At 44.3% G+C, this 288358-nt stretch overlaps 1 protein-coding gene across 1 annotated transcript; it reads right to left on the bottom strand.

The window, feature by feature from the left end:
- Positions 1-70220: 70220 nt before the first annotated feature.
- Positions 70221-280351, bottom strand: PIWIL1 (piwi like RNA-mediated gene silencing 1; the record flags this gene model as incomplete). The annotated part of the gene is made up of 20 exons (XM_068134816.2): positions 70221-71273; positions 78815-78952; positions 79168-79315; positions 79621-79746; positions 109531-109684; positions 110164-110234; positions 116018-116121; positions 120384-120584; positions 124983-125055; positions 173265-173452; positions 176771-176885; positions 190256-190373; positions 198556-198685; positions 198789-198900; positions 224021-224218; positions 224578-224658; positions 257029-257150; positions 259231-259445; positions 271385-271510; positions 280297-280351. Coding segments are annotated over 19 exons (2454 nt in total), but the record flags the coding sequence as incomplete, so codon positions are not given.
- Positions 280352-288358: the final 8007 nt, after the last annotated feature.

Raw genomic sequence — 288358 nt, 5'->3', positions numbered from 1 at the left:
ACGTGGTGTGGTGCTGACCGGGCTGACATGGTGTGGTGCTGACCGGGCCGCCGTGGTGTGGTGCTGACCGGGCTGACGTGGTGTGGTGCTGACCGGACCGCCGTGGTGTGGTGCTGACGGGGCACCCGCAGCCGTGATGCCCCCCCCCCCCCCCCCCCCAGAATTTCCATGTTTTAAACGTTTCCTAGTGTGTACCCTGGATTAGAATAGGTACACCGTATCCCTGCGTGTCGTAAGAGATGACTAAGAGGGTTGGCGTCAGGAAGGGCATCCGGCCATAAAAACATTGCCTCAAAAAGAGAACCATGACAATTACAACTACATATGGGCAGGGTACAGCCCGAAGTGGAGATCGGTTTCTGAGGTTTGGGACATGGAATGTAGGGACAATGACAGGGAGATCAGGAGAAGTGGTGGAAGTATTGGTCAGAAGAAGAGTGGACATATGTTGTGTGCAAGAGACGAGATGGAAGGGAAGTGGTGTGAGAATGGTGAAGGGTAGGCAGGGACAGAAATACAAGTTTGTGTGGCAAGGGTGCCTGGAGGGCGTGAATGGTGTTGGTGTCCTGTTTTCTGAGGAGTTTGTAGACAGTGTGGTGAGTGTGACTAGAGTGAGTGATAGGTTGATGATGGTGAAAATGATGATTGGAAAGCTCTTGGTGAACGTCATCTCGGGATATGCTCCGCAGGTTGGTCGGAGCGATGAAGAGAAGGACAAGTTCTGGTGTGCGATAGAGAAGCTGATGGAAAACGTGAAAGATGAGGAAGTTGTTGTGGTAGGAGGAGACCTAAATGGACATGTGGGAAGGAGAATGGATGGTTTTGAGGGAGTTCATGGAGGTTACGGATATGGTGTGAGAAATGGAGAGGGTGAAAGGATTTTGGAGTTTGCTGATGGAGCTGATTTGTAATACTCAGTTCCAGAAAGAGGATAATAATCTTGTTGCATACACGTCAGGTGGGTCGATGACAACCGTTGACTACCTGATGGTGCGTAGGCGAGATAGGGGGCACCTCCGGGACACAAAGGTGATCCCGGGGTAAGAGGCTGTTTCACAGCACCACTTGGTTGTCTGCGACATAAGGGTGAAAGGTGCGAGGCGAGCTCGGCGGGTGAAGTACCAACCAAGCATGAAAGTGTGGAGGTTGAAAGAGGTGACAGTAAGGGAGGCATTAAAAGAGAGGCTGAGTAGGGTAGAGGATGATGTGGTTGAGCTTGAACGTGGTTGGATGTCAATGAAAGCGAGTCTGTTGGGAGCCGTTGGTGAGGTATGTGGATGGACAAAAGGACCACCGAGACACTCGGAAACATGGTGGTGGGATGAGGAAGTTGGAAAGAGGATTGACGAGACGAGGAAGCAGTTCAAGGAGTGTCAGAAGGTGAAGGGTACAGGAGCAGAAAAAGCAGAGCATGAAAGTTATAAGGTAGCCAAGAAGGCTGCAAAGAAAGAGGTAGCAAAGGCGCAGGAGGCATGTAGGAAAATGTTCGGAGAAAGCTTGGATTCGGAAGAGGGTCAGAGAGCGGTATTCAGGATTGCAAAGCAGATAGCGAAAGAGAGGTGTGATGTGATGGGGGTGAGTTGCTTGAAGGATGAAGTGGGACAAATCGTTGTGGACCCAGATGGAATTAAAGAAAGATGGAAAAGATATATGGAAATGCTGTTGAATACAGAGAATGAATTGGATGGCAACATAGAGAGTAACCCAGTTTTAGGGCCGGCAGAGAAGATAATTGAAAAGGAAGTTGAGGAAGCGATAAAAGCAATGAATAGTAGAAAAGCGGGAGGGCCGACGGGAGTTGTGGGAGATATGTTGAAGGCAGCAGGAAGTTGGGGTGTGAAGAGAATGACAGAGATCTGTAATCTGGCGGTGAAAGAAGGCCGCATTCCAGTGGTTTGGTAACTGAGTACCCTCGTCCCTCTATACAAGGGGAAAGATGACCCTCTAGAGTGTGGCTCGTACCGAGCGATAAAGTTATTGGAGCATGGAATGAAGGTATTGGAAAGGGTGTTGGAGAGGAGGATAAGGAACAAAGTGAACATCGACGAAATGCAGTTTGGATTTATGCCAGAAGAGGCACGACAGACGCGCTTTTTATTGTGAGGCAGTTGCAGGAGAAGTACATGGAGAAGAGGAAGAAGTTGTTTCTTGAGTTTGTTGATCTGGAGAAAGCATTCGATAGAGTTCCACGCAAAGTATTGACATGGGCAATGAGGAAGTTAGGAGTGGAGGAATGGTTGATCAGAGTAGTGATGGCAATGTACAAAAGAGCGCACACAGCTGTAAGGACGAAGGACGGGAACAGTGGTGAGTTTGAGGTGAAGGTGGGAGTGCATCAGGGGTCGGTACTAAGTCCACTACTATTTGTAGCTGTGATGGAGGTGCTGGCTCAGAACGTAAAGGAGGGTTTACCGTGGGAGTTGTTGTATGCAGATGATCTTATGTTGATTGCAGAAAGTATGGATGGACTGAAGGAAAAGATGAACAAGTGGAAGGAATGTATGGAGACAAAAGGTCTGAAGGTGAATATCGGAAAGACGAAGGTGATGGCAAGTGGTAAAGCATGTGGTGAGGTGGAAAGAACTGGGAAGTGGCCCTGTGCTGTGTGCAGGAAGGGTGTCGGAGTGAACTCCATTCAATGTACAATGTGCGCTGAGTGGGTTCATCAAAAACGTAGTGGTCTGAGAGGGTCATTAACCAGAGTGGCAGCTACATTCAAATGTAAGGTGTGCACAGAGGGAGCTGCAGATGGAGGAAATGTTGTTGGATCTTGGAGACGGCGTGAAGCTGGAAGGTGTGAAAACATTTTGCTACCTCGGAGACATGCTTAATGGATAAGGTGGATCAGACTCGGCAACGGTTGCTAGATTGAGATGTGCATGGAAGAAGTTTCGGGAACTGTGAGAGATAGCAGAAACTCCACAGTACGAGCAGGGCATCTCATTTGCATTAAATAAATAATCGGGAGATGAAATCAGACGTGGACGTAGCTGCAGGACGGTCGATCTTTAATTTTCGACAAGCTTTCGACCAACAAAGGTCTTCTTCTTAGTCGTCCCAAAGTCGCTGTCTCCACTTCCGCTGAATATATATATACAGACTTGGCATTTAATATGGAATATTTTTTTTTCTTGACTTGGGTTTCCTTTCTGAACTCAGTATATCAATCTGGTGAGTTTCTTTAACGCTTCGGTGATTTCTTTGTTAAAAGAACCATGTCACTGATTGTCTGTCGCAGCAAGAAGTCAATAACAGGATTATATCACAGGTGGCGTGACAAAATGTACGGACAGGTACATTTGACGATTGGCTTCACAATCGGGTATATAAGGGTTGTTGAGTTCTGTATTTGTGGAAAACAACTGCTGCACGTCTACAAAAGTTATTGCCGCTTCCTCTGGAGATGGTCCGTCAACTCGACAATGCTGTTTGTCATGGAGTGGTGGCTTTACGAAATTCCGGCATGAAACAGCGTGCTATTGCTCGGCAGTATGGCATCACTCAAGGTCAGGTGTCAAAGATCCCGAAACGAAATGCTCAGAGGGGTGTCCCTACTCCAATATCGCGGCCAGGACGTCCCCACAGAACCACAAGGAGGGATGATCGCCAGCTGCACCGGTTAGTCCGCAATGGCCGTACCAAGTCAGCTAATCGGCTTAGGGCTGAGTGGCAGCAACTGACAAATGTGCCTGTATCCAGAAGGCTAGTCAACCAACGACTGGTTCAAGCAGGCTATCATGCCAGGCGTCCCCTGAGAAAGCCACGCCTGACAAGACAACACCGCCAGCGCCGATTGCAGTGGACCAGAGAGCACCGTCAATGGCAGCCAGGACACTGGAATCACGTGATCTTCAGTGACGAGTCTTGATTTCTGGTTTATCGTCAAGATGGCCATGTCCGAGTGCACAGACAAGTGCATGAAGCCTACAACGAAGATTGTATAGTGCCAAGAGTCCAAGCTGGAGGTGGTGGGGTGACCGTTTGGGATGCTTTTCATGCAGGGGGCAAAACTGACCTGGTTGTTCTGAATGGAAACCTGAACCAGTTCAAGTACAGGGCCATTCTGGAAGAAACATTGCTTCCATTTGCTCGTACAGCCTTTCGAGGAAACTTTGACTTCCAAGAAGACAATGCATGGCCTCATCATGCTCGCATGATCTAACACTTTCTTGCTGACCGTGGTGTAGAGCATATGGAGTGGCTTGCCATGTCCCCAGATATGAATCCGATGGAGAACTTGTGGGCAGAATTAACGCGTCAAATCGACAACTTGGACCAGCAGCCTACCTCTGTGCGTGAATTGCAGCAGACTATTGTCACTGCATGGCAAGCGATTCCTGTCCAAACCTTGGCAAATCTCATGAACAGCATTCATCAACGTGTACGTGCTCTCCTGAATGTTCGTGGGGGTTGCACGACGTACTGAACTGTAATTTTACCGTCCGTAATCCCTGTCGTAATTTAACTTTTGTTTTTGTTAAAAAAAAATTTGGCTAATGTGCAAAATAAAGAAATACTTCTGGAAAACGTACAGAAGTTTAACACAGTACTGTCCGTGAATTGAGTTCAATATCAGTTTACATCACTTTCAAGGATCAATTTATTTGCTTCGAAATGTCAAATGTGGTTTTTGTTTCTTTTAAAGGTCACATAAAAGCGCGGTGTTACGCGCGCTGTTTGTAAACAAGGAGGAAGCGGACAACGCGGTAATTTGTAAGAGTCTTTATTCAAGAGCTCACTATAACACTGAACTCTCAGGGCTGCGCGCCCCGTGTATATCGTGAGGCCACGCCTCTTTCCCGGGCGTGGCCCACCCCCACTCGGTGTGCGGGGTGATGTCACCACGTCAGTGCTTTCGTGTCCGCCACACGCGCCCCCCCAGAATCCCCGCGCACCTGAAGGGCCAGTTTGCGGGGCAAACGGATGACCCGGCCGAAGCGCCCCCTGGCGAATGGCGGTGTCTGGGATGCAGGGATGCCATCTGGGATGCCTCCGGCTGCCCCTGGGATAGGTGCAGGACCGGGGGGCGGCGTGGCGGCGGGGCTGGGCGGTGCCGGGGGTCCGCCCGCAGGGGGGCGGCCCTGACGCGGGGGTCGGGCCACTGGCGGTGGATGGTCCACGTCGAGGTGGGCCGGCTTGAGGCGGTCCACAGAAACGCGGTCAGGAGTACCGCCGATGTCCAGGGTGAAGTGCTTCACCCCGGTCTCCAGCACGCGGAAAGGCCCGTCGTACGGGGGCCGCAGTGGTGTCCGGTGGGCATCGTGGCGGACGAAGACGTACTCCGCCGTGCGAAGCTCCGGGGCGACGTGCGTCGGTGGGTGCCCGTGGCGTGCCGTTGGCACCAGGGCGAACCTCTGGGCGGTCTCCTGCAGAGCGGAGCACTGCTGTGCCGCGGACCATGGTGCCGTGGAGTCGGGAAGGAACTCGCCCGGCACCCGCAGCGGTTGCCCGAAGACCAACTCCGCCGCGGATGCGCGCAGGTCCTCCTTGGGCGCCGTCCGGAGGCCCAGCAGGACCCAGGGGAGCCTGTCGACCCAGCCGCCGTCTTGAGGGTGGCCCGGAGCGCGGCCTTCAATGAGCGGTGAAATCGCTCACACAGGCCGTTAGCCTGGGGGTGGTAGGCCGTGGTTCGGTGCAGCCGGACCCCGAGCCCATGCGCGACCGCCCCCCAGAGCTCCGAGGTGAACTGGGGGCCGCGGTCGGACGAGATGTCTGAGGGGGCGCCGAACCGGGCGACCCAGGTGGCGATGAAAGCCTGCGCGACGTCCGCCGCCGTCGTCGACGCCAAGGGCACGGCCTCCGGCCACCGGGTGGTGAGGTGAGGTGAGGTCACCACCATGGTGAGGACGTGGGTGAAACCCCGCGAGGGGGGCAGAGGTCCCACCAGGTCCACGTGGACGTGGTCAAACCGGCGTTCCCGCACCGTAAACGGGGCCAACGTGCACGCGAGGCACGTCCGGGCCCAGCCGCGGACGGCCTTCCGGAGGCCATGCCAGACGAATTTGTCGGCGATCAACCTTTGGGAGGCCCTCGCGCCCGGGTGGGACAGGCCGTGGATGGCGTCAAACACCTGGCGCTGCCAGCCCGCGGGCACGATGGGGCGAGGCCACCCGAGGGAGACGTCGCACAAGAGGGCCGCGCCCCCGCCGCCGAATGGCACCTCGGTGACGCGGAGGCCCGTGACGGCGGTCCGCAAGGCCTGGACGTCGGGGTCAGTGGCCTGGTCCGCTGCCATCCGGGCATAGTCGATGCCGAGGTGGACTGCGTGGGCGACGGCCCGGGAAAGGCAATCCGCCACCGGGTTGTCCTTCCCCGCGACGTGCCGGATGTCCGTCGTGTACTCGGACACGGCCGAGAGGTGACGCTGCTGCCGGGCCGACCACGGCTCGGTGACCTTGCCCATCGCGAAGACCAGCGGCTTGTGGTCGACGAAGGCCGTGAATGCACGGCCCTCGAGCAGATGGCGGAAGTGCCTGACCGCCAAGTGAAGCCCGAGCAACTCGCGGTCGAAGGTACTGTAACGGCGTTCGGGCGGGCGAAGCTGCCGGCTAAAGAACGCCAGTGGTTGCCAAGCTCCACGCACCCATTGCTCGTGCACCGCGCCCACCGCGTAGTCCGAGGCGTCGGTGGTGAGAGCGATCGGCGCATCGGGCGCCGGGTGCGCGAGCATGGTGGCGTTAGCCAAGGCGAGCTTCGCGCCCGTGAACGCCGCATCCATCTGCTCGGTCCAGGTGACGTCGCCTTTGCCCGGCTTACCTCGGAGAGCTTCGTGCAGGGGGCGCAGTAGCTGGGCGATACGGGGCAGGAACCGATGGTAAAAGTTCACCATGCCGAGGAACTCCTGCAGCCCCCTGATCGTGCGGGGGCACGGAAACCCCTTCACCGCCTCCACCTTGGCCGGCAGGGGGACGGCTCCGTGCCTGGTGACGCGGTGCCCCAGAAAATCGAGTTCGGCGACGCCGAACCGGCACTTTGCGGGGTTCACAATCAGGCCATGCTGGCCCAGGCGTTCGAAGAGCGTGCGGAGGTGGTGTAGGTGCTCTTCGCGGGACGTGCTGGCGACGAGGATATCGTCCAGGTAAACGTATACAAAATCCAAGTCGCGCAGGACGCTGTCCATCAGCCGCTGGAACGCCTGAGCCGCATTCTTCAGACCGAAGGGCATCCGCAGGAATTCGAAGAGTCCGAACGGCGTGATGACCGCCGTCTTCGGGACGTCCTCCGGCCTGATGGAGACCTGATGGTAACCGCGTATGAGGTCCACCTTCGAGAAGGACATGCCCGCCAAACGGGCGGAAAAGTCCTGAATGTGGGGGACGGGGTAGCGGTCGGGGGTGGTGGCATCATTGAGACGGCGATAGTCCCCGCACGGTCGCTATCCCCCGCCGGGCTTCGGCACGATGTGCAGCGGCGACGCCCAAGCACTCTCCGAGCGCCGAACGATGCCGAGTCGCTCCAGGGTAGCGAACTCCGCTTTTGCTACCGCCAGCTTCGTTGGCTCGAGGCGGCGTGCCCGGACGTAGACCGGTGGCCCGACGGTGGGGATGTGATGGGCCACCCCGTGCTTGACGGCCCCCGCCGAGAAGGTGGGCCGCGTGAGGGCCGGGAAGCCGGCGAGGAGGCGGGTGAATTCGTCCGCTGCCGGAAGCGTACAGATCAACGTGGCCGGAACCGAACCGTTCAGCAAGCCGCTCGGTGAGCCGCTCAGTGGGCTGCTCGGCGAGCTGGGCAGCGCACAAGCGAGCGAGCTGAACGTCTCGGCCTGGACAAGACGTCTGTGCTTTACGTCGACCAGGAGCCCATTTGCGCACAGGATGTCCGCGCCAAGCAATGCCATGGGCACGTCGGCGGTGACGAACGACCATCGGAAAACCTGCCCTCCGAACTGCAGAGAGAGGCAGCGTTTTCCGTACGTACGGATGGGCGTCCCGTTTGCGGCAAGCAGCGCGGGGCCCCCGCCCGCGGCGTGCTTGGCCGACGTACCGGCAGGAACGACACTCACCTGCGCTCCTGTGTCGCACAGGTAACGGCGGCCGGATAAGGTGTCCGTGATGAACAGCAGGCTGTTCGAACGGCCGGCGCTCATTGCCACTATCGAGCGCCGGCCCGGGCGTTTCCCGACCTGTTGAAGGAGCATGGCGGATGACACTGTCGAGCCTCGTGGCCGAACTTGGCGTGGAACCAGCACCAGGTGGTGGAGCTGGAGGAGTGCGGCTGGCTCCGCCAGGCCGGCGGAGTTGGCGGTGTTCCCCGCGGTGGCGGTTTTCGCCGCGGCGGTGGGCGGGGCGTGGCGGCGGCCACGAGGTGCGTATCAGCATGATGCGTATGCTGTGTAAGCTGATGCTGTGGATCAGCATCATCAGCAGCATCAGCAGCATCAGCCTCGAGGTCCGTGACGGCCGCACCGACTCTTGCCCGCGTGTCCGAAGCCGCGAAGTACCTGTCCGTCGCGGCGGCCAATGCTCGGGGTTCCGTTAGCACGGTCCCGGCCAACGCGAGGCGTACCTGTGCTGGAAGTTGGCGACGGAAAAGCGCCCGGAATAGAGAACCAGGGGCTTCGTCACCCAACAGCGACAGCATATGGTCCATTCGGACCGACGGGCGCGTGCCGCCGAGCTCGGGGAGATCCAGGAGGTGGTCGGCCCGTGCGTCCTCCGTGAGGCCGAACGTGGCTAGGAGCAGCCGCTTGAGTGCCTCGTACTTGTGGCCGTCCGGTGGGTGGCGAAGGACGGACACAACTCGAGCGGCCGTGCCGGGCCCGAGGGAGGCGACGACGTGGCAGTAGCGCGTGTCGTCGTGGGTGAGGCGCCGAAGCTGAAACTGGGCTTCGGCTTGGATGAACCAAACTTCGGCCTGGGCCTCCCAAAATTCGGGAAGTTTAATCGACATCGCGTTGTTGGCCATGGCAATGGCGTCGTGTTTGGAAGGATCGCTACGGCAGATCCAACGTCGAGGGTCACCAGTAAAGCGTGGTGTTACGCGCGCTGTTTGTAAACAAGGAGGAAGCGGCCAACGCGGTAATTTGTAAGAGTCTTTATTCAAGAGCTCACTGTAACACTGAACTCTCAGGGCTGCGTGCCCCGTGTATATCGTGAGGCCACGCCTCTCTCCCGGGCGTGGCCCACCCCCACTCGGTGTGCGGGGTGATGTCACCACGTCAGTGCTTTCGTGTCCGCCACAACATTAACAAAATCGAGAATAATTTCAACATTATATATATATATATATATATATATATATATATATATATATATATATATATATATATATATATATTGTTACTGATCGCGGTTTAGATGGTATGATGGGCCGAGCGGATGGTCCAACCGCGACCGTTACAGGATCCCCGACTCACCCGATTCACCCAGAACTTTGGCCGTATCGCACCGCAGCTGCCCAATCTGGGAAAAGACTAAAACGACGAAATGCAAAGAGGAAAAGGAATAAGACGAGAAGACGGACAGAAGAGTAATTGGATTTATTGTACACACACAAGCAAAAAGGAGCAATCAAGTTTATTTACAACACATAAGACGCAGGTGACACAGTGCAAATACTAGCTTATACAGACTTAATTAACCCAGGGACAGAACAAACAAAACAAACTCACGTACACAAGAAGGGTGGAAAGGCAGGAGGTGGATGGCTGGAGGGAGAGGAAGGTCCAAGGGGGTCCTGCAGCACGATCGGCGCGTTTAGCAGCCGCCGTTCCTTTGCGGCCCTGCTCAAAACCGCCGTTCAGGCCCCAAGCTGCTGTTGTGGCTGCTGTGGACGTCGGGTGCTTTCCCAGGACTTGTTTGACTCGTCTGGTCCAAACCCTCAACTCTTTCTTGGTCCACTCACTCTTTACCACCGACTCCTCACCGCAACCAACGCAACCACTGACCACCACCACCGACTCCTCACCGCAACCAACGCAACCAACTGACCACCGACTCCACTGACTGACTCTGACTCTCCGACTCACTCAACGCTTCTTGCGCGCGCGCGCCTTTATAGCGCCTCCAGCGATCAAGCCGCCGGCCCTCAGGACACGCCCATCGGTGTGCTCACCTCGGCCCTGATTGGTCGGCACAGCCCTCTAGCTCCGCCCTTGATGACGATGGGCGGGCACGCCTTTCTTCCCCGACCCGAGCCTCGTGGCCAATGGTGGTTGAAGAAAACCGCCCAAAATGCAGTTGGCCATTGAAATGAAATGAAAGGGGATCTATTCTCTTTCACTGGTGCAATGGAGTACTTCAATTAATGGGAGACACAGCCTTACCCTAAAACACAGAATAAGAGATAACTATCAAACAGGGGTATTCTATTATTTGGCTGACGTGTATGCTTGTGGACTAATTATGGGATGCCCTTTCACCTTTACACAGCTCCGGAGGCAGGGGGCGCAGAATAAACAATAATCATCACCAATTTACCACAATACAACACAATCAAAAAAATACAGGCCTCATATCCACAACAATATATATATATATATATATATATATATATATATATATAAAAGCTCAGTTGACTTTTTGCTCCACCAAATAACAGCGAAACAGAGTTGGGTAAAAGGGTGAAAATTCTACAGATGCTGTGATAAATAACTACCTCTGTCGGTTTGAATGTTTGAAAGAGAATAGACGTCTGGATCAATTTCTGAATTAAATTTAAATCCCGATTTATATATATATATATAAATGTGAGTGGTCTGTGTGTGTGTCCGCGTTTTATTCAGAGATGGCTGAACGGATTTCATCAAACTTTCAGAGGTTCATCAATGAGTGCCTGGGAGTGTTGTCGGCAATTTGTTTTTGTTTTTTAAGTTCGTTTTTTTGTTGTTAAAAAAAACCAAAAACAAAAACCCAAAAAAAAACCGCTCGATAGTGCCAAAGCCTTCTAAAATTAATGACAGTTATACACGAGTACACATTCATATAAATAAATACAAAACAATTACCAGACATTTGAATACAAATAAATCAAACAATCCCGGAAGTGTACGAATTTGGTAGTACGGCTTCTTCTTCTTCCTGATCGGCATCACACTTAACTTAGAAACGTGAGCAACATTCACTCAGAAACGTGAGCCACATTCACTCAGAAACGTGAGCCACTCCCCTTCCTCCCCTCCCCTTCCCCCCTCCGTCCCCTTCCCCCCTCCGTCCCCTTCCCCTCAACCTCCCCCACTACCCCACCTCTCCCTTTCTCTTCCCCCCCCTCCCCTCCCCTCGCCTCAAACAGCCCTGTTGTGACCTACAATAATGTAAAATCTTTTTGAAAGTAACAAGTCTAAGTTATGTAAAATCCAAGGCCTATTTTCCACTGGACTGGAGTGGGCACCTACCAATGGAGAAACTCTTTACGATGTCATCCGATAAGTTGATTGTATCCCAGAGGGGATCCTGAAGGGAAATGGGCTGCAAAGCAGATAAAAACTAAGTTAATGGTCAGGAATATGAATTGCCATCGCAAAAGTTAGTCAAACAGATTATTCTGATGATCCGATAATAACCAAAGCACATCTCAAGGTTTACCTCGTATAAAGCAACAGTACCAATAGGAGATAAAGGAAATTCATGAAACAATACCAATGAGAGTTAGAACTCAAATCAATTGCTGACCTCATACATACTGAATACATGACAATGTCTCGAGGTGTTGACAATGTAAAATAAATAAGACCTGAGTGTTCTGGCTTTCATCTGCAACAAATGCCGAAATCCTGTGTGTTCCAACATTAAAATCCACCCAGAAATCCTTCAGTTTGTCATCACTTGGCCTCTTCATCTTTATAGGGGAAAGAAGAATGGGCATTTTGTAAGAAGCATTTAGTACTGCAATGTGGTGATACATAAACAATAGAATGGCACTCAGCAGTGCGCATACCTTGACCAGGCTGAAGGGTTTAGGTTTTGTATCCCATTTATAGGCCCGATCTGGATCCGGACCTGAACCAAAATCGAATCGACTTGTTCTTGTCACCTAACCAACTCATCCACCAGGTATTGTCATAATCCGTCCACAACCTTTTGAAATATCATGATATATATAGTTTTTGGTCCCATCTCACAATGGTGAAGAATCACATAGAAATAAAATTTTCTCGTAGCCAGATCTTCACCAAAATCAAACCAATTCTTCGTTGTCACGCACCCGATCTGTCCACCAAGTTTCGTCCGGTTACGTCCACAACATTTTGAGATGTTCTGCTATATATCGTTTTGGTGCTATCACTCTACAGTGAAGAATCACTTTAAAAAATTCTCGTATCCGGATCTTCACCAAAATCTAATCAATTCGTCCTGATCAAACACACGTGTCCACCAAATTTCGTTCGAATCCATTCATACTTTTCGAGCTATCATGCTCACAGAAAGATAAACAGACAGGGGTGAAAACATAACTTCCGTCCACCTTCGGTGACGGCGGAGGTAACAAAAGCAGTACACAGCATCAGCATTCATACAAAGAACCAATGTACAAGATGAAATTAACTTGGATAATTCAAGAAGCATTTTACCTCAGTATCTTCAATGTAGATGGCAGTGCAAGGTAGTGTTATAACACTGAAAAAGGTTTGCATAGAGAAATGGAGTTACAAAACAAGTTACTTAATGTTATTTCATGGCCCAAGAGGGCATCTATTTACATATGCAAAACAACTTGAGTTTGACACTCCTTCCCTCCCCTCTCTTTAATTCTACAGTATCTCCTCCCAACTCCTATCTCTGTCCACACACGCAAACTCTGTTACCGTCTTCCTCTTTTCTATCTGTTATCCTCTCCTGTTTTTTCAGAATTTACTTTCTTAATTTAACTCTCCCTTTCCTTCCCCTCCACAATCACCACCAGTGCTTACATACAAGCTTACATAAGCCCCCAAAAGGCAGAAATGAAAAAGGTCTAAAGCAGGTAAGGAAGCCTCACCAGACAGGATTTGGTAAATACAATATTTCAGCATCATGAATATTAGTCAAAAATTAATAATAACAGTAATACCAAGAGGGAGAATTGCTTTGCAATACATGTTCATACTGGTCCCAATGAATGTTATTGTTCCAAGCACTCAGCAATTGTGAGCCATATACAGTAGGACCAATTGTTTTCGGTATGCAAAGCCACAGAATAAGTTTCAGTTTTTGTAACTTATCATAATAAAGTCATGTATCAAGTTCCAATGCAAAATGTTAAAGGGTATGGAAAAAAGGAGAAAAACCACTGGTGGGATAGAAAGACAGAGAGCAAAACCTATAGTCCCCTCCAGTGAAACCGGTAGGGGGCTATTAATAATAATAATAATAATAACAATAATAATAATAATAATCTCTTTAAAGACTATGATCATCCTTGTGGAATACTCATAGTAATAAGAACCCAATGATAACTTAAAATATAATTTTAGCAACCATGGTAGCCTTTATCAGACTTCCAGGTTAGTTGGTCTGTGTAAACAGATCCTTTATACGTGACAATACTCAGCCATCTGGGTTTTCTTTTCACTGGTATTGGCAATTCTCCAGACTCTAGCTCAATCTCCCGAATCCTAGAATCAAAATCCTTAATTGTGCTGCCTTTAGGTCAATTTGAATATGCATCTTCTTGAATGCCAATCCAGCGTCCTAACCACTAAGTCACAACGATAGCCCCACTTTTCAAAGTTGACAGCTAGAAAAAGAAGATAATGTGTCTGAGATGCGTGTGAAACGTGAAAACGTTTTGTTACCTAGGAGACGTGCTGAATGGAGAAGGTGGATCAGACTCGGCAACGGTTGCTAGAGTGAGATGTGCAATTGTGCATGGAAGAAGTTTCGGGAACTGAGTGGCGTGCTGATGAGGAGCGCAGTGTCGTTGAAGCTGAAGGGAAAGGTGTATGCTGCATGTGCGAGAAGTGTTATGATTTATGGGAGCGAGACATGGGTCATGAACGTAGAGCAGCAACGAAGGCTGGAAAGGGTGGAAATGCGAATGGTTCGGTGGATGTGTGGAGTATCGTTAAGAGAGAGGAAGACAAATGATGAATTGCGAAAGATGATGGGAATAGAGCCTGTGATTGATGCTGTGAAGAGGAACAGGTTGAGATGGTTTGGTCATGTGTTGAGGAAGGATGAAAGTGACTGGTTGAGAAGAGTGATGGAAATGAATGCAGAAGGAAGTAGAGGACGGAGAAGACCGAGAAAGACTTGGCTAAAGATGGTAGAATAAGAAATGCGGGCAAGGGGGTTAACAAGGGGAGATGCAGAAAATAGGGCAAAATGGAGAAGATTGTCATGGGGATCGCAAGGCTAACCCCCGCTCTAGCAGGGAAAAAGCCTTAAAATGCCTGTTGTTGTTGTTGTAGATGCGTAGCAGCGTAGGGTCAAAGAGATGATACAAATGAGGTGAGTAACATTTATTTTGTAATTAACCACAACTGATGTGATTGCTCTCGTTAGAAAAGAGTAATTGAAAAAAAGATCCATAATGTACTATTAACCAGAATCTATTAAGTATCCACCACTAAAATTGAATGTATGCAGAGGGTATTTATTTTTAAAGAGTTCAAACTTCGCAATGAGGGGCATTAAAAAAATTCTCACCTTGGATTATCCTGCACTTTATTCAACTTATTAAGAAACTGCCTGCAGTCCTGCAGAAAAAAATCGTGAACACAAGTGTGCATTTACCATACCAACAATGTACTATTCTGGCTCCATCTTGTTGAGAAATTCATGGTTAAATTATCGTTACCGTTTCAAACTCGGAATCCCTGATGGCTAAGAACATCGTCACAATTTCATCTGAGAAGAACCACTTCTGGGCATTCTGCTGTCTCTCCTTCCGGTGAGCCACTCTGCACAACATCTCTATTATCCCCACTTGTAATTCGTAATCTGGGTACAGCAGCAAGGACAATCAGCCTGCACTTGGGGTTAGACTTAAACCCTACATGGGCACCAATGAAAGGGTTGAAGCAGTGAAGCATGGTTAAAAGCACACAGAAATGAAATGAAAAGCACACAGAAACACTCACCGCCAGCCTCCAGCACGAATCTGGTGCACGACTTTCTGCAAAGAATGTTGATCATGTGATGCAGGAAACACAAAAATTATCTTTGGGTAAGGATTTGCACACACAATATCCACAAGCGCACCCGAATATGCACACGCGTCGCACACATGCTCAATATATATATATATATATTTCTTACATGAGTGCTTGAACATTTTTAGTAGCAAGAAGTTTTTTTCTTTCTTCGACAGATGCTTGGGAAAGGCATAGATTTAAGCTCCGTACAGCCTGAAAACAATTCACATGTACATGCCATCAGATTATGTACATGCGTAACATTATGAGAATTTATCATGGTGTGGGAGTAGGGTAGTCAAATAGTTCATGTCTGCTGATAACACAAGTACTTGCAAAGTGATGAAAAGAATATTCCTGGGAATAGGGAAAGTCACCTTTTTTTCTTCTTTTTTTTTGTATACAAGATCGAGGCTCATGAAAGAGCAAACATTAATCACACAAAACCGACACATAAAACACAAAATAAGGGGAGTGGTAGACAAGATGGGGAGAGAGGGGGAAGGACACAAACACAACATTTGAGAGCAGGGACATCGAGAGAACTGTGGGAGGGAGAGGGCTTGGGGTGAGGTGGGAGAGGTATAAAACAAATGGACACTGCAAGGACTTCCAGGAAAGAAGTTGGAATTTCAAAAAAAAAAGTATTTGGGGTGAATTAGCGGGGGTAGAAAAGATCAAGGTTTTGGATGGGGGAAGATAAGAGATGGTGGTGAACAGCTGTTTTAAAGACCTGGAGGGAGGAGTGGGATTGAAGGGAGTGGGGGAGTTTGACTCCCCCACTCCCCCAGCTCTCCCCCACTCCCTTCAATCCCACTCCTCCCTCTAGGTCTTTAAAACAGCTGTTCACCACTACCTACCCACATTAATTTTGTGAACACATAAATGATAATTACCTCAGCCACTGAAAGTGGACGTAGGTTACGTTTTCACTCTGTTTGTTTGTGAGCATGATTTCTCAAAGAGTTATGGGCGGATTATGACAAAACGATGTGGATGAGTTGGGCAGATGACAAGTACAAGCCGATTCGATTTTGGTTAAAGTCCGGTTGCAGATCAGGCTCCGGTGATCCGGTGTGATCCGGTGTGTACCCCGGTTTAGAATAGGTACACCGTATCCCTGCGCATCGTAAGAGGCGACTAAGGGTTGGCGTCAGGAAGGGCATCCGGCCATAAAAACATTGCCTCAAACAGGGAACCATGAGGTCATGGGGCCCGCAAGGCCAACCACCACTGTAGTGGGGAAAAATGGCCTTAAAACGATCATTCATATATTCCGGTTGCAGATCAGGCATGAACTGTTCAGCTTGGCAGAGGTAGTGCTCCACCGAGTGTCGTTCTCGTTTTGATCGTGTTGGAGAGAGCAATTTGGGATCACTGGAGTTTAAAAGGTGACAGAATCAATTTTCGTAAAAGGGAATTACATGACACGAAGTCTGAAAAATCCAAAGCAGAGAAGTTATTTACCTCACCGGTCTTCACTCATAACTACATTTGCCTGTCTAACTTGTAATACTCTCCCTTGTTGAATTTGGGCAGCCTGGTACAAAAAGAATTAAGGGCAGACTGGTATAATATCCTGCATGCTGGTCATGCCAACATTGCTGCTTTCATACCTTTTGGAGAGAAATAAGATCATAATCGTAACTCGAGCCAAGTTTGGAAAAAAGACAAAAAGAGTAAATCTACTCATGATGACTCCATCTACAAATTCAAAGATCTAGCTAATTTGATGTCAGTCAAGTTGTCTGTGTGTACTACGCTCTATATAAGCACATCAGTTCGACCGAAACAGTTTCTTGTCAAGTGTTACAATCGCGGACGGGTCGCTACTCTTGACACACGATACTCGGCCTAAGTTACACGAATTTGAAATTTGTTCAGGGTGCTGACAAGAGTTCACCTACACTTTGTGATGGACCAGGGGATATTTAACGTCCACCAACTAATGCTCGCACATGGGATGCCCAGTTTAACGTCCATCCGAGGGACGGCACACACATTGATGCCTAACACTGCCTGCGAAACACCGGTATGACACTTTATAGCTGAGTTGAGATTCGAACCCATGCGAGATAGCTCAGAGGCGAGTGTACACACTGCTAGGATATCCTGCCAGTCTCGTCAAATTGTGGAAAGTTAATATGCTGGAGTTCTTAACGGGCCGAGACACCTCAACATCATCTTACTATAATTCACCAAATGTCCGTCCGTCCGTTCGAAGGTACCGCAAAAACGGCTCAACCGATCGCAACGATATTTTGGGTGGGTATTCCTGGGACCCCTGGGAGTAAATAAAATAAGCTATATTGTTTTTCCAATTTTTCCAATTTTCCAGTTTTTCCAAACACGATGGAATACTATTTACTGATATGAACAGTGATGTGGCTTTTGTTGAAATTCTACAAATACTGTTTATTCTACGTACCAGGAGAGAGTAGATCGACTCCTGACGAACTCTTCCTACATAAACGTGCGGCTCCGAAGTAACACGGCAGCGTGTGCAAAGCGACTGAGAAACAGGTGTAGCGGCCGCTTCCGTGTTACAGATTCGGCACGCACTCTTCACACATAAACGTGCGACTGAGAAAGACGTGCAGCGGCCGCTTCCGTTTTGCAGAATTCAATCTTTTTTCAAAATGGGCGCCATGTACTGTTTAGATTTTGATGATTTGCGTGTGATATGATTCAACGAATGTTTATATGAATCATTTAAATTTTAAAAAGCCTTCAATTTCTGATATTTTGCCTTTTCATTTGGGCTTCCCAATTGAAGCCCCGCCCATAAGGTGGGTACCGTTGCTAGTATTAAGAAATAAAAAAGGTAATTTATGCATTTGCCAATGCCTTATTTTGTCTACAACTTATGCCTTCGCCTTGGCTTGACAGTACCCCAACTGGTCATATCTAGGAAGCTAAGATGAATTGACAAGGATTACAAGTCTGGGTAAAGATGAGCGATTAACTGTGTCAGCGGAGAAAGCAAAAATAATCTTTCCCAAACAAGAGTTTATAAAGCGTAAATTTACTGCACTGAGAAGCTGATGTTTCAGGAATTAACTTTTGTCGAAGCAAAGAAGTGAAGAGTGGGTCGAAGGAGGATTATAAAGTAAGGGAGAGAAGTGACCCTGGTTAGTTACTTGGATAGGACATGAGCAACATGAAGTGCCAGGTGTAGTCATCTGAGTGAAGGCAGGATAATTCACTGGGCAGCATGGCACCTCTGAACTGTCTGCATCTTGGTGTTCTTTCCATCAGATGAGGAAGTAAAACTGGCTGAAATGTCTGCTTTTGGCTTCTGGATATTAAAAATCCCATGATTGCCAAAAAAATGCCAAAAAAAACTTTACAGTTGTCAAAGTTGTCATGTTGTCCTTTCCAACTCTAGTTTCCTCCATACTCATTCAACCCTTTCTCCTTCTTTCTCAAATCCAGGTCCTCACTTCAGGGACTTTTCCCAGATTGTTTTTTCACGGTTTTGTTTAAATATTATTTAAATATGTTTAAACTTTTCCCTGCAGTGTTTTATTACAACACACTGTTTTTCTTCTGATTTAAAAGGCTTTTTTCAATTTCCTCTTCAATTCATTCCACTTCAAAAAAATATTCAATCTCTTCCAGTTCTTCCTCCCTACATTCTCCAAACTCACCTTCATTCCGCCCCTCCTCTATCGTTTTCAAACGGATCTCTGACTTGAAAATCACAATAAACCTAGTTTGTAATAAATGTTGGTTTTTCATTAATCATCCACTTTCGAAACTCCCCCATAACCCCTCCCTTTCAATTCTCCCCCCTCACCTCTCCCCCTCCAAAACTCCCCCCTTGCCCCTCCCCTCCAAATCTCTCCCTTGCCCCTCCCCTTCAAATCTCCCTCCTTCCCTTAAAAACGCCCTCCTCACCCCTCCCCTTCAAAACTCCCCCCAAACCCTCCCCTTCAAATCTCCTCCCTACCATCTTTCTCCAATTCTCCCCCCTCCTCCTCAAAGCTGCCTCCTCCCCACTTCGTCTCCCCTCTATCTCATACCTCCACCTCCTCCAACCCTCGACTTTGCTCTGCCCCCTCTCAAACAACCCCTCACTGTACCTCATCCCATCACCATCAAACCTTTTGTCCTCCTTATCCTTTCTCCTAGCTCTTCTGCAATCTCTGACACACTACCAACAGCTCTCCCTACCCCCCCACCTCTCACCCTTCATCTTACCCAAGCCCTCCCCTCCCCTCCCCTGTACCTGATGCTCCCCCAACCTCTTCCTTAACGGTATGGACTTCAAACATCTGGGGCCTTCGCTCAAAACTGATTGATCTCTCCATACAAGTTGCTTCTAACAAACCAGACTTGATCTGCTTAACAGAAACTTTCCTCCTTCATGATGTCTCTGATTCCTTAATATCTCTTCCTGGTTACTCCCTCCTCCGGTATGATAGACCTGAACCTCGTCCTGGTGGTGGGGTTCCTATCTTTATCAAAAACACTCTTCCTCACTTTCCTTGCACTGCCCTCTCTCCACCCCACTCCCAGGAGTACCTCTGGCTATGGCTTCCTCTCCGCTCCCACCTTTTGTTCATATCTGTTCTGTACCGTCCTTCAAACAGTGATGACTCCATTTACATTTCGCTGTCTGACAACATGGACCAACTTATATCCACTCATCCAAACTCTCTCTTCCTCATATGTGGCGACTTCAACTGTCATCATGCCAGCTGGCTGGGTGTGGGTTCCTCTCTCACCAGCCATGGCACCTCAGCAAAGGACTTCTGCGACTCATTGGGACTGACACAATCTGTCAATTTCCCGACCCGGATCTCAGTCAACGGAGCATCATCTCTTCTAGACTTGGTTATGACTAACTTTCCTGCAAATGTCTGCTGCTCTTCTTCTGCTCCAATCGGTTCTTCTGATCATTTGCTTGTTGAAGTGGATATCTCTCTGGCAATTTTCAGACAGCCTCCTCAACGTCGACGAGTCTGGCATTTCACTAAGGCCGACTGGCATTGTCGACAAGCAGCCATCAATCATCTGGACTGGTCTGCCATCTCGACTGCCTCTGACATCAACACTTCCTGGGAATTCTTCCAAAGTAAACTGCTCTCTCTCTCATGCACAGATTTATCCCATCTCGTCTTCAGTTGTCATACCATTCCTCCCGTCCATGATACATTGAATCTTGTGGTGAGGCAGTTGCCCTGAAACAACTTTATTTGCCTCTTGGAAAGCAAATTCAACTGAAGGCAATCTCAGTTCCTTTCACAAAGCTCGGAACAAATGTGCCTTTACCCTCAGGAGAGCCAGGAAGCAATATCTCTCCACTCTCAAGACTGAACTCTTAAACCTGTCTCCTTCCTCCAAATCCTGGGGGCGTCTGGTCAAATCTGTTTCTGGTGTTTGTTCCCCCTCCATCCCCTTCCTTACCTCAAATGGCTACACAGCTGACAACACGTGAGAAAGCCGAATGAGTCTGTGTTTGCCTCAATATCTTGTGCCCAAAACCCATCTCTCTTTGTACCCACCTTACCCAGTCGAACCCAGCTGCTCCTTGACTCTGTGTCCTTCTCTCCTGACAAGGTGGAGAAGTTTCTGTCAAACCTCGACTCTGATTATGCAACTGGACCAGACGGCATCAGCCCACGGGTTCTAAAATCATGCTCTGCCGCTCTTTTACACCCTCTCTCAATTCTCTTCACCCTCTCTTTTGCTCAAGGTCACCTGCCACTGCTTGGAAATCAGCCAACATTACCGCTTTACACAAGACAGTTGCAAAAACAGATCCTTGCAACTACAGACCAATCAGCCTGCTCCCAATAAGCAGCAAAGTCATGGAAACGATCATCGCTTCTGACATCAAATCCTTCCTCTTCTCCAATGGCTTGATCTCAGATCATCCATTTGGATTCAGACCAGGTCATTCTACTCTGGACATGCTGCTTCTGCTGTCTCAACGATGGATGGAGGTCCTCAATACCAAACAGGAAATCAGAGCTGTCTCCCTTGACATATCTCGTGCCTTCGATACGGTCTGCCACCCAGACCTGCTCACCAAACTCTCCTCGTATGGTATGCATGGAAACCTCCATGCATGGCTTGCAGACTAGCTTTCTGGTCGCAGTCAACGTGTGGCCCTGAATGGTATTCTCTCTTCTCCCATTCCTGTTCAGGCTGGAGTTCCTCAATGCAGTGTTCTGGGCCCTGTGCTTTTTCTGGTCTTCATTAATGATCTCTCCGACTCTCTGCAAAATCCTCTCTATCTCTTTGCTGATGACTCCACTCTCTGCTGCTCCATATCTCAACCCTCAGATTGGCAGGCAGCAGCCTCGTCACTCTCTGCAGACCTGGACAATATCACAAACTGGTCAAACAAGTGGATCATGTCCTTCAATCCTGACAAATCTCACACTCTCACTTTGTCTCTCCGAAAAGACCGTCTGGACAACCCTCCCAGCTACTTTCTGAACAATCCTCTTGAAGAAGTTCTGTCACTCAAGCTTTTGGGTCTCAATATCTGCCATGATCTTTCCTGGGAAAACCACATTTCCAAGCCTCCAAAGCCAGTTGCCAACTGGGCATCCTCCGTCCTGCGAAGTCCTTTCTGGGCACTTCTGAGCTCCTCACCACATACAAAGCTTTCATCCACAGCTCAATGGAATAATGCTCTCCCCTCTGGGCTGGTGCTCCTGCCTCACACCTAACTTGGGTTCACGTGGTTGAAACTAAAGCATTCAGAATCACTGGAATCTCCCGTGATGAAGCTGATTCTGAGGGCCTTTCTCTCCCTCACCGCAGGCAGGTAGGTGGTCTTTCTGTCTTCTCCCGACTCCTCTCCGGCCTTGCTCCCCCTGCTCTGTCTGTGCTCTGTCCCCCAAATATTCCTGCAGGACTCACAAGATCTGCCTGCAACCCTCTTCTGGTGAAACTGCCAAAATCAAGACTCTCTGCTCACCTACACTCCTTCATTCCTCTTTTCTCCCACCTCTGGAAGAAACTGCCACACTCTCTTCAATCCCTCTCCTCCCTCCAGATCTTTAAAACAGCTGTTCACCACCATCTCTTGTCTTCCCCCATCCAAAACCTTGATCTTTTCTACGCCCGTTAAAACGCCTCAAATCCGCCTCTTTGATTCCCCAGCTTCTTTCCTGGTGTTCCTAGAAGTGTTAATTTGCTTTGTACCGTGTACCTCTCCCTCCTCCCCCAGCCCTACCCCTTCCACAGATCTATCGGCTTCCCTGTTCTCTTCTGTTGTTGTGCTTGTGTGCTTCCTTCTCTCCCCCTCTTGTCTCTCGCTCCCTTCATTGCATGTTTTGTGTGTCTGTGCATGTTTTTAATGTGTAATGTGTTAGCTCTTACACGAGCCTCGATTCTGTATGCCCAAAAAAAAAAAAAAGTAAAAAAAATAAAGGAATAGGCCATATGATGCTTGTACCCTGGCTAAAATCTGCATAGAAATTGATGGAATGAGAGGGTTAATTATAAAGATAAGATAAGTAGAAGGAAGATTTAGATCTAATTGATTGTAAGGAGGAGTTCTTGCAATTAAGATAAGATAATGGGCTAGGGCACAGGCATGATGGTCCAGATCGCCTCCTACTGTGTTTAAATGCCGTGTAGATCCTTGCATTTAGCCAAATATATATTTTTCCCAAAGTGCTCGCAATAGGATTAAAAACAGCTGCCAAGTTTGATGGCCAATTTATAAATCATAGTTTAGTCAAGTAAGCCATATTCTGCTGTGCTGAATCTTTGTGAATTTGCAAACTTGGTGATTAGGTCCTTTATTAATATGACCTCTTTCAAAGATTGATCATTTTTTATACATTGTGACACTATAACTTGTACATTAGGTGTTGAAAAACTTGTACTTTGGGCTTCGATGGGCAATTTTGTCAATATATTTAGCGAAATATATATATTTTTGTCAATTTAGCCAAATATATGTATGTAAAAATATTGTCAATCACAGCTTCGATGGGCTGGCAGGATAGCCGAGTGGTATTTGCACTTGCCTCAGAACTGTCTCAGCCTCGGTTAGAATCTTGACACCCTGATGTCTCCCATGCAGGGTGAAGGAATGTGTGTGCCGTCCATTGGATGGACGCTTGGTGTTCAATCTACTTGCAATCGTTGGTGAACTTTAAAGGTCCCACGGTGCCTTTCGCGAAGAAGACAGGAGACATCACTGGCACCCTGAACAAATTACTCCTTCGCAAACGTGCAGCGGCATTGCATCGACATACCACACCTCAGCGATGATGCAACCATCGGGCCAGATTTATAATTGAACGCCAGAGCAATGCGTATTTCTAACGGACTCGATCATAAATAAAAAACTAGAAAAAGCAATCGGAGATTGCAGACCCTCGCCAGGACGTGTTTTCAGTGGTTTTAAAGACTTTTGTGTTAAAATAAATATGGTGGCTGAACCACGTGACCGATGACGTCATCATTATTTTATTCTCCCCCAATTTATCCCAAGATGATGCTCAAGAAATTTCATCTTGATTGGATGAAGTTTTGTACTTGTCGAATTATGACGTCATAATGGAGGCACCTATGACATCATCATTAACATATTTTATTCCCCATGGAGAGTTCTTTACAATGAGCCATGTCTCAATGTTTTCTATGCAGCGTTTTCGGAGATATAGAGCTGCAAAGTTTGTTGGTTTTTCCAAGTGGCGGCCATACCACGTGACCTATGACGTCATAATTAGCATAAAAAAATTATACAGGTGGAGTTGCACCAATGGTGAAAATTTCCTGTCAAAAGGACCAACGGTTGCAGAGAAAATCATATTTATTCTGTGTGGACAAACAAACAAACAAACAGACAGAAAAACAGACAGACAGACAAACAAACAAACGGACTCAAATGCAATACCCTCTCCTCTGGCGAGGGTAAAATGAATGAATGATCGTTTTAAGGCCATTTTCCCCACTAGAGTGGGGGTTAGCCTGGTAAAATAATAAATAAAAAAACAAGCACAAGGTTGCACCACCTGGGAAGCCAAGACAGTGCACATTGATATTGAGGATGAGAGAGGAGGTACAGTCGTGGCCAAAAATATTGGCACCCTTGCACTTTTTTCGAATAACTCAAAATTTTCTCTAAAAATAAGTTGAAATTGACAAAAGTATTTGGTCTCCACAATTCTTTATTTCATTGTTAATATTACAGAACCTTTGTTTTTGATTCAAAACTTAATATATCCTTGTAAATCAGAAAATTAAAAGAAATGGCATTGACAAAATTATTGACACCCTCGACTTAATATTTGGTAGCACAGACTTTGGACAAAATAACTACAGTCAAGCGCTTCCTATAGCCATGAATGAGCTTCCTACACCTCTCTACTGGCAGTTTGGCCCACTCTTCATGTGCAAACTGCTCAAGTTCTCCCAAATTTGAAGGGTGCCTTCTCCCAACTGCTGTTTTCAGATTTCCCCACAGGTGTTCAAAAGGATTTAGATCTGGACTCATTGCTGCCACTTCAGAACAGTCCAGCATTTTGCTCTGAACCATTTCTGGGTGCTTGTTGAAGTGTGTTTGGGGTCATTGTCCTGCTGCAAAGACCCATGACCTTCGACGGAGACCCAGCTTTCTAACACTGGGTTGAACATTGTGCTCCAAAATGCCTTGGTAATCTCCTGATTTCATAATGCCATGCACGTACACATTCAAGGCACCCAGTGCAAGAGGCAGCACAGCAATCCCAAAACATCACTGAACCGCCGCCATGTTTGACTGTAGGGAAGGTGTTCTTTTCTTTGAAGGCTTCATTTTGTTTTCTGTAAACATAGAGATGATGTGTTTTACTAAAAAGCTCTAATGTGGTCTCATCTGTCCACAGGACATTCTCCCAGAAGGATTTTGGCTTGTTCAGGTGTGTTTTGGAAGCTCCAGTCAGGCTTTCTTATGTCTCTCTCTCTCAGTCTTGTGTCTCCTACCATAGAACCCCCTTTCATTGAGTTGGCGACGGATGGTGCGAGTTGAAACTGTCGTACCTTGTGTCTGAAGGTAAGCTTGAATCTGTTTGGCAGTTGATCGAGGTTCTTTCTCCACCATTCAAACAATCCTTCGCTGCAATCTTCGATCAAGTTTTCTCTTGCGGCCATGAACAGGGAGGTTGGCTACAGTGCCTTGGGCCTTAAACTTCCTGATAACATTGCGTACGGTGGACACAGGTAAATCAAAGTCTCTGCAGATGGACTTGTAGCCTTGAGATTGTCCATGCTTGGCTACAATCTTGTGTCTGACCGCCTTGGACAATTCTCTGGTTTTCTTTCTTTTCTCCATGCTCATTGCTGTACACACAGTGATACAAAACAGCAGAATGACTCCTTTTCTCTATTAAAACTGGTTGAATGAGTGATTTTTATATTGCAGGCACCTGCAACTCACCGCAGGTGAGTTCAATTCCAAAGTAATGGAAGATCACATGCTTGAAATCTAATTATTTCTAACAACTTCTAAAAGGTGCCAATAATATTGTCCAGGGCCATTTTTTTGGATTTTTGTGTGGAATAAGCTAAGATTTAGTCGTTTTTTTTAAAAGCTTCTTTTTTTTTTTTTTTCCACTGCAAATACAAATGTGGATACCAAAAGATGTTCTTAATTTCAACAATTTTCTGGAAGAAATGGTGCATTATTTGAAAAAAGTGCAAGGGTGCCAATATTTTTGGCCACGACTGTAAATGTCAATTTGAAGTGCAAACACTTCCAACAATCAAGGTGACTTTACCACCAGGGTGATATTTAAACGTTTTTTAGTCTTTAAATAATTTTTTTCAAGAAAACACCTCACCGACCTCCAAACGCACTGTAAAACTGTTCGTTGTGTTGAGAATCAGTTTGATGATTGGATGGAAAAATGATTTCATTATCTGGACATTCCCTGTTAACACAGGTAAAAGGCATGAATTATAATAAGGGAGAGTAAAAGAAGAGACAGAACAGAAAATGAAATAAAACAAAAGTGTGTCTACTCACCTTGACTGTTGTAATCAGACACTGTCTGTTGAAGAGAATATTACATGTCAATTCGAGGGAAACCATGCGAGACCTCTTAACACCCAAAAACAGTATGTCATGGTGCAAAACCTACTAAAATAACCTCAAAGAGATCAAAAAACAGCTCGTCAACGCTCCTTCCGCACCCCCTCGCCCGCTCAAGTTTGTTGAACCATTTCAACATGTATGGGGAGAGCGGGGGGGGGGGGGGGGAAAAAGCACAGAAAGAGATTTCCCAGTCAACTGCAGTGTTACATCTTTACAAGCCTCGAAATAAGTCATCCTGGTGGAGCAAATCTCCGCAGAATCAATTAATTCAACATCATTGTCAACAGCACACATGACTTATCTTCGTAACAATTCCCTCCGCAACGACCCTGGCAAAGCTATCGTTGTTTGGTTGTCCGAAGTGCAGGATGCTTCTGAACAGCAGGTGGATGTTCGAAAACCTCGAAGCACTGACTTCCTGGGAAGATGACACCAACTTCAGGACGAGCAATTAAGTACCAGGAGGACAGCATCGTACTTCAAGCACAATAAAACAAGATGTCTCGCATTCCTTTTTTTCATACTACATTGCGCAATAAATATGATTACTTTAGCGTCAATAAGGAACTTATAAGGCTCAATAAGGAACTTATAAGGTCTGCCGCACACTAGCCGACGAAATGCAACATGACCGTCTGCAGCAGTTTCGTCTGTGAAACTCTTTGATAATCACGTAATGTTTGGCAGGTGACGAGCGTCAACAAGGTTTTCAGAAGTTTAACATGTTCAACTTTTACGACAGGTTGGAGGCAACACTCATGCAACGTCTTGTCCGTGCGGCGGTCTACGTCGATCACCGATGCGGTCAGTGCAATGTATTTACCAAGTACATTTCAGCTTTCAGCAACTTCCTGCTATAGCGTTCCATGGACTGACATCCTCCACTAGTTCATTAAAGAATGTCGGATGCATCCTCTGGAAGTTAGCAAAAGAGCGCTCATCTTATACAGCAAGTTGCACGAGCAGGTGTTATCAAATGCTCCCTGAGCCGGCCTTCTCTCCACTCAGGGCATTACCTACAGGCGCTTCTCTTTCCTGGCACACCGTCGGTGACGTACCAGCACCAGTACCAAATCAGCAGCGTTCAAAACTTTCAATCCTTCTCATCCTCTACCTTCGTTTATTCATCAACCTCTTGTTGTTCGACAATGGTATAATCGACATTAGCGTAGTGTGCGGCAGTCTACGATAACACAAGACTGTACAAGATTCGTCGCCGACGGTCTTGTTGCTTCCCGTCTGTTGCGAATGTCGGCTAGTGTCCGGTGGGCTAAATGGACAAACATCAAAGCAGAGTTTAGATATTAAAGTCGGATCGGGAAAATCGTAGCCAGATCTCCTTCGCCTGTGAGTGACGTTCACACCATTTGTGCTACTAGGGCATGCCCGTACTATATATATATCTAAAAGTATATCCCCCCCCCTCTATTTACATGCAATGGTTTGGTCCAAAGCGAACGGCTTGCGAGTACGGTGACAATCCCCCCCCTCTATTTACATGAAATGGTTTGGTCCAAAGCGAACGGCTTGCGAGTACGGTGACAATCCCCCCCCCCCCCCCCCTCTATTTACATGAAATGGTTTGGTCCAAAGCGAACGGCTTGCGAGTACGGTGACAATCCCCCCCCCTCTATTTACATGAAATGGTTTGGTCCAAAGCTAACGGCTTGCGGAGTTTGGTAAAGAAATCGCCATCGCGTGCACAAATGCGCAGGAAAGCGAATGAATCGCAAATTAGTTTTAATTAGTTTTAAAACATAGTTTAACGCCCGAGCGAGTTTAACGCAATCGCAAATCGCATCGCAAAGCGAAAGAATCGCAAATTAGTTTTAATTAGTTTTAAAACATAGTTTAACGCCAACATAGCGCCAACATAGTTTGCCGACGGGAAATAAATGAATACGCTCTCAAATGTGCCGTCCGAGGCAGAGTCTGTTCGCCACGTTCGGCACACGTGATAGCTCGCTGCTCTCTGATTGGTTGAATCGTTTTTTGGACATAGCTCGGTAACTACTTCTCCGATTAATATGAAACCTTGAAAAGGCACATCCTCGGGTCCCCAGCAATATACCTGGCAAGTTTAAAGTATATCGGACCCGTGGTTGTCGAGAAACAGCGGTCACAGACAAACATACAAACATACAAACATACAAACATACAAACATACAAACATACACACAGAGATTACTGGAATTATAGATAGATAACTGTCCACTTATCCTCCAAAAGACAATACACTTTGCTCACTTTGTCAAAGAGTTTGCCCATGGCTGGAAGCAGCCTGCCACTGCAGACACAATCTGCATCGTGTAGTTCATTTTCCAAGTATTTATGAATGCTTCCAAAGTCTCCACCATCCAAGGCTTGAAGAACATGGCTTTCGAGCTGTAACACATTGAAATAAAGGACATGAGTTCATTCCTCTGTTTGGACATCAACATCAGACAATATGGGATATTGTACACATTGGCACAACAATAATAAACACAAGTACACTTACTGAAGGTTTAGCAGATGGGGTCATGCTTATGGTTCACAAACGCTTTATCAACATCAAACGACCTGAAATAGATACATTTATAGTGAGTTTGCAAATAGTATTTCAATAGCTCATCTTTGCAGGAAATAACACATCCCCACCAACCCAAATAGCTTTACCTTAAAAACTTCACATCTCATGATTCAATCACTGATGACTACTCCCATCTCCGACACCTACCACTGGGGACGGTCTTACCTATGGGGCAATGGGGCAGCCTGGGTAGTTGTCCAAGGCCCAGTGCTGGGGGAGAATGGGGAGAGGGGGTGGGGGGGCTCCAATGACCAGCGGGGTTGATATTCTGTATGACCTACTGAAGAATCCATCAATTACATCACCCACTGTATAGAAAGAAAAATCTGATAGTGTTTTCATCGACTGTATTTCAATTTTCTCTGACAGCAAAAAATTCCAACAACTAGTTCCAGATGTCTACCTTCCCTTCGCAAATGAGCTACTCCACTCGCGTTCGTAGGTTGAATTATTTAATAACGCCCGTAGGTTGTATTTTATTAATGATGCCCGTAGGTTGTATTTTATTAATGACGCCCGTATGTTGTATTTTATTAATGATGCCCGTATGTTGTATTTTATTAATGACGCCCGTATGTTGTATTTTATTAATGATGCCCGTAGGTTGTATTTTATTAATGACGTCCGTATGTTGTATTTTAGAAATGACGCTCGTATGTTGTATTTTATTAATGATGCCCGTATGTTGTATTTTATTAATGACGCCCGTATGTTGTATTTTATTAATGACGCTCGTAGGTTGTATTTTATTAATGACGCCCATATGTTATATTTTATTAATGACGCCCGTATGTTATATTTTATTAACTAGGGCATGCCCGTACTATATATAAGCTAGGACGTGCCCGTACGTGGGTGCCCGTTCCTTGCCAAAAAAAAAAAAAAAAAAAATTTGTGTAGGGGTGTGTGTGTGTAAACATCCTAGGGCGTGCCCGTACGTGGGTGCAAAAAAACATGCGTGCAAACAACAACAACAAAAAAAAACTTTGAAACCACGTGGCAGTAACGACCACAGAACCCCCCCCCCCCTCTATTTACATGAATGGTTTGGTCCATTCGCAACGACCACAGAACCCCCCCCTCTATTTACATGCAATGGTTTGGTCCATTCGCAACGCCAAAGCGAACGGCGAACGGCTAAATCGCCATAGCTCGGTAAGTACTTGTCCGATTAATTTCAAACCTTGAAAAGGCACATCCTCGGGTGCCCAGCAATATACCTGGCAAGTTTAAAGTATATCGGACCCGTGGTTGTCGAGAAACAGCGGTCACAAACATACACACATACACACATACACACATACACACATACACACATACACACATACACACAGAGATTAATGGAATTATAGATAGATAAATGGTCAGGGAGACAATAAACAACTGTGGTTAAATAATATAAATGGTCAGGGAGACAATAAACAACTGTGGTTAAATAATACTAGGGCATGCCCGTACTATATATAAGCTAGGACGTGCCCGTACGTGGGTGCCCGTTCCTTGCCAAAAAAAAAAAAAAAAAAAAAATTGTGTAGGGGTGTGTGTGTGTAAACATCCTAGGGCGTGCCCGTACGTGGGTGCAAAAAAACATGCGTGCAAACAACAACAAAAAAAAAACTTTGAAACCACGTGGCAGTAACGACCACAGAACCCCCCCCCCCCCTCTATTTACATGAATGGTTTGGTCCATTCGCAACGACCACAGAACCCCCCCCCCTCTATTTACATGAAATGGTTTGGTCCAAAGCGAACGGCTTGCGGTGTTTGGTAAAGAAATCGCCATAGCTCGGTAACTACTTGTCCGATTAATTTCAAACCTTGAAAAGGCACATCCTCGGGTCCCCAGCAATATACCTGGCAAGTTTCAAGTATATCGGACCGGTAGTTGTCGAGAAACAGCGGTCACAGACAAACATACACACATACAAACACACATACAAACACACATACAAACACACATACACACATACACACAGAGATTAATGGAATTATAGATAGATGACACTCGTAGGTTGTATTTTATTAATGACGCCCGTACGTTATATTTTATTAATGACGCCCGTATGTTATATTTTATTAATGATGCCCGTAGGTTGTATTTTATTAATGACGCCCGTATGTTATATTTTATTAATGACGCCCGTATGTTATATTTTATTAATGATGCCCGTAGGTTGTATTTTATTAATGATGCCCGTATGTTGTATTTTATTAATGATGCCCGTATGTTATATTTTATTAATGATGCCGGTAGGTTGTATTTTATTAACTAGGGCATGCCCGTACTATATATAAGCTAGGACGTGCCCGTACGTGGGTGCCCGTTCCTTGCCAAAAAAAAAAAAAAAAAAAATTTGTGTAGGGGTGTGTGTGTGTAAACATCCTAGGGCGTGCCCGTACGTGGGTGCAAAAAAACATGCGTGCAAACAACAACAACAAAAAAAAACTTTGAAACCACGTGGCAGTAACGACCACAGAACCCCCCCCTCTATTTACATGAATGGTTTGGTCCATTCGCAACGACCACAGAACCCCCCCCCCCCCCTCTATTTACATGAAATGGTTTGGTCCAAAGCGAACGGCTTGCGGTGTTTGGTAAAGAAATCGCCATAGCTCGGTAACTACTTGTCCGATTAATTTCAAACCTTGAAAAGGCACATCCTCGGGTCCCCAGCAATATACCTGGCAAGTTTCAAGTATATCGGACCGGTAGTTGTCGAGAAACAGCGGTCACAGACAAACATACACACATACACACATACACACATACAAACACACATACACACATACACACAGAGATTAATGGAATTATAGATAGATGACGCCTGTATGTTATATTTTATTAATGACGCCCGTATGTTATATTTTATTAATGATGCCCATAGGTTGTATTTTATTAATGATGCCCGTATGTTATATTTTATTAATGACGCCCGTATGTTATATTTTATTAATGATGCCCGTAGGTTGTATTTTATTAATGACACCCGCATGTTATGTTTTATTAATAACGCCCGTAGGTTGTATTTTATTAATGATGCCCGTAGGTTGTATTTAATTAATGATGCCCATAGGTTGTATTTTATAAATGACGTCCGCATGTTGTATTTTATTAATGATGCCCGTTTGTTGTATTTAATTAATGAGCCCGTATGTTGTATTTTATTAATGACACTTCTAGGTTGTATTTTATTAATGACGCCCATATGTTATATTTTATTAATGACGCCCGTATGTTATATTTTATTAATGACACTCGTAGGTTGTATTTTATTAATGATGCCCATAGGTTGTATTTTATTAATGACACTCGTAGGTTGTATTTTATTAATGATGCACGTATGTTGTATTCTTTTAATGGCGCCGGTATGTTGTATTTTATTAATGATGCTCGTAGGCTGTATTTTATTAATGACGCTCGTCGGTTGTATTTTATTAATGACGCCCATATGTTGTATTTTATTAATGACGCCCGTATGTTGTATTTTATTAATGATGCTCGTAGGTTGTATTTTATTAATGACGCTCGTCGGTTGTATTTTATTAATGATGCCCGTATGTTGTATTTTATTAATGATGCCCGTATGTTGTATTTTATTAATGATGCCCGTATGTTGTATTTTATTAATGATGCTCGTAGGTTGTATTTTATTAATGACACTCGTAGGTTGTATTTTATGAATGATGCCCGTATGTTGTATTTTATTAATGACGCCCGTATGTTGTATTTTATTAATGACGCCCGTATGTTGTATTTTATTAATGATGCCCGTATGCTGTATTTTATTAATGACGCCCGTATGTTGTATTTTATTAATGACGCCCGTATGTTGTATTTTATTAATGATGCCCGTATGCTGTATTTTATTAATGACGCTCGTAGGTTGTATTTTATTAATGACGCCCAAACAACAACACAACATGCATTTCAAGGCCATTTTCCCTGCTAGAGCGGGGGTTAGCCTTGAGGTCCCCATGACAATCTTCCCCATTTTGCCCTATTTTCTGCATCTCTCCTTGTTAACCCCCTTGCCTGCATTTCTTCTTCCACCATCTTTAGCCAAGTCTTTCTCGGTCTTCCCCGTCCTCGACTTCCTTCCACATTCATTTACATCACTCTTCTCAACCAGTCACTTTCATCCTTCCTCAACACATGACCAAACCATCTCAACCAGTTCCTCTTCACAGCATCAATCACAGGCTCTATTCCAATCATCTTTCGCAATTCATCATTTGTCTTCCTCTCTCTCAACGATACTCCGGACATCCACCGAACCTTTCGCATTTCCACCCTTTCCAGCCTTCATTGCTGCTCTACGTTCATTACCCATGTCTCGCTCCCATAAATCCCAACACTTCTCACACATTGAGAACATTATTAACTATTAATTATAACACATTATTAATGACGCCCGTATGTTGTATTTTATTAATGACGCCCGTATGTTGTATTTTATTAATGATGCCCGTATGTTGTATTTTATGAATGACGCCTGTACGTTGTATTTTATTAATGATGCCCGTATGTTGTATTTTATTAATGATTCCCGTATGTTGTATATAATTAATGATGCTCGTCGGTTGTATTTTATTGATGATGCCCGTATGTTGTATTTTATTAATGACGCCCGTATCCACCTCATCCTTTCGAGGCCATCTTTCCCCGCAGAGCAGGGGTTGGCCTTTTTCGGGCACCGTGGTCCCCTTTTTTGAAGCAATGTTTTATGGCCGGATGCCCTTCCTGCCGCAAATCCTGTTAGTCGTCTTTTGCGACACACAGGGAATTACCAGTGAACTGGTACTCAATTTGCCGACCTCAGAAGGATGACAGGTTGAATGACGCCCGTATGTTGTATTTTATTAATGATGCCCGTATGTTGTATTTTATTAATGACGCTCGTAGGTTGTATTTTATTAATGACGCTCATAGGTTGTATTTTATTAATGACGCTCGTAGATTGTATTTTATTAATGACGTCCGCATGTTGTATTTTATTAATGATGCCCTTATGTTAGATTTAATTAATGACGTCTGTATGTTGTATTTTATTAATGACGCCCGTATGTTGTATTTTATTAATGATGCCCGTATGTTGTATTTTATTAATGACGCCCGTAGGTTGTATTTTATAAATGATGCTTGTAGGTTGTATTTTATTAATGACGCCCATAGGTTGTATTTTATTAATGATGCCGTATGTTGTATTTTATTACGGATGCCCGTATGTTGTATTTTATTACGGACGCCCGTATGTTGTATTTTATTACGGACGCCCGTATCTTGTATTTTATTAATGACACCCGTAGGTTGTATTTTATTAACTAGCAACGGTATCTGCCCTGCAGGCAGGGCTTCAATTGGGAGGCCCAAATGAAAAGGCAAAATATCAGAAATTGAAGGCTTTTTATATTTTAAACGATTTATACAAACATCCGTTAAATCATATCACACGCAAATCATCAAAATCTAAACAGTATTTGTAGAATTTCAATAAAAGCCACATTACTGTTCATATCGGTAAATATTATTCCATCATGTTTGGAAAAACTGGAAAATTGAAAAAATTTAAAATTGGAAAAGGAATACTGTATAACCTATTTTACTTCAAGGGGTCCCACCCACCCAAAATTTTGTTGCGATCGGTTGAGCCATATTTAAGGTACCTGAGAACGGACGCACATTTGGTGAATTATAGTAAGATGACGGCCGTATGTTGCATTTTTTTTAATGACACCCACACGTCGACATGTGATCGATCCAGCTGGCGTTATTCATTGGTGATCTTACTTTTCATTTCCCCCTTCAAGTTCAACCTTTAATATTCCCAGCTTTAGCCCCAATCACTCATTTACCCCAATCAGCCTCGTGTTTTAGTCATCTTTCACCCAACTCTAAGAGCCTTAACGCTTCTGGGTGCTGGCTTGGGATCCTGGGTACGAATCCCGGTCGATCGTTGAATTAACGCCAGGGGGGTTGACTCAGCCAGTCATCCTTCCGAGGTCGACAAATCGAGCACCAGTTCACTGGTAATTGGGGCACTGCATCAGCGGCACAAACGCGCTTCCAGAAAAATGATGCAACCAGCAACCACAGGCTGCATACGAAACAACCCAACTCTAAATCACTCTCATTTACGTCATCTCCTCATGTGCAAAGGTCAACCATGAGTCATCACTCAATGAGAACGTCATGACGAAGTTATTTCACGTCATATTAATAATTGATCCCGTTTATAAATTAACCCACCCGGTTGATAATGAAACATGACGTCACCAGAAGTAAAGAAAAAAATACATTTTCTCATTGTTGGATCAAAATTAACAGCTCACGATGATGTTCTCCCGAATGGACGTTTGACTGGAATTGGTCTCGTGTGTTGCATCATCAACGAGCGCGGCTTTGCTCCTGATGACGTCAATTTGCCCGGAGTGTCCCTTTATTTGAAAGGCGGCGCGGGATCTAGGTGAGCATATGGGGCACCCAGGTGAACCCTTCAGACGTACGTCCGACGTGCTCCTTGATGCGGCACCCTGCGTGCCGTTCCCCGGGGTGCTAATGCACCGTGTAGCGGATCTGGAATCGAACACGGGAGGACTAGACAGTACCGTACGCTAGAACGTGACGGACACCTGTTCGTCTCTACCTCATCACGTTAAAATTCACGTCTTGAAAAATACAATTAATGCAGTTCAAACTCGATTTATTGATACTTACCGGCGATTTTTACCTGATAAGCATTCAAGATGTTCGCGTTTTATAAGATGTGATGGAGCGCTCCGAAAACACCACCAAGAGCTTGTTTCAACATCTATGTGACGAATTGGCATGAATGATTACATTATTTTACCACAGTAAATTAGTACAACGATGATTGGCATGAATTGGCATGAATGATTACATTATTTTACCAAAGTAAATTAGTACAACGATGATTGGCACGAATGATTACATTATTTTACCACAGTAAATTAGTACAACGATGATTGGCACGAATGATTACATTATTTTACCACAGTAAATTAGTACAACGATGATTGGCATGAATTGGCATGAATGATTACATTATTTTACCACAGTAAATTAGTACAACGATGATTGGCACGAATGATTACATTATTTTACCACAGTAAATTAGTACAACGATGATTGGCATGAATTGGCATGAATGATTACATTATTTTACCAAAGTAAATTAGTACAACGATGATTGGCACGAATGATTACATTATTTTACCACAGTAAATTAGTACAACGATGATTGGCATGAATTGGCACGAATGATTACATTATTTTACCACAGTAAATTAGTAGAACGATGGCAAACAGTGTTAAAAACAAACCGAGCTATTAAGAAACACAAACAAACCGAATATTAAGCTGATTCTTTTTCTCCCTCTTTCTCTGAAGCGCGAACTCAGGGGAAAGGCGCGAATTACTTCACCGAACATTCACCATTCCCGCTTTCATCCTTTTCGGTCAGGTGTCATTTAAAACAGCAAACTAATGCCTGCAATGAACAAGAACTTAACATTTTCATGAGCAAACACGAAAAGGATTACATTGAAATCGACGCGGGTTAATCCGACTGAACAGCGCTGCCAACATTTCACCTCCGCTGAGGCGTTTAGAGATACGTCACCGGTCACGTGAGCATTTCACGGGAGCGCTTCGGCTGTTGCGCACCAAGCGTGATGAACGGGACTTTTCGAACGCAGTTGGAGACGAGCAAGACGTCACAACACGTTTGTAGCCTCAACAGACACCGAAAGTGAGAAATCATGGGATTTCTTCAAAGTACGTACTGAACCGGATCAGTACGAAATAGCGGAAGTCGAATCAAGATATACATTCAAACCACCACATGAAGAGCCAGAGCGATTAGAACGCAGAATTGCTTTCGATTTGGGAAAGCAATGGATCGGAACAGGACGGTGATGCTTCTTCTTCGTTCATTCGTGCGGTGCAGCCGATGGATGCAGAGTGCCCTCTGCTGGTTAAACTGCGCTAGCGAAGCGAAAAGCGGGGGTAGACGATCGCGTGTGTATACGCATGTCGTATGTGCGTGTCTGCATTTAAAAAATTCATTTTCTCCGCAACCGTTGATCCGATTGTCACGAAATTTTCACCACAGGATTGCCTGCTCCTGTATAATTTTTCAGTGATAATTACGACGTCATATGTCACGTGGTACGGACGTCATCTTGGAAAAACCTCGCACCTCTATCTCTGAAACCGCACCATGGAAAGAAATTGAAACATCACTCAATGTTACATACTCCCTATGTGGAATAAGATATGCTCGTGATGTCATCAGTGCCATCGTTATGACGTAATATATATATATATATTTTTGTATACAAGATCGAGGCTCGTGTCATAGCTAACAATAATCACACACACAAAAAAACGGACATTAAAAAAAACGTAATAAAAGGAGCGGGACACAAGATGGGGAGAGAGAGAAAGGGAAGCACACAAGTACAACAGCAGAGAACAGGGACATCAGAAGATCTGTGGGAGGGAGAGGGCTTTGGGGGGAGGAGGCATGGGAAGGGGAGGGGGTGTGTGTGGCAGAGGTAAAAAAAAACACATGGACATGCAAGGACTTCCAGGAAAGAAGTCAGAATTTCAAATAAGTGGATCTGGGGTGAATTAACGGGGGTAGAAAAGATCAAGGTTTTGGATGGGGGAACATAAGGGATGGTGGTGAACAGCTGTTTTAAAGACCTGGAGGGAGGAGTGGGATTGAAGAGAGTGAGGGAGTTTGTTCCAGAGGCGGGAGAAAAGAGGAATGAAGGAGTGAAGGGGAGCAGAGAGTCTTGATTTTGGCGGTTTCACCATAAGAGGGTTGCAGGCAGGCCTTGTGCAACCTGTAGGAATATTAGGGAGACAGGGCACAGAGAGCTGGGGGGGCAAGGCGGTAGAGGAGTCGGTAGAAGACAGAAAGACCACCTACCTGCCTGCGGTGAGTGAGTGAAAGGCCCTCGGAGATAGCTTCATCGCGGGAGATTCCAATGATCCTGAAAACTTTGGTTTCAACAGCATGAAGCCGAGCTAGGTGTGAGGCAGGAGCACCAGACCAGAGTGGGGAACAGTATTCCATTGAGCTGTGGATAAAAGCCTTGTATGTGGTGAGGAGCTCAGGTGTCAAGGAAGGACGTGGGTGGTTACCCCCAAAATAGGTATTATTTGGTTTGTTTGTTTAAAGTCTTATGATTATGTTAGTATGATGCGATATGCTGCCCTGGCTTCTCGCAACCATTGAAGTTGGTTTAAAATAGCTTTAGTCAGTGCAGTATACTGTTTATTCTACCAGGTGAGCGCCAGGGGTATTGCCTCCATGTTTGAATTCATGCTCCAGCAGGGTTAGCCCCCATATTTCAGAGGTACATAGGGGCTAAATATTTTCTAAGAGTCCAAGATACGCAGAACAATAACAACAAAAAAGCTAGAAACATAATGGTCACAGTTTCCACAAAATTGACTCGCATTATTCAGGTCGCTTCCCTTCCATCAACCTGCACTTTAAGAGTTTCAGAACGGCCAAAGAATCCACCGATTCACCGTCTGACCTCCTTGTGGAACAAACCCATTGTGCACAACACCTTCCCCATCAAAACAACACAATCAACGTGGTCTACATATTCTGTCTTGCTTTCCTTGGTCGAGGTGACGATGGCGTCTTCCACCGAGATGACTGACACTTGCTCTCAGCCATAAACCCAAATCTCATCACCTGTAATGACGTCACAGGAAGTTTTAATCTACAGGTGTATTGACCACATTCACTCTGAGTGGTTCTACCGGGGGTGGGAGTTTAAACTACACACAATTTTGATGAAACTTGATCATAACCTTCTTTGCCCATGATGTACCAAATTTGTTCACGGCATTAAAAATATCAGGGTCTGAGAACGTTTGTGGGGGCTTTGTGTCTGTTTCTCCTGATCAAGGTGAGCTTCAGCACTCGTAGTGCTATTTTTTTTCTATTGTTCAGTTGTCATGAAGGTGAAGGGAAAAAGCTGAAGCTGAAGGGAAAAGTGCACGCTGCATGTGTGAGAAGTGTTATGATTTATGGGAGCGAGACATGGGCAATGAACGTAGAGCAGCAACGAAGGGTGGAAAGGGTGGAAATGCGAATGGTTCGGTGGATGTGTGGAGTATCTTTGAGAGGAAGACAAATGATGAATCGCGAAAGATGATGGGAATAGAGCCTGTGATTGATGCTGTGAAGAGGAACAGGTTGAGATGGTTTGGTCATGTGTTGAGGAAGGATGAAAGTGACTGGTTGAGAAGAGTGATGGAAATGAATGTAGAAGGAAGTAGACGACGGGGAAGACCAAGAAAGACTTGGCTAAATGTGGTGCAAGAAGAAATGCAGGCAAGGGGGTTAACAAGGAGAGATGCAGAAAATAGGGCAAAATGGGGAAGATTGTCCTGGGGACCGCAAGGCTAACCCCCACTCTAGCAGGGGAAATGGCCTGAAAATGCATGTTGTTGTTGTTGTTGTTAGGGTTCTGCCAATTTATGTGCATCATGTTTAACAAGCAAGCTAACCGCAGTCAGTAATCGGAAATTAATAAAAGCTGTTAAGTTTACAAAGTTAAGTTCTGTTTGTTGGATTACTAATAGCTATGGAGCTGTGCAGTGGGATACAAACCACCTTTTCATTGAATAAAGATTTTTTTTTGGAAGCAAGCACTTTTATCAGTCGCAAAAAGGGGAAAGGGTATCTTATCTAAGCCAGCCCTGGGGGTCGCTGGAATATTTTATTGGACATAGGGGGGCCGCAGAGGCAAAAAGGTTGAGAAACCCTGAACTCCAGTACTTGTTTCTTCATTCCATGACTTCACAGCTTTTTTTTGTTGTTGTACAAAAGGGTAACAAACCCATAATCAAAGAATGACCTGGTGACAAGGGTAGGTAATGTCAACCGTGAGTTGACTTGCATCAAACGAAGACCACACCAGGTGGTACAGGCAGGTTACCCATTAAAAAAAAAAAGGTCGTCGGGACATTATGTTTTCAGGTTGTCCGTCCGTGATAGGTTTTCGTTGCCGTGATAACTTGAGAATGGCTGAAGGAATCTCAGACAAACTTGGTGGAGGTATGCATGAGATGAACTGATTAGATGTTGGGGTCATGAGGTCAAGGTCATGTGAGGTAAAATTCCTGTTACCACAATAACTTGTGAGCCAGTGATGAGATTATGACCAAAGTTGTTACAAGTCTACTATGATGCAAGGATGAACTAATTTGATTTTGGGGGTGAAGAGGTGAAAAAATTCTGATACCAAGCTAACTTGTGAACCAGTTATGGGATTTCCACCAAACTTGGCATAATTATATATTATGATGCAAAGATCAACCGATTCGATTTTGGGGTCGAGGTCAAGTTAAGTTACAAATATTCCGTTACCCTCCCTAGTAGGGAGATAATGGGGCTTCCAGGACACCCATGTATTTAGATGAGACTTTTCCCCAAACTGCCCATTTTTCCCCTTATTACCACGACACCCCTTTCTCCTTTTACATGTAAGTGAATGGGGGAGTCCTTACTTAACCTCCAAGGACCACGCGACATTCAAAATTCCTCATTGATCCTATGAATATTTGCTCATTTTCTAATTTTTTAAACAACTCCATTCTCTTATGGAACTCATCCCCATCTAGGATATTGATAAACTTTACATTAAGCACCTTTCTCTGTGCGTTTATAAAATGATATGTTTCACGGAGGGACCTGGTCTGTCCTCCTCCCGATCCACATACCATTTTAAAATTATAATATTTATTATCCGGTTGATAACCATCAAAGTTCTCACTCCACTCTAATATATTTTTCTTCCCGCCCTCCATTACCCCACTTAACAAATGAATACGTTTATCAGTCTTGAGGACCTTCTGACCAGTGATCCTCTCAACCTCTCGGATCTGGTATTTCTCACACTCATTATGTTTTTCATCTATATACCAATCTTGAGATTTTCTCCATTCTTTATTCCATTTGTATATAACCAAAAGGTACACACATGACACCACCATCTAAAATATATCGTTTATCATCATATGCTCCTAGTGCTAGTTTATTTATCTCTTCTGAATATAATTCATGCTTATAACTCCTAATCCCTTTTACCTTTCTATACTGTTCCTCCCCACTCATCAAACATTGATAATAATGACCAAAATTTATACTTTCTTTAATTACATTTTTCTTAATCCCCTTGAGCTTCTGATCACACTTCTCCACATTCCCAACTCTACATTTATACGCATAAGCCTTTGCTCTCAATGCTATGAACTCACTCAGAATATTTCCACCAAGCTCATCCTTGAACTTTCCAATCACCTTTTTATTTTGATTCGAGAACAATTCACTCTTTTGACCATAGTTGCTTGTATCATAAATTACAGAATCAGCTTTCATATCATCATAGACGTCATCTGTCTTGATACTCAGAATGAAGCTGTCCGTATCCATATACATCAACATGACGTTATCATCATACTTTGTTTTCAAATTCTCATAATAATATTCATACATCAGTAGTTTTGATAGATCGAGAACAGTAGTACCAATATAAATCGGTTTATCCATCTCAATTTCTTCTTTCATCATATGAACAGCACAAAAGTTTTCTGTAAAGATTTCAACACGCTCAAAGCTCGGTCTGTTGATTAGTTTGGAAGTTTGTTCCCAGGAAGTTGTCAACTTGATATTTTGTCTCTTTCTAACATTTTCCATAGTCTTCCCAAACACTGCGTTATTCATCAACTTATAAAAATCTTTCTCAAAGTCAGTCTTTCCAAGCGTTCTCTTTCGAGTGTTAAAATCAATATATTTCATTAACCAATAACTCTGTTTGAATTTCAGGACCCGATGAACTTTCTCAACAATTAGACCATGTTTCACAAATTGTAAAAGATTTCTCTGATGTAGTACATAGTTCTTCTTATCAAAGAATGTTGTTAAAAGTTTTTCTGTTCTTGATTCCTTATCAAATGATTTCTGATATTCACTCAACCACTCTGGGTTTGTTAATTCTTTCTCACACCCGAAAGGAAGATCTTTATGTTTCTCAAAGAGTTCTTTTGGATACTTTAGATCAACCTCCAGGAAATACCCTTCTTTCCTTTCATCCAACTCTTTTTGTGTTGAACTCAGAATCTTTTCTAGAATACCCTCATGATCACTCTCCCATTTCAATCCTCCATAAGGTTGTGCTTGGGACATTGCCCACCCATAGAGGTTGTTGGCGTCATAATACATGATAGGAACTATCTTTCTTTGGATCATAATCTGGAAGATATTTGTTATTTGCTTTTGAATATCTTGATGAGCAGACTTGTGAAATTCCCCCTCTCTTTGCTCTCTCTATCATCAGGAGCATATCAACATCGGTTATCAAATCCAAATCTTGTTTAGTCATTTTCAACATAGCACTCCAAGCAAGACCCGGTGCTGTGAAATAATGAGCAGGGTCCAAGCCATATCCAGAAAGACACACGGATCTAAATGCTTCGAATACATCTGCTAGAAGGACATCAGTCTTGAGATAGAGATCATGATAATCACCCATATTATTGATATTGTATTTTTTCCAAACATTTTGAGCATGTACATAATCATCATCTGAAACATTGCTATTATTTAGAATATTATAAAAATCTTCTTTTGGAGGGAGTTTCTTTTCATCAAATCTTTTAAATGAATCCATATAGTCGTACGGGTAAATTCCCTTTTGTGTTAGGAGTTCCGTATCCTCATAATTACTCTCCAAACATGGAAATTTTTTCAAATTTTTAACTTTGTTAGCAAGAGGACTAGCCATGAATTTATATGTATCCAAGAATCGAATTCTTGTAGTTGGTCTTGTTGGAATGATTTTTGTAAAGGAGATGTATTTTTGATCTGTACTTGGAATAGCACTGATACTCCCAGGAGTCTTTGACAACTCTTTAATAAACAAGTGTGTATCATAATGAGCGTTGTTATGAAGACAGGAATGAACGAGGGGAGTTTATAATTAATATTACAACTTTGATGAGCCGGACCTCTATATTTACCAGTGAGATGGCAATGATCTCTAACCGTTAGACCTTTACCAATTTTCTCCTCACAAATATAACAGACATTGTTTTTTCTAAATTTCCTTTTCTCTTCACTCGTCAAGTACATTGGTTTATTGGTTTCTGTCATTATCGTGGTTAATCGAACAGTCTTTTTCTAGTCGTTTCACAAACTCCTCTGGGGCATTTGAGCCTCTATACTCCTCTAACTTGTTATATTCACCACAAACGGATGATTTGATATAATAACAAAATCCACAAGGAGTATGTTTTTGATACTTATTTGTGTATGATTCTTTTGGATCTGGAGCCGCTGTTGCTATTTTCTCCAAGATACTCTCAAAATCAGCATATATCACAAAAGGATGTTTCATTGTTTTATTTTGATCTTTGAATGAAATTTTAGAACCAGGCTTTGGAAGTGTAATGACTGTTGCTTTCTCATTTGAACAATATTGTTTATGAGTATCCAATCTCTCCTGTGAATGAAATGTATTCAAACACCGACGACATGGATAAACTTTACATTTTCTAGAATAGACTTGTGATGTAATTAATCTTGAAAAGTTCTTGATATAAGCATAATGTTCAATTTCACCAGATCGGAAATACAAGAGATCAACATGTTTTTCTTTCTCATCATCTGAGATTTGTAAAATCTGCACTTTATTCTTTTCAGTCAACCCATAGACATTTATAGAAATGTTATTTAACTTTTCAAACTTTGGAATATTATTAAGTCATCGGAAATTTCAAATTTTTCATATTCAATTCATTTTCATATTTCATATAATTGCTTACTCTTTCAGCATGTTCTTTTGCTGGATGTAGATATGCTAGTACAGACCACAAGAAACACTTGTTATCAGCATTCTGAATATTTACTATAGCATTTTTATCTTTGATGATTTTAGGAAGTTGAATATATGATCTTGCTTGTAGTGGATCAGATTTAAAAATGTGAACATCAACAAACAGAACCTTTTCAACAGTGAGACCGCTTCTGACAATAAGATCATCAATATCAAATTCACTATATTTAAGCTCATTAAAGACCTGTTCTTTATTTCTATCATAATCATTCTTATTAAGTACCATATAAGTTGTTGTATGTAGGTAAAAGTTAAATGGTGGATCTTCCTTTTTATGAAGAACCAATTTAGCCCCCAAATAATATTTACAACTTCCCATTTCAGATATAGTCTCATCAATCTGATCATCTATTCCTTCCTTTGTAAGATCAACAGCAGCTCCCAGAGAACGGGGGACTGGATCTTTGAAACGGAACAATCTAATTTTAATATTTCCTTTGAAAGCACCTGGAGGGAGGAGTGGGATTGAAGAGAGTGAGGGAGTTTGTTCCAGAGGCGGGAGAAAAGAGGAATGAAGGAGTGAAGGGGAGCAGAGAGTCTTGATTTTGGCGGTTTCGCCATAAGAGGGTTGCAGGCAGGTCTTGTGCAACCTGTAGGAATATTAGGGAGACAGGGCACAGAGAGCTGGGGGGGCAAGGCGGTAGAGGAGTCGGTAGAAGACAGAAAGACCACCTACCTGCCTGCGGTGAGTGAGTGAAAGGCCCTCGGAGATAGCTTCATCGCGGGAGATTCCAATGATCCTGAAAACTTTGGTTTCAACAGCATGAAGCCGAGCTAGGTGTGAGGCAGGAGCACCGGCCCAGAGTGGGGAACAGTATTCCATTGAGCTGTGGATAAAAGCCTTGTATGTGGTGAGGAGCTCAGGTGTGTCAAGGAAGGACGTGGGTGGTTACCCCCAAAATAGGTATTATTTGGTTTGTTTGTTTAAAGTCTTATGATTATGTTAGTATGATGCGATATGCTGCCCTGGCTTCTCGCAACCATTGAAGTTGGTTTAAAATAGCTTTAGTCAGTGCAGTATACTGTTTATTCTACCAGGTGAGCGCCAGGGGTATTGCCTCCATGTTTGAATTCATGCTCCAGCAGGGTTAGCCCCCATATTTCAGAGGTACATAGGGGCTAAATATTTTCTAAGAGTCCAAGATACGCAGAACAATAACAACAAAAAAGCTAGAAACATAATGGTCACAGTTTCCACAAAACTGACTCGCATTATTCAGGTCGCTTCCCTTCCATCAACCTGCACTTTAAGAGTTTCAGAACGGCCAAATAATCCACCGATTCACCGTCTGACCTCCTTGTGGAACAAACCCATTGTGCACAACACCTTCCCCATCAAAACAACACAATCAACGTGGTCTACATATTCTGTCTTGCTTTCCTTGGTCGAGGTGACGATGGCGTCTTCCACCGAGATGACTGACACTTGCTCTCAGCCATAAACCCAAATCTCATCACCTGTAATGACGTCACAGGAAGTTTTAATCTACAGGTGTATTGACCACATTCACTCTGAGTGGTTCTACCGGGGGTGGGAGTTTAAACTACACACAATTTTGATGAAACTTGATCATAACCTTCTTTGCCCATGATGTACCAAATTTGTTCACGGCATTAAAAATATCAGGGTCTGAGAACGTTTGTGGGGGCTTTGTGTCTGTTTCTCCTGATCAAGGTGAGCTTCAGCACTCGTAGTGCTATTTTTTTTCTATTGTTCAGTTGTCATGAAGGTGAAGGGAAAAAGCTGAAGCTGAAGGGAAAAGTGCACGCTGCATGTGTGAGAAGTGTTATGATTTATGGGAGCGAGACATGGGCAATGAACGTAGAGCAGCAACGAAGGGTGGAAAGGGTGGAAATGCGAATGGTTCGGTGGATGTGTGGAGTATCTTTGAGAGGAAGACAAATGATGAATCGTGAAAGATGATGGGAATAGAGCCTGTGATTGATGCTGTGAAGAGGAACAGGTTGAGATGGTTTGGTCATGTGTTGAGGAAGGATGAAAGTGACTGGTTGAGAAGAGTGATGGAAATGAATGTAGAAGGAAGTAGACGACGGGGAAGACCAAGAAAGACTTGGCTAAATGTGGTGCAAGAAGAAATGCAGGCAAGGGGGTTAACAAGGAGTGATGCAGAAAATAGGGCAAAATGGGGAAGATTGTCCTGGGGACCGCAAGGCTAACCCCCACTCTAGCAGGGGAAATGGCCTGAAAATGCATGTTGTTGTTGTTGTTGTTAGGGTTCTGCCAATTTATGTGCATCATGTTTAACAAGCAAGCTAACCGCAGTCAGTAATCGGAAATTAATAAAAGCTGTTAAGTTTACAAAGTTAAGTTCTGTTTGTTGGATTACTAATAGCTATGGAGCTGTGCAGTGGGATACAAACCACCTTTTCATTGAATAAAGATTTTTTTTTGGAAGCAAGCACTTTTATCAGTCGCAAAAAGGGGAAAGGGTATCTTATCTAAGCCAGCCCTGGGGGTCGCTGGAATATTTTATTGGACATAGGGGGGCCGCAGAGGCAAAAAGGTTGAGAAACCCTGAACTCCAGTACTTGTTTCTTCATTCCATGACTTCACAGCTTTTTTTTGTTGTTGTACAAAAGGGTAACAAACCCATAATCAAAGAATGACCTGGTGACAAGGGTAGGTAATGTCAACCGTGAGTTGACTTGCATCAAACGAAGACCACACCAGGTGGTACAGGCAGGTTACCCATTAAAAAAAAAAAGGTCGTCGGGACATTATGTTTTCAGGTTGTCCGTCCGTGATAGGTTTTCGTTGCCGTGATAACTTGAGAATGGCTGAAGGAATCTCAGACAAACTTGGTGGAGGTATGCATGAGATGAACTGATTAGATGTTGGGGTCATGAGGTCAAGGTCATGTGAGGTAAAATTCCTGTTACCACAATAACTTGTGAGCCAGTGATGAGATTATGACCAAAGTTGTTACAAGTCTACTATGATGCAAGGATGAACTAATTTGATTTTGGGGGTGAAGAGGTGAAAAAATTCTGATACCAAGCTAACTTGTGAACCAGTTATGGGATTTCCACCAAACTTGGCATAATTATATATTACTAGGGCATTGCCCGTACGTGGGTGCCCGTTCCTTGCCAAAAAAAAAAAAAAACGCTACCCGTACGCTCTACCCCGCCCGTATGCCCGTAAACAAAAAAAACAACGCTCTTCGCTTCCGCCCTTCGCTCTGACTGAATTGGGAGAAATAATGCGCATAAGAAATCGAATTACGAACCGTAATGGCGGTCAGCTCGTAACGCGCTCAGCTCCGCTCGCTCTCACATCGGCCACGCCTACGCAACAAAGCGTTCTGTGATTGGCTGCCGGAAGTGAAGTCTTCACTGTCCGGAAGGTCGCAAATCGCAGTTAGGATGAATCGTTTTAATTTAATCGCAGTTTGAATTCGTTTTAAAACATAGTTTAACGGCAACATAGTTTTCCAACGTGAAATAAATGAATACGCTCTCAAATGTGCCGTCCGAGGCAGAGTCTGATCGCCACGTTCGGCACACGTGATAGCTCGCTGCTCTCTGATTGGTTGAAGCGTTTTTTGGACATAGCTCGGTAAGTACTTCTCCGATTAATTTAAAACCTTGAAAAGGCACATCCTCGGGTCCCCAGCAATATACCTGGCAAGTTTAAAGTATATCGGACCCGTGGTTGTCGAGAAACAGCGGTCACAGACAAACACACAGACACACAGAGATTGCTGGAATTATAGATAGATGATGCAAAGATCAACCGATTCGATTTTGGGGTCGAGGTCAAGTTAAGTTACAAATATTCCGTTACCCTCCCTAGTAGGGAGATAATGGGGCTTCCAGGACACCCATGTATTTAGATGAGACTTTTCCCCAAACTGCCCATTTTTCCCCTTATTACCACGACACCCCTTTCTCCTTTTACATGTAAGTGAATGGGGGAGTCCTTACTTAACCTCCAAGGACCACGCGACATTCAAAATTCCTCATTGATCCTATGAATATTTGCTCATTTTCTAATTTTTTAAACAACTCCATTCTCTTATGGAACTCATCCCCATCTAGGATATTGATAAACTTTACATTAAGCACCTTTCTCTGTGCGTTTATAAAATGATATGTTTCACGGAGGGACCTGGTCTGTCCTCCTCCCGATCCACATACCATTTTAAAATTATAATATTTATTATCCGGTTGATAACCATCAAAGTTCTCACTCCACTCTAATATATTTTTCTTCCCGCCCTCCATTACCCCACTTAACAAATGAATACGTTTATCAGTCTTGAGGACCTTCTGACCAGTGATCCTCTCAACCTCTCGGATCTGGTATTTCTCACACTCATTATGTTTTTCATCTATATACCAATCTTGAGATTTTCTCCATTCTTTATTCCATTTGTATATAACCAAAAGGTACACACATGACACCACCATCTAAAATATATCGTTTATCATCATATGCTCCTAGTGCTAGTTTATTTATCTCTTCTGAATATAATTCATGCTTATAACTCCTAATCCCTTTTACCTTTCTATACTGTTCCTCCCCACTCATCAAACATTGATAATAATGACCAAAATTTATACTTTCTTTAATTACATTTTTCTTAATCCCCTTGAGCTTCTGATCACACTTCTCCACATTCCCAACTCTACATTTATACGCATAAGCCTTTGCTCTCAATGCTATGAACTCACTCAGAATATTTCCACCAAGCTCATCCTTGAACTTTCCAATCACCTTTTTATTTTGATTCGAGAACAATTCACTCTTTTGACCATAGTTGCTTGTATCATAAATTACAGAATCAGCTTTCATATCATCATAGACGTCATCTGTCTTGATACTCAGAATGAAGCTGTCCGTATCCATATACATCAACATGACGTTATCATCATACTTTGTTTTCAAATTCTCATAATAATATTCATACATCAGTAGTTTTGATAGATCGAGAACAGTAGTACCAATATAAATCGGTTTATCCATCTCAATTTCTTCTTTCATCATATGAACAGCACAAAAGTTTTCTGTAAAGATTTCAACACGCTCAAAGCTCGGTCTGTTGATTAGTTTGGAAGTTTGTTCCCAGGAAGTTGTCAACTTGATATTTTGTCTCTTTCTAACATTTTCCATAGTCTTCCCAAACACTGCGTTATTCATCAACTTATAAAAATCTTTCTCAAAGTCAGTCTTTCCAAGCGTTCTCTTTCGAGTGTTAAAATCAATATATTTCATTAACCAATAACTCTGTTTGAATTTCAGGACCCGATGAACTTTCTCAACAATTAGACCATGTTTCACAAATTGTAAAAGATTTCTCTGATGTAGTACATAGTTCTTCTTATCAAAGAATGTTGTTAAAAGTTTTTCTGTTCTTGATTCCTTATCAAATGATTTCTGATATTCACTCAACCACTCTGGGTTTGTTAATTCTTTCTCACACCCGAAAGGAAGATCTTTATGTTTCTCAAAGAGTTCTTTTGGATACTTTAGATCAACCTCCAGGAAATACCCTTCTTTCCTTTCATCCAACTCTTTTTGTGTTGAACTCAGAATCTTTTCTAGAATACCCTCATGATCACTCTCCCATTTCAATCCTCCATAAGGTTGTGCTTGGGACATTGCCCACCCATAGAGGTTGTTGGCGTCATAATACATGATAGGAACTATCTTTCTTTGGATCATAATCTGGAAGATATTTGTTATTTGCTTTTGAATATCTTGATGAGCAGACTTGTGAAATTCCCCCTCTCTTTGCTCTCTCTATCATCAGGAGCATATCAACATCGGTTATCAAATCCAAATCTTGTTTAGTCATTTTCAACATAGCACTCCAAGCAAGACCCGGTGCTGTGAAATAATGAGCAGGGTCCAAGCCATATCCAGAAAGACACACGGATCTAAATGCTTCGAATACATCTGCTAGAAGGACATCAGTCTTGAGATAGAGATCATGATAATCACCCATATTATTGATATTGTATTTTTTCCAAACATTTTGAGCATGTACATAATCATCATCTGAAACATTGCTATTATTTAGAATATTATAAAAATCTTCTTTTGGAGGGAGTTTCTTTTCATCAAATCTTTTAAATGAATCCATATAGTCGTACGGGTAAATTCCCTTTTGTGTTAGGAGTTCCGTATCCTCATAATTACTCTCCAAACATGGAAATTTTTTCAAATTTTTAACTTTGTTAGCAAGAGGACTAGCCATGAATTTATATGTATCCAAGAATCGAATTCTTGTAGTTGGTCTTGTTGGAATGATTTTTGTAAAGGAGATGTATTTTTGATCTGTACTTGGAATAGCACTGATACTCCCAGGAGTCTTTGACAACTCTTTAATAAACAAGTGTGTATCATAATGAGCGTTGTTATGAAGACAGGAATGAACGAGGGGAGTTTATAATTAATATTACAACTTTGATGAGCCGGACCTCTATATTTACCAGTGAGATGGCAATGATCTCTAACCGTTAGACCTTTACCAATTTTCTCCTCACAAATATAACAGACATTGTTTTTTCTAAATTTCCTTTTCTCTTCACTCGTCAAGTACATTGGTTTATTGGTTTCTGTCATTATCGTGGTTAATCGAACAGTCTTTTTCTAGTCGTTTCACAAACTCCTCTGGGGCATTTGAGCCTCTATACTCCTCTAACTTGTTATATTCACCACAAACGGATGATTTGATATAATAACAAAATCCACAAGGAGTATGTTTTTGATACTTATTTGTGTATGATTCTTTTGGATCTGGAGCCGCTGTTGCTATTTTCTCCAAGATACTCTCAAAATCAGCATATATCACAAAAGGATGTTTAATTGTTTTATTTTGATCTTTGAATGAAATTTTAGAACCAGGCTTTGGAAGTGTAATGACTGTTGCTTTCTCATTTGAACAATATTGTTTATGAGTATCCAATCTCTCCTGTGAATGAAATGTATTCAAACACCGACGACATGGATAAACTTTACATTTTCTAGAATAGACTTGTGATGTAATTAATCTTGAAAAGTTCTTGATATAAGCATAATGTTCAATTTCACCAGATCGGAAATACAAGAGATCAACATGTTTTTCTTTCTCATCATCTGAGATTTGTAAAATCTGCACTTTATTCTTTTCAGTCAACCCATAGACATTTATAGAAATGTTATTTAACTTTTCAAACTTTGGAATATTATTAAGAGTCATCGGAAATTTCAAATTTTTCATATTCAATTCATTTTCATATTTCATATAATTGCTTACTCTTTCAGCATGTTCTTTTGCTGGATGTAGATATGCTAGTACAGACCACAAGAAACACTTGTTATCAGCATTCTGAATATTTACTATAGCATTTTTATCTTTGATGATTTTAGGAAGTTGAATATATGATCTTGCTTGTAGTGGATCAGATTTAAAAATGTGAACATCAACAAACAGAACCTTTTCAACAGTGAGACCGCTTCTGACAATAAGATCATCAATATCAAATTCACTATATTTAAGCTCATTAAAGACCTGTTCTTTATTTCTATCATAATCATTCTTATTAAGTACCATATAAGTTGTTGTATGTAGGTAAAAGTTAAATGGTGGATCTTCCTTTTTATGAAGAACCAATTTAGCCCCCAAATAATATTTACAACTTCCCATTTCAGATATAGTCTCATCAATCTGATCATCTATTCCTTCCTTTGTAAGATCAACAGCAGCTCCCAGAGAACGGGGGACTGGATCTTTGAAACGGAACAATCTAATTTTAATATTTCCTTTGAAAGCACCATCTAAATTTTCAATCTCATAATATGGAACTTGGTGTTTCTTTGTCTTCTCATGACGCTTCCAATCCTTCTTGAGGATGTAGTGTTGACAGCGCTCACAATAGACCTTTGGAAGAACCTTTGGTTTGAGATTCTTCAAATGTTTTTGAGTATCTAAGTGTTGATCATACCCACTTCTCAGAACCCATGTCTTACAAATCTTACAATACTTATTATCTATACTCTTTAAATGTTTTTGTGTTTTATAATGTTTATTGATATGTTTGTAGTTCTGCTCACAACTCTCACAGTAAGTAGAATTCATCATATTTATATAGTAAAAAAACTTCACTATTTACTAGTTATCTTTTACTTAAAATAAAACATGAAAAAATTGAAAACAAGTCAGGAAACTCAATTAAATTTGGGGCAACTTATTCATATGATTCTTGGTTAGGATGTGATATCTATAACTAGTCTTCTTCATATCCTTATCACAAAGATCACAATGTTCCATCTCTTCTTCTTTATAACCGTTAAGAACATTATCTAAATGGTGCTTTGTTTGTTTATGTTTCCTTTTATCAAGTACTCTAATTAGCTTATTACAAGGTTCACATCTTATCATATTTTTACTCTTATCAGATGTATTGATAGCATGTTTAATGGTCCTGATATGAGCATCATATCGATTGTACTGTTTATCACAGGCAGAACAATAACCAGAATTCATGCTATTTATACAGTGAAAAAACTTCATATTTCTCCATCACTAAACTCTATATAGTAATCGGAATCATCAATAAAACTACTCTCATAAGTCATAACTATCATCTGAACAGATACTAAAGCTTTCTTCTGATCCGAGGCTCTCAGTATCAAATTCAGAATCACTGAAAAAGTCTTCTTCGGAATAACTACTCATTTAATTAGTAAGAAACACAATTTCCATTTATATCAATACACTTTCTTTCAATTACAGAATCAACTACAACATGACTCAAATTGAATGTAATTTTCAAATAATCATGAATAATAAGTGTTCTGAGAGACAAAGTCCCAGAAATATTTACATCTTTATTTATTTCAATACCTTTGGGTTTATTAAGGTATATACAAATGTCTCCAAGAGAATTGTCGATGGTCTTATCAATTATCATACATCTTTAAAGCCTCAGGATCAATTTTAGAGTCTAGTCTTGTCAGAATAGCCAGTAGAAGTGGAGATACTTTTGTAAGACTTACCTTGAGTGATGACTTTACAGGATAGGCTCTTCCTTTAAATGAAATAGAGGGACTCATGTTATTTTCCATAACTGGTTTTACCCAAAAATTTCCATATTTATCTTTGTTTAATTTAACATCTTTGACATATTTTTCTATATCTTCCACCGAGGTAGAGATTGATTGAGATTTGTCTTTTGTGCTTTGAAACATTGTATTTATTGGCTAATAAACTTGCGTTTAGTTGAAGTAAAAATTTACCATATAAACATGATAAGTTCTGAAGGATATTTAGAATTTCCAGACTCTCCATATGATAAATTAGAGAATTGTCCGGCTTGTGATAGAATAGGGCTTAATAATGAGGGTTCATATAAACAATGTATTTTCTGTGATTTAATTTTAATTAATGATAATAAAAAAAATAAAAAAATATATAACTCTTTTAAATTAGAACCAAAAATGAATTACTTTACAAGATTAATAAGAGAGATGAATGTTAAGTATTGTGATGATAATACACCATTTCTTTCAAGGGAAGAGACTATTTGTATTGAGAAAATGTATAAGGGTTTAATGATATTTATTATTCAAAATAATTTTAATGGAAATGTTAATACAAGATACTATATAAATAAAATAATGAATTATTTTGAAATTAAACCCGAACTCAGGATAAAATATAGAGTTTCTAAAATAGCTCAAAAAAAGTTAGATGACTTGTTTTCCAAATATATAAATGAATGATTTTTTACCCGTTTGGGAAAATAAGATAAAATTTAATAACCATAAAAACATTCCAAATTCATTGAGATGTCTAATAGTTGGTTCAAGCAGATGTGGAAAAACCTGTTTGCTTTTAAAGATGCTCCTTACCCCCAACTTTTTAGATTATGATAATTTAATAATTTTTACGAAGTCAAGTTTTCAACCCGAGTATCAACTACTATCACAAGGTTTTAATGCGGGTCTTAAAAAGGAAGACATTATCGGTTTATTTAAACTTCAAAACAAACTAAATGATTACAACATTGAGGATATAATACAACTATTTTGTGATACACAGAAATCAAAATCAAAACCCATAACTTGTATTCTCAGTGATAATACGGATGATATACCTTCTCCTCAAGATTTAGATAAATCAAAAAAGAACCTCGTTATCATTGATGATTTTGTTAATGAGAGAAACCAAACAGTAATGGATAGCTACTATACAAGAGGGAGACATTCTTCTTGTAATTGTATTTATCTTAGTCAGTCATATTTTCAACTCCCTCGGCACTCAATAAGAAACAATGCCAATACTTTTATTTTATTTAAGTTAAATTCAATAGATGTAAATAATTTTTGGAGAGATAATTGCTCTACGTTATGTAGTAAAAAAGAATTTGAAAATTATATGAAACACACGATTGGAAAATATAAATATATTGTTGTGAAACAAGATGAGATATTAAAGGATGTATTTTTATTTTAAACATAATTACATATATAAATGATAACTATTATTATTAATCTTGTGGGTAAATCTGCTTCAGGAAAGAACTTTCATAAATCTAAACTCTTGAATAGTAAAAATGAAAAGATTGTAAGTTTTTTTTAAAAACACCCTATGATTCGTTTTGTGAGTACAACAACCAGAGCAAAGCGACCAGGAGAAGTAGAAGGGAAAGATTATTTCTACATTTCAATGGAGGAACATATGCGATTGAGGAACGAAGGTCAAATATTTGAGGAGGTCTCTCTTGGTTCTACAAAATATTCACATTGTAAGAGTGAGTTAAATAAAGTAAAATCTAATGGTCTTGGGATTTTAGAAACTAATCCTGAAGGAATGAGACAAATTATTAAACAATTGTGTGGTGATGGAGTTAAGATTTTATCATTCGGTTTTGATATCGATGAGGAGACTCAACGCAAACGTATGAAAAGCAGAGATACAAGTATTAGTGAAGAAGAAATAACAACTCGTATTAATACCAATAAAGAATTTAATGAAATATTTAAAGAAAAGGATTTATTTCAACACATCTATCTATCTATAATTCCAGTAATCTCTGTGTGTCTGTGTGTGTGTGTGTGTGTGTGTGTGTGTTTGTCTGTGACCGCTGTTTCTCGACAACTACCGGTCCGATATACTTGAAACTTGCCAGGTATATTGCTGGGGACCCGAGGATGTGCCTTTTCAAGGTTTGAAATTAATCGGACAAGTAGTTACCGAGCTATGGCGATTTAGCCGTTCGCCGTTCGCTTTGCGAATGGACCAAACCATTTCATGTAAATAGAGGGGGGGGGTTCTACCGTACTCGCAAGCCGTTCGCTTTGGCTTTGCGAATGGACCAAACCATTTCATGTAAATAGAGGGGGGGGGTTCTGTGGTCGTTACTGCCACGTGGTTTCAAAGTTTTTTTTTGTTGTTGTTGTTTGCACGCATGTTTTTTTGCACCCACGTACGGGCACGCCCTAGTATATATAAAACACAGTTTGTGTGTGTGTGTGTGTGTGTGTATGTAATGTTACCGATAGACTCCTAAACAGAGAGGCTCACGTACTTGATATTTGGCACAGACATGGCCATTGAGCCTGGGACGAACATGGCTGACCTAAAAATTTATTTCATAATATGCTTTTACCATATTTTTATCTCAGCGCGAAATATTATGACCGGAATCTGACCGGTCGCAGAGCAGCGCGCTGATTCGCTCAGAGCGATCATGTGATGTTCCCTGCCGCCATTAACTCAGTTACGTGTTCGCACGTATTTCAGAGCGAAAAGCAATTGCCTTTTTTCACATTTAAGCGACGAACATTGCCATTCACACCACATAGGTTTTTTTCCCTTTCATCTTTAGATTCATATTTTTTGCCATAACGTAGCGCATTATGGCTCTCTCGAGCTCGAGTTAGCCAATCACCTGGGAAAATGAGGCCACGTTGGCCACGCCCACGACAAGACGCAGAGTTGCAATCGATCGCTCAGAGCGATCACGTGATGTTCCTTGCCGCGCGACTATCTATATATATCACTCAGATCCCTCACAATCGACAACCACCACCTCCTCCTGCAATACTACATATCACTCAGATCCCTCACAATCGACCACCACCCTCTCCTACAATACTAAATATCACCCAGATCCCTTGGAATCGACCACCACCTCCTCCTACAATACTAAATATCACCCAGATCCCTTGGAATCGACCACCACCACCACCTCCTCCTGCAATACTAAATATCACCCAGATCCCTTGGAATCGACCACCACCGCCTCCTACAATACTATATATCACTCAGATCCCTTGGAATCGACCACCACCCCCTCCTACAATACTATATATCACTCAGATCCCTTGGAATCGACCACCACCTCCTCCTACAATACTAAATATCACCCAGATCCCTTGGAATCGACCACCACCCCCTCCTACAATACTATATATCACTCGGATCCCTTGGAGTCGACCACCACCTCCTCCTGCAATCTATAATATATAAAACACAGTTTGTGTGTGTGTGTGTGTGTGTGTGTGTGTAATGTTACCGATAGACTCCTAAACGGAGAGGCTTACGTGCTTGATATTTGGCATAGACATGGCCATTGAGCCTGGGACGAACATGGCCGAACTCAAAATATTTGACGATCCATATTTTTTATTCATATTTACCTCAGCGCATTTCAGCGCACGGAATCAACGGAATCAGAGCAGGTGGGCGCTGATTCGCTCAGAGCGATCACGTGATGACGCTATGAACGCTATGAACGATATGACGCGATGAAAAAAAAAATCGCTATGACGCTATGAAAAAAAAAACCGCTATGACGCTATGAAAAAAAAAAAATCGCTCGCTTTACCAAGGGGCTCGCTCTCCCCCCGTTCCCCTCCCCTTCCCCCACCCAGCAATGCCGGGTACTTCTGCTAGCCCTCCCTCCCCCCCTCCCTCCGCTTCTCCCCCCCCCCCTCCGCTTCTCCCCCTCCCCCCTCTCCTACCCTCCCCCGCCCCCCCGTTCCCCTCCCCCGCCCCGCAATGCCGGGTACTTCTGCTAGTTTACTATAACTAGGGCGTGCCCGTACGTGGGTGCAAAAAAACATGCGTGCAAACAACAACAAAAAAAAACTTTGAAACCACGTGGCAGTAACGACCAAAGAACCCCCCCCCCCCTCTATTTACATGAAATGGTTTGGTCCATTCGCAAAGCCAAAGCGAACGGCTTGCGAGTACGGTAGAACCCCCCCCCCCCCTCTATTTACATGAAATGGTTTGGTCCATTCGCAAAGCCAAAGCGAACGGCTTGCGAGTACGGGTAAATAAATCGCCATAGCTCGGTAACTACTTCTCCGATTAATATGAAACCTTGAAAAGGCACATCCTCAGGTCCCCAGCAATATACCTGGCAAGTTTCAAGTATATCGGACCCGTGGTTGTCGAGAAATAGCGGTCACAGACAAACAAACACACAGACACACACACAGAGATTAGTGGAATTATAGATAGACTAGGGCATGCCCGTACTATATATATATCTAAAAGTATATCCCCCCCCCCCCCCCTCTATTTACATGCAATGGTTTGGTCCAAAGCTAACGGCTTGCGAGTACGGTGACAATCCCCCCCCTCTATTTACATGAAATGGTTTGGTCCAAAGCTAACGGCTAGCGGAGTTTGGTAAAGAAATCGCCATAGCGTGCACAAATGCGCAGGAAAGCGAAAGAATCGCAAATTAGTTTTAATTAGTTGTAAAACATAGTTTAACGCCAACATAGCGGCAACATAGTTTGCCAACGTGAAATAAATGAATACGCTCTCAAATGTGCCAAAAAAAAAAAAAAAACGCTACCCGTACGCTCTACCCCGCCCGTACGCCCGTAAACAAAAAAAACAACGCTCTTCGCTTCCGCCCTTCGCTCTGACTGAATTGGGAGAAATAATGCGCATAAGAAATCGAGAAATTATTATTTTCTCCGGAAGAAATCGAGTTACGTACCGTAATGGCGCACGCGCTGGGCTCAGCATCAGCTCGCTCTCACATCGGCCACGCCTACGCAATAACGCGTTCTGTGATTGGATGCCGGAAGTGCAGTCCTCACTGTCCGGAAGGTCGTATATCGCAGTTACGATGAATCGCAAATTAGTTTTTATTAGTTTTAAAACATAGTTTAACGGCAACATAGTTTGCAAACGTGAAATAAATGAATACGCTCTCAAATGTGCCATCCGAGGCAGAGTGTGTCCGCCACGTTCGGCACACGCGATAGCTCGCTGCTCTCTGATTGGTTGAATCGTTTTTTGGACATAGCTCGGTAAGTAATTGTCCGATGATGAAGAAAAGGAAAATTTTCCCATTGACCTTTACAATTCATTAAATGATATTTTTCAATACTAAATGAATGCCGAAGAAAGAGCAAGAAAGTTTAAGGAACATCAACAATTAGTTTCAAAAGTTGTTAAACAACAGGAAGGGATAAAGAAGAAACGGATACAAAAACTGACTGGCGAAGAAGTCTTTGAAAGAAAACAAGAGAAATTCTTTAAACCACTTTTGAAAACTCAACACTCACTTATAGTCCCCCACGGTAGAATTTACTCCAAAAAAACTTCAAATGATCAAAGATTTTAGTCAAATGACAGAGCAAGAACTTGGTGAATTAGAATATGACGAGGGATTATTTCGGAAACTTGAGGAGGTAAATCAACCCCCTAATTATGTTGTGGAAGCTCTTCAAAACAATGAGTATTCGGCAGGTTCAAAATCCTGAGCAGGTCTCATTCCAACAGAAGAACCAGCACAGTTCCATCTTGTGAAAGAAAAGTTATTGATATTTAATGATAAATTGGTGTTCTTAAGTTCTGCTCAACCAAATGTTGAATTAACTCCAAGATTAATGTTTCTTCTAACAAACTCCGGATTCAGCGGTTCAAAATATTTTGAGGAACCACTTGATATGGAAAGAGAGGAAGATAGAGTATATATTGATTTACTAAACGCACTTGATTATAGAGTTTCTGTTGCTGGTAAAAGTAAGAAGAATGAGAAGGAGAAACATATTATTGATGCTTTAAGTAAGCTTGGTTCGGGTGTAAGCTTTCTTCCAAATGACCCATCACAATTAGTTAATAGGCTATTATTGAAGTTAGGTAGTAAGAAGGCTGGAAACAACAATTGTTTTAATGAAACATCCGCCATTTTAGACCAGTTGATGAATATGAAAATAATTAATAAATGTCAATACAAAGATATTTTATTAGATATTAAATAAGATGAGAAGCACAATTCTTAGTTTTAATTTTACGAGTGATTACACAGCATCATTCCCTTACCCACTACAACTTGACCCCCTTACCTCATATGAAGCATCTTTGTTGTCAATGGAGACATATAATACCTTGTTTAATATCACAGAGAAAAACAACAAGTTTAGTTATAATCCAGGAAGTGGATATAAAACTATAACCGTTTCACCCGGAGCTTACGAGATTTCTCAAATATCTTCTGAGGTCTCTCGCCTTATGAAAGAACAAGGTGATGAACCAAAAAATATGGTAATAGATATTCAAAAACACACTTCAAAATCAACTATTAAACTTAAAAATAATTATAAAGTTGATTTCACCACTGAAAATTCGTTGAGAGCGAATGGGTTTCTCTTCAAAAAAGATTGAAACTAACGGGACGATTTACAGTGATAATGTCATTCAAATATCCTCCGGTATAAATTCAGTATTAATTCATTGCGATTTGATTGATGGTGCTTATAACGATGGAATAAGAACAAATACAATATTTTCATTCAGTGCATACTCAACCCCGATTGGTTATAAATTTAATATGGAACCAAAAAATCTTGTCTATTTACCTGTGTCAGGAAAAACCATATACAGAGTAAATTTAAGGATAACCGACCAAGATAATCGAATTATTTCTTTCAATGATGAAATTATATCCATCAGAATTCACCTTCGTGGTTTTTTTTGATAAATAAATAATGGTTATTGTGAGAAAACACGAGTTGGGAAAATATAAAATAATTACAGGGGATGGGACGTTCCTTTCACCATACTATAAGGGTGAAGGTATGTTTCTTGGTAGAGGATACTATAAACCAAAGAGACAATGGGGTGTGGGACATCAATTTAGAAATAAAGGAGATGGGATAATTGATACTCTAATGGGTATTGGTTCAACCATCCTTAAACATAAAGACCTAATTGGTTCAACTGCTTCTGCCGTGGGCTCCGTTGCGGGTGCTATAAAGGGTATAAAAGATGCTCAAAAGGAGTCTCATAAATTACAAGCAATCAAAGAAATAAAAAAAGGTAAAACTCAACTATCTTCACAAGAACAACAAAAAATCATTAAAATACTTGGGTCAGGGTTTCAACGATTTTAATCTATCTATAATTCCAGTAATCTCTGTACGTTTGTACGTTTGTACGTTTGTCTGTCTGTGACCGCTGTTTCTCGACAACCACGGGTCAGATATACTTTTAACTTGCCAGGTATATTGCTGGGGACCCGAGGATGTGCCTTTTCAAGGTTTCATATTAATCGGACAATTACTTACCGAGCTATGTACAAAAAACGATTCAACCAATCAGAGAGCAGCGAACGATCGCGTGTGCCGGCGTTGCGAATGGACCAAACCATTCCATGTAAATAGAGGGGGGGGTTCTGTGGTCGTTGCGAATGGACGAAACCATTTCATGTAAATAGAGGGGGGGGATTGTCACTGTACTCGCAAGCCGTTCGCCGTTCGCTTTGGCGTTGCGAATGGACCAAACCATTTCATGTAAATAGAGGGGGGGGTTCTGTGGTCGTTGCGAATGGACGAAACCATTTCATGTAAATAGAGGGGGGGGATTGTCACTGTACTCGCAAGCCGTTCGCCGTTCGCTTTGGCGTTGCGAATGGACCAAACCATTTCATGTAAATAGAGGGGGGGGGATATAATTTTAGATAGATATATAGTACGGGCATATATATAGTACGGGCATGCCCTAGTACTATATAAATACAAGTATGGAAGCGATTGATAGTATCTATGATTTGGATGATACAATTATCATTTCAAACTCCACGAAAAAGGAAGACTATTTTAAGGTAAATGCTATAACAGGAACAGACTGGAATTCAAACGGAACAAAAAGTTTTGAAATAAATAATCAACAAACTTACTTGAATATAGCTGATAGTTTCTTGCTGTGTAAACTTAAATTCACTAAGGCTGCGAATAACACTAATTCTTCTGGAAAACACTCGTAAATGATTTCTTCTGGAAAATGTTTGATAGTGTTCTCCTGTATATTGGAACACAAGAGGTTGAAGCGGTTGATTATGTCTCTGCTACATCTGAAATGATGAAATTTACACTATATTCGTTTAGTGATAGAATGGGTAAGGGAGCTGTTGAAGGTTTTATTCCTGATATGTCAACGGGTACAAACGCAGACCCTGGTTATAGTCAAAGGAAGTCAATGTATAATGATGACGCAAAAGCAGAGAATAGTTTTACCGTAGCAGTACCTCTGAAAGGTATATTTGGATTTTGTGATTATGATAAAGCTTTGTATGGGCTTAAAACTAGATTTCAACTACAAAGGAATGATAATGTAAATAGATTGCTTTTTGGGGTTGAAAATGCTTTTGGAGAAAATAATAAATTTGTTATTAATGATTTGTGTTGGTATATCAGTGAATATACTCCTAATCTTAAAACGGAAGAGATGTTAAATAGAAGACTTAACTCAAAGAAACCGCTAAATGTATCATACCTTAAAAGAAGATGTAAACACGTTAAACTGGAACACACTACCTACACTTCGAATTTGGGTGTTCTTCAAGGAAAGCCACGATACCTCTGGCTCATTTTTTAAAAACCAGATGGAGAGGATGGTACTAATAAGAATAATGCGCTGAGTGATAATGCTAAGGTGAAACAACTTCGGGTTTCTCTTGATGGCACATTTTATCCGCGAGATAGATTGGAAATTGATTGGGAAAAAAATGATTATGCGGAAGCCTACAAGTCTTACCAAAAGGTGTGTGAAAGCAACGGTAATAATGATCCCATTTTGGATATGGTTGTGTTACATATTTATGGGAATGTCTGTGAATTCCTATTCAGGTCTTTGCTTATCAATGTGTAGTCGATTAAGGGTTGTTGTGGTTGGAGGGTCAGGAGCCCTTCTGGAAAAAAAGACCGGAAACGGAAGAAGAAAGACACGAGGATTCTTCTTCCTCGCCCCGCTCCGACGAGAGGTGGGATTGATATTGAGCCGTGTGGAAAAGCGGCGTTCCCGAGCCCGTCTGGCGAGAGGAGTTACCGGGACGGATACCTGCCCGGTGGACGTCAAACTGCCGTGTGGCCGTGCACCGACCCAGCGTCTGGCACCGTTCGCGACACCGTCTACAAAGACGCGTACGGGTCGCACGTTGGGGCCTAACAACGCGTTGCAAGCGGCGTGTGGCTTTTGCTTGCTTTACAGTACCCGCTTCGCGTGGCCACGAGGGGGCTGCAGCCGTGGTCCCCGGTACGATACCTGCCCGGTGGAAACACGTCCACCCAGGGTTCGTTCAACCGCCCGAGTGCGTCGAAGCCGACCATCATCTTGGTCAGGAGGGGCCCAGAGACATTGTGAGGGACAGAGACCAAAAGGGGGTCGTGAGTACAAAAGGGGATACACATATATAAGATGGCCATCTTAATCATCTAGGGGATTGATTGTGGATTGTGAATTGTTGATGGTGGATTGCTCGGGGAAAATATCCTTGATTGTAGCATTGAAATGGTATGGTATCCTTACCCTTGAAATATATCATTGAAACTCAGTGTTCTCTTGGGTGGAATTCATATGGATTGCGTGGCGAAAGCGCATATGTGATACAACTTTCTGGCGAAGTTCCTCTCACGGTCCGGGGGTCACCGAGACCAGGTAGTCACCGAGGGGACCACGTAACAGTTGCGTTTCAAAAACTTTATACGATCTACGCAATTGACCTGAGTTCTCAAAAAGAAACGATGAAGTCTAATAGAGTGGATACTTCTCTATACATTGAAAGAGGGGAGAGTGAAGAGGTTAATGCTTAGTTTGCTTTTGGAAGAAACAGAATTACAGATTAATACAGATAATGGTGTTATGATTAATATCACATAGATTTTTTCTCATAAATAAATGGTAGGGGTATATGTTAATCAAATCAATCTTAATAAATTAACATCTTGTATTCAAAATCAAAAGCCTTGTATTATATTCATGTTAATACAATTCAAAGAAAAGGAGCTGTAAGAATTGATGTTTTACTCACACACACACAAGTAAAAACACTAAATGATACTGGTTCACTTAAAACTAAAATGACAAAACCTATGTTAAAGAAATATTCAATAGACAAGTCAAGAGGAGGATTTTTCCCGTTTCTAATTCCTTTATTTGCTGGTTTAAGTGCGGCGGGAGCATTGACTGGTGGTATTTCAGCAGCGGTAAAAACTTCTAACGAAAGGAAGGCACAACTAAAAGCTCAAAAAGAATTGGAAAGACATAACAAGGAGTTGGAGAAAGAAATTAGTGGAAGTGGTGTAATTGTAGATTTTGCTCAAAAAATTGAAAGTCTACCTGATAAAGCTAGATTGTTGGTTGGAGATATGCTTTCCTCTATCGCTCAAGCGGGTGTTAAACTAACTAAAAGGGGTAATGGATTGTATCTTTCTCATAAATAAATGAATAAATGGTTTAAACAATTTGGAAAGAATACGTCAAATATTGAACTAGCTAAGTATTGTAAAAAACTAAAAATTGATAATGTGGTTATTTGTATGAGAGATGAATTAATACATATAAATAAAAATACAAAGAATATTATTATGAATTTAGACACAGAATGGTTCTCATTGGGTTTGTATTCATAATAGTCAGGATAAATATTATTTTGATAGTTATGGTATGCCACCACCTGTTGAAGTAATACAATTCGTACAGAATGGTGTTTATCAAACATTTCAAGTTCAAGAAATTAATTCTAAATGTTGTGGTCAATTATGTTTATATGTATTATTTCAACTCAACAATAATGAAAATTTTGATGATATCATTTTTAATCTAATATAAATGACATGTTGGAAAAGATGGTTCTATCTTTGGAGAATCCTCTCAGGATATTGATTTATCAAATTATTATACAAAGGCACAGGCTGAACGACAAAAATATAGTATAAGCAAAAATATTAATATGAAGAATACTTATAAATTAATCAATTATCCAAACCCTACAGATGCGAATGACTTAATTAGATTCAGTGATTTATCACAATATATATTTTTTAAAGAAAACAGCACGTTTTGTTAAACAAGTAAAATTTACAACCACAACACCTGGTTATACTAACCATACACCTTTCCTCATTGAATTTAACTACCTGCTTACAATTGAATTTTATAAAGAAGGACATATAGTTAATATGCAAATTAATAAATGGGGGTATGATATGCCTGATTTAGGGTATAATTGGTATTTTTCAATAAACTTAGAAGACCTACATGATTTGAATCAGTCTCGTAAAGAAGAATATTATCCGCTTGGCGAGGATAAGGATTTATGTGGAAGTACAATTAGTAAACAACAAATACATAATTTTAAGAAAAGAAAAATATATGATAGTATAGCGATGGTTAGCATGACAAAGAAGGAAGGTAATGAGATAAGGATAGAAAGCCGAGGAATACAAACTGATTTGGTAGTGGGAAGATGGGGTGGTATTACCTGTCATAATATTAATCTCACATATATTTCTGATACATAAATGGCAGGAAGAAGACTACAAGAGAATTATAATTTTTGTATTCAAGGATACCTACAAGAAAAGGGTGCTCGGTATTACATACCTTATGATTTGGAGCATATACATGGGAATTTTGTCATAAAAAACTGGCCTTATACTGATATTGTTAAACCCACAAATAGAGACTTGTTTAAAGTATTAAATAAAAATGAACTTCTCAAAGTTATGAAATATAAAACTCTTTTAGAAATCGTCAACAAATCTTATTGGTATCCTATTATGAGAAAAATAATTATTGATACAAGAATATCTCAAAATCCAGATGAGTATATGTATAATATTCTTTGGGGTTCAAACTCAAGGGTAGCAAGGGATGAGGAAGGAGTTGAAGAAGAGAAGGAGGAAAGAGAGAAAAAGGAGGAGGAAAGGGAGAAAAAGGAGGAGGAAAGGGAGAAAAAGGAGGAGGAAAGGGAGAAAAAGGAGGAGGAAAGGGTGAAAAAGGAGGAGGAAAGGGTGAAAAAGGAGGAGGAAAGGGAGAAAAAGGAGGAGGAAAGGGAGAAGGAGGAAAGGGAGAAAAAGGAGAGGGAGGAAAGGGAGAAAAGAGAGAAGGAAGAGAGGGAGGAAAGGGAGAAAAGAGAGGAGGAGAGGGAGCAAAGAGAGAGGGAGGAAAAATATAAAAAGATGGAAATCAGTGAGATTCGTAAAAGATTGAGTGTATTACAGCAAATAAAGCAATCTCAACGCACCGAAGAGGAAAATAAAGAATTAACGACTCTTACTAAGATAATGATTTTAAAAATGGTTGAGATGAGTTCAGCGAGGAGATTTAAACGAGAAAGTGGGGATAAAGAAGAAGAAGAAAGAAAAGATTACGTGGTTGATGATGTTGGTGTTATTGACTTTAGTTAGTTTTTATTTGTAAATAAATGGAGGAGAGAGTGAAGGCATTCCTTAGGATTCTTTATGTTTTAAAAATAAAGATTGAAATGTATATGTTAAAAACCAAAAAGGTTTTGATACTCTGTCGGAATTTTTCTGATAAATAAATATGAGTTATTGTCTCAAATGTAAAAAGAAAACTAAATCTAAAAATATCTCATGTTAAAGCTAAAAATAATAGAGTTTATCAAAAAGGAATATGTCAAGTTTGTGGCTCTAAAAAGTGCCAATTTATCTCTCCTAAAAGTGGAGGAGACATACAAAAGTTTGTCAGGAAGTAAATTTACAACAACTGGAATTCCAGGGGAATTACACCTTCCAGGGTATTCTTTCTGTGGTCCAGGAACAAACCTGGATAAAAGATTAGATGAGGCTGACAATCCTAAACCTTGGTCTAAACCTATAAATAGGGTTGATGAAGTTTGTATGAATCATGATATTGCTTATGGGGATACCACCACATTGGATGAAAAACATGAAGCAGACAGAGAAATGTTGTATAATTTGTCTTTGATACGAAATCCTACGTTGAGAGAGAAAGTTGATCGGTTTATTGTGAAAAAAATGATAAGTGCGAAATTGAAACTTGGTCTTGGTTATTCACCCTCAAAAAACTATTAGGCTCTAATGATGTTATCAAGACTGAGGAGCTTTTGGCTAATGAATTACATAAACCTATAATCACAAAGTTTAAAAGAAGGAAAGTTTATTCTAAATACACCGACCACATATGGTCCGCTGATTTAATCGAACTAAATAATGATAAGGGATACAGGTATGCTTTAACCGTTATTGATTTGAGGAGTAGATTTGCTTGGGTTGTTCCTTTGAAAAACAAGAGAGGTAATACTTTAATGTTAGCCTTTAAGTCAATATTTGATAGGGATAAAAGGAAACCAGAGAAGTTATGGACTGACGAGGGAACAGAGTTCTATAACAAAATATTTATGAAATTTCTTAAGGGGGAGGATATTAAATTATACAGCACCTTTAATGAAGGAAAGGCAGTTGTTATTGAGCGTTTTAATCGCACTTTGAAAGAGAAACTATATAAAAAATTCACACAACTCGGTTCTCAACAATGGGTATATTTAATCCAGAATATTGTAGATAATTACAATAATACAGTTTATTCATCAACAAAATCAAAACCATCAGAAACATTTACAAAATTAGAATATGAAAAGGAGATTAATTTGAGAAAGCCCAAGTTCAAAGTTGGTGATATTGTAAGAATATACAGATGGAAAAGCCATTTTGAGAAAGGTTATACAAAGAGGTGGACTAATGAATTATTTAAAATTGTTGATGTAATGGATACAGTCCCTTGGACTTACAAATTATATGATATGAATGGGGAAGAAATCTTGGGTTCATTTTACTCACAAGAATTACAAAAAACAAAACTGATAAGCCATTAAACAACAACCATCCATATATTAGTGATAAGATAATGGGGTTAGGGATTTTAAGGGCTACCGCCGCCTTTTTTATAAATAAATAAATGATAGAACCAAGTATTAACCAGACTAAAGGGTGGAGGTGTAATCAACCTTGGTATATAAATGGAAAACATAATGAGTGTGAGAAATACCAGATCCGAGAGGTTGAGAGGATCACTGGTCAGAAGGTCCTCAAGACTGATAAACGTATTCATTTGTTAAGTGGGGTAATGGAGGGCGGGAAGAAAAATATATTAGAGTGGAGTGAGAACTTTGATGGTTATCAACCAGATAATAAATATTATAATTTTAAAATGGTATGTGGATCGGGAGGAGGACAGACCAGATCCCTCCGTGAAACATATCATTTTATAAACGCACAGAGAAAGGTGCTTAATGTAAAGTTTATCAATATCCTAGATGGGGATGAGTTCCATAAGAGAATGGAGTTGTTTAAAAAATTAGAAAATGAGCAAATATTCATAGGATCAATGAGGAATTTTGAATGTCGCGTGGTCCTTGGAGGTTAAGTAAGGACTCCCCCATTCACTTACATGTAAAAGGAGAAAGGGGTGTCACGGTAATAAGGGGAAAAATGGGCAGTTTGGGGAAAAGTCTCATCTAAATACATGGGTGTCCTGGAAGCCCCATTATCTCCCTACTCTCCCTGCTGAAGGGATCAAAGTCACACTTGGGTACAGGTATGTATAATGACTAACAGATTAATGATTATATTTTGGGGTCAAAGGTTAGAGGTCATGTTCAGTAAAATTGATGTTGCCGTGTCAATTTGTGAAAAAATTATGGGATTTTGAACAAATTTGGTACAAGTATATACAATGTAAAGATGAACTGATTGGATTATGGCATCAAGGTCAGTGGTCAGAAAAATGGCATCAAGGCATCTGAATAGACATCATCACTAAATAGGCATCAAGAGGTCAGAGAAATGTGATAACTTGAGAACAGCTGAAGGGATTTAAATCAAACTTTGTACAACCCAACCAGTATGTATAATGATGTAAACATTAACTGATGAGATTTTGGGGTGAAGAGGTCAAAGGTCATGTAAAGTAAAAATTCTGTTGCTGTTCTAACTTGTGAACCGGTGATGGGATTTTGACCAACCTTGGTATAAGTATATATTATGATGCAAAGATCAACCGATTATATTTTGGCATCAAGGTGAGGAGTGAGGTGATTTTGGTGAGGTCAGAGGTCATGTCAGGTAAAAATGTGATACTTGAGAACAGGTGAATGAATGAATAAATGAATGATCGTTTTAAGGCCATTTTCCCCACTAGAGCGGGGGTTAGCCTTGCGGGCCCCATGACAATCATGGTTCCCTGTTTGAGGCAATGTTTTTATGGCCAGATGCCCTTCCTGACGCCAACCCCTAGTCGCCTCTTACCTATTCTACCTATTCTAAATCGGGGTACACACCGTGATCATTCATCCCAGCAAGCTGGTACTCAATTTGCCGACCTCGGAAGGATGACAGGCTGAGTGAACCCCCCTGGCGTTAATTCAGCGATCGACCGGGATTCAAACCCAGGATCCCAAGCCGGCACCCGAACCGCGAAGCCACTTGAGAACAGGTGAATGGATTTAAATCAAACTTGAACAAGTATGTATAATGATGTCGGTCGACGTCGTGACACCGAAGAGTGTTGTTCTGGTTTTTCTTGAATCCAATTGTGACATGGCAGCTCTCAAGAAAGTTAATGGAATCCAAATCCAAAATGCAGGTTTCAGCTGAATTTGAACCGACAACCCATATCAAGGCAGTCCAGCATCCTCTGAGAAATTGGCAATTGACAAAAAAAAAGACCCCATGGAAGGGGCAAGGATAAGTAAAAGTAGGTGAGCGAGAAGGTATTTGTGGAGTCGTTTAGGTTTTTATTTTTGGGTTTTTTTTGTATACAAGATAGAGGCTCATGAAAGAGCTAACATTAATCACACACAAAAAAAAAAATCAAACAGACATAAAACAAATAATAAGGGGAGCGGTAGACAAGATGGGGAGAGAGGGGGAAGCACACAAACACAACATTTGAGAGCAGGGACGTCGGGAGATCTGTGGGAGGGAGAGGGTTTGGGGGGAGGTGTGAGAAGTATAAAACACATGGACACTGCAAGGACTTCCAGGAAAGAAGTCGGTTTTTCACAAAAGTGGATCTGGGGTGAATTAACGGGGGTAGAAAAGATCAAGGTTTTGGATGGGGAAAGATAAGAGATTGTGGTGAACAGCTGTTTTAAAGACCTGGAGGGAGGAGTGTGATTGAAGAGAGGGAGGGAGTTTGTTCCAGAGGTGGGAGTAAAGAGGAATGAAGGAGTGAAGGTGAGCAGAGAGTCTCGATTTTGGCAGGTTAACCATAAGAGGGTTGCTGGCAGATCTTGTGCGACCTGTAGGGATATTTGGGGGACAGAGCACAGACAGAGCAGGGGGAGCAAGGTCGGAGAGGAGTCGGTAGAAGACAGAAAGACCACCAACCTGCCTGCTGTGAGTGAGTGAAAGGCCCTCGGAGTTAACTTAATCGCGGGAGATTCCAGTGATTCTGAACGCTTTGGTTTCAACAGCGTGAAGACGAGCTCGGTGTGAGGCAGGAGCACTGGCCCAGTGGGGAGAATAGTATTCCATTGAGCTGCGGATGAAAGCCTTGTACGTTGTGAGGAGCTCAGGTGTGCCAAGGAAGGACTTCGCACGACGGAGGATGCCCAGTCGGCGACTGGCTTTGGAGGCCAGCTTGGAAATGTGGTTTTCCCAGGAAAGATCATGGCAGACAGTGAGACCCAAAAGCTTGAGTGACCCCAAAAAACAAGTCCAAAAAAACAGTTACCAAAAAGGTGAAGGGAGTCGAGGAATTCCAGCATGCTTGTGTGTTAAACAAGTTTTCAACGCTTTGGAAAGTAAACAATCACATGGGGCATATGAATATGAATATGAATGAATGATAGTTTTTAAGACCATTTTCCCCGCTAGAGCAGGGGTTAGCCTTGCGGGCCCCATGACAATCATGGTTCCCTGTTTGAGGCAATGTTTTTATGGCCAGATGCCCTTCCTGACGCCAACCCTTGGTCGCCTCTTACGATGCGCAGGGATACGGTGTACCTATTCTAAACCGGGGTACACACCGGGCATATGATCACAATAAATCAGCACACAAAGATTTTAAAGGTAGAATAAATAACATTCAATTGAAATAAAGTTGTTCCTTGATCATAAACCAACGTTTGTAGAGACTGAAGTTAAGCAATTGCTTCACCCCTCTTTTCGCTTCTCGTGCACGAGCTAATAATGCAAAGGGATCACAATTTGAGGGAAAACAATTTCCCCATTATCAATGAGAAACCCCTTAAAATGGAAACCAATAACAAAACTGATCGATAGCCAGGAAAAAAAAAAATCCACTTTCGTGATTATTTTAATTTTTATTTTAAACAGAATTCCGACTCGGAACAAATCAACGTTGAGGTAATCCTTACCACGAGATTTGGCATTGCAACAAACGATCACACAATACACAAGAATCACACAAAAGCAAATCCAAAAATATCAAAAGGGCCACGTGGGAAATGAAGATTTTCGGCAGTAGTTACTTAGATTTATTTCAAAGCAAGACGTGTACCTTTTCCGAAAAGGCACTGAATCGGCAAAAGATGCTCCCAACATTCTGCCTTACCCCTCCCCATACCAAAAACAACCACAAAACAAAACCAAGCTTGCACATTAATAAGAAAAGGAAAAAAGACACATGAATGGAGATCTTGAAAGATTTTGATGAGGGTGGTGGAGACCAAAGGAAAGGGGTTGAATTTATACTCAAAAATTGGACTGCATGTTTCCAATTTTATGGCCAGTAATGTATGTACCAGGTTACATTTAAGTGCCGATCCTGTCTGACCGTCATTTGGATTTGCATGATTACCAATATCCAGGTACGAAAGTAATGATGATCAAGGAAGTGCAGATAACAGTTTTGGGGGACAGTCGTTTCACACACCTTCACCGTTTTACTGCAACAAATGCAATTTAAACATGAATATGCCCATCCCAGATAATAACCAGTGTTAACCCAATAAACAGACATGGTATAAGCAATGCCACTGCACAGCTCAGTATTACAACATTTCTAGAAGTTATCAGCAATGACTACTGCACAAATGTAAAGACATGTTAAGGTGTTCATGGCCTTAATTGCATGTACTTGCTTACCCCCACCCCACCAAAAAAGGATGTTTATACCCTGCTAAATGCCACAAGAATCAGAACGCAAATCTCATTTCACCCCATCGACTGATGTCAGGCAATTATAGGCATCAGGGTTTAATCATCAACTTAGTTTAACAGTTAAAGGAAAACAGTTGCTCAACAGAAAAGTGAAAAAGGCAATTGTAAAGCATCAATTAGCATGATGTAGGAAGGATAAACATGCTATTGGGTAAAAATCCTGATGGAGAAGCACCATGCACCAGAGGTGGTCTTGGAGGTAGATTTCAGCACAACCCTAAAACAGATGGAAATCATTCAAAATACACAAAAGTTATCAAAAGCAATATTTAATAATAGTGAATACATGCATCAAAACCAAACCACAAGAAAAAGCCTAACCACAACGGCACTCTGTAGAGCGCATTCGTTTACGTTTTGTATCCCACTGATAGGCCAGATGTGGATCCAGACCTGAACCGAAATAGAATCGGCTTGTTCTTGGCAATTTCCAAATCATCCACCCAGATGTGTCATAACTATACATCGGATTTTTATGTGAAAAAAAAAAAAATATTTTTTCACATAAAACGGCTTTTTTGTGCGCAAAAAAATTATTTTGCTATTTTCGGAGGAAAAAAATATTTCGCCCTTTTTCGGGAAAAATAAAATAAAATGCCCTTTTTGGTCGAAAATGTCTGGCAACGCTAAAAAAAATTAGGGAATTTTTCGAAATTTTTAACTGCGATCGAAATTTTTAACTGCGATCGATCTCAAAAACAAAACGTTGCGTCCACTTGCGTGCGTTGCGTCCCCAGCGTGTACAGCAGTGAGGCGGTGTACTACAGTGAGAGAGTGTACACAAAGTGTGAACAAGTCTCCTATCAAGATGAGTGCTGCTCTTCGTGACAAGTGGCTGAAGGAATTCAACGCTGGCGGCGATGGGGCCACCTTCAAGTACGTGTCGAGTGACATGGCTTTCTGTCGAGCTTGTGAAAAGACTTTCTGGGCGAAGCAGAAGTCTGAGCTGGCCCAACATGTCCGAGGAGACCGCCACAAGAGCAACTTGGCCTTGAAGAAGAAGAGGACGGTCACGCAAGCCACCATGGAGGACTTTGGTGGCGGAAAGAGGCACAAGTGCGACGTCGTGGCTCAGGAGCTGTGCCAGGCCATGCTGGCCGCTGGCATCCCATGGTCGTAATTGGAAAACCCTGCCCTCCGGTCGTTCCTGGAGAAGCACATCACTCTCCAGATCCCCGATGAAAGCTGGATTCGAAAGCACTACCTCGACAAGTGCTACGACGAGGCCTTGGCGGGGATCCGTGCCGACCTCGGACAGCAGCCCATCTGGCTGTCCGTCGACGAGACGACCGATTCGGCAGGTCGATATGTGGCCAACATCATCGCGGGACGCTTGTCCAAGGAGGGGTACTTTCGTCCCCACCTCGTCCAGTGCATGTTTCTGGAGAAGACCAACTCCGGGGAGATCGTGCGTGCAGTCAATGACACGCTGCGCTATCTTTGGCCTGATTTCAAGCCGGAGTGCCTCAAGGTCCTCGTCAGCGACGCCGCGGCCTATATGATCAAGGCCGGCCATGCCCTGAAGGAACTCTTCCCGGACTTGCTGCATGTGACTTGCGTGGCCCACGCGCTCCACCGTGTCTGCGAGACAGTCCGAGAAATGTTCAAGGACGTCAACGACCTGATTGCCACGACGAAGAAGGTGTTCGTCAAAGCCCCGTCGCGTGTTGTCTTTTGGAAGGAGCAGCAGCCCAATCTTTCTCTCCCCCCGGAGCCCATTCTGACTCGGTGGGGGACGTGGATCGACGCCGCGATGTTTTATGCCGAGCACTTCGAGGCCGTCAAGGACATTGTGGACCAGCTGAACGATGACGACGCGATGGCAATCCGGAGTGCCAAGGACCTGTTCGGAAAGGCGGACATCAAGCTCAGTTTGGTCTTCTTAAATGCCCACGTGTCGTTCATCCCGAAAATCCTAAGCAGCTGGAGGAGGCCGGCATGGAGCTGGCCAAGGCCTTCCAGCTCCTTGATCAGGCCAAGGAGGAGCTCGAAAAGATCCGAGGCTGCCGTAAGGAGCTCCTGCTCACCAAGTTCAAGGCGGTGCTGCAGCGCAATCCCGACATTGGTGTGCTGAGGACAGTGGCTTTGATCCTGGATGGAGATCAGCACGGATCTGAGGTTGGTGTGCCGGCTGGAGTCAAGCTTGCTGACATCCCCCTCTTGAGGTACTGCCCCATCGTCAGCGTCGACGTGGAAAGGTCCTTCTCCGTCTACAGAAACGTCCTCACCGACCGCCGACACCGCCTCACCAAGGAGAACATTACCAAGATAATGATTTCAAACACCTACTTTAATCGTTCCTAAAAGGGTCTTGTCAATTTCTTCTAGTCCTCTACTTATCAAACAATGCGGTTGCAATAAAGGTACCTGAACGTCATTTTTTACCTGTTTACTAGCCCAGAGTGCTTAATGTTGTGCAGGAAAAAGCTTACCAGTTTTTGTTCTTTTTTTGACTGATTTCTGAAAAACCTGGTAATAATAAAAAATGAATAAAACGGGGGAAAAAAATATTTCGGGATTTTTTCACATAAAAAAAAAAAAATTCCGCTTTTCAAAACATAAAAGGCCTATTTTCTTAACATAAAAATCCGTAGTCTAGTCATAACCCATCCACAACATTATTAAATATCATGGTATTGTGATGGATATAGAACCAGCCCACAGGTGAATGCACATTCATGACCGGTATGAGCTCCAGAGTCAGTTATACCGTTGGTATATGTGCTCAGACAGAACCCCACCCGTTGTCTTAGGGAAACAGGGCATATGTGTTGTGTGGGTCTTCTTCCTCCTCCGAATACCCCTCCTGTACTTCTTTTATTCCTCCAAATCATCGTTATTCATGGCTCACATATGGTGGTTGCCATTACATTAACCACAGTACAATATGGTTCTCTCACTTTCAAATTACCATTGAAATATTATTCACATATACTGTATATCGGATACAACCAGCTATTCATAAATTCTCTTTCCTTCTTTCTTTCTTTTATTACCACTCTCTTACAACATCATACACAACCAACCACCTTATAAGCCACCAAACCACAGCCAAATGAAATTCAGACAACAAAGAAAGCAAAAAAAAAGAAAAAAAAGCTGCCCTTTCAAACGCGCTCGGAGGGAAAACCCAATAAAGATAGAGCGGACATGACTCGGGGATGATTCACAACAGAAGAAGGCATGGACTGGAGAGCACACCAATGAAAACGCACCATCACGAGTCAAAGGGCAAGCCATGACCTTTGATGCGTGGGAACTCCTCTGCCCCGCTCAGGCTGCTTAAAAGGCGGAACACCAGATGGATTGTCCCTGTTGACACGCGCTGTTAGGGTACTGACATACACTTCTTTTTCTTGCCATCCCGATTCATTAATTTCTAATTTGTCTCCCTTGCCATGTGAAGAGCATCACAATTTATAAAGAGCTGTCAGTGACTTTCCTCTTGACCCTTCCGGGCAAGACATCACATTTTTCTCGAAGATACAAAAGCCCACATTATCTCACTTATATTTACACCTTTCTGCTTTCTTTACCCCTCCTCATTTCTAATTTGTTTCCTGTTTCGTGACTGGCACACGGTAGTCAACCTGTGCCAGTGCAAGCCAAAGACTGACCCAATGCCTTGATCTGTCTCTCTCATCTTCACCTATCTAGGTTTCCTCGGTATGATTTTGTTGATGCCATGTCCTATGTATAGCAACTTAAGTTAAGATTATAGAATGGGAATAAGTGCAAAGGAGTAGAATCTGATATGTGCTGACTAACACACACACGCACGCATTGCATACTTTATACAATGTGTTTTGTTTATGTTGTTCAATGTGCTTCAGTTTATGGTCAACAGACACTGTATAATATACGATAACCCTGGTGTTGGGCTAGCGGCTAGGGTGCCGGCTTAGGATCCTAGGATCCTGGGTTCGAATCCCAGTAGATCGCTGAATTAACGCCAGGGGGGTTGACTCAGCCTGTCATCCTTCCGAGGTCGGCTAATTGAGTACCAGTTCACTGGTAATTCCCTGGTTGTCGTTAAAGGCGGCAAAAAGGGTTGGCGTCAGGAAGGGCATCCGGCCATAAAACATTGCTTCAAAAAGGGGACCAAAAAATAACAACAACCACGGTTCCCGAAAAAGGCCAACCCCCGCTTTGCGGGGAAAAATGGCCTCTAAAGGTGGTTATATGTTTTTTTTATACGATAAAATTATATTGTGTAACGTGCCCGATTTCTTTACGGTGTAGCTCATCGGGCAATGCTGTCTGGAACAGCGTTTGTCTGTCCATCCAGTGCATGCATGCATGTGCAGTCGGTAGAAGACAAAAAGACCACCTACTTGCCTCAGAATCAGCTTCATCGCAGGAGATTCCAATGATTCTGAATGCTTTGGTTTCAACCGCGTGAAGCCGAGCTAGGTGAGGCAGGAGCGCCAGACAAGAGGGGAGAGCAGTATTCCATTGAGTTGTGGATGAAAGCTTGTATGTGGTGAGGAGCTCAGAAGTGCCCAGAAAGGACTTCACACGACAGAGGATGCCCAGTCGGCGACTGGCTTTGGAGGCTGGCTTGGAAATGTGGTTTTCCCAGGAAAGATCATGACAGAAAGAGACCCAAAGCTTGAGTGACAGAACTTCTACAAGATGATTGTTCAGAAAGTAGATGGGAGGGTTGTCCAGACGGTCTTTTTGGAGAGAAAAAGTGAGTGTGAGAGATTTGTCAGGATTGACAGACATGTTCCACTTGTTTGACCAGTTTGTGATATTGTCCAGTTCTGCAGAGAGTGAAGAGGCTGCTGCCTGCCGATCTGAGGGTTGGGATATGGAGCGGCAGAGAGTGGAGTCATCAGCACAGAGATAGAGGATTTTCCAGAGAGTAGGAGAGATCATTGATGAAGACCAGAAAAAGCACAGGGCCCAGAACACTGCCTTGAGGAACTCCAGCCTGAACAGGAAGCAGAGAAGAGAGAATTCCATTCAGGGCCACAAGTGCGACCATAAAGGAAGTCTGCAAGCCATGCATGGAGGTTTCCATGGATACCATACGAGGAGAGTTTGGTGAGCAGAGCGGGGTGCCAGACCGTATCGAAGGCATGATATATGTCAAGGGAGACGGCTCTGATTTCCTATTTGGCATTGAGGACATCCATCGATTGTTGAGAGAGCAGAAGCAGCATGTCCAGAGAAGAATGACCTGGTCTGAATCCAAATTGATGATCCGAGATCAAGGCATTGGAGAAGAGTGAAGCTGGGGGAGCTAGGCCGGAGAAGTCAGTGGAAGACAGAAAGACCACCAACCTGCCTGCGGTGAGCGAGTGAAAGGCCCTCAGAGTGTCTGAGGAGGCCAGACACGATTGAAGCCAACCATGGACAATTCTCACCGCCACAAGTCCATCTCTAGTGACCTCGATGTTCCTGTGCCCACCGTACGCAATGTTTTCACGAAGTTTAAGGCCCATGGCACTGCAGCCAACCTCCCTGGACGTGGCCGCAAGAAAAAAACTTGACCGAAGATGGAGTGAAGGATTGTTCGAATGATGGAGAAAGCACCTCAATTAACTGCCAAACAGATTCAAGCTGACCTTCAGACACAAGGTACGACAGCTTCAACTCGCACCATTCGTTTCCAACTCAATGAAAGGGGGTTCTATGGGAGGAGACCCAGTAGGATCCCACTGCCACTGCTAAGAAAGACCAAATGGAGTTTGCCAAAATACACCTGAACAAGTCAAAATCCTTCAAGGAGAATGTCCTGTGGACAGATGAGACCAAATTAGAGCTTTTTGGTAAAGCACATTATCTCTGTTTCCAGAGAACAAAATGAAGCCTTCAAAGAAAAGAATACCCGACAGTGAAACATGGAGAAGGTTCAGTGATGTTTTGGTGTTGCTGTGCTGCCTCTGGCACTGGGTGCCTTCCATGTGTGCATGGGATTATTAAATCAGGAGATTACCAAGGCATTTTGGAGCACAATGTTCAATCCAGTCTCAGAAAGCTGGGTCTCCGTCAAAGGTCATGGGTCTTGCAGCAGGACAATGACCCCAAACACTTCAAAAATCGCCAAGGAATGGTTCAAGACAAAACGCTGGACTGTTCTGAAGTGGCCAGCAATGAGTCCTTCAATGAGGAAAAGGCACCCTTAAAATCTGGGAGAAGTGGAGCAGTTTGCACAAGAAGAGTGGGCCAAAACTGTCAGTAGAGAGGTGTAAGGAAGCTCATTCATGGCTCGAGGAAGTGCATGACTGCAGTTATTTTGTCCAAAAGGCTGTGCTAGCAATTATTAAGTATGGGGTGTCAATAATGTTGTCAATGACATTTCTTTTCATTTTCTGATTGAAAAGGATATATTATGTTCTGAAACAAAAATAAAGGTGCTGAAATATTAACCGTGAAATAAAGAATTGTGGAGACCAAATACTTTTGTCAATTTCAACCTATTTTTGGAGAGAATTGTGAGTTATTTGAAAAAAAGTGCATGGGTGCCAATATTTTGGCCACGACTGTGTGTGTGTGTGTATGTACATACATACATACATACATACATACATACATACATACATACATACATACATATATATATATATATATATATATATATATATATATATACATACAGTAGTGACCCCTAATTCCGAACGCCCCTCATCTCGAACTACTCTAATTCCGAACCGTAAATTCGAGAAAATTTTGTCCCTAATTCCGAATGTATTTCTATAACCGAACCGCCAACATAGCGTTAGCGTCGTTCATATTTCCCGCCGCGAGCGTCGTTCATATTTCCAGTGCTGAAATTAGAGAACTGTGCTTCCATTGGTCTAAAACACAGGCCATTGTTGAAAAGTGGCACCCTAATAAAGCAGTGGTTAACAGGAGCATTAACTTGTTCAGTGACAATGTGATTGACCACTTCAGAAAAATTAAGAAAAGTCGCCAACACCAGGCAACTTTGGAGAGGTGGTTCTCTAAAGAAAGCAAGCCAAGTGAGCCCCAACCCTCTACAAGTGGTGTTAAGAGACAAAGAGAGCAAACACCAGAAGCACAGTCATCTGATGTTAGCTTGGAAGGTGCCTCACCTTCCAAGCAATAAAACCCTCTCCCTCCTTCCTCCTCTCCAGCTTCCACATGCACCATCAGAACTCTCCACTAAGGTAAATGCAGTTATTTTCATGTTAGTACATTTATTTATTGTTTTTATTATTATTATTATTTGATATTTAGGGCATTTACTCATCTTATTTTACCTTGAATCATGTGTATTTGCAGTTAACAGTGTCTTGATAATGGGTTTTTGGGGTCCAGGAACGGATTAATTCACTTTCCATTATTTCTTATGAGGAAAATAGTTTCTAATTCCGAACTTTTCCCAATCCGAACTGCCGCTGGAACGAATTAAATTCGGATTTAGAGGTAGGTATATATATATGTATATATATATCCATCCACCTTCAATGGCAGAGGTTAAAAAATAAAAACTGTACCATACATTTGCAACAAAAATCCACCATCTTGCATACGGCAAAACATTAAGCCATTTCACGTACTCTTTAAACCAAAAACTTTTCACATGATTAAATGAGTGGAATTTTTAATATGATATATGACGATTTGTTCAATCTTACTGCACATATTTAAAATAAATAAATATGTCAACCACTTTTGGTTTTAAATGCAAGAACAATTTCATGAAGACGTGCATGAGAATTGAGGAGCTGAAGAAGTTGGAAATTGCAATATCATGAAGATTGCCAGAACAAACAAGTGACGCACCCAAAACGGTGTTGAGCAGTCCTACAAGTAGAAGAGCCGGTCGGAAAGCATCAGGCTTGGCTCACGGTGGATACTCTGCCCCACCAGAAAAGCAAGCTTGTGTGCGTACAAGCAAGGAGCAGGTACTCGGATTATTCCCTGTGTCATAGTATGGTTCAAAAGGTCATTGTGGGCAATCGGCTAAAATAAAATAAGTATAAAATACAAGTTAAGACGAGTGGGATAAAACAAGGGTGCATAACTTAGGAAATCAGAAAAATCCACAAAACACCGTAAATCAAAACAATGGAGAAAAGGAGCAGTGAGCAATATGGGGCAGCAATAAGGCAAAACAAGATGCCCATCTCACGTACCGGCCAGTTGTAATAGAGATGGCACATCTTGTACGTGAGGCGCTGCATGTGGTCTGGCTTCATGGCACTGGTGTCAAACACTACGTTGTAGTGAGTTGGGCTTACGGTCCCCTGTCGCACTGACTGACTTATAATATAAAAGTCGTACCTGAATAAAATAAATTAGAGATAGAGGAAAGGGCAAAGAAAAGAAAAGAAACAACAGCAACACGAGAAGACTAAACAAAATAAATAAATAAAAGGAACAAAGCAAATCAAATGGTTAAATTGTTCCTTTAATGGACTAGCGATCATTAGATCTCAGTTGTTTAAACAACATCACAACCTTGCTCAATGTGAAAAACCAAACCAAGTGTCTCATACCAACATAGACCAAATCACTAGTTTGCAGCAAACAAAGATGGCCAATGAACCCTGAACTTGTGAAGTTGAGAAATTTTCCTGATTACTCACCATTCAGGCCGTGTGACCACTGAGTCAATGATGGTGCCCGGCGGTGGGTTTTCAAGAGTTGCATTCACCTTGGCAAAGAACCGAGCATTGCCAGATTTCTTCACCACCACCACAGACACACGAGGCCTACAAGGAAGGAGCATTCACAAGAACAGAGTTCAAAGAGTACCCAAAATAAGGAAAGGATCTCCCATCCAAAACGATGATCTTTTCTACCGCCCACTAAACCGCCTCCCTTCAAAGCCACCTCTTTCCAAATTTCCTTACAGTTTGCTTCTATGTCCATATTGTCCACTGTATATCCTCCAATACCCCCTCCTTCTTCCAAATCTCCCTCCATTTTGCCCCTCAATCCTGCTGTTGGTGAGCTAGCCCACTCTTTCTACTACTCCTTTGCTTGTGTTACATCCTCATCTGTTCAGTATTCTTGTTTTTCCACGACACGACTTTATATTAAAAAAAGAAGAAGAAAAATAAACCCCCCCCCCCCCCCCCACCGTAACACCCCTTAATGATGCGGTCATACAATATTTTGATGCGGTCAATACACCTTCATTGGCCAAAAGATTCATATCTGATGCCTAAGTTTCATCAAAATTATGGGTACTTTTGGAGAAGAGGGCAAATACCTATATGACACCCCCCCCCCCCCCCCCTCCCGTAGACTCCCTCAATGAGCAGACTTTGATGCAGTCAGTACTCCTTCGTTAGGCATCATACATGCAGCTTATGGCCAAGTTGAATGAAAATTGTGTGTTTGGTTGAAGAGATAATGACTGAAGGTGTTTACTGACTGACTCACTGAGCCACAGACACTGCTCGATCGCATTAGCTCACCCGATTAAAGTCCATTTGAGCGGGAAAAAAAAAAAATGGTATATATATATATATATATATATATATACTAGCGGGGTCACCCGTGGGAATCCCACGGGCATGGATGTGTGTGACATTTCGACATATTGAGTTAGATGCTGCACATTCATTTTTACAAAATGGTTACTGGCAAGTCATCAGATCCAGAAATGGTGTAATGAACACAATTTATTAGCGCTGAGGAAGCGCCTCTAGCGAATGACTTCCAGCCAGTGTAACGCAATTCCTGTCACAGGAATTCTGAGATCATATAAGTGTGACGTGGCAGTTCCTGATTGGTTCGTGTTGGGGAACCCCTTCTCGCTGCCGACGTGACGTAAATTCGCGCACGCGCACTGGTGAAGCGCGAGATTCGGCCCAAGGTTCTTATTATTATTATTATTATTTTTGTATACAAGATCGAGGCTCGAACCATGATCGAGGCTCGAAATTCCATGCCCAAACCTCAGCGCAATCCAAGGGGATTCACTTGTTTATTTCACATAATATGTGACCCCTCACTCCTCTCCACCTGACACTCTCCTGTCTCCACCTGACACTCTCCTCTCTCCACCTAGCACTCCTCTCCTCTCCAATCCCTCACATTCCTCTCCTTTCCAATCCCTCACCTCTCCAATCCCTCACACGCCTCTCCAATCGCGCCTCACACTCCTCTCCAATCGCTCCTCACACTCCCCTCCAATCGCTCCTCACTCGCCTCTCCAATCGCTCCTCACTCGCCTCTCCAATCGCTCCTCACTCGCCTCTCCAATCGCTCCTCACTCGCCTCTCCAATCGCTCCTCACTCGCCTCTCCAATCGCTCCTCACTCGCCTCCCCAATCGCTCCTCACTCGCCTCTCCAATCGCTCCTCACTCGCCTCTCCAATCGGCTTTCCCCGTCTCGTTTCTCTCCCGTCTCGTTCTTTTTCTTGCTCCAAATCGGCCCGTCTCGCCCGCCGGAATCGGAAATCGGCCCGTCTTGCTTTCGTGCTTGCGCGTAAATAAATTGTGTTCATTACACCATTTCTGGATCTGATGACTTGCCAGTAACCATTTTGTAAAAATGAATGTGCAGCATCTAACTCAATATGTCGAAATGTAACACACATCCATGCCCGTGGGATTCCCACGGGTGACCCCGCAAGTTTGCATTGACGTCCGTCGATGGACTCGTTCGCCCGTCCCATTCGTTTTCTTGCTACATCCTGTTCAAGTCTGCGTTCTTCATCGATCGTCTCATTCATTTTGGAAATAGAAGTTTCCACGCAGCGCATGAATTGTCACGATCCTCAAGAGGAATTTGTCTCGTAATAGACGGGTCAATATACTGCCTGACCCCAAAAAAATTGCAAATTTTTGTTTTATGCTTATTTCTAGTAGTTTATGAAGTGGAAGACAACATATTAAAAGTTGGACAATTTTGACGCATGGGAAAGTCCCTCAGTGACGTCAGAAAACAAGATGGCTGCCGGCAGATAAAACGTAAAAAAATTGACTGATAATCATCAGACCACTAACAATTTAAAGTAAATTTTGCACCAATATTTGTATTATGATCGTTGCTGGTAGTTTATCCAGTGCTAATCCTGAGACCATTCGCAATTTAAAGTAAATATTTGCACAAATATATGTTCTTTGATTGTTTCTGCCAGTCTATGACATGGAAAGCCACATATAAAAAATTGGACAATTTTGACACATGTGGAAGTACCATATGCCTTCTAGTCTTAGATTCCAGTTTCATCGTCCTCCTCCTCCTCCTCTATGTCTGGTTCAACACTCATATTGTCACAGTTGCTGTCCTGGCAATGTCCACATGCACTGGTGCACTCTAATCCATGCTTCCTACATGAACACCTTAGTGTTTTGCACCCCCCTGAACAGTTGCAGTGAATCATCTGAAGTAGTATGTCTGGAGCAGGGCTTTTGTCTGTCATCACTGGAACAAGTTTTCCTCCTTCTACCTTCCATCCCCACTCCGTTGGCTCCATTCCACAACAAAGGCCCATCCATTCCATTACCTGGTAATAGGTCCGCAGAGAATGAAACTTGCAGGCAGCGGATGTGGGTGGCAGTCTTTCAGGAGTGACAAATGCCTTAGCCCTTGCAACCTTTTTGCAGAGAATGTTGTATCTGATCGATGCCAATGAGTCGTTCTGATTTGCTTTAAACAATGCCACCATTGCTCTGCAGCCTGCAGTTTCAATAACATCCTGACTCTGCTGTGGTTTACAGAACACCTTTGAGCTGTCTATCAGTTCCTTTTCTTTCTTGATGATTCTTTGAAACCCTGACTTCTTTGCAATCCCAAAGACACGAGACGTTGCGTCACAGCCAGTTAATGCATGAAGGAACAATATATCTCTGCAGGCTGCATTTCCAAGTATCTGCTGAAGGACTTTGATATTGTAGACATTTGATTTTGCCTTGTCAGAACGGAAATAGAGTTCAATGCAGTTTGTCTCCACCATATAGAAGAGCAGGAGGAGAAGGAGATCTGTATCTTCTCCAATGAGGGTTGTAGATCTGGAAGCCGCATTTGCGACGGCCGCTTTTGCAATCTCAACATCAGCATCTCCCTCTGCTTGGATCACCTCACAGCCTTCCTTGTGCAACACCTCTATAATCAACAGTATCATTGCCTGCTTGTTTGACTCATTCGACAGAAAGTCCTCCTTTTTCCCAACAAATTTTGTTGACTCCGTAATGTTAACCTTGGTGGCATTCTTGTTTCTATTCCGACGTTGATGAGAACAGTCCTTTGTGCTTGGCCCAGCCTCATAACCATCAAACACAACAGTAGCTTTGCCATAGTGTCGTACTGTAAATGAGGCATATTCATCTGCAATGGAACTGTAGGTGAATCCCTCTGTCCACTTTAAGCGGTGAATAAGTGATCCCCCGTCAAGAACATAGTGATCTGTTCCTGGAACTGTCTGGTTGACAGCATTGTCAGATTTGGTTGTAGCATAATTCCTTATTGCCTCCGCCAACTGTGGTTTATCTGGCTGGCGCAGGATGTTTTTTGCCTCAAAAAGAGACATTGGGTATGGGCAGAGTTCATATTTCATCACTTCACCTATCTGGAGATCTCCCGTCTGTGACACCACTAAGAACCTCTGGAATAGTAACGCTGGATCTATTGTGCGGTCCTCAGCAACTTTGACTGCCCTGCTGAATGCAAGTGTCTTGGCTTTAGAACTCCTTTTGTGTGAATAGGAGTAAGCTGGGTGATCATCCATCTTCTTGACAATGTCACTACCTACTTTGAATAGGTCATGAACATTGACATCCTCATTTGCAGTAACCCCTGTGATGATATTGCGCAATGACTTGTCATCAGAAAATGGTGTGAAGCTGTCCAGTTTTTCGGCAACTTTGCCACGATCAGCTTCATCTCGACTCACCCTGGATGTTGTCAACTCCTTATGTTGTTCACTTGTTGAGTAGCTACTCGAGGTCAGTTCTTGCATAGCAAGGTTGTAGGAGGACGATATGGTTGAAGACAGAGTCCAAACTGCTCTCTGGTGCTCTGACATCCCACTTCCTCGAGTCAGCCCCCCTTGGCTTTTCAGTGAGCGCATTAATGTCTGTTCTATCACAAGATCAGAGCCTAGGCCAGCCCAGTATTGGTCACTGCGCCGGATTACATGATAACCAGATTGGAACTTCTGATGAACCTCAGGGTTGTCATCCTCTAACGCAAGCATCTTCTCGAGATAGAGTCGAGCTGACTTCAGGTAATTGGGATGGCCAGCAGCTGCAAATATCGGCAAGCAAGCTGATATGGCTTGGAGATGCATCTCCCAGGACCCCGTCCGATCAGCTGCCACAAGTGCCCTTGCAATTCCCAACATACGCTGGTAGTTGATCCAAAGTGCACTGGTTTTCGAGTCCTTTGCAAGTTTATTCCTTTCCTGATTCAATCTATTGTCAATGAAATGAATGCACTCTGATTGCAACACAGACTCTATAGTGTCACTTTCGACAGTCTCCAGGGAAATGTACAGTCGCTCCAGTTCTGCCACTTGTTCTTGAAACCCAGGGTCAACTTCCACAATCTTGCCAACAACCTGACGTGTAAGACACTGATCCACAAGCAAATGGCCACGAAAAGCACGTTGCACCGCCTTCCCACTCAGCATGTGCACAACAGCATTTTGACCATACACTGTTTCCAGGATCTATAAAAAACCAAAGACGTTTTCGACGTAGTGAATCGTGCATGGTTTTGTGACATTTTTATCATGTCAAAATTTTTTACTTTCCCATGGTCCATTTCTGTCCAACTTTTGATATGTTCCTAAATAAGTCTTAAAATATAAGGAAATGCAATAAAACTAAAATTTGCAATTTTTTTGGGGTACGGCTGTTCTGGTTGTATATTGACCCGTCTATAATCATCAAATGTAAATTATATTGTGGAAAATTAAAGATTTCAAATAAACCTATTTAAAGTGAATGCGCACATAACTAATTTAAAAAAACGAATAAATATCTCTCGGTAATTTCCTGAAACATATTTTACTTCCGGATAATAATGTTGAATGAAATAAAAACGAAGAAATATATGTCGGCATCAGTGTTGATGTTTTTGTGACGACTGTCATCAAACGAAAAAGTAATATATCTTAACGGAAAAGCAAAAGCGAATTTTTAATATATATCGACACGTTGCCATCGGTGTCATGTTGGGCGGTGTATGATACATCATGACGCGATTTTTAAAAATATATCTCTGCATTTTCCCGCGTGCGTGGAATGTTCTCAATTATTGCTGACACCGAGTCTAAAACCATCGATAAAAATGAAATCATATGGTGAGTTAGATTGGAGATAAAGGCGTGAGAGAGACTCAATGGCCTTGAAGTTACAGGCGTTTGAGAATTCATTTCGTTCTATAAAGGGCAACTTTCATCGGATTTTCTTCCCGTTTTTTTTCAACCGAGTCTAAAACTATGTTAGCGACTGTGAAAAATGAAATGATATATCGAATTTGATTTGAAATAAAACTGGGAGAGAGAGCAAGACACCACGGGCCTACAAAACAGGCCTCAAAGCTATGCAAGTTAATAAAATGGTGGATATTTGTTTATAATTATATGAAGCCTCTCCCAGAATGGGTGGAGCTACTCTGCAAACCGAGTAAGCCACACCCCGGACAGACAAACAGACAGAATCATCTACGGCTATTATAATATATATATATATATATATATATATATATCTATATCTATAAATATATATATATATATATATATATATATATATATATATATATATATATATATATATATATATATATATATATATATATATATATATATATATATATATATATACAGTGGAACCTTGACTTACGAGTTTAATTCGTTCTGTGACCGAGCTCGTAACTCAAAATGCTCGTATCTCAAATCAAATTTCCCCATTGAAATGCATTGAAATGCTATTAATCCGTTCCAGCCCGCCAAAAACCACACCAATTTTTTTTTAAATATACAGTATATATAAAAATATCTCGCGCTTTATATTTCACCTGTATGCAGCATACAAGTTGGCAGGATGGCCTGGACTGGAGGTACGCACACTTGACTCTAAAGTCTAAACTGTCCAGCCTGGGTTTGAATCCCGACCTAGCTATAACCTGTCATGGGTGAATCACAGGCAGGGTGATTCATCAATGTGTGTACCGCTAAACTGGGCGCCCCGTTTGCGTCCCATTAGTTGTTGGATGTTAAGGATCTCACCGTGTTTTCCACAAAGAGAAGGCGAGCTATCGCCGGCACTCTGAACAAGTTGTGGCCTGGCATGCTCTTCTCCTCTGCTGTTATATACGTCCTCCTCGGCACCTCGCTCATGTTTTTCGACAATTGCGTGTTTTATATCCAAGCACATCATCCTCTTCTTCTTCTCAGTACCGTGTTTTCCACAAAGAGAAGGCGAGCTATCGCCGGCACTCTGAACAAGTTGTGGCCTGGCATGCTCTTCTCCTCTGCTGTTATATACGTCCTCCTCGGCACCTCGCTCATGTTTTTCGACGATTGCGTGTTTTATATCCAAGCACATCATCCTCTTCTTCTTCTCAGTACCGTGTTTTCCACAAAGAGAAGGCGAGCTATCGCCGGCACTCTGAACAAGTTGTGGCCTGGCATGCTCTTCTCCTCTGCTGTTATATACGTCCTCCTCGGCACCTCGCTCATGTTTTTCGACGATTGCGTGTTTTATATCCAAGCACATCATCCTCTTCTTCTTCTCAGTACCGTGTTTTCCACAAAGAGAAGGCGAGCTATCGCCGGCACTCTGAACAAGTTGTGGCCTGGCATGCTCTTCTCCTCTGCTGTTATATACGTCCTCCTCGGCACCTCGCTCATGTTTTTCGACGATTGCGTGTTTTATATCCAAGCACATCATCCTCTTCTTCTTCTCAGTACCGTGTTTTCCACAAAGAGAAGGCGAGCTATCGCCGGCACTCTGAACAAGTTGTGGCCTGGCATGCTCTTCTCCTCTGCTGTTATATACGTCCTCCTCGGCACCTCGCTCATGTTTTTCGACGATTGCGTGTTTTATATCCAAGCACATCATCCTCTTCTTCTTCTCAGTACCGTGTTTTCCACAAAGAGAAGGCGAGCTATCGCCGGCACTCTGAACAAGTTGACGGCAGAGATACTGTACGTGCACGTCAAGATAACCACGTGACCGGAACCCACCTGGCGGCGTAAACTCAAAATAAAGAAACATGCGAAAACAAAAATGCAGCGCTATACGACAGAGATACTGTACGTGCACGTCAAGATAACCACGTGACCGGAACCCACCTGGCGGCGTAAACTCAAAATAAAGAAACATGCGAAAACAAAAATGCAGCGCTATACGACAGAGATACTGTACGTGCACGTCAAGATAACCACGTGACCGGAACCCACCTGGCGGCGTAAACTCAAAATAAAGAAACATGCGAAAACAAAAATGCAGCGATATACGACAGATACTGTACTTTCACGGAAAGATAACCACGTGACCGGGTGGCGAAAGCTCGTAACTCAAATCTCGGCTCGCATCTCAAAGCAATAAACCGCCCGAGCGACGGCTCGTATCTCGAAAAACTCGTAAGTTGGGGCACTCGTAAGTCAAGGTTCCACTGTGTATATATATATATATATATACATACATATACAGACTTGGCATTTAATATGGAATTTTATTTTTTTGACTTGGGTTTACTTTCTGAACTCAGTGTATCAATCTGGTGAGTTTCTTTTACCCTTCAGTGATGTCTTTGTTGAAAGAACCATGTCACTGATTGTCTTTCGCAGCAAGAAGTCAATAACAGGATTATATCACAGGTGGCGTGACAAAATGTACATTTGACGATTGGCTTCACAATCGGGAATATAAGGGTTGTTGCGTTCTGTATTAGTGGAAATCAACTGCTGCACATCTACAAAAGTTATTGCCGCTTCCTCTGGAGATGGTCCGTCAACTTGACAATGCTGTTTGTCATGGAGTGGTGGCTTTACGAAATTCTAGCATGAAACAGCGTGCTATCGCTCGGCAGTATGGCAGCACTCACAAGGTCAGGTGTCAAAGATCCTGAAACGAAATGCTCAGAGGGGTGTCCCTCCTCCAATACCGAGGCCAGGACGTCCACACAGAACCACAAGGAGATATGATCGCCAGCTGCACAGGTTAGTCTGCAATGGCCGTACCAAGTCAGCTAATCGGCTTAGGGCTGAGTGGCAGCAACTGACAAATGTGCCTGTATCCAGAAGGCGAGTCAACCAACGACTGGTTCAAGCAGGCTATCGTGCCAGGCGTCCCCTGAGAAAGCCACACCTGACCAGACAACACAGCCAGCGCCGATTGCAGTGGGCCAGAGAGCACCGTCAATGGCAGCCAGGACACTGGAATCACGTGACCTTCAGTGACGAGTCTAGATTTCTGGTCTATCGTCAAGATGGCCGCGTCCGAGTGCGCAGACAAGTGCATGAAGCCCACAACGAAGATTGTATAGTGCCAAGAGTCCAAGCTGGAGGTGGTGGGGTGACCGTTTGGGCTGCTTTTCATGCAGGGGGCAAAACTGACCTGGTTGTTCTGAATGGAAACCTGAATCAGTTCAAGTACAGGGTCATTCTGGATGAAACATTGCTTCCATTTGCTCATGCAGCCTTTTGAGGAAACTTTGTCTTCCAAGATGACAATGCACAGCCTCATCGTGCTCGCATGATCCAACACATTCTTGCTGACCGTGGTGTAGAGCATATGGAGTGGCCTGCCATGTCCCCGGATATGAATCCGATAGAGAACTTGTGGGCAGAATTAACGCGTCAAATCGACCACCTTGGACCAGCAGCCTACCCCTGTGCGTGAATTGCAGCAGACTATTGTCACTGCATGGCAAGTGATTCCTGTCCAAACCTTGGCAAATCTCGTGAACAGCATGCCTCGACGTGTACGTGCTCTCCTGAATGCTCGTGGGGGTTACACGAAGTACTGAACTGTAATTTTACTGTCTGTAATCCCAGTCATAATTTAGCTTTTGTTGAAATTTTTTTTGGCTAATGTGCAAAATAAAGAGATACTTCTGGAAAACGTACAGAAGTTTAACACAGTACTGTCCGTGAATTGAGTTCGATATCAGTTTACATCACTTTCAAGGATCAATTTATTTGCTTTGAAATGTCAAATGTGGTTTTTGTTTCTTTTAAAGGTCACATTAACAAAATCTAGAATAATTTCAACATAATTCCAATGAACTTTTGGTTCTAAGTCAACTTGAAAAGTAAGTTCACCCCCACAAAAAAAATATTCCATATTAAATGCCAAGTCTGTGTGTGTGTGTATATATATACACAATGGCCTTGTGTATGTATATATATACACAATATATATATATACACACAGTGCGTATCAAAAAAAAAAAAAGGTAATCAGAATTCAAGGGGTTAATATGCAAAGGTTATTTAGTTTGACAATTTACATGTGGTTTACCAATTATGAGGAGATCCTCAGCTTTCCATTGATGCCTTTCATGCATCATTGCTGTCACACATGACCGAGTACATGTTCATTGAAAATGACAAGTTCAAATCGCATTTTTACAAGTTTGGCTAATCGGTGCAAGACATTGTTAAGTAAAATTGTTAAGCTGGTCTGGTAATCGTCGGTTGCATCATCCTTTGTTTAAGATGGGTATTTTATTGTTTTCTTGTATACAGAGTCGAGGCTCGTGAAAGAGCTAACATTTATCAAACAAACAAATCAAACAAACAAGCAAACAAAGTATATAAAAAGGGGAGCGGTCGACAAGATGGGGAGAGAAGGGGAGGAAGCACACAAACACACATTTGACGTGGCCCCTGGAAGCACACAAACAAACACAACATTTGAGAGCAGGGACATCGGGAGATGTTTTAGGAGGGAGAGGGATGATGGGTATTTAAGATGGGCCGACAGTGTATGGGTTTTGAGACAGTCTGAGTCATTGAAAAGATGGTTCAACTTACGACTGAACAGCGGACTTTCGTGGTTACAACCATTTTCACTTATGGAAATCGAAACACGATTTTTCTGACCAAAATATAATCGATCAAGCTTTCGTGTCAGGCCCGTTATGTACGTACACTTCGATTTAATTGCGCCAGCGGAAGTGAAAATTCATAAATAGCACTGATAAATGAAAGGTGAGTGCGTTTACCAAGTATGCACGATGTCAACTCGCATGCTTCGTTTTCCACGCGTCTCCCAAGCCGTCAAGTTTCTTCGTGTCCGGCCATTGTCGTCTCGCGTTATGTACGTATTTTGGAGTGTATCAACGAAAGCCATGTCAGCAGTCTCCGATTTCGATCCATAAGTAGCGGTTTTCACTCCTAGGTATTCACGAAGGTAAGACTATTACGTCTATAAATATTTATAAGAAAGTTTGATGCAGATTAAAATGATATAACCCGAAAGAATGACATTTTGTGCTCTCACAAGCTAGCTTGGTCTCGCTGTTGTGTGATCATCGACCCGCCGGCCGTTCGTGACCCAGTTATGTTCGTTTTATTGCGGCCGGTAAACGAACCACGCAAACGAAACTTCGTTAAATTTGTACTCTTATTTTGGTTTAATTTAATTTAAAATTGTAATCAGTTCATTTGTTTTTTCAAGAAATGGTACCTGGCGAGTTTCTGCAAAAATGTTTACGTACATAACGCAGACGCCGTTGTCTACTGGCGTGTTGTCTTTGTCGTGCTTGTCAGTGTCCTAGTTATGTACGTGCATAGTGTGATAGAAAGAAGATTTTGGAGTGGATATATTTTGTAACTGTTATTTTATGAAGTGGGAAGTGGGAGAAATTAACATGAATGGATTTCAGTGAAATTGCAGCAGACAGGCAATTTGGAACCAAGAAATTATGTTTGAAAAAAAAAAAAAAGACAAAGGAAATGCACACTTTGTTTGAGAGTTTGATACTGCATTCAGCAGTAGGACTAATTTTATTTCCTTTTGTTTTGGGTTTTTTTGGGGGGGAGGGGGAAGGTGGGAGTGGCATGGTGTTAGCCAGAGGAGGGGGGTGAGTACATGCACAGTAATTGTAATCAAACTTTAAGAGTAACAGGTATTTGCATTTACGCTTTGATTTCAAATTTGTATTGGTTATTCTTTCTTCTACATCCAGTCACATGAGACATTGAGATAATGCAATAATGTGTGATGTGGTAAAGAAATCTTTAAAATTATTACTTTTATAAAGATGTGAAAGCAGTCAATGTTTCTTGCTAGAACCTCCAGATCTTGCTGCAATAAATTTACTTTGTTGAATGTTCATCGTTCATAGAATTGTTGAATGTTCATAGAATTTGTAGACTTATGTTAGTTATTTCATTTATTATTATTGTTTTTCTTTTTTTGGGGGGGGAGGGGGAGGGGGTGTGAAAAGCAGTGAAATGTGCTAAATAAAAATGTGCAGATAGGATGTTGGACAGGCCATTAATGCAGTCACCTCCACCATCCAGCTATGTTATTAACTTACAAGCATGCTGAAGAGGGTGACTAAGAACATAAAGGGGCATCAAACGTTGAAGCGGGAGATTAATTTAGATGTGCATACATTTGTACATGTACCTGACAGCAGGGTTCTAAATAAAGGTTCAAGGGTAGAAGAGATGCAATAGTGGCTTTTATGGGTAGTTATTACATTGAAATGCACAGCAAACCATTGAACTACATTTTATATGATTTTTTGGTTTTCATTACCATACTTGAGTTTTAATATGAAGTATTTGGTGTCCTAGTTATGTACGAACATTATAGCTAAAACTAATAAAATAAGAAGTTGCTTTGTTTCCATGAAAAATTCTCTCCATGTGTGTATTTCAGTATTTTCCTTCGTTTAGTACCATCAGTTGCTAATATGTTCCCAGTTTACAAAAAGACGAGAATGTTTATGCCTGGTAAAGAATTGGTTGTCGCGTACATGTTTTGCTTCAAAAAGCAATTGCTTCAAAAATTAAAACATTGCTTCAAAAAGGGGACCGAAAAACAACAACAACCACAGTTCCCGAAAAAGGCCAACCCCCGCTTGCGGGGAAAAATGGCCTCTAAAGGTGGTACATGTGTCCACATTTGTTTTCGACATATTGTGATTGCTTTTGCACAAAATATGATTTGTCAACTGTGTGTGGTTCTGTTTATGGTTGGTTTTATCATACAAATAATTCTTTTCCCCAAAAATTCCCCAAAATAAATGTAAAGATAAATACAAGCATGAGGAGAACACCGAGTTATGTACGCGACATTTGTGATGATGTTGTTGTTGTTGTTTTTTTTTGTTTTTTTTGTATACTGAATCGAGGCTCGTGAAAGAGCTAACATTTCTTTCACAAACAAACAAACAAAACAAACCAGACAAACAAAATATACAAAAAGAGGGAGCGGAAGACAAGATGGGGAGAGAAGGGGAAGCACACAACCACAACATTTGAGAGCAGGGAGAAGTGTGGGAGGGAGAGGGCTTGGGGGCAGGAGGCGTGGGAGGGGGAGAGGGGGGGTATAAAACACGAGGGGACCGAAATTAGCGGGGGTAGAAAAGATCAAGGTTTTGGATGGGGGAGGATAAGAGATGGTGGTGAACAGCTGTTTTAAAGACCTGGAGGGTGGAGTGGGATTGAAGAGAGTGAGGAAGTTTGTTCCAGAGGCGGGAGAAAAGAGGAATGAAGGAGTGAAGGTGAGCAGAAAGTCTTGATTTTGGCAGTTTAACCATAAGAGGGTTGCAGGCAGATCTTGTGCGACCTGTAGGAATATTTGGGGGACAGAGCCCAGAGAGGGCTGGGGGGGGGGCAAGGCCAGAGAGGAGACGGTAGAAGACGGAAAGACCACCAACCTGCCGGCGGTGAGTGAGTGAAAGGCCCTTGGAGTTAGCTTCATCGCGGGAGATTCCAATGATTCTGAACGCTTTGGTTTCAACAGCGTGAAGACGGGCTAGGTGTGAGGCAGGAGCACCAGACCAGAGGGGAGAGCAGTATTCCATAGAGCTGCGGATGAAAGCCTTGTATGTGGTGAGGAGCTCAGGTGTGCCAAGGAAGGACTTCGCACGACGGAGGATGCCCAGTCGGCGACTGGCTTTGGAGGCCAGATTTGAAATGTGGTTTTCCCAGGAAAAATCATGGCAAATAGTGAGCCCCAAAAGCTTGAGTGACAGAACTTCTTGGAGAGGATTATTCAGAAAGTGGATGGGAGGGTTTTCCAGTCGGTCTTTTCGGAGAGACATCGTAACAGTGTGAGATTTATCAGGATTGAAAGACATGTTCCATTTGTTTGCCCAGTCTGTGATTTTGTCCAGGTCTGCAGAGAGTGAGGAGGCTGCAGACTGCCGATCTGAGGGATGAGGAATGGAGCGACAGAGAGTAGAGTCGTCAGCAAAGAGATAGAGAGGATTTTCAAGAGAGTCAGAGAGATCATTGATGAAGACCAGAAAAAGCACAGGGCCCAGAACACTACCTTGGGGAACTCCAGCCTGAACAGGAAGAGGAGATGAGAGAAACCCATTCAGGGCCACACGTTGACTACGACCAGAGAGGAAGTCCGCCAGCCATGCGTGGAGATTTCCATGGATACCAAAGGAGGAGAGTTTGGTGAGCAGAGCAGGGTGCCAGACCGTATCGAAGGCACGTGAAATGTCAAGGGAGACAGCTCTAATTTCCTGTTTGGCGTTGAGGACCTCCATCCATTGTTGAGAAAGCAGAAGCAGCATGTCCAGAGTAGAGTGACCAGGTCTGAAACCAAATTGATGATCAGAGATCAAGCCATTGGAGAAGAGGAAAGATTTCATATCTGAAGCAATGATGGATTCCATGACTTTGCTGATAATTGGGAGAAGGCTGATTGGTCTGTAGTTGCTGGGATGTGTTTTTGCACCTTTTTTGTGCAAAGCGGTGATGTTGGCTGATTTCCAAGCAGATGGCAGATGACCTTGAGCAAAAGAGAGGGTGAAGAGAACAGAGAGAGGGAGTGAAAGAGCGGAAGAACATGATTTTAGGACCCGTGGGCTGATGCCGTCAGGACCAGTTGCAGAATCAGAGTCGAGGGTTGACAGAAACTTTTCCACCTTGTCAGGAGGAAAGGACACAGAGTCCAGGAGCAGCTGGGTACGACTGGGTACGGTGGGTACAGAGAGGGATGGGTTTGGGACACAAGATTTAGAGGCAAACACAGAGTTGAGGCATTCAGCTTTTTCACGTGCGGAGTCAGCCGTTAAGCCGTTTGAGGTGAGGGAGGGGATGGAGGGGGAACAAACACCAGAAACAGATTTGACCAGACGCCACCAGGATTTGGAAGAGGGAGACAGATAAGAGAGTTCGGTCTTGAGAACGGTGAGATATTGTTTCCTGGCTCTCCTGAGGGTGGACACACAATTGTTTCGGGCTTTGTGAAAGGAAATGAGATTTCCTTCCGTTGGATTTGCTTTCCAGGAGACGAAAGCAAGTTGTTTCAGGGCAACAGCCTCACCACAAGATTCCATGTACCATGGACGGGAGGAAGGGTATGACAACTGAAGACGAGATGGGATAAATCTGTGCATGAGAGAGAGCAATTTACTTTGAAAGAATTCCCAGGATGAGTTGATGTCAGAGGCGGTAGAGATGGGAGACCAGTCCAGATGATTGATGGCTGCTTGAAGACCGTGCCAGTTGGCCTGAGTGAAATGCCAGACTTGTCGACGCTGAGGAGGCTCTCTGAGAATGGTCAGAGAGATGTCCACTTTGACAAGCACATGATCAGATGAGCCGATTGGAGCAGAAGAAGAGCAGCAGACATTTTCAGGGAAGTTTGTCATAACCAAATCCAGAAGAGAAGATGCTCCGTTGACTGAGATCCGGGTCGGGAAATTGACAGATTGTGTCAGTCCCAGTGAGTCGCAGAAGTCCTTTGCTGAAGAGCCATGGCTGGTGAGAGAGGTACCCACACCCAGCCAACTGGCATGGTGACAATTGAAATCACCACATATGAGGAAGAGAGAGTTGGAATGGGTAGATAGAAGTTGGTCCATATTATCAGACAGCGAGATGTCGATGGAGTCATCGCTGTTTGGTGGACGGTACAACACACATATGAACAAAAGGTGGGAGCGAAGGGGAAGCCGTAGCCAAAGGTATTCCTGGGGGTGAGGTGGAGAGAGGGCAGTGGAGGGCGAGTGAGGAAGAGAGTTTTTTTATAAAGAGAGCAACCCCACCTCCAGGACGAGGCTCAGGTCTATCATACCTGAGGAGGGAGTAACCTGGGAGAGATACCAAGGCATCAGAGACATCATGAAGGAGGAAAGTTTCTGTTAAGCAGATCACATCTGGTTTGTCAGAAGCAACCTGTATGGAGAGGTCAGTCAAGTTTGAGCGAAGGCCCCGGATGTTTGAGGTCCATACCGTTAATGAAGAGGAAGGGGGAGCATCGGGTCCAGAACAGGGGGGGGGGAGGGGTAGGGTAAGATGTGGAAGAGGAGGAAGAGGTAGGGAGAGCTGTTGAAGGTGTGTCAGAGATTTCAGAGATTTCAGAATAGCTTGGAGAAAGGGAAGAATGGGGCGGACAAGAGGTTTGATGGAGATTGGGTGAGGCACAGTGAGGTGTTATTTGAGGAGGGGGAAGAGCGAGGCAGAAGGTTGGGGGAGATGAAGGTGAAAGTTGGAAGGGGGAAGAAGCAGGGAGGATACTTTGAGGAGGAGGGGTGAGAGGGGAGTCTAGGAGGGGAGGAGCGAGGGAGAGTCTCGGAGGGGAGGGGTGTGGGGGGAGTTTAGGAGGGAGGGGAGGGAAATGGGCAAGGGGGGAGATTTGAAAGGGATGGGTGATGGGAAGGATTTGGAGGGAAGGGGTGAGATTGGATTTTGAAAAGTGTACGATTCATGGGAAACGAACATTTTTTGCAAAATGAGTTTGAGACCTTCGAGTCAAAAATACGTTTGAGGACACTGGAGGAGGGATGGAGTTCTGGATAGTTTAGGGAATGTAGAAAGGAGGAACTGTAAGAGATGGTATTATATATATTTTTTGGAATGAATAGATTTGGTGAGCAAGACGAAAGCATCCTTTTGTAGGAAAATAAGAAAAGGGTTTTAATAATATATAGTTGTCCAGGGGAGAGATTATACATTTCTAACCACGTGATTGTGAACGAAGAACGAACGAACAAATATGAACAACAAATAAACGAATAAGACCTGGGAAGGAAATATTTTTTTGGTTTTTTTTTTTTTTGAGTAGAGATATTAAACAAGGAGGTATGGGGTGAACGACTGGGACGAAACAGAGAACGAAAATAAAATAATTGCAGCGCATTCGACGAATCGCTGAGAGAAAAACAAAACCACAAGGTCGGAGACGGTACGGTAGACTAAGCCTACGAGTACTAGGCCGCAGAATACTCGATACGCATTAACCGACGATTGTGTATACATGTACGAAAAATTAGCACCGAAAATTTTCCAAAAGATACGCTTTAGGTACATACACCGAAAGATAGATACAGTCTCGACAAAAACACAATTGAGAAGGATCACTTGGCTTCGAAAGCGTGAGCGCATGGAACAGCTTCGAAAAGACGTGACCTCGCCGAGGATCGAGATCGAGGATGTGATCTTAAGGTGACTGATTGCTGTATTTACATGATGTTTCAAGCTCTGGTACTTTGTGTGTGTGTTGTGCAATGTTTGAAGATTACCTTGATGATATTGCCCCCTTCTGTCTTTGAATTTCAAATTTTAGCTAAAATGTAACACTTGTGTACCCATGATCTGAGCCGTACACACACGTACACACACACGTACACACATATATATATATATATATATATATATCAATATATATATTGTTGCGGATATGAGGATTGTATGTTTTTGATTGTGTTGTATTGTGGTAAATTGCTGTGTAACATTGTTGATTATGGCCCCTCCTGCCTCCAGAGTTGTGTAAAGGTAAAAAGGGCGTCCCGGTAGTCAATTCCATGAAACACCACATTGAAGGACACGATAAAACCCTTGTTCAGTAGTTTATATCCTTATTATGTGTTTTAGGGTAAGGCCTTGTCTTCCATTAAACTGATACTCCATTGTACCAAGTGAAAAAGATAGATTCCCTTCATTCCCATTCCCAAAAACCTCCATTTCCCCTTTCGTCGATTGGCAATTACATCCCCTCCAAAGCCGCCATTGACCACGAGGCAGGGTTGGGGAAGAAAGGCGGGTCCCCACCTCGTCATAGAGGGGAGGAGTGAGTCAGCCCCACTCAACCAACCACGAACAAGGGGTTGGACTTGGAGAGGGTGTGGAAAGAAACATCAAGGAGGTTCGCGAAGGTTGAGGGGCAGGGCCTATATAACCCGCGGCGGGACGTTCCCCAAGGGGAGTTGCAAAAAGGTCCAAGGCTCAGCTGAGCTGCGTGGTGAGATGAGCTTTTACAAAAAGGAGAGGAGCTTTTACGAGAGATGAGCTGAGATCTGAGATGAGCTATGACAAGAGCTGAGTTGTGAGGTCCAAAAGCAGAGGTCATCCAGGGAAGCGCAACAGCCTGCTATTCGTCACCTTGCTCGCCAACGGCAGCGTCTACAGCAGCAACAAGACTCGACAGCCATTTGGGGCCTGGACGGCAGTTTGGAGCAGGGCCGCGAAGGGACGGCGGCTGCCGAACGCGCCGATCGTGCTGCCAGCTCCGGACCCATTGGACTTTCCTCTCTTTCCAGCCATTCCTGCCTGCAAGTTCCCCATTTGCGTACGTGAGTTTGTTTTGTTTGTTCTGTCCTGGGTAGGTAACTAAGTCCGTATAAGCTAGTAATTTGCACTGTGTTACCTGCTTTTTCAAGTCCCCTGTAAATAACCGTGACTGCTCTTTTTGCTTATGTGTGTGTAGATAATAAACCCCGTTACTCTTCTGTACGTCTTCTTCTTCCTCTTTGCATTCGTCGTCTTAGTCTTTTCCATATTGAGTAGCTGTGGCGCGATACGGCCAACGTCTGGGTGAATCGGGTGAGTCGGGGAAAACCTGTTCGGCCGCGGTACCTCCGCTCGGTAAATAACATCTAATCCGCGGACCGTAACAATATATATATATATATATGAATATATGAATACATACATACATACATACATACATACATACACACACACATATATATATATATATATATATATATATATATGTGTGTGTGTGTGTGTGTGTGTGTGTGTGTGTGTGTGTGTGTGTGTGTGTGTGTGTGTGTGTGTGTGTGTGTGTGTGTGTGTGTGTGTGTGTGTGTGTGTGTGTGTGTGTGTGTGTGTGTGTGTGTGTGTGTGTGTGTGTGTGTGTGTGTGTGTGTGTGTGTGTGTGTGTGTGTGTGTGTGTGTGTGTGTGTGTGTGTGTGTGTGTGTGTGTGTGTGTGTGTGTGTGTGTGTGTGTGTGTGTGTGTGTGTGTGTGTGTGTGTGTGTGTGTGTGTGTGTGTGTGTGTGTGTGTGTGTGTGTGTGTGTGTGTGTGTGTGTGTGTGTGTGTGTGTGTGTGTGTGTGTGTGTGTGTGTGTGTGTGTGTGTGTGTGTGTGTGTGTGTGTGTGTGTGTGTGTGTGTGTGTGTGTGTGTGTGTGTGTGTGTGTGTGTGTGTGTGTGTGTGTGTGTGTGTGTGTGAATTGAACATCAAAAGACTCATCACCTTCCTTTTTTGAAATGTGCAGTTTTACAAACACGTTTCTTCATTATTGTAATGGCTGATTATGCAACGGGAACTTCACTCCATTCACCGAGTTGATAAACAATGGCATGCTTGAGTGGTTCTGTATAGGGGTCTTTCCCTTGAAATAATGACCCTCATCATAAAATCCTTCAGTTCTCATGGTTAGACATTCATTTACTGCTGTCTATAGTCACTTGAGAAGCTTCTGACAGGGAAAACGACAAGAAAATTCAGATGCCACGCCTGACATCTGAAGAACGTTTAAGGGCAATTGGGATGCTTGAGGCTGGTTAAGCCAGCGAACAATTGCCCAACGTCTTGGTTGCTCACAGCCTGCAATTTCCAACCTGACCAGGCGTTACGGTGAAACTGGAGCTGTGAATCATGGTCCACGAAGAAGAAGACCACGGGTAACCACCCCAAACCAAGACCGCTGGATTGTGCTGCAGCATCTTCGTGATCATTTCCATCCTGCGGCGCAAACAGCTGCAGTGACAAAATGTCGCCACAACAACCGCATCAGTGTCTCTACTGTGTGGAGGCGCTTGAGAAGTCGGGGCCTGGTGGCAAGACGTCCTTGCAGAGGTCCAGTGTTGAACGCAGTGCATCGGCGGAACAGACGAAGATGGTGTCTGCAGCATCGCCGCTGGACACAGCAACAGTGGAGTGCAGTCTTGTTCAGCGATGTCAAGATTTTGCCTCCATGCTGCTGATGGGCGTCAACGGGGATGGCGCAGAGGTGGGGAAAGGTATGCATCATGCTGTATTCGCTAGATCAATCGTTGGGGAGGACCCAGTGTAATGGTATGGACCGGCAATTTCCACCCATTTCAGGACACCTCTGGTTGTCATCAAAGGCAATCTCACTAGTCAGAGTTATGTCAAAAGTTTTGAGACCTCATCTGCTGCCATTTCTCCAGGCTCATCCTGACATCGCAGTTTTCCAGCAGGACAACACTCAACCCCATGCTGCTCACCTGACTACCAACTTCCTCCAGAAACAGGGTGTTGAAGTGATGCCTTGGATGCCTTATTCCCCTGACCTCAATCCCATTGAGCATTTGTGGGATGAGCTTGGTCGACAGCTTGCATCGAGGAGATCAACGGCTGCCAATCGGCAAATGCTCATTCAAGGATTGCAGGAGTGTGACAGACTTCCCCAGGACCGCTTCAGACGCCTGGTACAGAGCATGCGTCAGAGGTGTACAGCCTACATCACAGCTCAGGGAGGACACACACAATATTGAGGAATGCTGTCATTCTGTCCTTGACTGTTAGGAGTGTTGTGTCCATTCCTGTGTCATTTTGTTTTGATTGTATTCAGGTGCGTGCCTTTGTGTTGGTGTTGTGGCTTTTGTTGCACCACCCCTTGTGATGCTCATGCTTTTTGTTTTTTGTAATTGAGGCAACCTCTTGTAAATTGACATGTGTTTAGTAAAGATAGCTGAACTTTACCTGTGTTCAAATATTTTTCATTTTTGCATGGAGGATTTGAATGAGTGTCCTTCTCAAGATTTGATGTTTATTTTGATGTTGAGTATTTATTTATATTTATATACAGGGGGCTGCAAAAGTAGGTATACAGTAAGGATTATACCAGTATTACCAGTATTATAATAGTGGTGCTAGGATTCATTTAATACTAGAATTCATTTAATTCATTAAAATCATTATTACCATTTTTAATATTTTTATTTTCGTAATTTTTTCTATAATACATCTATTATTTGCAGGTGAAGTGGAAATTGATAAATTTCTTGACTACTTGACAAAGAATTTCCCAACAGGTGGATTGGACGTCGGGGAGCCGTTGACTGGCCACCACGTTCGCCGGATCTCACCCCTATGGACTTCTTTTTCTGGGGATGTGTAAAAGCCAGGGTTTTCGCACGCAAGCCACGTTCTGTTGATGCCATGATTCAGTTCATACGGGAGGCTTGCCAGGAAATTGATGCTGATAAAGACCTTTGTGCCAGAGTGTGCATGGGTGTCCACACTCGACTAGTGGAGTGTGTGAATGCCGGGGGCAAACAGTTTGAACATTTGAGGGATTAATATGTTTATTATTGATATGTTATTATTGATATGCTTGTATAAATCAATAAAATACGTTTTGTGTGCACGTTTTGTTTTTCATTACTGTATACCTACTTTTGCAGCCCCGTATATATATATATATATATATATATATATATATATATATATATATATATATATATATATATATATATATATATATATATATATATATACATACAGTATATATATATATATATATATATATATATATATATATATATATAATACAGTATATATATATATATATATATATATATATATATATATATATATATATATATATATATATATATATATATATATATATATATACAGTATATATATATATATATATATATATATACAGTATATATATATATATATATATATATATATACAGTATATATATATATATATATATATATATATATATATATATATATATATTAGGGTGGGCTTCAAAAAATCAAAATGCAGATTTTCTCCGGGACATGGCCTATTTTTGTTCCTTTTGGTGTCAAAGGAAACCACACCAAATTTGAATGGAATCCAATAATATTTAGGGGTGCCACATCAGTGATGAATTTTCCCCCATGCAAAAATAGGAATTCCCATTTTTTGGGCTGTATATACACAAAATAAATACATAATTATATATATACATTAAATATAATATTAAAAATAAATATATAGTAAATATACATGAAATAATAAATATACATAAATACACATTATACATTATATATATACAATATATTATACATACAGTTTTGAGACTTCCTATGATCACTATCTGGGCAATTTTCATGCATGTTTTGTACAGGTTCCCGGGGTCAGGGGTACGCTTTTTTAGTGTGTAATATGTAGGCCTAACTTATTGACTGTGGCTCTTTTGTAGAGAGTGACCCTGTGGAGTAAGAATTAACAGGATTTTACTCACATTCTTGCTTATTTTGCAGATATGGCATGTGCTAGTACCAGTGTTTCATTGAAAACTCGGGCTCAGGATAATGTGTATCTCATTGGGTCCACTTCTGGAGATGCCATCAAAGGTGCCAAGCTCCCGACTGTGCATCAATCTCTTGTCCTGTTTTTCCATCACCTGAAGAAGGAGAATCGCACTGCCCGGGAGAGTGCAACCCTCACCATTGAAGAGGTTGTGAAGTTCTGGGAAAAAGCTCACCTACCTACAACGACGAAGCAGCACTGCATCCATCGTTTGGAGAGGCTATATGAAGAATGGAGGAGCCTCCAAAAAGGTGCAAAGCGGGGTGGTGCGACCCAAGAGAAAAAGGAAGCATCCTTCAAGGCCTCCTTGGAGAAGACGTTTGATCTTAGGCATGCAGATTCGGAGGCCATAATCACCAACCCCGAGGACAGGAAGTTTCTTCACGATCAATTCTCAGAGAGGAAGGCTTCAATGGGATCTGTAGACACTGTGTTGGAAGCAAAAACGTTCTTGTGTGTTTGAAAGATCAGCAGCCACGAGATGATTATCGTGAACTCCTAGAACTGACTGTCATCTACATGGGAGGAATCCCACCTCGTGGAATCCGGATCATGGCTCCAGGAGCAATGCACAGAGCCAGATGGATGGCAAAAGCACTATATTCACTACAGGTGTTCATGTTTCGGTCAGAGTTCCACTTGACACTTCGAGAGGCGAGAGAACTCCGAGCCTTCAACATTTTTGTCTGCCTTGTGTATGTACAGGCTTGGTTTCGGGCTCCACAAGCTATTGAGGCTCCCCTGAATGACATTAACCTCTTCAAGAAGTTGGAAAAGTTTGAACAAATCAATCGGAAGATGGCTCAGGCAGCCTTGAAGGCACTTGGCCGCCACACGTGGTACATGAGCCCAGTACTAGTGGCATTTGCATTCTTTGACACCAGAATTGACAAAGAAAGCAAGATAAATATGATTGAAGCATTGAAAAATGACGGTGAAAACCCCTCTCCAAAGAGACCAGCTATCAAACGAGGAACCGCCCTGTCAATCGCTGGCCTCATAACAAAACACACCAAGCATTTCTTCAGCATCCTAGGGACCCCAACTGATTGGATGGATAAGGAGCCTGGTTCATGGGAGCAAGAAACCAGCTTTCAGGAAGCAAAGAAAGCCGCCAGTGGCTTAGTCGTGGTGAACGACAGGGCAGAAAGGGGTGTCGCATTGATACAAGACTACAATAAGCTCCTTACAAAAGGATGAAGAGCAAAAGCAAGCTCTGCTCCAAGTTGTTGCTGCTCACAGGAAGATGTACCCCGATGCCAAGAAGGCAACAGTGGTGAAACAGGCCCAGAAATAGGAGTTACATTTCTCATTATATTTGGGTTTTTTAATATTATGTGATATGGTGTCTCTTCATTTTATGAACTGAACATTTGGATTGTTATCATTGAATTTGAGTTTTCATAGCAATATAGTGCTATTTGTGCAGCTATTGTAACTTGTGTTTGCTAGAATACAAAGAAAGTGAGTGGAGGGTGGATTTTCATAAAACAAACTTCTGGTTTTGCTTTTGATCCATATATAGAAAAGTTTTGTAGACACCTTTAGATTGAAGGCTGATGTGGCACCCCTAAATAAAATCAGATTGCTTTCATATTTGGTGTCTTTTCATTTTGGAACAAAAGGAACAACATAAAGCCATGTCCCAGTAAATATTTTTAAAAAATTATTTTGAGCACCACCCTAATATATATATATATATATATATATATATATATATATATATATATATATATATATATATATATATATATATATATATATATATATATATATATATATATATATATATATATACAGTATATATATATATATACATATATATATATATATATATATATATATATATATATATATATATATATATATATATATATATATACAGTATATATATATATATATATATATATATATATATATATATATATATATATATACAGTATATATATATATATATATATATATATATATATATATATATATATATATATATATATATATATATATATATATATATATATATATATATATATATATATATATATATATATTGTTGTGGATATGAGAATGTTGTTTTTTTTATTGTTTGTAGTGAATAGTTGTAAAATGTCACCCTCCTTCCTGCAATTGTTGTTGTATAAAGATCAAAGGGCGTTTCCGTAGTTAATTCCATAAAGCATACACGAAGGACACCATATATCCCTGTTCAGTAGTTATATCCTTATTATGTGTATTCGTGTAAGGCTGTGTCTTCCATTAATTAAATACTCCATTGCACTGCATTAAATAAGAGTAGATCCCCTTTCCCTTCACATTCCCTTTCCAACAAATTGCCAACTGTTCCCTCCGCGACTCCATTCGCCATGTGCTCCGGCTCGGAGAATAAGGGCGGGTCTCCACCTCCCATAGAGGGGAGGAGGGAGCCAGCCCCGAACAACCAACCAAGCACGAGGGGTTTGGTTTGAGAGGGCGGAGGAAGAGCGATCGGGGAGGTTCGAAAAGGTTCAAGGGTGGGGCTATATATAACCCATGGGAAACGCCCCCACCTCAGATGAGTTCGGAGAAGTGCGAGAGAAGCGCGGGGAAGCCTTGACAGAAGTGCGAAACAAGAAGCGCGGGGAAGCCTTTGACAGAAGTGCGAAGTAAGAAGTGCAACGAAAGAGTTGCGCCCCACCAGTAGTTTTGGCTCCACCAGGCCGCTTCGAACCCGTTACCCCGCGGTGCATCGGTGGCCGTCGAGGTCCAGCCCGACGTCCCGTGCGGAATCAAGCCCGAACCATCTGCCCCAGCTGAACCTTCCCATTCCCTCATCCAGCATTCATTCCTGCCATTCTATCCTTCTTGTGTACGTGAGTTTGTTTTGTTTGTCTTGTCCCTGGGTTAAGTTAAGCCTGTTTAGTTAAGCTAGTATTTTCACTGTGTCTCTGATTTCTTCTGTAAATTGTTTTATTATCCTTCCTTCTCCTTGGTTTTTTTGGTCCTGTAAATAGCAAATAAATTATATTCGTATTCCCTATTTCTCCTTCTTCTTCTTCACATCCGTGTCGCCTTAGTCTTTTCCCCATTGAATATTATCTGTGGCGCGATTCGGCCAACGTTCAGGAATCGGGTTAGTCGGGGTAACTGTTCGGGCGCGGCGGCCATCCGCTCGGCAAATAACATCCTAGCCGTGTCCGTAACAATATATATATACTGTATATATATATATATATATATATATATATATATATACTGTATATATATATATATATATATATATATATATATATATATATATATATACTGTATATATATACTGTATATATATATATATATATATATATATATATATATATATATATATATATATATATATATATATATATATATATATATATATATATATATATATATATATATATATATATATATACACATACAGTGATCCCTCGTTTATCGCGGGGGTTACGTTCCAGAACCCCCCGCGATAGACAAAAATCCGCGAAGTAGCGACCATATTTTTATTTTATTATTTATATATATTTTAAAGCTTTATGACCCTCCCCACACTCTTATTAACCTTTCCCATACTCTTATAAACACTTCCTATACTCTTAAACACTTTTTACACTCTTAAACATACGTAATTTTAACAACATAAAATTATAATGGGTACTCACCATTGAAGATACTGTAGCTACCCATGGGTCCCCCAAGCAAGACCAGCATCAGAATCTCCTTGCTCCAGCCGGTGACGTCACCGGCGGGGATCCCCGGCGCCAGAGTGGCTGGTCACGTGACCACCAAAGCGTGTCGCGCGTGCGGGTATAATCAGCTACACCTGTTGATCACGGGACCACCGAAGCACGCCACGCTTGAGAGGCGTGGCTTTCGGTTCTGGTTGTGCTTTATAATGCAGCCCGATAAACGGGCTTTTCAGTGTTCCCGAGTTGGTTTTGAGAATAAATATCTTCTCGGACGAGTTTGTGGCTTGCCCGTCATTTCGTCCGTATCAAGCAAGAGCCACGGCTCTTCAATACTACAACTTGCGTGATGAAGATGATGATGAATTAGCTGTGCAGTACTGATGACTATGAAGGTGATGACGATGATGAATGTACTGCACAGCCAGAAAGAGCATCACAGTTACCCATTACGTGGGTAACTAGCGCAAGTGGAAGCTGCCGCATCTGCGTTTTCCATACGCACGACTTTGTCTCTTTGTCTACTCTTCTACTGTACACTATGCACAGTATTTTATTTCTTGTAATATGTTTTAATTACTGTATTTTTCTTATTTTTTTACGTTTTTAAATTTTTTAGGCTAGAAAATGCTTATTTTACCACAAAAATATTTAAAATAATAGTATATAAAAATACATTTATACCGCAAAATCCCGCGATATAGCGAAAAATCCGCGATATAATTTTACATATACTAGCGAGAAAAACCCGCGATGTACCGAAGCCGCGAAAAGTGAACCGCGATATAGCGAGGATGACTGTATATATATATATATATATATATATATATATCTATATATATATATATATATATATATATATATATATATATATATATATATATATACAGTCATCCCTCGCTATATCGCGGTTCACTTTTTGCGGCTTCGGTACATCGCGGGTTTTTCTCGCTAGTATATGTAAAATTATATCGCCGATTTTTCACTATATCGCGGGATTTTGCGGTATAAATGTATTTTTATATACTATTATTTTAAATATTTTTGTGGTAAAATAAGCATTTTCTAGCCTAAAAAATAAAAAAACGTAAAGAAATAAGAAAAATACAGTATTTAAAACATATTACAAGAAATAAAATACTGTACATACTACATAGTGTACAGTAGAAGGGTAGACAAAGAGTCGTGCGTATGGAAAACGCAGATGCGGCAGCTTGCGCTAGTTACCCACGTAATGGGTAACTGTAATGCTCTTTCTGGCTGTGCAGTACATTCATCATCGTCATCATCGTCATCACCTTCATCGTCATCAGTACTGCACAGCTAATTCATCATCATCTTCATCACGCAAGTTGTAGTATTGAAGAGCCGGGGCTCTTGCTTGATACGAACGAAATGACGGGCAAGACACAAACTCGTCCGAGAAGATATTTATTCTCAAAACCAACTCGGGAACACTGAAAAGCCCGTTTATCGGGCTGCATTATAAAGCACAACCAGAAACCGAAAGCCACGCCTCTCAAGCGTGGCGTGCTTCGGTGGTCACGTGATCAACAGGTGTAGCGGATTATACCCGCACGCGCAGCACGCTTTAGCGGTCACGTGACCAGCCACTCTCGCGCCGGGGATCCCCGCCGGTGACGTCACCGGCTGGAGCAAGGAGATTCTGATGCTGGTCTTGCTTGGGGAACCCATGGGTAGCTACAGTATCTTCAATGGTGAGTACCCATTAGAATTTTATATGTTGTTAAAATTACGTATGTTTAAGAGTGTAAAAAGTGTTTAAGAGTATAGGAAGTGTTTATAAGAGTATGGGAAAGGTTAATAAGAGTGTGGGGAGGGTCATAAAGCTTTAAAATATATATAAATAATAAAATAAAAATATGGTCGCTACTTCGCGGATTTTCGTCTATCGCGGGGGGTTCTGGAACGTAACCCCCGCGATAAACGAGGGATCACTGTATATATATATATATATATATATATATATATATATATATATATATATACACAGTGAAACCTTGACTTACGAGTTTAATTCGTTCTGTGACCGAGCTCGTAACTCAATTTGCTCATTTCTCAAATTAAATTTCCCCATTAAAATGAATTGAAATGCTATTAATCCGTTCCAGCCCCCCAAAAACCACACCAATTTTTTTTGAAATATACAGTATATATAAAAATATCTCGCGCTTTATATTTCACCTATATGCAGCATACAAGTTGGCAGGATGGCCTGGACTGGAGGTACGCACACTTGACTCGAAACTGTCCAGCCTGGGTTTGAATCCCAACCCAGCTATAACCTGTCATGTCGGTGTTTCACAGGCAGGGTGATTCATCAATGTGTGTACCGCTAAACCGGGCGCCCCGTTTGCGTCCCATTAGTTGTTGGATGTGAAGTATCTCACCGTGTCTTCCACAAAGAGAAGGCGAGCTATCGCCGGCACTCTGAACAGGTTGTGGCCTGGCATGCTCTTCTCCTCTGCCGTTATATACGTCCTCCTCGGCATATTTTTCCAGAAGAGCCCTGTCTCATCACAGTTGAAGATTTGCTGGGGGATGTATCCTTCGGCTTCTATCAGTTCGGCAAAAGTTATAATAAAATCTTCAGCTGCCTTCACATCCGAGCTTGCTGCCTCACCATGCCTGACGACGGAGTGAATGCCGGTCCTCTTCTTAAAATTATCAAGCCATCCCCGACTGGCTTTGAATGACTCTTCCGATGCCTCGTCCGTTGATGTTCCCGCCGTCTGCTGCACCAAATCCCCGTAAATGTCTCGGGCCTTCTCACACATGATGCTCTCGGTCACGGTATCTCCTGCGAGCTGCTTCTCCGTCAACCACACAAAACAACTTCTCCATCTCTTCATGGACAGAGGTCCGGAGCTTTGAAATAATCGTAACGCCCTTGGCTGGCGTTATAGCCTTTATCGACTCCTTCTGCTTCAAAATCATACATATCGTAGAAGTACTACGATCGTACTGCCTCGCCAAGTCGACAACACGCACACCTCACTCATGTTTTTCGACGATTGCGTGTTTTATATCCAAGCACATCATCCTCTTCTTCTTCTCAGCATTGCCCTTGGCACTCAATTTCTTAGGACCCATGGTTAAAACTAAGAAATTTTCCAAAATAACCAAAATGCGAAAACAAAGCAGCAGCGATATACGGCAGAGATGCTTGCACGGCAAGATAACCACGTGACCTGAACGCTCGTTGGGCCACCTAGTGGCGGGTGGCGTAAGCTCGTAACTCAGATCTCGGCTCGCATCACAAAGCAAAAAACCGCCCAAGCGACGGCTCGTATCTCGGAAAACTCGTAAGTTGGTGCACTCGTAAGTCAAGGTTTCACTATATATATATATATATATATATGTTTCACTATATATATATGCATATATATATATATACAGTGAAACCTTGAAATATATATATATATATATATATATATATACATATATATATATATATATATATATATATATATATATATATATATATATATATATATATATATATATATATATATATATATTCTTTATAATCCCTTCCTGATTTCTGAGGTCAGAATCTTTCTTTCAGAGACAATCAATTAATCAATCGTATCATATTATTATTATTCTTTCCATTCTTTTTACATTTTGATCCACATACCCAAGCTTCGTTTCTATACATCAATGCCTGTCTGAGATGGGTTTTGTAAACTCTCAACTTTTACAGATAATGGAATGTTCCTGTGCTTTACGATATATTTTCCGTTATGTTATTTAAAACCTTCACACATCATTCCCCATGTTGGTAAATGGTATAATTGATCCTCATGGAAGATTAAACACACACTTCAATGCTTAACATGAGAAAAAACCCTTCAAATGACTGTCACTTTCAGTTCTTCCTCAAAGTAAAATTTGAACCGAAAGGCAGATCACTTAATTCTGGGGCACCTTTGGAATGGTTGAAATAGCTGCTAATGCATATGATTTGACATGATTAATGGATATCATTGAGGCTATTATTTGGAATCGTTTAAAGTATGATGCCCGAATAGGTGAGATGGCTTCTGAGCGCCCTTTAAATACTTCACCAATTGCTTTCTAAAGGTCACATTTACAAGGTCAATGTGGAGCACTTACTGAAAGTTTTCACCGAGAGCGCACAGGCAGTCAATGAGCTGGGGTATCTCGTAATCAACCACCATTTTTAGTTGTCCATCGCCCACACCATCACGGTATACGACAATGCGTGAAGGTAGCTTCTGGTTCACAGAGCTCCATTTCTTCACTGCGGCTGTATGGGACATCCAGGAAGGACAAGTATGATTAGTGTTGGAGATAAGGTTTGATAAGGTTGAGATGGTTTGGTCATGTGTTAAGGAAGGATGAAAGTGACTGGTTGAGAAGAGTGATGGAAATGAATGTAGAAGGAAGTAGAGGACAGGGAAGACCGAGAAAGACTTGGCTAAACGTGGTGGAAGAAGAAATGTGGGCAAGGGGGTTAAACAAGGGAAGATGCAGAAAATCAAGAGGCCCACAAGACGAACCCCCGCTCTTGCATGGGAAATGGCCTTAAAATGCCTGTTGTTGTATAAGGTTTGAAGCACAGCACAATACTTATAAGCAGCGGGACACATGAAAGGAATTATTTCCACAAATTAAATCCACATGAATATGAAACATGAGACTTCTCAAAACCCCACAAAAGATGAGACCAGCTAGAACGGTGTCACCATTATTCTAACGATAAAAGGTGCAAAACCATCTTCTCACCACTGATGCAAACTTTGAGCCCATCAGCAAGCTCCTGCCCAGGGTTCTGCATAATCACACGGGAATACCATCTACAAAGGTGGGGATAGGGACATACAAAATATGACAATTTTTTTTTAGCATCAATGGAAAGCCAGCATTTAACCGTGAACAGAGCAGAACAGGACTTTAAAAGTCTTGCAACTCGAGTGCATAAATATTATCTCAAATTCTTCAGGTCCCATATTTTTTATGTTCAAGACATTGCCTGTGATTTTGCTGGCAAAAAAAAATCAGCTTCTAGATATTCAAACGAACAAAAAGCCAAGATTATATGTGACAATAAAGCTCATGTAATTCAAACTTACAACAGTCTTGCAGAATACCACCATTCTTGAATTTTATACACAAGTTTATGCACTACCGGTCAAAAGTTTTGGAACACCTCAATTTTTCCAGTTTTAATTGAAATTTAAGCAATTCAAGTCCAGTGAATAACCTGAAATGGTACAAAGGTAAGCAGTAAACTGCTCGAGGTAAAAAAAAAAAAAAAAAAAAAGGGTTAGGTGAGCAAAAACGGGAAAATAATGTAAATTGCACAGTTAAATTGTAAAAAAAGGCCTTCTTCAGGGAACAAGTAATGGGTTAACAACTTACAGCTGTTCTGCAGCAATGTAAGTAAATTAAGCCTTGAAAGTTGATGCAAACAATTCTTCCAGGTGTCCCAACTTCTGCTGATTACTTGATTACAAAACCCGTCTGTATAAAAGCAGTATTGGAACAGACCGTTATTACACCCTCTGAAGCATTATTTGGACAATATTGCACTGCAGGAAGTAGTATATTGCTATCATAATGGCGAGAAAAAGGCAATTAACAAAGAAAGCTCTAGTGTGCTGGGCCCTGTGCTTTTTCTGGTCTTTATCAATGATCTCTCCGACTCTCTGGAAAATCCTCTCTATCTCTTTGCTGATGACTCCACTCTCTGCCGCTCCATTCCTCTTCCCTCAGATCGGCAGTCTGCAGCCTCCTCACTCTCTGAAGACCTGGACAAAATCACAGACTGGTCAAACAAGTGGAACATGTCTTTCAATCCTGACAAATCTCACTCTCTTACTATGTCTCTCCGAAAAGATCGACTGGACAACCCTCCCATCTACTTTCTCAACAATCCTCTCCAAGAAGTTCTGTCACTCAAGCTTTTGGGTCTCACTATCTGCCATGATCTTTCTTGGGAAAACCACATTTCCAAGCTGGCCTCCAAAGCCAGTCGCCGACTGGGCATCCTCCGTCGTGCGAAGTCCTTCCTCGGCACACCTGAGCTCCTCACCACATACAAGGCTTTCATCCGCAGCTCAATGGAATACTGTTCTCCCCTATGGGCTGGTGCTCCTGCCTCACACCTGGCTCGGCTTCACGCTGTTGAATCCAAAGCTTTCAAAATCATTGGAATCTCCCGCGATGAAACTATCTCTGAGGGCCTTTCACTCACTCACCGCAGGCAGGTAGGTGGCCTTTCTGTCTTCTACCGACTCCTCTCCGGCCTTGCTCCCCCAGCTCTCTCTGTGCTCTGTCCCCCAAATATTCCTACAGGTCGCACAAGATCTGCCAGCAACCCTCTGATGGTTAAACTGCCGAAATCTCGGCTCTCTGCTCACCTTCACTCTTTCATTCCTCTTTTCTCCCGCCTGTGGAACAAACTCCCACACTCCCTTCAATCCCTCTCCTCCCTCCAGGTCTTTAAAACAGCTGTTCACCACCATCTCTTATCTTCCCCCATCCATAACCTTGATCTTTTCTACCCCCACTAATTCACCCCAGATCCACCTTGTTTGAAATTCCAACTTCTTTCCTGGAAATCCTGGCAGTGTCCATATGTTTATACCTCTCCCACACCCCCCCCCCCCCCTTCACATGCCTCCCCCCCAAAGCCCTCTCCCTCCCACAGATCTCTCGATGTCTCCATGTCTCTCGGTCCCTGCTCTCAAATGTTGTGTTTGTGTCCTTCCCCCTCTCTCCCCATCTTGTCTACCGCTCCCGATGTTATTTGTTTTATGTGTCTGTTTGTCTTTCTGTGTGATTAATGTTCGCTCTTTCACGAGCCTCGATCTTGTATACAAAAAAAAAAAAGAAAAAAAAAGAAAAAAAAAAGACAAGGCGTCAGTGAGTACAGTTTCCTACACCATCAAAAGGCACTTGGAAACTGGAGGAAACTGACAGGAAGAGGTCTGGCAGACCCAAAGCCACAACAGAATCAGAAGACAAGTTTCTGAGAGTCAACAGCTTGCGTGATAGGCGGCTCACAGGACAACGGCTTCAAGCACAGCTTAACACTGGTCAAAATAAGCAAGTCTCAGTTTCAACTGTGAAGAGAAGACTTCGAGCTGCAGGTTTGACAGGTCGAGTGGCAGTAAGAAAGCCATTGCAAAGATGGCAAAATAAGAAAAAGAGGCTTGCCTGAGCCATGAAGCACCGCCAGTGGACTACTGAAGACTGGAAGAAGGTCTTATGGACTGATGAATGAAAATTTGAAATCTTTGGTTCATCACGCAGTGTTCTTGTACGTCATCGAGTAGGCAAAAGGATGGTTCCTCAGTGTGTGACACCAACTGTCAAACATGGAGGAGCAAGCGTGATGGTCTAAGGCTCTTTTGCTGGATCCAGAGTCGGCGACTTGCACAGTGTGACTGGCACCCTGAACCAAAAGGGCTACCACAGCATTTTGCAGCGCCATGCAATACCCTCTGGTATACGCCAAGTTGATCAGGGGTTCATCCGACAGAAATATGACCCTAAACACACCTCCAGGCTATGTCAAAACTACCTTCGAGGAAAAGAACAAGATGGTAGGCTTCAAATCATGGCATGGCCAGCACAGTCTCCAGACTTAAACCCCATCGAGCTGGTTTGGGATGAACTGGACAGAAGGATGAAAGCAAAGCAACCTACAAGTGCAACACATTTGTGGGAACTTCTGCAACAGTGTTGGGAAGAACTTCCCGAACAATATTTGATTTCCATTGTCGAAAGAATGCCACGAGTGTGTTCGGCGGTTATAGCTGCAAAAGGTGGCTACTTTGCCGAATCAAAAATTTAAATTAAATTTTGTAAAACAAAATGATTCTATGATTTCATATTTCATCTCTAATTGTTTATTTGTTCTCTGCTTAATTTCAGAGTACAATGAGACATTAAACTGCATACATTTCAATAAAAACTGGAAAAATTAAGGTGTTCTAAAACTTTTGACCGGTAGTGTACATAACGAGACAGGCCACCTCTGCCTGGGCCACTTAATGACTGCGGGTAGTTATGACAAGGATCCAATCTGCCCCTCTGATGCAGCCCCGCTTTCATCAGACATGTGACCCACGATGGATGACCTCCTTATAAAACTGAAATCAGAATAGCTAGTCCATCACATTTTTACAGTTTCGCATTGAGTGGACAAGTGGTTTTAGAGACAAAATAAATTAAAGTGAAATAATATCCCACATCCCCAAGGGAAGTCTGTCTTGATTGAAATCCATGTTAGGTAGGGTGCACACGGTGCCCCCATATGAGCATATTGCCCTGTCCCTGTTTTTATTTTGTTCCAATCATTAAAATAATAGTCCTAGTCAATTTTTATGAAAATTGGACTCTATTTATGTGTCCCACCATTCACTTGAATATTTCCACAAAAATGGCCATAAGCCACCATTATAACAATATTATGGTAAATAGGCTGTCTTTAATTCCAGCACTAGTATCATTATTTGTTGTTGTTTTTTCTTGAGAGTTCAATGTGAATTGATTTACCTGTGTAAAGTTGTAAATAGAAATGCCAGGGATGAAATGTCCAGACAGTTACCATGGAAACTGCTGCTAGATTTGGGCTATTTTTAGACATGCACAGTCTAGACATTGTCTAGACATAACAATGCAGTCACAATATGAGCTGATTGACTGATCTGCTCTGTAGCAAGTATATGCATTATGCAGGAACTGATCCTGATGTAGCTGACATGTTTGCCTTTGGCCTGTCATGACACGTTTGCCTACGATTTTGATCACACCTTTACAGCCAAATCACTTGGTCATTTGTCATGTGCAAATATCAGCTTCCTAACTCAAAAGGTGCCTGAGATAATGCCCAGATGAGAAAGGAAATATATAAGTACTTAATTAATCGATAATAATTAAGTAACTCATCAATTAATGGATTAATCAAAAAACAAAAAATACTGTTTTTGACAAAGTACTCACTATTGTGCCCAAATTTCAGCTTCCGAGCTCAAATGATGGCTGAGATATCACCCAGACAAACAAACACACAAGAAACCAAGACAACAAACAACCTGAGTGAAAACCGAGTACTCCCTTTCAGTGTGCGTCATTGCCCATTCGGTGTTCGGAAATGATGTTATGCAGCGCCTGGAGATGGCATAGAAAAGGAGCGGTGTACAAAAAAAGTGTGAAAGGACGTCCTTAAGTCTACACTCAAGTCTTGTGCCATGCCATCCCAGTTGTCACTTGGGAACATCAGGCTACAAACAGGTCAGCTTGGCATAACGTTTGCCGCAAAGGCCTGGACCACTTTGAATGTGGGAGACTTGCTATCATCGAGAGACAGTGGAGGCAAGAAAGGAAAACCTGCCAACGTCCATCTCCACAAGGACTAGTCGAAACCAGCGATGTTTGTGGTAGACACTGTGGGTCCCACATTGGACTATACAGGCGCACAACGCTTGGTGAACCCACGAAAACGACTCACACCATTATCATAATCACAATCGGGGTGCTACTTTATTTCAATTGAATTATATATTTTGAACACTGTAGAACACGAGCCTGCAGTTTAGCATTACTTTGACTAAATTTGCCAACTTGTACAGAATCTCATCCCGATCACACATGCACATTTAAGAAAAAGGACATGGGAAGGTCTTTTCAACTCTTGCTCGGCGTTCCGAGCACGATCTATATTTACTACGAGATGCGATTTCGTTTGAATCTCCACATTCTCCAACCTGAAGAGCGTTTGCGGCAAATTTAAATGGTAGAGATGGCATAACATTTTATCCAATTACTGCTAAACTGGAGGTTTTTAAAGGTGCCAAAAAGAAAATTTGTGTTGTAGTGTTCAAGTATATAAGGTAATTGAAAAAAAAAAAGAAGATTTTAAAGGCTGCACAAAAATATTTTCCTAGAAGTTTACCACGGTGGAGGCAGCGTCTTTCACACCACCTTATCTAACACGTCACATTAGTTATTCGTGCCTGTTTGAGTCCTTTATGACATCCCGAAAAACAGTGTTTCCTGTTTGGAGTGATTTTCTATTTTCTTTCACTGCCAGACACGCAGAGAAAAAAAATATTGTCACTCCTCTCTGCACATGTGGCGATCAGGACAGATACAAAGAGAAAGTACTGATAAACTATCGGTTTGTTTTCCGATTCATGTTCAAAATATAACATTCAATTGAAATGAAGTTGTTCCTCGATCATAAACTGTTGTTTGTCGACAGAGAAAGACAAAATGACCTAATTGCTTAATCACACTTTTCACTCCGCGCGCGTGGGGTAAGTCAATGCAGGAAGACGTAATTCATCAAAATATCTTACAAGTATGGCAGATTTGTGCCAGTACCGTGAAACCCAAACATTTGCGGCATTTTCCAAGAATGTATCCCCCGTAAATGTCAGTCTTGCGGTACTTCAAAAATTACTCGGCTCACATGTATTGCAACCTATATAACTTACTATAAAAAAAACAGCTCAGATTTCAGAACTAGAGACAAGCCATGCTACAACGATCACATACATACACAATTAACAACTATCAATTTCATAAAAACACAATCGTTTGCTTTGTGCCACACAATAGACCTCACCTGGTCATGCGGCCATTGAGGCTCGCCACAAATCCTCCAATGGAAGATCCTCGCATGGAAGTGTCATGGTAAGTATCCACACCAATCACCATCAGGTCTTTAAGCTGAACACAGTGAGCATGACAAATCACACATTGTTACACCAAGATGACAAGTGCTGACAACCTTTGGGACAACCACAGACTTCCCGAAAGAGAAGCAGAAGAAGTTCGAGTCAAACATACATGGTGTCCACACAACCTTAACCAAATTATTAACCCTTTCCTAAGAAACATAATGCAAATACACACTCTGGCTTTCAAGTCAAACTCCTGAGGTACAATATTCACAAAGGACTATTTCATTTCAGATGTACATTAACACTTATATATGTTCTTTTTTTTTTTATACAAGATCGAGCCTCGTGCAAGAGCCAACATCAATCACAAAAAACAACAACGGATACACGAAACATACAAAAAAGGGAGTGGGAGACAAGATGGGGAGAGAGAGGGAAGCACACAAATACAACAGCAGAGAACAGGGACAACGGAAGATCTGTGGTAGGGAGAGGGCTTGGGGGAGGAGGCATGGGAAGGCGGGCGGAGGGGGGGGGGGGGGGTATAAAACACATGGACACTGCTGGAACTTCCAGGAAAGAAAAAAGTCGGTATTTCCAAAAAAAAAAGTGGATTTAGGGTGAATTAACGGGGGTAGAAGAGATCAAGGTTTTGGATGGGGAAAGATAAGAGATGGTGGTGAACAGCTGTTTTAAAGACCTGGAGGGAGTGGGATTGAAGAGAGTGAGGGAGTTTGTTCCAGAGGTGGGAGTAAAGAGGAATGAAAGAGTGAAGGTGAGCAGAGAGTCTTGATTTTGGCAATTTCACCAGAAGAGGGTTACTGGCAGATCTTGTGCGACCTGTAGGAATATTTGGGGGACAGAGCACAGATAGAGCTGGAGAGCGAGGCCGGACAGAAGACAGAAAGACCACCGACCTGCCTGCGGTGAGTGAAAGGCCCTCGGAGTTTACTTCATCGCGGGAGATTCCAAAAGCTTTGGTTTCAACAGCATGAAGCCGAGCTAGGTGTGAGGCAGGAGCACTAGCCCAGAGGGGAGAACAGTATTCCAATGAGCTGCGGATGAAAGCCTTGAATGTGGTGAGGAGCTCAGTTGTGCCAAGGAAGGACCTCGCACGACGGAGGATGCCCAGTCGGCGACTGGCTTTGGAGGCCAGTTTGGAAATGTGGTTTTCCCAGGAAAGATCATGGCAGATAGTGAGACCCAAAAGCTTGAGTGACAGAACTTCTTGGAGAGGATTGTTCAGAAAGTATATGGGAGGGTTGTCCAGTCGGTCTTTTCGGAGAGACATTGTAAGAGTGTGAGATTTGTCAGGATTGAAAGACATGTTCCACTTGTTTGACCAGTCTGATTTTGTCCGGGTCTGCAGAGAGTGAGGAGGCTGCAGACTGCCGATCTGAGATATGAGGAATGGAGCGGCAGAGTGTGGAGTCATCAGCAAAGAGACAGAGAGAATTTTCATGAGAGTCAGAGAGATCATTGATGAAGACCAGAAAAAGCGCAGGGCCCAGAACACTGCCTTGAGGAACTCCAGCCTGAACAGGAAGGGAAGATGAGAGAAACCCATTCAGCACCACACGTTGATTACGACTAGAGAGGAAGTCCGCCAGCCATGCGCTTCCTCAACTTCCTTCTCAGTTATCTTCTCTGCCGGTCCTAAAACTGGGTTACTCTCTATGTTGCCATCCAATTCATTCTCTGCATTCAACAGCGTTTCCATATTTCTCTTCCACATTCCTTTAATTCCATCTGGGTCCACAACGATCTGTCCCACTTCATCCTTCAAGCAACTCACCCCCATCACATCGCACCTCTCTTTCGCTATCTGCTTTGCAATCCTGAATACTGCTCTCTGACTCTCTTCCAAATCCAATCGTTCTTCGAACATTTTCCTATATGCCTCCTGCGCCTTTGCTACGTCTTTCTTTGCAGCCTTCTAACTTTCATGCTTTGCCTCTTCTGCCCCCGAACCCTTCACCTTCTGCCACTCCTTGAACTTCTTCCTCTTCTCGTCAATCCTCTTTCCAACTTCATTATCCCACCACCATGTTTGAGTGCCTCGGTGGTCCTTTTGTCCATAAAATAACTCACCAACAGCTCCCAACAGACTATCTTTCATTGACATCCCACTACTTTCACACTCAACTACATCATCCTCCACCATACTCAGCCAATCTTTTAATGCCTCCTTCAATGTCACCTCTTTCATCCTCCGTTGGTACTTCACCCGCCGAGCTCTCCTCGCACATTTCACCCTTATTTCGCAGACAACAAAGTGGTGCTGTGAAACAGCCTCTTCCCCCGGGATCACCTGTGTCCCGGAGGTGCCCCCTATCTCGCCTATGCACCATGCACCATCAGGAAGTCAACGGTTGTCGTCGACCCACCTGACGTGTATGTAAACAGGCTTATTATCTGCTTTCTGGAACCGAGTATTACAAATCAACAAACCAGCTCGATCAAGTTTGAAAACCAGCATCAACCGTGCATAAACTTGCATATTCGATCATTTTTGACAAAGTTATGGCACTTTGAACTTTGGTAGGGGACATGTATTGCAGCGCAATACTCAGAATGCTTGTTTTTCAAATGAAAATGTCCTTTTAATGTGAGTAAAATTACACTGATGTTTACTGATGTCCTTGTCCATGTGACAAATGTACTAGAAGCTGAATTGTAAATAAACGATTCGTTTTTTTTCTCTTTTGTGCAAGGCATTCATAAGATTCTGCTGTAATTTAACACATTTGGCACATTTGGACTATCTGATCAAAGTATTTCAATGCCTTCTATTTTGTGCTTACATTATTTTACAATTGATTTTCGAAGCATTGTGCGGCTTCCCCTTTCTGAATTTTTTTTTTTTTTTTTAGGACCGCTCTCACGGTGGGCAAAAATATCTTTATTGTTCACACCATCACTGTTTATCCATGCATGGCCAAATACATAGCAACAACATGCATTTTAAGGCCATTTTCCCTGCTAGAGCGGGGGTTAGCCTTGCGGTCCCCATGACAATCTTCTCCATTTTGCCCTATTTTCTGCATCTCTCCAAATGGCCAAATTAATGGCCAAATAAGAGTTTTGTTTGTGAAATAAATGTTAGCTCTTTCACGAGCCTCGATTCAGTATACAAAAAAAAAAAAAAAAAATCAGCAAACTCCAAAATCCTTTCACCCTCTCCATTTCTCACACCATATCCGTAACCCCCATGAACTCCGTCAAAACCATCCATACTCCTTCCCACATGTCCATTTAGGTCTCCTCCTACCACAACAACTTCCTCATCTTTCACGTTTTCCATCAGCTTCTCTATCGCACACCAGAACTTGTCCTTCTCTTCATTGCTCTGACCAACCTACGGAGCATATCCCGAGATGACGTTCACCAAGAGCTTTCCAATCATCATTTTCACCATCATCAACCAATCACTCACTCTTGTCACACTCACCACACTGTCTCCAAACTCCTCAGAAAAACAAGACATCAACACCATGCAAGCCTTCCGGGCACCCTTGCCACACAAACTTGTATTTCTGTCCCTGCCTACCCTTCACCATTCTCACACCACTTCCCTTCCATCTCGTCTCTTGCACACAACATATGTCCACTCTTCTTCTGACCAATACTTCCACCACTTCTCCTGATCTCCCTGTCATTGTCATTGTCCCTACATTCCATGTCCCAAACCTCAGAAACCGATCTCCACCCTTCCTTCGATCGGGTTCCCCACTTTGATTTTTGACGAGAAGGGGTGAGGACCCCCACGGACGGAGTACTTCGGGCTGTACCCTGCCCATTTGTAATTGTCATGGTTCCCTTTTTTAGGCATTGTTTTATGGCCACATGCCCTTCCTGACGCCAACCCGTTGTCACCTCTTACGACACGCAGGGATACGGTGGATCTATTCTAAACCCGGGGTACACATTGGGTTTATGAAACACCCTATACATGCAAGAATTGCTTCACTTTACTCTGCCAGTTAACAGCAATGCCTCCAAATTGCTTCTAAAGCCAAAAACGATTCTGAAATACATCACAAGCTGCATCCAATTATACCCATTTTGCCGGCCTATTCAACAGCGTTCTTCAAAAATTATAAACAGCCATTTTTATTTCCAAGTAAAAAGAAGTCATGGAAACTGCAGTCATGTTCATACCTGACTTCTCCGTGAATCCATGTACATCAGACAGAAACAATGAATTAAACACAATGAAGGCCTCCAGGACAGCAACAAAACAAAAACTGCATGCAAAGGAAATCCTGCAGCAAAATAAAATACAATGATGGCTGGGAGCAGACTCACTGGTATCTCAACCTCCCACAGCTCCCCACCAAGCTTGCAGTTCATCTGCACTGCGATCTTGGTGGCAATGCTCATGAGGGTTTGCGGGCGGTTGATGGTGCGTGCCACCACACACTGGCTTGGGGTCGGGCGGTCCACACATAGATAGCGCTTGACTGCACTGTATTTGTCTTGACGATTTGAAGGTAAAAGGCACATCACCTACACCCCCAAAAACAGCACCAAATGCAGATTGCAAATGACTACAAACCAGCTCAACCTCATCAAATTCACACAATCAGTTTGTTGCACTTGTCCTTGATATTAGTTGTACCTGCAAATGGAAGGGGATAGCTTGCACAGATTTTTTTTTAAAGCAAGACAATGCATCCAATAATTCACAAAACTGCGGTTTGAATTACTTTTTGAATTTTGCATCAAAATTTTAATAAACAAAAAAAATCTACCTTTTAAAGAGGGATACATAGCTCATGATGCAAAAAGATGGCGAGGTATATAAACTACCTTCTATAGAGCGATAAATTAGCTTGTGATGTGAATCGATGCTCGGGTATAAAAACTAGTTTAAACAGTGATCTACAGCTCATGGGAGAGCTTGTACATAAATCAAGGGAGGCGCAAATCTCCCCTCCATTTATATGGGATCGTTTATCTGTATGCAGCTTTAATATGGGGACAGAATATTCGTTTCTCAGCTTCTACTGGACAGAATCGACTGCAAATTTCAGAAGTACATGCTTTGTATGTCGAGGTAATATGTTCCAAATTTCAGTAACAGCCATTTTCGCATTCTTGAATTTTTTTTTTTTTTTGCACACAAGATCGAGGCTCGTGTCAGAGCTAACATTAATCACAAAAAAAAAAAAAACACACACACAAAACATACAATAAAGGGAGCAGGAGACAAGATGGGGAGAGAGAGGGAAGCACACAAGTACAACAGCAGAGAACAGGGACATTGGAAGATCTATGGGAGGGAGAGGGCTTGGGGGGGGGGAGGGGGGGGGGGGGGGAGAGGCATGGGATGGGGCAGGGGGCACATATATATATAGTCACGTGAAAAAGTAAGTAAACCCCATGTAAAGTTTTGACTTTTTCAACATATTTCAACATGCAGCTATTTGATCTTCATTTCAACAATATTGACAGATAAAGGTGATATAATACAACAAATATCATGAAACATTTACATTTTCTTGTCCATTGTATCATTTAAATAAAAATAAATGCAAATTTCGCATGTGGAAAAAGTAAGTACACCCTTGGCTCCAATAGGTGGTATTGCCCCCTTTGGCAGAAACAACCTCAAGTCGGCGTTTCTTATAACTGTCTACCAGTCTCTAACATCGAATGGGATAAGTTTTTGCCCACTCCTCCATGCAGAATTCTTTCAGCTGTGCGATGTTTGAGGGGTTTCTTGCATGCACAGCTCGTTTCAAATCACCCCACAACATCTCGATGGGATTTAGATCCGGGCTTTGACTTGGCCATTCCAGAACCCTCCATTTCTTTCTTTTCAGCCATTCCTTGGTGGATTTACTGGTACTAGGGCATTGCCCGTACTATATCTATATCTAAAATTATATCCCCCCCCTCTATTTACATGAAATGGTTTGGTCCAAAGCGAACGGCTTGCGAGTACGGTGACAATCCCCCCCCTCTATTTACATGCAATGGTTTGGTCCAAAGCGAACGGCTTCCGGAGTTTGGTAAAGAAATCGCCATCGCGTGCACAAACGCGCAGGAAAGCGAATGAATCGCAAATTCGGTTTTATTAGTTTTAAAACATAGTTTAACGCCAACATAGTTTGCAAACGTGAAATAAATGAATACGCTCTCAAATGTGCCATCCGAGGCAGAGTGTGTCCTCCACGTTCGGCACACGCGATAGTTCGCTGCTCTCTGATTGGTTGAATCGTTTTTTGGACATAGCTCGGTAAGTAATTGTCCGATTAATATGAAACCTTGAAAAGGCACATCCTCGGGTCCCCAGCAATATACCTGGCAAGTTAAAAGTATATCGGACCCGTGGTTGTCGAGAAACAGCGGTCACAGACAAACAGACGTACAAACGTACAGACGTACAGAGATTACTGGAATTATAGATAGATGTTTAGGGTCATTGTCATGTTGCAAGGTCCACCTTCGGTTGAGCTTCAACTTTCCGACAGATGGCCTCACATTATCCTCAAGCACCCTCTGGTTCAATGAAGAATTCATAGTGGATTCTATGATGGTGAGCTGCCCAGGCCCTGATGTAGCAAAGCTGCCCAAAACCATAATATTTCCACCACCATGCTTTACAGTTGGTATCAGGTTCTTGTGGTCAAATGCTGTCTTTGGTTTTCACCAAACATGTCTTCTGGTACTGTGGCCAAATAGCTCTACCTTTGACTCATCTGTCCAGAGCACATTGTTCCAGAAGTGCTGGTCTTTGCCTTGGTGTTCATTGGCAAACTTTAGTCTTGCCCTGATGTTCTTTCTGGACAGCAAAGGTTTCCTCCTGGCACACCTCCCATGTAGATCAAATTTGTGCAGCCTCTTTCTAATGGCAGACTCGTGCACTTTGACATCAACAGTGGCAAGAGCTACCTGTAGGTCCCATGATGACATTCTGGGGTTCTTTGAGACTTCTTTCAGCATCTTGCGGTCTGCTCTTGGGCTGAACTTGCTGGGGCGGCCTGGCCTGAACAAGTTCGCAGTTTGTTTGGAATCTTCTCCACTCGTAGATGATCTTCCAGACAGTCGAATGATTGATTTCAAATTGTTTGGAGATCTTTTTATATCCCTTCCCAGACTCGTTGGCATCTATAACCTTCTTTCTGAAGGCCTCAGAGAACTATTTTGATCTAGGCATGGTGACACCGCACACTTCAAAAACAAAGAGCAAACCAAACTAAATGTCTGAGGTTTAAATAAGACAGGTTCCTCTGAGATCCTCTCCAACGATGTTCTAATCATTTGCACCTGAGCTGGTGCATCTGATTCTAATTTTAGGTATTTGAAGTAGTGATAAATGTAGGGGTGTACTTACTTTTTCCACATGTGAAATTTGCATTTATGTTTATTTAAATTATACAATGGACTACAACATGTAAATGTTTCATGATATTTGTTATATTATATCACCTTTATCTATCAATATTGTTGAGATGAAGATCAAATAGCTGTATGTTGAAATATGTTGAAAAAGTCAAAACTTTACATGGGGTGCACTTACTTTTTCACGTCCCTTCTTTTCCATTGTTTGGCATTTTCTACAAGTATGGAATGTCCCTTCTGTTCCATACTTTGCCACATACCATATACAAAGGGGCAATTTCTATGCCCCTGGCATTTTTACAAAGAATGTTGCCACAAAAATGTATATACACTAATAATATCCCACCTCCCCAAGGGGTATTTCATCCTTAACCAAACGACATGTTAGCGTGTATAAATATTAGCTTATCGTGCAGTTTTCGTGGATCACCTCTGCCAGTCGTAAATAAAATATTACAAACCACAAGCACGTATGATTATCTTTTGAAACAGTCACTAATGCTGTTTAACACGAAATTGAAAGGAACTTGGAGGAATGCCAACATCCGTGAGGCAAATTTTACTTAGGATCTGAGCAAAGATTTACAGTAATCTTTATACCCAAGGGTTAATAACATGACCCCTGCTGCTGCGGCGTTTTTTACATGGCACTTTTCCAAGGCCTCTTCTAATAACAAAAGTAAGTAATAACACTTATAATAATGGCATAATACTAATGTTAAAAACAATATCCCCCCTCCCGAAGGGGTTTTGTAACTTGCATATTTGTAACTTGTTTGTAACCTCAGCCATATTGCAAGTTACAAAACAAAAGTTCATATAAAGGGGTGCCAATTTGATTCATACAGCTGCATGTAGAAGTAAATGTATTTTATTTGCCAGGTGTGGGGCGCCCCTTTATATGAACTTTTCTAGAGCAATACTTGGTTCCTCCTGAGAACACAAAGGTAGTCCAGCGTGGACAAGAGATTTTTTTGAATGTCCCTTCTTTTCTATTGTTTGGCATTTTCTACAAGCTATGGAATGTCCCTTCTTTTGTATACTTTGCCACATACCATATAAAGGGGCCTTTTTCTATGCCCCTGGAATTTTCCCCAAAATCACACACAGGACAAATATTAGTTGTCAAGAATGAAGAAGTATTCTGATGTGAAGGCCAAAATCAGATAATCAACACACAAGTGCTATTTGAGGATGGGTCCTCTTATCATGAATCATTGCTTCATCAGGTGGGAGGAGTTCAATGATTCAAATGGGATTCAACAGAAATTCAAATAAATAAACGGACCAAAACGACGAGGTGATACGACAATCTTTAACCATTGTGGGAAGCGAGGTATGAAGCATTGGACAAAACACATTGCTCAGTTCTATGAACTGATACACAAAGGCAAACAAATCCAAACTGGCAAATGGTGCAAGGTTTATTGACGAGATATTACTTCAGATATTATTTGCATGAGCTTAGATCTGAGAGGGTAAATGAGAAAATATTACAACCGAACAGACCACTTTCATCTCTGGAATGCATTACAAGACAAAAGTTTCCCCAATCACCATCTGTGTACTGCTGGTGATATGTTGCTGGAATGCACGCAGAAACGCCGCTGTGCGGTCATCGACTTCCACCCTGCAGGTCACAAGTTAAACATCAGACTTCATTCAAGAAAGGCAGACCACAGAAATGGGTTGTCTGTCAAAAGCACAAAGAAAAAGCCATCAAACCAAGGAGTCGTGCATGGCTATGAATTTGTACATCGCTGATACAATAAAACGAATATTCAACCATGTCGTCCCCAAGTAATGCCTTGTTTCAATGTAAATATATTAAACCCATGCAGGTCACATAAGTTTGGTATACTTTGCCACATACCATATAAAAGGGCCGTTTATATGCCCCTGGAATTTTCCCCAAAATCACACACAGGACAAATATTAGTTGTCAAGAATGTAGACGTATTCTGACGTGAAGGCCAAAATCAGATAATCAACACACAAGTGCTATTTGAGGATGGGTCCTCTCATCATTGATGTATGTATGTATGTATGTATGTGTGTGTGTGTGTGTGTGTGTGTATATGTATATGTATATATATATATATATATATATATATATATATATATATATATATATATATATACACACACACACACACACACACACACACACACACACACACACACACACACACACACACACACACACACACACACACACACACACACACACAGTGTGTGTGTGTGTGTGTGTGTGTGTGTGTGTGTGTGTGTGTGTGTGTGTGTGTGTGTGTGTGTGTGTGTGTGTGTGTGTGTGTATATATATATATTGTTACGGACCGCAGATAAGATGTTGGTTTTGCCGAGCGGAGGCCCCGCGGCGCTAACAGTTACCCCGACCAACCCGATTCCTGAACGTTGGCCGGATCGCGCCACAGATATTCAATAGGGAAAAGACTAAGGCGACACGGATGTGAAGAAGAAGAAGACAAAAAGGTTGGAAATACGAATATAATTTATTTACTATTTACAGGCTAAAAAAAACCAAGGAGAAGGAAAGATAAGAAAATAATATACAGAATATATTAGACACACAGTGCAAATTCCTTATACAAGCTTAATTAAATACCCATGGACAAGACACACAGAACAAACTCACGTACACAAAAGGATGGAAAGGCAGGAGGTGGATGGCTGGAGGGAGAGGAAGGTCCAATGGTACTGCAGCACGATCGGCGCGTTTAACAGCCGCCGTCCCTTCGCGGCCCTGCTCCGGAACTGCCGTCAAGGCCCCAAGCTGCGGTCGTTTCTGCTGTGCCTGCGGCTGCTCTGTGGACGTCGCGTGCTTTGCCAGGACTCGTCTGGTCCAACCACACAACTGAACAACGTGCTTGCTTCTTGCCCAACTCTCTTGCTTGGTCCAACTTTGGCGAGCAAGGCGACGAATAGCAGGCTTTGTGCTTCCCTGGATGATCTCCTTCAGTACCTTGCGCGCGCACTTTTATAACGCCTCCGGCGATCAAGCCGTGCTCACCTCGGTGTGCTCACCTCGGCCCTGGTTGGTCGCGCGACCCTCTGGCTCCGCCCTTGATGACGACGGGCGGGCACGCCCTTCTTCCCCGACCCGAGCACATGTTCAATGGTGGTTTTGGAGGGGATGTAATTGGCAATCGAGGCTTGGCAATGATAAAAGGGGGATGTGAAAGGAATCTACTCTATTTCACTTGGTGCAATGGAGTGTCATCTTAATGGGAGACAAGGCCTTACCCTAATACACATAATAAAGATATAACTATCAACCAGGGGGAAATCTATGATTGGCTAACGTGTATGCTTTATGGAAATAACTACGGGAACGCCCTTTGACCTTTATACAACACTGGAGGCAGGAGGGTCCAGAATTAAGCAATATTTCACAACAATTTACTATACAATACAACACAATAAAAAAACACAATCCTCATATCCGCAACACTGCACCCTCCTCCTCTTGGGCACGTCCCGGGCCTATAACTTTAACTTAGTGTGACACGTAGGTGTAGTTCCCTCTACTTTTAACCTGACCCTGAGTGCGACAGTTTTAAAACATAAATAAATATGTCCCGCTGCTCCATTGCACCCTACCTAACAGACTCACGCCCACAGCTAACCGAATTGCGGAATTGGTCTTCAAACTATACACTGACAGTGGGGAGCATTATTTACAATGGCTCTGCTTTTATTTACAAAACTAACCCAGGACCTGTGATTGTTCTTTCTGGGGGGGAGACAGTCTGCTCTGCATCGACGCACCATGAAAGCACCCAAAAACGCACCAAAGCACCCTCAAGCACCAATCGGTGCACAGTCATCACTGTTCATCAATAAAAATAAAAACAACAACCCCTAACCCTGCAGGTGGTCTCTTGCTCTTCGGCTCCCTCTGCTGGCTATAGCTCTCTTCCAGATGTTGTCATTTTCTTTGCTGGCGGCCTATTTGGATTAATAAAATGCACCCAACATGTCCATTTTTATTTATTTATGGCCCTCAGGGGGCCGACTACGTGTGGTTCACCTGTGGGGCATCGGTGCCCTGTGGTCAAGGTCCGCCAGCAAGATTTTGGGCCTTCATGGCCGGTTCCAGCAGAGGGGCCATGCCCCAACCCATGGGGTCCATCAGTGGTGCTCAGCCACAGACATGTGGTCCATAATGTGGTGCATCGATGCAGACAGCTGGTTCTGGGAGTTCCGGGTGCACAATGGCTGACTCACGCACGCTCCCCTCAGCGCCCAGTGGCGCACAGGCCCTCATGTGGGAGACAAAAGGGGGGAAAGACAGATGAGCGAGGGGTAAGGTCACAAGGGTACACATCAATCAAGGCAATGCAAGGTGAAGTGCGTACGGAGAGCGAAGTGAGAAAGCTCGTCCCTACCGTACGTCACCCCCCCTGTCACCTACACTACCCTTGCCCTTACCCCATATTTACAACAATCTACACATTTACAAATCCGTTGCTAATGTCACGTCTTCCCCATATTTCCCCCACACCAAATTCGTCTCCACAATCCCTCTAACCAAAATTTGCCATCACCCAATTCATCATCAATCCTCATAAGGAGGGAGAGATGGAACAACAAGCACAATGTCACACCCACGTCATGATGCGTCTCACAATCCAAACATTTGCATCAAAAATAATTAAAACAACCTGGCATGGTGTGGAGGTACGTCATCTCAGGTGAGTGGATGTAGATGGTGCGAGGAGATCTCCATCCTAACTACCTTCTAAATGACATTAACACACTTTCCACGACCCGGGGTCTTTCCCTGCCAATCCATTGGCCAACTTACACTATGGGTTCTAAAAACCAATTCCCATTGACCAAACTGTGGTGCTTCTCAATTTGGGGTCTCACTCCCCCGATTCATCTCCCGGTGCCCTTGCACAATTTCCGGGCTGGGTCGTGTAGCTCTCCCAGCAGGTCTACCCACCTGCACACCTCCACCAATGCAGTTGCCACCCGAGCTTACCTAGCTCCTCACCTAACCTATCTAACTGGGGAAGGCCCCTCCTGGCTCTGTCACCCCTCGGTGCCCTCTGGCACTGGGCTACACGGGTCGTCCTCCGGATCCTCGGACCCCATCCACAACAACTACCAGCTCCCAGAGCCCACCTGCGGCCTCACCTGGCCGACATCCTCACAGTGGTGGAGTGCCCAAACCAACTACACACACTAACAGGCTACACGCCCAGCCATTTCCACAACACTAATGCACCCATCCAAATACCAGTCTTTCACCCGCACCACAGATGCCAATATCCAACCACAATTTACCTGTACCCTCTACCTAACACTTACACTACCCGCCCCGGGTATTCGTGATGGGGGTCCATCCTTCCCCCATTTACACCTTCGCACCATCCACTCCACTCCATAGTTTCCACCATACTCACTCCACGACCATCCATTCCAATACTCCATATACTCCAGACCATTTATTCCATACACCTGTTCTCCATTCACCTGTTGTCGCACACCTGTGCAATCTCACCTGGTGCCACCTGCACCCTCCTTCCTTCCTGTACCAGTTGGTCAGCACAACTCACAATCACCTTCTCTCACTTATACACTGCTCCACACACCTGTTCAGTTGCACACCTGTGCAATCACACCTGTTCCTCACACACTTTTCACAATACACTTCCAACACTCACACGGCATCATCTAAACTACCTGTTGCCCTGCTAACTTAGTGCTCCCCGTCTTCCCTTTAAACTAAGCACATACCACGTCATTATCATCCACTCTAACCTACCTGCGTCCCCACTACAGGTATCATTGTCACTACCTAACCTTAACGTTACCTAAGGTCATCTTCTCTAGATCCCTACCGTTATATCCTAACCCTCCCAGGCTAGTTTTCACTGCTAACCCCATAAGTCTAGTGCTCCTTTGCCCCCGCTGTGAGCGATGGCAGAGTTGCCATCTCATCACATCGGGTATCTTCTACTATCAATTTTGCTCACCAAATTCCACAAATCAAAAATTTGCCAATCACTACCCATCATCTGCCAATCATTACTGCCAATCATCACTCTGCCAATCCTTTGCCAATCCTCAAATTTTGTTTTTCTAATTTCGGGTCCAAAACACTATCCTCATCATCACAGTCTACTCACTAGTGCCTCTCGGTGCGCCAATTCGTTTCCAAGGCTCTGCTTCGTAAAGCCGAGCGATGGATGCGGGTTCTTTGGTGCCGGCGGTTGGATGTGTCCGGCACTCGGTGCAGGGAAGGACGCTTACCCGGGCCGAGATCCCACGCACCATCTCGGCACAGAGCCGTCCAATGGCCCGATCTCAACCTGCCGGAACGCCTCAACAAAAAGGGGTCGCCATGACGACCCTTCCTATCGGGCTGCCCGCTCCGCCTAGTGGAGCACGGACACGGCCGTTCAAAGCATGGCCCGGCGTGGATCGCGTACGGCGGTTCTTTCGAAACCGCCGTGGTTCGGATCCCCGCTGGTCCTCACGGCACGAGAAGCTGCCCGGCGCGCACCGAGGGCCCGATTCGGCTATAAGTCGCTCTAACCGCTAACCGTCGATGCTTCACCTGCATGCTCACACGCATACGCTACGCCTTCCACCCTCACCGAGCTCGGTGCTCCATCGCCGCCCGTACACCCCGCGTACTTCGCTATTGCACTCGTTCTTTCGCTCACAGACTTGGTCACACACCTGACCACCGCACACCTTTGCACACTCTCGTCGTTCGCACACCTCACCAACACACCTCTTCGCGCCCCCTCCTCGGTCACCTCCTCTGTGACAATCACAAGTGCGCTCTCACTTGCACACCCAACCACGTGCCTCACTACTAATTCCAGTGTGCATTCCCACACACGCTCTACCATTCCAGGTGTGCATCCTTCCATTCCAGGTGTACATCCTCTCTCACCTACCACAACCAACTCACGCTCCGTGTCACTCTTACTACTCTCACCTCCACACTCGGTCGCGCACTCACCCTTACTCTCGACAGCGTACTCTGTACTCATGTACCTGTCCGTTACACACCTTTCTCACGCATCCTCTTGCGCACACTCTCTCGTTACTCCCTCCGTAACACTCACCACAGGTGTACACTCTCTCGTTACATCCTCTGTAACACTCCCCACTCCGCGCTTCCATGTGCCTCCTCGCACACGCGCTACGACCAACTCACTCTCGACAGCACACTCACTCCTCAGCGCGCACTTTTTCCTCACACACCCCAGAGTCGGACATTCTCGCACACCTCCTCCTTCGCACACCGGACCTGTCGCACACTTCACCAACGGCCTCTCACGAACACCCGGGTCCAAATCAACCCCCAAGCCGACTGAAGCTCCCCTCACATCATATACATTTCCGAATATATCGCCACTCACCTTGGCACCTCGTCTCCGCACCTCCTTCGCCACCTGCAAACTATTTATTTGGTTAGTGAGCACATCATCACGATTTGAGCACAGACCTTGTACCAATTCCATTACCTCCTCCTTTATCTCCTTTTTAGTTTCCCTCCGTCTCTTCTTAATTTCACTCACCCCTTCTTCCACCTCCTCTAATTTTTCCTTTACCTCCTTCATCTCCCGGTGCGCCCCCTCTATCTCTTCCTCTAACGCTACCTTGACCGTCTCTATGTGCGTCCTCACCTCCCGGTCCTTCGTCTCCATTACTTCTGTCACCTCGTCCAACCTCGTCAGTCCCTCACGTACCATCTGACATTCCCTCTGTGTTGCTATTAATTCATTTTAAATGTCTTTCTGTGTCGCTTTTAAACCTCGTAGTACCGCAGTGTTCTTTTGTACCTGCTCCACTAACGCCGTCTGTCCCACCGTCAGCTGTTCCACCTCCTCAGTCAGGTCCTCTATGCCCCCTTGTAACTTAGCCGTATTATTCCTCACCTCTTTCTCCATACGCTTTTCACCTCGCTTTACCTCCTCGCGTACCCCCGAGACATCTTCGCTTACACCTCGTCGTATCTCCTCCTTCATCTCCTCCATCTCCTTAGTAGATGCCACCCTCATCTGTCCCAATTCATCCCTCTGAGCATCCAATTTACCTTCTAACCCGATTTTCACCTCCTCTATCTGGTTCCCCATCTGTTTGATTTCCCGGGCGGATTGCTCCCCTATTGCCCGCAATTTGTCTTCCATCCTATTTTCTAGCCCCGTTAACCCATTCTTTACCTCTTTTATCCCGTTGTCTAACCCCTCAAATTTGCTGTCTATCTTCCCAATTTGGGCACTGGTACCCCTCACTTCGTCCCTCATTGCTCCCATCATTCTGCTTCCCATTTTCTCACTATCAGCCCTCCTTCTGTCTTCCCTTTCTTCACCCGACTTAACCATAAAGGCCCTCATTTCAGCCAGAAATAATTACATGTCTTCCACCATTGGTACAAAGGGCGCGGCTCTATTTGGTGCCGCTGTAACCACGTGCGCGAGAGCGCCATTTTGCGCGCCTGAAACCTCCTCAACCACCTCCTCATTGCCCTCCTCCATTTCTTCCCTCTGATCCTGGGTTACCCCTAACCCCTCTCCTAGTTTCCCCACCGGCATCCGATCGCCTTGACTATCCATGGCGCGATTTCAAAATTCGGGTTTTTCTTTAAAACAAACCAAATTTCGGCCGCTCCAAATTTTGACCAAATTTTTTTCTAGATGTTTTAAAAATTTGGTTCGGGCCTCGTATCTCACTCCCAGACACCAATTGTTACGGACCGCGGATAAGATGTTGGTTTTGCCGAGCGGAGGCCCCGCGGCCCTAACAGTTACCACGACTAACCCGATTCCTGAACGTTGGCCGGATCGCGCCACAGATATTCAATAGGGAAAAGACTAAGGCGACACGGATGTGCAATAGAAGAAGAAGACAAAAAGGTTGGAAATACGAATATAATTTATTTACTATTTACAGGCTCAAAAAAACCAAGGAGAAGGAAAGATAAGAAAATAATATACAGAAGATATTAGAGACACTGCAAATTCCTTATACAAGCTTAATTAAATACCCATGGACAAGACACACAGAACAAACTCACGTACACAAAAGGATGGAAAGGCAAGAGGTGGATGGCTGGAGGGAGAGGAAGGTCCAATGGTACCGCAGCACGATCGGCGCGTTTAACAGCCACCGTTCCTTCGCGGCCCTGCTCCGGAACTGCCGTCAAGGCCCCAAGCTGCGGTCGTTTCTGCTGTGGCTGCGGCTGCTCTGTGGATGTCGCGTGCTTTGCCAGGACTCGTCTGGTCCAACCACACAACTGAACAACGTGCTTGCTTCTTGCCCAACTCTCTTGCTTGGTCCAACTTTGGCAAGCAAGGCGACGAATAGCAGGCTTTGTGCTTCCCTGGATGATCTCCTTCAGTACCTTGCGCACGCACTTTTATAACGCCTCCGGCGATCAAGCCGCCGGCCTTCAGCACACGCCCATCGGTGTGCTCACCTCGGCCCTGGTTGGTCGCGCCACCCTCTGGCTCCGCCCTTGATGACGACGGGCGGGCACGCCCTTCTTCCCCGACCCGAGCACATGTTCAATGGTGGTTTTGGAGGGGATGTAATTGGCAATCGAGGATTGGCAATGATAAAAGGGGGATGTGAAAGGAATCTACTCTATTTCACTTGGTGCAATGGAGTGTCATCTTAATGGGAGACAAGGCCTTACCCTAATACACATAATAAAGATATAACTATCAACCAGGGGGAAATCTATGATTGGCTAACGTGTATGCTTTATGGAATTAACTACGGGAACGCCCTTTGACCTTTATACAACACTGGAGGGAGGAGGGTCCAGAATAAAGCAATATTTCACAACAATTTACTATTTATTTATTTATTTTTTTTTGTATACAAGATCGAGGCTCGTGAAAGAGCAAACATTAATCACACAAAAAAGACAAACCGACACACAAAACACAAAAAACAAGGGGAGCGGCAGACAAGATGGGGAGAGAGGGGGGAGGACACAAAAGAGAGGGGGAAGAAGGGGAAGGACACAAACACAACATTTGAGAGCAGGGACATCGGGAGGACTTGGGGGGGGGTGGGAGAGGATTAAAACATATGAACACTGCAAGGACTCTGGGGTGAATTACCGGGGGTAGAAAAGATCAAGGTTTTCGATGGGGGAAGATAAGAGATGGTGGTGAACAGCTGTTTAAAACCCCTGGAGGGAGGAGTGGGATTGAAGGGAGTGGGGGAGTTTGTTCCAGAGGCGGGAGAAAAGGGGAATGAAAGAGTGAAGGTGAGCAGAGAGCCTAGACTTTGGCAGTTTAACCATAAGAGGGTTGCAGGCAGATCTTGTGCGACCTGAAGGAATATTGGGGGGACAGAGCACAGAGAGAGCTGGGGGAGCAAGGCCGGAGAGGAGTCGGTAGAAGACAGAAAGACCACCAACCTGCCTGCGGTGAGTGAGTGAAAGGCCCTCGGCGTTGACTACATCGCAGGAGATTCCAATGATTCTGAAAGCTTTGGCCTCAACAGCGTGAAGCCGAGCAAGGTGTGAGGCAGGAGCACCAGCCCAGAGGGGGGAACAGTATTCCATTGAGCTGCGGATGAAAGCCTTGTATGTGGTGAGGAGCTCAGGTGTGCCAAGGAAGGACTTCGCACGACGGAGGATGCCCAGTCGGCGACTGGCTTTGGTGGCCAGCTTGGAAATGTGGTTTTCCCAAGAAAGATCATGGCAGATAGTGAGACCCAAAAGCTTGAGCGACAGAACTTCTTGGAGAGGATTGTTGAGAAAGTAGATGGGAGGGTTGTCCAGTCGGTCCTTTCGGAGAGACATTGTAAGAGTGTGAGATTTGTCAGGATTGAAAGACATGTTCCACTTGTTTGACCAGTCTGTGATTTTTTCCAGGTCTGCAGAGAGTGAGGAGGCTGCAGACTGCCGATCTGAGGGATGAGGAATGGAGCGACAGAGAGTAGAGTCGTCAGCAAAGAGATAGAGAGGATTTTCAAGAGAGTCAGAGAGATCATTGATGAAGACCAGAAAAAGCACAGGGCCCAGAACACTACCTTGGGGAACTCCAGCCTGAACAGGAAGAGGAGATGAGAGAAACCCATTCAGGGCCACACGTTGACTACGACCAGAGAGGAAGTCCGCCAGCCATGCGTGGAGATTTCCATGGATACCAAAGGAGGAGAGTTTGGAGAGCAGAGGAGGGTGCCAGACCGTATCGAAGGCACGTGAAATGTCAAGGGAGACAGCTCTAATTTCCTGTTTGGCGTTGAGGACCTCCATCCATTGTTGAGAAAGCAGAAGCAGCATGTCCAGAGTAAAGTGACCAGGTCTGAAACCAAATTGATGATCAGAGATCAAGCCATTGGAGAAGAGGAAAGATTTAATATCTGAAGCAATGATGGATTCCATGACTTTGCTGATAATTGGGAGAAGGCTGATTGGTCTGTAGTTGCTGGGATCTGTTTTTGCACCTTTTTTGTGCAAAGCGGTGATGTTGGCTGATTTCCAAGCAGATGGCAGATGACCTTGAGCAAAAGAGAGGGTGAAGAGAACAGAAAGAGGGAGTGAAAGAGCAGAAGAACATGATTTTAGGACCCGTGGGCTGATGCCGTCAGGACCAGTTGCAGAATCAGAGTCGAGGGTTGACAGAAACTTTTCCACCTTGTCAGGAGGAAAGGACACAGAGTCCAGGAGCAGCTGGGTACGACTGGGTACGGTGGGTACAGAGAGGGATGGGTTTGGGACACAAGATTTAGAGGCAAACACAGAGTTGAGGCATTCAGCTTTTTCACGTGCGGAGTCAGCCGTTAAGCCGTTTGAGGTGAGGGAGGGGATGGAGGGGGAACAAACACCAGAAACAGATTTGACCAGACGCCACCAGGATTTGGAAGAGGGAGACAGATAAGAGAGTTCAGGCTTGAGAATGGTGAGATATTGTTTCCTGGCTCTCCTGAGGGTGGACACACACTTGTTTCGGGCTTTGTGAAAGGAAATGAGATTTCCTTCCGTTGGATTTGCTTTCCAGGAGACGAAAGCAAGTTGTTTCAGGGCAACAGCCTCACCACAAGATTCCGTGTACCATGGACGGGAGGAAGGGTATGACAACTGAAGACGAGATGGTATAAATCTGTGCATGAGAGAGAGCAATTTACTTTGAAAGAATTCCCAGGATGAGTTGATGTCAGAGGCGGTAGAGATGGGAGACCAGTCCAGATGATTGATGGCTGCTTGAAGAATGAAGACCGTGCCAGTTGGCCTGAGTGAAATGCCAGACTCGTCGACGCTGAGGAGGCTCTCTGAGAATGGTCAGAGAGATGTCCACTTTGACAAGCACATGATCAGATGAGCTGATTGGAGCAGAAGAAGAGCAGCAGACATTTTCAGGGAAGTTTGTCATAACCAAATCCAGAAGAGAAGATGCTCCGTTGACTGAGATCCGGGTCGGGAAATTGACAGATTGTGTCAGTCCCAGTGAGTCGCAGAAGTCCTTTGCTGAAGAGCCATGGCTGGTGAGAGAGGTACCCACACCCAGCCAACTGGCATGGTGACAATTGAAATCACCACATATGAGGAAGAGAGAGTTGGGATGGGTAGATAGAAGTTGGTCCATATTATCAGACAGTGAGATGTAGATGGAGTCATCGCTGATTGGTGGACGGTACAACACACATATGAACAAAAGGTGGGAGCGAAGGGGAAGCCGTAGCCAAAGGTATTCCTGGGGGTGAGGTGGAGAGAGGGCAGTGGAGGGCGAGTGAGGAAGAGAGTTTTTTATAAAGATAGCAAACCCACCTCCAGGACGAGGCTCAGGTCTATCATACCGGAGGAGGGAGTAACCTGGGAGAGATACCAAGGCATCAGAGACATCATGAAGGAGGAAAGTTTCTGTTAAGCAGATCACATCTGGTTTGTCAGAAGCAACCTGTATGGAGAGGTCAGTCAAGTTTGAGCGAAGGCCCCGGATGTTTGAGGTCCATACCATTAATGAAGAGGAAGGGGGAGCATCGGGTCCAGAACAGGGGGGGGGAGGGGTAGGGTAAGATGTGGAAGAGGAGGAAGAGGTAGGGAGAGCTGTTGAAGGTGTGTCAGAGATTTCAGAATAGCTTGGAGAAAGGGAAGAATGGGGCAGACAAAAGGTTTGATGGAGATTGGGTGAGGCACAGTGAGGTGTTATTTGAGGAGGGGGAAGAGCAAGGCAGGAGGTTTGGGGAGATGAAGGTGAAAGTTGGAAGGAGGAAGAAGCAGGGAGGATGCTTTGAGGAGGAGGGGTGAGAGGGGAGTCTAGGAGGGGAGGAGCGAGGGAGAGTCTCGGAGGGGAGGGGTGTGGGGGGAGTTTAGGAGGGAGGGGAGGGAAGGGGCAAGGGGGGAGATTTGAAAGGGATGGGTGATGGGGAGGATTTGGAGGGGAGGGGTGAGATTGGATTTTGAAAAGTGTACGATTCATGGGAAACGAACATTTTTTGCAAAATGAGTTTGAGACCTTCGAGTCAAAAATACGTTTGAGGACACTGGAGGAGGGATGGAGTTCTGGATAGTTTATGGAATGTAGAAAGGAGGAACTGTAAGAGATGGTATTATATATATTTTTTGGAATGAATAGATTTGGTGAGCAAGTCGAAAGCATCCTTTTGTAGGAAAAGAAGAAAAGGGTGTTATAATATATGAGAGAAAATAGTTGTTCAGGGGAGAGATTATACATTTCTAACTAGGCTCCGGGCCAGGTATGGTCCATCTGCACCCCCCCCCACAACTCTCCGACCCTGGGTTTTTCTGAACCATTGGGGTGTCCTGGGGTGGAAATCAACTGGTAACAGTAAATAAACTTGGACTCACTACCCATTTGGTACCTATATTGGATGGTACCCTCAAAACAGCATATTTTTAAATCCGCGTTGCGCCATATTCGACACACGTGTTCTTTTGGTATTTGTGCCTGCTAATATTAACTCAGAATAAAAAGTTATATACCAAAAGAAAGCTGTTCATCTACTGATCATCATAGAATATTGACACATTACTTATAATGGTACCTTAATGGTCATAACTAGTGCTGAATAGCAGTACCCCACTTTAACGTAACATAATTCGGTATCGACCGTACTATTTCATCTTACACACATAATATGAACACATTACACCTGATATGCTTACATATATATTTTATTGGCTTTCTCCTGTATATCAGCTTTAATTTGATACCAGATACATCCCCATAGCTTCAATTCTCTTTTTTATACAGCGTGTCAAAGATACTACCGGTATGGGGTGATATTGTAGGCGATGCTGCATTTGTCAATTTACAAATGCTGCCACGTATATCATGTACATATATGTTGGACACATGACAAAATCTATGTATTGTTAATATGTGTTACTTAATATATTGTTGTATTGATGTATCACTGTAGTTTATTGCAGGAATTTTGACGAAAATGGCATGCAGATCCTTCCATGTTTGTATCCTGCGTAAATTGAGATCATCAGATTGTACAATTATGTTATTTAAGTGTCTCTTACAGCGACAGAACGAGTCAATTAGTTAAGTTAAACACCTTTTTTTACATAGTTAAGTATGCAATATAAGATATTTTTTATAATTAAGATGCAATTTATAATAATTATTCAGCTTGGTACTTACCAATATTTTGATGTGTTTTGCAGGTGAAGTAACAACGCTAATATGGAACATCCGGCACGAGCGAAACGTACACGTGAGAGTGAACAACCACCCATTGTGTGCATAACTCATGTAAAGGGACTGAGCTATGGAGAGTTGCACTTGTTATCTGGACTCAAAAATTCTGAGAAGAAATTGGCCAAGCTGCAGGAGGTCAAAGAAAGACGCCTTGCACAACCCCCACAGTCTCCGCATATGATGAAGGACACATGTGATTTGGTCCCTGAATCTCTGGCCGAACACCATGGTTTCCACTGGGAGTGTTACAAGCGTTTCACGATGAACTTAGACAGACTGAACCCTCCTACTGCAGGTACATCTGAAACAACTGGTGCCACAACTCAGCGGATGGCCCGTACTAGTTCTGGTGACAAGATCATATTTAAGCCAGACTGTATCTTCTGTTCTTCGGAAAGTCGTAAAAAAGTGAAAGTGCATGGCAGTTGGACTACCCAGGGGATGAGCCAGTTCGAGTATGAAGGCTGGAAGCCGGTACTGGAGATGGCTGAAATGAAGCAAGATGAAACGCTCTTAATGAGGATCTGAGGCCATGATCTTTTTGCCTCTGAGGCAAAGTTCCACAAAACTTGCCGTATGAAATATATGCAAAAGCCAGAGAAATGGCGCAGTACTGACGAAGAGGCACAGCACCATCAAGGAGAATTAGAAGAAGCCCACAGACAGGCATTCGATGTGGTATGTGATGCCATTGAAAGGGATGTGTTAATGGCCAAGAAGATAATGAAACTATCCGACCTGAGGCAAATGTATGTCATTAACCTGCAAACCAGCAAATATGCGAATCCTGACTACCGAGCCAGCAAACTAAAACTGAAGCTTGAAAACCACGAGCCTTTCAGGGAGAGACTATCATTCTGTGATCTGGGAAAGTCCTACATAATATTCAGCACTGCAATTGACGTCCAGACAGCAGTGAAACAAGCCTTCAAATTGGGATCAAGAGATATGCTTGAGAGTGCAGGTAGCCATTTACGACTGTCAATTCTGGATGATTTCTCGAATGCCCCAGAACTGAAATGGCCACCAAGTCCTTCTGATCTCCAACAAATGGACGATGTTATACCAGATTCACTCAAGAAGCTGCTATGCTACATCATAACTGGAACAACATCAGCAAGGTCACAACGAAGCCAGCGATTAGTTCAATCAATCGGCCAAGATATCTGTCGCGCTGCCACCAAAGGCTCTTGGAAGCTTCCAAAACACATCATCATGTGCACGTCCCTGAGACATCTATACAGAAGTGAAAAGCTCATAACCCTTCTTAATAGAATGGGACACTGTGAGAGTTATTCATTTTCACTTGAATTGGAGACTGCACTGGCCGAATCAGTGATGAAGTCATCGACACAACTCTCCAACCAAATCATCAGGTCACCACGAGAGCCGTCTGTCTTCCACTCGGAGTTTGACAATTTCGACTCATTGGTGAATGATCTGACAGGAAAAGGTTCTGTTCATACAGCACACGGGATCATGATGCAAGAAGTCAGTGATGATCATGCCGCATCTGGTCCAGCAAGGCCAACTCAAGTTAGGACCAAACGGCGTTCTCTGCAGTTGACGGAAGCAACCATATTACCTGACTGCTATGTGACCAAAAGACAAAGCCCGAAACTTCAAGTAAAACAGCTTCAATATCCAGGATCTGTAGGAGAAAGAGGAACATCGACCAAACTCCAGACTCTATGGATCATGATCCGTCTCAAGGCAGAAACACAACAACAAGTTCCTGGTTGGACCGGTTTCATCTCAGAGACAGGTGAAATACCAAAGAAGCTCACAACGATAGACTACTATCCCGTCATCAATCAACCAATTACCGAGTACAAAACTGTCCAGGAATACTTGTATTATATGATATAATGTGGTTAACTGAGTGTACGACATACATATGTAATTGTAGGGATAAAACTGACTGTTAATATTATTATGATATCTGTTGTTGAGCAATAATGTTTGGTTTATCATCAAAATATTCGATACTAAAAATTTTTTCAATGGGATGTTAAAATTTAGTTTCAAATAAGAAATATTTTTACTTTTACAGTAAATATTCGAGCATTACATTGTTACTGTTCTGTGGAAGGTGTTTGACCCAGTGTATGAATATTAATATGATGATATTAAAAACTACTGTGATTAATAAACAAGTTTTTCTTGTTTAATATGTTAATAAGATGGCAGTATGATTATGATATTCGATTATGAATGACATTTATAAGTGTAATAGGCAGTTCTTTTGAATATAGACAAAGACTGTTACCGAGATTATATGATTCATGGTTCCCGCGAAACAGGTAGTATCTTTGACACGCTGTATAAAAAAGAGAATTGAAGCTATGGGGATGTATCTGGTATCAAATTAAAGCTGATATACAGGAGAAAGCCAATAAAATATATATGTAAGCATATCAGGTGTAATGTGTTCATATTATGTGTGTAAGATGAAATAGTACGGTCGATACCGAATTATGTTACGTTAAAGTGGGGTACTGCTATTCAGCACTAGTTATGACCATTAAGGTACCATTATAAGTAATGTGTCAATATTCTATGATGATCAGTAGATGAACAGCTTTCTTTTGGTATATAACTTTTTATTCTGAGTTAATATTAGCAGGCACAAATACCAAAAGAACACGTGTGTCGAATATGGCGCAACGCGGATTTAAAAATATGCTGTTTTGAGGGTACCATCCAATATAGGTACCAAATGGGTAGTGAGTCCAAGTTTATTTACTGTTACCAGTTGATTTCCACCCCAGGACACCCCAATGGTTCAGAAAAACCCAGGGTCGGAGAGTTGTGGGGGGGGTGCAGATGGACCATACCTGGCCCGGAGCCTAAACCGCGTGATCGCGAACGAAGAACGAACGAACAAAAAGAACAACAAATAAACGAATAAGACCTGGGAAGGAAATTTTTGTTTGTGTTTTTTTTTTTTTTTGTGAGTACAGATATTAAACAAGGAGGTACGGGGTGAACGACTGGTACGAAACAGAGAACGAAAATAATTTCAGCGCATTCGACGAATCGCTGAGAGAAAAACAAACCACAAGGTCTGAGACGGTACGGTAGTCTAAGCCTACGAGTACTAGGCCGCAGAATACTCGATACCATGAACCGACGATTGTGTATACATGAACGAAAAATTAGCACCGAAAATTTTCCAAAAGATACGCTGTAGGTACATACACCGAAAGATAGATACAGTCTCGACAAAAACACAATTGAGAAATATGACAGCTTCGAAAGCGTGAGCGCATGGAGCAGCTTCGAAAAGGAAGTATCAATATCTTCGAATGATATTGATACAATGATATTGATACATTGATACAATGATATTGATACGAATGATATTGATACTTGATATTGATAATGATATTGATATCTTCGAATGTTGTACTATACAATACACAATACAACACAATAAAAAAACACAATCCTCATATCCGCAACAATATATATATGTGTATATATATATATATATATATATATATATATATATATATATATATATATATATATATATACAGTGGTACCTCGGCTTACGAGTTTAATCCGTTCCGTGACGGAGCTCGTAAGCCAAATCGCTCGTAAGTCAAAGCAAATTTTCCCATTCAAATGCATTGAAATGCTATTAATCCGTTCCAGCCTCAAAAAAAAAACACCAATTTTTTTTGTTAGGTGCTTTTAAATAACAAAAATGTACTTTATAAATAACAAATAATGTATAAACAAGCACGACCTCGTATATACTGTACATAATACAAGAGAATGTAAAGAAATAAACTGGTTTTATTAAGCAGAGGAGAAGAGCATGCCAGGTGAGGTGTGCGTGTTGTCGACTTGGCGAGGCAGTACGATCGTACTCCTTCTACGATATGTACGATTTTGAAGCAGAAGGAGTCCATAAAGGCTATAACGCCAGCCAAGGGCGTTACGATTATTTCAAAGCTCCGGACCTCTATCCATGAAGATATGGAGAAGTTGTTGTTTGTGTGGTTGAAGGAGAAGCAGCTCGCAGGAGATACCGTGACCGAGAGCATCATGTGTTTGAAAAGATTGAAACTCGGATATCGAGCACGGACCACGAGGTGTTTTTTCTTTTTTCTTAATCTCGGTTTCAGTGAACTTTTGCTCTGTGCTCACGTGTACTGTACCTGTACCTGTAATGGTACGTCAGAGGATGGCACCTGTTGTCATCATATTAAGTGCAAGATGTTCTGCATCGTAAGTTGGTACACCGTGGTCTTTCGGCGGTGTTTAAGCCGGCCGTCTTGGCTTCTGTCACCATTGGCATTGAGTCTTTCGATGTAGGTAGGTCGTTGTGTGCCGGTGCCTTGGCCGAATTCCTTCATTGCTGCATTGTTAGCTCACCTGGTTTTTTATACCACATCTTTGGTTATCGGACCAGCGAATGACGTCATCTCCAAAGTATGGCTTATTCTCACTTGTCTTGGACGATCTTCTACTTCTAGCCTTCCACCGTGCATTTGGTGTCCACTGTACTTACTGTACAGTGCCTGGTAAAATTGATGTAATGGGTTTTTGACCGTCAACGCCATGAACCGTCATGAACCGTCAACGCCATGAACCGCTAACACTCAAAAGCCCATTTATCGCGCCTTATAAAGCAAAACGCAAACCGAAAGCCATGCCTCTCAAGCGAGGCGTGCTTCCGTGGTCACGTGATCCACAGGTGTAGCTCATTATACCCGCACGCGCGACACGCTTTGGCGGTCACGTGACCAGCCACTCTGGAGGCGGGGATCCCCGCCGATGACGTCACCGGCGGAATCCCCGGTGCCAGAGTGGCTGGTCACGTGACCGCCAAAGCGTGCTGCGCGTGCGGGTATAATCAGCTACACCTGTTGATCACGTGACCGCCGAAGCACGCCACGCTTGAGAGGCGTGACTTTCGGTTTCTGGTTGTGCTTTATAATGCAGCCCGATAAACGGGCTTTTCAGTGTTCCCGAGTTGGTTTTGAGAATAAATATCTTCTCGGACGAGTTTGTGTCTTGCCCGTCATTTCGTCCGTATCAAGCAAGAGCCCCGGCTCTTCAATACTACAACTTGCGTGATGAAGATGATGATGAATTAGCTGTGCAGTACTGATGACGATGAAGGTGATGACGATGATGAATGTACTGCACAGCCAGAAAGAGCATTACAGTTACCCATTACGTGGGTAACTAGCGCAAGTGGAAGCTGCCGCATCTGCGTTTTCCATACGCACGACTCTTTGTCTCTTTGCCTACTCTTCTACTGTACACTATGTACAGTATTTTATTTCTTGTAATATGTTTTAATTACAGTATTTTTCTTATTTTTTTACGTTTTTTAATTTTTTAGGCTAGTAAATGCTTATTTTACCACAAAAATATTTAAAATAATAGTATATAAAAATACATTTATACCGCAAAATCCCGCGATATAGCGAAAAATCCGCGATATAATTTTACATATACTAGCGAGAAAAACCCGCGATGTACCGAAGCCGCGAAAAGTGAACCGCGATATAGCGAGGGATGACTGTATATCTATATATATATATATATATATATATACAGTGAAACCTTGACTTACGAGTGCACCAACTTACGAGTTTTCCGAGATACGAGCCGTCGCTCGGGCGGTTTTTTGCTTTGTGATGCGAGCCGAGATCTGAGTTACGAGCTTACGCCACCCGCCATTAGGTGGCCCAACGAGCGTTCAGGTCACGTGGTTATCTTGCCGTGCAAGCATCTCTGCCGTATATCGCTGCTGCTTTGTTTTCGCATTTTTGTTATTTTGGAAAATTTCTTAGTTTTAACCATGGGTCCTAAGAAATTGAGTGCCAAGGGCAGTGCTGAGAAGAAGAAGAGGATGATGTGCTTGGATATAAAACACGCAATCGTCGAAAAACATGAGCGAGGTGTGCGTGTTTTCGACTTGGTGAGGCAGTACGATCGTAGTACTTCTACGATATGTACGATTTTGAAGCAGAAGGAGTCAATAAAGGCTATAACGCCAGCCAAGGGCGTTACGATTATTTCAAAGCTCCGGACCTCTATCCATGAAGAGATGGAGAAGTTGTTGTTTGTGTGGTTGACGGAGAAGCAGCTCGCAGGAGATACCGTGACCGAGAGCATCATGTGTGAGAAGGCCCGAGACATTTACGGGGATTTGGTGCAGCAGGCGGCGGGAACATCAACGGACGAGGTATCGGAAGAGTCATTCAAAGCCAGTCGGGGATGGTTTGATAATTTTAAGAAGAGGACCGGCATTCACTCCGTCGTCAGGCATGGTGAGGCAGCAAGCTCGGATGTGAAGGCAGCTGAAGATTTTATTATAACTTTTGCCGAACTGATAGAAGCCGAAGGATACATCCCCCAGCATATCTTCAACTGTGACGAGACAGGGCTCTTCTGGAAAAAGATGCCGAGGAGGACGTATATAACGGCAGAGGAGAAGAGCATGCCAGGCCACAACTTGTTCAGAGTGCCGGCGATAGCTCGCCTTCTCTTTGTGGAAGACACGGTGAGATCCTTGACATCCAACAACTAATGGGACGCAAACGGGGCGCCCAGTTTAGCGGTACACACATTGATGAATCACCCTGCCTGTGAAACACCGACATGACAGGTTATAACTGGGTCGGGATTCAAACCCAGGCTGGACAGTTTAGAGTCAAGTGTGCGTACCTCCAGTCCAGGCCATCCTGCCAACTTGTATGCTGCATACAGGTGAAATATAAAGAGCGAGATATTTTTATATATACTGTATATTTGAAAAAAAATTGTTGTGGTTTTTGGGGGGCTGGAACGGATTAATAGCATTTCAATTCATTTTAATGGGGAAATTTAATTTGAGAAACGAGCAAATTGAGTTACGAGCTCGGTCACAGAACGAATTGAACTCGTAAGTCAAGGTTTCACTGTATATGTGTGTGTGTGTGTGTGTGTGTGTGTGTGTGTGTGTGTGTGTGTGTGTGTGTGTGTGTGTGTGTGTGTGTGTGTGTGTGTGTGTGTGTGTGTATATATATATATATATATATATATATATATATATACAGACTTGGCATTTAATATGGAATATTTTTTTGTGGCGGTGAACTTACTTTTCAAGATGACTTAGAACCAAAAGTTCATTGGAATTATGTTGAAATTATTCTAGATTTTGTTAACGTGACCTATAAAAGAAACAAAAACCACATTTGACATTTCGAAGCAAATAAATTGATCCTCGAAAGTGATGTAAACTGATATCGAACTCAATTCACGGACAGTACTGTGTTAAACTTCTGTACGTTTTCCAGAAGTATCTCTTTATTTTGCACATTAGCCAAAAAAAAATTCAACAAAAACAAAAGCTAAATTATGACTGGGATTACGGACAGTAAAATTACAGTTCAGTACTTTGTGTAACCCCCATGAGCATTCAGGAGAGCACGTACACGTCGAGGCATGCTGTTCATGAGATTAGACAAGGTTTGGACAGGAATCGCTTACCATGCAGTGACATTAGTCTGCTGCAATTCACGCACAGAGCTCGGCTGCTGGTCCAAGTTGTCGATTTGACGCGTTAATTCTGCCCAAAAGTTCTCGATCGGATTCATATCCGGGGACATGGCAGGCCACTCCATATGCTCTACACCACGGTCAGCAAGAAAGTGTTGGATCATGCGAGCACGATGAGGCCATGCATTGTCATCTTGGAAGACAAAGTTTCCTCGAAATGCTGCACGAGCAAATGGAAGCAATGTTTCTTCCAGAATGACCCTGTACTTGAACTGGTTCAGGTTTCCATTCAGAACAACCACGTCAGTTTTGCCCCCTGCATGAAAAGCAGCCCAAACGGTCACCCCACCACCTCAGGCTTGGACTCTTGGCACTATACAATCTTCGTTGTGGGCTTCATGCACTTGTCTGCGCACTCGGACACGGCCATCTTGACGATAGACCATAAATCTAGACTCGTCACTGAAGGTCACGTGATTCCAGTGTCCTGGCTGCCATTGACGGTGCTCTTTGGCCCACTGCAATCGGCCCTGGCTGTGTTGTCTGGTCAGGCGTGGCTTTCTCAGGGGACGCCTGGCACGATAGCCTGCTTGAACCAGTCGTTGGTTGACTAGCCTTCTGGATACAGGCACATTTGTCAGTTGCTGCCACTCAGCCCTAAGCCGATTAGCTGACTTGGTATGGCCATTGCAGACTAACCGGTGCAGCTGTGCTCCTTGTGGTTCTGCGTGGACGTCCTGGCCTCGGTATTGGAGTAGGGACACCACTCTGAGCATTTCGTTTCAGGATCTTTGACACCTGACCTTGAGTGATGCCATACTGCCGAGCATTAGCACGCTGTTTCATGCCAGAATTTCGTAAAGCCACCACTCCATGACAAACAGCATTGTCAAGTTGTCGGACCATCTCCAGAGGAAGCGACAATAACTTTTGTAGACGTGCAGCAGTTGTTTTCCACTAATAAAGAACGCAAAAACCTTTATATACCCGATTGTGAAGCCAATCGTCAAATGTACCTGTCCTTACATTTTGTCACGCCACCTGTGATATAATCCTGTTATTGACTCTTGCTGCGAAAGACAATCAGTGACATGGTTCTTTCAACAAAGACATCACCGAAGGGTAAAATAAACTCACCAGATTGATATACTGAGTTCAGAAAGTAAACCCAAGTCAAGAAAAAAATATATATTCCATATTAAATGCCAAGTCTGTATATATATATATATATATATATACACAGACTTGGCATTAGATGTGTATATATATATATATATATACACAGACTTGGCATTTAATATGGAATTTTTTTTTTTTCTTGACTTCGGTTTACTTTCTGAACTCAGTATATCAATCTGGTTTCTTTTACCCTTCGGTGATGTCTTTGTTGAAAGAACCATGTCACTGATTGTCTTTCGCAGCAAGAAGTCAATAACAGGATTATATCACAGGCGGCGTGACAAAATGTAAGGACAGGTACACTTGCCGATTGGCTTCAACAACATAACTAATTTCAACATAATTCCAATGAACTTTTGGTTTTAAGTCATATTGAAAAGTAAGTTCGCCCCCACAAAAAAAAATTCCATATTAAATGCCAAGTCTGTGTGTGTGTGTGTGTGTGTGTGTGTGTGTGTGTGTGTGTGTGTGTGTGTGTGTGTGTGTGTGTGTGTGTGTATATATACACACACACATATATGTATATATATACACAAACACACACAATATATATATATATATATATATATATATATATATATATATATATATATATATATATATATATATATATATATATATACACAAAGAATTAAGTTAAGCACCCCCCCCGTTTTATTACAACCTCGCACATTACAAGTTTGTTGTCGTCAAAACAGTGTAATATACCCATGATATTGCTATATTTTCTGGAGAAGTGATATTATGGTCACATAAAAACATAACAATCATGCCGTTTTCAATATTTTATTCTGAATAATTTAAGGTGAAATTTTTTGGGAATTTTAGGCATATTTTCACCTCAATTTAAGTATGGAGCTATAGGTCCATCACGGACAGTGTGGATGACGTTTATGTTTTCTAACGTACAGTCATTGTTCTGAGAAGACCTCTAGCGATCTTTGCGTCAATAACGTGTGTAGGACCCACGTGATCGGATCACTGACTCAACCCTACGTCTCATAGACCCTGTAAGCCGTCGTATGCGTTGCTGTGGCAGGTTGTTCCATTCCCGATGTAATGCACGTTCCAATTCATCCAGATTGGCTATTGGAGGGACCATCTTCGCAATTTGTCGTCCCAACATGTCCCAAACGTGCTCGAGGGGGTTCAGGGTCAGGACAGGATTAGGGGGTGCTTAACTTAATTCTTTGTGTAGGGGTGCTTAACTTAATTCTTTGTGTATATATATATATATATATATATATATATATATTGTTATGGACCGCGGATAAGATGTTGATTTGCCGAGCGGATGGGGCCGCGGCCCTAACAGTTACCCCGACTAACCCGATTCCTGAACGTTGGCCAAAATCGCGCCACAGATATTCAATATAGAAATCTCTAAAGCGACCGAATGTAAAGAGGAAGAAGAAGAAGACGTACAGAAGAGTAACAGGATTTATTATCTACACACACTAAGCAAAAGGGGCAGTCAAGGTTATATACAGGGAAAATGGAAAAAGCAGGTGACACAGTGCAAATATTAACTTATACAAGCTTACTTATACCCAGGGACAAGACAAAAGACAGACTACGAACACACTTACACGGGGGATGATGATAGGAATGGCAGGAGGTGGATGGCTGGAGGGGGAGGAAGGGTCAGGTCCCTGCAAACGGCAGGGCTGGAGGTGACAGCTCCGACTCCTCGCGTTCTTGGCGGGAAAAACCTCGGTGGCGTCGACGCAACTCTTGGTGTCCCTTTTTGTGCTCCTCCTCAACTCAACCCTCACAAGGCTTGCTGTCTTTCTTGGCTTCACTCTGCCTCACTTCTCTTTACTTCTCCCACTCTCTTTTGTAACCAACTCTCTTTCCGCCACCAACCACCAACCAACGTTCTGACGCGCCTCCTCAAAGGCTTCCGCACGTGGTTTTTATATCGCCTCCGGCGATCAAGCCGCCCACCTCCCGGCCACGCCCATCGGTGAGCTCATCTCGTCCCTGATTGGTCGCGAGGGCTCACCGACCCCGCCCTTGGGGGAGGCGATGGCAAGGCCACGCCTTGTTCCCGGCTCTGGGCCGACTCCTCCCACCTTTGGCTCCGAGATTACTTCGTGGCTAATGGAGTCTTGGGATGAAGAAAACCGCCCAAATGCAGTTGGCAAAAGGGGACTGCAGTTGGCAATTGACGAAAGGGGTGTGTGAAAGGAATCTACTCTATTTCACTTGGTGCAATGGAGTATTTCAATTAATGGAAGACACAGCCTTACACTAATACACATAATAAAGATATAACTATTGAACAAGGGGGGAAATGTATGATTGGCTAACGTGTGGTGTTTATGAACTAGTTACGGGACGCACTTTGACCTTTATACATAACTGGAGCAAGGAGGGCGATATTTTACAACAATTTACGAAACAATAAAAAAAACACAATAAAAAAAAAACACAATCCTCATATCCACAACAATATATATATATATATATATATATATATATATATATATATATATATATATATAGATAGATAGATAGATAGATAGATAGATAGATATATACACAAAGAATTAAGTTAAGCACCCCCCCCGTTTTTGTACAACCTCGCACATTACAAGTTTGTTGTCGTCAAAACAGTGTAATATACCCATGATATTGCTATATTTTCTGGAGAAGTGATATTATGGTCACATAAAAACACAACAATCATGCCGTTTTCAATATTTTATTCTGAATAATTTAAGGTGAAATTTTTTGGGAATTTTAGGCATATTTTCACCTCAATTTAAGTATGGAGCTATAGGTCCATCACGGACAGTGTGGATGACGTTTATGTTTTCTAACGTACAGTCAATGTTCTGAGAAGACCTCTAGCGATCTTTGCGTCAATAACGTGTGTAGGACCCACGTGATCGGATCACTGACTCAACCCTACGTCTCATAGACCCTGTAAGCCGTCGTATGCGTTGCTGTGGCAGGTTGTTCCATTCCCGATGTAATGCACGTTCCAATTCATCCAGATTGGCTATTGGAGGGACCATGGAGGGAAGATGGTCCCTCCAATAGCCAATCTGGATGAATTGGAACGTGCATTACATCGGGAATGGAACAACCTGCCACAGCAACGCATACGACGGCTTACAGGGTCTATGAGACGTAGGGTTGAGTCAGTGATCCGATCACGTGGGTCCTACACACGTTATTGACGCAAAGATCGCTAGAGGTCTTCTCAGAACATTGACTGTACGTTAGAAAACATAAACGTCATCCACACTGTCCGTGATGGACCTATAGCTCCATACTTAAATTGAGGTGAAAATATGCCTAAAATTCCCAAAAAATTTCACCTTAAATTATTCAGAATAAAATATTGAAAACGGCATGATTGTTATGTTTTTATGTGACCATAATATCACTTCTCCAGAAAATAGAGCAATATCATGGGTATATTACACTGTTTTGACGACAACAAACTTGTAATGTGCGAGGTTGTAAAAAAACGGGGGGGGTGCTTAACTTAATTCTTTGTGTATATATATATATATATATATAGATATATAGATAGATAGATAGATATATATATATATATATATATATATATATATTGTTACAGACGCGGCTTTTAGATGTTATATTGACCGAGCGGTGGTGTATTTAACCGCGTCCGAACAGTTACTCCCCGATTAAAACCCGATTCCACCCGACGTTGACCAGATCGCCCCACAGATATTCAATCGGGAAATCTCTAAAGCGACCGAAAGAGAAGGAAAAAGAAGAAGAAGAATACGGAGGAAGAACAGATTTATTATACACACACAGCGATGGATGGAAGAAGCAGTAACACAGCGAATGGTTAACTTACACTATTCATTTTTACTTAGCCCCAAGACAAACGAACAGGACAGGACGTTCACACTTACACAGGGGATAATTGCAGGCAGGTAAGGCTTGAGATGGATCGCTTGGTCGGGAGCGCGCAGTTCGCAATCCCTCGCGGTTTTGGCGGGAAACCCTCCGTCGGGTATCCACCGCGGTAGACGTCCCGCGCTGGTTCGGCACACCTGCTCCCCTTCTTGGGGCGGGGCCGTCTCCCTCCTTTCAGCGCGTCTCTCCAAAGCTGGTCTCCTTGCCGAGTACCTCTCCTCTTTGGCTTGGAGCGTTTCGCATCTCACCGCCTCTCTTTGGTGCGGCCTCGTTGCTCCTCTCCCAGGGTCATCTCCAGGCTCCAGCTCATCTCCAGTCATCTCGACATCTCCCATCTGGTAAAGCAGTCCCTTGCAGTCGCTTTTATCACCTCGAGCGAAATCAAGCCGCCGACTCCGAGGGCACGCCTACCGGGTCACTCACCGCGGTGTTGATTGGCTGTTAGGGCTGGTTCACTCCTTGCTTCTTATGACGAGGTGGAGACACGCCTTTCTTCCCCAACCTTACCTCGTGGCCAATGGTGGTTTGAAGAAAACCAGCCAAAATGCGGAAGGCAATTGGAAGGGAGGTTTTGGGGAAATTGGAAGGGCCTACGCTTATTTTGTTTGATACAATGCAAAGTCAATCTAGTGGGAAAACACATACTTAGCCTACATGGAATAAGGAAATACACTATTTAAAAGATATATCGTGACCTGCGTGTATATTTCATGCAATTAACTAGGACGCTGACTGCGACCATTATTTACATTACAGGGTGGTACCGTACGTTTGTAACGTTCACATTGTAACGTTTCCATTGTAACGTTTTCACATTCATTACACTTCCTCCAAAATTGTTACACTTCTCAAAAACCGTTACACTTCTCAAATTCGTTACACACTTCTCAAAATCGTTACACACTTCTCAAAATCGTTACACTGCACCCCCCTTTCTTCAGGTCCGTCCTCGGGCCTATTAAACTTTAACTTAGTGTGACACGTAGGTGTAATTCCCTCTACAATTAACCTGACCCTGAGTGTGACAATTTTAAAACACAAATAAGTATGTCCCCCTATTGCATTGCATCCTGTCTAACAGACTCAAGCCCACAGCTAACCGAATTACGGAATTATTCTCAAACTATACATTTACGGTGGGGAGCATTATTTACAATGACGTGATTTCTTATTTACAACGCAACCCAGGACCTGTGTTTTTTTTTTTTTTTGTTTTTTTTTTTTTTTTTAGGGAACAAGAGAAAGAAATTCCTGTTGGGAGGGAGGAGACAGCACGCATTGCATCGATGCACCAGTACCAATACCACCAAAGCACCCAAACACCACAAAGCACCCAAAAGCACCATCCGGTGCGGTCACCATGGTTCATAATAAACACAACAAAACAACTGGTGGTGGTCTTCTCTTCCTCTGCTGGGCCGATGTTCTTCCCGACGTCTTCTGGCTTCATGCGGCCTACTTGGAAATAATAAAAAGCACAACTTGTGTCCATTTTTATTTAGGGCCTCAGGGGCCAACTAAGGGTGGTCCACCTGTTTGGCATAGGTGCCACCTTACCGAGGTCCACAAGCAAGATTCCCTGGCCACTATGGCCGGTTTCCAACAGAGGTGCCCTGCCCCCGAACCTGGGGTCCATCAAGTGGTACTTGGCCGCAGAACAGCGGTCCATAAAGTGGTACATCAACGCAATGCATGCTGGTTCTGGGAATCTCGGGCGCACAATGGCCACCTCACGCACGCTCCCATCGGCACCCAATGGCGCACAGGTCATGTGGGAGACAAAAGAAAGACAATTGAGCGAGGGGTAAGGTCACAAGGGTACACGTCAATAAGGCAATGCAAGGTGAAATGCGTACGGAGGCCGAAGTGAGAAAGCTCGTCCCTACCGTACGTCACCCCCCTGTCACACCTACCTTACCCTTGTTCTCACCCCATATGTACAAAAATCTACACATTTACAAATTCGTCACTACTGTCACGTCTTCCCCATATTTCCCCTATACCAAATTCGTCTCCACAATCCCTTTACTTCAAAATTTGCCATCACCAATTCATCATCAATCCTCCTAAGGAGGGAGAGATGGAATTACGCACAATGTCACACCCACGTCATGATGCGTCTCACAATCCAAACATTTGCATTATAAAAAATAATCAAAACCTGGCATGGTGTGGAGTACCTGTCACCTCAGGTGAGTGGATGCAGATGGTGCGAGGAGATCCTTCATCCTAACTATCCTCTAAATGACTTTAACACACTTTACACTACCCGGGGTCTTTCCCTGCCAATCCATTGGCCAACTTACACTATGGGTTCTAATAACCAATTCCCATTGGCCAAACTGTGGTGCTCCTCAATTTGGGGTCTCACTCCCCCGATTCATCTCCCGGTGCTCTAGCACAATTTCTGGGCTGCGACGTGTACCTCTCCCAACAGGTCTACCCACCTGCACACCTCCACCACTGTAGTTGCCACCCGAGCTTACCTAGCTCCTCACCCTAACCTAACTACCTGGGGACAGCCCCTCTCCTGGCTCTGTCACCCCATGGTGCCCTCTGGCACTGGGCTACCCGGGTCCGTCCTCCGGATCCTCGGGCCCCATCCACAACAACTACTACCGGCTCCCAGAGCCCACCTGCGGCCTCACCTGGCCGACATCCTCCCAGTGGTGGAGTGCCCAAACCAACTACACACACTAACAGGCTACACGCCCAGCCATTTCCACAACACCAACGCACCCATCCACATACCATTCTGTCACCCGCACCACAGATGCCAATATCCAACCACAATTTACCTGTACCCTCTACCTAACACTTACACTACCCGCCCCGGGTATCCGCGATGGGGGTCCACTCTTCCCCCAGTCACACCTTCGCACCATCCACTCCACTCCACAATTTCCACCATACTCACTCCACGACCATCCATTCCACTACTCCATACCATTTATTCCATACAACCATTTATTCCACACACCTGTCCTCCATTCACCTGTCGTTGCACACCTGTGCAATCATACCTGGTGCCACCTGCACCCTCCTTTCTTCCTGGACCATTTGGTCAACACAACACGCAATCACCACTACTCCCTCATACACTGCTCCACACACCTGTTCAGTTGCACACCTGTGCAATCACACCTGTTCCATTCTCACCTGTTCAATCCTCACACACACGGCATCATCTCAGCTAACTACTCCCCTCTGAAACTTGCGCTTCCCAGTCGTCCCTTTAAACTATTGCGCTCCCACGTCATTATAATCCACACTAATCTACCTGCGTCCCCACTACAGGTATCAGTCAATATCTAAACTTAACGTCACCTAATGTCATCTTCTAGGGCCCTATCAATATAACCTAACCCACCCGGGCTAGTTTTCACTGCCATACACCCCATAAGCTATTGCTCCTTTGCCCCCACATGGGAAGGATGGTGGATTTGCCATCCCACCACATCGGGGGTCTCTCACTACCAATTTCGCTCGTCCAAATCCAACAATTCAAAAATTTCCCATTTACTGCCAATTCTATTCACTTTTCTAAATTTCGTTTTAAGTCACTATCACTATCACCATCACCCGTCTACTTATTACATCCTCTCGGTGCGCCAATTCACATCTACAGCCCGGCTTCGTACAGCCGAGCACTGAACGCGGATTCTTTTGTGCTGGCGGCTGGATGCGTCCCGCATTCGGGGCAGGGGCGGGGGCTTACCCGGGCCGAGATCCCACGCATCACCTCGGCGTGGAGCCATCCAATGTCCCGATCTCGACTTGCCGGCACGTCTCAACAAAACGTGGTCGCCATAGCGACCCTTCCTATCCAGCCGCCCGCTCCGCCTAGTGGAGCCCGGCCGCGGCCGTTCAAAGCGAGGCCCAGCACGCACCGAGGGCCCGATTCGGCTATAAGTCGTTCTAAACTCTACCCCGTCTAACGTCGATGCTTCACCTGGACGCTTACACCCCGCAGCCCGTTCCTTGCTCACACATCCAGCTGTGCCCATGCTCCTCGTACCTTTCCTTACACACCCAGGTACACCCATTCCACTCACAGCCTTGGTCACACACCTGACCACCGAACACTTTGGCACACATTCGTTGCTCGCACACCTCACCAATACACCGCTTCGCGCCCCCTCCTCGGTCACCTCCTCTGTGACAATCACAGGTGTGCCCTCATTCGCACACCCAACCACGTGCCTCACCACCAACTCCAGCGTGCATTCCCACTCACGCTCTACCATTCCAGGTGTGCATCCTTCCATCCCAGGTGTACATCCTCGCTCACCTGTCACAACCAACTCACGCTCCGTTTCACTCTCACTACTCTCACCTCCACTCTTGACAACGCACTCTTTCCTCATGCACCTGTCCGTTACACACCTTTCTCGCGCACACTCTCCCGTTACACCCTCTGTAACACTCACCACAGACGTACGCTTTCTTGTTACATCCTCTGTAACACTCACCACAGGTGTACACTCTCTCGTTACTTCCTCCCTAACACTCACCACAGGTGTACACTCTCTCGTTACTTCCTCCGTAACACTCACCACAGGTGTACACTCTCTCGTTACTTCCTCCGTAACACTCACCACACCGCGCTTCCATGTACCCCCTCGCACACGCGCTCCGACCGGCTCACTCCTGACGGCACACTCACCCCTCGGCGTGCACTTTTTCCTCACACACCCCATGGTCGGACATTCTCGCACACCTCTTTTTTCGCACACCTGACCTGTCACACACTTCACCAACGGCCTTTCACGAACACCCGGATCCAAACCAATCCCCAAGCCGACTGAAGCTTTCCTCACATCATATACATTGCCACTCACCTCCGTACTTCGTCTCCGCCCCTCCTTTGCCACCTGCAAACTCTTTATTTGGTTAGTGAGCACTTCATCATGATTTGAACACAGACCTTGTACATATTCCATGACTTCCTCCTTTATCTCCCTTTTAGTTTCCCTCCGTCTCTTCTTAATTTCACTCACCCCCTCTTCCACCTCCTCTAATTTTTCCTTTACCTCCTTCAGCTCCCGGTGCGCCCCCTCTATTTCTTCCTCCATCGCTACTTTAACCGTTTCTATGTGCGTCCTTACCTCCCGGTCCTTCGTCTCCATTACTTCTGTCACCTCTTCCAACCTCTTCGTCAATCCCTCATGTACCATTTGACATTCCTTTTGTGTCGCTATTAATTCATTTTTAATGTCCTTTTGTGTTGCTTTTAAACCCCCGATGATTGCAGTGTTCTTTTCCACTTGGTCCGCTAGTTCCTTTTGTCCCACTGTCAGCTGTTCTACTCCTTTCATCAGATCTTCCATTCCCCCCTGTAACTTTGCCGTATTATTTCTCACCTCTTTCTCTATACGCTTTTCGCCTCGCTTTACCTCCTCGCGTAGCCCCGAGACCTCCTCACTCACCCCTCGTCGTATTTCCTCCATCTGGTTCCCCATCTGTTCGATTTCCCGGGCGGATTGTTCCCCTATTTCCCGCAATTTGTCCTCCATCCTATTTTCTAACCCCATTAACCCATTTTTCACCCCCTCTAACTGATTCTCCTGGGCAGCCATTCTGTTTTCCACCCCCGTTAACCCATGTTTCACCCCTTCTATCCCATTGTCTAACCCCTCAAATTTCTTGTCTAATCCCTCAAATTTCTTGTCTAATCCCTCAAATTTCTTTTCTAATCCCTCACCGGTACCCCTCGCTTCGTCCCTCATTACCCCCATTTGGCCCTCCAATCGCTCACCCTGAGCATCCATCCGGTTCCCCATTACCCCCATTTGGTTTCCCATTACCCCCATTTGGTTTCCCATCCTGTTTTCCATCCCTTTGAAATTATCGTCTGTTTTTACCATAAAGGCCATCATCTGTTTCATAAACAGGTTCCAATTCATTGGCATCTCGGGTTCGGCTACCACGACCACGGCCGCGGCTAAATTTGGTGCCGCTACACCCACGTGCGCGAGGACGCCATTTCGTGCGCCTGATACCCCCTCAACCACACCTTCTTTACTCTCCTCCACCCTTTCCTCCACATACATTTCCCCGAGGTCCTGGGTCGATTCCACCCTGTCTATCTCTCCCACCGACATCCGATCGCCTTGATTGTCCATGGCGCGATCTCAAAATTCGGGTTTTGCTTTATAAAACAAAACAAATTTCGGCCGCTCCAAATTTTGACCAAATTTTTTCTAGATGTTTTTAAAAATTTGGTTCGGGCCCCGAATCTCACTCCCAGACACCAATTGTTACTCTAATAGTACAATTGGTGTTCCAAAATTTGGGCCTAACAAATTTAGTCCCAGGTCCGAATTCCACTCCTCGACACCAAATGTTACAGACGCGGCTTTTAGATGTTATATTGACCGAGCGGTGGTGTATTTAACCGCGTCCGAACAGTTACTCCCCGATTAAAACCCGATTCCACCCGACGTTGACCAGATCGCCCCACAGATATTCAATCGGGAAATCTCTAAAGCGACCGAAAGAGAAGGAAAAAGAAGAAGAAGAATACGGAGGAAGAACAGATTTATTATACACACACAGCGATGGATGGAAGAAGCAGTAACACAGCGAATGGTTAACTTACACTATTCATTTTTACTTAGCCCCAAGACAAACGAACAGGACAGGACGTTCACACTTACACAGGGGATAATTGCAGGCAGGTAAGGCTTGAGATGGATCGCTTGGTCGGGAGCGCGCAGTTCGCAATCCCTCGCGGTTTTGGCGGGAAACCCTCCGTCGGGTATCCACCGCGGTAGACGTCCCGCGCTGGTTCGGCACACCTGCTCCCCTTCTTGGGGCGGGGCCGTCTCCCTCCTTTCAGCGCGTCTCTCCAAAGCTGGTCTCCTTGCCGAGTACCTCTCCTCTTTGGCTTGGAGCGTTTCGCATCTCACCGCCTCTCTTTGGTGCGGCCTCGTTGCTCCTCTCCCAGGGTCATCTCCAGGCTCCAGCTCATCTCCAGTCATCTCGACATCTCCCATCTGGTAAAGCAGTCCCTTGCAGTCGCTTTTATCACCTCGAGCGAAATCAAGCCGCCGACTCCGAGGGCACGCCTACCGGGTCACTCACCGCGGTGTTGATTGGCTGTTAGGGCTGGTTCACTCCTTGCTTCTTATGACGAGGTGGAGACACGCCTTTCTTCCCCAACCTTACCTCGTGGCCAATGGTGGTTTGAAGAAAACCAGCCAAAATGCGGAAGGCAATTGGAAGGGAGGTTTTGGGGAAATTGGAAGGGCCTACGCTTATTTTGTTTGATACAATGCAAAGTCAATCTAGTGGGAAAACACATACTTAGCCTACATGGAATAAGGAAATACACTATTTAAAAGATATATCGTGACCTGCGTGTATATTTCATGCAATTAACTAGGACGCTGACTGCGACCATTATTTACATTACAGGGTGGTACCGTACGTTTGTAACGTTCACATTGTAACGTTTCCATTGTAACGTTTTCACATTCATTACACTTCCTCCAAAATTGTTACACTTCTCAAAAACCGTTACACTTCTCAAATTCGTTACACACTTCTCAAAATCGTTACACACTTCTCAAAATCGTTACAATATATATATATATATATATATATATATATATATATATATATATATATATACATACATACATATACATACATATATATATATATTGTTGCGGATCTCGAGCTTGTCGACGTACTGAGGGGGGGTTAAGCGTTGCTCCCCTCGAGCTCCGAGTCCACGAGGCCGCCACCCACACTACACTCGTGGGGGGCGGATTGCGAAGCAATTCCAGCCGCCGAGCCCACAGCTACGCGTGGAACGGTTAACGGTTACAACCCGAGTACCTTCGGCACACGCAGCCGTGAGAACGGGGACTGAACCTCGCACGAGTCACGCTGGTATTTAACGCCCGAGCGGTTGTGCGTCACGTAACTCGTGCCTTTAATCACTATTGAACCCGATCGAGCGGTTTTAATTCGTGCAATGCTCGGCCAATGGTGAAAGGACGAAGACGGCCAGGTTGAAAACAAACCACAGGATTTATTACAATATTCACAGGAAAAGGACACAGCGAAGAATCTTAACGGCCTTACTTACGTTCCCAGACAAGGGCCTTCAGATTCGTTCGGGGAAGTGAAGGAAGAGGGGAATGCGCACGAAGCGCGGCCGCTTGGTGCAGTTCGCCTGGCGGGCTCGCTTGGCGGATACCCCCAAGGATCGCTCCAACCCCAGGACACAACAGCCGGGGATGTTCGCGGCGGGAGCATTGATGACGGTCGTGCACGTAGCAGGAATCCGAGGAGCGTATCTCAAGGTCAGCGAGGCAGAGCGCACATGCAGTGAGTCCAGGCAGAGAGAGCGTTCAGAGTCCAAGCCAGAGAATCCAGAGAGAGAGAGAGAGAGAGAGAGAGAGAGCGGGGGTCCGGGCCGGGTTTTATAGCACCCCCCCCCCCCCCCCCCCCCCGGAGCCCCACTCAAATGTTCCACGGGCCTCCATTGGCCGCCTGGGGTCACGTGTCGCGACAGCCCATTATTGGTCACCCTCGGCCACTCCCTTCAGCTCCCATTGGCTGCTCGCTGCTCACCGGCCACGCCCTCCAGCTCCTCCCTCGGGCCTGCAAGGCCTGTCCTATTCCCATGACACGGCACTTCAGGCTGCAACGAGGCCTACCATTACTCTACCTGCCTCAACGCATACTAACACTAAGCTCACGACACCGGTCAGGGATAGGAACAGTGCCGACGCGATTACCAGGGCAGTTGAGAGTTCGCGTGCACAGTGGCCATTGCACAGTTCAGTGCAGATCTGATCCCGAGTTGAGCAGGAGGATTGAGAGAGTCGAGTTCCATTCCTGAGTCGAGTTGAGTTAAGAGAACGCCAGGCAGTTCGTTTGAGGTGCGCACGGGCAGAGTTGGCAGTTGATCCAGAGCAGTTGGATTCCTGGCAGTTCGCAGTTCAGCGCAGTTGATCCCGAGCAGTTGGATTCCTGGCAGTGCAGTGCAGAGCCCGAATCCGTTTTGAGCAGTTGGTTTGAGATGCGGCAGGACTTTGGTCCAAGTCGACCTTGTGTGGAGCCGCTAGCCTGCGTGGGACGCGTGGCGCTTGGAGCGAGGCCTTGTGGGACTTGGAGCGAAGGACCTCGTGTGTGCGGTCGGGCCGGTGTTGGACAGCAGCCAAGGAAGACGATGAGACAGATAAGCCCGAGCTCCGCGTACATTTTGCACAAAAGACGTGTTTCTTTCGTAATTCATAATCCCTCGTTTTGTTTCTGAAGTCGGTGTGCGGGATCCCGATTTAGGATATTTATGACCGGCGCGTGTTTTTCCTGTACTTAGGTAACAGCGAATTATTCAATAAACGTCCTTTATTCAATAAACCCTTATATTACTTTTTGTACGTAATACCTGAAGGCAGTTTCCCGGGTGATCGATTTGATAGATAAGGCTGCGGGGACTTGCGCCGCTTCCCTCCATTCCGCGCGCCGAGGTGTTTTTGATTTTGGAATCCGCCATTGAGTTTCCGCCTCGGAGTTAAAGCCTTCGTGATCAGCATCCGCGATCGCATGATATAAATTTCGGCGGTTGCACGACAATATATACATATATATATATACAGTATATACATATATATATACATATATATATATACATATATATACTGTTACGGATCTCTACGTCGGCCTTCTTCCCCTTAAGAAGGGGGGATTAGTCCCCTTGTTTGTGACTGACCGACGTGAGTCCTGACGCTGCACAGCTCCCTCCGGAGAGGCAGGGGCACAACCCCGTTCGCGACCGCGGACAGATGTTAATTGCCGAGCGGTTTAGCAACCGCGGCACAAACTATTAACAAGAACTAGACCCGATTCCTATTCGTTGGCCAAATCGTGCCACGCGTGTCCAATGGGGAAATCACTAAAGCGACCGGACGAGCATGAAGAAGAAGAACAAAGGTAGGAAATACAAATATAATTTATTCCTAACTATTATTTACAAGTCAAAAGAACCAAGGAGAAGGAAGGATAATAAAACAATTTACAGAAAGGATGGAAGGACCAGAAGACAGAGCAATTTCTAGCTTACACTAAACAGTCTTACTTAACCCCAGGACAAGACAAAAGACAGACTACGGTCAGACTCACACGAATGGATGGATGACAGGAATGGCAGGAAGGAGAGGAAGGTTCAGCTGGAGAAGGAGAAGGGTCGGGCCGGGAGTGAGCAGCCGCCGCCCCTCCGCAGGCGTGTTTGCACGGCGGCGTCGCTTTGTAGCCGCGGCCGAAAACCGCTTTCGACGCTCAAAGCTGCTGTGGCCAAAACTCCTGTTGGTTCAGCTCCGGTTTGTTCAAAGCTGCGGTGGTTCAGAAATCAAAGCTGCTGTGGTTCAGCTCCGGTGCTCCTATCTCCCTCCTCAACTCGGCTCAGGTGGGGTGCGTCGCGTGCTCTCCAAGGGCTCATCTCCTTCTGACGCACTCATGGTGGGGGCTGATGCAATGGGTTTTATAACCCCACCCTCTTGAGCCATACCCACTCATCCTTGGTTGGTCGGCAAGGGCTGGCTCACTCCTCCTTCCGATGACGAGGGGCGGAGACACGCCTGCAAGGTGGCTCCTCACCCCCTTTTCTCCGAGATGACCTAGTGGCTAATGGAGTCTTGCGGCGAAGAACACAACCCCAAAGCAGCAGCGGCGAACGCCGCCTTGCTGGCAGGTTTTCGGAGGCCATGGGGATATTTCAGGGGATTCTACCTTATTCGAATTCGGTGCAATGGAGTGTCAACTAATGGGAACAGAGCCTTAAACTACATAGAATACGGCGATAACTATTTAAGAGGGTATATGATTGGCTACGTGTATGTATATGGAGTAACTAGGAGGACGACCGTTGACCTTTACACACCAAACAGAGATATTTACAAGGAATTCATTACACTGACAGAGGGTGATATTTACAACAATTACAAACCCGCAACAATATATACACATATATATACATATATATATATATATATATATATATATATATATATATATATATATATATATATATATATATATATACACATATATATACATACATATATTATATATATATATGTATACATATATATATATACATATATATATATACATATATATATTGTTACGGGTCGCGGACAGATGTTATATTGACCGAGCGGTGGTGTATTACCGCGACCTAACAGGATCCCCGACTCACCCGATTCCACCCAAACGTTGGCCGGATCGCACCGCAGCTAGTCAATAGGGAAAAGACAAAGGCGACACGGATGTGAAGAAGAAGAAGAAGACAAAAAGGTTGGAAATACTACTGAATTTATTTACTATTTACACACATAAGCAAAAAGAAAGCAGTCACGTTTATTTACAAGCACATAAGACGCAGGTGACACAGTGAAAATACTAGCTTACCTACACAAGCTTAATTAACCCAGGACAGAACAAACAGAACAAACTCACGTACACAAGAAGGGTGGAAAGGCAGGAGGTGGATGGCTGGAGGGAGAGGGAGGTCCAAGGGGGTCCTGCAGCTCAACCGGCGCGTTTAGCAGCCGCCGTTCCTTTACGGCCCTGCTCCAAACCGCCGTCCAGGCCCCAAGTGGCTGTGGGGTGTTGTTGCTGCTGTGGCCTCCGCTGCTTTCCCAGGACTTGTCTGACGCGTCTGGTCCAAACCCTCAACTCTTTCTTGGTTCACTCACTCCTCACCACCGACTCCTCACCGCAACCAACGCAACCACTGACCGCCACCACCGACTCCTCACCGCAACCAACTGACCACCGACTCCACTGACTGACTCTTCACGACTCTCTCTTGACGACCAACTCACGACTCACTCCACGACCAACTCCCTTGCTTCCTGCGTGCGCGCCTTTATAACGCCTCCGGCGATTAAGCCGCCGGCCTTTTGGACACGCCCATCGGGGTGCTCACCTCGGCCCTGGTTGGTCGCGCGACCCTCTGGCTCCGCCCTTGATGACGACGGGCGGGCACGCCCCTCTTCCCCTCTATGACGAGGTGGAGACGCCTTTCTTCCCCGACTCGAGCACATGGTCAATGGTGGTTTTGGAGGGGGATGTAATATGGGCAATCGAGGCTCGGCAATGACGAGAGGGGATGTGAAGGAAATGGGGATTTTGGGGATGGGAATGAAAGGGGATCTATTCTCTTTCACTGGTGCAATGGAGTACTTCAATTAATGGGAGACACAGCCTTACCCTAAAACACAGAATAAGAGATAACTATCAACAGGGGTATTCTATTACTTGGCTGACGTGTATGCTTGTGGACTAATTATGGGATGCCCTTTCACCTTTACACAGCTCCGGAGGTAGGGGGGCGCAGAATAAACAATAATAATAATAATACAGCACACAATCAAAAAAAATACAGTCCTCATCTCCGCAACAATATATACATCTATATATATGTCTGTGCACAGTGGTGTTGGGCTAGCGGCTAGGGTGCCGGCTTAGGATCCAAGTATCCTGGGTTCGAATCCCAGTCGATTGCTGAATTAACGCCAGGGGGGTTGACTCAGCCTGTCATCCTTCCGAGGTCGGCTAATTGAGTACCAGTTCACTGGTAATTCCCTGTTTGTCGTTAAAGGCGGCAAAAAGGGTTGGCGTCAGGAAGGGCATCCGGCCGTAAAACATTGCTTCAAAAAGGGGACCGAAAAACAACAACAACCACGGTTCCCGAAAAAGGCCAACCCCCGCTTTGCGGGGAAAAATGGTGGTTATATATGTCTGTGCAGCGTCTGTCCTGTCCTGTGTTGTCCTGTGTTGTCACTGAACTACTTTCTCAAACTTTTGTGAAATCGTACCAAACTTCTGGAATGCACATATCTCTCCCGTCGGTATGTCCTAAGGGTATTTATTTTGAAAAAATTTCCAATTTTTTTTTGGAATTTATCAGGGAAATCTTTTTTTTTCCAACTTCAATTGTTTATAAAATGTGATATCACGTATATTACAAATACATTTGTGCAAAATAATTGTTTGAATTATGATTGGTTTAAACCATGACAAAACGGCAACTCGGGTGCAGTCATTTATCTATTTATCTACACATCTGGGCAGTGTCTGTGTTCTCACTTAACGACTCCCTCAAACTTTTGTTTCCGTGGTTGTGAAGTGTTTTTAATAACGTTGTGGTGGTTTTGAATCATGTGGTGGTGAGGTATTTTGAATTATGTGGTGGTGAGGTGTTTTTAAATCACATGGTGGTGAGGTGTTTTTAAATCACATGGTGGTGAGGTGTTTTGAATTAATTGGTGGTGAGGTATTTATAATTACGTGGTGGTGAGGTATTTATAATTACGTGGTGGTGAGGTGTTTTTAATTATGTGGTGGTGAGGTGTTTAGAATTAGTTGGTGATGAGATGTTTTGAATTATGTGGTGGTGAGGTGTTTTGAATTACTTGGTGGCGAGGTGTTTTTAAATGACGTGGTGGTGAGGTGTTTTTAATTTCGTGGATGTGAGGTGTTTTTATTACGTGTTTTATGGCTGTGAGGTGTTTTTACTTTCGTGGTGGTGAGGTGTTTTTATTACGTGTTTTATGGCTGTGAGGTGTTTTTATTACGTGTTTTATGGCTGTGAGGTGTTTTTAATTTTGTGGTGGTGACTGGTGAGGTGTTTTTATTACTAGTCGGGTCAATGTAAGGTTTGACCCCAAAAAAATTTATAATAAAGGTTTTTTTGTTTTAGGTGTATCATTAGGTTGTACTAGACCCCTGAAAAAAAGTTTACCAAAATTTGACTCCGGGAAAGTGGTTAATTAGCATATTTTCAAAATGGCACCCCCCCCCCAAATTTTCAATGTACAGGAAACTTTTTTATAATTCAAATTAGACCCTATAAATGTATTACAAATAGATAGAAACATGGTTGGTTTACATAATGAACACATCAGAAAACTTCTATGATGTCATTATGACGTCAATGATGACGACAATGAATAATACATGCATTTTTATCAACTTTTTTCAACAAATACACACTTTGTGAAAAAAAAATTTTGAAAATTTGATCTGCCTATACAATACAGTATTTTCTGAAAGGTCTGTGAATAATACATGGTTATTGGTAGTGACGTCATGACACCATGCAACCTAGGAACAAATCCCTGCATCACCGTATGACCATATGAAGGGAAATATCATGTCAGCTGGTTGTCCTTACAGAAATAGGCAATGAAATCAAACTCGTCCATAACACACTGAATGTCAGAAACCACTAAGAGCCTTTAAGTTATGACTGTCACATACCATTAGTCATCATCGTCACTGTCTTCTGTGTCATCTTGATCCATTGGACGAACGTTGTTTGGGTTTTCACAGGATTCAAGTTGGCATTCTCCACAAGCAGAGGTGCAAGGTAAACCGTACCTCCTACATGTACAGCGCTGTGTTGTGCAAGCGGTCATGCAATTGCAATGCACAATCTTTAACAAATTGTCCGGCGCAGGGTTTTTTGCGGTCATAACTGGTGCGAATTGATTGTCCTCAATTTTCCAACCCCAGTCAGTGGCATCCAAATTGCTCTCAAGTCCTAGCCATGTCATTATTTGATAGTACGCACGCAGGGAATGGAATTTTGTCGCAGATGCAGTTGGTGGGAGTCTAGCAGGCGCAACAAAGGATGATGCTGAAACCACTTTCTTTTTAAACACCGAATGTCGCAAAGAAGCAAGATAATCCGTTTGCTTTCCGGAAAACAGTAAAACCATCGACTGGTTACCATGCTGTTCTATTGTGTCCGCTGTCTGGCCAGGTTTGGTAAAAGCAAGTGCACAGGATTTTAACTGTTCATCCCCTTTGGCAACTTTCTCAAAGAATGTTTTCTTTCCCATCCCGAAAACCCGCGATGTTGTATCACATCCCGTCAACGCGTGGATAAACAGCAACTGAGAACATAACTGTTGTCCAAGGCACTCCTTTAGTGTGTTGATGTTGTACACCCTCTGATCTTTTGACTTCTTGTCTGAGCGAAAATACAGAGTTTTCTTCTGACTGTCCATATGATGGAGGAGAAGGATCAACAGGTCTGTATCCTCTCCGATTAGGGTCGTGGTCTTGTATTCAGAAACTGCAATGGCTCACTTGGATACATGTCGATCATTGGTAGGAATGTGACAGATGATTTTCCAGGGTGGTCAGATACGCTATGAACTATGTTCATCATTCCCTGCCAGTTGGGTGTGTCCATGTGGAAACAGAATGAGAGCTCCCATAGAATGTCTACAACTGGGACAGGACAGTGAAGTTCTGGAAGTTTTTCAAACATAATGTTACGACGTGCAAATGTGGAGAAGCGATAATAATCAATGATATCAACCCGTGACATTTCTTTCACATTCAATTTGGAAACGTTTTTCCTATTGACAACATGGGTTGTCACCTGTCCTGGTGTTGTTGCTGCCACCATTCCCATTCCATGGAAGGTTCCTTTTCCATCCAGAGTTATGATATTGTGGTCAACATTATCAGCAGCGAATAATACTGTACCAGATGATCCTTTCCCAAGTAACTCTGGTGCAACCACATCAGCAGCATTTTGCAAGAATCTCTGCACCTCCCCATAAGAAGAGCTAAACCCCATCACAGACAAGGTGTCAATGAGAAATCGTGACTTATAGACATGGTGTAGCTGAGTAGCAAGTCCTATTTGAAGTGGCACTACAAGTGCCCGCGGGCGAACACCTTGTATTATTGACTGCCCGATAGCAGCAACTTTTTCATCTTTATCTGTCCCCACAAACAGTTTATTCAACATGGTACGCAGTGAAATCGGCAAGTAATCTAATGTAGTGTCTAGTTTGAGGCTCTGCGAAGAAGGATATCGATCAGTGACTGATGGGATTTCAGTCTTGATATCGCACTTCAGGAGCTTGGCAGCTGTAGCAATGATTGCACGTTTCTGACTTTCGGAATCACCATCTTTTGAAGTCTCGAAATAGGTACGAAGTATTTTTGCAGTTTTCCCCCTCATCGTCACTATATCCTGAAGCCCTTCTACTTCCGCTATGCATATAGAATCATTGTAGCGTTCTATCAGTTTTTGCTTCAAATATTGACTTCCATATGGCACAGAGTCTTCTTCAAGTAAGTATTCACCCATTTTGCTCACAAGTTCAGATATCGTAATTTGTTCTTCATCATTGCTTTCCAAATATTCACAAACTGTCACAAATGCTTGTCGCTGGTCCTCGTTTGTGGGCCGCCCGATGTGTTTTGGTTTTTGCACTGCCTCTGATCGAAACTGGTCTGGCATTTCCTGCCCCAATCGAAAGTAGGTATTGCAGCGTTTATGGTAAACACAGTCAGAAGCTTGCAAATTTGTACCAAGATATTCAATTCGACCCTGAACAATATGCGCCCAATCATCGTGTCTTTCTTTGCAATGTTTAACTATCGTCTGAGGGAAACAGTCAGTGAGAATCTTACCGGCACTTTCATCATGTCCATGAGTACCCTTAGAAATTTCATGGCCACAGAAGAGGCAGTCCTTTTTAGGGTCATATGGCCCTAAGCTAATACGGCGGCTCTTCTTCTTTACAGGTGATGATGATTCAGAAGAACGTTTTAAAGCCTGTTTGATTGCTTTTTCATTTGTCCACGAGGATCGACATTTCTTGTGTACTCGTTGGTTTGGTCTTGCGACAACATCATCACAACCCCTTTCTTGGCTTGATTTGTTGATTTTTTCAACACCCTTCCTTGAAAGTTTGGAAACATCAGTGTCCTTGGCGTCTTCCAAACTCGCTTTGCAAATTGGGCAGACGTCTTCGTCAAGCTCTCCGTTATCCATTTTCAAATCCTGAAACAAATAATATTTATTTAAGTCTTGGTAGTAAGGAAAAACAGTAATGATTCATGATATCATATGACGTAATTGAGACAGCAACGTCATTATGACGTCACAATGACGTCATAGAAATTTTCTGATGTGTTCATTAGGTAAAGCAACCATGTTTCTATCTATTTGTAATACATTTATAGGGTCTAAATTGAACAAGAATTTTTTTTTCTGTACATTGAAAATTTTGGGGGTGCCATTTTGAAAATATGCTAATGAACCACTTTCCCGGAGTCAAATTTTGGTAAACTTTTTTTCAGGGGTCTAGTACAACCTAATGATACACCTAAAACAAAAAAACCTTTATTATAATTTTTTTTGGGGTTAGGCCCTTATTTTTCATATATTGACCCGTCTATACGTGTTTTATGGCTGTGAGGTTTTTATTATGTGTTTTATGGCTGTGAGGTGTTTTTAATTTTGTGGTGGTGAGGTGTTTTTATTACGTGTTTTATGGCTGTGAGGTGTTTTTATTACGCGTTTTAAGGCTGTGAGGTGTTTTTAATTTTGTGGTGGTGAGGTGTTTTTATTACGTGTTTTATGGCTGTGAGGTTTTTATTATGTGTTTTATGGCTGTGAGGTGTTTTATTACGTGTTTTATGGCTGTGAGGTGTTTTTAATTTTGTGGTGGTGAGGTGTTTTTATTACGTGTTTTATGGCTGTGAGGTGTTTTTATTACGTGTTTGATGGCTGCGAGGTGTTTTCAATTTCGTGGTGGTGAGGTGTTTTTAATTTTGTGGTGGTGAGGTGTTTTTATTACGTGTTTTATGGCTGTGAGGTGTTTTTATTACGCGTTTTAAGGCTGTGAGGTGTTTTTAATTTTGTGGTGGTGAGGTGTTTTTATTACGTGTTTTATGGCTGTGAGGTTTTTATTATGTGTTTTATGGTTGTGAGGTGTTTTATTACGTGTTTTATGGCTGTGAGGTGTTTTTAATTTTGTGGTGGTGAGGTGTTTTTATTACGTGTTTTATGGCTGTGAGGTGTTTTTATTACGTGTTTGATGGCTGCGAGGTGTTTTCAATTTCGTGGTGGTGAGGTGTTTTTGATTTTGTGGTGGTGAGGTGTTTTTATTACGTGTTTTATGGCTGTGAGGTGTTTTTATTACGCGTTTTAAGGCTGTGAGGTGTTTTTAATTTTGTGGTGGTGAGGTGTTTTTATTACGTGTTTTATGGCTGTGAGGTTTTTATTATGTGTTTTATGGCTGTGAGGTGTTTTTATTACGTGTTTTATGGCTGTGAGGTGTTTTTATTACGTGTTTTATGGCTGAGGTGTTTTTAATTTTGTGGTGGTGAGGTGTTTTTTTACGTGTTTTATGGCTGTGAAGTGTTTTTATTACGTGTTTGATGGCTGCGAGGTGTTTTCAATTTCGTGGTGGTGAGGTGTTTTTATTACGTGTTTTATGGCTGTGAGGTGTTTTAAATTACTTGGTGGTGAGGTGTTTTGAATTACTTGGTGGTGAGGTATTTTGAATTACGTGGTGGTGAGGCGTTTTGAATTACGTGGTGGTGAGATGTTTTGAATTACTTGGTGGTGAGGTGTTTTGAATTACTTGGTGGTGAGGTGTTTTGAATTACGTGGTGGTGAGGTGTAATCGTCCCAAACTTCCAGTCTGCACCTACCCCTCCCCTATGTATGTGCAGAGGGGTTCTTTCTTGAAAAAAAAACATTCAACCTAAATCTTCAACCTAAATTGCCTATAAAAATGTAATATCACAAACACAACAAATACATTTGTGCAAAGTAATTGTTTGTATTATGATTGGTGAAAATCATGACAACACAGCAACTCAGGTACAGTCATTAGCCTCAGTTAAAATAAGCCCGTTCCCCCAGTATCGAAGCTTGGTGAGGCGAGCGCAGCTAGTAATATATATATATATATATATATATATATATATATATATATACATACATACATACACATATACATAAACATAAAATTGGACAATTAAATTGGTTCTCTATATATATATATATTGTCGTGTAATTCCCCTCGGTGAATACCGGGGAATCATGGATAGCAAATCGAGTGTTATTTGAGGCATTATTCAACCACGGACTCACGATATATGCGCGGGAGGAAGGGAGAGGAGGAAGAAGAAACGGCAACTTACCTGTCGTCCCGAGCAGTCTTCAAACCTGCAGGAAATAATCCAAACCGAAGACGGAATTTATGTGCAAAAATAAACGATTTATTATACGGAACCCGAGAACAATGAACGCGACGGTAAAAACTAAGACCTAGGTTGGGATACCACACACCTCAATTCAAAAACAAGCACACGGGAATAATTAATCAAAGAAACCGTTGTGTTCTGTGTGGTGCGGCTTATCTCGGTCTGCAGTGTGTCTGGGATCGTCAGGGATGGTCAGCTCCGAGTGCAGTCGTCCGACGCGGCCCCGGTTCGCGGGAAGAAACGCTCCCCCTCTCGCGCGCTGTTAGGCCTCACCGAGCGCATCGCTCGCACGCTCGTCATTCGCACATGAACGCAGGGAAGGAGAATCGTCAGCGCTCCGTCTCTCCACCGTCTTTGAACTCCTCGTTTCTCCACCAAAGTCCGAAGACAAGAGAAGGTCCAGCGCAAGAGACAGTCCAAAGCAAGAGGGCAAAGGGAGAGAGCAAAATGCCGGCGAGCGAGTCGTTTTACCGGCCGTCTCGTGAGGTCACCAATCCTCTGTCCCAATCAGCGCGTCGCTTCTTGCTCACCCCTCACGTCCCCCAATCTGAAGGAAGCTTCTTGCCCCTCCCCTGGCCAATCACCAGCTCTTCCTTACTCTGCCAATCGGAGGCCTGCTTCTTACTTGGCCTGCCTGAGCAATGAGTGTTGCCATGCAAGCCGGTGATGTAGCTGGCTGCAGCTGCATCGCAGTGCCCCAAACTGGCTTTCGGTGAGTTTTATTATAAGGGGGGGAGGGGGGTGGAATTAAATATTGCGTGCACTTATGGGGATGGATTCCTAGCTCGTGTCTCTGTGCGTTGCCATACGGGACAGGACATATGGATGATCACAGGTTTGACACAGCAGGGAATTAGCTTCATCCCTATTCTACTTATCACAAAGCCATCCTCGTATGACCACAAAGATACACTTAATCCGAACAAACCGCCTCAACAGAAATTACATCAAGATTCCCCATCACGACAGCAGAAGCACCTATCCATGAGCAATTCCACGGTTACTCACGTTACATTTGAAGCAACAATGACTCATTCAAAGAGGGCAAATTTCTAAACACATGCAATGAAGTTTATTATTTACTCATAGCTTGTAGTGGACAACATAAACGACACAAGCATAAAGAAAGAAACTTAGAAAAGAATTTTGTTTGTGTTATATCCACAAAAATGTGTCGGTTACTCAGGTTACATGATTTGGACATGCATGTAATGAAAAGACAACAAATTTCAAAAATGTCCTAATCTGAGGTATTACAAGATAACTTTTTATGTTCTGTACAGTCCCAATACTGGGTCACATATTGTTGGTAAAAGAAAACCTCTGAAAATAATAATTTTGATGTATGAGACATAAAACATGGTTACTCACGTTACGGTTACTCAAGTTACATTTTGTCCGTACTCTATCCGAATCATTTGTCAATTTTTTTTGGTGATATCAATTGTTAATCAACTTATTTAGATTAAAAAGACATGATAAGTAATAATACTCTGTATATCACTATCATATTCAATCTAATTTTGGTAAAACGCAAGAAAAAAAAAAGATAGTAAGCAGTATGCATTAATGTATCATAAAGTACAAATGTAAAAAGTGACCACCCAGCAGGCCTCAGTTAATTTTCTGCATTGTTAAGCTCTTTTCTCTTAACCTACACTTTTGATACTAGTGCTGAATATTAATGAATGAATATGTCTTAAATACTTTGTCAATCAGCAGGCAGCAAGGCAGCACAAAGAAATATGAAATTTTTTGGGATTGAAAAAAAATAAAAATACAAACACAACAATGTTCTGCATCTTTCCATAAGGCAATGTTCCGATTGTTATAATTCCTCACAGAACTTGGGATAAAAAAAAAACGCAACAATGTTCTGCATCTTTCCATAAGGCAATGTTCCAATTGTTAAAATTCCTCACAGAACTTGAAGTGGCCACGGTTATTGGCAACTTCTGGGGCCTCTATTTTTTTTTCTTCAGGTTCTCTTTGATGTAAAAGATATTGTCTCGTTGTTTGGGCCATTTCCAGTACTTGCCTGCTTGCTCCATCACAGAAACTTGATAATCATTTTGATTACCAAAGGCCAGCACTTTTCCAGGATACAGCTTCTTCTCGTACTCCACTGCATACCAATCTCCTACCCTAACATCAGATTCCACATTTGCATTGGTGTCACTTGCACTGCTGCATGTGTCCTTTGTAAGAACATGGGCAGAGACTTCATCCTGTACTATCTCCAGACAATGCATGCGGGTGATACCATAAATCCGCTGGGCAGCTTCAAACACTGTCTTTATTTCTGTTATACTTTATTTATTTATTTATTTAATTTTATACTTCATTTCTTTATACTTTATTTCTATGTCTATATTTTTTCTTTCTATTTATTTTATCTTTATCTTTTAACTAGCATTTCTATGCTAAGAAATCATACTTTGCACACAACATATGTAACTTAAAAACTTGTGGGTTAGGATGGAGGTTACATTAAATAATACTGTTGCTAAAAAAAATTTAAACAAAAAAGGACAATTAGTATACAATTAGATAAGTATAATTAGTAATTAGTATTAATGATGTACAGTTTATCAGAGATGAGTGTAGACATGTACAACATGAGAACATGTGGCCAGGAGAAAGTGAATTACATGATGGGTAGACTCCTTTGTTTACACTGCCATCTATTGTTTTAGGGTAACACACATCACTAAATTCATTTCACGTACACCACAGAACTTTCATGTAGTCACAGGCTGTAATTTGACATTTAGTTCCAAAGGAAACATGGTTACTCACGTTACACCATCGGTTACTCACGTCACACGGTTACTCATGTTACCACATTTGCTTGCTGTTTATTAATAAATGTGCCCATGAATATTAATAAAACATTAATATTTTAATCAGGAGACATTGGAACTAAGAAAATTTGAATGACCAGATTTGTACTCAATAAAGAAGTTGATCTCAGAAAACAGATGTGCTTTTTTGGTTACTCACATTACATCATACAAAGAGGCACACCATGACACTTTTTTACATTCAAAATGACAAGGTATCATCAAACTGATATGTAATTCAGAAAATGTGATCACCACACAGTCTGGACACACAAATGAGTTTGGAATATTTCTTGTCTACCTACTTCTAATGCAAGTCCCACTTTTTCAGATTTTTTAAAACTTTTTTTGCCAAAAAAATTTGCTCCCAATTCACTCGCTAATTTCTCAAAAAATTCGAACAGAAATGACAATTCATTGTTTGTTTCACCGACTTGCATGTATAACCAGTTTAAAAATATATTGAAACATGAAATTTCACATTTTAATTTTCAAAGCCATGTCCATCAACCTGTGGAATTGCCTCGATGCAGATCTACCTGGATCTACATATGCCCTACCCTAAAATTCATAACAATATATTAAAAGGAAAAGGTTGTTTCAAGCACATTAATTAAAGCATGGGTTGTGTGAGCAGAAAGCAAACGCCATAATGGAGCTGCATTTTGACTCACATTATTGCAGGAGAGATAGCCATGCCCATTGGTGGGCCGACACGGCACAGGTGTTGCACCAGGGTCCGCGCGCCTTCAATAAAGTGACGTGTAAACACCAGTATCCAATTAGTCAGAGAAATAGCACTGATTAGACGCAAGCCTCTGCACTCGCGTGACCAGTCGGCCGAATTGGGGTTGTACGAGTACTGCGGTAGGTGGAGCAAAGGAAGGGGGTGAGAGAGTGAAAGGCAAAACAACAAAAGCTTACCAACGCCAGATTCTGGCTACCCTACTCCATTACACAAAAGTGCAACATCATAAATGCACAAGCATATAAAATGAACTGCAGTGTCGTTCACTCATAGGATGAGCTGGACAAAGCAGAATGCTGCCAATATAAATAAATACCAACAACAACAAAAATACCACCACCATAGCTTTTAACGTAGAGACAAGAGCAAATTTCTCACCTTGGGGACACACACTTCCACCATGTGCGCAAGCTGAATGTCATTGTTTAAGCAAGGGAGGTGCAAAGGACCCCTCCCTTATATATGGGATGGTTTCTGTGTGTAACTTTAACATGGGGCCTGAAAACTCGTTTCTCGGCTTCCGCTGGACAACACACACAAACACACGTTTCTCGGCTTCCCGCTTGGAGTTTGCAAAAAAGCACCGAAAGGACTCAGACTGAGAAACAACATTCTGTGGGCTGTCATGTGTCTTTCAGTGTGGAGAGGCTTTCACCGAGGGAAGTATTCAGACCCTTTGCTATGACACTTTAAATTTAGCTCAGGTGCCTCCCATTTCTCTTGATTATCTTTGAGATGTTTCTACACCTTGATTGGAGTCCACCTGTGGTAAATTCAATTGATTGGACATGATTTGGAAAGGCACACACCTGTCTATATGAGGTCTCACAGCTGACAATGCATATCAGAGCAAAAACCAAGCCATGAGGTCGAAGTAACTGCCTGCAGAGCTCAGAGACAGGATTGTGTCGAGGCACAGATTTGGGGAAGCCTACCAAAAAATATCTGCTGCATTGAAGGTTCCCAAGAGCACAGGGGCCTCCATAATTCTTAAATGGAAGAAGTTTGGAACAACCAGGACTTCCTCGAGCTGGCTGCCCGGCCAAACTGAGCAATCGGGGGAGAAGGGCCTTGGTAAGAGAGGTGACCAAGAACCCAATGGTCACTCTGGCTGAGCTCCAGAGATCCTGTGTGGAGATGGGAGAAACTTCCAGAAGGACAACCATCACTGCAACACTCCACCGATCTGGGGTCTTGTTTCTCAGTGTGAGAGTCCTTTTGGTGCTCTTTTGCAAACTCCAAGCGGGGTTTTTTTTTTCCCCAGTTTTTATTGAAATTTACACAGTTTAATGTCCAGTGAATAACCTGAAATGGTACAAAGGTAAGCAGTAAACTGCTAAAGGTAAAAAAACAAAGTTTAGGTTGGCAAAAACGGGAAAATAATGTAAATTGCAGTTATATTGGAAAAAAAAAAAAAGGCTTTCTTCAGGGAACAAGTAATGGGTTAACAACTTACAGCTGTTTTGCGGCAATGTAAGTAAATTAAGCCTTGAAAGTTGATGCAAACAATTCCTACAGGTGTCCCAACCTCTGCTGATTACTTGCTTACAAACCCCTGTCTGTATAAAAGCAGAATTGGAACAGACTGTTATTACACCCTCTGAAGCATTATTTGGACAATATTGCACTGCAGGAAGTAGTATATTGGAAACTGCAGGAAACTGACAGGAAGAGGTCCAGCAGACCCAAAGCCACAACAGAATCAGAAGACAAGTTTCTGAGAGTCAACAGCTTGTGTGATAGGCGGCTCACAGGACAACAGCTTCAAGCACAGCTTAACACCGGTTGAAGTAAGCAAGTCTCAGTTTCAACTGTGAAGAGAAGACATCGAGCTACATGTTTGACAGGTCGAATGACAGTAAGAAAGCCATTGCTAAGATGGCAAAATAAGAAAAAGAGGCTTGCCTGGGCCATGAAGCACCACCAGTGGACTACTGAAGACTGGAAGGTCTTATGGACCAATGAATCAAAATTTGAAATCTTTGGTTCATCACGCAGGGTTTTTGTACGCCGTCAAGTGGGCATTAGGACGGTTCCTCAGTGTGTCACTAACTGTCAAACATGGAGGAGGAAGCGTGATGGTCTGGGGCTCTTTTGCTGGATCCAGAGTCGGCGACTTGCACAGAGTGACTGGCACCCTGAACCAAAAGGGCTACCACAGCATTTTGCAGCGCCATGCAATACCCTCTGGTATATGCCTGGTTGGTCAGGGGTTCATCCTACAGCAATATAATGACCCCAAACACACCTCCAGGCTATGTCAAAACTACCTTCGAGGTAAAGAACAAGATGGTAGGCTTCAAATCATGGAATGGCCAGCACAGTCTCCAGACTTAAACCCCATCGAGCTGGTTTGAGATGAACTGGACAGCAGGGTTAAAGCAAAGCAACCTATAAGTGCATCACATTTGTGGGAACTTCTGCAACAGTGTTGAGAAGAACTTCCCAAACAATATTTGATTTCCATTGCAGAAAGAATGCCACGAGTGTGTTTGGCGGTTATATCTGCAAAAGGTGGCTACTTTGCTGAGTCAAAATTTTAAATTAAATTTTGTTTAACAAAATTATTCTATGATTTCTTTTTATCTCCAATTGTTTATTTGTTCTATGCTTCATTTCAGAGTACATTGAGACATTAAACTGCGTAAATTTCAATAAAAACTGGAAAAATTGAGGTGTTCTAAAACTTTTGACCAGTAGTGCACGTGGACGCACACACACAATAAAATACAAGCGTTACGCCTAGGTCCCCCGTCGGTGAAGTGATGCGAGTTGACAAAGTGGAAGACGCAAGGCGGCCATCTTGGAGTTTTACGTGGCGACCCAATTTTCAACAGCGTTCTCCCTTATGCGTCGATACACCCACACACCAGATTAGAAGTTAGTAGTTCGTTTATTTTTCAAGATATTTCGCTCACAAGGTTCAGACATACATGGCGGTGACCATCTTGGATTTTGATGTGGCGACCCAATTTTCAATAGCCTTCTTCCTTATGCCTAGTTGCACCCACACACCAAATTAGAATTCGGTCCTTCGCTTACGCACGCACGGACAGACGGACGGACGGAAAAACCATAGTCCCCCTTTCGCTCCGCGGTGCGACGGGGGACAATAACCTGCCCCTTGGTATACCCTGCACCTGGGGAAAATGCTCTAGAAGATTTCAGGCACATCTAACCCACAGTTGGAATTTTTGGAACCAATTTAACATATAGCTTGTGGGTTATTTGCGTGAAAATATGACGCCTAAAACTCATTCAGCTCCAGGTTGGTTAATCATGTGAATGCAATTGGAATTCCGTTTTTCAAATAAAGACCTTTAATTAAAACAAATACAAATAAATGCCGTATCTATGCATGCATCAATGTTTAATAGAGAGAAAAAAGTGTTGAAACCTTTCCCTTTGGCATCTTCCACTCAAATAACTCACTGTCTGGCCATTCTGTGACAGCCTCTCCGTGGGCAAAACACGTGCTTTCAGGTTGACAAGCTCTCTGTCGAAGGCTAAACCCCACTTGTCCATCAGCTCCTTCACTTCCACGTTGCTGTGTAGACAACCACAAGCAAACATGTCAGGTAGTGGGATAGCATAAGGGATTTTGGGACTGGTGACAAAACACAAAACAGATAGAACGGCACTCAGTAAAGTGCATACCTCTTCACCAGGCTGAACATTTTATGTTTTGTATCCCATCGATAGGATGGATCTGGATCCATACTTCGACAAAAAAATCGAATTGGCTTGTTTTGGTCAACTACCCAACTCATCCACAACTTTTTGAAATATCATGTCCAATGAAGTCATTTTGGTCTTATTTCCCAATGGTGAAGAATCACTTTAAAAATTGTCGTATGCAGATCTGGATCTTCACCAAAATCGAACCATTTCATCCTCATCACACACCCAACCAGACCACCAAGTTTAATCTGCCCATGACAGAGATATCCTGCCCACCAAAAAAAAAAAAAAAAAAAAATGGGTGAAAATATAACCTGCGTCTACGTTCGGTGGCAGAGGTAAAAATGTGGTTCAGCTTACAAAGGTCTGAATTTGAATATTTCTGCCAACCAATCCACCAACATGCCGGAATCAATGTGGACATACATTTGATTGGACTTAAGAACCATTCAACTATCAAACCCCAAAACAAAATTTTATTAAAATGAAAAGCCTTGGGGGTTGTAGGATTGGGGGAGAATATACTTACTGGTCCCAAGTCCAGCGGGGTAGATAGAGGAAGGCTGATGTAAACAAATCATCTTTTCTTATTCGGACAGGCCAGGAGCCCAGAAGGTTTATTCAAGTGAAAAGCGCCGGTACGTTTGACCTCATGGGCTGATGGGGTCATCCACCGACATCACAAAAACGCATTGCTGCCGGGTCTGACCCGTGGCTTTCCCCCCGAAATCACTCAATTAGTGACGCCATTACCGAAAAATCTATTTTTCTCAATATCTGGAGAACTATGCATGATAATATCATGAATAAGGTGTCTATACCTATGTTTACATGGTCAATAATTACACTGACACCCACATTATTGCTAGAAAATGTATAGTTTTCCAGGTAAATGTTTAGTTCACCCACTTAGTTAGCAACGCCATTGCGGAAAAACCCATTTTCATTAATATCTGAAAAACAACGCATTATAATAACACAAATAAGGTGTCTATACCCATGTTTTTATGGTGAAATATTACAATGCCAACTCCAGTGCTTGAAAATGTGGAGTTCACCCTGAAAGTTGCCCACTGGAGTCATACCATCTCTGTCTTTTGTTACAATGTGGTAAATAATGCATTGGTCTCTGTCCCTTTTTGTTATTTACAGATCATGGCAAATGACGCCCCCGTTTGTATAATTTGCAAAGAAAGAGAAAAGAAACGTGCCCTGAAGTGTTTCAATTCCAGCAACTGGGAAACAGCAAAAAATGCTGCATGTGCAACATATGCAACAAGTCCACATATGCAACTATTAGTACATGGTGTTATGTAGAATTATTATATGTAAGTGCAAAATTTGCTACACTAGTGGAACCAATGCTTTTTTGCATCTATATACCCTTGGCAACAAGACCCGAGTTGGTTCCATTTTTTTCAATGGCGTCTTCGGCGGCCATTTTGAATTTCAAAATGGCCGCCGTTTTTTGCAATTTTGTATGTATTCTAATTTCTACAGTCTTAAATTACACAGAGATAACTATAATTACAATAATGAAAGAAATATGAACATTTGCTTTATTCTTTTTTTTATCTTACAGGTATTCATAGACAAGTTGGATTTCAGCTTCACCACCGCATAATGTCATCGTTTGAAGAGCCGCCTTCTAAGAAGCAATGCACAAGTTATGAACTTTGTGTATTCTGCCAAGAGAGAACTCCTGAACCTTTGGTTGACGTTGCTCATGCCAATTTCAAATTTCCAGGGAGCATAATCCCTGGTGTTGGGCTAGCGGCTAGGATGCCGGCTTAGGATCCTAGGATCCTGGGTTCGAATCTCGGTCGATCGCCGAATTAATGCCAGGGGGGTTGACTCAGCCTGTCATCCTTCCGAGGTCGGCTAATTGAGTACCAGTTCACTGGTAATTCCCTGTTTGTCGTTGAAGGCGGCAAAAAGGGTTGGCGTCAGGAAGGGCATCCGGCCGTAAAACATTGCTTCAAAAAGGGGACCAAAAAACAACAACTACCACGGTCCCCGAAAAGGCCAACCCCCGCTTTGCGGGGAAAAATGGCCTCTAAACGGTGGTTATCCACCACCAAAACACAATCGCGCAATGAAAAGATAAATGGAACATGTGCACTTATTGGACAGCACATCATCCAGGAGTTCAAATCTGATCGGCAGGTGCAATATCAGCCAAAGTCCTCAACTTCAACCTTCAGGTTCACAACTGAAACGCCATTAGGGGTTGGACTTTCACTCCATAGCCATCATGAACACCGCAGTCGCAGACATAGACATGATGTACCAGAGTGGCGTTGGTGTTTCATATCAATGTGTAAAGGAGATCACTTCAAAGATTGCCACCACAGTCCAAGAGAATATGAATGAATTCAATGGCGTTTACATGCCTCCAGGACTGTTGAAAAATCTGCCAATCAGATGCTCAGCTGATAACATAGATGCCAAGGTAGACACAGCTGATGGACGGAACACATTCCATGGGACTGCTCTTGCTGTCTATCAACAAGTTCCCCCAGATGTATCAGAATACGAGACTGTAGCTGTACAAGTACTATACAAGGAATGACATAAATGCCAGAAAAAATGGTTAATCAAAGTGTTTTATGTGAAAAGATACATACAAAATTGCAAAAATGGCGGCCATTTTGAAAGTCTAAATGGCCACCAAAGACGCCATTGAAAAAAATGGAACCAACTCAGGTCTTGTTGCTTAGGGTATAAGGATTCCAAAAAACATTGGTTCCACTAGTGTAGCAAATTTTGCACTACAATGACACAACACCATGTACTATATGGCAAAGGATCTTTTGGCAAAAGTATGGTTGTGTCGTGGGGAGCAAATCCATTTAGTGCTCGACAAATACCAGTCACCATCAATCAAAGATACCAAGCGAAACCCGCATCGTTCAACTACTCCTCAATCATTCATCATCATCACTGGACCTGGACAGGCACAGCGACAGAGTGGCACAGAATTTTTTTAATTTTTTTTGTATACAGAATCGAGGCTTGTGAAAGAGCTAACATTTATCACACAAACAAATCAAACAGACAAACAAAATATACAAAAAGAGGGCGCGGTAGACAAGACGGGGAGAGAAGGGGAAGCACACAAACACAACATTTGAGAGCAGGGACATCGGGAGATGTGTGGGAGGGAGAGGGCTTGGGGGGAGGAGGCATGGGAAGGGGGGGGGGGGGGGTGGGAGAAGTATAAAACACAAGGACACCAAGGACTTCCAGGAAAGAAGATGGTATTTCAAAAAAGTGGATTTGGGGTGAAATTAGCGGGGGTAGAAAAGATCAAGGTTTTGGATGGGGGAAGATAAGAGATGGTGGTGAACAGCTGTTTTAAAGACCTGGAGGGAGGAGTGGGATTGAAGAGAGTGAGGGAGTTTGTTCCAGAGGCGGGAGAAAAGAGGAACGAAGGAGTGAAGGTGAGCAGAGAGTCTTGATTTTGGCAGTTTAACCATAAGAGGGTTGCAGGCAGATCTTGTGCGACCTGTAGGAATATTTGGAGGACAGAGCCCAGAGAGAGCTGGGGGGGGGGGGCAAGGCCGGAGAGGAGTCGGTAGAAGACGGAAAGACCACCAACCTGCCTGCGGTGAGTGAGTGAAAGGCCCTGAGAGTTAGCTTCATCGCGGGAGATTCCAATGATTCTGAACTCTTTGGTTTCAACAGCGTGAAGACGAGCTAGGTGTGAGGCAGGAGCACCAGCCCAGAGGGGAGAGCAGTATTCCATTGAGCTGCGGATGAAAGCCTTGTATGTGGTGAGGAGCTCAGGTGTGCCAAGGAAGGACTTCGGACGACGGAGGATGCCCAGTCGGCGACTGGCTTTGGAGGCCAGATTTGAAATGTGGTTTTCCCAGGAAAGATCATGGCAGATAGTGAGACCCAAAAGCTTGAGTGACAGAACTTTTTGGAGAGGATTATTCAGAAAGTGGATGGGAGGGTTGTCCAGTCGGTCTTTTCAGAGAGACATCTTAAGAGTGTGAGATTTGTCAGGATTGAAAGACATGTTCCACTTGTTTGCCCAGTCTGATTTTGTCCAGGTCTGCAGATAGTGAGGAGGCTGCAGACTACCGATCTGAGGGATGAGGAATGGAGCGACAGAGAGTAGAGTCATCAGCAAAGAGATAGAGAGGATTTTCAAGAGTCAGAGAGATCATTGATGAAGACCAGAAAAAGCACAGGACCCAGAACACTGCCTTGGGGAACTCCAGCCTGAACAGGAAGAGGAGATTAGAGAAACCCATTCAGGGCCACACGTTGACTACGAATAGAGAGGAAGTCCGCCAGCCATGCGTGGAGATTTCCATGGATACCAAAGGAGGAGTGTTTGGTGAGCAGAGCGGGGTGCCAGAACGTATCGAAGGCACGTGATATGTCAAGGGAGACGGCTCTAATTTCCTGTTTGGCATTGAGGACCTCCATCCATTGTTGAGAAAGCAGAAGCAGCATGTCCAGAGTAGAGTGACCAGGTCTGAAACCAAATTGATGATCAGAGATCAAGCCATTGGAGAAGAGGAAAGATTTCATATCCAAAGCAATGATGGATTCCATGACTTTGCTGATAATTGGGAGAAGGCTGATTGGTCTGTAGTTGCTAGGATCTGTTTTTGCACCTTTTTGTGCAAAGCAGTGATGTTAGCTGATTTCCAAGCAGATGGCAGATGACCTTGAGCAAAAGAGAGGGTGAAGAGAACAGAGAGAGGGAGTGAAAGAGCGGAAGAACAGGATTTTAGGACCTGTGGGCTGATGCCGCCAAGTCCAGTTGCACAATCAGAGTCAAGGGTTGACAGAAACTTTTCCACCTTGTCAGGAGGAAAGGACATGGAGTCCAAGAGCAGCTGGGTACGACTGGGTACGGTGGGTACAGAGAGGGATGGGTTTGGGAAAAAAGATTTAGAGGCAAACACAGAGTTGAGGCATTCAGCTTTTTCACGTGCGGAGTCAGCTGTGTAGCCGTTTGAGGTGAGGGAGGGGATGGAGGCGGAACAAACACCAGAAACAGATTTGACCAGACGCCACCAGGATTTGGAAGAGGGAGACAGATAAGAGAGTTCGGTCTTGAGAACGGAGAGATATTGTTTCCTGCCTCTCCTGAGGGTGGACACACACTTGTTTCAGGCTTTGTGAAAGGAAATGAGATTTCCTTCTGTTGGATTTGCTTTCCAGGAGACGAAGGCAAGTTGTTTCTGGGCAACAGCCTCACCACAAGATTCCGTGTACCATGGACGGGAGGAAGGGTATGACAACTGAAGACGAGATGGGATAAATCTGTCCATGAGAGAGAGCAATTTACTTTGGAAGAATTCCCAGGATGAGTTGTTGTCAGAGGCGGCAGAGATGGGAGACCAGTCCAGATGATTGATGGCTGCTTGAAGACCGTGCCAGTTGGCCTGAGTGAAATGCCAGATCGTTGACGCTGAGGAGGCTCTCTGAGAATGGTCAGAGAGATGAACACTTTAACAAGCACATGATCATATAAACCGATTGGAGCAGAAGAAGAGCAGCAGACATTTTCAGGGTAGTTAGTCATAACAAATTCCAGAAGAGAAGATGCTCCGTTGACTGAAATCCGGGTCGGGAAATTGACAGATTGTGTCAGTCCCAGTGAGTCACAGAAGTCCTTTGCTGAAGAGCCATGGCTGGTGAGAGAGGTACCCACACCCAGCCAACTGGCATGGTGACAATTGAAATCACCACATATGAGGAAGAGAGAGTTAGGATGGGTAGATAGAAGTTGGTCCATATTATCAGACAGTGAAATGTAGATGGAGTCATCACTGTTTGGTGGACGGTACAACACACATATAAACAAAAGGTGGGAGTGAAGGGGAAGCCGTAGCCAGAGGTATTCCTGGGGGTGAGGTGGAGAGAGGGCAGTGCAGGGAGAGTGAGGAAGCGTTTTTTTTTTTAAATAAAGATAGCAACCCCACCTCCAGGACGAGGCTCAGGTCTATCATACCGGAGGAGGGAGTAACCTGGGAGAGATACCAAGGAATCAGAGACATCATGAAGGAGGAAAGTTTCTGTTCAGCAGATCACGTCTGGTTTGTCAGAAGCAACCTGTATGGAGAGATCAGTCAAGTTTGAGCGAAGGCCCCAGGTGTTTGAGGTCCATACCGTCAATGAAGAGAAAGGGGGAGCATCAGATACAGAAACGGGGGGGGGGGGGGGGGTAGGGTAAGATGTGGAAGAGGAGGAAGTGGTAGGGAGAGCTGTTGAAGGTGTGTCAGAGATTTCAGAATAGCTTAGAGAAAGGGAAGGATGGGGCGGACAAAATGCTTGATGGTGATTGGGTGAGGCACAGTGAGGTGTTATTTGAGGAGGGGGAGGAGTGAGGCAGAAGGTTGGGGGAGATGAAGGTGAAAGAGTTACTCAAAAGTGGATCATTCAAGGAAGAGTTTGCCCGGTTTGTAATGGAGGAATGGAAGAAGCTCCAATATGGTTCAATTATTGGAAGAAAAACACTTTCACATGGTGGTGTGTGTATGGAGATGAAGAACAACGAGGATGATGTGCTGCAAATAGAGGAACCGAATCACCTCCAATGTCGACATGAAGAAGCTGACACACTCGTTGCCTTTCACGCAAACAACATTTCCACTGGTAACATTCTAGTGAGGTCCACTGATACGGACGTCTTCATCATTCTGCTTGGGCTTTCTGGAAGGTCGGAAGGGATCAACATCATCATGGACTGTGGATCTGGCAACCACCGAAGGTACATTGATGTCACTAAACTACCTGCCATTCTTGAGAAGAAACAGACTGGTACCACTGAAGCACTAATCGGCCTTCATGCCTTGACTGGTTGTGATTTCACATCGTGTTAATACAGAAAGGGCAAAGTGAAGCCCTTCCAGCGGATGGAGTCAGATGCAGCTCATGTGATGGCATTGCGATCTCTAACAGCTGAGGAGGTAGACGTCCAAGCTGTTACATCCTTTGTCTGCTTGCTGCATGGCTTCAAAACCTCTGACATTAATGAAGCCAGATACAAGGCATTCATGCGAATGGGTGGTGGTGCTGAAAAGGAGCCCCTTGCCAGAATAAAGAAGATAAACTGTGCCTCTCTTCCCCCGTGCGCCAAGACACTTGGTAATCATATGAAAATGGTGCACTGTGTGGCAAGAATCTGGAAGATAACTGATCAGACATATCCAACTGGTGGGGTGAGTCCGACAGACTATGGATGGAAGTTGTCTCAAAACTGCTTTGAACCAGACTGGTATCCAGGAAGTTCAGTTCCAGAGTCCCTCACAGGCCCACATGAGGATGACGGGGATGGCGTGGAAGATAATTCAGTAGATGAGGACGATTCAGATAATGCTTGGAGTGAGGACAGTGATGAGAGTGACGAAAGTGATAGAGAAGACTTGTAATGCCAAGAGGACATCAAGTTAATTATGTGAACTGCAAATTTGCAAGTTTTCCCTATATCGTTGTTCGGTAATGGCGTCGCTTAATGAGCGGGTGGGCTGCACATTTACCTGGAAAACAAATACATTTTCTACCAATAATGGTAGAATCTTTCTACCAATCTGGCCAGTGTAATTATTGACCAGGTAAACATAGGTATAGACACCTTATTCGTGATATTATCATGCATAGTTCCCAGATATTGAGAAAAATAGGCTTTTCGGTAATGGCGTCACTAATTGAGTGATTGAGGGGAAAGCCACGGGTCAGACCCGGCAGCAATGCATTTTTGTGATGTCGGTGGATGACTCCATCAGCCCATGAGGTCAAAGCTTTGGCGCTTTTCACATGAACCTTCTGGGCTCCTGGACTAATAATAGGCCAAATTTAAAAAAAAATACCAGTTGATCATCCAGATAAAAAAAACAAAACAAAAAAACAACAACAAAGGGAATGAGCCCTCTGCATTTGTCTTTTTACAGTGCAGGCTGTAGGGTGCAGGGTAAAGCAGTCCACAACAGTCTTTGGCTGTCTGATGCATGAATGTATGTGCCTCACAAATGTACACCAATCAGGGCTAAGGATGTGATCTCATGACAGGACAGCAGATCCTCCACTCAGCAGATCCAAGTCCGGCTAAGCCGTTGTTAGACTATCGGTCTTGTGAACTAACAAAGGTATTGGTCCCGTTCATTAAGAACAATGTTGAAAGTAAATTTTAAAACATCAAATTCAAAATCTAGCGAGACTTCGTCATAATGAACAAAGTCAAACCTGTCAAACACACAATCGCCATGTTCCACGATTACGTTTTTCATTCAGTGTGAAACAAACCGATTGTTAAAATGACCATCAAATATCGAAAGCAAAGGCGTTACACGGGTCTTCCAATGACAGTACGTATAAGGCTTCATTTCATACCTTACCTTCAGGCCACTTCAGACAAATTAGCCCAGGTATTTTAAAACATCAAATTCAAAATCTAGCGAGACTTCGTCATAATGAACAAAGTCAAACCTGTCAAACACACAATCGCCATGTTCCACGATTACGTTTTTCATTCAGTGTGAAACAAACCGATTGTTAAAATGACCATCAAATATCGAAAGCAAAGGCGTTACACGGGTCTTCCAATGACAGTACGTATAAGGCTTCATTTCATACCTTACCTTCAGGCCACTTCAGACAAATTAGCCCAGGTTTCGTAATATAGTAGTAGCGCTTTCATAATAATAATAATAATGTGAACAACAATAATAATAATAATATAGCAAATATAATCGTAACACTGCAATCCCATTGTCGTGACTGCAAAGTTACGAGATTGGAGCGGTGTATGGTTGGTTCATCGTTGACTCGAAACGTATAGAATAAACCAGTGTCTCAATGCAATCTCTTCATTTCCATGGTAAACAGACAGCTTAGAGACTTGGAGTACCTCAAAATAATTTAATACTTACATTATTTTCTAAATGGTATCGCCACCCAGGTCATGCCATCCTCTTCAACTAAAGTATAAAACAAGCCCGGCTACGCCGCCGTTAGACTTTCGGTCTTGTTTTTTTTTTTCAAAATGGCCACCATGTACATATAATGCAATTTTTTTAAACCCTCCCTCTGCCAAAGAAATTCACAAATCATGTACCAGACACGCCAGTTTGGTACCTCCCACGTAAAAATATAATGCCATGGGTCATATACCAAACACATCACCCACATACTTCTATTATCTTACTATAATTCACCAAATGTCCGTCCGTCCGTTCGAAGGTACCGCAAAAACGGCTGAACCGATCGCAACGATATTTTGGGTGAGTAATCCTTGGACCCCTTGGAGTAAAATAGGCGATATTGTTTTTCCAAGTTTTCTAATTTTCCAGTTTTTCCAAACAAAATGGAATAATATTTACCGATATGAACAGTGATGTGGCTTTTGTTGAAATTCTACGTACCAGGAGAGAGTAGATCGACTCCTGACGAAGTCTTCCTACAGAAACGTGCGGCTCCGAAGTAACACGGCAGCGTGTGCAAAGCGACTGAGAAACAGGTGTAGCGGCCGCTTCCGTGTTACAGATTTGACGCACACTCTTCACACAAACGTGCGACTGAGAAAGACATGTAGCGGCCGCTTCCGTTTTGCAGAATTCAATCTTTTTTCAAAATGGGCACCATGTACTGTTTAGATTTTGATTATTTGCGTGTGATATGATTCAACGGATGTTTATATGAATCGTTTAAAATAAAAAAAAGCCTTCTGATATTTTGCCTTTTCATTTGGGCCTCCCAATTTAAGCCCCGCCCGTAGGGCGGGTACCGTTGCTAGTAAATACAATCCACAGTTCTAAACAAATTTAAACGTATGGCAAAATACAAAAATAATTAATTAAATAAACTACATTCGTTGCACAATTTGCTAGTTTTAAACCAGTTGTATTTTTTCATTATAATCAGAAGCGTGCACTGAATTTAATTCAGTGGCTGTGATGGAACTTATGTACGCAGACGTATACACAGATCAGTATTGCTTGCATATCGAGCATTTGATGTGTGAGGACAGTGAACAAAAAAAACAAACTAAGTACAGCTCTCAACAGAAGCTGCAAAGCCTCCGTATCAACAATGGGAAAATGATAGATTCAAAGAATGGTGGAAGAGGCGTAAACGAAGATGTAGATTTTTTGGGGGATAAATGATAAAATAATTTAAAGGAGGCAGCATCAAAAAAACGAAACGGACAGGGACAATGTTTTTTTTTTTGGTTTTTTTGTTTTTGTATACTGAATCGAGGCTCGTGAAAGAGCTAACATTTATTTCACAAACAAATCAACCAGACAAACAAAATATACAAAAAGAGGGAGCGGAAGACAAGATGGGGAGCGAAGGGGTTTTTTTTTTTGTATACTGAATCGAGGCTCGTGAAAGAGCTAACATTTATTTCACAAACAAATCAACCAGACAAACAAAATATACAAAAAGAGGGAGCGGAAGACAAGATGGGGAGAGAAGGGGGGTTTTTTTTGTATACTGAATCGAGGCTCGTGAAAGAGCTAACATTTATTTCACAAACAAATCTCTTATTTGGCCATTAATTTGGCCATTTGGAGAGATGCAGAAAATAGGGCAAAATGGAGAAGATTGTCATGGGGACCGCAAGGCTAACCCCCGCTCGAGCAGGGAAAATGGCCGTAAAATGCATGTTGTTGTTGTTGCTATGTATTTGGCCATGCATGGATAAACAGTGATGGTGTGAACAATAAAGATATTTTTGCCCACCGTGAGAGCGGTCCTAAAAAAACAAAAATAAATTCAGAAAGGGGAAGCCGCACAATGCTTCGAAAATGAATTGTAAAATAATGTAAGCACAAAATAGAAGGCATTGAAATACTTTGATCAGATAGTCCAAATGTGCCAAATGTGTTAAATTACAGCAGAATCTTATGAATGCCTTGCACAAAAGAGAAAAAAAACGAATCATTTATTTACAATTCAGCTTCTAGTACATTTGTCACATGGACAAGGACATCAGTAAACATCAGTGTAATTTTACTCACATTAAAAGGAGATTTTCATATGAAAAACAAGCATTCTGAGTATTGCGCTGCAATACATGTCCCCTACCAAAGTTCAAAGTGCCATAACTTTGTCCAAAATAATCGAATATGCAAATTTATGCACGGTTGATGCTGGTTTTCAAACTTGATCTGAGGTATGCTGAGACGCATGTGTGTCACGCCTCGCCTCGTTGATAAGCCCGCAAGGTCGCTCCGTGTAGCGGCCTGCACGTATTGCACTGTGAATTATATAATTACCAACGCACGGTCTGAGGTACTAGCGATTCAAGATATCCATTTAAAAATATATATATTTTCGTTTAATTAACGATATCTGCCAAACCACTTGCCCTATCAAAAATTCCAAAACGACATTTTAGTAGACTGACATGCTGAACAGATCTGTGAAGTTTCCCCTCGATTGGATCAAAAATGAGGGAGGAGCTCGGCTTTAAAGGTTCATGCTTAAAAACGTCATAACTCTGAAGCCATGTGACGCATGACGTCATGCTCGCTGAATTTTTTTGTTCGCCATGGGTATGCGATTATGCCTGCAAAGTTTGGCCTCAATCTGTTCAGCCGTTGCAGAGAAAAAGGGGTTTTCGTGTTTTCATGAAAACCAATATGGCGGCCGAACCACGTGACCTGTGACGTCATAATTACCATTAAAATATTCTACAGAGTCCCTCCTATGGTGAAAATTTGATCTCAACCGGTCCAATTATTGCAGCGAAAATATTTTTTAAAGGAAATTAAAACTTAAAATTGCACTGAGTTAAGGATCATCAGAATTATCAGAATTCCCAAAGTTCAAAGTGCCACTATCAAAGTTCAAGGTTTACTAGAACTTTGTCAAAAATGATCGAAATGTCGTGAAGTTCGAACTTGATCTGTAACTTATCATGAGGAAACCATGCACCAAGTTTGAAATCATTAGCATGAAGAGTTTAGAAAAAGAAAGTCCGGAAAACTGTTCTTTGCGTGACGGACTGACAGACGGACAGACGGCGTGCAAACCTATAGTCCCCTCTGGTGTACACCGGTAGGGGACTAATAACATCAACAGCCACAATTATTCCCATGTTGTGTGGTTGGCCGGAGGAAGCTCAGCCCAAGTCTTTCACGAACCGGCTGATCAGGGCTGATGCTCCACTAAGGCGAGGGCAGGAATTTGGCCATGGTGCCGGCAATAACTTGCCTTCTTCTCTGTGCGAAAGACTACAGAATTGACAATCGCGACTAAACCATGCACTTGGGGTTCACGCAAAGTGCATGACACAAGTAGCATGGGCGGCTCACCTGGACCTTTCACTTGATTTCCAAAGCTTTAAGGAAGAAGAGAAATCACACCGATTTGGGAAATAAGCAGCTGGAAAACATACCTGTGTCCTCAGACAAGCAGCTTAATCATTTGTGGCTTCTTGCAAGCTGCTTTGTAACAATGCAGACAAACTTTATTTAAGAAGCCGTCTGTCTTCAGGCAGTTCATGGCCACCATTATACAGAGGGCAGGATTTAACTGTCAGATCTAGGATCGATGCGTCAAACTTATTTTTTTTAATTTGGCCAAATATGTGACAGTCCATTCATCGACTTATTCGTTGTTATGCAGCACAATGCTGTGGGGAAGCATCATTGGCTAAGGGCGGGCACGTTTGTGCCGCTGATGCAACGTCCTCTGTAGGTTCCGGCAGGAATTTGGAATTTGTTCACAGTGCAGGAGATAGCTCGACTGCTCTTCGCGAAGGACAACGTGGGATATTTAACGTCCACCAACGAATGTTGGCAGATGGGATACCTGGCTTAACATCTATCCGAGGGACGAACCCACATTGATGAATCACCCTGCCTGTGAAAATCCGGGATGACCGTTTATGGCTGGGTCGGGATTTGAACACAAGCAAGACTGTTAAATTGCATGTACCTCTCAGCCATTCTGTCAGCGAAGCTGTTACGGTAAGGATGGTCATAAAACTGGCAGACGTTACAATGATGTGCTTTGTTTGATCTTGGGACCATCTACGTATTACTTAGGAAAAGGATTTGGTGAATTGGGTGGAAGGAGAAGCTGCAACATGAGGAAAATTGAAAAGAAAGACAAGGGAAAACAGGAGGCAGCAGTTGGAGGAAAGCAGGTGTAAAGAAAAGGGAACAATTGGCCATGCATGGAACATGTGAAGCAAAAAGTGGGTCAAATTGTACACATATAATATCTCAATTGCTTTTTCTTTTTTTTTTTTAAAGACCTCACCTGTTGATGCAGTTCATGAAGCGCTGCAGAACTTTTGAACGCTCATGTGCGTTCACACGAGTGTGCTGAGCCAACTCCCGCATGACTTTGTAATCAGAACGAATCTTTTCACTCAACCCTGTGATGGCAGATCCACAAAATACAATCACATAGCATGAGATGCAGGTTTAACATTAAAAAGCCCCAGGGTATGTGACTAACCGGGAATGAGAACAAATATGAACAAAAACTGAGGTACAAGTTAAACACCACAGAAACAACGTTCACACAGTTTGTAGGCAAGTGATCTGTTGTACTCAATTTCAAATTGCAAATGTTTCAAACAACCATCCAAAAGGGCTCTTAACTTGAGATGCATTCAAGATAAAATCAGTAGATTATATCACCTCACCTTTGGCCTGGGTCCTGCCATCCTCTCATCCCCTCACTCAGTCCTCCCAGGTTGCAGGGATCCTTCCATAACCCTACACCTGGTTACCATTCCCAATTTGAAGGTGAACACACCATAGCTTCACCCCCCTAATCTCTCATTTGTGGAACTAACTTCTTGTCTGTCAGCATCTACCCCTTTCTCCAGTTGTTCAAAAGTGCAACCCATCAACACCTTGTGGTGATGGGTTTTTTTTTTTTAAACCCTCTGACCCCATCCCGAATGCAATGTGTGCCTGCCTGTCTGTCTGTTCACCTTTGGTTCTTTATCAATATGGGAATATGCTGCTCCCTCTCATTTAGCTCTTCTACGAGCCAAAACCTCTGTGCAAAAAATAAAACTAGGTTTGCAAGCAATTCGCAAAGTGACCAAAGTAACAAGACCTAGAGTTGAAAGATGGCAGCATGAGATGAATTCAAATTTAGCATTTTTGAAAATGCCAACACAGACCAACAAAAATCTGCATCACTTGACAAAATTGGCATCAATGTCAAAGTTAATAAGGATATCATCAAGGAAGATATGGTCCCGAATGTTCAAATATCAATCACCATAGCCTACAATGTATATGTTCACACAAATTTACTCCATCAACTTCCCAATCAACTTCCCAATCGGTAAATTTTGATGGACGTGCAGCTTCCGCTTTATTTAACCCTTTGAGTACGGACGACGTCCAGTGCCGCAACCCGCAAAAAAGTTTTGTGTACGGATGACATTACTACTCGTCATCGACTATTGACATCATCGAATGTCATCGAATAAAAACATTGCCTCAAAAAGAGAACCATGACAATCACAAGTACATATGGGCAGGGTGCAGCCCGAAGTGGAGATCGGTTTCTGAGGTTTGGGACATGGAATGTGGGGACAATGACAGGGAGATCAGGAGAAGTGGTGGAAGTATTGGTCAGAAGAAGAGTGGACATATGTTGTGTGCAAGAGACGAGATGGAAGGGAAGTGGTGTGAGAATGGTGAAGGGTAGGCAGGGACAGAAATACAAGTTTGTGTGGCAAGGGTGCCCGGAGGGCGTGAATGGTGTTGGTGTCCTGTTTTCTGAGGAGTTTGTAGACAGTGTGGTGAGTGTGACTAGAGTGAGTGATAGGTTGATGATGGTGAAAATGATGATTGGAAAGCTCTTGGTGAACGTCATCTCGGGATATGCTCCGCAGGTTGGTCGAAGCGATGAAGAGAAGGACAAGTTCTGGTGTGCGATAGAGAAGCTGATGGAAAACGTGAAAGATGAGGAAGTTGTTGTGGTGGGAGGAGACCTGAATGGACATGTGGGAAGGAGTATGGATGGTTTTGAGGGAGTTCATGGGGGTTACGGATATGGTGTGAGAAATGGAGAAGGTGAAAGGATTTTGGAGTTTGCTGATGGAGCTGATTTGTTGATTTGTAATACTCAGTTCCAGAAAGAGGACAATAAGCTTGTTACATACACGTCAGGTGGGTCGACGACAACCGTTGACTACCTGATGGTGCGTCGGCGAGATAGGGGGCACCTCCGGGACACAAAGGTGATCCCGGGGGAGGAGGCTGTTTCACAGCACCACTTGGTTGTCTGCGACATAAGGGTGAAAGGTGCGAGGAGAGCTCGGCGGGTGAAGTACCAACCGAGAATGAAGGTGTGGAGGTTGAAAGAGGTGACAGTAAGGGAGGCATTAAAAGAGAGGCTGAGTAGGGTAGAGGATGATGTGGTTGAGCTTGAAAGTGGTTGGATGTCAATGAAAGCTAGTCTGTTGGGAGCCGTTGGTGAGGTATGTGGATGGACAAAAGGACCACCGAGGCACTCAGAAACATGGTGGTGGGATGTTGAGGTTGGAAAGAGGATTGACGAGAAGAGGAAGAAGTTCAAAGAGTGGCAGAAGGCAAAGGGTACGGGAGCAGAAACAGCAGAGCATGAAAGTTATAAGGCAGCCAGGAAGGCTGCAAAGAAAGAGGTAGCAAAGGCATGTAGGAAAATGTTCGGAGAACGCTTGGATTCGGAAGAGGGTCAGAAAGCAGTATTCAGGATTGCAAAGCAGATAGCGAAAGAGAGGTGTGATGTGATGGGGGTGAGTTGCTTGAAGGATGAAGTGGGACAAATCGTTGTCGATCCAGATGGAATTAAACGAAGATGGAAAAGATATATGGAAATGCTGTTGAATACAGAGAATGAATGGGATGGCAACATAGAGAGTAACCCAGCTTTAGGACCGGCAGAGAAGATAACTGAGAAGGAAGTTGAGGAAGCGATAAAAGCAATGAAGAGTGGAAAAGCGGGAGGGCCGACGGGAGTTGTGGGAGATATGTTGAAGGCAGCAGGAAGTTGGGGTGTGAAGAGAATGACAGAGATCTGTAATCTGGTGGTGAAAGAAGGCCGCATTCCAGTGGATTGGGAACTGAGTACCCTCGTCCCTCTATACAAGGGGAAAGGTGACCCTCTGGAGTGTGGCTCGTACCGAGCGATAAAGTTATTGGAGCATGGAATGAAGGTATTGGAAAGGGTGTTGGAGAGGAGGATAAGGAAGAAGGTGAAGATCGACGAAATGCAGTTTGGATTTATGCCAGGAAGAGGACCGACAGATGCGCTTTTCATTGTGAGGCAGTTGCAGGAGAAGTACATGGATAAGAGGAAGAAGTTGTTTTTTGGGTTTGTTGATCTGGAGAAAGCATTCGATAGGGTTCCACGCAAAGTATTGACATGGGCATTGAGGAAGTTAGGCGTGGAGGAATGGTTGATCAGAGTAGTGATGGCAATGTACAAAAGAGCACGCACAGCTGTAAGGACGAAGGACGGGAACAGTGGTGAGTTTGAGGTGAAGGTGGGAGTGCATCAGGGGTCGGTACTAAGTCCACTACTATTTGTAGCTGTGATGGAGGTGCTGGCTCAGACCGTAAAGGAGGGTTTACCGTGGGAGTTGTTGTATGCAGATGATCTGGTGTTGATTGCGGAAAGTATGGATGGACTGAAGGAAAAGATGAACAAGTGGAAGGAATGTATGGAGACAAAAGGTCTGAAGGTGAATATCGGAAAGACAAAGGTGATGGCAAGTGGTAAAGCATGTGGTGAGGTGGAAAGAACTGGGAAGTGGCCGTGTGCTGTGTGCAGGAAGGGTGTCGGAGTGAACTCCATTCAATGTACAATGTGTGCTGAGTGGGTTCATCAAAAATGTAGTGGTCTGAGAGGGTCATTAACCAGTGTGGCAGCTACATTCAAATGTAAGGTGTGCACAGAGGGAGCTGCAGATGGAGGAAATGTTGAGTTGGATCTTGGAGACGGCGTGAAGCTGGAAGGTGTGAAAACATTTTGCTACCTCGGAGACATGCTGAATGGAGAAGGTGGATCAGACTCGGCAACGGTTGCTCGAGTGAGATGTGCATGGAAGAAGTTTCGGGAACTGAGTGGCATGCTGATGAGGAGGAGAGTGTCGCTGAAGCTGAAGGGAAAGGTGTATGCTGCATGTGTGAGAAGTGTTATGATTTATGGGAGCGAGACATGGGTAATGAACGTAGAGCAGCAACGAAGGCTGGAAAGGGTGGAAATGCGAATGGTTCGATGGATGTGCGGAGTATCGTTGAGAGAGAGGAAGACAAATGATGAATTGCGAAAGATGATGGGAATATTGCCTGTGATTGATGCTGTGAAGAGGAACAGGTTGAGATGGTTTGGTCATGTATTGAGGAAGGATGAAAGTGACTGGTTGAGAAGAGTGATGGAAGTTAATGTAGAAGGAAGTAGAGGACGGGGAAGACCGAGAAAGACTTGGCTAAAGATGGTGGAAGAAGAAATGCGGGCAAGGGGGTTAAACAAGGAGAGATGCAGAAAATAGGGCAAAATGGAGAAGATTGTCATGGGGACCGCAAGGCTAACCCCCGCTCTAGCAGGGAACATGGCCTTAAAATGCATGTTGTTTGTTGTTGTATCGCCTATACCTACAAATACATCGTCAAAATGTGATTGCATTCCCGTAATGCCAAATTAATCCCATACCGGAGGTATTTTTATTAAAAATAAATCCTGTACTCAAAGGGTTAACAGAGATACTTCTCCTTCGTAAAATGTGTCCATTGATATGGTATCAAAAATTTCTTATCAATCGGTTCAGTAGTTCTGGATGGCCACTCATTTTTGCAGTGACGATGCAAAGGACTGCCAAAGCAGTTTCTTGGCATTTGGGCACAATTTGCCGACCTCGGAAGGATGAGTGGCTGAGTCAACCCACCTGGTGGTAATGCAACAGCACGCCAAGGCTTAAACACAGGATCTTGCGATCTTGAGCCAACCACCTTAACCATTCAGCTAACTAACTAGGCTTGCGGTTCCAGAGAAGATAGGAATTACTTTTGGGGGGAAACAAATAAAAAAATAAAATCGTAGATAAAAGATGGCCACCCAGCTTTTTGACCAACCAGCTTTATTGCCAGAAACTCTGAAATTTCACGGGTATTGAAATTGCGGTGTCTGAGTAAAATGTGTCACAAAACAATAACCTTAAATCAGCCAACATTACCGCTTTACACAAAAAATGTGCAAAAACAGATCCTTGCAACAACAGACCAATCAGCCTGCTACCAATTATATTATCAGCAGTCATGGAATCCATCATTGCTTCAGATATCAAATCCTTCCTCTTCTCCAATGGCTTGATCTCGGATCATCAATTTGGATTCAGACCAGGTCATTCTACTCTGGACATGCTGCTTCTGCTGTCTCAACAATGGATGAATGAATGAATATGAATGATCGTTTTAAGGCCATTTTTCCCGCTAGAGCGGGGGTTAGCCTTGCAGGCCCCATGACAATCATGGTTCCCTGTTTGAGGCAATGTTTTTATGGCCGGATGCCCTTCCTGACGCCAACCCTTGGTCACGCTCTTACGATGCGCAGGGATACGGTGTACCGATTCTAAATCGGGGTATACACCGTGATCATTCATCCCAGCAAGCTGGTACTCAATTTGCCGACCTCGGAAGGATGACAGGCTGAGTCAACCCCCCTGGCGTTAATTCAGCGATCGACCGGGATTCTAACCCAGGATCATAGGATCCCAAGCCGGCACCCTAACCGCTAAGCCAACACCAGGCTCAATTGTCTCAACAATGGATGGAGGTCCTTAATGCCAAACAGGAAATCAGAGCTGTCTCCCTTGACACATCACGTGCCTTCGAAACGGTCTAGCACCCCGCTCTGCTCACCAAACTCTCCTTCTATGATATCCATGGAAATCTCCACGCATGGCTTGCGGACTTCCTCTCTGGTCGAGGTCAACGTGTGGCCCTGAATAGATTTCTCTCATCTCCCCTTCCTGTTCAGGCTCGAGTTCCCCCAAGGCAGTGTTCTGGGCCCTGTGCTTTTTCTGGTCTTCATCAATGATCTCTCCGTGTAATGTAAATGTAAAGGAGGGTTTACCGTGGGAGTTCTTGAATGCAGATGATCTGGTGTTGATTGTAGAAAGTATGGATGGACTGAAGGAGAAGATGAACAAGTGGAAGGAATGTATGGAGACAAAAGGTCTGAAGGTGACTATCGGAAAAAACGAAGGTGATGGCAAGTGGTAAAGCATGTGGTGAGGTGGAAAGAACTGGGAAGTGGTTGTGTGCTGTGTGGAGGAAGGGTGTCGGAGTGAACTCCATTCAATATACAATGTGCGCAGAGGGGGTTCATCAAAAATGTAGTGGTCTAAGAGGGTCATTAACCAGTGTGGCAGCCACATTCAAGTGTAAGGTGTGCACAGAGGGAGCTGCAGATGGAGGAAATGTTGAGTTGGATCTTGGAGACGGCGTGAAGCTGGAAGGTGTGAAAACATTTTGCTACCTAGGAGACATGCTGAATGGAGAAGGTGGATCAGACTCGGCAACGGTTGAGAGTGATATGTGCATGGAAGAAGTTTCGGGAACTGAGTGGCGTGCTGACGAGGAGTGTGTCGTTGAAGCTGAAGGGAAAGGTGTATGCTGCATGTGTGAGAAGTGTTATGATTTATGGGAGCGAGACGTGGGTAATGAACGTCGGGCAGCAACGGAAAGGGTGGAGAGGGTGAAATGCGAATGGTTCGGTGGATGTGTGGAGTATCGTTGAGAGAGAGGAAGACAAATGATGAATTGCAAAAGATGATGGGAATAGAGCCTGTGATGGATGCTGTGAAGAGAAACAGGTTGAGATGGTTTGGTCATGTGTTGAGGAAGGATGAAAGTGACTGGTTGAGAAGTGATGTTAATGAATGTAGAAGGAAGTAGAGGATGGGGAAGACGGGAAAGACTTGGCGAAAGATGGTGAAAGAAGAAATGCAGGCAAGGGTTTAACAAGGGGAGATGCAGAAAATGTCAAAACGGAGAAGATTGTCATGGGGCCCGCAAGGCTAACCCCCACTCTAGCAGGGAAAATGGCCTTAAAATGCCTGTTGTTGTTGTGTTGTATCAATGATCTCTCCGACTGGATAATCCTCTCCATCTCTTTGCTGATGACTCCACTCTCTACCGCTCCAGACCTCATCCCTCAGATCGAGAGTCTGCAGCGTCCTCACTCTCAGCAGACCTGGACAAAATCACAGACTGGTCAAACAAGTGTCTTTCAATCCTGACAAATCTCACACTCTCACTATGTCTCTCCAAAAAGACCATCTGGACAACCCTCCCATCTACTTTGTCAACAATCTTCTCCAAGAAGTTCTGTCACTCAAGCTCTTGGGTCTCACAATCTGCCATGATCTTTCCTGGGAAAAACACATTTCCAAGCTGGCCTCCAAAGCCAGTCGCCAGACTGGGCATCCTCCGTCGTGCGAAGTCCTTCCTTGGCACACCTGAGCTCCTCACCACATACAAGGCTTTCATCCGCAGCTCAATGGAATACTGCTCTCCCCTCTGGGCTGGTGCTCCTGCCTCACAACCGAGATCGGCTTCATGCTGTTGAAACCAAAGCTTTCAGAATCATTGCAATATCCCACGATGAAGCTGCACAGTGAATAGCATTCTTTCTATTACACAAATACACACATAGATGGATGGGGGGAGCTTTAGTCCAACCACACCAAAAGGCTGAGGGCCTTTCACTCAATCACCGTAGGCAGGTGGACTTTCTGTCTTCTACCGACTTCTCTCTGGCCTTGCCCCCCCCCCCCCCCAGCCCTGTCTGTGCTCTATCCCACAAATACTCCTGCGGGTAGCACAAGATCTGCCAGCAACCCTCTCCTGGTGAAACTGCCAAAATTAAGACTCTCTGCTCACCTTCACTCTTTCATTCCTCTTTTCTCCCACCTCTGGAACAAACTCCCTCACTCTCTTCAATCCCAATCCTCCCTCCAGGTTTTTGAAACAGCTGTGCACCACCATCTCTTATCTTCCCCCATCCAAAACCTTGATCTTTTCTACCCCCGTTAATCAACCCCAGATCCACTTTTCTGAAATACCTACTTCTTTCCTGGAAGTCCAAGCTGTGTCCATGTGGTTTTTACCTTTCACACCCCCCGCCTTCCCATGCCTCCTCCCCCCCAAGCCGTCTCCCTCCCACAGATCTCACCATGTCCCTGCTCTCAAATGTTGTACTTGTGTGCTTCGCCCCCTCTCCCCATCTAGTCTCCTGCTCCCTTTATTATCTTATGTGTCTGTTTGGTTTTTTTGTCATTAATGTTAGCTCATACATGAGCCTCCATCTTCTATACAAAAATATACAAGGAAAAAAAAAAAAAGTTAATTGAATATATCATATGAAATATTAAGAATTACAATTGTAAGAAACCCCAGCAATTCTGGCCTTTTGACTTTCAAAAAAATAAAATAACATACAAGAACAATATGCTTCCACCATTATTACCAGTTTGGAGGCTAAATGGCCTCAAAGACAATATGGTGGTAAACTACCCACCCACCCTCTACTCCTGCAACACTTGCCAGTGAGGAAGCAAAACTCTGGAAGCAAGTGAAGCTCCAGCTCTGTGGATGCTGCTCCTTGAGAACTGCGTCTCCGTGCACGGCTCACGAGAAGAGGCTGTGTCATGTCGGTCACAGCCTGATTGTATTGCTGAATTCACCACATCGACAAGCACAGACAGCAATCAGTCACAAGCTCTTGCACTCGATGCAGTCCTATTAAACTTGAAAGGTGAAAAGGACAGAATGCCAACCTGCATGTAGTAGTCCACATATGTGATTTGTGACCCATTGTTCCTCTGGAACTCCATCTGTGGATTTCTGTCCCACTCAATGTCATCAACGCGGTAAGTCCTGTTGTTGTACCTATAACAGAAAAAAAACTCATTCCCTCATAGTTTGACCTCTGGTGACCTCATTTGCATATAACACATATCATTGTAAAGAGTGTCCCAGGACAAACATTTTGAGGGGTCATATGCAACCATAGGATGACGAGGTAAAAAGTTATGGCCATTTGAATTTCGCCTACCCCTAATTTTCGGAAATCACTGACACAGGGGGCCGGGGGGGTTTTAAACTCTTGCTTTGCGTTTCCGGGCACGATCTATATTAGGTTCGTGTACCTTGAAAAACAGGTGTGATGTTGACCATACAAAGGCAATATAGTCCGTGGGCTGAGTAGGGTTTACATGCACCCCGCCCACAACTTAACTTCCCGGGTATGTCCATGTACCCCCCACCCTAGGGGTTGGGAAAAACCATGTTAACAGAAAAAAAACTCATTCCCTCATAGTTTGACCTCTGGTGACCTCATTTGCATATAACACATATCATTGTAAAGAGTGTCCCAGGACAAACATTTTGAGGTGTCATATGCAACCATAGGATGACGAGGTAAAACGTTATGGCCATTTGAATTTCGCCTACCCCTAATTTTCGGAAATCACTGACACAGGGGGGGGGGGGGTAACATCAAAATATGCGTGGGAGGTACCTTGGGAATGAGTTTTTTTTTTGTTAACATGGTTTTTCCTAACCCCTAAGGTGGGGCGTACATGGACATACCTGGGAAGTTAAGTTGTGGGGGGGGGGGGGGGGGTGCATGTAAACCCTACTCAGCCCACGGACTAATAGAATAGGTCAAAGGGAACAGTCCAGAGCTGAACCTCTGGACAACCCTTATCGGTGAAACTGATGATTTTGAATCGATTTTCGAGAAAGAAAATGAAGATGTTTTAAACAGACAATTTGAATGAAGTTAGGTCCGTCGTTGCAAAGCTAGGCAATGTAATTTTGTCTGAATCTTGCTGCTACTCTGCCCTCAGAGCATGTCGCACACATTATTTTTTGAGATCGAGTGAAATGTTGCTGAAGTACTGCTAAACTGAAGGTTTTTGGAAGTGCAAACAACACAATTTGTGTTCTATAGTGTTCAATACAACGAAATAAATAACTCTACATATACAGGGTGAGTCAATGGAATGTGACGGTTTTCTGAAACCAGCTGCAGCAAAAGGCACACTGTGGTGGGGGAAACCTTGTGTGTCACGTGATCTGAAAGTTGCGCAGTTTCTCCAGTCAGTGTCGTGAGAGACACTTTGGAGAACTGGTCTGTGCCACAACGCGTGTTCTTGGTAAGGGCATTTTTTGAATGCAAATTGGTAGTGCAGGTGCAGAGAAGATTGAGACGCGAGTTTGATGTTGCATGGTAGAATTCCCTCTCGTAACATTATTTTGAAGGGGGTGGAAAAATTCGACAACACCGGAAGTGTTTGTGATCACTTTGTTGGCAGTGCACAAATGGTACGCACACCAGAGAACATTGGGAGAGTTAGGGAAGTGGTGTTGCGAGTCCAACTCGCTCTGCCGGGCATCAATCGGCTGCGTTGAACATATCGGTCGTGAGTGTTCGTCGTATTCTGCACGATGACCTCCAATTTCATCACAATAAAATTCAAATTGCGCAGTCTGAAAGAAATCGATAGTCGCTCGACTGGAATTTTGTAAGCAGTTCGTGGACATGTTGAATGAAAATCCAATATCCATTTTGGTGGAGGCCACTTAACCGTTTGAGTACGGGATTTTTTTTTTGATAAAAATACCCCCGGTATGGGGTTAATTTGGCATTTTGGTACGGGAATGCAACCACGAACTGACGATCTATTTATAGGTATAGTCGATGACGTGTAGTAACTTCATCCGTACACAAAATTTTCGCAGGTTGCGGCCCTGGTTGTCATTCATACTCAAAGGGTTAAAAAATGTTATTTAAAAAAAAGAAAAGAAAAGATTAATAAATCGCATGCCACTTCTGTTTTTCAACTGAAAGCGTTTTGCTTTATATTCAACCCAGTTCTCCAAAATAACGCTTTAAAAACCGTCACATTCCATCGACTCACACGGTACATATATATATATATATATATATATGCATGCACGCACGCACACACACATATATATGTATGTATATATATATATATATATATATATATATATATATATATATATATATATATACACACATACATATATACATACATATATACATATATACATATATATATATAAACACAGTCATGTAAAAAAGTAAGTGCACCCCACGTAAAGTTTTGACTTTTTCAACATATTTCAACATACAGCTATTTGATCTTCATTTCAACAATATTGATAGATAAAGGTGATATAATATAACAAATATCATGAAACATTTACATTTTGTAGTCCATTGTATAATGTAAATAAACATAAATGCAAATTTCGCATGTGGAAAAAGTAAGTACACCCCTACAATTATCACTACTTCAAATACCTAAAATTAGAATCAGGTGCACCAGCTCAGGTGCAAATGATAAGAACATCGTCAGAGAGGATCTTGGGGGAACCTGTCTTATTTAAACCTCAGACATTTAGTTTGGTTTGCTCTTTGTTGAAGTGTGCGGCGTCACCATGCCGAGATCAAAAGAGCTCTCTGAGGCCTTCAGAAAGAAGGTTATAGATGCCTATGAGTCTGGGAAGGGATTTAAAAAGATCTCCAAACAATTTGAAATCAATCATTCGACTGTCCGGAAGATCATCTACAAATCGAGAAGATTCCAAAGAACTGCCAACTTGTTCAGGCCAGGCCGACCCAGCAAGTTTAGCCCGAGAGCAGACCGCAAGATGCTGAAAGAAGTCTCGAAGAACCCCAGAATGTCATCACGGGACCGACAGGTAGCTCTTGCCACTGTTGATGTCAAAGTGCACGAGTCTACCATTAGAAAGAGGCTGCACAAATTTGATCTACATGGGAGGTGTGCCAGGAGGAAACCTTTGCTGCCCAGAAAGTACATCAGGGCAAGACTAAAGTTTGCCAATGAACACCAAGGCAAAGACCAGCACTTCTGGAACAATGAGCTCTGGACAGATGAGTCAAAGGTAGAGCTATTTGGACACAGTACCAGAAGACATGTTTGGCGAAAACCAAAGACAGCATTTGACCACAACAACCTGATACCAACTGTAAAGCATGGTGGTGGAAATATTATGGTTTGGGGCAGCTTTGCTGCATCAGAGCCTGGGCAGCTCACCATCATAGAATCCACTATGAATTCTTCATTGAACCAGAGGGTGCTTGAGGATAATGTGAGGCCATCTGTCGGAAAGTTGAAGCTCAACCGAAGGTGGACCTTGCAACATGACAATGACCCAAAACAGACCAGTAAATCCATCAAGGAATGGCTGAAAAGAAAAAAAATGGAGGGTTCGGGAATGGCCAAGTCAAAGCCCGGATCTAAATCCCATCGAGATGTTGTGGGGGGATTTGAAACGAGCTGTGCATGCAAGAAACCCCTCAAACATCGCACAGCTGAAAGAATTCTGCATGGAGGAGTGGGCAAAAATTTCTCCCAGTCGATGTCAGAGACTGGTAGACAGTTATAAGAAACGCCTACTTGAGGTTGTTTCTGCCAAAGGGCGCAATACCACCTATAAGAGCCAAGGGTGTACTTCCTTTTTCCACATGCGAAATTTGCATTTATGTTTATTTAAATTATATAATGGGCTACAAAATGTAAATGTTTCATGATATTTGTTGTATAATATCTTCTTCTTTATTTTTTTTTAAAGACAGAATCGAGGCTCGTGAAAGAGCTAACATTTATTTCACAAACAAATCAAACAGACAAACAAAATATATAAAAAGAGGGAGCGGTAGACAAGATGGGGAGAGAAGGGGAAGCACACAAACACAACATTTGAGAGCAGGGACATCGGGAGATGTGTGGGAGGGAGAGGGCATGGGGGGAGGAGGCGTGGGAGAAGTATAAAACACAAGGACACCAAGGATTTCCAGGACAGAAGTTGGTATTTCAAAAAAGTGGATTTGGGGTGAAATTAGCAGGGGTAGAAAAGATCAAGGTTTTGGATGGGGGAAGATAAGAGATGGTGGTGAACAGCTGTTTTAAAGTGCAAGTAAAGTGACAATGTATATTGGGCCTTATTAGGGAGAATTATGTTCATTTTTAACATTTATTTGGCAATACACAATATTTAGTGATTATAGTTAACATAATTAGCATATTTTTGCCATTTTTCAACACATCTTCATATGCAATAAACCGGAAGCGTTCGGCATTTCCCGGGATGTGACGTCACGAAAAGACTTCGCCTGCGAACAGATGATTTATCGCCATCACAAAGCTATCGCGTTGATATGCCGTGTGATGTTTACCTGCTTATTTTTACTTATTGCGTGTGTCAATTGACAATGGTACGGAAGTGTGTGGCGTACGGCTGTTCTGCATTAACTAGATCGCATTTCACACAAAGTTGTGAGAAACTAAAGAAGAAACCGCGTGTGGCTTCTCAGATAAAATAAATAATTCTGTCTCTGCAATTTCAGGTTAATTTTCTTTTTAAAATGGCTTTTTCTGCAATCAGTGCATGGATTGACATGTGTGGATGTGTGGGTGTGGGGGGGGGGAGGGATGTGTGTGTGTGTGTGTGTGGGGGGGGGGGGCGTTTGGTGTGTGTGTGTGTGTGTTAGGGGTGGGGGGTGGGGGTACGTGTGCATGGATGTGTGTGTGGATGTGGGGGGGGGGGGGAGGGATGTGGGTGTGGGGGGGGGGGAGGAATGTGGGTGTGTGTGGCTGTGTGTGTGGGGGGGGGGGGGGGGGGGGAGGGATGTGTGTGTGTGTGTGGGGGGGGGGGTCTGGTGTGTGTGCGTGTGTGTACGTGTGTGTGCGTGTGTGTGTGTGTGTACGTGTGTGTGTGTCCAATCTCGTGACAACACGTCGATTCCCTGACTGTGGCCATTGCTTGGCAGTGACCACATGCACACCTGCAACAAAACATTACACTCAACACATTATGTTATGTCCATAAGCGGCGATACTTAAAATACTTGTCATTCGTGAAAGTATGTACATTTATATTTAGTTAAGAAATGACCAGTCACCGTTTCCCATTCTGTATGCTTCTTCCTCGACATTTGTGTTTCGTGGTCCGCCATTATCCTGATTAGCGTCCGCGCTCCGGCTCGAACATATAGGGTTTAATCCCAGCAAAATCCACATTAAATTCCTCAATCTCTTCTCTGACAAATCCATCGCAAGAACTTCCCTCATCCTCCGAAAATTCCAGCACAAACTCGCTCAATCCCACTCAAAACCATCAAATTCCACAAGTATTTCTGCACTTGCTGATGCCAAGTTGTTGACCTCAATAAGCCCATTGTCTTTTCGTGACGTCACAGATGCGCCCCGCCCACTTTTGAAATTCATTCGGGAAATTTCCAGGAAAAAGTGTTTTTCTCATAGTTAAAATAATATTTCAAAGATTTCATTTCAGTAAAACATAACTTCAGGATATATTATATAATAAGGCCCAATATATATTATCACTTTACTTGCACTTTAAAGACCTGGAGGGAGGAGTGGGATTGAAGAGAGTGAGGAAGTTTGTTCCATAGGTGGGAGAAAAGAGGAATGAAGGAGTGAAGGTGAGCAGAGAGTCTTGATTTTGGCAGTTTAACCATAAGAGGGTTGCAGGCAGATATTGTGCAACCTGTCGGAATATTTGGGGGACAGAGCCCAGAGAGAGCTGGGGGGGCAATGCGGGAGAGGAGTCGGTAGAAGACGGAAAGCCAACCAACCTGCCTGCGGTGAGTGAGTGAAAGGCCCTTGGAGTTAGCTTCATCGCGGGAGATTCCAAGGATTCTGAATGCTTTGGTTTCAACAGCGTGAAGACGAGCTAGGTGTGAAGCAGGAGCACCGGCCCAGAGGGGAGAGCAGTATTCCATTGAGCTGCGGATGAAAGCCTTGTATGTGGTGAGGAGCTCAGGTGTGCCAAGGAAAGACTTCGCACGACGGAGGATGCCCAGTCGGCGACTGGCTTTGGAGGCCAGATTTGAAATGTGGTTTTCCCAGGAAAGATCATGGCAGATAGTGAGACCCAAAAGCTTGAGTTACAGAACTTCTTGGAGAGGATTATTCATAAAGTGTATGGGAGGGTTGTCCAGTCGGTCTTTTCGGATAGACATCGTAAGAGTGTGAGATTTGTCAGGATTGAAAGACATGTTCCACTTGTTTGCCCAGTCTGTGATTTTGTCCAGGTCTGCAGAGAGTGAGGAGGCTGCAGACTGCCGATCTGAGGGATGAGAAATGGAGCGACAGAGAGTAGAGTCATCAGCAAAGAGATAGAGAGGATTTTCAAGAGTCAGAGAGATCGTTGAAGAAGACCAGAAAAAGCACTGGGCCCAGAACACTGCCTTGGGGAACTCCAGCCTGAACAGGAAGAGGAGATGAGAGAAACCCATTCAGGGCCACACGTTGACGACTCGAGAGGAAGTCCGCCAACCATGCGTGGAGATTTCCATGGATACCAAAGGAGGAGAGTTTGGTGAGCAGAGCGGGGTGCCAGACCGTATCGAAGGCACGTGATATGTCAAGGGAGACAGCTCTAATTTCATGTTTGGCATTGAGGACCTCCATCCATTGTTGAGAAAGCAGAAGCAGCATGTCCAGAGTAGAGTGACCAGGTCTGAAACCAAATTGATGATCAGAGATCAAGCCATTGGAGAAGAGGAAAGATTTCATATCCGAAGCAATGATGGATTCCATGACTTTGCTGATTGGTCTGTAGTTGCTAGGATCTCTTTTTGCACCTTTTTTGTGCAAAGCGGTGATGTTGGCTGATTTCCAAGCAGATGGCAGATGACCTTGAGCAAAAGAGAGGGTGAAGAGAACAGAGAGAGGGGGTGAAAGAGCGGAATAACAGGATGTTAGGACCCGTGGGCTGATGCCGTCAGGTCCAGTTGCAGAATCAGAGTCGAGGGTTGACAGAAACTTTTCCACCTTGTCAGGAGGAAAGGACACAGAGTCCAGAAGCAGCTGGGTATGACTGGGTACGGTGGGTACAGAGAGCGATGGGGTTGGACACAAGATTTAGAGGCAAACACAGAGTTGAGGCATTCAGCTTATTCACGTGTGGAGTCAGCCGTGTAGCCGTTTGAAGTGAGGGAGGGGATGGAGGGGGAACAAACACCAGAAACAGATTTGACCAGACGCCACCAGGATTTGGAAGAGGGAGACAGACAAGAGAGTTCGGTCTTGAGAACGGAGAGATATTGTTTCCTGGCTCGCCTGAGGGTGGTCACACACTTGTTTCGGGCTTTGTAAAAGGAAATGAGATTTCCATCCGTTGGATTTGCTTTCCAGGAGACGAAGGCAAGTTGTTTCTGGGCAACAGCCTCAACACAAGATTCCGTGTACCTTGGACGGGAGGAAGGGTATGACAACTGAAGACGAGATGGGATAAATCTGTGCATGAGAGAGAGCAATTTACTTTGGAAGAATTCCCAGGATGAGCTGATGTCAGAGGCGGTAGAGATGGGAGACCAGTCCAGATGATCGATGGCTGCTTGAAGACCGTGCCAGTTGGCCTGAGTGAAATGCCAGACTCGTCGCCGCTGAGGAGGCTCTCTGAGAATGGTCAGAGAGATGTCCACTTTAACAAGCACATGATCAGATGAGCCGATTGGAGCAGAAGAAGAGCAGCAAACATTTTCAGGGAAGTTAGTCATAACCAAGTCCAGAATTGAAGATGCTCCATTGACTGAGATCCGGGTCGGGAAATTGACAGATTGTGTCAGTCCCAGTGAGTCGCAGAAGTCCTTTGCTGAGGAGCCATGGCTGGTGAGAGAGGTACCCACACCCAGCCAACTGGCATGGTGACAATTGAAATCACCACATATGAGGAAGAGAGAGTTGGGATGGGTAGATAGAAGTTGGTCCATATTATCAGACAGCGAGATGTAGATGGAGTCATCACTGTTTGGTGGACGGAACAACACACATATGAACAAAAGGTGGGAGCGAAGGGGAAGCCGCAGCCAAAGGTATTCCTGGGGGTGAGGTGGAGAGAGGGCAGTGCAGGGCGAGTGAGGAAGAGTTTTTTTTATAAAGAAAGCAACCCCACCTCCAGGACGAGGCTCAGGTCTATCATACCGGAGGAGGGAGTAACCTGGGAGAGATACCAAGGAATCAGACACATCATGAAGGAGGAAAGTTTCTGTTAAGCAGATCACGTCTGGTTTGTCAGAAGCAACCTGTGTGGAGAGATCAGTCAAGTTTGAGCGAAGGCCCCGGATGTTTGAGGTCCATACCGTTAATGAAGAGGAAGGGGGAAGCATCGGATACAGAACAGGGGGTGGGGCGTTGGGGTAGGGTAAGATGTGGAAGAGGAGGAAGTGGTCGGGAGAGCTGTTGAAGGTGTGTCAGAGATTTCAGAATAGCTTGGAGAAATGGAAGAATGGGGCGGACAAAAGGTTTGATGGTGATTGGGTGAGGCACAATGAGGTGTTATTTGAGGAGGGGGCAGAGCGAGGCAGAAGGTTTGGGGAGATGAAGGTGAAAGTTGGAAGGGGGAAGAAGTGGGGAGGACGCTTTGAGGAGGAGGAGTGAGAGGGGAGTCTAGGAGGTGAGGAGCGAGGGAGTCTCGGAGGGGAGGGGTGTGGGGGGCAGTTAAGGAGGGAAGGGGCAAGGGGGGAGATTTGAAAGGGATGGGTGATGGGGAAGACTTGGAGGGGAGGGGCAAGGGGGAAGATTTGAAAGAGATGGGTGATGGGGAAGATTTTGAGGGGAGGGGCAAGGGGGTAGATTTGGAGGGGAGGGGTGATGGGGAAGTTTTGGAGGGGAGGGGTGATGGGGAAGTTTTGGAGGGAAGGGGTGATGGGGAAGATTTGGAGGGGAGGGGTGAGATTGGATTTTAGAAAGTGTACAATTAATGGGAAACGAACATTTATTGCAAAATGAGTTTCTCGTGACCTTCGAGTCGAAAATACGTTTGAGAACGCTGAAGGAGGGGTGGAGTGCAGGAGAGTTTCGGGAATGTAGAAAAGAGATGGAAAAGAGATAGAAAATAACTGTAAGAGATGGAATTTTTTTTTGCAATGAATAGATTTGGTGAGCAAGTCGAAAGCATCCTTTTATAGAAGAAGAAGAAAAAGGTGTTATAAATTATAATATACGACAGAAGACAGTTCTTCAGGGGAAAGTTTAAACATTTTTAAATTGAGCAGTGAAAACTATCTGGGGAAATGGAAAATGGAATGGGGGTGAAACACGTGATCGAAGAACGAACGAACAAATAAGAGCGAATAAACGAATAAGAACGAACAAGCATTCTGAGTATTGCGCTGCAATGCATGTCCCCTCCCAAAGTTCAAAGTGCTATAACTTTGTGAAAAATGATCGAATATGCAAATTTATGCACGGTTGATGCTGGTTTTCAAACTTGATCTGAGGTATGCTGAGACACGTGTGTCACGCCTCGCCTCGTTGATAAGCCCGCAAGGTCGCTCCGTGGAGCGGCCTGCACGTATTGCACTGTGTGAATTATATAAATTATTACCAACTCACGGTCTGAGGTACTAGCGAATCAAGAGATATCCTTTTTTTTTTTTTTTCCCGTTTAATTAACGATATCTGCCAAACCACGTGCCCTATCGCAAATTCCAAAATGACATTTTAGTAGACCGACATGCTGAACAGATGTGTGAAGTTTCCCCTCGATTGGATCAAAAATGAAGGAGGGGCTCGGTTTTAAAGGTTCATGCTTAAAAACATCATAAATCTGAAACCATCAGTAATTTATTATATTTTTCGGTTCACGATCAATGATCGGTGTATATATATATATGTTGCTCGGCTTGGCTCTGCCCCTCCAGAAAGCGCGCGCTGTGTCGCGCTGTTGACGTTCGCGAGACGAGGCTGAGGACGCGCAGTGCGGCTTGAGGAGAACTCGAGAATAAACAAGAGATATCCATTTTTAAAAATATTTTCGTTTAATTAACGATATCTGCCAAACCACGTGCCCTATCGCAAATTCCAAAAGGATATTTTAGTAGACTGACATGCTGAACAGATCTGTGAAGTTTCCCCTCGATTGGATCAAAAATGAGGGAGGAGCTCGGTTTTAAAGGTTCATGCCGTCATGCCCGCTGGCTTTTTTTGTTCGTCATGGGTATGCGATTCTGGCTGCAAAGTTTGGCCTCGATCTGTTCAGCCGTTGCAGAGAAAAAGGGGTTTTGGTGTTTTCACGAAAAACAATATGGCGACCGAACCACGTGACCTGTGACGTCATAATTACCATTAAAATATTCAACAGACCGAGTCCATCATATGGTGAAAATCTTATCTCAATCGGTCCTATTATTGCAGAGAAATTGGTTTTTAAAGTAAATTAAAACTTAAAATGGCACTGAGTTAAGGATAATCAGAATGATCAGAATTACCAAAGTTAAAAGTTCCATACAATAAACAACACAACAACATGCATTTTAAGGCCATTTTCCCTGCAAGAGCGGGGGTTAGCCTTGCGGTCCCCATGACAATCTTCTCCATTTTGCCCTATTTTCTGCATCTCTCCTTGTTAACCCCCTTGCCCACATGTCTTCTTCCACCGTCTTTAGCCAAGTCTTTCTCGGTCTTCCCCGTCCTCTACTTCCTTCTACATTTATTTCCATCACTCTTCTCAACCAGTCACTTTCATCCTTCCTCAACACATGAGCAAACCATCTCAACCTGTTCCTCTTCACAGCATCAATCACAGGCTCTATTCCCATCATCTTTCGCAATTCATCACTTGTCTTCCTCTCTCAACGACACTCCGCACATCCACCGAACCATTCGCATTTCCACCCTTCGTTGCTGCTCTTTCACGAGCCTCGATTCAGTATACAAAAAAAAAAAAAAAAAAAAGGCAACGTTCATTACCCACATCTCGCTCCCATAAATCATAACACTTCTTCCTCTTCTCCATGTACTTCTCCTGCAACTGCCTCACAATAAAAAGCGCGTCTGTCGTTCCTCTTCCTGGCATAAATCCAAACTGCATTTCGTCGATCTTCACCTTCTTCCTTATCTCCTCTCCAACACCCTTTCCAATACCTTCATTCCATGCTCCAATAACTTTATCGCTCGGTACGAGCCACACTCCAGAGGGTCACCTTTCCCCTTGTATAGAGGGACAAGGGTACTCAGTTCCCAATCCACTGGAATGCAGCCTTCTTTCACCACCAGATTACAGATCTGTCATTCTCTTCACACACCAACTTCCTGCTGCCTTCAACATATCTCCCACAACTCCCGTCGGCCCTCCCGCTTTTCTACTCTTCATTGCTTTTATCGCTTCCTCAACTTTCTTCTCAGTTATCTTCTCTGCCGGTCCTAAAACTGGGTTACTCTCGATGTTGCCATCCCATTCATTCTCTGTATTCAACAGCATTTCCATATATCTTTTCCATCTTCCTTTAATTCCACCTGGGTCCACAACGATTTGTCCCACTTCATCCTTCAAGCAACTCACCCCCATCACATCACACCTCTCTTTCGCTATCTGCTTTGCAATCCTGAATACTGCTCTCTGACCCTCTTCCGAATCCAAGCGTTCTACGAACATTTTCCTCCATGTCTCCTGCGCCTTTGCTACCTCTTTCTTTGCAGCCTTCTTGGCTGTCTTATAACTTTCATGCTCTGCCTTTTCTGCTCCCGTACCCTTCGCCTTCTGCCACTCCTTGAACTTCTTCCTCTTCTCGTCAATCCTCTTTCCAACTTCATCATCCCACCACCATGTTTCCGAGTGCCTCGGTGGTCCTTTTGTCCAGCCACATACCTCACCAACGGCTCCCAACAGACTATCTTTCATTGACATCCAACCACTTTCAAGCTCAACCACATCATCCTCGACCCGACTCAGCCTCTCTTTTAATGCCTCCCTTACTGTAACCTTTCAACCTCCACACCTTCATTCTCGGTTGGTATTTCACCCGCCGAGCTCTCCTCGCACCTTTCACCCTTATGTCGCAGACAACCAAGTGGTGCTGTGAAACAGCCTCCTCCCCCGGGATCACCTTTGTGTCCCGGAGGTGCCTGAGTGTGGTGCCTGAGGTTCAAAGTGCCATAACTGTCAAAAATGATCGAAACGTCGTGAAGTTTGAACTTGACCTGTAACTTATCATGAGGAAACCATGTGCCAAGTTTGAAATCATTAGCATTAAGCGTTTTGAAAAAAAAGCCCAGAAAACTGTTCTTTGCGTGACGGACTGACAGACTGACGGACTGATGGACGGAGGGACGGCGTGCAAACCTATGGTCCCCTCCGGTGTACACCGGTAGGGGACTAATAAGAACAGAGGAGGAAATATTTTTTTGGGGGTTTATTTTTATTTTTTTTTAGTTGAGATTTTAAACAAGGAAGTATGGGGTGAAAGACTGGGACAAAAACTGAGAACGAAAGCAATTGCAGCACAATCGACGGACCGCTGCGAGAAAAAGAAAGCCTCAAGGTCGGACACGGTAGCCTACTAGGCCTCAAAATACGCGACACAAATTAACCGACGATTTTGTATACATGTATGAAAACTTAACACCGATAATTATCTGACTAATGACACACTATAGGTACACACACCGAAAGATAGATACAGTTTCGACAAAAACACAATTGTGAAAAATTACTTAACTTCGAAAGCGTGAGCGCATGGACAGCTTCGAAAAGACATGACCTCGCCGACAAAGATCTCGCGAGATCTCAAATCGAGATCTTTATCTATCAATATTGTTGAAATGAAGATCAAATAGCTGTATAAAAAAAAATAAACACCTTTATAGAGGCCATTTTTCCCCGCAAAGCGAGGGTTGGCCTTTTTCGGGCACCGTGCTTGTTGTTGTTTTTGTTGGTCCCCTTTTTGAAGCAATGTTTTACGGCCGGATGCACTTCCTGCCGCCAACCCTGTTTGTCGCCTTTTACGACAAACAGGGAATTACCAGTGAACTGGTACTCAATTAGCCGACCTCGGAAGGATGACAGGCTCAGTCAACCCCCCTGGCGTTAATTCAGCGATCGACCGGGATTCAAACCCAGGATCCTAGGATCCTAAGCTGGCACGCTAGCCGCTAAGCCAACACCAGGCTTGTTGTTGTATGTACCAACACCAGGCACCAGCTGTATGTTGAAATATATTGAAAAAGTCAAAACTTTACATGGAGTGTACTTACTTTTTCCACGTGACTGTATGTATGTATGTGTGTGTATATATGTATGTGTGTGTATATATGTATGTGTGTGTGTATATATGTATGTGTGTGTATATATGTATGTGTGTGTATATATGTATGTGTGTGTATATATGTATGTGTGTGTATATATGTATGTGTGTGTATATATGTATGTGTGTGTATATATGTATGTGTGTGTATATGTGTGTGTATGTGTGTTTATGTGTGTTTGTGTGTGTTTGTGTGTGTGTGTGTGTGTGTGTGTGTGTGTGTGTGTGTGTGTGTGTGTGTATATATATATATATGTATGTTTGTATATATATACACACACACACACACACACACACACACACACACACACACACACACACACACACACACACACACACACACACACACACACACACACACACACACACACACACACACACACACAACTCACAATAAGTTAGGGATATTGGCAGGTTCTTCGGTGTGGTTGATTTTGTGTATTATGTTGAAAAAAGTTGTTGGTCCTAATTCTATGGTTATTAATGTGTGAAAAACACAGCATTCTTGATTTCAATACCCTATTCACAATACTCAATACCCCGAACACCTATAAAAAATAAAAATAAACTCACTCCCACAATATCCCTAACTTATTGTGAGGCATGTATGTGTCGGGGTTTGTGTACCAACATATAGGTAATACAAGGATTATGCATGTTTAGTTGCGTTTATATTCACTTAATGGTTGCTTTTAAATAAATGGGATTGAACCTTCTTTCCTCACAGTTGCATGTATTTTTCTGTCCAAATGGGACAAGGATGGACACTTTCCACACAGTTGTATTTTGCTGTCCAAATGCGACAAAGATGATAACCAAACTAAGGCTTGCTTCAAACTGCTAATGGCCCCTTGGCCCAGTAATTGCTATCTAATGACTGCACTTGTAAAGTTCATCCTTCGGTCAGACTGCCCTAGGCAATAAACGATTACGGACCCTGTCCCCAAAACAGCTGCCGACGGAAGGGACACATGATTAATTATGTTTAACTTGCCTGCACGTTTGTTCACTGGTTGCATTCCTGGCTTGAGTTTGCCTTTTGATATGACTGAAAATTCCCCTGTGACATACATTTCCTGTCCTTGATGATGCTGGTCCAGTTCTGCTTTAGATAATGGCTTGATAATGACATAATGTCTTACTTTCCATCTGTGCCTTTAACTGAATTCCTTTCATTAATTAAGGGATGCCGACAGGGGCTGTACTAGCCCAGCGTCCTATATCTTGGGGTCACTGCTTCAGCGCAGAGTTAATCTGATTTAGCGAACGTTTTTTCTACTCAGGCCCAGCCTATATAATGGGTCATGTTCCAGTGTATCTCCAGTGTGGTCCAGTTTGCACTGCCTTGCGTGTTAAGCTCTGCACTCTGGCCAGACTCCACATTTGTGTATTGCTGTGTTTCATTAACCTGCTGATGCTTTAACCCTCGTCCTTTCCCTTCCTGGAGTTGAAGACCAACATTTTGGTGTCAGAAGTGGGATCACCTGGCCACAGGTGCGACTGGAGGGCTCTTCAGGACAGGAGAGGCACACACAGCTGGCGCCAGCATATTTCGGCAGAGGTAAGCATATTTGCACACCTAAATTGGGACAGCCTCTTCCCCTCCTTTAGATTTGGCCGATCTCCGTCGACTGTGGCTAAGCGTGTATCCCGAACCAAATTTAAGCAAAGCACAGTGGTTTAACGAATCAAGCAAGGAGGGCGCCCGAGATAGGAGGGAGAACCCCTCAGGAAAAAACCCCGGTGTGGGGAAAAGGCTAGGTTAAGAGGGAGAACCCCTCAGGTAAGGGAATACCCCAGCGAAGTGTAAGGTGATAAGTTAAGTTTTAGAGGAAAGGAGGTAGTGAGGACCAAGCGGCGTCTCGATCAAAGACCTACCAAGAAGGGATCAGCCTAAGAAAGGAGGATGGGTAATAAGCAAGGAGTAGAGGGAGAACCCCTAAAGAATACCCCGGCATTTTATATGAAGGAGAAGCATGGATATGCTGCCATTCAGCCAGGGAAAGCATGGGCTGAATTGACCAAGGATCTTAGTAATCCTTGGCCGGAGGAAGGGTCATTTGCATTAGACAGGTTGGAAGCGCTATATGGGCCGTTAGACGCCATGGATAAGAAAAAGAGTCTTCCACCAGACTCATGGAAATTGTATGGGTGGTGGAAGGTCGAAGCCTTGAAACGACAGGCAGCTTCTAAACAAGCGATTCTGCGAGGGGAGTTGGGGAAATATCAGGATGAGCGAAAGCAGAGTCGGAAGAAGCAGGACAAACAGATGAAGGCGCTTATGGCGCAGTCAAGTCAGAAGGTGATGGTAGCTCGAACGAACTCCAAGGAGGAAGAGCAGGATGAGGAAGGTGAATTTCCAGTTTCCCAACCCCCCCAAGGCCTCGGTCCCGTCCCAGGATCAAAGGCGCCATTAGGAAAACAACGGACACAACATACGTAAACGCCCAAGGGCCACGGAAGGCTTCGGCTCCGCCAGGAGAGGGTGAGGGCGATGGGGGTATGGATATCTCAGGTCTCCCGGGTCAAATAGGTCCACATTGGACATCCCCCCCCTTTATCCCTCAGTGGAGGAATACCAGGTTCAAACAAAGCCCACCGAGGAAACGAAAGGGATGTTCCCCGTGCGATGCGTGGGAATCGGGGCAAACGGCGTCATAGTAAGGGAACGGGTGCCTTGGAAGGAATCTGACTTAACGGCCATGCAAAAGAGGGTTAAGGATATGTTGATTGACCAACCCTCGGATATAGTAGCATTGCTCAGAAATTGGATGACGGAAGGGGACCCAGACTGGAGGGACATTTGTCATCTGGGAGCATCCGTGCTACCACCGAAAGTATGGGAAAAGGCCAAAGCCCTTACGGCATGGCCAGCAGATGACCCCGTCGCGCGGCAGCAAAACCCAATGAATCCCAACGATTGGCAAGGCTTGAAAACATTTGCTTCTAACCAACATTGACAATGCACTAGCGCCGCCTGGAGGACCAGACTGGGGAAAAATTGGGAACATAAAACAAAAGGCAGGAGAAACGGTTGGCGACTTTCGGGAGAGAATAGAGAAAGCTATAGCACGATGGGGAGGACGAGGACAAATTCAAATTGGAGGACTACCCCCTCCCTTGGTGAACAATTATCTAGTGGAGGGGCTTCGGCCAGCACTGAAAAAACAAGTACAGACCGTTCTTTTCGGCTGGAAAGGGATGCCAACCAATGAATTATGTGCGAAACCCGAACAATGTCCAGGTTCCTCCTCTGAGGAAAAAAAGGAAATGAAGGAGGAATTACTGCAGATGTTGGTGCGAGATAAATTAGCACAGCAACAGGGGAAGAAACAAAAAGGGGGGAGAAAGAAGAAATCCCCTCAATTGGAAATAATGGGAAATGACAGCGAGAATGAAGATAGTGACGACGATGCGTCCACCCCAGTGGTACAGGCGGCTGTAATGCAAGTACCCCAGGGACCACAAGGCCCCAGTGGGCCAGGGAACCAGATGTGGGTACTGCCCCAAACCCAATGGGCTGCACCGCAGTATCCAGCGTCAGGTCCCCCGCCAGGTTATTGGCCGCCGCAAATACCCACGGCAGGATGGACACCACATTGGGGACCTTCTAATATGGGCCCCACCTCATGGACACCCCCCGGTACGGGAGTGCCATATGCCCCCCCGGCCCCAGGCCAACAGATTCCGAGGGGAAGGCAAGGGCCTCCACCTCCCCCCAGGGGGGGACGAAGGCCAAACCAACAGGGAGCTCCGGGACAAGGGCCTACGGGGCAAGGGGCAATGGCATGCTACGAGTGTGGGCAAATGGGCCACTGGAGACGGGATTGTCCAAGGGGACAACGAGGGCCCCAGGGAAGGCAAGGGCCGCCGTATGGAAACACCTATTGACGGGACGAATGCGGGCCGCCAAAGGAATGTCCATTGATAACGATGACCCCAGATGAGGAACCGACCTTGACTTTAGATGTAAATGGGCAGCCATTAGACTTTTTGGTGGATACAGGGGCGACCCGCAGTACTATTAATAAGGAACAATTACCAACTTTGAAACCTACACGCCAGAGCATCCAGATTCAGGGCGTTTCGGGAAAATTAGAGGCTCTCCCAGTGTCGAGGGAAGCGCGAGTAACGTGCGGACCATTAGAAGCTAAACATGCATTCCTTCTGACCACCACCGCCCCAACTAATTTATTAGGAAGAGATTTACTTTGCCGACTAGGATGCAACATCGCGTGTACCGAGGAAGGCGTATACGTCGACGTCGGGGAATCAAATCGAGATTTGTTAATGATGGCATTACAGCGAGCCGGCCCCACCGTGTATTGGTGGCGGCTGGAGGAGGGGGCTTTAGCAGCATGGACCGATATGATTAACATGGTCGGAGCGGAGTCACAAGCAATTTGCGAATGGCTAGAAACACACCACATAGCTACGAAATTGAAACACGATCCGCCGCACTGTACAGCTTGTTATGACGCGGCAGGAAGCGACAGACTGTTATCTAGACATGGTTAAGGAAGCCCTGGGAAAGTATTCTGACCTCGAATTATCACGCATATGGATTGGTCGAGAGGGAATCGGAATTGAAGTAGGCCTAACGCCGCACCAGAAAACGACAGCTAAGTACCCCAAGGGGGTGCCCGCGCACGTTACCCTCAGCACCGCTCGAGGATGGCCACCCGAGAGCGTCGGATGGATGATGGGTCGGCTGCGAAATACGCCAGTAAGATATCAATACGAGGTCGAACACCAAACGATCCAGGTGTTAGATAACGACGAAGGGTTCATGATTAAAGTGCTACCACAGCAAAGACGAGGCAAGTTTGAGATGGTGGAATTACCACCAAAGGCAGCACACATGGTTAGAACAGTCCCCACCACCCCAGGGGACTCCGATGGGCTTCTCGACACTGTCACACCGACACTATGGGCGCAACACGAGAACGAGGTGGGCCGCATTAGGGACGCGCCCCCGCTGGTGATACCGGTTAAGGAGGGGGTGCCCCTACCACATATTCGGCAATACCCACTTCGGCGCGAGGCCGACGCAGGCATCCTCCCGGTGATAGAATCGCTTGTACAGCAGGGAATAATAATTGAGACTACTAGCCCATGTAATACCCCAATATTTCCAGGACCGAAACCAATGACAGGAAAGTGGCGATTCGTGCAAGATTTACGGGAAATTAACAAGGTAATTCAGGGTATACACCCCGTCGTACCAAATGCGGAAGTGCTCATGACTTCCATTCTGCCGGAAGCTACACATTTTAGTCATAGACTTGTGTTCTGCCTTCTTTTCGGTACCAATAGCTCCAGAGTCCCAGTACCTCTTCGGTTTCACCTATAGGTGGCGCCAGTATACTTGGACAGTGCTTCCGCAGGGTTTCGCAGATAGCCCCACCCTGTTTTCGCGGGTGCTACACCACGACCTTGCAGACGTCCAGTTGGCAGGCGGCTCGGTGCTGCTACAGTACATCGACGACTTACTAATCTGCTCCCCATCCAAGGAAGCCTGCGAGACGGATTCACTAGCGCTGCTAAACGCGCTAGCCGAGAAAGGCCACAAGGTAGGCCGGAAGAAATTGCAATTTGTGCGGGAAGTAGTTACGTATTTGGGTCATGCGATTTCACACGGGAAGCGTGAGCTCAACACGAGCTGGGTTACCGCCATTATGGAGGCCCCGTTACCACGCACACAAAGGGAGGTGCTGTGATTCTTGGGAATGGCAGGGTATTGCCGCACATGGATAATTGACTATGCGTTACTAGCCAAGCCTCTGTATGAGGCAACGAAAAATGACCAGCCACGGACGGTGGACTGGACGGACGACCGCATTCGCTGTTACGAAGGGCTCAAACGAGCCTTGATGACGGCCCCAACTTTGGGCCTCCCCGATTATAAGAAGCCTTTTACGCTTTTTACCCATGCAGTAGGGGGATTCGCACAGTCAGTGTTAACCCAGACTCACGGAGATAAGGAACGTCCGGTCGCTTATTTCAGCAAAAAGCTCGATGCGGTAGAACAAGGCTTTCCGCTGTGTTTACAAGGTGTGGCGGCTGCCCGATATGCGGTCGAACGGACAGCCGACATAGTAATGGGACATGCGGTCCTCTTACAGGTACCGCACTGCGTTCATACGTTGCTTCAGCAACGTAGCACACAGCACCTCACAGCCACTCGGCTGATGCAATACGAAACAGCACTGATTACGGCACCAAATGTAACGGTGAAGCGGTGTACTACCCTTAACCCAGCAACGCTTTTGCCAACAGAGGAGGGAAGGGAACCCACACGTTTGTACAGACGTGGTCCAATTGATTTCGACGGTAAGGCCCGACGGTAAGGCACTCCGTTACAGGAAGCCGACCACACTTATTACGTCGACGGATCAGCAAAACGGGCGTGGGACGGATCCCTTTTATCCGGATATGCAGTATGCTCGGATACAGAGACGGTCGAAAGCGGCCGCCTCCCACCCACTTGGTCGGCACAGCAGGCCGAACTGTACGCGCTCACAAGGGCATGCGAAGTAAGCGAGGACAAGGCAGTCACTATCTATACTGACTCGGCGTACGCGCACGGAGTGGTCCACGATAAAGAGGCCATATGGAAGATGAGAGGGTTCCTCACTTCGGCGGGAACACTCATCAAAAATGGGGGCTTAGTGCGAAATCTACTCCACAGCATTATGTTACCACACGAAATAGCAGTAGTCAAATGCCGAGGCCACCAACGTACAGACAATGCGGTGGCGCATGGAAACGCCCGAGCTGACGAGGCAGCAGGGAAAGCCGCGAACCAGCAGGCGGGGTATAACATGCCAGTAGTTACGCGCAAACAGGGCGCCAAGGCAACCGCCCAGGCGGACATCCCAATGCCCGCCACCACGGGGCGGATGTAATACAGTTACAGGCCGTGGCCTCGGAAGCAGAACATCAAAATTGGATTTCATTGGGAGCTCAGCGCCCCATGGAAGGGCAGCTATGGAAAATTGACAACAAACCCGTGGCACCACGAGCTTTATTGCCATGGTTGGCACGCATGGCTCATCAAAATGGCCATGTGTGCCATAGGGGGGTGATGGAGCAGGTTAATTTTACCTGGGCAGCCCCAAGTCTTTCGGCCGTGGTCACCATGGTCTGCCGCTCATGTGCCATATGCCAACACCATAATCGGGGGGCTCCCCCCAGGTATCGCCATGACAAAGGTCATCCCGCTCCGGTCGGGCCTTTGTCATATCCAGTTCGATTTTTTCAATTTGGTACCCTGCATGTCCTTTAAACATGTCTTGGTAGTGGTGGACATGTTCACCAAATGGGTGGAGCCTACCCATGCGTCAAGGCTGACGCTACAACGGTGGCCAAGTGCCTCATGCGGCACATCATATGTCGGTTCGGCATCCCGCAGAAGGTGTCGTCCGACGAGGGCGGGCACTTCACAGGGGACGTCATTAAGGCCGTGTTTAAGGCCTTGGGGGCAAAACAGTCGTTCCATTGCGTATATCACCCCCCGTCGGCGGGACTTGCAGAACGTACGAATGGCACATTGAAAGGTAAGTTGGCCAAGATTTGCACTGAAACAGGCCTCAAGTGGCCGGAGGCTCTTCCGCTAGCGTTAATGAGCATTCGTTATACTCCAGGCCGCACCACCGGCCTTTCCCCCCACGAGATACTCATGGGACGGCCCATGAGCTTGCCGGTATCCGCGCCAGTGGATATGGCGGCACTCGAATTGCCTATCATGGATGACATGCTTTTAAAGTTTTGCATAGGTTTGTCCCATGTGGTGCGCAGCATACACGAACGAGTTCGGGAGGCCCTACCGGAGTCAGCGAGCAAGCCCATACACTCCTTCGAGGCAGGAGATTATGTGCTGGTGAAGCATTTCACCCGAAAGACTGCATTGGAAGAAAGGTGGAAAGGGCTGTTCCAGGTTCTCCTGACCACACCGACGGCGGTGTTCTGTGAGGGCAAGTCGTCTTGGGTGCATGCCACGCATTGTAAGTTGGCCATACCTACATCCACTGCCACCCAAGAAGCACCTACATCACCGACAACTCCTACTGATAAAGACAATGCACCTCTTGGGGCACCACAGCCGCCTTTGGGCGACGATAATCATGATGATGGGAATCCTGGGCCTCGCCCAGGCTAGGTATCCACGCACACGCTCCACCTTATTCCCGGGGGTTAGGTTCAACCTAGAGGAATTTAACTTTCCCGAACCACCAGTAAACGAAATTGGACCAACACTACCCCCACTTGCCCCATTAACAATGCGACACATAACGGTTCATTGGGGACAACAGATAGAGGCAAATTGCTGCGAGTTGGAGACCCATTTTAGATGGCTATATGTGAGATGGGTAGCAACAAGGGTGGTAAATGGATATACGGCACAGGTACAAACGACACGACACACAGTCCTGTCTAAGTATAGGGAGGTAAAGGACGGAAAATACACCGGGGACATACGATGGTATGCCTACGCAGGATATCAATGGGGCACGGGCCCCCAAAAAGATACCCTACTTACCAACGCCCTCGTAGGCCAAAATGGCTCTTTGGTACTCGAATGTGAAGTATGGCCCCCTCGCCAGCCCAACATCAAACTGCGCTGCCCCCCCTGCGCCACTTACCTTTTAGACTCCCCACCTCTCAAGGAAGTGAGGAAGAAGGCAGAGGAAAACACATACTGGACGGTTACCCGCGCAATGGCAAAGGTACAAAACCGATCACGCTGTTGGATGTGTATGCATTTCCCCCCACACTAGTTCCACAAGAATAGTTATGATAGTATTACCCCTGTCCATACGAGATATGTGCTCAGGACCCTTTCGAACTCCATGTTTGACCACAACCTTGGAGCTGGCAGGCCCAAAGCACCCAGCAGTGTGTTCCCATAGTTTCCAATATACCCCACGTATTAGTCAAGCCCTGTTAGGCAAATGACCAGACCCAGTCTGGGTGGTAGAGCAAGAGGGCCGGTTATGCCTCATAGGAAAGGGACATGTCCAGATGGGAACCTCAGAATGCACCCACACCCTGCCGCCCATCGCCCCGCAACAAAAGGGAGGAACCCTTAGAATAACGGTGAATGAGCAGGCCCAGCATAATGTAGCGAGCCTAACGATGTCTTGGGGAACACCAAACGCCACCCTTTCCGAAATTAGTAAATGCATGGCCTCTGCTCTTGTAACACCCCATGGGGTAATGTTTATTTGTGGTAACAAGGCATACCCATACCTGCCTGAACACTGGGGAGGGACTTGTTATTTAGGATCCATTTTTCCCCAGGTACACTTGGCAGACCATTTTAACGAAACAGGGTATATCCATAGGAGGGAAAGACAGGGCCTCTCCCTTTGGAAACAAGATGGGACAGTAAAATTGGACGGAAGTTGGTGGCAGGTTCCACTAGGAGCCTTTTTTCCCCAGGCATGAGTAACCATGAATAGTTGGCGAATAGATAGCCTGGCATTGGTGATGGAACGGATCGGAAACGAGACCCGAATCAATGAACTGAAAGTAGAAAATGAACTGGTACACATGCGAACTATGGTGATGCAGAATCGTGTAGCCTTAGATATGTTGTTGGCAGAAAAGGGAGGAGTATGTGGGATAATCGATGGGAAATGTTGCACCTTCATCCCAGATGAGTCAGAAGGGATAGATGCTTCAATTGCCCGGCTTAAGGCAGCCACGCAAGATCTAACAGATAACCGAAGGGGAAAGGAAGAAGCTAATAATGTATGGTCCGGGATAGCAGCCTGGTTCAGAGGATGGACCGGGATCATTGTAAAATGGCTGTTGACTGTCCTGGCCATAATCGTAGGAATCGTACTCACCCTGGTCATAATGAAAGCCTTAATCCTGGTTTGTGTGAGAAAATGTTTCACAGGATGGACTACACCAACCACTGCTACCGAGATGGTCCTCTCGATACATGGGAAGGACCCAAAAGCCTTCGGCGAACCGGCCAACTCTATCATCTCGGGCCAAGATCCGAACACCCACGACTGGGACGAAGGCCTGGACGATTCTTGGCAGGACAGGGCGTACTACGACTCCTGGCATGACACCGATGACCATGCCACTCCTGACTGGATTTCTATCGACCTTAGTAATAAAGGTTCTTTTGAGAGCTATGCAAGCAGCAAAGATGAAATGACCAACAACTGTCCGGGAGTACCACCATTTGTAACAAACATATTTGGTTTACCCCTCAATGCAAGTCACCGGACACCACGGACACAGATACTGATTCAGATAATGAGGAGGAGATTTGTGATGATGTATGTGCCACCCTTTCCCCCACAGAACGATTACATATACAAGGCTTGATGGCATTGGACGTCCATTGTTCGCCTTGATTCGCGAGGACCGCGCCTGCATAAGGAGTGCCCTCGTTAGGCCGGCGACCGGGCTGCACCTACGCTCCCTCGAGGGTGAATTCGGGACCCGACCGGGCATCAGCTCCGAACCAGGGGGTTTGTGTACCAACATATAGGTAATACAAGGATTATGCATGTTTAGTTGCGTTTATATTCACTTAATGGTTGCTTTTAAATAAATGGGATTGAACCTTCTTTCCTCACAGTTGCATGTATTTTTCTGTCCAAATAGGACAAGGATGGACACTTTCCACACAGTTGTATTTTGCTGTCCAAATGGGACAAAGATGATAACCAAACTAAGGCTTGCTTCAAACTGCTAATGGCCCCTTGGCCCAGTAATTACTATCTAATGACTGCACTTGTAAAGTTCATCCTTCGGTCAGACTGCCCTAGGCAATAAACGATTACGGACCCTGTCCCCAAAACAGCTGCCGAAGGGACACATGATTAATTATGTTTAACTTGCCTGCACGTTTGTTCACTGCTTGCATTCCTGGCTTGTTTGCCTTTTGATATGACTGAAAATTCCCCTGTGACATACATTTCCTGTCCTTGATGATGCTGGTACAGTCCTGCTTTAGATAATGGCTTGATAATGACATAATGTCTCACTTTCCATCTGTGCCTTCAACTTAATTCCTTTCATTAATTAAGGGATGTCGACAGGGGCTGTACTAGCCCAGTGTCCTATATCTTGGGGTCACTGCTTCAGCACAGAGTTAATCTGATTTAGCGAACGTTTTTTCTACTCAGGCCCAGCCTATATAATGGGTTGTGTTCCAGTGTATCTCCAGTGTGGTCCAGTTTGCACTGCCTTGCGTGTTAAGCTCTGCACTCTGGTCAGACTCCACATTTGTGTATTGCTGTGTTTCATTAAACTGCTGATGCTTTAACCCTCGTCTTTTCCCTTCCTGGAGTTGAAGACCAACATATGCACATATATATACAACACAATATATATGTAATTATAACCATAAAGCAATTGAAATAAGATAAAGTTTGAAAGGCTGTAGCAAGAAACCCCATTGAATTGGAAGTTTATCTTATTTTAACACATTCTTCGTGCTTGTTTGGGTACTTTATAAAATCTCCAAAAACAGTAAGTTTCCTGTTTGGAATGATTTTCCATTTTGTTTGACAGCCAGACAATGAATTGCAAGACAGCAAGTGCACATGTGCACTTGGAACACTAATACAATTTGCCAAATTCAAACCAAAGTATTGGGAAACTGCAGGTTCGTGTTCCAATTCATGTTCGCCAGTGTTCAACATATAAAATTCAATTGGTCAAGTAGTTCATTGACCATAAACTGGCATCTGTATGACAGACAGAACCAATTGCTTAATCCCATGTGCGTAGCGCATTAATTTACATAAGCATAGTCTCAAAATGTTCCGTCCAGAAATCTTAAACACATTTCCAAGATCTGCTCACAAAGCCAAACAACCCACTCACAACCGAATAAACTCTCCCTTTTCAACACAAAATGCTAACCGGGTCAGCACAATCTGTCCAACGAACTCGCGCAAGCATGCATCATGGAAAGCCTCATTGCTTGTCTGCTCATATAGATTGTACATGCTGTCAAGTACAGTGTCATTGCGCAGTATCTTGTGGCTCAGGTCCATGCAGAGCATCACAGAGCTTTCATAGCTAAGGATTGCTGTTGCAAAACCAGACCAGATCATCAACCTGTCAGGGTAATGGGGGGAGGAGGGGGGGGGGGAGGGGTGAGAGGGGGTGGTGGGGAGATTTAGATGTAAAATAAATTTGCGAGAGAATATTCCATTTGTGATCGATTATAGAAATTAATTGCGACCGACCTAAGGCATTTCCACACCGACATTAGGCATCCTATCCTTTCATAAAAAAAATTGACGTTTTCTTTTCTCCCATCAAGTACCACATTATTTATTCAAGGCCACATTAAGTCCCCACATTGAAAGAAAAGGGAAAGGGATGGGGGGGAGCTTTAGTCCAAATCATCAGTTCAATGTAATGATTGAATTGAACTACGATCACAGCTTTTGAGATGTGCACCAAAGACAAACCTGTAATGGGGGACTAAAATCGGATCGTTGGGATTGTAGTAGTGCCGCCCAACCTGCTGCATGTCCATCAAACGCAGCACCCTGAATGTACAGATTTTAAAAAAAAAAGTCAAATGCCTCAACACAACACCAAAGTGCAAGTGACAAAAATTAAAAAATGATAAAATACCAAAAGCAATTTGTGATATGCCCACACAAACAGGCAATCCCTTAAATTATTATTTTAGTTGTGGCAATGTGACTATTTCAAATATTACAATAAATCCAATAGCAACTAGAATGCACTCAATGGAGATGCTGAATAACGCAGTCGTTTCCTCTTAAAGCAATACCTAATAACACCCCAGAAGGCACTAACCTCGACAGTCGTTGGGGCTCAAAATTTAACTCTCCCGAGACATTCACAATATAAAGCTTTCGGCTAAATTTGGCAATTATAGCTGCCCTCATTGGCCAGTTATTCTGCCGACAAAAAAAATGAGAAACAAAACAAACATATATAGATTTATCACAATACGTGAGCCTATGAAATGTAGATTATTTTAAAAAATAACTACCTTGGATGCAGCATGGCAACAAATGACTGCAGCTGCACATAAACCAGCAAGTACAGAACACGCAGGTGCCACTTATTTATTATTATTTTTTTGTATACAAGATAGAGGCTCGTGAGAGCTAACATTAATCACACAAAAAGTCAAAACCAACACATAAAACACAAAATAAGGGGAGAGGATGACAAGATGGGGAGAGAGGGGGAAGGACACAAACACGACATTTGAGAGCAGGGACATCGGGAGAAATGTGGGAGGGGGAGGGCTTGGTGGGAGGTGGGAGAGGTATAAAACATATGAACACTGCAAGGACTTCCAGAAAAGAAGTTGGAATTTCAAAAAAAAGGGTATCTGGGGTGAATCGGCAGGGGTAGAAAAGATCAAGGTTTTGGATGGGGGAAGATACTGTTAAGAGATGATGGTGAACAGCTGTTTTAAAGACCAGGAGGGAGGAGTGGGATTGAAGGGAGTTTGTTCCAGAGGCGGGAGAAAAGGGGAATGAAAGAGTGAAGGTGAGGAGAGAGCCTAGATTTTGGATTATCTTCGCAAGTGATTATCTTCACTTATCTACATAATCTACCAATTTACAGGGCAGATGGTGCTATTAAAAAAACCTGTCAGAAAGATTAATAATGCAGACCAACCTGCCTTGCCTCATTTAGATAATTGATGCAAGATTAAACAACTTTGTGCAAGACTTTTCAAAAAGTAATGAAGAGGGTGGGGGGATGGGTGGGGAGGGAATAATAGTCAGTGATGTTTGCAACTTTTCAAAATCGAGGAAGTCACACAATGGCATTTCCACCAACAAAGTTACCTCAAGGTTAAACTAGAGCTTCCAGGGAAGCAGACCTCAACTGAACTGACTGGACAACTTTAAACTAGCACTCTTCTTTCTCAGTTTCAGCATCCTAAAATATTGTGCTTTTCTTAAGAGCTGAAAAAAATATGTCGGCCTATGGCGGACATTTTGTGACGGATCGGGTTGGAATGCAATAGCAACCTACCTTGTGTGGTAAGGGTTAAACATTCTAAGTGTGATCAAAATCTGTTAATATTTGTGGACGCCAAGAATAACGTCGTTTTCATGACCAAAAACAAAATGGTAGCCTAAGTCCGCCATTTTTCAACAGATCGGGCTGAAATGCAATACCAACCTGGTCCTTGGGGTAAGGATGCTGCATGTCAAGTTTGATCAGAATCGGTTGATATTTGTGGACGCTGGAGTATTAACGTCGAAAAGATAACGGACGACAGACGACGACGACAGACGACGGACGCCAGAGGGTTCAGTATGTGATGAACCCAACTGGACTAAAAATGAAAAACTGAATTAAATTTGAACAAGATTTTTATGTCGAGTAATTGTCTGAATTATCATAATTTATGTAAACCCTCTGTGCGGATATGACGTCACGTGACTTGGCAGCCATTTTGTCTTGACATTGTCAAAGGCAAGTCATTTTCTCTCCAAAGTGCTGAAAAACCTGAGTTCTCTTAAATTATCTACTTCCTTGATTATGTTTGATCATCACGACATTTTCCCGGTGTGTACCCTGGTTTAGAATAGGTACACAGTATCCCTGCGTGCTCTTCTTTCTTATCCCTGCCGTAAGGTGACTAAAAGGGTTGGCGTCAGGAAGGGCATCCGGCCATAAAAACATTGCCTCAAAAAGAGAACCATGAAAATTACAACGACATATGGGCAGGGTACAGCCCGAAGTGGAGATCGGTTTCTGAGGTTTGGGACATGGAATGTAGGGACAATGACAGGGAGATCAGGTGAAGTGGTCGAAGTATTGATCAGAAGAAGAGCGGACATATGTTGTGCGCAAGAGGCGAGATGGAAGGGAAGTGGTGTGAGAATGGTGAAGGGTAGGCAGGGACAGAAATACAAGTTTGTGTAGCAAGGGTGCCCGGAGGGCGTGAATGGTGTTGGTGTCCTGTTTTCTGAGGAGTTTGTAGACAGTGTGGTGAGTGTCACGAGAGCGAGCGAGAGGTTGATGATGGTGAAAATGCTTATTGGAAAGCTCTTGGTGAAAGTCATCTCGGGATATGCTCTGCAGGTTGGTCGGAGCGATGAAGAGAAGGACAAGTTCTCGTGTGCGATAGAGAAGCTGATGGAAAACGTGAAAGATGAGGAAGTTGTTGTGGTAGGAGGAGACCTAAATGGAATGTGGGAAGGAGTATGGACGGTTTTGAGGGAGTTCATGGGGGTTACAGATATGGTGCGAGAAATGGAGAGGGTGAAAGGATTTTGGAGTTTGCTGATGGAGCTGATTTGTTGATTTGTAATACTCAGTTCCAGAAAGAGGATAATAAGCTTGTTGCATACAGGTCAGGTGGGTCGACGACAACCGTTGACTACCTGATGGTGCGTAGGCGAGATAGTTGGGGCACCTCCGGGACACAAAGGTGATCCCGGGGGAGGAGGCTGTTTCACAGCACCACTTGGTTGTCTGCGACATAAGGGTGAAAGGTGCGAGGAGAGCTCGACGGGTGAAGTACCAACCGAGAATGAAGGTGTGGAGGTTGAAAGAGGTGACAGTAAGGGAGGCATTAAAAGAGAGGCTGAGTCGGGTAGAGGATGATGTGGTTGAGCTTGAAAGTGGTTGGATGTCAATGAAAGATAGTCTGTTGGAAGCCGTTGGTGAGGTATGTGGATGGACAAAAGGACCACCGAGGCAATCGGAAACATGGTGGTGGGATGATGAAGTTGGAAAGAGGATTGACGAGAAGAGGAAGAAGTTCAAGGAGTGGCAGAAGGCGAAGGGTACGGGAGCAGGAAAAGCAGAGCATGAAAGTTATAAGGCAGCCAAGAAGGCTGCAAAGGCGCAGGAGGCATGGAGGAAAATGTTCGGAGAACGCTTGGATTCGGAAGAGGGTCAGAGAGCGGTATTCAGGATTGCAAAGCAGATGGCGAAAGAGAGGAAGTTGGATGTTATGTTATGGGGGTGTTGTATGTTGGATGTTATGAAACAAGTTACATCCAACAAGGATGTTACATCCAACAAGAAAGTTGGATGTTATGGGGGTGAGTTGCTAGACGGATGAAGTGGGACAAATCGTTGTGGACCCAGATGGAGTTAAAGGAAGATGGAAAAGATTTATGGAAATGCTGTTGAATACAGAGAATGAATGGGATGGCAACATAGAGAGTCACCCAGTTTTAGGACCGGCAGAGAAGACAACCGAGAAGGAAGTTGAGGAAGCGATAAAAGCAATGAAGAGTAGAAAAGCGGGAGGGCCGACGGGAGTTGTGGGAGATATGTTGAAGGCAGCGGGAAATTGGGGTGTGAAGAGAATGACAGAGATCTGTAATCTGGTGGTGAAAGAAGGCCGCATTCCAGTGGCTTGGGAACTGAGTACCCTCGTCCCTCTATACAAGGGGAAAGGTGACCCTCTGGACTGTGGCTCGTATCGAGCGACAAAGTTATTGGAGCATGGAATGAAGGTATTGGAAAGGGTGTTGGAGAGGAGGATAAGGAAGAAAGTGAAGAACGACGAAATGCAGTTTGGATTTATGCCAGGAAAAGGAACGACAGACGCGCTCTTTATTGTGAGGCAGTTGCAGGAGAAGTACATGGGGAAGAGGAAGAAGTTGTTTCTTGGGTTTGTTGATCTGGAGAAAGCATTCGATAGGGTTCCACGCGAAGTAGTGACATGGGCATTGAGGAAGTGAGGAGTGGAGGAAGGGTTGATCAGAGTAGTGATGGCAATGTACAAAAGAGCACGCACAGCTGTAAGGACAAAGGACAGGAACAGTGGTGAGTTTGAGGTGAAGGTGGGAGTGCATCAGGGGTCGGTACTAAGTCCAATACTATTTGTAGCTGTGATGGAGGTGCTGGCTCAGAACGTAAAGGAGGGTTTACCATGTGAGTTGTTGTATGCAGATGATCTGGTGTTGATTGCAGAAAGTATGGGTGGACTGAAGGAGAAGATGAACAAGTGGAAGGAATGTATGGAGACAAAAGGTCTGAAGGTCAATATCGGAAAGACGAAGGTGATGGCAAGTGGTAAAGCATGTGGTGAGGTGGAAAGACCTGGGAAGTGGCCATGTGCTGTGTGTGCAGGAAGGGTATCGGAGTGAACTCCATTCAATGTACAATGTGCGCTGTGCGCTGAGTGGGTTCATCAAAAATATAGTGGGCTGAGGGTCATTAACCAGTGTGGCAGCTACATTCAAGTGTAAGGTGTGCACAGAGGGAGCTGAAGATGGAGGAAAAGTGAGTTGGATCCTGGCGACAGCATGAGGCTGTAAGGTGTGAAAACATTTTGCTACCGAGGAGAAATGCTGAATGGAGGTGGATCGGACTTGGCAATAGTTGCTAGAATGAGATGTGCATGGAAGAAGTTTCGGGAACTGAGTGGCGTGCTGATGAGGAGGGGAGTGTTGTTGAAGCTGAAGGGAAAGGTGTATGCTGCATGTGTGAGAAGTGTCATGATTTATGGGAGCGAGACAGAGCAGCAACAAAGGCTGGAAAGGGTGGAAATGTGAATGGTTCGGTGGATGTGTGGAGCATTGTTGAGAGAGAAGACGACAAATGATGAATTGCGAAAAATGATGGGAATAGAGCCCGTGATGGATGCTGTGAAGAGAAACAGGTTGAGATGGTTTTGGTCATGTGTGGAGGAAGGAAGAAAGTGACTGGTTGAGAAGAGTGATGGAAATTAATGTAGCAGGAAGTAGAGGACGGGGAAGACCGAGAAAGACTTGGCTCAAGGTGGTGGAAGAAGAAATTCGGGCAAGGGGGTTAACAAGGTGAGATTTTTTTTTTTTTTTTTGTATACAAGATCGAGGCTCGTGAAAGAGCGAACATTAATCATAATCACACAGAAAGACAAACCGACACATAAAACATATAACATCGGGAGCGGTAGACAAGATGGGGAGAGAGGGGGAAGGACACAAACACAACATTTGAGGGCAGGGACCGACAGACATGGAGACATCGAGAGATCTGTGGGAGGGAGAGGGCTTTGGGTTAGGGGGCATGGGAAGGGGGGGGGGGGGGGTGGGAGAGGTATAAAACATATGGACACTGCCAGGACTTCCAGGAAAGAAGTTGGAATTTCAAACAAGGTGGATCTGAGGTGAATTAGCGGGGGTAGAAAAGATCAAGGTTTTGGATGGGGGAAGATAAGAGATGGTGGTGAACAGCTGTTTTAAAGACCTGGAGGGAGGAGTGGGATTGAAGGGAGTGTGGGAGTTTGTTCCAGAGGTGGGAGAAAAGAGGAATTAAAGAGTGAAGGTGAGCAGAGAGCCGATATTTCGGCAGTTTAACCATCAGAGGGTTGCTGGCAGATCTTGTGCGACCTGTCGGAATAGTTGGGGGACAGAGCACAGAGAGCTGGGGGAGCAAGGCCGGAGAGGAGTCGGTAGAAGACGGAAAGACCACCAACCGGCCTGCGGTGATTAAGTGAAAGGCCCTCGGAGATAGCGTCATCGCGGATATTCCAATGATTCTGAAAGCTTTGGTTTCAACAGCGTGAAGCCGAGCTCGGTGTGAGGCAGGAGCACCGGCCCATAGGGGAGAACAGTATTCCATTGAGCTGCGGATGAAAGCCTTGTATGTGGTGAGGAGCTCAGGTGTGCCGAGGAAGGACTTCGCACGACGGAGGATGCCCAGTCGGCGACTGGCTTTGGAGGCCAGCTTGGAAATGTGGTTTTCCCAAGAAAGACCATGGCAGATAGTGAGACCCAAAAGCTTGAGCGACAGAACTTCTTGGAGAGGATTGTTGAGAAAGTAGATGGGAGGGTTGTCCAGTTGATCTTTTCGGAGAGACATAGTAAGAGTGTGAGATTTGTCAGGATTGAAAGACATGTTCCACTTGTTTGACCAGTCTGTGATTTTGTCCAAGTCTTCAGAGAGTGAGGAGGCTGCAGACTGCCGATCTGAGGGAAGAGGAATGGAGCGGCAGAGAGTGGAGTCATCAGCAAAGAGATAGAGAGGATTTTCCAGAGAGTCGGAGAGATCATTGATAAAGACCAGAAAAAGCACAGGGCCCAGAACACTGCCTTGGGGAACTCCAGCCTGAACAGGAAGGGGAGATGAGACAAATCCATTCAGGGCCACACGTCGACTACGACCAGAGAGGACGTCCGCAAGCCATGCATGGAGATTTCCATGGATATCATAGAAGGAGAGTTTGGTGAGCAGAGCGGGGTGCTAGACCGTTTCGAAGGCACGTGATGTGTCAAGGGAGACAGCTCTGATTTCCTGTTTGGCATTGAGGACCTCCATCCATTGTTGAGAAAGCAGAAGCAGCATGTCCAGAGTAGAGTGACCTGGTCTGAAACCAAATTGATGATCAGAGATCAAGCCATTGGAGAAGAGGAAAGATTTCATATCCAAAGCAATGATGGATTCCATGACTTTGCTGATAATTGGGAGCAGGCTGATTGGTCTGTCGTTGCAAGGATCTGTATTTGCACCTTTTTTGTGTAAAGCAGTAATGTTTGCTGATTTCCAGGATGCTGGCAGATGACCTTGAGCAAAAGAGAGGGTGAAAAGAACAGAGAGAGGGTGAGATAGAGCGGCAGAGCAGGATTTTAGGACCCGTGGGCTGATGCCGTCTGGTCCAGTTGCAGAATCAGAGTCGAGGTTAGACAAAAACTCCTCCACCTGTCAGGAGAGAAGGACACAGAGTCCAGGAGCAGTTGGGTTCGACTGGGAAAGGTGGGAACAGAGAGATGGGTTTGGGACTAAAGATTTTGAGGCAAACACAGGTGAGGCATTCGGCTTTGTCACGTGCGATGTCAACTGTTAGTCAGGTTCACTATGTTTTTTCGTTCAAAATTTTGGTAGATTAGCAAAACTATACATTTTTGGAATATTCAGAGCATGAGGAATCCAAAAATTAATGTTTACATTTGCGTAGACACCTTTGCGAAAATGACACTCAGGACAGTGATGAAGATCTGTAAAAGCATATTCCTGAACGGTATAGACCTCGTAGATCCTGTGTATAGGACTTATAGTTCAATCTGATACTACCTATAACTTCCTATAACAACCTATAACTTCAAAGGACTTGCAATATCATGTATTATGTAATACAGTTATATCACAAATATAAAGACAATGGTTTTCAATTACCTTCGTTTGTTGCTTTTCTATAATGCTGAGCACTATTTTGAGGCCTTTATTGGATTCCTTGACCCAGAAAACATAGGATTAGCATATTTAATTAAGTCTCTAGGTTGACTAGAAGCTGAGATCGCGCAAAATATGTATTTTATGGCGGCCATTTTCAAAATCCAAAATGGCGGCCATGCAGGTGTCTGTGCAAATGCCAACATTGATTTTCAGATTCTCCGTGCTCTGAAGATTCCAAAAATGTACAGGTTTGCTAATCCCAAAATTTTGAAAGAAATTATATTTGTTAACATGGTGAACCTGACTATCTTCATCACTGTCCTGAGTCATTTTCGCAAAGGTGTCTACACAAATGTAAACATTAATTTTTGGATTCCTCGCTCTGAATATTCCAAAAATGTATAGTTTTGCTAATCTACCAAAATTTTGAACGAAATTATATTTGTTGACATAGTGAACCTGACTATTAGTCCTTGAGCCAACCGGCCATTTTTTGAAGTGAATGCTCCGGGGGGGGGGGGGGGGGGGGGGGGGGAGTAATTCTCATTATGATTTTCCATTAGACCAATGTCTCAAGTGTCAGAAAAGGTGTGATGGACATCTGAGAACGGTAGCTTAGTGCCCGGATGGCCGCCATCTTTGAAACCACCCAGCTCGAAAATGCCCATTTGGTGGGGTACATTGTTGCACGTGTATCTGGACTTCTATACTAGCTATCGATGTGCGGTTGACGACTAAATATACGTCCGATGTGTACCGTCTAAATAAAAAATAATATGAAGCATTTTGTTTTAGATTAATTATTATAAAAATCAATTATCGAAAAAAAATCATATATTTTTCAATATTTTATTATTAGACTTGTACTTTTTTTAGTGAAACAACACTGGTATGATTTTCCAAATTATGCATTGTGCTACACCGTTTATCTGTCTATAAAAATAACTCAAAAACTAAAACATATCATCCACCACGAGTGTACACAAAAAATATATGAAAAGGCATGCACTTTCCACAAACCGAAACTATGTCAGTTGGAATTTCCCGCCGATAATCAACCCACAGAACCCAGTGCCGAAAGTGACGTCAGTCTATTCTATATCTATATTCTATATTCTATATCTCAGTCTGAGATTTGTTGCGGTGTGATTAATTTCTGGGGGGTGGGGGGGGGGGGGGTGGGTGGCTTAAGAACTAAAAGTGAACATGTTAGATGGCGCCACATACAACTCTATTATAGAGTTGTATTGTGGCGCCATCTAACATGTTCACTGACTTGGATGAGTATGTCTATGTAAGCTGGCGAGCTTTTCGGATATCGGAGTAATCTAACGTCAGTCTTTTTGTTCTTTCAGCTGAGATGGCCGGTGTCGAGGCGAAACGGGCGAAGATTGAACCTGAGTCCGCAACGTGCATCCTGTGCAGCAAGAAGTCGCCACTCTCTGAACTAAGCAAGGCAGCGGGCAACAGTTCTTGGAAGACATTGTGTGACGCAGCCGCAGTTAGAAACTTTTATCCAATTCTAAAGCTAGTCCAAGAAGGCGCAGTTGAACTTCCTAATATTCCAATATTATACCATCGGGCTTGTAGATCAGACTTCACTCACAAAAACCACCTAGCTACTTTGACCAATGCAGCTAGAAGTTCTTCAGTTGATACTGGCGATGCGGTGCGACGGCGATCATCACGGGAAGAGACAGGATCAACTTCAACGGTCTACGATGATAAATGCATTTTTTGCCAGCGTGCTTCAAAATTCATAAAAGGCAGTCGTACCCGTGAAACAGTTGTCTTGGCTGTTGAACTTCGAGCAGATAAGACAATAAGAGATGCTGCGACAGCTCGCAATGATGAGAGAGTTTTGGCATTGACTACACGAGATATGGTTGCAGCTGAGGCTCACTACCACTTCTCCTGCTATAGAAACTACACACGGCCCCAAAAACCTCAAGTAGAAACTGACATTGAAGATAATATCGAGAAAAAAGAAATGATACGATGTATATTCAATTTCATTCGCACTGACTTGTTCTTGAACCCGAGGATTGTTCCAATAGTTGATGTTGCAACAGATATCCTGTCTTCAGATACATTTTCAGTTGATGTTCGTGACTCCATCAAGAAGAATCTGCAGCGCACATTACAAAGAGAGTTTGGAGAATCGCTCATCTTCTTCAATGTGAAACACCGTGTATACTTGATGCCCGATAATCTGACAAAGCGAGAGATTGCTGCAGAGTGCGTAAACCTGAAAGCAGAAGTGAAAGCATTTGAACGAACGGACGGTGAAAGTAACATTGTGCGTGCAGCTACTTCACTGCGACACCAGATCAAAGATGCTCATTACAATGAACGTTGGCCGCCTCAGCCAGCAGAACTCACTTCAGATTACGTGAAGATACCAGATTCTCTTCGTGTATTTCTGCATACTTTGATTTGCGGGAGTGGGGGTAGCTCTGCGCGTGCCGACACACTGGTATGGTCGATGGCTCAAGATATCATCAATGCTGTACACCGGGGTACCATCAGAACATCGAAGCATGTCCTACTTCCGTGGGTCATGAAAACGCTCACCGGTAATACAGAGGTCATCAGAATATTGAATCGACTCGGGCACGGATGTTCGTACACAGTTCTGGAAGAAATCGAGACAGCGCTATGCATAGACAAATTAGCAAGTGTGGAGAAAGATACAGTACCACTTCCGTCACATGTGCACCCTTCGGTCCCGACTGTATTAGCATTCGATAACATCGACAGGCTAGAGGAATCGCTGAGTGGTGGCGGAACATCGCATCGCGTCAACGGTATCATCGTCCAACCGAAGTCGCAGTCGTGTTTGCCGCCCCAACCTCCATCGGCAGTATCCAAAGCAGATAAGAAGCGATCTATCCCGTCATCCAGCGATTTAGTTCCAATATACAGCGGTGGGAAACGAGAGGGCCCACCTGCAATCAAGCCTGCAGATCTTTCTGACACTCTTGCAGGCGCAACATCCCTTGCGCAGCGCCGAAATCACGTATGGATTATGACTCGCATGCTGGAACCATGCGACCAGACAATCAGTTCGTGGACTGGTTTCAACATCATGACTAGAGATCGTGTTCAGGTGACGGAAGATGTAGTTGGCTACCTGCCGACTATAAACGCGCCTGCCACAGATATGGCAACAGTGCAAGAAATCCTCAGAGAAGCTCTGAACATCATGTCATCACTTCAGCTTGAGCGTATACCGGTGGTGCTAGACCAGGCACTATTTGCTAAGGCGACCGAAATAGCATGGAAAGATGTCGATCGATATGGAAGAATCGTGCTCATGATGGGGAACTTCCATACCATCTGTAACTTCATGTCGAGCATTGGGAAAATGTTTGGAGATGCAGGCCTTCGGGATGTAGCTGTTGAGTCAGGAATAATCGCTGAAGGTTCCATCAACAGGGTTCTGGAAGGCAAGCAATACAACCGTGCTGTGCGACTCCACAAGTTGATGTACGAGGCACTAATGCGCATCATTTGGAAGGGCTTCCAGGTGTGGATAGAAAGCAATCATCCTGACAAGGAACCCCAGATTCGAAGCACTGACCTCAAAATTCGCAGCATCAAGGAGGATGTTTGCCACGAGACTCTCGCTGCTGCTCTCGATGATGATTCATGTGTACAGAGCTTTGACATGTTCGCGAAATACCTACATTTTCTGCGAACCAAACATGGAGACCTGGCTCGCTTCTGGATGATGTATATTGATATGGTAGAGACCCTGCTGGGGTTGATTCGTGCGGATAGAGAAGGCGACTGGATGCTTCACTTGGCTTGTGTCAGAAGAGTGATCCCTTGGTGTTTCGCAATGAACAAGGTGAACTATGCTAGATATCTACCAGTGTACTATGCACAGATGACGCAACTCCACGAAACATGCCCCGAGTTGTACAGGCATTTCAATCAAGGCTACTTCTCCGTACAGCTTAGACCAGGGAATCCATTTGCCAGAATCGCTGTTGATCAGACAACAGAAGAAACAGTAAACAAAGATACGCAAACAGCTGGAGGAACACGAGGTTTTAGTCTTCGACAAGGGGCTGTGTCACGATACTATCTAACTGCAGAAAATCGGGCTACTGCACTGAGGCAACTACGAGAAACTATCCTTGTGAATGGCAGCGACACATCTCACGCCAAGCACCCTGACTTGTCTACTTCTCGCATCAAACGTGATGAGTCTGGCGTCACAGCTATCTGTGATCTACTGGAAAATGACTGGACCAATCCATTCGCCGATGATCCGTCATGTCTTCTCAGTATATCTACCGGAGCGGCTGCGAGGGAGGACGTTTCTAATGACCTACTCAACACCCTGCAAAAGGGGGAAGCGGCGTATCAAAGCTTCCAGAAACGTATTGAAGAGGGAACAGGCTTTCATGACACATTGAACAAGCTAAACTTGAAGACCTTTGGTAAGATCAAGCAGAAAGTTGTGAAGGGCACAAACAAGGAGATCGTCCTGAGAGCTGACAGACAACTGTTTGCCACCATGATACTCATCGCCAAGACAAGGAACCTCGACATGCAACTTGTCCTTTGTCACCCACTAGGGCCGTTACCATGGTCTTTGGCAAACGTTGATGGGTCAATGAAAAAAACGAACAAAGCTGCACTTGCGAAACACATGGAAGGTCTTGTGGAACCAGCCGAGAGCGTTGACAAGCGAAGTGCAACAATAATTGATGCGATGGCTCTCATACAAAAGATGCATGGCGAGAACGACACGTTCGAAGAACTATCTGACCGCATCCTTGCTGCAGCGCTTCACGCTGGTCAAGGCAGTGAGCGCATCGATGTTGTCTTTGACACATACACAGAAGAATCCATCAAAGCAGCTGAGCGTGTGAACCGCGGTTCAAATGAAGGCATCAGTTTCAGCGAGATCAGACCCGCACACAAAATCATGAACTGGCGGCGTCTCCTTGCTTGCAGCCAGACAAAGGAGAAACTGGTTGTGTTTCTGGCGGAGTCGTGGAAACATGAAACAAATCGCGAAAAGCTAGGCAACAGAACACTGTATGTCACCTGTGGTGAAAAATGTGTGGTACTGACCCGCGATAGGTGGAAGTTGGTGCAAGCACTCGAATGTAGCCACGAGGAAGCAGACACGCGTATGTTTCTCCACGCAAAGCACGCCGCTACCCACTACAAGACGATCATCTTAGTGGCAGATGACACCGACGTTCTGATCATCAGTCTTCATCTCAGCAGAACCATCGATAGTCAGCTCTTCATCAGACGAGGAACAAAGGTTCGAGTCAGAATGATCGACGTTGGAAAGTTGGCTGCGGTATTAGGGTCTGGAGTTTGCAGTGCATTGCCAGGGCTTCATGCATGGAGCGGGTGTGACACTGTGAGTGCTCTGGCTAGCCAAGGAAAGATAAAGGCTTTGAAGCTTGTGCAAGCGAATGAGCTGTATCTTCAAGCATTCACAGATCTGGGATCTTCGTGGAATGTACCAACAGACGTCTTCAATAGCATTCAGGCCTTCAAGTGTCAGCTATACGCCAAGAACACGAAGATCGTCGGTGTTAATTCGCTCCGTTATCACATGTTCTGTGCAAAGAAGGGCCAGATCGAATCTGGACAATTGCCGCCTTGTGAAGACTCCTTGATGCAGCATACGCTTAGGGCCAACTATCAGGCGGCTATCTGGCGACGCAGCCTTGAAAACCTACCAGACGTCCCAACACCATCAGCAGGACATGGTTGGGAACTCGATGATGGCGGTTCGCTCACAATCCGATGGATGGCGGGTCTACCAGCTCCAGATGTCGTCTTGAATCTCATCTCATGCACATGCAGAAGGACGTGTCGACCATCAGATTGCTCCTGCATACTGAATGGGTTGAAGTGCACTGTTGTGTGTAAGCTGCAGGGATGCTCCAACATGGTGCAGGATGATGCTATCGTGGCTCAGGATGCCAATGACTCTGATGGCGACTCTGATGATTAACTTTGTGTGCACTGTATATTGTATAGCATATGTTGTTCTCTATTATAATGCAGGCCAAATTGCCTGAAAATCTTTATAGACAGATAAACGGTTTAGCAAAATGTATAATTTGGAAGATCATACCGGTGTTATTTGACTAAAACATGACATGTTCAATGATACCTCCGCTTGCTTATTAGGAATATACATCGTATGGTGTTAAAATCAGCTCCATACGTCTTTCCAAACTCTAGTAATGAATAATTAATATAATTGGCGGCCATTTTGAAATCCAAGATGGCCACCAAAGTGCATATTTCCTATGTAACAATTTCCGCCTGCTTATTAGATATCGTATGGTGTTAAATAAAATCCTCTCCGTACGACATTCCTAACTTGCGTTATCGTCAGAATAGATAATGCCAGCGGCGGCCTAAGTCATTTTATGCCTCTTTACATTTATTTGTTGTAAACTCGTGGTGGATGATATGTTTTAGTTTTTGAGTTATTTTTATAGACAGATAAACGGTGTAGCACAATGCATAACTTGGAAAATCATACCAGTGTTGTTTCACTAAAAAAAGTACAAGTCTAATAATAAAATATTGAAAAATATATGATTTTTTTTCGATAATTGATTTTTATAATAATTAATCTAAAACAAAATGCTTCATATTATTTTATATTTAGACGGTACACATCGGACGTATATTTAGTCGTCAACCGCACATCGATAGCTAGTATAGAAGTCCAGATACACGTGCAACAATGTACCCCACCAAATGGGCATTTTCGAGCTGGGTGGTTTCAAAGATGGCGTCCATCCGGGCACTAAGCTACCGTTCTCAGATGTCCATCACACCTTTTCTGACACTTGAGACATTGGTCTAATGGAAAATCATCATGAGAATTACTCCCCCCGCCGGAGCATTACTTTTGGTCTGGCTCAAGGACTATATGTCTGGCCATTTGAGGTAAGGGAGGGGATGGAGGGGGAACAAACACCAGAAACGGATTTGACCAGACGCCACCAGGATTTGGAGGAAGGAGACAGGTTTGAGAGTTCATTCTTGAGTGTGGAGAGAGAGTGCTTCCTGGCACTCCTGAGGGTAGACACACACTTGTTTCGAGCTTGGTGGAAGGAACTGAGATTGCCTTCAGTTGGATTAGCCTTCCAAGAGGCAAAGGCAAGTTGTTTCAGGGCAACTGCCTCATGACAAGATTCAGTGTACCATGGATGGGAGGAAGGGTAAGACAACTGAAGACGATGCAGAAAATAGGGCCAAATGGAGAAGAATGTCATGGCTAACGGCTTTAAAATGCCTGTTGTGTGTGCATGTATGTATGTATGTATGTATGTATGTATATATATATATATATATATATATGTATGTATGTATGTATGTATGTATGTATGTATGTATGTATGTATGTATGTATGTATGTATGTATGTATATATATATATATATATATATATATATATATATATATATATATATATATATATATATATATATATATATATATATATATATATATATATATATATATATATATATATATATATATATATATATAGTTATATATATATATATTTATATATATATATATATATATATATATATATATGTATATATATACACAAAGAATTAAGTTAAGCACCCCTACACAACGAATTAAGGTAAGCACCCCCTAATATATATTCTTTGTGTATATGTATACATTGGCATATATTCTACGGTATGTGAGATCAAATAATGATTGGTATGACATTAGCAATTATCCATTGATGAAATGCAGATGAGTGCACTCGTAGGGTTGAGTTGGGTTGAGTAGTGATCCGATCACGTGGGTCCTACACACGTTATTGACGCAAAGATCGCTAGAGGTCTTCTCAGAACAATGACTGTACGTTAGAAAACATAAACGTCATCCACATGGTCCGTGATGGACCTATAGCTCCATACTTAAATTGAGGTGAAAATATGCCTAAAATTCCCAAAAATTTCACCTTAAATTATTCAGAATAAAATATTGAAAACGGCATGATTGTTATGTTTTTATGTGACCATAATATCACTTCTCCAGAAAATATAGCAATATCATGGGTATATTACACTGTTTTGACGACAACAAACTTGTAATGTGCGAGGTTGTAAAAAAACGGGGGGGGGGTGCTTAACTTAATTCTTTGTGTATATATACAGTGGAACCTTGACTTACGAGTGCCCCAACTTACGAGTTTTTCGAGATACGAGCCGTCGCTCGGGCGGTTTATTGCTTTGAGATGTGAGCCGAAATCCGAGTTACGAGCTTTCGCCACCCGGTCACGTGGTTATCTTGCCGTGCACGTACAGTACGTATCTCTGTCGTACAGCGCTGCATTTTTTTTTTCGCATTTTGGTTATTTCGGAAAATTTCTTAGTTTTAACCATGGGGCCTAAGAAAGTGAGTGGCAAGTGCAGTGCTGAGAAGAAGAAGAGGATGATGTGCTTGGATATAAAACACGCAATCGTCGAAAAACATGAGCGAGGTGTCGAGGAGGACGTATATAACGGCAGAGGAGAAGAGCATGCCAGGCCACAACTTGTTCAGAATGCCGGCGATAGCTCGCCTTCTCTTTGTGGAAAACACGGTGAGATCCTTAACATCCAACAACTAATGGGACGCAAACGGGGCGCCCAGTTTAGCGGTACACACATTGATGAATCACCCTGCCTGTGAAACACCGACATGACAGGTTATAGCTGGGTCGGGATTCAAACCCAGGCTGGACAGTTTAGACTTTAGAGTCAAGTGTGCGTACCTCCAGTCCAGGCCATCCTGCCAACTTGTATGCTGCATACAGGTGAAATATAAAGCGCGAGATATTTTTATATATACTGTATATTTAAAAAAAAATTGGTGTGGTTTTTGGCGGGCTGGAACGTATTAATAGCATTTCAAATGCATTTCAATGGGGAAATTTGATTTGAGATACGAGCAATTTGAGTTACGAGCTCGGTCACGGAACGAATTAAACTCGTAAGTCAAGGTTCCACTGTGTATATACATATATATATATATATATATATATATATATATATATAAACAGTGTGTGTGTGTGTGTGTGTGTGTGTGTGTGTGTGTGTGTGTGTGTGTGTGTGTGTGTGTGTGTGTGTGTGTGTGTAATGTTACCGATAGACTCCGAAACGGAGAGGCTCACGTGCTTGATATTTGGCATAGACATGGCCATTGAGCATGGGATGAACATGGCCGAAACAATATTTGACGAGATCCACATTTTTTATTCATATTTACCTCAGCGCATTTCAGCGAAGTACCCACTCATCTCAGCCAGTGCGAGCAGCTCGCTGATTCGCTCAGAGCGATCACGTGATGTTCCATCCCGTCACACGTCACACGTTTGCACGTAATTCAGGGCGAAAAGCCATTGCGTTTTTTCACCTTTATGCAATATGAATTAAATTTTTATTCATATTTCGTGTTTACGAATTCGAATACGAATCAAATATGAGCTTGAGTCGAGAGGGCGAATGTACGGGTTGGGAATGTGCGGGTCTCCCTTCCCCCGCCCGGCAACGCCGGTACTGGAGGATGTGGGTCACAGGATCGGTGAGTCTCCAAAATCCGCTTCGTGCTCTTTCGAAGATACAGGACGATGTCGCGATTGTTGTGCTGCTCTCCGACCATGAGAACTGCAACGTCATTGTTGACTGGCCCTCCCGCTTCCCCCTCCCCCTCCCTTCCCCCTCCGTCCTCCCCCTCCACCCTACTCCTTCTCCCCTCCCCCTCCCTTTCCCCCCCCCCTCCCCTTTCCCCCTTCCCCCTCCCCAATGTTCAGCGCATGAACATTTCCTTTCTTAATTTCCCCTGTGAGTGTGAACGGGCCCGAGTCTGGGAATTAGCTAAGACTGTTTAAGTTCTGCTATGTGTCTCTTCACCTTGTATAATAATTATTAAACCTGTGTTCTTCCTTCCATTTGATCGTCTCGTCCCTTCCATCTATTGACTAAGCGTGGTACGAATAAAACCGCTCGAATCGGGTTCCAATACCAGATAACTGCACGGACCACGTGGTCCGCCATCCGCTCGGACGTACTCAAATTAAGCGTGGTTCGTGCGAGGCTTGATCCCCGCTTCCGCGGCGGCGTAGGTACGTGTGAGAATTGTCCCGGAACACTTCCCTGCGTCTGCCCGGGAGGGGCGATTCAAATCTCTCGGTTGAGACGACCCAAAAATAACAAGGCTCTTAATCTCCCCTTGGTAAGGGCAGGAGGGTCGCGCGAAAACCGTAATATAAATATATATTGTTGTGGATCTCAGTGCCGGCCTTTTCCCCTTACCAAGGGAGGGTTCGTCCCCTTGTCTTTGACTAGCCGACGGGACCCGGGACCTATGGTGTCCCTCCCGGACAGTGCGAAGTAGGGTCGTAGGACTAATCACTAACACCTAATTACTCGCGCTGCCCAGAAACGAGGAAATAAGCCCCGCCCGAATCACAGGTGTTGGTCGATACGCCGAGCGGGAGCGAACCCGTGACCCGAGCCGTTAGCAATTACTGGACCCGATCCAAGCGGTTCTTAATCCTGCCACGCTTACCCAATGATGGAAATCACAGAAACGGTCGAATTTGGAAGAAAAGGAATAACAAGATTTATTTACACAATGTACAATGATCAGCAGAAGAAGACAGTGCAGCCTTAAACAGTCTTATACTTATCCCCTGGACAAACGGGCCCGTTCACACTCACACAGGGTTGCAGACGAACAGGTTGATGGCCCAGGGATGGCGTCCGGGCAGCTCTCCCTCCGGTCCCCAACTCACACCGCGAAGAAGATGAATACAGCGGCCCGGAGCTCCGCGTGTCGTTGGCGCGCCACGGGATTATTACCGGGCAAACGGTAGGGCTGGCTTTGGCGGTTACACTTGCGGCTGCGTACGTAATAGTTCAATAAACGCAAACAATGAGCTTCCAAGTCCTCGATACTGTCGTGTGCACGCGCATCCTCGTGAGTTCTCCAACAACCAATCCTCACCAGTGCTCTCCAACAAGTCCTTTTCCAGCCAGGCCTCTCAAGGGCTTTGTGCAGCGACTTATATAGCCCTGCCCAGCGAACCCTCTGGAACTTACTAGACGCGTCTTGCCACGCCCTATCACGCCATGCCCTCTGAGCCCTGGTTGGCTGTTGCTCCTTACCGTCATCGCCTTCTGACGCGCTGCTTGACGTGGCCACACCTCGACCCTCGCGCTCCTCACTCTTCTTAGGCCTACCTCGTGTTACTGGGCTAGTTTCGAGCAAACAAAAGGCAGCGAAACACACGGAGGGATCAGCCAAAATGGGGGCGCGGGATCGAGTTTGCCCATTGGTGAAATTGGAGGGTGGCCGCAAAATGAAAAGGACCTAAGCTCATTTCTTTACACAACGCATATATTACTAGGGAAATGGCCTACTCTTACACATACTATGACATAACTAATACTCTAAGTGGGCCTACGTGTTGCTTGTGGACTAACTATGGGGGGCAAACCTTTAAAAATAATAATAATTCATTTATTTTGTATAGCGGTTTTCATGAAGCCCAAAGGCGCTTTGACAGAGTGCAAAACATAATGCATAACAAAACATGAAAACAACAATTGCAAAAAGACAAGAATCAATAGGGAAATATTTAAAGCAAAAGGAGGGAGAAGGAGAGGTGATAGTCAGGGGTTAAATGCTGTGGGTTGAATGTTGAATGCAGTGCTGAACAGGTGGGTCTTGAGTGATGTTTTGAATGTGGTGAGTGAGGAGGAGTCTCTGATGGTGTGAGGTAGTGAGTTCCAGAGGGTGGGAGCAGCGATGGAGAAGGCCCTGTCCCCCCAGGATCTGAATTTGGTCCGGATGGGGGGGGGGGGGGTCAGGAGGTTGGTACCAGCAGAGCGGAGATTGCGGGTGGGAGTGTGTCTGGAGAGGAGATCAGCCAGGTAGGATGGGGCCAGGTTATGGAGGGCTTTGTAGGTCAAGAGGAGGATTTTGTACTGGAAACTGGAGGATTACACATACTATGACATAACTAATACTCTAAGTGGGCCTACGTGTTGCTTGTGGACTAACAATGGGGGGCAAACCTTTAACCTTTAATGATGTCATACGTACAATCTCAAAACCGTATCAATACATATATATACATATATATATATATATATATATACATATACATATATATATACATATACATATATATATATACATATATATATATACATATACATATACACATATACATATACATATACACATATACATATACACATATACATATACATATATATATATATATATATATATATATATATATATATATACACATACATATATATATATACACATACATATATATATACATATATATCCATATATATACTGAAACGCAAAAGAAACTTACCACCTTTGAAACCTTTAAATATCAACAATAACACTGCGTGTAGTAAATGTGTGAACTTATTTGTGGACAATAGTGTACTCACTGTCAGACAAAACGGTCACGGATGGTCACTTGAACCTTCAATGGTCACTTCATAGCACAGCTGTTGAACAGCTGTTTTGACTGTCAGTGATTAGCCAAGGGGTACGGGATGATTTTAATGAGCTGCACGTGATGTCTTGTTTTTGGCTTTAAAAAGGCCAGTGCAAAATGGGCATTTCAATCAACATGCCACGATTGTCAAGGGATCAACGGCAGCGTGCCCTGGGCATGCTGCAAGGCGGACTGAGCTACCGTGAGGTGGCACGTCGCCTTGGCTGTTCACACCAGACGATATCGGCCCTGGTGGACAGAGACACCCTCCACAACTCTGCAGATGACAGACCTCGATCAGGGAGGCCAAGAGTCACCACTGCAAGGCAGGACAGGCAGATGGTCCGAAGAAACTTGCCACTTGTTTGAAATGTAATAAAATTGTAACAGTTCAAAATAAAACAAACCAACAATTGCTAATTGAAACATTGGCATTTTATTGATGTCAACTTTTTGACCAAGATACACCATCTCATCAGTTTGTTCTACAGTATAGAACAGCACAGGGTGCAATGTCAGTCCCCTTTCAATATCGTGTGTGGCCACCATTGTTTTGGATACAGGCAGTGCATCGTCGGCGTATACTGCCTACCAGTCTTTGGATGGATTGCTGCTGGATTCTGTCCCACTCAGTCCTCAATGTCTGAAGCAGCTCTGCCTGTGTCCTGGCCCTGCCAACTACGCATCTACCAAGCTCATCCCAGAGGTGCTCTATGGGATTCAGGTCAGGGGAGAGCGCAGGCCACTGCATGGTGTTGATGTTCTCGCCTTGGAGAAATGCAGTGGTAAAGCGAGCAGCATGGGGACGAGCGTTGTCATGCTGAAAGGTTCTCAGTTCTGGGTGGTCTAGCAGGAATGGCAGCAGATGAGGTCGCAGGATGTTATCCACATACTGCTGGGCGTTAAGATTCCCATCCACAACCACCAGTGGCGTCCTGTACCGGCCTGATATGGCGGCCCACACCACCTGTTGGCTTGACGCACGCAACAATCGGCATATCGCTCGCCAGTTCTTCTCCAGGACACGCTCACGCCCATCAGGACTGTCCACACAGTACCTTTCACTCATCGCTGAAAGCGACCTCGTTCCACTGCGCCAGGGTCCACCGCTGATGCTGCTGGCACCATCTCTGTCGGTTGCGGCGATGGGCAGCCGTCATCACGGGGCCTCTGTATGGTCTTCTGGCAGTCAGACCATAGTCATGCAGTCGTCTTCGTGCAGTATCATTGGAGATCCGTGGGTTTGCACGCCCCGGAGTTTCTGCCGCAGTGCGGGATGCTGGAGCTGGACGGAATCGATCCCGCAGGTGACTTCGGACCATCTGCCTGTCCTGCCTTGCAGTGGTGACTCTTGGCCTCCCTGATCGAGGTCTGTCATCTGCAGAGTTGTGGAGGGTGTCTCTGTCCACCAGGGCCGATATCGTCTGGTGTGAACAGCCAAGGCGACGTGCCACCTCACGGTAGCTCAGTCCGCCTTGCAGCATGCCCAGGGCACGCTGCCGTTGATCCCTTGACAATCGTGGCATGTTGATTGAAATGCACATTTTGCACTGGCCTTTTTAAAGCAAATATCAAGACATCACGTGCAGCTCATTAAAATCATCACATACCCCTTGGCTAATCACTGAGTCAAAACAGCTGTTCAACAGCTGTGCTATGAAGTGACCATTGAAGGTTCAAGTGACCATCCATGACCGTTTTGTCTGACAGTGAGGACACTATTGTCCACAAATAAGTTCACACATTTACTACACGCAGTGTTATTGTTGATATTTAAAGGTTTCAAAGGCGGTAAGTTTCTTTTGCGTTTCAGTATATATACATATATATATATATATATATATATATATATATATATATATATATATATATATATATATATATATATATATACATATATATATACATATATATATATATATATACATATATATACATATATATATATATATATATATATATATATATATATACATATATATATATATATATATACATATATATATATATACATATATATATATATATATATATATATATACATATATATACATATATATATATATATACATATATATACATATATATACATATATATACATATATATATATATAATTATATATCTACATATAACCCCCGCTCTTGCAGGGAAAATGCATATATATATGTATATATATTGTTACTGACGCGGCTAGGATGTTGATTGGCTGAGCGGATGGCCGCCGCGCCCGAACAGTTACCCCGACTAACTCGATTCCTGGACGTTGGCCAAAATCGCGCCAGATATTCAATAGGGGAAAGACAAAAGCGAAGGATGTGAAGAAGAAGAACACCAAAGCAAAAGGGTGGAAATACGAATATAATTTATTACTATTTACACAATCAAAGAAACCAAGGAGGAGGAAAGATAATAAAATAAAATAGAAAGAGGGACGGACCAGAAGGACACAGTGCAAATTCCTAGCTTACCTATAGCAGTCTTAATTAACCCAGGGACAGAACAAACAAAACAAACTCACGTACACAAGAAGGATGGAATCGTTGGAATGAATGCTGGAAGGAGGAATGGGAAGGTTCAGCTGGGGCAGATGGTTCGGGCTTGATCCCGCACGGGACGTCGGGCTGGACATCGACGGCCACCGATGCCACCGCAATCTGGTTCCCGCGGGGTAACGGGTCGAAGCTGCCTGGTGGAGTCAACACTGCTTGTGGAGCCAAAGCTGCTGGTGGAGCCAAAACTGCTGGTGGAGCCAAAACTGCTGGTGGAGCCAAAACTGCTGGTGGAGCCAAATCTGCTTCTCTGGCTCACCTGAAGACGCGTCTCCCTTCTTTCTCCGAGGGCTCGTCCCGACTCGTCTGCCGTCTCTATCGTCTGCTCGTGCCGCTGTGGGGACGTCGCGTGCTTTGCCAGGACTCGTCTGAGGTGGGGGCGTCTTCTGCGGGTTATATCAGCCCCACCCTTCATCCTCTTCGAACCTCCCCCAAGCGTTCTCTCTCCGCCCTCCCCAGCCAAACCCCTCGTTCTGGGTTGGTCGGCCAGGGCTGGTTCACTCCTCCCCCTATGACGAGGTGGAGACACGCCTTTCTTCCCCGACCCGAGCACATATTCAATGGTGGCAATTGCAGCAAAACGCCCAATTAAATTGGCAAAGGATGCAAAAAGGGGAATGCAGTTGGTAATGGAGGCTTTGAGGGAATTGAAAGGGGATCTATCTTATGTAATTCAGTGCAATGGAGTATTACGTTAATGGAAGACAAGGCCTTACCCTAATACACATAATAAGGAAATAGCTGTCAACAAAGATATATGGTGTCCTGCATGTATGTTTTATGGACTAACTACGGGAACGCCCTTTGATCTTTATACAACAACAATTGCAGGAAGGAGGGTGAACATTTTACCACAATTCATTACACAACAATAAAAATTTTAAAAACATTCTCATATCCACAACAATATATATATATATATATATATATATATATATATATATATATATATATATATATATATATATATATATATATATATATATATATATATATATATATATATTGTTGTGGATATGAGGATTGCATTTTTTTGATTGTGTTGTATTATATTGGAAATGGTGATGAACATGGTTGAATATGGCCCCTCCTGCCTCCAGAGTTGTGTAAAGGTAAAAAGGGCGTCCCGGTAGTTAATTCCATGAAACACCATATTGAAGGACACGATAAAACCCTTGTTCAGTAGCTTATATCTTATTATGTGTTTTAGGGTAAGGCCTTGTCTTCCATTAGAATAATACTCCATTGCACCGAATCAATTAAGAATAGCTCCTCTTCAATACTTCCATTTCCCAGCCAAACTCTCCATCTGCGGGTAAAGCAGTTCACAAGCGTGGGGTGCACGCCCTCTCATTTCGCTGCTATAGTGAATATGTGCTCCGTGCTCTGTTTGAACAGGAGGGGCGGGGTCGCCCGGGAAAGGCAAGCCCAGGGCGCGCCACGAAGGGCGGGGCTGTTCAGCCCCATGCCCAAATAAGGAAACAAGCCCGTGGCTCGCCACGAGGGGCGTGCCGTCGGCGCCATGCCCAAATAAGGAGACAAGCCCGTGGGATTACCATACAAGGTCACGAAACAGAGCACGGGGGAGGAGGGCGGTACCGAAACCGAAGGGGGCGTGACAGACCCGCGCTGAAGGTTTGGAGAGAAGGGTGCGACGATCGCTGGAACAAGCTACACCAGAGATACGGCAGATGAGTCCAGGTGCGTGAGAGGGTTGGCAGTCCACCGGGAGAGAGTTCAGAGTTGCACCGGAGTTGCGTGAGAGATACGAAAAGCCTTTGACAAAGAGCCGCTTCAACCAGCCCCGTTTCAACCAGCCGCGTGAAGCCCTGACGGGGCAGCGAGTGACCCTGCCGGCGTGCGCTGTAAAGCCGAATACAAGGGGCTGCCGGCGTGCGCTGTAAAGCCGAATACAAGGAGCTGCCGGCTCCTCGCTTCCCGCCCGGAGTGGACCTGCTCGCTGTGCCCTGTGATCCCACCTGCTCATCCCTCCAAACGATTCCTACCCTTCCATCCATTTGCGTACGTGAGTTTGTTCTGTTCGTGCTGTCCTGGGTAGTAAACGAAGTCAGTATAAGCTAGTAATTTGCACTGTGTTACCTGCTTTTTCATGTCCGCTGTAAATACCCGTGACTGCTCTTTTTGCTTATGCGTGTGTAAATAATAATAAACACCGTTACTCTTCTGTACGTCTTCTTCTTCTTCCTCTTTGCATTCGTCGTCTTAGTCTTTTCCCCATTGAATATCTGTGGCGCGATACGGCCAACGTTTGGGTGAATCGGGTGAGTCGGAAAAAAACTGTTAGGTCGCGGTGCAGTGCCTTCGCTCGGCAAACAACATCCTTAACCGCGGACCGTAACAATTGGTGTCAGGAGTGGGATTCGGACCTGGGACTAAATTCATTTAGCCCAAATTTTGGACACAATTGTACAATTGGCGTAACAATTGGTGTCTGGGGGTGAGATACGAGGCCCGAACCAAATTTTTAAAACAGCTAGAAAAAAAAATTTGGTAAAAATTTGGAGTAGCCGAAATTTGCTTTTGTTTTACAAAAACCCAAATTTTGAAATCGCGCCATGGCTGGTCAAGGCGACGGGATAGATACAGATAGACGGGGTAGAATCGACCCAGGACCTCGGGGAAATGTATATGGAGGATGTGGTTGAGGGGTATCAGGCGCACAAAATGGCGCTCTCGCGCACGTGGTTGAGGGGGCCATGGCCGCGGAACCAATGAGCGCGGCCCAAATGCAAGCCTTCATGGCCCAATTCATGGTGGAAATGCAGAAAGAAAACTACAGTATGGAACGAATGGAAAACAGAATGAGGGCTGATAGTGAGCGAATGAGGGATGAATTGGGGGGCAAAATGGGAGAAATGGGGAACCGGATGGATGCTAACAGTGAGCGATTGAGTAATAAAATTGAAGCAATAACGAACGGAATGAGGGCCGATAGGGAGGAAAGGGAGCAGAGGGACAGAGACCGCGAGTTGGGCGAAAGGGTCCCAGGGGTGCACGAGGAGGTAACGCGGGTCGAGAAGCACTGGTTGAACGAAGCGGAGAAAAGCGCGGGTAACTGGACCGGGGTAGAAATCGCGACACGGGGTTTGGAGCAGCCGGCGACCGATGAGGTAGAGGGAATTTTATTAAAGCCAACGGTCGTCGAGGTGAGTAAAGAAAAAGTGGAAGTGGGCATTGAAATTGAAGAGACCGGGGACTTAGAAAACCACTCGCGGCGGGAGGAAAAGATGGAATATGTACAAAGTCCCTGGTCAAATCATGAGGATGTGCTCACTACCCAAATAAAGAGTTTGCAGGTGCGCGTGGAGAAGGGAATCCCCCAGGTGAGTCGTGCTGTATATAGTGCGGGTAGATTTTGTAAAAGGATGTTTAGCGCGCGCGATTGGGATCGATATGGCACCCGGGCGTTGGTAAAGGGTCCCGTGTGAGTGGAAATGGCACGCGTGAGGAAAAAGTGTGCGTCGGCGAGTGGGTGTGTTATAAAGTGTGGGAGTGAAACCGAGTGCGAGCGAGAATGCACGTCGGGGTGTACGGAGTGTGACACAAGGAGTGAGAGCAATACGAAGTGTGCGTCAAGGGGTGAGCGTGTTACGAAGCGCGAGTGTGATACCGAGTGCGAGCGAGAATGCACGTCGGGGTGTACGGAGTGTGACACGAGGAGTGAGTTGGTGGTGGAGCGGGTGCGAGGATGCACGCATGGGATGAACGGCGAGGGTGTGCGAGAAAACACACCTGAATTGGTAGTAGCGCGAGTGTGGGAGAGCCCATGTGAGCGCGTTAGTGGGTGGATGCCAGAGTGCACGCCCATGGTGAGTGTTACGGAGGACGTAACGGAGGAGAGGTGTGGACCGAGGTGTGCGCGAGAGGTGTGATGTGTAACAGGGAGAGCGTTGGTGGAATGTACGGACGGCGTTGGAACGCCGGGTTTTGGGAGTGTGAAAGGGGTAGCGTATGCGTGTGAGCATGCAGGTGAAGCATCGACGGTAACCGGGTTAGCGGTTAGGGCGACGGATAGCCGATGCGAGCACTCGGGGCGCGGTGTGCTTTGTTGGATGCGAGGCCCGGCGCGGATCGAAGCTGCGTCGTTTCTCTTCGAAGCGTCGTTGCCGATTCGGGCTTGGCCCCGCCCCGCACGGTCGAGTCTGGGCCTTGGCGGGCGAGGCGACCGATCCGGTTCAAGGGCGAGTGGGAGGAAGCGGAAACGGTGCCCCCTCGTGGGGACGGGGTTCCGACCGGGGGAGATTGAGCCATCGGGCCCGGGACCGCGCCGAGATGGTGCGTGGAATCTCGGCCCGACCAAACCACCTCCCTTGAACCGAAAGCCGGACGGATTCAACCTGCAGGCGACCAAACCACCCGAATTCATTGCTCGGCTTTGCGAAGCCGAGTTTAATGATGTCATGACGCACCGAGGCTAGGATATAGCGGACAGTGATGATGATGATGATACTGACAGTGGTTTTGATCAAAAATTTAGAAAAGTGAATAGAATTGGCAGTAATTGGCAAGTTTTTGATTGGATGGAAATTGGACGAGCAAAATTTATAGTAAGGGATGCCCCATGTGATGGGAGGGCCAATCCACCATCCTTCACAGCGGGGGGGCAAAGGAGCACTAGATTTATGGGGTTTATGGCAGTGAAAACTAGCCCGGGTGGGTTAGGATATAATGTGTAGGGACCTAGAAGATGACATTAGGTAACGTTAAGGTTAGTTAGTGACTGATACCTGTAGTGGGGACGCAGGTAGTTTAGAGTGGATAATAATGACGTGGGAGCGCAATAGTTTAAAGGGGCGACTGGGAAGCGCAAGTTTCAGAGGGGAGTAGTTAGATGAGATGATGCCGTGTGCTTGAGGATTGAAAAGTGTGTAAGGAACAGGTGTGAGTGCACAGGTGTGCAACAACCGGTGAATGGAGAACAGGTGTATGGAATAAATGGTAGTGTGGAATATCTGGAGTATTGGAATGGATGGTCGTGGAGTGAGTATGATGGAAATTGTGGAGTGGAGTGGATGGTGCGAAGGTGTGAATGGGGGAAGAGTGGACCCCCATCACGGATACCCGGGGAGGGTAGTGTAAGTGTTAGGTAGAGGGTACAGGTAAATTGTGGTTGGATATTGGCATCTGTGGTGCGGGTGAGAGAATGGTATTTGGATGGGTGCATTAGTGTTGTGGAAATGGCTGGGCGTGTAGCCTGTTAGTGTGTGTAGTTGGTTTGGGCACTCCACCACTGTGAGGATGTCAGCCAGGTGAGGCCGCAGGTGGGCTCTGGGAGCCGTTAGAGTTGTTGTGGATGGGGCCCGAGGATCCGGAGGACGGACCCGGGTAGCCCAGTGCCAGAGGGCACCAAGGGGTGACAGAGCCAGGAGGGGCCTTCCCCAGTTAGTTAGGTTAGGGTGAGAAGCTAGGTAAGCTCGGGGGGCAACTACAGTGGTGGAGGTGTGCAGGTGGGTAGACCTGCTGGGAGAGCTACACGACCCAGCCCAGAAATTGTGCAAGGGCACTGGGAGATGAATCGGGGGAGTGAGACCCCAAATTGAGAAGCACCACAGTTTGGTCAATGGGAATTGGTTTTTAGAACCCATAGTGTAAGTTGGCCAATGGATTGGCAGGGAAGACCCCGGGTAGAGTAAAGTGTGTTAATGTCATTCAGAGGATAGTTAGGATTGAGATCGCCTCGCACCATCTACATCCACCCACCTGAGGTGACAGGTACCTCCACACCATGCCAGGTTGGTTTAATTATTTTATTGTGCAGATGTTTGGAATGAGAGACGCATCATGACGTGGGTGTGACATTGTGCTTGATGTTCCATCTCTCCCTCCTTATGAGGATTGATGATGAATTGGGTGATGGCAAATTTTGGATAGAGGGATTGTGAAGACGAATTTGGTGTAGGGGAAATATGGGGAAGACGTGACAGTAGTGACGAATTTGTAAATGTGTAGATTTTTTGTAAATATGGGGTAAGGGCAAGGGTAGTGTAGGTGACAGGGGGGGTGACGTACGGTAGGGACGAGTTTTTCTCACTTCGCTCTCCGTACGCACTTCACCTTGCATTGCCTTATTGATGTGTACCCTTGTGACCTTACCCCTCTCGCTCATCTGTCTCCCCCCCTTTGTCTCCCACATGAGGACCTGAGCGCCACGGGGAGCATGCGTGAGTCCGCCATTATGCGCCCGGAACTCCCAGAACCAGCTGTCTGCATCGATGCACCACATTATGGACCACATGTCTGTGGCCGAGCACCACTGATGGACCCCATGGGTTGGGGCATGGCCCCTCTGCTGGAACCGGCCATGAAGGCCCGAAATCTTGCTGGCGGACCTTGGCCACAGGGCACCGATGCCCCACAGGTGAACCATACATAGTCGGCCCCTGTGGGCCATAAATAAATACAAATGGACACGTTGGGTGCAAGTTTTATTACAAATAGGCCGCCAGCAAAGGAAGACGACAACATCAGGAACATAGTAATAGCCAGCAGAGGGAGCCGAAGAGCAAGAGAACACCTGCAGGGTTAGGGGTTGTTGATTTATTTTTATTGATGAACAATGATGACTGTGCACCGATTGGTGCTTGAGGGTGTGTTGGTGCGTTTTGGGTGCTTTCATGGTGCATTGATGCAGAGCAGACTGTCTCCCCCCCAGAAAGAACAATCACAGGTCCTGGGTTGCGTTTTGTAAATAAAAGTAGCGTCAATTGTAAATAATGCTCCCCACCGTCAATGTATAGTTTGAAGACCATTCCGCAATTCGGTTAGCTGTGGGCGTGAGTCTGTTCGGCAGGGTGCAATGGAGCAGCGGGACATATCTATTTATGTTTTAAAACTGTCGCACTCAGGGTCAGGTTAAAAGTAGAGGGAACTATACCTACGTGTCACACTAAATTAAAGTGATAGGCCCGGGACGTGCCTAAGAGGAGGAGGGTGCAGTGTTGCGGAAATGAGGATTGTGTTTTTTTTATTGTGTTGTATTGTATTGTAAATTGTTATGAATTATTGTTTAGTCTGAGCCCTCCTTGCTCCAGTGTGTATAAAGGTCAAAGGGCGTTCCGGTAGTTAATTCCATAAAGCATACATTGAAGGACACTATAATACCCTTGTTCAGTAGTTTATTTCCTTATTATGTGTATCAGGGTAAGGCCTTGTCTTCCATTACAATGACACTCCATTGCACCAAGTGAAATAGATAGAAATCCTTTCATTCCCCATTCCCACTCCCAAAACTTCCATTGCCAAGCCTCAATTTCCAGCTACATCCCCTCCAAGTCTCCATTGCCAACTGCACTGGGCAGTTTGCCAGTTTGTTACAGCTGTGGGTTGTTTTCGCTCCAAAACCACCATTGAACATGTGCTCGGGTCGGGGAAGAAAGGCCTGCCCGCCCGTCGTCATCAAGGGCGGAGCCAGAGGGTCGCGCGACCAACCAGGGCCGAGGTGAGCACACCGATGGGCGTGTCCTGAAGGCCGGCGGCTTAATCGCCGGGGGCGCTATAAAGGCGCGCGCGCAAGAAGTTGGAGAGAGCGGAGTTGTGTGGTTTTGGTCAGAGCGGGGGTTGGTCGTCAGTGGTGGTCAGTGGTTGCGTTGAGTTGTCGGTGATGAGGGGTGATTGGACCAAGCAAGAGAGGAAGAGTTGGACTAAGCAAGAGAGAAAGAGTCCTGGAGTTAGTGAGAGAGAGAGAGAACCCGTCACGCCAGACCCCCCACCAGCAGCGTTGGCTTGGCTCCACTAAGCAGCTCCGACCCGTTACCCCGCGCACACGACAGGATCGGTGGCATCGGCGGCCATCGAGGTCCAGCCCGACGTCCCGTGCGGGATCAAGCTCCAGCCAGCCCCGGACCTTCCTCTCCCTCCAGCCATCCACCTCCCGCCAGTCCTGCCTTTCCATCCTTTTGGTGTACGTGAGTTTGTTCTGTTTGTTTTGTCCCTGGGTAATTAATTAAGACTGCATAGATAAGCTAGCGATTTTCACTGTGTCCTTCTGGTCCGTCCCTCTGTCTATATTATTTTCTTATCTTTTCTTCTCCTTGGTTTCTTTGAGCCTGTAAATAGTAATAAATAGTAATCGTATTTCAAACCTTTTTGCCTTCGTCTTCCTCTTCTTCACATTCATGTCGTCTTTGTCTTTTCCCTCATTGAATAGCTGTGGCGCGATCTGGCCAACGTTCAGGGGATCGGGTGAGTCGGGAAAAACTGTTCGGCCGCGGCGCCTCCGCTCGGCAAACAACATCTTATCCGCGGACCGTAACAATATATATATATATATATATATGTCCATATATATATATATATATATATATATATATATATATATATATATATATACATATACATACAAACACGAGAAAGTACATCAGCTTATCTACTAAGGCTGAGGTTCTTAACCTGGGGTATCCATACCCATTGGGGGGTATGGGGACCAAAATAAGGGGGTATGGGACTCATAATAAATTATAATAAATTCAATGAAATATCCACTTTAAATATATAATAAATATATAACTAAGCTAAGCTATTGAGATATTTTGAAGTCACACTGGAACCGAATGCGACTGGTAATCAGGCGCGGATCCCCGAACTTGGCCCATTTTCTGGGTAATAAGTTACCAATTTTCATCCAAAAGAATAGGCAATTAAAGTAAAAACACCCCCCAGAATGCACCATAGAACACCTAGTAATCAAAAAAATTATAGGGGGACATGCCCCCAGTCCTCAGTCTGGCGAAGAAGGTATGGGGACATCGTGGGCAATCCGTTGCGGGTCTTGACAGGGAAAAAGGTTAAGAACCCCTGTACTAAGGCATTGGCCTTGTCATTGTTGATCAGTTATGTTGAATTCAAAGAATTCTCCAATGTAATTTGGGACGTCTCAGATGGGGTAACATGTGATGTTCCATCAGTTGCAACAATTTGGATGGTAATTCAGCAGAGCAGGAATCTTCAGGGTTCGTCAAGTGTTTTATGCATCAAATGAGTATGAATCAAGTCAAAAGATCGGCAGTCCCACTCCAATAATAAATAAATAAAAACATAGGTTGCCTAGAGTTTGAGAAAATAAATGGAGAAAAATAGTCAATGTTACTTATGTTTGTTATGGTGGAATTGCCCATATATGCTTCAACTAATAAGGCTACAAAGAAATTTCTCGGATAACCACACACCACTACAATTCGTTCTTTAAGATTAGATGGTTAAAAATGTTGGACCAAAAAAATATTTAACACTCACTATCTCTCCACAACATTTAAAATTCCACTACAGTACTGCACTGTACATTATTAATACTCTAGATTCACAAATACACAAGCATAAATATTGCACGTAACCAACCTAATGTTCAGCAATAAAAATGAATAGATAAAAATCAGTAAATAATTACACAAAATGCAAACATCGGTCGAAACATTCATTTCCGATCGATGAGGAGAAGATGCCGGGAAAAAAAGAAAGCCTATGTAAAGGAATGAGTCATAATTATCGACTGGCTTCAAACTCGATTTTTAAGTTCACTTTTCAGTCAACTTGGATCCATAATTGGTGTAATAAAATTCATAATCGACACGAAATGTGGTGGGAAAACATTACGAGGTCAAGAAAATCCTCAATATCTTTTTTTTTTTAGCATGTTCCACTGAAACACGATGCGGAGACAAGATAGAGTGTTGCTGTGCGTAACTGAACTCACCTCTTGAAAATTATATTGTACAAATTAAGCGTTGAAGTGGATGATGGAGGGAATGCATTGGTAAATGTGAAAGTGATCTTCACATCTTCACCTTTTCTTGTTTTTACGACAACTTCCTCCACCTGTGGCCACTCACCACAACATAGTGATTACTCAAGTGTCAAGTGTCACATTTTTTCACAAACCTAGAACATGCATTTGGCTTAAATCAATTCAACAGGGAATGTTGCCACAAAGGCCACAGTTTAAGTCTTGATTTCAGCCTTGTTTACAGTGCTTGCTAGCAATTTAAGATTGGCTAATGGGCAACGAAAAAAAACAAAAACAAAAAAAGGGACCTAAAGGCTAACGGGCCAAGACACTTATGGATATATAATTTTTTCCAAACCACAAGATAGCTGATTTTTATGTCTCAAAAATGTAAGAATATGAAAATAACCCAAAATCACTATTATTTTCTTTTTGCAAATGAAAATTAAAAAGTTTCTTTAACTTCTCATTCATGCAAGGCAACTTTGAAAACAGTCGTGGTTGCAACAGTCTCAGCATCAGACAGCAATGCAAATTTATACACAAATTAACTAAAGATGGTAAATTAGCTCATTGGAGGAAACCTGGTTTACACAAAACAGACATGTAGATATGTCACAAGTAGAGTCGTTGTGGATAAGTTAAGTTCCCATGAGACATTACCAAATACAACATGGTGTTATGTGGAAGAGGAGGGGACTCCATCATTAGAATGTGCTCAGAATAGCTTGGTCCATGTGTGCTCATGTAGGTTAGAGTTACACCTGTATTAGGGATCGGTCAGAGATAAGTTGTATGTAATATGTACACCAAGAAAACGGTGATTGTATGTAATATGAGAGGAGAATAGAGTAACGAGTACTGTGCAAGACCTTTTCTTTCTAAAAGCAAGGCTAGGTGGAGAACTTGTAGACACGAATGCATATGGAAAGCAGTTCACACTTTAAAATGAAGACATTGCAGACCACCTGACTAGAGAACTGCAGGCAACTGCAGTACAGAGAACTGTGGAGCCTTGCAGAGGGGAGGATGGCGGCCTGGATGATGGGACCGTAGGGCAGTCCTTGGGTCTTAAAAGCTGTGCACGCACATGCGCATGACGAGAAGAGCATCGACAAAAGAGAAGGAGATCAAAGTAGACAGCGTTTGGTTTTAGATTACAAGACGTGCAGGCTTCGTTGTTGACAGATGGTTCGAGAGACGGCTTTAAGGCATCTCCTCATTGCCATCTCCTGCCTCAGTCCTGTGCCACACCCACCTGCATGACCACACAAATGTGGTGTGCAGAGACCAGACCATGCCTGCTTAAGTACACGCCTGCCCCTTTGTTTCCGGTTTGAATCCGACATTTTGGCACCTTAGCAGGGTTCTTGCATAAAAGTTTGAATTTTCCCTTTCGCCCAACTTGTGTCTGACGACTGACAGATCTGTTCCATATGTTTGTAGTGTTCTGTCTGTCCTTCCTTGTCCCCCACATCAATTTTAAATAAGCCATTATTTGTAAGAAATGTTTTGTTCTTTTATTTGTTGTTCTTTTATATGCAAGCATTTTAAATGAAACTAATCATGTGCATTCGTGTTCGTAAAAATTTCTCAAATGAATCACGAACTGCCGGGAACAGATCCTCCTTTTTCCCATTGAACCAATGCCCCAACATTTGCGACATTTTTCAGGAACACATCCCTTGCAAATGTCGGGGTCTTGCTGAATATCGTTTTTGGTACCGTTTCTCAAGGTGAAGAATCACTTTTTAAAAAATTTTCATTCTCCCATCTGGATCCGCATCTTCAAAATTGATTGAATTCGTCTTCGTCACACATCCAAACTATCCAGCAAGTTTCGTCCAAATCCGTCCACAACATTTTGAGATATCCAGCCATACATCATTCTTGACCCAATCTCTCAATTGTGTCGAATTAATTTCAAAATTCTGGCATCCGGATCTTCCCCAAAATCGAATCAGTTCATCATCGACGCACGCACGTGCACACCCCCCCCCCCCCCCACCCCCTGCCCTGCCTGTAAGGGCCTGCAATCTTTGCTTTTTGTAGTTGTTTATCGTATTTATTGCAAGACAAATGTATTAGACCGTCAGATTAGAAATCACAACTGCTCAATTCTTAAGCAATGTTTTGCAAAATGCTACAATGACCATTTGGCTTAAAGTGCACCTTTTCGGTGAATTTCTTCAGAGAATAAAGAATGTTTCCCTCAAATGCGATTGAAGTGCCAAGCAATTGTGTCTGCGAATTGACAAGGCCATAACGCAGCTTATTGCTCAACATTTCTGGATTGAAGTCCACATGAAACTGGTAGACAACCCAATCAGGCCGGGAGTTGAGACGAAAGAAATTTGCAAGAAGGTCCATCGACTTGCCCGATGTTCCTGTAAAAAGTGACAAATACAAGAGATAGGCCTTAGTGGCAAATCGTTTACAAAATAAATGATACAGTAAATGCACACAGCCATTTACAAAATATGACAAGCCTTAAGAATAAAAGAAAGCAAAGCAACAACATTTTGATGAAAACATGAGAAAAGCTAATACAACATTATAGGCTATGGTGGCAGTTCACTCATTATATACCCAAAAGGAAACCTACCAATTTTATAGTCAATTGCCAAGGGAGTCTATACCACAAGAGGTGTGTGTGTATGTATGTATGTATGTATGTATGTATATATATATATATGTATATATATATATATATATATATATATATATATATATATATATATATATATATATATATATATATATATATATATATATATATATATATATATATATATATATATATATATATATATATATATATATATATATATATATGTATGTATGTATACATACATGTATGTATGTATATATATTAGCGCAAGCTAATCTCCTGAACGGTGAAAGATAGGAGGAAACCTCTAATACAAAAAATGTCGGGACGGGCCCCGGGAAGGTTATAGGCCAGGGGTTCCCTAACTGGGGTGCATGAACCCCCAGGGGGTGCGTGAGTCCATCCCAGGGGGTTCGTGAGACGTTTCTGAAAGTCAAAACTAGAGTACTTTTTGTTGAAATAAAATCTGATATATCATATAATTTATATCAACATCATTTATTTTTTATTTTTTTTCACAGATTCAGACCGCAATCCATGATGTCTAAGAAGCGCAAATACGATGATTCGTACATCAAGTGGGGGTTCATGAAGTTTGTGGAGAAGGATGGGACTGAACGTCCGCAATGCGTTCTGTGTTACAAAGTGCTGGCGGAGGCGTCGATAAAGCCATCGAAGCTAAAAGCCCACCTCGACAGCACCCATCCGACTCATCAGAACGACTCTGAAGACGTGTTCCGAAGCAAGAAAGCTCGCTTCATGGCGAAGGGTAGCTTGACTCGGCACGGGTTCCAACCGTCGACGAAGCCTATCCTTGAAGCCTCCTATGAAGTAGCGCTCCTCATTGCAAAAGACAAAAAGGCTCATACGATTGGCGAAACGCTTGTAAAGCCCTGCGCTGTGGTGATGGCGAACTTGGTTTGCGGACCCAAGGAGGCCAAGAAACTCAAGAGTGTTCCCCTGTGCAACAACACCATCAAGCGCAGAATTGAAGACATGTCAAAGGATATTGTGGCTCAGGTCACACAAGAACTCCGGGAATCGCGCTGCCGTTTCAGCTTGCAACTCGACGAATCCACCGACGTAGCGAGCTGCAGTCAATTGCTGGTTTTTGCACGCTACTTGGCGGGATTTGCTGTGAAGGAAGAGTTCCTGTTCTGTTCTCCTCTCAAAACAACAACCAAATCGGTGGACATTATGAATATCGTGAACCATTTCATGGAAGAAAACGGCATCGAGTGGACGAAGCTCAGATCGTTGTGTACGGATGGGGCCCCGGCGATGATGGGAAAGCGATCCGGGTTCGTTGCGCTGGTGAAAGACAAGTGCCCCGACGTCATCGTGACACACTGTGCTCCATCGCCACGCCCTTGCGACCAAGACGCTCCCCAAGGAGCTCGGTGATGTAATGGCTATCGTTGTCACAGCAGTGAACTTCATCCGCGCTCGGGCTCTCAACCACCGCCTCTTCCAGGTCTTCTGTGAAGACATCGGTGCTGCATACACTCATCTTCTGTACTACACCGAGGTGCGTTGGCTATCCCGGGGCCAAATTCTGAACCGCGTCCTCCAGCTGCGTCGGAAGATTGAAATTTTCCTGCGTGAGAAAGGCAACGACTTGGCGGACTACTTCGGCGACCCTGTCTTCGTCGCGAGGCTTGCGTACATCAGCGACATTTTCGGGCACCTTAACGCTCTCAACATATCACTTCAAGGGAGCAGCCTCACGATCGTCGAAGCAGCGGAACGGATCAATTCGCTTCGAGAAAAGCTGCGGCTTTGGAGCAACCGCGTGGAGAAGCGGTCATTCGTCAACTTCCCGGAGCTCGCTCAAATCCTCGCGGATGACGACGCTCAGAAAGATTTCTGCTCCACGCTTGTCGTCGACATCAAGGGTCATCTGAAGTCTCTGTCTGACAGTTTTGATGGATACTTTCCGAATCTGTCGGTCGATCCGTGGATACAGGATCCTTTCACGATTCTAATTCACGACATCGATGACGACAACGAGCTCAAGGATGATCTGATCGAGCTGAAGGCCTCTGGCCGCCTGAAGATGCAGTTCTCCACCGTCGCCAGTCCCTCGGAGTTTTGGGCAAGCAACTACGAGGCCTTCCCCAATCTAGCAGCGAAAGCGCTCCGAATGACACTGCCTTTCGTCACGACCTACCTCTGCGAAGCCGGGTTCTCCGTGTTGGTCGTCATGAAAACAAAGCTGCGGGCACGCCTTGACGTCGGCCCCGACATGAGGGTGGCCCTCTCCAAGACAGCTCCGAGGATCAAACGCCTCGTGGAGGAAAAACAGGAGCATCCGTCTCATCGTGTGTGATGGGTGATCGATGCGTGATACAATTCGTGATCTGATCTTGACGTTTCCGAATAAATATTTGTTCATCTCTTGTTTTTTTTCATTACAATATTACACTATGAACTTGATCTTTTACGAAGCACTGTTATGCGTATTATAGTATAATAATAACTCAGATCGTGTCTCGAAAAGTTGGGGGTTCGTGGACACCTATGACATCCAAAGGGGGTTCGTGGGGGGATAAAGTTAGGGAAACACTGTTATAGGCTATGTGGCAAGGCCGGTCGAGGCCCACCTCGGCCGGGCTGGGCCCATTTCGCAATTAAAAGCTGAGCTGAATTATAGTAGTCAATCTTCTACGGCCACGAGTAAAAGCTGAATTATGGTAGTAAATTCATTCAAAAAGAACCAAAAATGTCGGGACGGGCCCCGGGAAGGTTATAGGCTATGTGGCGAGGCCGGTCGAGGCCCACCTCGGCCGGGCCCATTTCGCAATTAAAAGCTGAGCTGAATTATAGTAGTCAATCGTCTACGGCCATGAGTAAAAGCTGAATTACTGTAGTAAATTCATTCAAAAAACTAAAAATGTTGGGACGGGCCAAGGGGAAGGTTATAGGCTAGGAGTCGAGGCCGCTTCGGCCGAGCTGGGCCCATTTCATAATTAAAAACTGAGCTGAATTATAGTAGTAAATTCATTCAAAAAGAACCTGGGCAACGCCGGGTGCTTTCGGCTAGTCTCTATATATATTGTTGCGAATATGGAATTTGGCCTCCATATCCGCTTGTAAATATTCCCCTATTTTCTCCAATACTCCCCAACTTTCCCCAATCCCCCATTCCCTAGTCCCATTGCATGTAAATAACAATCAGTAGAGCCGACCTTCCCCTTATTCCCCCATTAAATGTCGTGCCCAGGTCCACCGCACCACACGTAGCCAACTTTCGGACATCTTCCTAGTTATTCTTAATCTATGTCAGTTAAGGCCTCGTTTCCATTAATTATGACTCTTCGTTGCACCAGAATGTGATTATATGGCATCAGTAGTGAGTTTAGGACCTTTCCCATACCTCCTCCCATCTTCTTCCCCAAACAACAACAATAACAACAACTACAACAACAATTACAACAACAACAGAGGGGATGGCGGCGGAGCGGGGGAGGATGCGTCCTCACACCGGCTCGATTAGCTCCAGACCATGCGCTCCACGGGGTTACCCCGAAGGGGCTGGCTGTCAGCTCCTCGTCGGGGGCGGAGCCAGTAACCCCCCCCGCACGCACCCAATGAGAAGCAACGTGCCGATTCCACGAGGCGGAGCTAACGAGCCGAGGGCGTGTCACTCCCCGCCGGATATACGCGGCCACGCGCCGGATGTGACGTCAGATTCGCCCCCAGCTGGAGAAAGACGGACCTGCGAGCGCTGAAACAGATGCGCCTGAGTTTGGAGAGGCCTGAGAAAGAACGTCACCTCTGAGCGCTGCGACGAGACCTCCCCGCATCTCTGGACCGAACCGTGTACCCTGCTTTGAGCCAAGAGTGCACCTTGAGCCATCGCTATCTGCCTTTCCTAGCCATCAAACCCCGTGTGAGTCAGCGTTGTCCCGTTTATCTGTCGTCTGTCTAGGGTTAATATAAGAGTGTGTCTAAGTGCCTGTCTTTCTATGCTGTCCCTCTTGTAGTTGTAATCTAACCTTCCGCCTTAATATAACCTCCTCCGGAGGTCTTGAGAACTGAACCCCTGGTGTCGTATTGTGTCATTATAACCCAGCCGGGTGTCTTCTCTTTCCTATTGAGCCAGCGTAGCGCGGCTTCGTCGACGTTCGAGTACAATCGGGTAATTTGTGCGGACACGACGGCCATTCCGCTCGGCCCACCTTAACATCAAAGTCGTGTCTGTAACAATTGGTGTCGAGGAGTGGAATTCGAACCCGGGACTAAATTTATTAGGCCCAAATTTTGGGAGGGAAAATCGATTCGGAGCGCGTACTGCGCTCGACGAAATTATAACAAAAAAAAAAATTGGATTTGTTTTACGAAACTCGAATTTTGCAAGTCGCGCTATGGCGGATCAAGACAGCTGGGGTCCGGTAAAGGAGAGTGAGGTAGGGTCGATCCAGGACCAAAATGAGGGACAGGAGGAGAGCGAAGCAGTGAGGGCGGCAGGTTCGCAAAATAGCGCCGTCACGCACGAAGAAGCGGGCGCGCAAAATGGCGCCTCGCTGGTCACCGTGCCCGCGACCGAAGTAGCGCCGCTGGGAAGATTGGAACTTTTTTTTATACAAATGACGGCCCTTATGGAAAAGAATAGTGAGCGATTGGAAAACCAAATGGGGGTAATGGGGAACCGGATGGATGCTCAGAGTGAGCAATTGGGGGTAATGAGGGACGAAGCGAGGGCTCGGAGTGAGCAATTGGGGGTAATGAGGGACGAAGCGAGGGCTCGGAGTGAGCAATTGGGGGTAATGAGGGACGAAGCGAGGGGTACCAGTGAGGGGTTAGACAATAATTTTGAGGAGTTAGACAAGAAATTTGGGAAGATAGACAATAATTTTGAGGGGTTAGACAACGGGATAAAAGAAGTGAAAAATGGGTTAATGGGGGTAGAAAATAGAATGGCTGCCCAGGAGAATCAGATAGAGGGAGTGAAAAATGGGTTAGAGGGGTTAGAAAACAGTATGGAAGGCAAATTGAGGGACATGAGGGACCAAGCGGAAAGGGAAGTTAAACAAATGGAGCAGCAGATAGAGGGGGTCAGAATGGGGGTAGAAACCAAACTGGATGCTCACAGGGAGGAAATGGAGCAGATGAGGGTGGCATCTGGGCAGGAGATGCAAGTGATGGGAGAGGAGATCAGAAGAGGAGTGAGTGAGGAGGTCGGAGGAGTGCGCGAGGAGGTGAGGCACTGTAAGGAGCACATGGAGAAGGAGGTGAGAAAGGGGACTGTAAAGTTACAAGGGGGCATAGAGGACCTGACGCAGGAGGTGGAGCAGCTGACGGTGGGACAGACGGAGTTAGTGGAGCAGGTTCAAAGGAACACTGCGGTATTAGGAGGTTTAAAGGCGACACAGAAAGAACTAAAAGATGACTTGGTAGCGACGAAGAGGGAATGTCAGATGGTACGTGAGGGACTGACAACGAGGTTGGACGAGGTCATAGAGGTAATGGAGACGAAGGACCGGCAGGTGAGGACGCACCTGGAAACGGTCAAGGTAGCCTTGGAGGACGAGCTTGAGGAGACGTACCGGGGAATAAAAGAGGTGAAGCACAAATTAGAAGAAGTGGAAGAAGGGATGAGCGAAATTAAGAAGCGACGGAGAGGGGATAAGAAAGAGATAAAAGAGGAGATAAAAGAATTGGTCCAAAGTCTGTGTTTGGATCGTGATGATGTGCTCATTAACCGGATGAGGGATTCGCAGGTGATGGAGGAGAAGCGAAGAGGAAGAGGACCCGGTGTAAGTGGTGACCAATATGGTCGTGCGTATGATGCGCCAGGGGATTTAATAAGCTTGGGGGTCGAGATAGACCCGGGTGTTCGTGAGAGGCCGTTGGTGAAGTGTGCGACAGGTCTGGTGTGCGAAAATGGAGGTGTGCAAGAAAGTCCGACTCTGGGGTGTGTGAGGAAAAAGTGCGTGCCAAGGAGTGAGGGTGTTGGCGAGAATGAGTCGGTCGTAGCGCGTGTGCGAGGGAGCACATGGAAGCGTGCTGTGGTGAGTGTTACAGAGGGTGTGACGGGAGAGTGTGCGCGAGAAAGGTGTGTGACGGACAGGTGCATGGGGAAAGAGTGCGCTGTCAGAAGTAAGGAAGAGTGTCCACCTGTGGTGAGTGTTACAGAGGGTGTAACGGGAGAGTGTGCGCGAGAAAGGTGTGTGACGGACAGGTGCATGGGGAAAGAGTGCGCTGTCAGAAGTAAGGAAGAGTGTCCACCTGTGGTGAGTGTTACAGAGGGTGTAATGGGAGAGTGTGCGCGAGAAAGGTGTGTGACGGACAGGTGCATGAGGAAAGAGTGCGCTGTCAAGAGTAAGGGTGAGTGCGCTGTCAGGAATGGAGGTGAAAGTAGTGAGAGTGACATGGAGCGTGAGTTAGTTGTGACAGGTGAGCGAGGATGTACACCTGGGATGGAAGGATGCACACCTGGAATGGTAGAGCGTGAGTGGGAATGCACGCTGGAGTTGGTAGTGAGGCACGTGGTTGGGTGTGCGAATGAGAGCACACCTGTGATTGTCACAGAGGAGGTGACCGAGGAGGGGGCGCGAAGCGGTGTATTGGTGAGGTGTGCGACCAACGAATGTGTGCCAAAGTGTTCGGTGGTCAGGTGTGTGACCAAGGCTGTGAGTGGAATGGGTGTACCTGGGTGTGTAAGGAAGGGTACGAGGAGCATGGGCACAGCTGGATGTGTGAGCAAGGAACGGGCTGCGGGGTGTAAGCGTCCAGGTGAAGCATCGACGTTACACGGGTTAGAGGTTAGAGCGACTTTTAGCCGAAGCAGGCCCTCGGTGCGTGCCGGGCCTCGCTTTGAACGGCCGCGTCCAGGCTCCACTAGGCGGAGCTGGCAGCCCGATAGGAAGGGTCGTTATGGCGACCACGTTTTGTTGAGACGTGCCGGCAGGTCGAGATCGGGACATTGGATGGCTCCACGCCGAGGTGGTGCGTGGGATCTCGGCCCGGGTAAGCCCCCGTCCCTGCCCCGAATGCCGGACGCATCCAGCCGCTGGCACAAAACAACCAGCATCCATTGCTTGGCTTTACGAAGCCGGGCTTTGGACAGGAATTGGCGCACCGAGAGGCAGTAGTGAGTAGACTGGGTGATGAGGTTAGTGTTTTGGCCCCGAAATTAGAAAAAGGTGAAATTTGATGATTGGCAAAGGATTGGCAGAGTGATGATTGGTAATGGTACAGTGATTGGCAGATGATTGGCAAATTTTTAATTTGTTGAAATTTGATGTGCAAAATTGGTAGTGAGAGACCCCCGATGTGGTGGGATGGCAAATCCACCATCCCTCACAGGTGGGGGCAAAGGAGCAATAGTTTATGGGGTGTATGGCAGTGAAAACTAGCCCGGGTGGGTTAGGATATTGTGTGTAGGGATCTAGCGAAGATGACAGTAGGTAACGTTAAGGTTAGTTAGTGACTGATACCTGTAGTGGGGACGCAGGTAGATTAGTGTGGATTACAATGACGAGGGAGCGCAATAGTTAAAGGGACGACTGGGAAGCGCAAGTTTCAGAAGGGAGTAGTTAGCTGAGATGATGCCGTGTTTGTGAGAATTGAACAGGTGTGATTGCACAGGTGCGCAACTGGACAGGTGTGTGGAGCAGTGTATGAGTAGTGAGTGTGTGGATCAGCGCGAATGCGCTTGGGGAGAGAAGGGTGCAGGTGGCACCAGGTGTGAGAGCACAGGTGTGCAGGTACAGGTGTGTGGAGAGAGTTGGAGTGAGTGGTACGGAGTGGTGTGCATGGTGCGAAGGTGTGGATGGGGGAAGAGTGGACCCCTTTCACGAGTACCCGGGGCGGGTAGTGTAAGTGTTAGGTAGAGGGTGCAGGTAAATTGTGGTTGGATATTGGCATTTGTGGTGCGGTTGCAGAATGGTGTTGTGAATGGGTGCATTAGTGTTGTGGAAATGGCTGGGCGTGTAGCCTGTTAGTGTGTGTAGTTGGTTGGGCACTCCACCACTGTGAGGATGTCGGCCAGGTGAGGCCGCAGGTGGGCTCTGGGAGCCGGTAGAGTTGTGGATGGGGCCCGAGGATCCGGAGGATGGACCCGGGTAGCCCAGTGCCAGAGAGGGCACCGAGTGGGGAGAGTGCCAGAGGGCCTTCCCCAGGTAGTTAGGTTAGGGCAAGGAGCAGGTAAGCTCGGAGGCAACTGCAGTGGTGGAGGTGTGCAGGTGGGTAGACCCACTGGGAGAGGTACACGCCGCAGCCCAGAAATTGTGCGAGGGCACCGGGAGATGAATCGGGGGAGTGAGACCCCAAATTGAAGAGCACCACAGTTTGGCCAATGGGAATTGGTTTTTAGAACCCATAGTGTAAGAGGGCCAATGGTTTGGCCGGAGAAAGACCCCGGGTAGTGTAAAGTTGTTAAAGTCATTTAGGAAATAGTTAGGATTGATGAACCTGTCGCACCATACGCAGCCACTTACCTGTGGTGATGATGATGACTCCACACCTGTGTTTTCTTTGGTTGTGTTGCAGAAATGAGAATTGCTGTGAGGATTTGTGAGACGCATCACGACGTGGATGAGACATTGGGGTGATTCCATCTCTCCCTCCCTAGGAGGGACTGATGATGAATTGGTAATGGCAAATTTTGATGTTGAGTTGAAAATGGCAAATTTTGATGAGAGTTGAAAATGGCAAATTTGATTGGTTAGGAGGGAGAGAAGACGAATTTGGTATATGGGAGGAACGGGGAAGACAGTAGGGATGTTTGTTGATTTGTAAAGTAGATGTTTATGGGTAGTGTTGTGTTGTGTGGATACAGTAAGGGGTAAGGGAGGGGCCATGTAGGTTACCTGGTGGGGGGGGGGGCGTACGATAGGAACGTACCTGTCTCACCTGGTTCCCATGTGCCCCCAGTGTGCATTACCTTATATTGCGTGCACTTTTGCGCCCTTACCACCTTACTCACTTGTCTGCTTCTTTTGTCTCCCACCTCCGAGGATCTGGCTTTGGGGTAGAGAGAGAGGAAAGAGAGGTGCTGGCTGCGCAGTTGTGGGCCTGCACTTTCGCTGTTTGCTGCCGGGATCGATACACCATATGGACCGCAATGTTTGTGGCCACCCACAATGGACCGCAGTTCGTTTGCGGCCAAGCACCACCCGGGGATGGACCTATGGGTCAACGTGGCACCTATGCCATAAAGGTGAACCACTGTTAACTAACACCAAGTGCACCACAAGAAGAGCAAGAGACACCTGCAGGGTTAGGGGTTGTCGAATTTATTTTTATTCCAATGAACAATGGTGACTGCACCGATTGGTGGTGGGGTGGTGCTGTTGATGCTCGGGAAGGGTGCTCTGCACGTTATTAAAGGCCGTCGGCCACAGAGCACTCGTGGGTTGGTGTATCGATGTTGGCAAGCGCGCTCTCTCTATGCATAACATCTGCATGTGTTCCTCCAAAGACAGGTCCTGGATCGTAGTGTAGATATCAGCGTAATCTTGTAAATAATGCTCCCTACCGGCTGTATGTGTAGTTTGCGAATTCTTTCCGGATTCGGTTATCCTGTGGGTGTGTTTCTGTGAGGAGAAGGGTGCAACGTCGCAGGGGGACATATTTACTCATTTGTGAATATCTGTAAAACTGTCGCACTCAGGGTAGAGTTAATAGTAGAGGGAACTACATTGCGTGCCACACTAAAGTAGGTAAAAATTTATCGGGTCGGGACGCCCCGAGGGTAGAGAAGGGTGCAATGTTGCGAATATGGAATTTGGCCTCCATATCCGCTTGTAAATATTCCCCTATTTTCTCCAATACTCCCCAACTTTCCCCAATCCCCCATTCCCTAGTCCCATTGCATGTAAATAACAATCAGTAGAGCCGACCTTCCCCTTATTCCCCCATTAAATGTCGTGCCCAGGTCCACCGCACCACACGTAGCCAACTTTCGGACATCTTCCTAGTTATTCTTAATCTATGTCAGTTAAGGCCTCGTTTCCATTAATTATGACTCTTCGTTGCACCAGAATGTGATTATATGGCATCAGTAGTGAGTTTAGGACCTTTCCCATACCTCCTCCCATCTTCTTCCCCAAACAACAACAATAACAACAACTACAACAACAATTACAACAACAACAGAGGGGATGGCGGCGGAGCGGGGGAGGATGCGTCCTCACACCGGCTCGATTAGCTCCAGACCATGCGCTCCACGGGGTTACCCCGAAGGGGCTGGCTGTCAGCTCCTCGTCGGGGGCGGAGCCAGTAACCCCCCCCGCACGCACCCAATGAGAAGCAACGTGCCGATTCCACGAGGCGGAGCTAACGAGCCGAGGGCGTGTCACTCCCCGCCGGATATACGCGGCCACGCGCCGGATGTGACGTCAGATTCGCCCCCAGCTGGAGAAAGACGGACCTGCGAGCGCTGAAACAGATGCGCCTGAGTTTGGAGAGGCCTGAGAAAGAACGTCACCTCTGAGCGCTGCGACGAGACCTCCCCGCATCTCTGGACCGAACCGTGTACCCTGCTTTGAGCCAAGAGTGCACCTTGAGCCATCGCTATCTGCCTTTCCTAGCCATCAAACCCCGTGTGAGTCAGCGTTGTCCCGTTTATCTGTCGTCTGTCTAGGGTTAATATAAGTGTGTCTAAGTGCCTGTCTTTCTATGCTGTCCCTCTTGTAGTTGTAATCTAACCTTCCGCCTTAATATAACCTCCTCCGGAGGTCTTGAGAACTGAACCCCTGGTGTCGTATTGTGTCATTATAACCCAGCCGGGTGTCTTCTCTTTCCTATTGAGCCAGCGTAGCGCGGCTTCGTCGACGTTCGAGTACAATCGGGTAATTTGTGCGGACACGACGGCCATTCCGCTCGGCCCACCTTAACATCAAAGTCGTGTCTGTAACAATATATAAAAAGAAAGTTTTTGTTTGTTTGTCTGCGCAAGCTAATCTCCTGAACGGTGAAAGATAGGAGGAAACCTCTAATACAAAAAATGTTGGGACGGGCCCCGGGAGTGTTATCGGCTAGGTGTCGAGGCTGCATCGGCCAGGTTGGGCCCATTTTGCAATTAAAAGCCGAGATGAATAATAATTATAGTAGTCAATCTTCTTCGGCTGCGAGTAAAAGCTGAATTATAGTAGTAAATTCATTCAAAAAGAACCCGGGCAACGCCGGGTGCTTTCGGCTGGTGTGTGTGTGTGTGTGTGTGTGTGTGTGTGTGTGTGTGTGTGTGTGTTTAATATGCCGTTTGTAATATCCAAATGCCTGACTCAAAAGGTGGAATTGAGTTCGCCCAAATCTCAAAGTATCCACTGTCTTGGGTGCGTGTGATCATTTTTCACAGATGGCAAATTGGATCTTCAGCAAATTTTCACAGGTTCATCGGTGAGTGCTGGTGAGTGTTTTAAGTGAGGTACTCTTTCTGCTATTCCCTCTTCCCCCATCCACTCTATGTGATTGCTATAATAGAGAAATGAAGTCCTATTTTTATTCTTCTTCTGAAAACCATCACATTCTTCAAAGACCGTGTTCAAGGATCTTCAAAATGAAAAACGTGATGACCCCAAATTCAGTTTTCAGCATTTTCAATTTTTACCTTTGATGGTCACAATTTTTTGAGGGTTATTTCTCACTAACAAGTCAGACACCTTGTGTTTCATAAGCTCCGAGACGTAATAAAACTGAAAAAAGCAATCCCACAGGAACGACACAATGCTTTTTCTGAAATGGGTCACGAGCCAAGATTATATTTACCTTGTTTAGAATGCAATACATGCTCCATATCAATTCGAGTGCACACGCCGATATCATTTTTTTGCCGCCTCCGTCCTCCCCTTTCCACCATGCTCAGCCCTTGCATGCCAGCCGACACCAGGCCAACTGCATGCACGTTCCAAAAGTGGGAAAATGGCCATTGAAGCAAGATTACCAAAGCGATGAGGGTGACAAATCACACTTTGCAAAGACTGTAATTACTCAATAAACCTTTCACTTGCAAAGCATACACCGTGAAAACTGGCGAAAATCAGTCTTCTCAGCTAACAACTCATTTGGTATGTTCATTAAAAAAAATTAAAAAAATAAACAAAAAGTTCTGGGTGCAATTGCCCAGAGCACCGAAAATATTACCATCAGAATATCTCCGTCTATTGCTGGAAATGTCCGCGGGCAAGGCGGTTAACAAGGGGAGATGCAGAAAATGGGGCAAATTGGATAAGATTGTCATGGGGCCTGCAAGGCTAAACCCCGCTCTGGCAGGGAAAATGGCCTGAAAATTCCTGTTGTTGTATTGCTGGAAAGGTCCACCTTAGCATGACATTATTTTACCGATAATCAACAGTATCATCAAGTGACCCAAGCAAAGTCATTAAAAAATAGCAAAAGAAGATTTCATCGCCGCAAACGAACACGAAAGGCATACTCAGACCAGCATTATGACGGATCCTTCCAATCGGCCAAACTTGATTCTTCTCATATGATCTGACAGACTAAGGTACTCGTAACAGAGGAGAAAATGTTTCCAAATGACAAGTTGTTAATTCAGAAAGCCAAGAGGCAAAAAGTAGAAAACTCTTTCACCCTGTTGAAACAAAACGTATCCTAAATCATCATGCAATTTTGCAGTTGTATTGTTCTGTATTAGAGAATGCAAAAAGATTGCATTAGATTAGAGAATGCATTAGATAATCTAAAATTTCAAGGCAAGAAAGAGTGGCTACACAGCACAGATCTTTCCTTGAACAGTAATTTCCATTTTCCTGAGTGCACAGTATATATTTAATGGTGTAAATATAGCACAGAATCAGCATAACACTTATATTGTCGTGTGTTTACCCTGTAGTGAACACCGCAGGGTGACGGATGGCCAACCGAGCTTCACCTCTGAGGCGTATACTCAACGATGGCGGTAGGGACACGCGCGGGGGGGGTGGAGGGCAGCAAGGTCCTTACCTGGAAGGGCGGACGCGACGAGGGTTTTCCGAACCACAAACAAATAAACGTACAAGACACAGGAATACTAGAGTAGCTCATGGTGGTTGAGTATGCACTTTATTGTACAGACCTAAACTCTTCAGGAATCCACTAATTGAAGGTCCAGGAACAATATTTGGTTGGTAACACATTTGCCACTGACGGCGAAATAGCTGAAATGGCCACACCCCTTTTTGGGCCACGCCCCCTTTTTTGCCGTGACTGTATCTACAGAACCGTTGGACCTAGGAGGTTGCCCGACCACTCAAAATTTGCGCAATGGCCACATTATGGGGGGTCAGTAATACATTTTCATATCCAAAAGTCAATGGTTTTTAAGATAATTGCCAAAAACCGATTTCAACATGTTACGAACTACAATATTATTCGTAATTGTTCGTGTTCCTGTTCCTATTGTTCAATTACTTGATTCCTGAAGAGTCTAGACTAGACTAGAGTCTAGACTAGAGTCAAGACTAGAGTCTAGACTAGAGTCTAGACTAGAATTTAGTCTAGAGTCTAGACATGGCTAGAAATTCCGGTCATGGGTGTTTTGTCGTTGAGCCTGCAATCCAGCTGTTGAAGCCAGATCAGTTTGGTAACATATTCCTTGGAATGGGACCTTTTCACATGGAGAAGATTGTCATCGCTTGCCTTGGGAAGTTTTTAGGCTGTATCGGTATTGATCTGGCTTTGATTGAGACTGAAGCCTTTGGCAAGCTCGTTGTAGAGAATAGTGTCATGACTGGAGGTCACTATTGCAAAGGCAAGGAGGGAATGAGTCTTGTATCAGAGGTGATGACAGTTCTTATGTTTGAGAAGTTTCAACCTGACCAGGACAGTACTAGTTGTGAATTAGACCAGCAAATAGAGACCATGGAAACTAAGATGCAGCAGGCTTTAGATAGTGACCATACAGAGTTCAGAGAGATTTGGGAAGAAAGCAAGATCTTACATGCAGACTTGAAGAAGTATTTCACCGAATGGAAAGAAACGGCCTGTAATGAGAATGTGAGGTACTGGAGCTTGTTTCTGGATGAGCTGTATCCTATCCTGAGAGATCTTACACACTCTATTCGGCAAGGCGATTGGCATCTTTTCGTTTCAGCTGTGCGGAGGTGCATGCCTTTGTTCTTCGGGTTTGGCCGGACAAACTATAGCAGATGGGGTACGCTGTTCCTTGAAGATTGCCTGGACCTACAAAGGAAGTTCCCGGGTATCTACAGATGCTTTACAGATGGTGGATGGGTGATGTACCACACTACCCGACAAGGCAGTGCAGTAGGATTTGACATGGCACTCGAGAAGTGTTACAATAAACCCGCCAAGGTTGCTGGAGGTATCATTGGGATGACCAGACAGAAAGAAGCAGTAGCCTTATGGAATCTCCTAAAGCATGAGAAAGATCTTCATGTGGCACAGCTGCTGGAATGGTGCAACTTGGGAGACAAAGATGACAGTGAGCTGAGCCTACACCATGAGTTCAATCCAAGTTCTACGAAGATTGGCCATGTTCGTGCAAAGGCCCTTCTGGATTACATAAAATCCATCAACAATCCGTTCGACGCTGGAATCAGACTTCAGAACATCTCTACTGGAGCTGACATTCCCCAGGAGGTTGTCGACGGATTACTTGAATGCCTGGAAATTGGTGAGAAGAGTTATGAAGAGTTTGTTGAGACCAGATTTCAGGATAAGGAGAAGCACCTACATGATACAATCCCTACCAACCGCAAGACTGTTTTCGTGAAACGTACTTCTACTCCGTTCACAGCGAAGAAATCGATGGCGAAAAAGGATGCAGCGGAAACTGTTAGGTACATTGACTATGCTAGAGAAAGAGGGTACAGCATGCTAGAACTCCTGAAGTATGAATTGACCAGCACATCCCAGTTCCTCACCACTGAATGTAAAGATGGCATCAAATTGAAGAAGCCCGATAAAGCCTCCTTAGCCAGGGAACTTGTCAGTCGCCTTCCACAGGAGACGAGGAATGTAAAGAGTGACGCTCAGATGACAATAGTGGACTTCATGGCACTTGTGCGTAAACTACCGATGAAAAAGATGGGCCTTCACACATTCGGGGAATTGGCTGAGAGTCTTTCCAACAGGATTCTTGCTACAGGCTCCGTGTCCACAAGAATAGACATTATTTTTGATGTTTATCAAAAATCATCAATCAAGCAAATGGAACGGGCACAGCGAAGTTCCTCAGAACAAATCACAATCACCATTGGGTCTGACAATCAGAAACTCCCTGTCGATCTTGATATGTTCTGGAGCTCAATGTTGAACAAAGTTCGGTTGCAGGAGTATGTCTTCAAGTGGATGCTGCAGAATGTCGAGTCGGACAAGGAAATATTCTTTGGAGGAGTATATGGGGGTGAATGCAGGAAACTGTTAGCTGGCACTGAAACACAGATCGCAGAGCTCTCAAGCAACCAAGAAGAAGCCGACGACAGAATCATGTTCCATATTAATGATGGTGTTGTGAAACACGGGGTTCAATCAGTCTTGGTCGACTCGCCTGACACAGATGTCTTTGTCAACCTCATCTTCCACTTCAACACAACCTGGCAACTACAAAAGCTGTACGTGAAGCTTGGTAACCGGAAAACAAAGAAAACTGTACCAGTCCACATGTTGGTTGATCAACTGGACAACGGTTTGGTGTCGTGTCTCCCAGCCATTCATGCTCTCAGCGGTTGCGACAGTACCAGCAAGGTGGGTCCAAAGCTGTCTGGCCTGAAAGCATCCATCGATCTCTCCCTACTGGAAGGGTTTGGTGTAGAAGAACTGTCACCACAGATAACAAGCAATGCTGAAAAGTTCCTTGTGTCTGGATTAAAGAAGACCGACTGTTCCACTTTCGATGAATATCGATGGGAGCAGTACCACAACTCCAAGAAAGAACTGGACTTCAACCAGCTTGTGTGCTGTTCATCAACGCTACGAGAACACATAAAGCGAGCATTTCTTCAGTGTAAGATGTGGTTGCAAGCCCCAACTCCTGCCGTCACCAAACCAGATCCACTCCAGTATGGGTATGAAGCAACGGACGTTGGCATAACACCAGTGATACTGCCAGTATCGTGCAGGCCCGATGACCTGCCTCCTCCATGCAAATGCCCAAGAGCATGTATGAGTACCAAAACGTGCACTTGCAGAGACAGGAACATTAAATGTGTCACGTTTTGTGGCTGTAGTAAAGGCGAAAAGTGTAGAAATCCAAATAAGTAAATTCCAAAATAGGATGATGCAAAAGGTATAAGTGTCATATAATGTTGTGGCCTTGGTGGTATCATACAATTGTAGTTCGTAACATGTTGAAATCGGTTTTTGGCAATTATCTTAAAAACCATTGACTTTTGGATATGAAAATGTATTACTGACCCCCCATAATGTGGCCATTGCGCAAATTTTGAGTGGTCGGGCAACCTCCTAGGTCCAACGGTTCTGTAGATACAGTCACGGCAAAAAAGGGGGCGTGGCCCAAAAAGGGGTATGGCCATTTCAGCTATTTCGCCGTCAGTGGCAAATGTGTTACCAACCAAATATTGTTCCTGGACCTTCAATTAGTGGATTCCTGAAGAGTTTAGGTCTGTACAATAAAGTGCATACTCAACCACCATGAGCTACTAGAGTAGAATTGAAAATGTAACAAATAATGGTTTAATAAAATTAATGCAATACAATAAAAACCAATGCCACTAAATTCCTAACCGAGGGACCCTCCACGCGGACTCAAATAAAGGGAGAAATAAAAGAAAGTACAAATGTGATGTGTGGTGTTACTCAGCTCTGGTCTCCTCAAGCGACCCTCAAACTCTCACGGTCGTCGAACGGGTACCCGAGTCTCTGCACGGGAAACACATAATGGCGCGAACTCGCGCCACAGCCATCTGCCCGCACGAGGCAGCCCAAGCTCTCTTCCACCGTTCCACGAAGCTCCACTGTTTCTCACACAGCACGAAGCGCAGCCGTCACAAAGCCAGCGCAGAAGAGAGAGAAGTGCGATGAATGTCAGAACCAAGAGAGCAAATAATAATGTGACTGTTCGTACTGAACGTCAGACCCAAGAGAGCGACAGGGACGTGCGACTGCTCGTTATGAAACCCCGGACCAAGAGAACAACAGGGACGTGTGACTGCTCATTATGAAACCCCGAACCAAGAGAGAAAATGGCGGGACGTGTCCATTTTGTCCCTGGCGCTAGAATGTTCTTTCTGACGTCACCCACGCTCCAATCACCGAGCACCGTCGCATCAATCTTTGGACATCCTGACCAATCGTTCCTCTCAGGGCAGGGCCTAATGGCCTTTCTTGATTCCCCTTGAGATGACTCGGCTGGGTGGCATCAGTGGTAGTGATCGGATCTGGTCAGCCATCGCTTTATTTAATTGTAAGCGCTGATCGCATGGCTGGTGGTGTGAATGTCATAAGGAACGAAGGGGTGGGGGGGGGGGGGGGCAATAGAGGCGACTACACACAGGGAATCTACCCTTATACCCAAACCAATTAGCATAGCTCCACCCCTCACATTGAGACAAATATACACTTACACGACATCTGGGCCTGACTAAATTACAGGAAGGTTTCTTCTTCTTCGCGAAGAGTCGGAGCACACTACCCAATACAATTCTACATGGACTCAGGTATTTCATTACCGATCCCCCCACAAACGTAACAATATTTTATCATGAAAGGGAAACTCCGATAACATGCTGAAAGGAAGCATTACATCGATAGACCCAGGGAGAATGTGGCAGGTGACTTAAAATATGAAGGTCTGCCAACTCACAATTGCAGAATGGGTGTGAATGTGAAATGAACAATTGATCACATTGTTACGACCTTTGACATGCGGCAGCAGCAGCCAAACGAATGAACCAACGGAGCGAAAAGCATTTGACGAGAATGGGGAGTGGGGGTGGTATGAATGAGAAATTGGAAGGTCTCGTGAGAATGGGGGAGGGGTCGGGAGAGAGAAAGCAGAATCAAGAAATGAGCTTATAATAAAAGTATGAATTGTTTAAAACTTTCAAAATGACACCCCACCTTTTCAAATCTCCATCAACCCTCCCCTCCAAATTCTGTGCAACTTTCCTTACAGACTCCATAACATGATAATACATTGCATCATGCACATCTTACATGAAATATACCATGTCCACCAACAAGCAATTTCTTTATAATTTGGTCCTTTGGTAAGTAATGCACGTAATTTTTTTATCTTTCACTATTGTGAGATCACCTGTGATAACATGTTTATGATATGGATCTTTAAATACAGAATGTTTACAATTACAATGACATGTGCTATTTAACCATTCCTCTATGTCTATAGATTGTAGTGTACTTGTTGTTGAAGATCTTTCCCCGAATTGAATTTCCTGAAGTGTGCACAACTCTTGGTCGCTCTCTGTTTTATTGTTTCTGGAAATTTACTAAACACTTCCTTCTGTTGTAGTATTTTCTCGATAATGATAATTTCTACCCCGTTGTTATGAAACATAATTTTTATGCTTTCATTCTCTTTTCTACGATTAACTTCTTTAGGTTTCTCTTTGTACATTTTATGGTCTATTGCGTCCAGAATTGCTTCCATGTGTTGGATTGGGAGTTTTTCTTGATCGTCTGCTTCCATTAATCTGTTAACGATTTGCCAAACTTTTCAGTTTTTTTTTTTTTTTAAGGTGTTGATCTTAATTTTGCTGTTAAGTAATGTACAGATAGGTGATTTGTTAAGCTCTAACCACTCATTTACGATTTGTTTTGGCGTGTCTGCAATTGGACATTTACGTCCATAATTATGCATTTACATCCATAATTATATTATTTATGTACACAAGTGTGTGTGTACATGTGCCATCGCCACTCGTCCTCATCTTTCTCAGGTCCCCTTCCACAGGTTTCCGCAAAATCTCAGCCCCCCTCCCGCACGGGCCCCCAAAATACCAGCCCCCCTCCCACTTGGACCCGCCAAATCCGAGCCCCCCCCCCCCCTACCCCTTCCCACTCAGGCCCGCCAAATCTCAGGCCCCCTTCCACTCGGGTACACCAAATCTCAGGCCCCCTTACCTGTATTTGGCACTTTATTGGATATCAGGGAGCTCAGTTCCCTGCAAGCGCAACATAGCCTAAAAGGGAGTCGCCAAATCCCGGTCCTCGCTCCCACATGACGAAGTCAGAGAAACTCAGCAAGCAGCCAGGCCAGGCCGGGTCCCTGACGATCCAGGTGACCTCGGGCGCCACGTGCACGGCCCTTCGCCTCATCAAAGCTGCCGCACATATCCTCAATCTCACCTCTTCAATGGACAGAGCTCTTCCGGTCCATCAAAGCCCGGGCACTCCCACTCAGCAGCACGGGACCCACAAGTCTCACCAAGCTCCAGAGCCAGGCTCCCACCAACCCCGACCCCCGACACGTCGATCGGCGTGACACCAACCCCATCTTGTCCCATCAAAGCTGCCGTTCTCAGGTCATTCTTTACTGTCTTCAAAACGGATTTATTATTCAATACAGCTCCTGGTCCTCTCCTTCTCAGGCGAGAGTGAGGCAGCATGACCTGCAAGTCATGCTGCCTGTGTCTGTCGTGTGTAACAATCCCACCGATTGGTTGTTGCCCCTTTTAGACCATCTTGAACCCTTTAAGCACACACGACACAAACATCTGTTGTCTTCTTGCAAAAGACATTATACTTTTTTTCAGCAAATAATGCACAAACTCTACCCACCATGCTATCTAAAAGAAAAATGTTGTTTGTTTTTGCATTCAGACCCTGCAGGAACCAATGCGACCAAACTTTGCATGGCATCTTCTTTCCTCCAGAAGAAGGTTGAGGGATATGTTTGGATTTAAAAAATTGACCCCAGATAAATAGGCCTTAAGGCCTTGATCGGGTCTTGTGCTTGTACATTGCCTGTGTTTCCCCCCCCCCCTCCCCCTCCTGGGGAGTGATTGAGTAATTTGTATTGTGAATATCGTATGTTGAGGTTGGAGCGATTTGTTCTCAAAAGGAAAGAGTACAACAACAACACAACATGCATTTTAAGGCCATTTTCCCTGCTAGAGCGGGGGTTAGCCTTGCAGTCCCCATGACAATCTTCTCCATTTTCCCCTATTTTCTGCATCTCTCCTTGTTAACCCCCTTGCCCGCATTTCTTCTTCCACCATCTTTAGCCAAGTCTTTCTCGGTCTTCCCCGTCCTCTACTTCCTTCTACATTCATTTCCATCACTCTTCTCAACCATTTCAAAGCACCTATATTATATACTCTTCTCAACCAGGCACTTTCATCCTTTCTCAACACATGACCAAGCCATCTCAACCTGTTCCTCTTTAAAGCATCCATCACAGGCTCTATTCCCATCATCTTTCGCAATTCATCATTTGTCTTCCTCTCTCTCAAGATACTCCGCACATCCACCAAACCATTCGCATTTCCACCCTTTCCAGCCTTCGTTGCTGGTCTACATTCATGACCCATGTCTCGCTTGAAAATTCTTCAAAAGGAAAGAGTATTTCACTGAATTTCTCTGGGCAACACCAGGTACTTCAGCTGGTTTGAAATAAAATACATTTTAAGCAATCAATATTTTCTTTACAATGGGATTGATTGATGCCCATATTAGAATAAAATGCATCATCTTTGCCTCTCCAGCACATCACCCACACTCTGATCTCTACTAACCAGAAACATCTGGATGGGATTCAGAATGCACTGGTCTCTGACGACCTCTTGCAACTTCAGCCCCTTTGGCACCTTCTGGATGGGATTCAGAATGCATTGGTCTCTGACGACCTCTCGCAACTTCAGCCCCTAGGGCACCTTCTGGTTGGGCAACCAGGACTGGGGCCGTAGGTCCTGGTACATCAGCTGGCTGTACCTACAAGAGAATTAGTAGAGATGCCATCTGTTTATTATGTACATCAAGACAAATTGACAATGTTTCAAAGCACCTTTTGTTTTGGACCACCCTCCACTCCCCCCACCAAAACATCTATAACTAACACAGAATTGCCGTACTGTATTTCAAAACGATTCGGCCAACTTGCATGAGTTTTTCAACGAGATAATAGTTTTAAAGGTATTCTGAAACGGTACAACAGTGTATTTGCAGGAATGATATTTCACCCACTTATTAGATTCACCACTTGTTATAAACTGATACTTTTCCGAGATTCACTTATAACCTGCCATTGATGGAGCAAAATCTAAGTGAAATTCGCCTTTCAAAAAAAATTTCAGCATTTAAACAAAAGTGGTAATTTCAAAACGCTTAACCATAACTTATGTTCCAGGATGAAACCAGACCCAAAACTATAGTACAGTCGGACACGGCTGTCGCGAAACCCGCACCATTAGCCGTTGATATAATCCAACCTGCTGCTACATTCGCAGCCCTGTGCCACACGTATTCGTAATTTTTCGCAGGCGCAGGAAAAAATAAAAAATAAAAATAAAAATACCTCTCCTACCAGCCAAACACATGACACTTCTAGAAGCATCTTTCACGTGCCATGCATGAAACCATTTCCAGCCACGCATAAACTATTTCCCACCAGCTGTGCACATAAATAGTCGTAAAAGCATCTTCCATGTCATGCATAAAGCTGCAGTATTGGCGCAACAAAGCGAATCGACATTCTTTTCGCAGGCGTATTCACGGTTTTTCATGGGTTGTGGCCAAATTTGGATAAAATTTGGTGCAGAGGTTAGGTGTGTGACAAGAACGAATGATTGGATTGTGTAGAAGATCCAGATACTAAAAGTATAATTCTTAGTGATCCCTCATGATTGAATGATAGGGCTAAAACCGACAAGTAGGACAATATATCAAAAAGTTGACATATTCGGACGGAATTTGGTGGACAGGTAATGGTGCAGAACCTCACCCTGAGAGTGCAAAACACTTGGTGGCTGTACAAGTAAAATATCACCTCGATGGATGGAGGATGTAGCATCCTCAGGTTAAGAAATTTTCATGGTGCCAAGCCTCTAATAACAGAGTATCCTTTGCTCGGTTAGATAAATTTCATGTTAATAATGGTTTTCGAAATGTCATTTTGTCAACGACAATTCTTCCCTCTGGTTTTTCGGATCATTTGATATTTCTAAAATTGATTTTCCCTATGCTCCTCGTATGAGTGCCTAATGGGCCCTAAATGTTGGGCTGCTACAAGAAGCGCATTTTTGTAAAGCATTCAGATAAAATTGGTGTTCTCTGCATACCAGGAAAACACTTCTCAGAGTAGGAATGAATGGTGGGACATTACAAAAACCCACATCAAAAATTTTTTGCGGACAATATAACCTCCATCACTTGAAGAATAATTTTTCTAGGATCTCCCAACTCAAAAAAGAGGTTCTAGAACCACAAACACATCTTACCAAGTTAAACAACAACACAAGAGAGCATACAAATAATTTACAAGTAAGAAAAAGCTGCTTCATCGCCTGGTTAAGCAACATGCAAAAAAAAGGGGCTTCAGGTCGGCTTAGAATATTTTTTTTTCTTCTCCTTGAAGAATAAGAATAAAGCACAACAGCAAATGCTACCGTTGCAATCACCAGATGGTAGGATTACAAGTGAACCTAAGATTATCAGAAATTTAGCAAGGGATTTTTTTTTCCCCCACTCTTGTGTGCTAAATAAGTTGATATGGAAGTTGTGCAGACCTTTATTGCATCTTTGCCCAAGTTACCTGAGTCGCAGAAAGTCTCGGAGAGCACTATTACCATGAGGGAGTTGAAGCTTGCGTTTCCGGTATGGCATCTGGTAAAGCTCCTGGACTTGATAGAATCCCTCGTGAATTTTACGAGACTTTTTGGGACATTATTGGAACTGAGCTTTTGGAAGTATTGGAAGAAAGTTTACAAGTTGGGGAGCTTCCCCTACGTTGCAGACAAAGTCATTTCTTCGAAGAAAGGGGCCACCCAACTCCTTCGTAACTGACGTCCAGGCTCCCTACTATCCACTGACTGAAGAATATTCTCCAAAGTCCTTGTCTCTCGCTTAAAATCCATTGTCCGCCCTGATCAAACTTGCTGTGTGCCTGGACAATCCATATACTACAATCTTGGCACTGGTCGTGACATTCTGCACAAAAGCCCGAGCCTAGTCTTTATAGACTAAAAACACGCCCTTGATAGTGCAGACCAGAAATATTTATTTGCTGTTCTGAAGGGTTTTGGGTTTGGTACTACCTTTATATCGTGCATTCAGTTGTATCAATATTTATAGTTTGATGAAAATAAATAACGACTTGTCTCCTTTTTCTAATTAATCGACTTGTGCTTCCCTCTCTCTCTCCCCATTTTGTATGTTTAGAGTGTCGGTTTTTTTTTTTGCGTGATTGATGTTAGCTCTTACGAGCCTCGACATTGTATACAAAAAAAAAAAAAAAAAAAAAAAAAAAATTTGTGGGAACAATTACATTCCCAGACCAGGAATCGAACACAAGTCCTCAAGTGAACCGCACCAGTGCTCTGCCATCTGAGCTATCTGGGTGACCCTCCTTTCTCCTTTTCCTCTTTCAAGAGATTTAAGGCAGAGATGTCCCTTGTCTGGTCTACTTTAGGTTCTTGCTGTTGAACCCTTTTTAGTTTGGTTGTGTGAGAACCTTTCATGTTTCTCTGCTTCCCCGTTGGACCCCATATAAAAGTTGTAGCGTATGCAGATAACATCTCCACTGCAATTCAGTTCCAAGATGATGTATCCGAGTTACTTAAAGCTCTCGACAATTTTAGTGTTGCTTGCTCGGCAAAGGTAAACTGATCAAAGTTATGCCACATTTTTTGGACTACCATTGGGGTTTTCTTTTCTATCACTCCCTGGAAATTTGTTCTGGAAGGATGTAGTTTACCATTTGGGCATATACAGTGCATTCAGAAAGAATTCAGACCCCTTCACTTTTTTCACATTTTGTTATGTTGCAGCCTTATGCTGAAATCGTTTAAATTCATTTTTTCCCTCATCAATCTACAGTCAATACCCCATAATGACAAAGAGAAAACAGGATTTTAGAAAGTTTAGCAATTTATTAAAATAAAAAACTGAAATATCACATTTACATAAGTAATCAGACCCTTTGCTATGACACTTGAAATTTAGCTCAGGTGCCTCCCATTTCTCTTGATCATCTGAGAGATGTTTCTACACCTTGATTGGAGTCCACTTGTAGTAAATTGAATTGATTGGACATGATTTGGAAAGGCACACACCTGTCTATATAAGGTCTCACAGCTGACAATGCATATCAGAGCAAAAACCAAGCCATGAGGTCAAAGGAACTGCCTGCAGAGCTCAGAGACAGGATTGTGTCAAGGCACAGATCTGGGGAAGCCTACAAAAAAATTTCTGCTGCATTGAAGATTCCCAAGAGCACAGTGGCCTCCATAATTCTTAAATGGAAGAAGTTTGGAACAACCAGGACTTTTCCTAGAGCTGGCCACCCGGCCAAACTGAGCAATCGGGGGAGAAGGGCCTTGGTAAGAGAGGTGACCAAAAACCCGATGGTCACTCTGGCTGAGCTCCAGAGATCCTGTGTGGAGATGGGAGAAACTTCCAGAAGGACAACCATCACTGCAACACTCCACCGATCTGGGCTTTATGGCAGTGGCCAGACAGAAGCCTCTCCTCAGTGAAACACACATGAAAGCCCGCTTTGAGTTTGCAAAAAAGCACCTAAAGGACTTGGAGTTTGTGAGACTGTGAGAAACAAGATTCTGTGGTCTGATGAAACAAAGATTGAACTGTTTGGCTTCCATCTGGCCACTCGGCCATAAAGCCCAGATCGGTGGAGTGTTGGTTGCAGTGATGGTTGTCCTTCTGGAAGTTTCTCCCATCTTTCCTTTCCAAATTCAAATGTGTAAGCCCTTTTCCAAATTTCCAGAAGCCTTTCCAAATCATGTCCAATCAATTGAATTTACCACAGGTGGACTCCAATCAAGGTGTAGAAACATCTCAAAGATGATCAAGAGAAATGGGAGGCACCTAACCTAAATTTCAAATGTCATAGCAAAGGGTCTGAATACTTATGTCAATGTGATATTTCAGTTTTTTCTTTTTAATACATTTGAAAAACTTTCTAAAATCCTGTTTTCTCTGTCATTATGGGGTATTGAGTGTAGATTGATGAGGGAAAAAATGAATTTAAACGATTTCAGCATAAGGCTGCAACATAACAAAATGTGAAAAAAGTGAAGGGGTCTGAATACTTTCTGAATGCACTGTATCTCGGTGATTCCAGATGCATTCGAACCTGGAATGACACTCTTCGACATCAGGACGTCGACCAATATTCCTCTGCCCACATTGTTTTCATCATCATAGAAACTTGTAACACGTTTGATTAAAATCCATTCCGCTGTTCTCAAATATTACATTCTTACCTGGTCTGACCTCTGACATCACCAAAATCACCTCACTCACTTTTGATGCCAAAATATAATCAGTTCATCTTTGCATCATAATATATACTACTTATCCCAAGTTTGGGCAAAGTCCCATCACTGGTTCACAAGTTATCACGGTAACAGGATTTTTACCGAACATGACCTCTGACCTCGTGACCCCAAATCTAATCAATACCACGACTCACTATCACGGACAGACGGACAACCCAAAAACATAATGCCTCCGGCGACTTCATCAGCGGAGGCATAAAAACTGCGATGGATTAATCGACAAGGTGTATTCCAAGCTCCAAAAATGGAGAGGGATTCTTTTTAAGCTATCTAACCATAGAAGAGGAATTGGGTTTGGTCACTTCGTGTGGCACAGGTTTATGGTATTACAGCCACCAAAGTGGCTCATTGAAACCACCCAGAAATGTTAAGATTTTTTGGGGGCGGGGGGGGGAAGGGGGGGGGGAGTGATAAGCACTGGCTCCAACCAGGCATGCTCTTCCTTGGAATGAAGGGGGGGGGGGGGGGGTTCAGAGGCTTGTTGATATCAACAGGCTCATGACTTTGCCATCTTTTCATGAAGAAGTTTCTTTACAACCCCCATGCTTTGGGAGAGTTTAACCCTGTGTGCTAAAGCAAGCAGGTCGGCTGGGATATGGTCGAACTGTTTTTGCTCGATCTCCCTAAGATTGATGTGTCATCACTTCCTCTGTATATGCAGTGTGTTATCTAGGCTTGGCATGCCTCAGCATTGCGTTGAGATCGGTTCTTTTACCACCTCAATATTTCTCAATGAACCAATTTTCTACAACCCCCTTTTTGCAGCCATTCCTTCTTCAAAGGCCTTTGTCCAGTACTTTGTGGGATCAGATCTTCTTTCAGTCCATAATTTGTTGGACTTTCACAGAGAAAGGTGGAAGTCTGGTCATAAAATGTCTGCCCGCTCTGGTTTCAGGTCCATTCGGACTATTAGCCAGTTTTTCTTTTTGCTATATCCAGAGCATTAAATAATCTTGGAATAGATTTCCGGAGCCTTTTTGACTCTGTGGGTTTGCTTAATCAATACGCTTTCCCCGTTTTGCTTTAGAATTGTAATAGCAAATTTGTACCCTTTAACTCTACTAGGACGTGCCCGTACGTGGGTGCCCGTTCCTTGCCAAAAAAAAAAAATGTCGCATGGGCGTGCCCATGGGCCCATGGGCGTGCCCGTAAGTGCGTGATGTGACCGTACAATGAATGTATCGTCCCGACGCCGCAGCTCGGATGGCGCTGCAGTTAATCGGGCCTGTATCGGCAGAGTTATTATAAACGTGTACTACAATCGATCGTACCTTACAACAATCAACACAGATTGCAACGTCAAATAAATGAATACGCTCTCAAATGTGCCGTCCGAGGCAGCGTCTGCTCGCCACGTTCAGCATCAGTACGTCGTCACTATGACTATCCGTAAGTCCGGAAGTGACGTCCTCATTTGACTGTCCGGAAGGTCGCATATCGCAGTTACGATGAATTGCAAATTAGTTTTAATTAGTTTTAAAACATAGTTTAACGCCAACATAGTTTGCCAACGTGAAATAAATGAATACGCTCTCAAATGTGCCGTCCGAGGCAGAGTCTGTTCGGCACGTTCGGCACACGTGATAGCTCGCTGCTCTCTGATTGGTTGAATCGTTTTTTGGACATAGCTCGGTAACTACTTCTCCGATTAATATGAAACCTTGAAAAGGCACATCCTCAGGTCCCCAGCAATATACCTGGCAAGGTTAAAGTATATCGGACCCGTGGTTGTCGAGAAACAGCGGTCACAGACACACAGACATACACACAGACAAGCACACACATACACAGAGATTACTGGAATTATAGATAGATGAAGAAGGGGATTTTACACAACTTCTGTATTAGTTTCATTTTCGTCGATTTTGTAAAAGGGCCTTTTGGTGATCAGTGGAAGGAGCATCTGTCAGCTTGTTCTCCTATTACTCCTGTATGGTGCAGTTTATATACAGCTCCAATCTCTAAGCGTACAGGTGACCAGCAATGGAAGTTGGCACATTGGATTCTTCCTTGTAATATTTTGTTGCACAAATTTTCCAATGAAATTTCTGAAATGTGCCCTTTTTGTGGAAATCGCGAAAGGCTTAATCATGCATCTGTACCCCCAATGGATCAACACGTTTGCACATCGGTGTATGACACACTGGATCAACATGCTTATACGTCCATTCATGACACATTGGACCAACACGTTTGTGGAATTTCTTTTCAACATTCATCCAGCAGATGTCGAACAAAGCATTGGATTCTTTTCTGATTTTCTGCCATTTCAAATTGGATAAACCTACGTACGCATCACTGACCATGGATAAGGCATTATCCAGGCCAGAGAAGGTAAACGGGGGAAAAAATAAAAAATAAAAAATCAGTTGTCCAGCCTTTGAGCAACAGAACACATCTAGCGGATAAAATTTATCCGCAAGATAGGCGATTTATCCACAGGATAGTGCTTAGCCCAGCTTCTAGCAACCAGGTCCAGATGCATTCAAAGAGTTGTTATAAAAAAAGAAAGAAAAAAAGACAGACTCATAGCAAAGGGTCGTTGGTGTCCAATGAGGTATCTTGAGGATCTAAAGTGTCTTCAGGATATTGAGGGGTAAAAGTGTCTTAAGGGTCTCGAGGGGTTAAAGGATCTAACGTTTAAGCTCCAAGGGTCTTAAGGAGTTGAAGATGTTGAAAGTCTAAAGTCAAAAGTCTGAAAAGGTCAAAATGTTTGAAGGCCAGAGCTGAAAGCAAAGTTTTGTAAAGGTCCAAAGGGGTCTGAGGGTTTAACACTTTAAAAGGGACGTTCTGCAACCTATGGGTCGCGACCCAAAAGGATTTTAAATGGGTCGCACGATCGTTTCAGAAATCGCGGGGGGGAAAAAAAAACTATCGACGATTTACTTCTCCCGACTGAACAGAAGAGATCAAACGAACGCCGCCAAACTTTATAGTGTGGACTCTTTTACCGCGCTGTACCGATGTACCGCAATGTACCACGCATGCATCCAGTCAGTCAGATCATACGTTTAGTTTCCGACAGGCGAATGTCCATTGCTTTTCATTCGAAAGATTGAGCTGTGAGCGTAAGGTACTCGCCATGGCTAGCAAGTATCAGCCTGTGTTCCTGAACTATGGGTTCACCTTGAATATCGATAAGCACAATGTTCATCGACCACAGTGTGTGATATGCCTTGACGTGTTGGCCAACGAGTCCCTCAGGCCCCAAAAGCCGAAACGGCACCTCGAGAAGAAACATGGAGATCATGTCAAGTCGCGGGAGTTTTTTCTCCGGAAAGAA

Source organism: Myxine glutinosa, chromosome 13, assembly GCF_964187855.1.
Source record: "Myxine glutinosa chromosome 13, kmMyxGlut1.1, whole genome shotgun sequence".
Classification (NCBI taxonomy): Eukaryota; Metazoa; Chordata; class Myxini; order Myxiniformes; family Myxinidae; genus Myxine; species Myxine glutinosa.
The sequence above is the reverse complement of the archived record's forward strand: the minus strand, read 5'-3'. Positions and strand labels throughout refer to the sequence as shown.